The sequence below is a fragment of the Staurois parvus genome, unplaced genomic scaffold, assembly GCF_062004578.1.
Source record: "Staurois parvus isolate SC_StPar_1 unplaced genomic scaffold, SC_StPar_1.0 ptg001125l, whole genome shotgun sequence".
Taxonomy (NCBI): Eukaryota; Metazoa; Chordata; class Amphibia; order Anura; family Ranidae; genus Staurois; species Staurois parvus.
The window spans coordinates 74,611-362,968 of NW_028318921.1; the positions used below are offsets into that span (position 1 = coordinate 74,611).

At 41.9% G+C, this 288,358-nt stretch overlaps 3 protein-coding genes across 4 annotated transcripts in view; 2 read left to right on the forward strand and 1 right to left on the reverse strand.

Annotated features, from left to right (window-relative positions):
• The window catches only part of LOC149440040 (protein FAM124A-like), a gene marked incomplete at its 5' end in the record, with an annotated part of 19,873 nt that extends 19,203 nt beyond the window's left edge, over positions 1-670 (forward strand). The window contains one exon of the mRNA XM_089659010.1: positions 1-670. This exon is cut by the window's left edge and continues 756 nt beyond it.
• Positions 671-61,106: 60,436 nt separating this feature from the next.
• On the forward strand, positions 61,107-114,093 carry LOC149440041 (serpin E3-like). The gene is made up of 9 exons (XM_089659011.1): positions 61,107-61,301; positions 70,973-71,261; positions 79,611-79,844; positions 85,977-86,174; positions 94,762-94,960; positions 96,312-96,412; positions 102,199-102,285; positions 110,260-110,343; positions 113,914-114,093. Exons 2-9 carry the CDS (start codon positions 71,003-71,005, stop codon positions 113,955-113,957), a joined length of 1,206 nt encoding a protein of 401 aa, XP_089515137.1. The 5' UTR covers positions 61,107-61,301; positions 70,973-71,002; the 3' UTR covers positions 113,958-114,093.
• Positions 114,094-123,601: 9,508 nt separating this feature from the next.
• Positions 123,602-191,283, reverse strand: LOC149440042 (integrator complex subunit 6-A-like). 2 transcript variants are annotated; one of them, XM_089659008.1, is made up of 18 exons: positions 190,848-191,283; positions 190,661-190,738; positions 180,259-180,408; positions 150,326-150,415; positions 148,509-148,692; positions 146,423-146,548; positions 143,801-143,955; positions 143,414-143,566; positions 141,605-141,737; positions 138,395-138,489; positions 138,174-138,284; positions 135,741-135,956; positions 135,524-135,650; positions 132,153-132,295; positions 131,797-132,025; positions 130,597-130,950; positions 127,862-127,955; positions 123,602-124,272 (listed from the first exon to the last, which is right to left on the reverse strand). In XM_089659008.1, exons 1-18 carry the CDS (start codon positions 190,956-190,958, stop codon positions 124,179-124,181), a joined length of 2,643 nt encoding a protein of 880 aa, XP_089515134.1. In that variant the 5' UTR covers positions 190,959-191,283; the 3' UTR covers positions 123,602-124,178. The 2 variants fall into 2 exon arrangements, with proteins under 2 accessions (XP_089515134.1, XP_089515135.1); XM_089659009.1 differs by lacking the exon at positions 180,259-180,408 and having other exon boundaries at positions 190,848-191,282.
• Between the last annotated feature and the right edge of the window lie 97,075 nt (positions 191,284-288,358).

Here is a 288,358-nt window from a genome sequence, read left to right on the forward strand (position 1 = left end):
GTCATAGTACCATAAACTGTATTACTGTCCTAATTACATTGTAGATAATCCTAGGAATGATTAGCTCATTTCATATATCATAGAAGAAAGCATTATTTTCTTGTTCTTCAATGAAAGATATTGATTGTTTTATACATAGAATGCAAATTAAGATTTCACATGTTAAAGAGTTCTATTTTCTGCACAGAAAACTTGTGTGTATCGGTGGCAGTGTGAAGCATGGATCAGGAACTGAATGGTGTGTAGACTGCTCACTGGACAACTTAAAGGCTTATGCAATATAGCACATAGGAGACAACAAACCACAGCAATAAGTAACTCTGGGTGGGTGCATTTTGTTCCTGTAGAAAATCAGGTTTTTAAAGTTGCAAATTTACATTAAAGCCCAATCCAAGGAATTTTGAACATCCTCCCTTGCAGTAAGGCTGCACCCACTCTGCAAGAGCTAACTGCTCTTTCAATCTAGGAGAGGGAAAAAGCATTTTAACATACCTGATACCCCCCGGAAGATGGCTCTTATGCAAAGGAAATAAGAGTTTAGGTACATGATGGCAGAATTATACATTGTTTTACCCCCTTCACCACTAAAGTATTCAGTCCCGCCTCACTTTTTTCAAATTTGTTATTGTTTGTTATTTGTTAATTTTTTTATTTTTAATGAACACTCAGTACCCCATAATGACAAAGTGAAAACAGAATTTTAGAAATGTTTGCAAATTTATGAAAAAGGAAACACTGAAATATCACATTGGCATAAGTATTCAGACCCTTTGCAACAACACTTTAAATTTATCTCAGGTGCCTCTCATTTCTCTTGATTGTTGCTGAGATGTTTCTACACCTTGATTGGAGTCCACCTGTGGTAAATTAAATTTATTGGATATGATTTTGAAAGGCACACACCGCTCTATATAAGGCCTCACAGGTGACAATGCATACTGGAACAAAGCCATGAGGTTAAAGGAGCTGCCTGCTGAGCTCAGAGACAGGATTATTGCCAGGCACAGATTTGGGGAGTACTACAAAAATTCCTGCTGCACTAAAGGTTCCAAAGCACAGCGGCCTCCATAATTCTCATATGGAAGAAGTTTGACACAACCAAGACTCTTCCAAGAGCTAGTCCCCCAGCCAAACTGAGCAATCAAGGGAGAAGGGCCTTAGTAATAAAGGTGACCAAGAATCCGATTGTCATTCTGACTGAGCTCCAGAGATCCTGTGTGGGACACAGTTCCAGAAGGACAACCATCACTGCAGTCCTCCACCGATCTGGGCTTTATAGTAGAGTGGCTAGATGGATGCCTCTCCTCAGTGAAAAACACATTATAGCCTGCTTGGAGTTTGCAGAAAAGATGTAGAAACATCTCAGCAAGGGCTCATTCACACTTGATGTTTTACCAACTCTTGCCAAACGCGTTGGTCCGGCATTTGCGGAGCGTTTTTTAACGCCCGGCAAACGCTCAGCAAACGCCCCATGCGCGGTTCAGCGGCTGTTGCTAGGCGTTTCCTGAGCATTAAAAACACCCCACAAACGCCTATAATGAAGTTTGAATGGTGTTACCGCTCCGCAAACACCCTGCAACCACACCGCAAATGCCGACCGGGCGTTTGTGGAGTGGCACCATAAAGTAGAATAGGAGGCTTCAACGCCTCCTGACTTGACCAGAGGGGTCCGTTTTGCCGCGACGCTAACGCTCCCGTTAGAACAGCACTATGTGCTGCAATGTGCAGAATTGTCCGAGGCGTTTGGGAAGCGGTAAAAATGCTTCCCAAACGCCTTTCTGCCACCTGCACACAACGCTAGAGAAACGAGAGGCACTTGAGCTAAATTTCAGGTGTTTTTGCAAAGGGTTTGAATATAATGTGATATTTGAGTTTTTCATTTTTCATAAATTTGCAAACATTTCCAAAATTCTGTTTCCACTTTATCATTATGGGGTACTGCGTGTAGATTTAAAAAAATTTTTTTTAACAACTGTAGTATCAGGCTGAAACATAAAATTTAAAAAAGTGAAGGGGTCTGAATATTTTCAGAATGCACTATTCATGAGAAATTTTATACACTCATTAGCAAGAGATTGAAGACAGAACTGTCTGGGATTTCTTCTTGAAAGTGGAAAACCTGTTCTGTGACAGAATTGGCAATCTATTGTGATGCACAGCATTAATCTTAAAGGGTAGGAGTCAGTCCAGTCTTAGATATAGGTGAGTCATTTAGATTGAGTCAGTACTTGGCTTTTGATGTCTTCAGTACTCCGAACAGCAAGATCTCACCTTGGAATTTTGGGGGAGATGGAAGCTCCTGACGTTGCATTTTCCATATTATAAATTTTAAAAAATCTAAATCCCAGTAATCCCGGCCACAGAAATAATGGAGGTTTATTTCTCCTGCATACCAAATACTGAAAGGTAAATTTTTTGGATTGAACTCTTTTTTTTTTCCATCCAGACTTGGATTGCCAAGCTATAGAACCTATTTCATTCTCTTCCTCAATTTAGCTGATGGTACATTGCACCCCTTTAATGCGAAAGGTTTGATACCTTTTTTTTCATAATTAAAGAGGTTAGCATTTGATTATTCTGAGATAATCCAGCATCCTTAAAAGATTTAGTTCTGTAATAATGAGAACACTCAATGTTCACACATCTTCGATATTGTACAGCAACTGTGGCAAAAGATGCTTGAAGCTGTTGCATCATTATAAATCAGATCTGTGCTATCCTAAATCTGTGTAAAGTTCTCCACACATGTTATGCTCTGACTGTCCAATCTTCTTTAGATCTACCAACAACATTCTCAACCAGGGTTCCTCCACGGGTTGCAAAGGACTCCTAGAGCTGTGTCTGATTGACCTCCCATCAGATGGTGCCTGCATAGTTCTAAGTCCACACCACTTGATAGAGCCAACAGCATGACACCAGTGATATTTTTAACTGTCTGTAAGTGTGGCATTCTGATCACCACTGTAAAGGGCATTCTTCCCACTGGCCACCAGTGCAAGAGGCATTTTCCCAATAAAACCCAAATTAATCTAAGCAAGGGTTCCATGGGTCCTGAAAATTATTTCAAGGGTTCCTCTGGGATAAAAAGTTTGAGAAAAGCTGATATTGTACAACGGACTTCCTGACTGGATGAAAGTTGACTGGATAATTTTGGTAAGTCTAAGTCTTCATATTAACATACAGTCAGGTCCATAAATATTGGGACATCGACACAATTCTAACATTTTTGGCTCTATACACCACCGCAATGGATTTGAAATGAAATGAAATGAACAAGATGTGCTTTAACTGCAGACTGTCAGCTTTAATTTGAGGGTATTTACATTCAAATCAGGTGAACGGTGTAGGAATTACAACAGTTTGCATATGTGCCTCCCACTTGTTAAGGGACCAAAAGTAATGGGACAATTGGCTTCTCAGCTGTTCCATGGCCAGGTGTGTGATATTCCCTCATTATCCCAATTACAATGAGCAGATAAAAGGTCCAGAGTTCAGTTCAAGTGTGCTGTTTGCATTTGGAATCTGTTGCTGTCAACTCTCAAGATGAGATCCAAAGAGCTGTCACTATCAGTGAAGCAAGCCATCATTAGGCTGAAAAAACAAACCCATCAGAGAGATAGCAAAAACATTAGGCGTGGCCAAAACAACTGTTTGGAACATTCTTAAAAAGAAGGAACGCAGCGGTGAGCTCAGCGACACCAAAAGACCCGGAAGACCACGGAAAACAACTGTGGTGGATGACCGAAGAATTCTTTCCCTGGTGAAGAAAACACCCTTCACAACAGTTGGCCAGATCAAGAACACTCTCCAGGAGGTAGGTGTATGTGTGTCAAAGTCAACAATCAAGAGAAGACTTCACCAGAGTGAATACAGAGGGTTCACCACAAGATGTAAACCATTGGTGAGCCTCAAAAACAGGAAGGCCAGATTAGAGTTTGCCAAACGACATCTAAAAAAGCCTTCACAGTTCTGGAACAACATCCTATGAACAGATGAGACCGAGATCAACTTGTACCAGAGTGATGGGAAGAGAAGAGTATGGAGAAGGAAAGGAACTGCTTATGATCCTAAGCATACCACCTCATCAGTGAAGCATGGTGGTGGTAGTGTCATGGCGTGGGCATGTATGGCTGCCAATGGAACTGGTTCTCTTGTATTTATTGATGATGTGACTGCTGACAAAAGCAGCAGGATGAATTCTGAAGTGTTTCGGGCAATATTATCTGCTCATATTCAGCCAAATGCTTCACAACTCATTGGACGCCGCTTCACAGTGCAGATGGACAATGACCCAAAGCATACTGCAAAAGCAACCAAAGAGTTTTTTAAGGGAAAGAAGTGGAATGTTATGCAATGGCCAAGTCAACCACCTGACCTGAATCCGATTGAGCATGCATTTCACTTGCTGAAGACAAAACTGAAGGGAAAATGCCCCAAGAACAAGCAGGAACTGAAGACAGTTGCAGTAGAGGCCTGGCAGAGCATCACCAGGGATGAAACCCAGCGTCTGGTGATGTCTATGCGTTCCAGACTTCAGGCTGTAATTGACTGCAAAGGATTTGCAACCAAGTATTAAAAAGTGAAAGTTTGATTTATGATTATTATTCTGTCCCATTACTTATTATTTTGGTCCCTTAACAAGTGGGAGGCACATATGCAAACTGTTGTAATTCCTACACCGTTCACCTGATTTGGATGTAAATACCCTCAAATTAAAGCTGGCAGTCTGCAGTTAAAGCACATCTTATTCGTTTCATTTCAAATCCATTGTGGTGGTGTATAGAGCCAAAAATGTTAGACTTGTGTCGATGTCCCAATATTTATGGACCTGACTGTAGTTTTGACAAATCTAAAGGAGATGATACAAAGATTGTACAGTTAGACTGTAATATGCAGGGTGCGCTTTGGGCATATGAGTCTTTTATAGGGAAGACATTTTTGGGAGGGTTTTCAATTACGTATGCATTGAGTTCCTAATCTCCCAACCTTGGCTATCTGTATATCAGACTGTGTGTTTAAAACCTTTGCTGAATGGCCATTAAGGTAACTGAAGAAGCCACTAAAAGCTGGCACTGTTTTCAGTCTTCTGCAGCTGACAAGCAAATCTACATTGAAGAGAGGTGTGGTAATGAAGAGATATTGTGCAGTATTACCAAGCACACTCACAAGCAAATTTGAGCAAATATGGCTGCTCCCACATACATAGCTTTTCTTTACTTAAATAGTTTGAAATGGCATTCTGAATGCAGTGAAGACACCTTGTGATGCTTGTATGTAGTTGTGTATAGTGTTATCATGCCCTTGAAGCCTGTAAATCCAGGATACCCTGATACATTTGCAGGAAAAGCTTAGGACTTGTTCCTCTTCCCCAAATACCTATTCATTGGTCAAGTGATGAACAGCCTCCGTATGCTGTAGGACAGGGTTGTCCAACCTGCGACCCACAGGCCACATGTGGCCCAAGGCAGCTATGAATGCGGCCCAACACAAAATCACAAACGTATTTAAGAATTTTGCTTTTTTGGAATTTTTCTGTAAAAATGCATTTACACTTAGTGAACACATGTGGGAAAAGTAAAATTTGTCCGTTTCTCTTTACTTGACTTTTATAAGTTTTATCTTCCCAATGAAAAATATACCTCTCTTTACAATAATGCCTTCTTTGGCAGCACCTATATTTGTAAAAATGTTCAAGGATGAAGCACATGAAGGGCAAAATTAGAACCAAACTATCTGATGAGCACCTTGAGGATTAGTTGAGAATTGCTACTGCATCCATCCAACCATATATTGATGTGTTATTATCAAAAACATTGTCAAATATCACACTAGTTTTATGTTGCCCTCTTTTACTTTAAGTTTAATTACTCAGATAAGTACACTATCTATATCAGTGATTGTTAACTTGGGATCTGCCTGACTTTTTCAGCTCATCAGCTATCCTTATTATTTATGTGTGGCCCAAAACAATTCTTCTTCTTCCAATGTGGCCCAGGAAAGTCACAAGGTTGGACACACCTGCAATAAGGTGTGCAGGTGGGGGGATGTGAGCCTCATATTTGTTCGAAACACTGAGATTTGCATGTGCTTTGGGTAATTGGGGATCCCAGGATGCTGGAAGCACTTGGTGACAGTATGTGCAGGTAGCTAAGGGGACCTGCATTACTTCATTCTATGTTAGGAGAGAAAAAGTCTAATGAAAAAGTGACTCTGCTAAGTTAAATATTATCAAGACAAAGGGTTCCTGCAATAGAAAAGTATTTTAATCTCTGGAGGCCTATGTCTCCTATCTTCCACTAGATAGGTGACCATAAAAGCTCCTCTACTGCAGAGACCTCTCAACCGTATTATGTTTTTAACCTGACAGGGTCACTTTGAATAAAAAAAAAAAGGGATACAACATACAAGTACATTCACATATAGAGTATACAGGCGTACCTTGGTTTACAAATTTAATTCGTTCTGCAGGATTTTTTCATATTGCGAAAAATTAGTAAACCGAAACGCAGTTTCCCATAGGAATGCATTGAAAACCAATTAATCTGTTCAAAACTCTTTATAAATTGTACTTTAAAGGCATAAATACTGTACAGGGACATGATTAAAAATTAATTCGTAAATGCATTGAAAACCAATTAATCCATTCCAGAGGTCAGAAAAAAGTCAAAATAAGTTTTATTTGTTCAAAACTCTTTATAAAGTGCACTTTAACCTCCCTAGCGGTATGATTATTTCAGATTTTTGGTGCTGAAAGCGGTACCATTTTTTTGCATGGAAATATGTAGTTTTTTTTTTGTAGGCTGTAATTTTTAGGAATAACTCACTGAAATCTGTCCGAACAAGAGTCTATTAAACATCCCGGGTATGATAACATTTGAAACATGAAATCATAAATTATAATTTAATAAATAATCATAAAAAATAATAATATAATAATAATACATTTAATTCAATAATATAATCAAACCGAAAACACTGAAATTTGAAATAGAGCGCCAAGTTCGTACATTGCTGAGCAAAGTCGCAGAATTGTTTTCAGTGTCTGATGACGAATTTCCCCACGAATCATTATCACTCAATTCTGCAAGTGGTTCTGATTTACTATTGCTGTTCTCTAGCTGATCTAAACCCGCTTTTGACCTAAAGGGGCACTTTTTGGACGCCACGGACGTTTTTCAGTTTCCAGGCAGAAAGAACAGACAAAATGCAGGCAGGGCACAGGCCAAAGCACTAGTGACAAAATGTATGTGAAATGGTTTGAAACAGCAATGTTTTACTATGAAAAATTTGTTTTGAAAAAAATGACATTTTTTTAAATTTTCAAATTTCCCGCCGCCGCCGGCGCCCGTACGTCCCGACGTCACAGGGACCGGAACACAGGAGGCGGATGCCAGCATCGGCCGGAGGAGATGGCCGGGGACGCTGCAAGGGACACATCGCGGGAGCGAAGGACAAGGTAAGCTCTGCACGGACTCCCTATGCAGCGCCGCATGGTAAGCCCGAGTGTAGCTCGGGGTTACCGCTTTTGGTACTGACATTTTACCCCGAGCTACACTCGGGAATACCGCTAGGGAGGTTAAAGGCATAAAGGGACGTGAGTAAAAAAAAATTTGTAAATGCATTGAAAACCAATTAATCCATTCCGGAGGTCAGAAAAAAGTCAAAAAAGTCTTATCTGTTCAAAACTCTTTATAAAATGCACTTTAAAGGCATAGTACTGTATAGGGACACGATTTTAAAAAAAATTGTAAATGCATTGAAAACCAATTAATCTTTTTGTATTGCGAAAAAAAATCGTAAACCGAGCCATAATTTTCAATGGATTTTTATTCGTAAACCGAACATTACGCTAACCGAGACGTTCGTAAACCAAGGTATGCCTGTATATGTATACATTTCAAATATGCCTCACACAAGAGGGATATGCAGGCTGTTATTTCTGGTCTCTTCTGAAAGTGCTTGTTACCTGACTATCACTGACCTGGCACAAGTGCAGAGATAAGGAACGTTTTGCTGCATGCTGATTCGGGGTCTCTGACTGAGAACTTGTAAAGTCAGAAAAAGCCAAGCAGTTAACGTTTTCAGCAGAATGTCAGCTCACTACCAAACCCCAGTCCCACTACTAAGCCCTTTCAAGGTATGGTGCCTTCATTAGTAAAAGTATTTAAACTGTATGTAAAGTAGCTAACACTATGTAAATACTAAAATACCATTGTGTGAAAATGACTAAAGGTATACTTTTATTTTGTACGAGGGGCATTTAAGTCAAACCTAGACTACTGACTTTATATAAAAAAAGGTCAAATTTCAAGGAGTGGAAACTGCATTTATTTGTCAACATACTCCCCTGCTACATTTATACACTTATCCTAGTGTTTAAATAATGCTTGGAGAGCTTCAGCATACAAAGATTTGCAAGTATGCCTAAAACATTGTATGGCAGCCTGTTTCACTTCATCATCATTGTGTTCACCGTTCCCACAGAAAGATCTGTCTCTTGTGCAATTTAGGTTATGCGTTGATTATCCAGGATCAGGTGTTCCAAGCGCTGAATGTTCACAGGAATGACTGCTGTGGACTGGGAACCACCATGGCCGGGATCATTACTGACGGACGGACGTCCATCTTTGAAATGTTTACACTATTCAAATGTATTACTGCGGCTGGGCATCTCATCACCGTACTGTGCTTGAAGTCTTCTGTAGATATCCGTGGGTTTTACACCTTCGTTCACAAGAAACTTCATCACCACATGCTGTTCCATGCATGCACTAACACTGTTTTCTGCCATCTTGATTAACGGTCTCTGGACTGGCCTGCAACATTTACGCTGCCTATCAGTAATAGGACACACTTGTCGCTTACTACTGCGTGTAGCCACGCTAGCATCTTTTTTTTACCTGTACAATTAAAAGTCTCAGTTTGATTTGAATGCCCCTCGTAGTAACACTGTACAGTGAAGCTCTGTAGCTGATTTTGCAATCGAGTGAACTATATATCCATAGATTCTTGGGGGTTCATAATATGCAATGAGAAACTGGAGAGACCAAAATTTTACTAATAAACTCTTAAACCGAAAACTGTAAATTGTTCTTTCTTTAATTGAATTTGGTTTGTTGTAATATTGAAATGAGTAAAGTAAAATTCTGTAATTATTAAAGTACATCTAAACCAGGGGTCCTTAAGCTTCTTCTTTTACAGACCCCTAATGGATTGCCCAGAAGGTCATTATCACCAGTTCTAATTTTAGGTACCAGTATAACTGCAAAAATTGTCAAAAGCTTGGTTTGACTTTACATATGGAAAGCTAGGAAGAGAACAAAAGACAGAATGTTATTAGAATTTTATCATATATATTTATATAAAACACCAAATACACAAACTAGTTACAGTTTGTGAGATTTTGCTGATGTTTTGTTTTATGCAATTAATACATGCTATTGAGGTACAGTTACTGACATGTTATTCACCTGTCATTTCTCTGCTTTGATTTGAGGTTCAATATTGCAGAAAATACTTGTTAGGAATATCTCTAGTGGGTTCAAAAGGTGATATTTGAAGAGCCAGATTTAGATCATGCAGAGACATAGGAGGTTGTACAGTAGCCACATAAAATACCAGGATTTGAAAAAAGATCACTATGGCTGAGATTTGTATCTTGATGGTACTCAAGGCCAATATAAATTAGATTGTAAAAAAGTTAGGATTCATCACACAAAGTATTTCTTTGCACCAGTCAAAGAAAGGCTTCTATGTGCAACAATTTCGAGTCGTACATTTCCTAGCTTTTAAAAATGTGGGAATTACTGACTCAGAGAGACCCCTGTCTCTCAAGAACTGGGATTCAACAACTCTGCCATTAAAGCCAGCATCTGTGAAGCAGGTTGATCTGGAACACCATAGGGTGTGTGCCAAAAGCGTGATTAGTACCACATCAATCTGGGCCATATCAGTGCTGTGAGTATCATCCAAATGCTCTCTATTTAAATCCTTCAGAGTAGATGAGGAAGGCATTGCAGGGAACGAAAAGCATAGGCCACCTGAACTGATCCCATGGAGTTACCAGAGCATCTACTACTTTCACCAGAGGATCTCTGAATGTGGAGACAACCTGTCCAGTTTATTATTGAATTTGAAAGTCATGAGGAGGTCCACATCCTGCATCCCCTACCTGTGGCACAGATACTGAAACTCTTCTGGGTTTAGGGTCTATTCCTACAGGTTTATACCCTGTCACCTAAAGTAGTTTTGTTCACACCTAGAATGAGAATGACAGTCAAGGCTGGAACGCTGAGCTATGCACATACTGGAACCCTTTCCACCTCTTGCCACTTCCAGACTTCTGGTTCTTCTGTGATGGTAGAATATACACCGCAGCTAAGGTTTTGTCCAACTGGATCCTAATCGGTTGACCCTCCAGTCAGGGTGTCCAGCTTTGCAGGAACAGCTAAATCTCTTGTAAATGCAGAATATACTGTCCTGCCTCTCAGGATGGTTTCCATTATGATGATTGTCTGACCCCATGTTGATGAGGACAAGGACTTTTTCCCCACAACCCTGTGCTGTGGTTGTGGGGGTCCGGGGCTTGGTGCCTGGAAGCCCCCTTTAACAAGGTAGGTTTCAGTATATGGGTTCCAGTGACATAGTTCACACCAGCACAGTGTGTTCCAGTGCTTTTCAGTTCCAGAAAAAAAAGTACATTTTCCTGCACAGAACTGTACTGGAATGCAGTCCACATCGCATACGATTTCCTCCACTGCTCCAAAGCTGTCATTTGCCTGCAGTGCTGCATCATGACCAACACATGTTTGATATAAACCCTTGGCTTGGCACAGTTAATAATTATGATTTATTCTGCCCGGACACTTATTATACAGGTAAGGTCCCCTCACTATTTTCCTCTTTGTAAGGCCCCTATGCCTTTTTTAACCCTGTAGCTGAAACCCATTGTCTGTCCCCCTCCTGGATCTAGTGTCTTTGACTACTCCAAAGTAGATCCCCCCCCCCCAAAAAAAAAACCTTTACACCCGACGAAGGCTCCTACTGTCTGACAGCTCCGCCATAACTAAGGGATGGGGTCCACCCAATGATGTCACCTGGTTGATGACATCACAAGGGGTGGGGCTCACCCGGTGATGTCATCAGGTGGCCCTACCCCTTGGTTGTTTAAAATGGAACTTCACTCTCTCAATCAACATGAACTATTTTTAATATTTATGCTGCTAACATTAGTAAATAGAGTAAAAAGTTTATCATATTTACTTGTTTTAAACTTTTTTTTACATTTCTTAAGTTACTTCTTGGTTTCTATGCCTAGGTAAATGATGTCATACATCCCAGCAGTCTTCAGGAGGGGAGGAAGGGTTCTCAGCTCAGTCTGTGCTTGAGCTAAGGGCAGATGGATTCTAGGAAGTAATTGATACATGAACCCTCTGCACTTACTCAAGATGGCCACTGCCAGAATGCTAGGAGAATGTTTTTCAAAATGATTTCTCAGCAAAATAAAGCATGAAGACATGGATGGATGGGATGGATTGGAGAGTTTGCTTTGAATATTAAACATGAATTAAATAGCATTTTTGGTTTGTGGTGCTCAGATGCAGTGCAGTTCTACTTTAAGAACTGTAAGACAGCGAAGCTGTCAGATGGCAGGAGCCTTTGTTGGGTGCGGAGCTCTTTTTTTTTTCTCTGGAACGGCAGCTAACGTTCAACGTGATTGACATTGAGGGACATTTATTTTTTGTGGTTCTTTTTTTGTTTTTTAATAAAGGACTTGTCAAAAACTGTTGTGTTTTTGCTCGCTTTTTACACTTTTTTGGTGAATGAGCATGGGGTATGTTACTATGTACCCCATACTCATTCACATAGCGGTGGACCGGGATCTGGGGGCCCCCTTGTTAAAGGGGGCTTCCAGATTATGATAAGCCCCAACCTGCAGACCCCCAAAACCACAGCCCAAGGTTGTGGTGAAGAGGACCTCGGCCCCATTAACATGTGGACAAGATACTTTGAGGGGAGCCCCTCTACCCCAAAGCATCCCCCTACCTATGTTGAGGGCATGTGGCCTGGTATGGTATGGTTTCCTGACCTGCCAGGCTGCATGCTTGAAAAAAGGTCTGGTATGGCTTGGGGGAGGACCATGCCGGGTTTTTTTACATTTTGGCATTGGGTTCCGCATAAAATCCATAACAAATCCGAAGTGCCTGGTATGGATAGGGAGAGGACCCCACACTTTTTCTTTTCTTTATTTTTTATTGACAACATACTTTTGTTTATATTCATTGAGTCATCGGTGAGTCATTAGGATGCAACAGAAAACCAAAATAAAGTAATTAGTTATGGACTCAACCAGGGTCTGGTGGGTTTTTGTGTGAACTCATTTATTTAAATAATAAAAATAGGAAGGCTGATGGTCAAAGAACACATACATGACTCCTTTATTCTAAACAAAGTCATCTGAAAAACATATTTCAAAACAAAATACACACAACACCCCACAGGTCTTTATTGTGCCCCCTTGATGGTTTTTGGGGGATAACTTTAAAGCATATATACATCAAATTTTCTCCATATTTGCCAGCAATTCTTTGCACATAAGGTTCAGTCTTAAAATGACTTTTTGTAGAGTGGTCAAGGAAAAGTTCCTCTTGTCAACTGAGTGCCACTTTGACCTAAGGATATATTGCATCAGCGGTGATATATGTCCCACACAGAATGGCGATAAGGTGTAGTCCAGAGGAGGATGTCCTATATTTGCTTACAATAAGTACCTCCCTCACTATGTGTATAGCCAGATAGGTCCCTTGCGGGGTAACCATCAATTCCCAGATAGAAAGATAGACCTGATGTAGTCCAGAGGAGGAAAAAAGTATCATAACACAGGTGTATAAATAGTGGTATTTTCACCTCCCTCTGGTACCCAGAAGGCCAAGGGCACCATCCAGGGGAGGATTCAAATGTAAATAACCTCCCTCATACATCAAGAAAGGTCTGGCTCCTACACAAACCAAGTAGGCATATCGTTTTGGAACAAAGAGGAAACTATTTAAAGGCATATTGTTGAGCAAGTCCCAAAGCATGGACAGTTCAAATTGTCAAGGCAAAGCAAAGGTAGAGTTGTTGGTACTTATAGTGTCAAGATCAATGTCCCTAGGAGACCTGGAGGTATGGCATGGGCCTTTTCCTGACCAGTTTTGCTGGTACAACTGGCTGCCTCAGAGGTAGGCTCAAATCTGTTCAAGTTTGCCACTATCGACTGGGCCCTAAAATGACTGACTAATCCCAACCGCGCGTGTGCAGTGACGTCACGCGCATGAGCAGTATGGCCTGCATAGAAGAAATGCAGTGCATGTAAACAAGATACTCCAGATGCCATCTAGTGGATGCTATTGTAACTGAATTTAAAGGAGATCAAAATACCGAGCAACAGTAAACACAGCACTGGTAATATGTATACATAGAACCTAAATTATCTGGAGGATATATATATTATTACACAGAAAAAGGACGCGACACCTGGCTTCCTGGCCCTCTCAACGACCAGCTATTCTTCACACAGAATTCAGATCGGTCAATAAATATTTGACCGATTTTAATGCAAATCATTCTGAAAATTTGGAATTCATTAGAAATGAATAAATTAAACTAAATAAAACAAAACTAAACAAATCTACAAAATGAAATTAGTAACATAACAAATTTATCCCAAAAACGTTTTCTGTTTTGCAAATGTCTCGTAGTAAGGGAGATGAGGTACGGAGTGGTAAACAAACCCTATTCTGTGATGCAGTAAAGCAGTACATGATGGGGTATGAAGTGACCTGGAAGGTCACATGATAATACAGGAAGTCAGGCCTCAGAATGCATTTTTTTTACATTTTAAACAGAGAGGTGGAAACTGAAAGCTGCCATGGGTGAGGCAAGTGAGAGATAAGCACACTGGGATAGTTTGGCAGAAAAGACATTAGAAAAGGCTTCTATTTATAAAAAAAAAAGTGAAATTCTGCCCAAAAAGGTGAACTTAGCCTCTAAGCAGTATGCAGAAGTTTTGAATGAAGAAAAAAATAATTTAAGAAAACAGCTAGCTAAATTTCAAAAACTTTCTCAATAGACAAAAATGTCCTTCCTCCTACCGAAAAACTGGAGCACTCTGGGAGTCTGAGAGGATATAACTCGCTGGCCAGTGGCTTTTTTGATTGCTAGTATCCAAATCCTCCTGAAGACGGCAATAGAAGCCAATTGTATCAGAAACCCTATTGCTCCTGTGTCCCTAAGGCAGGCCATAGACAGTGCAAAGTTCTTTCCTGTTCACAGGGGAATCCCTCCCTCCGAGCCAGTGTGTTCTCCAGGCCAGGAGGTTGTAGCGGTGGGGGAAGCCGTCACTTTCAAGAGAAGACAATGATTATTACTAGCTGCTATAACAGTCACAAGCGATAATCGCATGTAAAACCCATCAGGCTGGTTGTACCCAAGTTGATCAATTAATCAACTTGGGTACATTCAGCCTGCCCATACATGGTTGAAATCTTGGCCGGTCCCTGCTAAACCAGCCGAGATTCAATCCCTCTATGGCCGGCTTTACTAAACGTTAAACAAATCACCTCACTATTGCAACCTGCAGCTGCTGTGATTTTCTGGAACTAAACAAAATGTCATTTGGGTGTGTTCTATATATTTTGTGTATATACTGAATGACAGCCTCAGAAATGTAATTTGCTGCCTATATTCTCTTAGTCCACGAGTTCACGTTTATGAATGCTTTATCTCCTGCCGCTGACGGCTTTCCATGATAAATTAGCACTTGCTTCAGGACTCATTTGGTGGGCAAATTACTATGTTGATGCAGAAAAAAAGCAAAGTGGAAGTAAATTCTCAGTCAACATTACCTATTTTTATTCCTTATGCTGCTAGCATTAGTAATGGGAAGGTAGATTATATTTATTTTCAAACCTTTTTTTTTCTTCAGTTACTTCCTGGTTTCTGGCTTAGGCCAAAATGATGTCATATATCCCAGGAGTCTCCATGGGCATTTTTTTTTTTCATCTAGGAGGAGGGGAGGAAGGGCTGTTTCAGCTAAGCACACCCTTCTGTCTGCTTCCCTATCCGTAGGATCACTCCTAAGCGTTTTCAACAGCATTTTGCAGAAACACAGTACAGTCCATTTAACATGATTTCCTATGGGACATGTTCACATTTGTGTGCTTTCACCCAGTGCATTTTTTGGAAAGGGTCAGGGACTTATTTTAAGGCAAAACGTTGCATTTTTGGTTCTATAGACTTTAATGGAAACGCATGTACTGTGTTTTTTATGCGTTTTTGCTGTGTTTTTAATGCGTTTTGCATTTTAAATCTGCCTAGCAACAAGAAAAAGAAAAAAAAGTATCAAAAATATGGCGAAACATGGCAAAAACACAGGTGCAAAAACACAAAATGCAACGCAAACCGCAATGCAGGAATGCCTCAAACACAGCCTGCATAGGTGTGACCCTAGCCTTAGTGCAGGTGGATTCCAGGAAGTAAATTCTACATGAATCATCTGCCCTTAATCAAGATGGCCCCAGCTAGATATGTTAGAGGGGAGTTTTTGAAAATGATTTCTCAAAAAAATAAAGTAGGGAAATGACAGACAGGCAGTGGTTCTCTCGTTCTGGGAGGACCTCCAATGACGTCCTCCCACTCTAGTTGTGCATGCGCTCCTCCTGGGATCACCGTTCAATGGAAAGAGCTGATGACGTCGGCTCTGTCATGTGATAAGCTGTGTCCAATCACAGCCGATTGCATGTAAATATGGAAATGCTGATTATCAGCATTCCTCTCCTCATGAGCTGTCATGCAGACAGCTCGTGAGGAGAGGAGAGCCTGTAATTGGCATTCCTCAGAGGGGACATGTACACTGATTATCAGGGCACTGATGATCAGTGCCCTGATGATCAGTGTAGCCCTCTCAGTGCCACCTGTCAATGTCCATCTATGCCACCTGTCAGTGCCCATCAGTGCCATATCAGTGCCTACCAGTGCACATCAATGCCACATATCAGTGCCCATCTGAGCTGCTTTTCATTGCCAACTATCAATGCCAGTCAGTGCCACCTATCAGTGCTGCCAATCAGTGCCACCTATCAGTGCCATTCAGTGCCGCCTATCAATGCCAGTCAGTGCCGCCTATCAGTGCGCATCAGTGCTGTCTATCATTGCCAGTCAGTGCCACCTATTAGTGCCAGTCCGTGCCGCCTATCAGTGCTCATCACTGCAGCCTATCTGTGCCCATCACTGCAGCCTCATTAGTGCACATCAGTGAAGGAGAAAAATCACTTATTTAAAATTTTATAACAAACTTTTTTTTCTTTAATTTTCAGTTGTTTTTGGTTTGTTTAGCAAATAATAAAAACCCAGAGCTGATTAAACACCACCAAAAGAAAGCTCTATCTGTCTCAAAAAAATGCTAAAAAGTTCATATGAGTACAATATTGCATGACCGCGCAATTGTCATTCAAAGTGCAACAGCACTGAAAGCTGAAAATTGGCCTGGGTAGGAAGGGGGTAAAAGTGCCCAGTAGGCAAGTGGTTAAATATTAAAAACAAATGAAATAGCTTTTTCTGTTTTCAGTGCTAAGATACAGTTCCGCTTAAGAACCCTCCTTTTTAAATGTAACTTTTTTTAAAATGTTATTAAACAATTAGAACCTCAGGGATTAAACAAGGTAATCAAAGGTTTCTGGCTGAAATTCGAAAGGAGAAAATCTAAAATCTTCCCATCTGGCCGTTAGTTATGCCTAATTCCCAGTTTGTGCATATTTCACACTTAGTAACACGGATATGCTTTAAAGCATTTTAGAATCAGAGCCCGCTGAGTATTTCCCTATCGTTCGATCCCACAGGCTTAGACGCAGTTTCCAAATATTCGGCCTTTGTGCTTGCCACTCACATTATTGACTCCTGTCCGTTTCTGTACAATGCACATTTATCCTCTAATAATGAAAGTATCGCTTAGCATTGTATGTTTCGGGGAACTGAAATGTTTTTTGAAATACAAAGTGTCACCTGTCATGTAGCATTTTCCATTTCCTCTTCTGGGCTTTGCCATTACTATTCACAACAATTTGAGTGCATGCTGTGAGATCTTAACTTATTAGGCAACGATTTCCCCTTGAAGCAGAGAAGGGAAAAACATGAAAGGGAAAAACTGGAACATCTTAACACTTCAGTGCCAGCCACCAAGCACAGATTAAGAGCTTGCAGCAGACTATTCTTCTAAGCTGGGAGTGATATCGCACCAAGCGGTTCCTGGGCACAGGAAATTATTGTTCTTGAAAACACAACAAACAACAATTCATGTATTTTATGTCAGAATGACACTTACACCTAATAAGTCCATATTCTTTAATCAAAGTTCTGATATTGATGTTGCTGTTATCATTATTAGTTAATAAGACTACATCCTCTGCAGCACTGTACAAAGTATGTTAATATTAATACACTTGGCACCACGAAGAAAGGGAGGGGTGTTTCCATTGGTAATTAGGACATCGGGCAGTGAGCTAACCCAGAACTGTGTCTGGCAAATTTGTGCACTTAAAGTGGAACTGAACTCTAAAAAGGGAACATCTAGAAGGGTTAAAATAGAATTAAAGTTAAAACGCTCTTCTTTTCTTTTGTATGGAGTAAGGGAGGGTTATAACCCCTGTTGTTTTTTTTTCTTTTGGCTATCTGTGTCCTGTTGGAAGATTTTTCTGCATTTCGAAGATTAATCTTCATTTTCTGTCATATAGCTAACACAGAAAGTGGGAAGAAATCCCACCAAAGTGAAGGAATTCCTGGTTGTCAACAGAACTAGTGTCCCCATTGGAAGGTTTCTCCTTTGTTGCTGTTTTGGTGACAACCCAAATTTTGGTATTTTCCTTCATTTTCACTTTTGGCAATCACAGTAAACAGGAGAAATGGACAGAGCAAAGCTGCCTACCAGGGACATAATCAGCAATAAAAACCTGAAAGGTGTTGTAATTCCTCTCCACTATGTCCAAAACTTAATCAACTATCTTTCACCTGGCCTATAGTAAAAAAAAACAGCAAAGTGGGTGCTTTCTTATTCTGGGTGTATGTCATATGATGTCCTCCCAGTCATGGGCCTCACGTGTACCCTAGCGGTTATGCTGCGGCAAGATCTGTCACCTGCTGGATCCACCAGACAGAGCAGATGGCAGATCCCAGTACCATGTGATCACTGTGACCAATCAGAGCAATCACATGACAGTTGTACACAATGAATGGCTTTCATTCATAGCCATTCATTGTGTACTTTTGTGATGATCTCTGTGATTGGTCACAGTGATAACATGGTACAGATAGGGCCAATCAGAGCCCATCTATACCATGTGATAGCTGTGGCCAATCACAGCTGTCACAATAGTACGTGATGGCAATGAATGGATGCCAGTCACAAAAATGATTGCTTATAATAGTGATCATCACTGTTATAAGCAAGCATAATGTAAAAAAACAAAATTCAGCTCACCTCTCCAAAGTAGTAGAGTGTCACTATGGTAACACTGCACTGTTTTCGTCAAAGTATGTAAAACAAGTATACAAAAAAAAAAAAGAAGACAATTGTTTAAAAAATTGAAAAAAAAAATATTTTAAATTATTATACACACACACTATATTGCCAAACGTATTTGGATGCTTGCCTTTCCACGCACATGAGTTTTTAATGGCATCCCAGTCTTAGTCCGTAGGGTTCAATATTGAGTTGGCCCACCCTTTGCAGTTATAACAGCTTCAACTCTTCTGGGAAGGCTGTCCACAAAGTTTAGGAGTGTGTCTATGGGAATGTTTGACCATTCTTCCAGAACCGCATTTGTGAGGTCAGGCACTGATGTCAGATGAGAAGGCCTGGCTTGCAGTCTCCACTCTAATTCATCCCAAAGGTGTTCTATCGGGTTGAGGTCAGGATGCAGGCCAGTCAAGTTCCTTCACCCCAAACTCGCTCATTCATGTCTTTATGGACCTTGCTTTGTGGACTGGTGCGCAGTCATGTTGGAACAGGAAGGGGCCATCCCCAAATTGTTCCCACAAAGTTGGAAGCATGAAATTGTCCAAAATGTCTTGGTATGCTGATGTCTTAAGAGTTCCCTTCACTGGAACTAAGGGGGCCAAGCCCAACCCCTGAAAAACAACCCCACACCATAATTCCCTCTCCACCAAACTTCACATGCAGTCAGGAAAGTACCGTTCTCCTGGCAACTGTCAAACCCAGACATGTCCATTGGATTGCCAGACAGAGAAGCGTGATTCATCACTTCAGAGAACACGTCTCCACTGCTCTAGAGCCCAGTGGTGGCATGCTTTACACCACTGCATCTGACGCTTTGCATTGCACTTGGTGATGTAAGGCTTGGATGCAGCTGTTCAACCATGGAAACCCATTCCATGAAGCTCTCTACTCACTGTTGTTGTGCTAATCTGAAGGCCACATGAAGTTTGGAGGTCTTTGCCTATTGACTCTGCAGACAGTTGGCAACTTCTGGGCACTGTGCGCATCAGCATGCGCTGACCCCGCTCTCTCATTTTATGTGGCCTACCACTTCATGGCTGAGTTGCTGTTGTTCTAGTTGCTCCCACTTTGTTATAATACCCCTAACAGTTGACCGTGGAATATTTAGTAGCAAGGAAGTTTCACGGATGGACTTATTGTACAGGTGGAAACCTATCACGGTACCACTCTTGAATCCACTGAGCTCCTGAGAGTGACCCATTCTTTCACAAATGTTTGTAGAAGCAGTCTGCATGCCTAGGTGCTTTATATTATACACTCGTGGCCATAGGGTGATTAGAACAACTGAATCCAATGATTTGAAGGGGTGTTTTTTGTTTGTTTTTTAAATACTGTCACTAGTCAGTGTCCCTTATCACCACCACACCAGCCATATGATGACGCTGTCCTGCTCTGGTTATGGCATGTAAAAAAAATAGTGAATTTTTTTTTTTCATTTCTTAATTTTCCAAAAAATTAAGACAACAAAATTACAACTTCAAAAAACTCATTATGCCGCTTTACAAAAAGGGATCAGTATTTGTACTGTCCTGGCATTTTAGGCCTCAAGAAATGTTCTGCCAGTCAGTACATCAGGATTGATCAATTATCAGATATATACCATGATTTGTTGACTCTATAATTTCCCACAGACTAAATAATATACACTGCTTTGGGTTATTTTTACCAAAGAATTGTAGAACCAAAGAAGGATTATTTATTTGCAAACTTTTTAACAAAAACAAAGAAAAATGTGTTTTTTTTTAAATGTTTATTTTGTTTTTTTGTTTATATACCAAAAAAAACAAAAAAATGCAGTGGTGATTAAATATGATCAAACAAATGGTGCAGCGCTATAGCATAATCTTACACAACAATGGGATAATGACCTTCTGAAACATATGTCAATGTATAAAGATCAGAATGCACAAATATACATGGCAATATACACAGTAGTACAGTACCTATGAATGTGTTAGATCTGACAGGATCTATCAGGTGGTAAATAGTGCAAAGAACAAATGGTCCCATATAGGACCTAAATGCGTGATAATACCTGTCCCCCAATGGGACCAATCGAAAGTGTAATATGCAAAAAAAATGGGTCCCTGTGTAGGGATATATAATAGAATCAACAAGTGCTCAGTGTATAAACCCACATCTGCTATTAATACAAGTGTAAACTTCAATGTCCATATTCAACCATCATACATGCTAATGGCGAGAATATAGCAATAACTTCTGCTTGTACGGGTGCTCCAGTGCTGGTGCAAGCGGTGAGTGCAAATCCTAAATGGCAGGCATGCCCGCTCACCTTCCTGCTGCTACCCACAAGGGTCAACACGCTTTTCGGATCTCCCCGGATCCTGTACACAATCTCCAGGTAGGTCGGGTTCCACAGCCCCTTAATGATCTCTCCTTCACCTCCAATTACTCCTCCATACACAGGTGACCAAAGGTATACTCATACGTACAGTATAGATCATGTTGGAATCATAAAATAATAAAGCAAAGATCCTCCATAGTGCAATACTGTATTTATTATCAAATCAAGTAAAAAACGTCATGGTGTCAACTCACATTTGGGTAGAAACAGTCAGGCTTCTTACACCACTAACCATGGGTGTACTGCATGCGCTTTTGGTGTACTAAGATTGCCCTCTAAGGGTGCGTCACCATGCCGCATCTACACGTTACGTCACGCCCTCGTGACTTCCTCAGGATAGCATCATGGTGTAGCTGGCTCGTATTTATAGGGGGACTTGGTTATCAATCAATTTGTAAGGTGAACCACAACAGCCGTGGCCATTTTCCTGTAGTCCCTGTAATCACGGACATTTTGTTGTAGACCCATTCTATCCTATGTATTTTACTGACCTCCTTGTGATGTGTCTCTTGATATATTAGGGGTCTAGCCACTATTGTGACTACCATCTATATCTCCGAGGGTGATAAATGGTCCACTAAGGAACTGAAAAACCCCCGAGTAATGTATTGTGCCGATAGATGGTATATTTATCAGTCGTAATATATGTTTTTAGTAAACCGCTATTAGGTGAAACGTCATCATTTTGGTATCCTGAAACTGATCTGAAATGCGCATAGCTTGCACCAGCACTGGAGCACCCATACAAGGAGAAGTTATTGCTATATTCTCGCCATTACCATGTATGATGGTTGAACATGGACATTGAAGTTACAATTATCCATTACAATTGAACATTATCCCATTGTTGTGTAAGATTATGATGTAGTGCTGCACCATTTGTTTGATCATATTGCATTGTCCAGGTATAGGTGGTAGCTGCTGTAATATAGATTCATTCATTCCTAGCAGCGCAGGAGGTTTTTCACAATATTTTGTCAGTGGTGATTAAATACCACCAAAAGAAAGCTCTATCTGTCTCAAAAATGATAAAAATGTCATACTCGTGACAGTAATTGGCTTTCAAAGTGGCCTGGTCAGGAAGGGGGTGAAAGTGTCCGGTATTTAGGTGGTTAACAAACGTTCTAATAGTGTGTTCATTCCAAGCCGTTCACATAATTTTTCCTTGCCATGGTATGTAAACCAAATTACTAACATTTTCAATGAGCTTTATTTTATTCATGTAATTTAAAAGGAATGTTATATATCATTAAATCTGCTGCTTTCCTTATTATGTATGTCCATCCAAAACATTATTTTTATACTTTTTCCTACCACTGTATACTTTGAAGTTGCTGATCAAATAGCAGCAAATAAACTTTCCTGAAGTGGTCAGATCAATGACATTTAATTAGCACTTTGTTTACAGTGTCATTCATTGAATGAGTTTGATAATGATCAATACACGTGCCAATATCCTCCAGTGAATTGCATCGACTCCATCCTGGATCTGGTGCTGATCTGCAGGTTTGTCTTTCAGGTGCATACAATTCCAAAAAGATGTAGATTGCACACAGACAATCCAAGTTTGAAGCTTTTTTTATTTTGCAAAAAAAGATGTACTGTGGACGTGTGGCTGCTTACTTTCAGCCCCCCCGTCGGCACCCACTGTGATTGCACACAGCAGGAGCCTGTCAGCAAGTCCTGGTCACTGATTCAAGACCTGCTGACTGGCTGTGTACAATCACAGTATAGAGCTCTGTGTTGGTAAACAACATGGAGTTCTGTACAGAGGGAGATATAATTTAGTAAAAGCAGCACACTTTACACACATTACACATAGCGAGGCACACATTTAACCCCTTGAAATTAACTCCTTCTCTGCCAGTGTCATTAGTACAGTGACAGTGTATTGCCACTCATCACTGTATTAATGTCACTGGTGATGTCAGTTAGTCAGTGTCAGTTAGTAGTAAAAATTCCAGTATACATACCATTGTTTGTAAGCGCTATACCTTTCATGCAATCCATATACACTTATTAGTATTTTTTATCAAAGACATGAGAAGAAGTCAAGAAATGTTATTTTTATTTTTTTTTATTGGATGTTTCATAGAACGTAAAAAATATTGTTTTTTTTTTTAAATCAGTCTTTTTTCTTTAACCACTTCCTGTCCGGACACTTTTACCCCCTTCCTGTCCAGGGCAATTTTCAGCTTTCAGTGCTATCACACTTTGAATGACAATTGCGCGGTCATGCAACACTTTACCCATATGAATTTTTTACCATTTTTTTTTAGACAGCTAAAGCTTTATTTTGGTGGTATTTATTCACCACTGGGATTTTTATTTTTTTTGCTATGTAAATGAAAATGTCCAAAAATGTTGAAAAAAAGTGTTTTTCTTATAAAATTTTGCAAATAAATAATATTTCATCATAAACCTTGGCCAAAAATGTATTCCGTTATCTTTTTAGTAAAAAAAAAATAAGCCAAATTAGTTTATAACCAAAAATTATAATTTTTAAACATTTTTTTTTACATACTGTCACCCTAGCAGTACAGTGTCACCATGGTGACACTGTACTACTTGTGGGGGGTGATGAAGATTTTTTTTTTTTTTTTACACTGATTGCTTTTACACCCATAAAGGATGTAAAAGCAATCATTTCTCTTTCTCTCTGTCTGCATTCTTGCAGCCATTGAGAACTACTGAGTGAGCTGTGATTGGTCACAGCTTGTCACATGGTACAAGGCTGTTGTGAATAGCCTTGTACCATGTGACCTCTGTGATCATTTACAGATTTCACACGTAGTAAGCAATGATGTCACAAGTGACATCATTGCTTACTACTTTGCGTGTGATCACTGATTGGCCAGTTAGTGATCACATGATCGGGACCTCGCACAGAGGTCCCGTCCGACGATCAGTGTATCACTGCGTCCGGAGGACACAGCAGGTTCGGATCACGGTGCTGCGCGCTCCAAGGGAGCACGCACAAGTAGGGTGCGGGGAGGCCATTTATAAACGGCCACCCGACCCTGCAGTGCCACCCTCCGGCCGTTTATAGACAACGGCCGGACGGGAGGTGGTTAATATTGCAAAAAATGGTGATTAAATGCCACCAATAGAAAGCTTTATTTGTGTGAAAAAATTATATAAATTTAATTTGGGTACAGCGTTGCATGACTGCGCATTTACTAGTTAAACTAGAGCAGTGAGGTATAGCAAAGAATAGCCTGGTTATAAAAGGGGTAAAATCTTCCAGAGCTCAAGTGGTTAATCACAAGGTAGCAATATTGGTGAAACGCTTCAAGGTGACTTTGTTGTACCATTTCTTTTTTTTTATTATTATATCTTTTATTAAATATTTTCCAATGCATAAATCAACATTATATCAAATTTATCAAAAATACAGACATTTCACATAGATTATATATTCCTGTCCCCTCCCACCCTTATCCCACACCCCCCAATTAAATTACCTTGTAATTCCTTACCTCTATTTACTTCCATATTGTCCTCTCTATATCTATATCCCTTTTTTTTCCCTCTTTCCTTTTTCTTTCCTTATTCTCTCCTCCTTCCCTTCCTCTTCACTTCCCTCTCTCTCTCTTCTTCCCTTTTTTCCTTCTCTCCTTTCTCTTATCTTCATATACGACCCTCCAATGGTTTAGTTAAACTCTCTTTCCTCATACTACCTGGGACTCCAACCACTTCCAAATATTTTTTTGATGTTTTAAAGTCATACCATCTACCCCATTCCTTTCTCTAATTTTTTTACATTTTATCTTCATCTATATGGTATAACTCCTCCATCTTATTTATATAATCGATCCTATCTATCCAGTCCTTCATTTATGGGGGCTCCTGTGCCTGCCAAAATTTGGGAATGAGTCCTTTGGCCACACTAATTAGTTGGTATAGTACATTTTTTTTTATATTGTTTCACTGACATCTCTGACCTATAAAATAAACACACCCACGGGTCCTTCTGTATAGTGATCCCCACTATCTCCTGTATGTTTTGGATTATGTCTTGCCAGAACACCTGTATTTTAGAACAATCCCACCATATATGTGACATTGTATGTGGACGTGGATCACCAATAAAGCCCCGAGGATCCTATCTGATGACCATCCATCCTTTAGAGGGAAACTACATAGTTCCTGACCCCCCTTGATGACACCTGGAGTTTTGATAAAAAAGGCGCATTATATATGCGCATCCGGTGAGTGCGCATTACTTACATTACTGCACAGACACCGGTTCCAGAACTACAAACACTTTAAGAGCACAAGAGTCACTTTCGAACTGTTTTTATATATATATGAACTTTGCATTTGAAATATACTTTTAGTTGATTTTATATGACTTAAGCGCTGCACCTTTTGTACAGTATTTTACAAGGTTTATTCTTTGGTTAACCTTTCGTGCACATCGGCTTTTATTGTGTTATAGAGCGCTCACATTTTCATCCATTTTTATATATTTGCCATTGTCCCCTTAACCCACATCCCCTCCAAAATAATGGTGAAACTTCTGCTCGTTGTCTATGTGCCACACTCGGTGTAATATACCATCTCGCCAAACATTTGTAATTCATTTCGACTGTGTTCATACTCATCACCCCATGTGTTAATTTAAATATCTTATTTTTCTGTTGTGCGTTTATTTTTGTTCCCAATTTCCTTTCCCATTTCTCTAAGACTAGCAGAGGGTCAGATCCCATCAATTCAATAAAGGTCTTATAGATCCTAGAGTTGGCATGTTTTGGAGCTTTATTAGAACTCAACATTTTTCCAAATGGGAGCATGTCCTCCGGCATCCTCAGTGGTTTGAGCGAGCATTGAGACAAAGTGTCTTAATTGTTAGTACCTCAATTCATCTAATCTGAAAAGTAAATCTTTTTTACTCTTTAAATCTTGAAAAGTGTGCAACTTTCCTTTATCTATTATGTCCCTTAAATATTATCTTTCCCTGGTGGGAAAAACTCCGTTCCCACCAGGGGAATCAACAGTGAATTATACTTCCAACCCATTTGCTTGTGCATTCCATCCCATACTCTTAACACCTCCCGTGTCAACGTGCTAATATTTTCATCCATAACACAAAACTTTTGTGGCATCCAAATAATCCTCTCTAATTGTGCGTTGCTTAATATACCTTGCATTTTAACCCAACTTTTCTCCTGTGCATTATATGTCCAATCTACAACTCGTGACAGTATCACCAAAATATATTTCCCTTTACTGTCTCAAAGAAAGATCCTGGTATATATACTGGGAGCATGTGGAACTTATACAAGATTTTTGGGACTATCACCATCTTAACCATATTTATACGCCCAATCCAGAAGATCCAACCCCTTGAGAGTCTGCTCAACTCATCCTTTATTTCATTTATTAATATGAGATAATTTACCTGATATATGTTCTTTATTGTGGGGGTTAACTTTATTCCTAGATGCCCCAAATTATCTCCCTCCATGTAAATGGAAAGTCTTTTTGTAGGATCTGCATCTCTGTCTTTGAAATATTAATATTCAGAATCTCTGATTTTGAGGGGTAACGTTAGTCGTGGGTTCAAAATATAAAACAGCATGTCATCCACATACGTTGCTACCCTATGTTCCACCTCTCCTATCCTAATTCCTGTAATATCTACACTGTTTCTTACCATCACTAAAAGTGGTTCCAGGGATATGACGAATAACAGCGGGGATAGTGGACATCCATGTCTAGTGCCATTATACATTTTAAGAAACCCTGAAAGGGACCCATTGACCTTTACAGCTACTGACAGGCTATTATAAAGCCCTTTTATCCACCTTAACATTTTGGCCCCTATTCCTAAAGTTTCTAGCATATCTATCATAAATCCCCAATCTAACTTATCAAAAGCTTTTTCAGCATCAGTCGCAGGATTATAGTCAGCTGTTTCTCTCTCTTTGCTTTTTATAGAAGGAACAATGGTCTTAGACCGTTTTCCCTCCCTTCCCACTTGATCTAAGTGTATCCATTCCAGCATCAGCTCTTTTATCCTGGTAGCTAACACTTTTGTGTCTATATTTAATAATGATATAGGTCTGTACCTAGCGCATTGTGAGCTGTCCTTCCCTTCTTTAAGAATAATTGTTATATATGCTTGCAGTGATTCTTCTGCCATTCCCATCCCCTCTTCTAACGCATTCATATATGTACAGATTTTAGGGACCAATAATTCTTTTAACTTCTTATAATGGCCCACTTAGTATCCATCGGGTCCTCGGCTCTTTCCTCCTGCCATACTCTTCAGGGCCATACTAATCTCATCCTGGGAAATCACTCATTCTAGGGACACTAACTTTTCATCTGATATTCTTGGCAGACTTGCTGCCTTTAAATATTCCTGCCTTTTCTCTCTCTTTTCTTCCTCTATAGCTTTCCGGTTCTTAGAATTCACATCATAGTACCTACTATAATATTTTTGGAATGTATTGGTGATATCAGTTGTGGAGTACCCCCTATTATCTTTAATTTTTTCAATAAAATTCTTTGATTTCTTTTCCTTCAACCTATTCATCAGATATTTTCCTTGTCTATTCCCCCACTGGTATCTTTCTTTTGAGACCCTATTGACAATCTTCCTCGTTTCCTGTTCCAACAGATCTTTTAATTCTTCTCTTTTAAGTGTGATCTTTTGATGTGTATCTATATCCTGTTTCTTTTTATGTACCCGTTCTACTTTATACAGCTCCTCTGTCACCACTCTTATTTTTCTCTCCCGGTCTTTCTTTTTTTTGGTCCCAGTGGCAATCAAAATTCCCCTGATGTAAACCTTATGTGCCTCCAAGTTAGTAGCAACAGATACCTCCTCGGTTTCATTCAGAGCAAAAAATTGCTCTATTTTCTCCCTTAACCTTTTCTCTATTCTAGGGTCTTGTATAAGCGTCTCGTTTAATCTCCACATAGCCCTTTTATTCCATTCACCTCCTACCCATAGTCTCGCCATGACAGGAGCATGATCCAAGATAGACATAACTTCTATCTTAGATTCGACCAGTAAGTCCAATTGTCTGTACTCAATCATTATGTAATCCAATCGTGAATATTATCTATGCGCAGGAGAGTAGGAGGTATAATCTCTTTCTTGAGGATGTTTCACTTTCCACGTGTCTAGTAATTGACTTTGATATAACATCTTTTTGATCTTTCTTAATTTTTTACCACCCTCTCTCTGAGTACTCGAACACGTATCCATCCATGGATCCAAACAAAAATTGAAATCTCCTGCCACGATCAGACTACCCATCTAGAAATCCATATGTTTCCCCAACACCCCTTCCAAGAATACCTCTGGATTTTTATTCGGGCAATAGATGTTAACCAGTGTATATTTTTGTCCCTGCATTTTCCCTCTTAAACACAGAAACCGACCTTCTGGATCCACCAATTTCTTCTCCACATCAAAACCTATATTTTTTGAGCACCCGATTGCTACACCTTTAGCCCTCTTTATTGGCGAGTCCGCATAGTACCAGGTTGGGTAGTGCCTCGAGTATAACTTACATTTGTATCGTAAGATAAATGTGTCTCTTGTAAAAACACCACATCTATAGAATATTGGTGCATTTCCCTAAGTATCTTACGTCTTTTAGTCGGAGACTTTAGCTCATATCTGTTTACTGTTTCTCTTCTCCTCTGCGTTTCCATTCAAAGGGAAAGAGATATAGACTATTCAAATCATGGACCTTCTCCTAATCCCACCCAACCCAGCCTCCCTCCTTCCCACTACCCCCTCCCCCTTCCCACCCACCCTTTCCCTTACCTACGTTACCCCTAAAAAACTTGGCCTACATATTGCCCTGGGATCTGATGTGGTATTCCCCCACTGATGATTCCTAACTGCAACTTCTCTTTTCTCAGCCTTACACTCTCATTAGACCCCTCTGACCACCCCGCAATGTCCACATTCTGCAGTTCTAGTTTATCTCAAAAGCCACTAAGTTCTTCTTCGAATTTCAACCTTGCCGATTTCTTATCTTTCCACCCAATCCGCCTTTCCACTGGCAAATTTCCCTTCTATTATTTTTCTGGGGCAACCCAAATTTGGGGTTTCCTTTACTTTTACTTTCGATGATAACAGTAAACAGGACAAAAAAAGAGGGGGAATATCCCTAATGGGGTAACAGACAGCAATAAAAACCTAATAATTGTTCTATTCCATCTCCACTCTATCCAAAATGAAAAAAAAAGTTTTGCCTTTAGTTATACTTTAAGCCAGATTGACAAGAACACAAATTAGCACTACAGTAATTTTTTCATGTATTTACTTTCACAAAAAATTTGAATGACATTGCGTTCACTTATGAGAGCATTTGATATTTGTGCAGTAAATGCAATGGCATCCAGATCATCTGATCACCTGGAGAAAATATTTTGTATTTATTTTAGTATATATACAGTATATATATATATATATATATATATATATATATATTAGGAATATTATTAGGAGTGTATCTATGGGAATGTGTGACCATTCTTCCAGAAACGCATTTGTGAGGTCAGGCACTGATGTCGGACGAGAAGGCCTGGCTTGCAGTCTCCACTCTATTTCATCTCAAAGGTGTTTTATCAGGTTGAGATCAGGATGCAGGCCAGTCAAGTTCCTCCACTCCAAACTCGCTCATTCATGTCTTTGTAGACCTTGCTTTGTGCACTGGAGCACAGTCATGTTGGAGCAGGAAGGGGCCATCACCAAACTGTTCCCACAAAGTTAGAAGCATGAAATTGTACAAAATGTCTTGGTATGCTGATACCCTAAGAGTTCCCTTCACTGGAACTAAGGAGCCAAGCCAACCCTGAAAAGCAACCCCACACCATAATCCCCTCTCCACCAAACTTTACACTTGGCATAATGCACTCAGACAAGTACCGTTCTCCCAGCAACCGCCAAGCTCAGACACGTCCATTGGATTGCCAGACAGAGAAGCGAGATTCGTCACTCCAGAGAACTCTAGAGTCCAGTGGTGGTGTGCTTTACACCACTGCATCCCATGCTTTGCATTGCATTTTGTGATGTAAGGTTTGGATGCAGCTGCTCAGCCATGGAAACCCATTCCATGAAGCTCTCTATGCACTGTAGTACTAATTTGAAGGCCACATGAAGTTTGGAGGTCTTTAGCTATTGACTCTGCAGACATTTGGTGACGTCTGCACACTGTGTGCTTCAGCATGCTCTGACCTTGCTCTGTCATTTTACATGGCTTACAGCTTCATGGCTGTGTTGCTGTTGTTCCCAGTAGTTTCCACTTTGTTATAATACCACTAACAGATGACCGTGGAATATTTAGTAGCAAGGAAATTTCACAGATGGACTTATTGCACACGTGGCAACCTATCACAGTACCACGCTTGAATTCACTGAGCTCCTGAGAGCGACCAATTCTTTCACAAATGTTTGTAGAAGCAATCTCCATGCCTAAGTGCTTTATTTTATACACCCGTGGCTATGGAGGTGATTGGAACACCTGAATCCAATGATTTGGAGGGCTGTCCCAAAACTTTTGGCAATACAGTATATATATATATATATATATATATATATATATATATATATGTATGTGTGTATATATATATGTATGTGTATACATATATATATATATATATACAGTACACACACATATACTCTCTATATTTATTTATTTTAAAAAATTGTTAACTTGTCAAACTGTATTTGTACATGTTTTTTTTTCATCTATAGGCAGTCTGGATTTGGTGATTGAAGTCCAGATCCAGAACCCCATGCAGCTGTGCAGCAACAGATCATTTCTACTAGTGATTTGTTACTGGCTGCAGTCAGCCAACAATACATTGCTATAGCAGTGATCTGCTGTAGGGAGAGGAGGAACAGAACTGCACCAGCTCTGCCCAATCCTTTGCACTGACAGTAGGCGCCGTGATGCCAATATACTCCTGATATATGACAAGAAGATCCCACAGCTGGAGTATACAAGACCTACAAGAATCCAGGGACTGTCTCAGCACACTGGACCCCACTTTTGAAAAAACTGAACCTGAACATTGTGTTTTTCTTAAAAAAAAATTAGAATGTGCTCCACATGTGCCAGATTCACCTATACACAATAGAACTATGTACTCTGAATATTTTCATTAGAAGATAAAGAATATGTATTTGAAAGCTGGTATAAAATCAGAGTAACAGTCTAATCTTTTCTCTTTTCTTCTAAATATGATCTGACCAGAAGGGTTCTGTCTGTAATAGATAAATTCATATTGACAGATAATCCAGATCAAGTTACCTCTGCGTACCTGGTGGTACATTACCACCCACCCTCCAAATATCAGCAAGTTTAATTAGGATCGGATTAATCCATGCTGACAACTCCACTGTTCACAAATAGGGTACAAGAGGTTAAGTACCTCACAATTTCATCTGTGTAATGGGAGCTACAATATTACAAAAAGACATAACTGCGTTTAGTATGCGTAACTAACACACACGAAAAGCAGACCGTATTTAAAACCCATTTTTATTTTCATTTTATGTCTTTGAAAAGCTTATCTCCCTTTGAAAAGCAGTGGCTGACAGATATTCAGGAGGCACTACTGCCTCCTCCTGATGCCTGTTTATTTTGTTTTTATTTTACTTTTTTTAATTGCTAAACAGAAATTTTACATTACGGGGCAGTGCTGCAACTGCAAACCAAACAATTTGCTTGTGGTTTCTGTGCAGCCCTATCGATCTCAATAGGTGAGATGTCGTCTGTGTTCCATTGGGGATAAAATCCCTCCAAAGCAACAGAATCCCTTGTTGTTCCCAGGGTCACCAAAACTTGTGTCCCCATTGGAAGATTTCTACTTGTAGTGCTACCCCATAGGATCCGCTGAGGATTTTTGGGTTCCCTGTCTGTCATGAGCCTGATTTAAAAGCACGACCCCTGCTGACACCACCGTAAAACTTTGACCAGGAGAATCCCCTGGCCCTTAAACACAGAGTAATCACACAATTTGAGGTGAACCAATATGTTGATTGTATTGATGTCAAAGAAATGGTGCCAACACAAAAGAAATAACTGTAATTGCGTACAGATGCTAGACACTCTGCAAGGCTCAGCCAAATAATCAAACACAGTACCCCTTTATCACAAACCCAAAATGTCCTGCAGGACCCGAGCTTAAATGCCATTCACCACACTGAAATATATGTCCCAAAAATGAGCTTTAGTACGGTTATCAGGATATTGGGCTAACTCACTTTTGGAGTCTCAGTTGTCTGGGAACAGGGTTTAACTAGAAGATGAATACCCAGATGTTAATGCCCCCTTAAATACCACCCCAAAATAGGAAGAATAACATAACTCTTCTATGCGTGTGTTGGGACTCTAGATGGTGCATGTTATGATCAATGTCCTTTTTGGTTGAGAACAAGATTGAGGAAGGAAACACAGTAGTGGGCAAAATTCCTCCACTGACTGATGGTGGCAAAGTCAGAGAAAGGCTTCCTTAGTGGGAGTGGGAGTGAGTGAAGGCAAGGATCAATATAGACGAAGAAGGGAGGGAGTGAACTCCAATAGGATTTGAATTTCAATAGATGGGGAATTGACTTGATGAGGCAAGCTCCTTTTATAGCTATAATATATTGGAGATGAGATATTAAGGGTACTGCTATCCTCCAAGACACATGTACTGCAGGAGCAGTCCTGCGTTCAGAGCAGTAGGAAAGTGGCACAGAAGCTGTAGACCACAATACTGAATTGAGCTAAGAAGTCTCTGTTGTAGGCTGTGTAGGCCTCAGTACTGAATTGGGCTAAGAAGTCTGTGCTGCAGGCTGTGTAGACCTCAGTACTGAATTCGGCTAAGAAGTCTGTGTTGCAGGCTGTGTAGGCGTCAGTACTGAATTGGGCTAAGAAGTCTGTGTTGCAGGCTGTGTAGGCCTCAGTACTGTACTGGGCTAAGAAGTCTGTGTTGCATGCCGTGCAGGCCTTAGTACTGAATTGGACTAAGAAGTCTGTGTTGCAGGCCTTGTAGGCATTAGTACTGAAATGGGCTAAGAAGTTTTTGTTGCAGGCTGTGTAGGACTCAGTACTGAATTGGGCTAAGAAGTCTGTGTTGCATGCCATGTAGACCTCAGTACTGAATTGGGCTAAGAGGTAACTAAAGACAGTTTCAGTAATGGAACCCTCTGACCAAATCTGCAAACTGGGTGGAGTGAAAAATGGTCTCTTGGTTGGGGGGCCCCCTGGTCCTCTTGGTCCCTCTGAGAATGGAACGATACCGGGCAGATTCCACCATCTGTAGGCCTGCAGAATCAGGCAATGCCAGCTATCTATAATACTTTCATCTGGATCTCAGATGCAACCCGATCTGGTCTGGGCCTACCGAGTCCCACAACAGCATCCAGCACAAGTCCTCCTTCTCACACAGTCTCTCTCCCGCCTTCTGGAAATTCCTGGGCTTTTTGGTTATATATGTTTTGCCAGCTCCTCTGGGAAATGTAGTCTGCCTCCAGCCTGCCTGGGCTTGATCCTGCATTCAGCATATAAGTTCAGCAATGCCTTGCTATGCTCAAGTCTGTAATAGCTAAACTGCAGAACACCGCCATCTTGTGATTAATCAACATCCTTCAAACAGTAACAGTGTAGTGTGTTACATACTCTATTCCTATTCTAGTGGCAACCCAACATTTGGGATTTTCTTTCACTTACTCTTAGTGATACCCATAAACTCTACAAATAGAAAGGGCAAATCTCCCTAATGGGAACACAGACAGTCATACAAACCTGACAGGGGTTCTGATTTCTCTCCACTCTATCCAAAACTAAAAATAAATAATTTGCCTTTAGTAAGACTTTAAGAATGCTTTTTAACGATAGAAGGTAGGGAAGGCAGTATTTTCAACAGAAACCAAAATCAAGAACATGGGGACATGACCTTAATCTAACTGGAGGAAAGTTCAAAACTAATCTCAGAAAGTATTGCATTATTGAAAGAGTAGTTGATGCTTGGAATAAACTTCCAGCAGAGGTAGTGAGGCAGTCAACAGTAAATAGCTTCAAACATGCTTGAGACAAGCATTGATCTATACTTATATATCTATAAAAAAGCTAATGAAAAAACAAACAAACAAAAAACCAAATAAAAAACCCAAAAAATAAAAAAACAAAACAAAGAAAAAAAATGGGATTACTCAATGGACCACTTTGTCTTTCTCTACCATAACTTTTCTATGTATACGTTTCTAAGGTAAAACTTTTTTTTTTAATTGACACCTTGCTGTATATTGTGGTATGTTAATAATTTAATCATGCAGCTTGTAAAGTTACTGAAAGGTCAACTTTAAAGTGTTATTAAACCCAAAGTAAAATATTCTTTTATTGCAGTGCACTAATTCTTAGATGTGGCGGCTGTCTTAGTGTTCTTCCCTTTTCTTTTTTTCACCTGGTGATCTGACCTGTAAGTCTGTTATTTTTCAACAGACCAAACTGTCCAGCAAAAGTAGCAGTTAGAGGGTTGAGATAAACCATTTAACACTAACAGCGGTGCTTACAATGGTCAATGTTTATTTATTTATGTAAGACCTTTATCGCAAAATAAAAAACAAATGTTGCTGAAACTGCTTAAAAAGTAGTAGCTAGAGTTCCACTTTAAATTGTTAGTCACATCCATCTAAATCGTCCAGTGCATCTAACATTACCCTCTCCCCAGCCTGGCAATGCTGCTGTTAAAGGGTGTGTCTCCATTGCTCCACCATTCAGAGTGGAGACATCCTAAGACAAGAATGTATATTACTGGCTGCATCACTAGGTGAAATTAAAAGTAAAAAAAGAAAACAAATGCAGCCATCACATCTAAGAACTGGTAAGCTGCAATATAGTAAATGCTTGTTTTTGGATTTAATACGACTTTAATGATTTTTACAATAAAATTTTAATTATAAAGAATGATTCTGCTTGACGCTGCATTTGAGCATTGAGAAGGATGTAGTGTGTGGAGTGTGTGGTAGCAAACAGGGGCGGACTGACAACTCATGGGGCCCCCAGGCAATAGGGGATCATGGGGCCTCTGTGTCCTTGCCCAAACTCAAAAAAGCCTATGAAAAAGGTTCCAGGGGCATCTCATGGGGCCCCCTACTGACCCCGGGCCCTCGGGCAGTGCCCAAGTTTCCAAATGGTCAGTCCGCCCCTGATAGCAAATACAAAGCAACATTTACTTTGGCAGTTTATCCAAAAGAATTATCTGGTAGTTAAAGGGAAGTGGAGGCTTGCCCTTGAATGATAAAGAAAATACATTTGTGAAGCAAATAACAGCCCACGTGTGCTATGAAGAAGAAAGGAAACAAGCAGAACAAATACTATCATGTTCTGAGATGAGCACTGATGACTGAAGAAGAGGTCCTGGAGACTAAGCAATTACAAATGAATCATGCAAGGTTTGTAAATTTTTTACTCCTTCGCTGTCAGGAAACACTGATCAGCATTGCAGCCAATTGGTTGTAGCAACTTATCAAATTAAACTTTTCCAACATTCTAATTTCACAGAAGTCAATCAGTAACTTGATTTATGTCACGTGGGAACGACGGATGGATCAAAATTTAGCCGGTGCTTGCTGGACCAAAGAAATTTCAATTTTAGCTTTAGGTATCCTTTCTTAACCAGAATTCTATGGAAACCTGGGACACATACAGTCATGGCCGAAATTGTTGGCACCCTTGATATTTTTCCTGAAAATCAAGTATTTCACACAAAAAAGGTATTGCATTAACACATGTTTTGCTATACACATGTTTATTCCCTTTGTATGTATTGGAACAAATATAAAACAGAGGCAGAAAAGCAAATATGACATAATGTCACACAAAACCCCAAAAATGGGCTGGACAAAAGTATTGGCACCCTTAACTTAATATTTGGTTGCACACCCTTTGGAAAACATAACTGAAATCAGTCGCTTCCTATAACCATCAATAAGCTTCTGACACCTCTCACCCGGAATTTTGGACCACTCTTCCTTTGCAAACAGCTCCAGGTCTCTCTTATTGGAAGGACACCTTTTCCCAACAGCAATTTTAAGATCTCTCCACAGGTGTTCAATGGGATTTAGATCTGGGCTCATTGCTGGCCACTTCAGAACTCTCCAGCGCTTCTTTGCCATCCATTTCTGAGTGCTTTTTGACGTATGTTTGGGGTCATTGTCCTGCTGGAAGACCCAGGATCTTGGACGCAAACCCAGCTTTCTGACACTGGGCCCTACAGTGCGACCCAAAATCCTTTGGTAATCCTCAGATTTCATGATTCCTTGCACACAGTCAAGGCACCCAGTGCCAGAGGCAGCAAAACAACCCCAAAACATCATTGAACCTCCACCATATTTTACCGTAGGTACTGTGTTTTGTTCTTTGTAGGCCTCATTCCGTTTTCGGTAAACAGTAGAATGATGTGCTTTACCGAAAAGCTCTATCTTGGTCTCATCTGTCCACAAGACGTTTTCCCAGAAGGCTTTTGGCTTACTCAAGTACATTTTGGCAAACTGTAGTCTTGCTTTTTTATGTCTCTGTGTCAGCAGTGGGGTCCTCCTGGGTCTCCTGCCATAGCGTTTCATTTCATTTAAATGTCGACGGATAGTTCGCGCTGACACTGATGCTCCCTGAGCCTGCAGGACAGCTTGAATGTCTTTGGAACATGTTTGGGGCTGCTTATCCACCATCCGGACTATTCTGCGTTGCAATCTTTCATCAATTTTCCTCATCCGTCCACGACCAGGGAGATTAGCTACAGTGCCATGGGTTGCAAACTTCTTGATAATGTTGCGCACTGTGGACAAAGGCAAATCTAGTTCTCTGGAGATGGACTTGTAACCTTGAGATTGTTGATATTTTGCCACAATTTTGGTTCTCAGGTCCTCAGACAGTTCTCGTCTCCTCTTTCTGTTGTCCATGCTTAGTGTGGCACAGACAGACACACAATGCAAAGGTTAAGTGAACGTCTCTCCTTTTTATCTGCTTTCAGGTGTGATTTCTATATTGCCCACACCTGTTACTTGCCCCAGGTGAGTTTACAGGAGCATCACATGCTTGTAACATTCTTATTTATCCGCAGTTGTGAAAGGGTGCCAATACTTTTGTCCAGCCCATTTTTGGAGGTTTGTGTGACATTATGTCGAATTTGCTTTCTTTCCTCCCTTTTTTTGTTTTGTCCCAATACACACAAAGGGAATAAACATGTGTATAGCAAAACATGTGTTAATGCAATACGTTTCGTGAGAAATACATGATTTCCTGGAGAAATATCAAGGGTGCCAACAATTTCGGCCATGACTGTATTTTTATTTATTACTGACATGTGTTGCCTGGTTCACGTAGGCCTTGCTTCATAAGCCAGTTATAGACCGGGGCAGGTGCCATGTTTTATTACACTGTTGTTTTTAAGGTGAGTGAGTGCACTGGGCACCCTGGCTGCCATTGTGCTACATGCTGGGTGTTCTTTGCACTCCTGTACCTTTAAGAGGGGTGGGCTCCCTTCATGTGCACCTGCCCCTGGTCTATCCTTTAAATGCATGTGCCTCTACTATGGGGACTCTCAAATTTGTAGAGTTAGGACCACAGAATATCAGGGTGCCGTGATGTGGCTCTGTGGCTTACGTATGTATTTGCAACTGTGTGCTAACTAAACCCCTGTTTTTAACGCATACTGTTAGGTCAATTTGGTTGTTGGCAAGCTGGCTGGCGAGTTGATTTTTGAACAATTTTTTCCTTTATTTTGCCCGATTCACGTAGACCTTGCTTCATAAGCCAGTTATAGACCGGGGCAGGTGCTATGTTTTATTAACTTGGGACACATGCAGAGGTTTCTAGGGGTTTGATCTCCCACATGATGGTGCAGAGCCCTTGCTGTTGGAATAGGAGCAGGGAAATGAGAGGTTCCCACTACTAGACAGTGCTGAAGGTCGAATATAATTTTCTACATTACATTTTTATTAGAAAGCTCTTTTAGTAGTACTGTATATATAAAGGTAATTTTGAATCAAGTAGGAAATGGTCAAAACCCCAGCCCTTTATTATGTTTACTTGGGTCTTGTTGAGGAGAATTCCCTTCAATTCCTGTCCATGAGGAAGTAAGAGGAGATATCACCAAGGCAAGGGGATATGCCTCCAAGACAGTTGTCATAAGAGCAGGTTACCGATTGGAAGATGTTCTCTTACCTCCCGTTTCTATGACAACAATTTTTGGACTTCCCATCACTTTCTGTACTTGGGAAAATCACCTGGCCCAATAGAGATGACCTCTCCAATGGAGTCACACACAGCAATGAAAGCCTGACAGTAGTTTTAACTAGAGATGATTCGCCGAATTTGCGGGAGAAATTCGATTCGATGCGAATTTATTCGCCGCGAATTTAACTTATTTAAAGGGTTTCTAGGCTTCAGAGAGCCTTTATATTAGTGCAGAACACTGTACCTTTAATTTAAATGCCCTTGGAGTCTGCTGGGGAAGAGAAATAATACTGTCAGTCAGTATGACATGCAGATGAGTGCCGTCGATCTTAGAATCACCGCACACTTCACTCATTTGGGCAGTCACGGGGCACGACGAAGAAGAAGAAGAAGAAGAATGAAAAGAAGAATGAAAAGAAGAAGAAGAAGAAGAATGAAAAGAAGAAGAAGAAGAATGAAAAGAAGAATGAAAAGAAGAAGAAGAAGAATGAAAAGAAGAATGAAAAGAAGAAGAAGAAGAATGAAAAGAAGAAGAAGAAGAATGAAAAGAAGAATGAAAAGAAGAATGAGAAGAATGAAAAGAAGAAGAAGAATGAAAAGAAGAAGAAGAATGAAAAGAAGAAGAAGAATGAAAAGAAGAATGAAAAGAAGAAGAAGAAGAATGAAAAGAAGAAGAAGAAGAATGAAAAGAAGAATGAAAAGAAGAAGAAGAAGAATGAAAAGAAGAAGAAGAAGAATGAAAAGAAGAATGAAAAGAAGAAGAAGAAGAATGAAAAGAAGAATGAAAAGAAGAAGAATGAAAAGAAGAAGAAGAAGAATGAAAAGAAGAAGAAGAAGAATGAAAAGAAGAATAAAAAGAAGAAGAAGAAGAATGAAAAGAAGAAGAAGAAGAATGAAAAGAAGAATGAAAAGAAGAAGAATGAAAAGAAGAAGAAGAAGAATGAAAAGAAGAATGAAAAGAAGAAGAAGAAGAATGAAAAGAAGAAGAAGAAGAATGAAAAGAAGAATGAAAAGAAGAAGAATGAAAAGAAGAAGAAGAAGAATGAAAAGAAGAATGAAAAGAAGGAGAAGAAGAATGAAAAGAAGAAGAAGAAGAATGAAAAGAAGAATGAAAAGAAGAAGAAGAAGAATGAAAAGAAGAATGAAAAGAAGAAGAAGAAGAATGAAAAGAAAAAGAAGAAGAATGAAAAGAAGAAGAATGAAAAGAAGAATGAAAAGAAGAAGAAGAATGAAAAGAAGAAGAAGAAGAATGAAAAGAAGAAGAAGAATGAAAAGAAGAATGAAAAGAAGAAAAAGAAGAATGAAAAGAAAAAGAAGAATGAAAAGAAGAAGAATGAAAAGAAGTAGAAGAATAATGAAAAGAAGAATGAAAAGAAGAAGAAGAAGAATGAAAAGAAGAAGAAGAAGAATGAAAAGAAGAAGAAGAATGAAAAGAAGAATGAAAAGAAGAAGAAGAAGAATGAAAAGAAGAAGAAGAATGAAAAGAAGAATGAAAAGAAGAAGAATGAAAAGAAGAAGAAGAAGAATGAAAAGAAGAAGAAGAAGAATGAAAAGAAGAAGAAGAAGAATGAAAAGAAGAATGAAAAGAAGAAGAAGAAGAATGAAAAGAAGAAGAAGAAGAATGAAAAGAAGAATGAAAAGAAGAAGAAGAAGAAGAATGAAAAGAAGAAGAAGAATGAAAAGAAGAAGAAGAAGAATGAAAAGAAGAATGAAAAGAAGAAGAAGAAGAATGAAAAGAAGAAGAAGAATGAAAAGAAGAATGAAAAGAAGGAGAAGAAGAATGAAAAGAAGAAGAAGAATGAAAAGAAGAAGAAGAAGAATGAAAAGAAGAAGAAGAAGAATGAAAAGAAGAATAAGAAGAATGAAAAGAAGAAGAAGAAGAATGAAAAGAAGAATGAAAAGAAGAAGAAGAAGAATGAAAAGAAGAAGAAGAATGAAAAGAAGAAGTATTCCAGTACAGCAAAAAGTGTATCTGCAGAGAGCTCCGCTATTTCTGACAGTTCTCTGACAGTTCCTTCACATTTACAGCGGTTGAAACATTGTATCTATTTATTTCCGAATAAAAACATCTGTATCCTAAATGGAAACAAATAGATACAATGTTTCAACCGCTGTAAATGAACTGTCAGAAATAGCGGAGCTCTCTGCAGTGACACTTTTGCCGGCTGATCGGGAAAAATTCGATTCGTGCACCCGAAGTTGGCTAAAATTCGGATTCGATGCGAATCAAATTTTTCCCGATATTTGAAACGAATTCCACTTCGCCTGGTTCGATTCGCTCATCTCTAGTTTTAACCTTCCTATATTCCAACCAAATCTGGAATAAAAGGTTTTGGCTCTACATATAATTAAAATTTTTTAACATTGAGCAAATTTTTTTCTTGCTTGCTATTCAATCTGGGTCCTACCGTTTAGCCAGTGCAGACCTTTTGTTTCAGACTCTTTCTCATGCTGTCTTTCCTAACAAGGCCAGGTAGTCATCAGAATGTGCAGAGCTGGTGTTATAACATAATTGCCACTAAATGGAAAGAATGAATAGGATAAATAGTTGTGTATTAGAGATGCATAAATGAATGCAGAATCCAGCAAATACCATAAATTGTTTTACAGTATAATGAGCAGCAACAATTGTCTTTTCCTCACTTGGGAAGATCTTGTGTCTGTTTTTTTTTTTTTTTTTTTTAGGATGAACAGAGAGATACAGTACATTAATGATGCCCAAATTCTCTGGAAGTTTTCTCACGGTTTTAGATAAAATTCGAGATCAATTGCCTAAATCACAGTGGTGGTGGCTTGCACAGCTAATAAGGATCTTTTATGGCCATAAAGCTGATCACTAAATCTCACACCATTTACTGGTTATATGTTCAGAGTGGAAACTCAGTTTTCTCCATTTATTAAAATGTTGCTGAATGAAGTTGAATTTTACAGAAAAACAACTTTTTAACCCTATTTTCTATAATGTGCCTCCTTCACTTTCGAAAATTACTTTACTGCAACATCATATGCATTTGAACATACACTATATTACCAAAAGTATGGAGACACCCCTCCAAAACATTGGATTCAGGTGTTCCAATCACCTCCATGTCCACTGATGTATAAAATCAAGCACCTAGACATGCAGACTGCTTCTACAAACATTTGAGAACGAATAAGTTGCTCTCAGGGGCTCAGTGAATTCAAGCATGGTACCGTGATAGGTTGCCTCCTGTGCAACAAGTCCATCCATGAAATTTCCTTGCTACTAAATATGTTAGTGGTATTATAACAAAGTTGAAGCAAATGGGAACAACAGCAACTGTGGTACGTTACGTGGTAGGCCAGGTAAAATGACAGATCGGAGTAAGCGCATGCTGAAGAGCGCAGTGCGCAGAAGTTGCCAACTGTCTGCAGAGTCAACAGCTAAAGACCTCCAAACTTCATGTGGCCTTCAGATTAGCACAAGAACAGTGCGTAGAGAGAGCTTCATGGAATGGGTTTTCATGGCCGAGCAGCTGCATCCAAGCCTTACATCACCAAGTGCAATGCAAAGTGTCAGATGCAGTGGTGTAAACCACACCGCCATTGGACTCTAGAGCAGTGGAGACGTGTTCTCTGGAGTGACGAATCATACTTCTTTGTCTGGCAATCCGATGGATGTGTCTGGGTTTGGCAGTTGCCAGGAGAACAGTACTTGCCTGAGTGCATTGTGCCAAGTGTAAAGTTTGGTGGAGGGGGATTTATGGTGTAGGGTTGTGTTTCAGGGGTTGGGCTTGGCCCCCTAGTTCCAGTGAAGAGAACTCTTAAGGCATCAGCATACCAAGACATTTTGGAAAATTTCATGCTCCCAACTTTGTGGGAACAGTTTGGGGATGGCCCCTTCCTGTTTCAACATGACTGCGCACCAGTGCACGAAACAAGGTCCATAAAGACATGGATGAGCAAATTTTGGGTGGAGGAAATTGACTGGCCTCAACCCGATAGAACACCTTTGGGATGAATTAGAGCGGAGACTGTGAGCCAGGCCTTCTCATCTGACATTAGTGCCTGACCTCACAAATGTGCTTCTGTTAGAATGGTCAAATATTCCCATAGACACACTCCTAAACCTTTTGGACAGCCTTCACAGAAGAGTTGAAGCTGTTATAGCTGCAAAGGGTGGGCCAACTCAATATTGAACCGTATGGACTAAGATTGGGATGCCATTAAAGTTCATGATCATGTAAAGGCAGGCGTCCCAATACTTTTGGCAATATACAGTTAGGTCCATATATATTTGGACACAGGCACAATATTAGATTTTTTCAGGTATTTACCAAAATATATTCAAGCTATAGTTATATAATGGATATGGACTGAAAGTGCACACTCTCAGGTTTAATTTGAGGGTATGTACATCCAAATTGGAGGAAGGGTTTAAGAATTACAGCTCTTAAGAGTAGCCATCCCCCTTTTTCAAGGGACCAAAAGTAATTGGACAAATGAATATAATCATAAAGAAAATGTTCATTTTTAATATTTTGTTGAGAATCCTTTACTGGCAATGACTGCCTGAAGTCTGGAACACATGGCCATTACCAAAGACTGGGTTTCCTCCTTTCTGATGCTTTGCCAGGCTCTAACTGCATCTGTCTTCATTTGTTCTTTGTTTGTGGGTCTTTTTGCCTTTAGTTTTGCCTTCAGCAAATGAAATGCGTGCTCAATTGGGTTGAGTTGGGTTGACTTAGCCATTGCAGAATATTCCACTTCTTTTCCTTCAAAAGCTCCTGGGTTGCTTTTGCAGTGTGTTTTGGATCATTGTCCATTTGCACAGTGAATCAACTTTGCTGCATTTGGCTGAATCTGGGCTGACAGTACATCTCTAAACACTGCAGAATTCATCCAGCTGCTTCTGTCTTCTGTCACATCATCAATAAATATCAATGACCCAATGCCACTGGAAGCCATGCATGCCCATGCCATCACACGTCCTCCACCATGTTTTACAGATGACGTTGTGTGCTTTGGATCATGAGCAGTTCCAAGCCTTCTCCACACTTTTTTCTTCCCGTCATTCTGGTACAGATTAATCTTCGTTTTATCCATCCAAAGAATGCTTTTCCAGAACTGGTCTGGCTTTTTTAGATGTATTTATTGGCAAAGTCTAATCTGGCTTTTATATTCTTCAGGCTTATGAATGGTTTGCACCTTGAGGGGATCCCTCTGTATTTGCTCTCGTGATGTCTTCTCTTGATTGTAGACTTTGATAATGATACACCCACCTCCTGGAGAGTGTCCTTCACTTGTCTGGATGTTGTGATTGAGTTTTTCTTTACCATAGAGAGGATCCTGCGATCATCCACCACTGCTGTCTTCTGTGAATATCCATGCCTTTTTATGTTTCTGAGCTTGCCAGTGCGTTTTTCTTTTCTCAGAATGTACCAAACTGTTGATTTGGCCACTCCTAATGTTGTTGCTATCTCTCTGATGGATTTGTTTAATTTTTGAAGCCTTACAATGTCCTGTTTGGACAGCTCCTTTGAACGCATTATGTAGATTCACAGCAATTATTATTATTATTATACAGTATTTATAAAGCGCCAATAGTTCGCTCAGTGCTGTACATTACAAAGGGGGACAGAACATGTGACAGAACAATACCAATACAATGCAGAACATGAGGGGATCGAGGGCCTTGCTCTTTCGAGCTTACAATCTAGGAGGGAGGGGGTGGTGGCACAGGAGGAGATAGCTGTGGGGGATGGAGAGGTAGGAAGAGTGGAGGAGGTCGGCAAGTTAGCAGGGGGTGGGGTAGGCTTCCCTGAAGAGATGGGTTTTCAGGGTGCGCCTAAAGGAGAGGAGAGTAGGTGATAATCTGATGGGTTGGGGCAGGGAGTTCCAGAGGATGGGTGACACCCTGGAGAAGTCCTGGAGGCGGGCATGGGAGGAGGAGACCAGGGAACTAGAGAGAAGGAGGTCTTGTGAGGAGCGGAGTGTGCGTGCTGGGCGGTACTTGGATATTAGGTCAGTGATGTAGTTCGGGGCAGTATGGTGGACAGCTTTGTACGTCAGCGTTAGGATTTTGAATTTGATCCGTTGCGCAATCGGAAGCCAGTGGAGGGATTGGCAGAGGGGGGTGGCGGAGACAGAGCGGTTGGAAAGGTGAATGAGTCTGGCAGCCGTATTCAGGATGGACTGAAGCGGGGATAGCCAGCGGCGAGGCAGGCCAGTGAGGAGGGAGTTGCAGTAGTCGAGTCGTGATATGATGAGGGAGTGGATGAGCTGTTTAGTGGTTTCTGGGGTTAGGAACGTGCGGATTTTGGCGATGTTGCGGAGGTGGAGTCTGCACGAGTTTGTTAAAGATTGGACTTGGGGCTGGAAGGATAGGTTGGAGTCCAGAATGACACCCAGTACTCTGGCCTGCAGGGCGGGTTTGATGGTAGCGTTGTTGGACGTGACGGAGAAATCAATGGGGGGTGGTGTCCGGGCTGGGGGGAAGACAAGAAACTCGGTTTTGGAGAGGTTCAATTTAAGGAAGTGGAGCGACATCCAGTCTGATATGTCGCTCAGTAGGTGTGTGATTCGGGCTGAGACCAAGGGGGTGAGGTGGGGGGTTGAGAGATAGATTTGTGTGTCGTCGGCATAGAGGTGGTAGTTGAAGCCGTGAGAGTGTATGAGTTGGCCAAGGGAGGAGGTATAGATGGAGAAGAGAAGGGGCCCGAGGACAGAGCCTTGAGGGACCCCAACAGAGAGGGGGAGTGAGGGGGAGGTGGTAGCATTATAGGTAACGCTGAAGGAGCGTTGTGACAGGTAGGATGAGAGCCAGGAGAGAGCAGAATCTCTGAGGCCGAGGGAGTGTAGTTTTTTGAGGAGGAGGGGGTGGTCGACTGTGTCGAAGGCCGCAGAGAGGTCAAGGAGTAGGAGCACTGAATAGTGGCCATTAGCTTTGGCGGTTAGCAGGTCGTTGGAGAGTTTGAGTAAGGCAGTTTCGGTGGAGTGTAGGGGACGGAAGCCGGACTGTAGGGGATCGAGGAGGTTGTTGTCGTTGAGGTGAGAGCATAGGCGGGTGTAGACTAGGCACTCGAGGAGTTTAGATGTAAATGGGAGCAGGGAGATGGGTCTGAGGTTGTTCGGGTCATTGGGGTCCAGGGAGGGCTTTTTAAGTATGGGGGTGATGTGTGCATGTTTCAGAGGGGAGGGGAAAGTGCCTGAGGAGAGGGAGAGATTGAAGATGTGGGTGAGGGAGCGTAGGATGGAGGAGGAGGAAGGTCGTAGGAGTTGTGAGGGGATAGGGTCGAGGGGGCAGGTGGTGAGGCGGGCATCAGAGAGGATCTTGGAGACTTCCTCGATGGTAGTAAGGTCAAAGGTGCGGAGTGTGGGGGGAGCTTCAGTATGAGGAATGTAGGGTGGGGTGGAAGAGGAGGTCAGAGCAGTGGTGGGGCCGTGGGAGAGGGGTGATGAGGGGGTAGCTGAGTGAGGGTGAAGGGGGTTGGAGAGAGTTTGAGCAGCGACGAAGTCCCTGCGGGTTATGTCGAGGGGGAGGGGGGATAAGGGGGTAGCTGTGTGAGAGGGGACGGGTTGAGAGGGCGTGTGAGTTGCGGCAATGTCCTTGCGAATTGTGTCAATCTTGTTTTTGAAGTGATTGGCAATCTCAAGGGCAGTGAGTGAGGTGCTGGGTGGAGGTGGGGGTGGAGAGAGTAGAGAGCTGAAGGCAGAGAAGAGTCGGTGAGGATTGGAGGAGAGGGCCTTGATGAGGGTCAAGAAGCAGGCCTGTTTGGCAGCATGGAGGGAGGAGGTATAGGTGCGGAAGGCAGATTTATAGCGGGTGAAGGCTTGTTGGGATTTGGTTTTGCGCCATAGTCGCTCCAGGGCACGACTTTGTCGTTTGAGGGTTTTGGTGTGATCAGTCTGCCAGGGCTGGAGCGGTCGGGGTCTGATGTTGCGTGTGGTTAAAGGCGCTAGTGAGTCAAGGGCTGTTGAGAGCGCATTGTTGTAGGCGGTCAAAGCCAAGTCGGGGCAGGACAGGGGGAGGATGTGGTCGTGGAGTTGATCAGCTGCAGAGTGGAGGGAGGCAGGGTTAAGGTTGCGGAGGTTACGGCTGGTAGTAGTGTGACATTTGGAGGGGTAGGCGTTGGAGGACGAGGAGATAGAGAAGGTGATCAGGTTGTGGTCAGAGAGAGGGAAGGGGGTGTTAGTGAGGTTGTGGGGAGCGCAGCGGTTGGAGAAGACAAGGTCCAGGATATTTCCGTCGGAGTGGGTGGTGGATTGTATGCACTGTGCAAGTGCAAAGAAGGAGGAGGTTAGGTGGAGGAGACGGGCTCTGTCTGGGTTGTCGAGGTTGACAGGGATGTTGAAATCCCCAAGGATGATGGTGGGTAGCTCAGAGGAGAGGAAGAAGGGTAGCCAGGAGGAGAAGTCATCCAGGAAGCGGGGTATGGATCCAGGAGGCCGGTATATCACAGCAATCTTCAGGGGGGTTGGGGAGAATAGTCAGACGCAGTGGGCCTCGAAGGAGGAGAAGGATAGGGAGGGGGGGTTTGGGAGGACTCGGAAGGTGCTCTGCGGTGACAGGAGCAGACCAACCCCACCACCTTTACGACCGTTAGGCCTGGGTGAGTGGGTCCAGGTGAGACCTCCGTAGGAGAGTGCAGCAGGGGAGGTAGAGTCAGTGGGCTGGATCCAGGTTTCCGTGATCGCTAGGAGGTTGAGGGAGCGGGAAACAAAGAGGTCGTGGATGGCGGTAAGCTTGTTGCACACCGAACGGGTGTTCAGGAGTGCACATGAAAATGGGGGGGAGATTTTAGGGAGCAGGGGGACAGATACTAAGTTGTGGGGGTTGCAGTAGGACGTGGAGGTGGGAGGGTGTTGAGCGGGTGAGGGAGGTGGAGGGCCAGGATTCGGGGAGATGTCCCCCACGGTTAGGAGGAGGATTAGGGTGAGAAAGGTGGCATGGGAGCGGGATGTGCAGGAGCGTAAGAAACTCCTAGTGGAGGTGTTGGGGTCAGTGGGAGAGCGGAGTAATAGGAGGAGGTGGTGGGTGCCATAGAGGGGCGAAGGGAGCAGTGAGGACACAATATACAATTGTTTGGGAGGGGCAGAGGGATATAGTGAATGGATTTTGGGAATGGAGGAGAGGAACATGAGAAGGAGGAGTGGAAGAGGCATTTTGGGGAGGTGAAGAGAGCAATAGTAGGGAGATGATAGCAGTGAGGGGGAGATGTACAGGTTGTGGGGTGGAGCAGAGGGGTAAAGAAATGAGATTTGGGAACAGAGGATAGTAATGTGATAAGGAGAAGAGGGGGTGTATTATATAAAGGTACACAGAGTGGGACTCAGGCATGTAAGAGGTTTCCCAGGGTGTTTGCTTGCAGTCTTCCAGCATGCAGTAGAGCTTCTTGCTGTTGTTGTGTCTTCCTGCTGCTTGAGTTCTCCTGCTTTAGTTCAACTGCTGCGTTTAACTGCTTCTTCTATGCACTCGTTCTAAGCCGCACTCAATCTGAAGCAGCACCCCCATCAGAGACTGTGCCCCCCATCAGAGATCTCCCCCCTGAGCTGATCTAAATTTATAGGGAGATGCTCAAATGAGCATTCAACTCCACCCCAATTAGAAGCTGATAAGGATCACATGAGTAGTGGGGGATGTTTCTCTCAGGAAACAGACAACAATCGTAAAACGGGTGCAGCTAAAGGCTGGTCAACATATACACAAATATAAATACACCATTTGTTCTGAATATAGCAGGAGTCAATAGATTCCAAATGCAAATACCACACTTAGAATCAACATCAGACCTATTACCTGCTTAATTGATGAAGAAGTAACGAAGGAGTAGCCCACACCTGGCCATAAAACAGCTTTTGATTCAATTATTTATTTATTTATTACAGATACTTATATAACACTGTCAATTTTACGCAGTGCTTTACATATATATTGTACATTCACATCTGTCCCTAACCCTCAAGGGGTGTACAATCTAAGGATTCAATTGTCCAATACTTTTGGTCCCTTGAAAAAGGGGGGATGGCTACTCTTAAAAGCTGTAATTCCTAAACCCTTCCTCCAATTTGGATGTACATACCCTCAAAGTAAACCTGAGAGTGTGCACTTTCAGCCCATATCCATTATATAACTATAGCTTGAATATGTTTTGGTAAATACCTGAAAAAATATAAAATTGTGCCTGTGTCCAAATATATATGGACCTAACTGTAATGTACATTACACTTTATATACTTTTGTGTATGCAGTATGTTTTAGACAGGAATCATACATCTGCCCCCAAAGGCCAACTGTCTTGTGCCTCTTGCTGACTGTTCAGTGTGTACATTTAAACTTTTGGTCACTGAACTTACATTTTGAATTCTAGGACAGTTGCTCAACTGGGGTTCTGCTAGAGGTCCCCAGGGGCCCTGCTTCTGACCAATGTTGTAGACAATGGATGCTTTAACGTTCCCCCTGCTGTGACTGCCATTGCAGTGGATTCATGTCAGCCTATGCTACCACAGTGAGCCACCAGACAAGCAATGGACAAGGGATGCAGTTTAGTCTTTTAGTCATTATTCGATCGACAACTCAATGACACACTAACATATTGTGACCTATTGATTTGGATTTCTTTTTTAACCACTTGCCTACCGGGCACTTATACCCCCTTCTTTACCAGGCCAATTTTCAGCTTTTCATTGTTTCTCACAATTAGAGCTTTTTTTTGGTGGTATTTAATCGCCGCTGGGAGCTTTACCTTTTGCGCTATAAACAAAAAAAGCAAAAAATTAAAAAAAAAAACAAAATTTTTTCTTTGTTTCCATTATAAAATTTTTCAAACAGGTGGCACGGATAGGCGGCACTGATAGGCAGCACTAATGAGGTGTCATGGATAGGCGGCACTGATAGGCGGCACTGATAGACGGCACTGATAGGCGGCACTGATAGGTGGCACTGATAGGCGGCACTGATGATGGGTACTGATAGACAGCACTGATAGGTGGCATTGACTGGCGCAACTGCTGGGCACTGACTGGCACAACCACTGGGCACTGACTGGCAGCACTGCATTGATGGGCACTGGTGGTTGGCACTGGTGGGCACAGGTGGGTGGCACTGCTGGGCACAGGTAGGTGGCATTGCTGGGTGGCACTGCTGGGCACAGGTGGGTGCACTGCTGGGCACAGGTGGGCGGAACTGGTGGGTGGCACTGCTGGGCACCAATTATCAGGGCACTGATCATCAGTGCCCTGATGATCGGTGCCGATCCCTGCTCTGACAACTGCCGGTTTTCGGCAGTACTTTCCCCTGCGCTCTGACAGCATGAGGAAAGTGCAGCCGAGAACCGGTAATTGTATTTCACAGTGATCAGCGTGTCATTGGATACGGCTGATCACGTGGTAAAAGGCCGCTGTGATTGTCCTTTTACCACATCACGTGATCAGCTGTGTACGTAGGACACAGCGATCACAGAGATCGTCGGGTGCACGCCCCCGGGGGCGCATAGGAGATTGCGTTCTGGGAGGACGTCATATGACGCCCTTCCAGAACTGGCCGGCCGCAGTGTAGCCGTCATTCGGCTATCTGCGGTTGGCAAGTAGTTAAGGGGTTCCTTCAGGGTAAAATGGGGAAGACTGATCTGGGATTACAATATCTTCAAAAGATGGTAGTAGGAGACAACAATTCCTGTCAATGGATAAGGCGTCCCAATCAGCTAATTTGTGGGTTTCATTTACACTTCTGGACAAAATTTTGGCTGTTGTAGGACCATCCATAGGACCTTTTCATTTTGAGGCCTTTACTTTATTATTATTATATTATTATTACCTTTATTTTTTGGCTACCAAAGTATAGACGTTCCATTACTATTTATACCTCAGATCAGCAGGCAGATTGGTGCAGGCTGTATGACTTATACCACACCCATCCTAATACTCACAATTTGACACTATTTTCAAGATGTGGCCTTACAAGTGATTTGTAGAGTGGCAAGACTATATTAGCATCACTTGTTTTATATCCTTTTTTGTATATGGCATTCTTCATTAATGACATCTACACATCCATTTTGACTATATAATACATATAATTACATTGAAAGACGAACACCTGTATAAAACCCACCTTGGAATGCATGAAGCAAGGATATATATATATGATAATGGCTTTATTGCACTTGAAGATCTGTTTATTTTTCTTCTTAGGCTGTCCCAGTGCTAAAGCTGTTCATAGTAAAAAACTAAGAGTTGGAATTAGTATAATGAACAGATGGTAAAACTTTTAAAAGAGATGTCATTTTACCCCTGTACCATTAGTAAGACCTCATCTGCAATACGCAGTTTAGTTTTGGGCACCAATTCACAAAAAGAACATTGGGGAACTGGAGAAAGTGCAGAGAAGGGCAACCAAACTGATAAGAGGCATGGAGGAGCTCAGCTATGAGGAAAGATTTGGGAAACTCAATGTATTCTCTCTTGAGGAGATTAAGGAGGATATGATCAACATGTATAAATACATCAGTGGTTCATATAGTGAACTCGGTGTAGAGCTATTCACCCTGAGATCCTCACAGAGGACAAGGGGGCACGCTTTACATCTGGACAAAAATAAATTTAATCTCCAAACACGGAAAGGTTTCTTCACAGTAAGAACTGTGAAAATGTGGAATGGACTCCCTCAAGAGTTGGTTCTGGCCAGCTCAGTGGATTGCTCTAACCTCTTCCATATACTTTTACCCCCTTCCTGCCGAGGCCATTTTTCAGGTTTCAGCGCTCTCACACTTTGAATGACAATTGCGCGGTCATACAACATTGTACCCAAACTAAAATTTTATAATTTTCTTCACACAACTAGAGCTTTCTTTTGGTGGTATTTAATCACCATTGGGGTTTTTATTTTTTGCTAAATTAACAAAAAAAGACAGAAAATTAAAAAAAAAAACACGCATTTCTTTGTTTCTGTTATAAAAGTTTGCAAAAAAATAATTGTTCTTCATAAATTTAGGCCAAGATGTATTCTGCTACGTCTTTGGTGAAAATAACCCAAATTAGGATGTATTTTTTTCGTTTGTAGGAAAGTTATAGAGTTTACAAACTATGGGATATATCTGAATATTGATCAATCCTGAAGTACTGACAGCCAATCTAATTTCTTGAGGTCAAAGAATGTCAGAACAGTACAGATATCCCCCAAATGACTCCTTTCTGCAAAGTAGACAGTCCGACGTACTTCATAAGAGGCATGGTGAGTTTTCTGAAGTTGTATTTTTTTTGTCATAATTTTTCGGAAAATGAAAAAATTTAAAAAATTTTTTTTTTTTTTTTACATACTGTCACCAGTGCAGTACAGCGTCATCATATAACTGCCATGGCGGTGATCAGGGACACTGACTGGTGACAGTATGAAAATATATATATAATTTTATTTACATTTTTTTTTTTTTATTACATTTTTTTTCTTTTTTTTAAGATTTTTTTTCATATTTCACTATGACCAAAGTAGTACCATAGTAACATGTTACTACTTTGGGGAAGTGATCAGTATTATTTTTTTTTTTTTTACACAATTTGCTTATAGCAAAGAATTACTTTGCTATAAGCAAGCATTTACCTGAATGACATTGATTCATTCAGTGTTTTTTTGTTGTTTTTTTTTTTGTGCTTAGCTGTGATTTGGCCACGGCTAATCACATGACACAGCTGGGCTGTGATTGGCCCAGCTTGTGTATGTGATCGCTGTGACCATTCACAGCTAGACATACTAGTATACAATGGATGGCATGCATGAAGCCATCCATTGTATACAACTGTCATGTGACCTGCTGTGATTGGTCACAGCAGGTCACATGGTACCTGCAACAGGGCCGGTACTCAGATCTGTCATCGACCGTGTCTGAGGTACATGGCCGGCGACAGATCGCGCCGCTGCGCGGCTCTGCAGGCGTGCAAGCTGCGCATGCCCGGGAGGACGCCATACGGCGTCCACCCGGAACGCTGAGGGATTTTGCCGGCTGCCAAACGGCCATTGGCCGGGCGGCAAGAGGTTAAAAAGGCCTGGATTATTTTTTGGATACACAGAATATAACTGGATACTAACATTTATAGGTAAGGTTGATCCAGGGAATATCCGATTGCCTCTCGGGGGGATCAGGAAGGAATTTTTTTCCGCTGCAGGAGAAAATTGGATCATGCTTTGCTGGGATTTTTTGCCTTCCTCTGGATCAACTGTGGGTGTAGGATTATAACTTTTTTTTTCAATGATTGAACTGGATGGACTTTTGTCTGTTTTCAGCCAGACTAACTATGTATGTAACTATCTCGGGGGTTAAAAAGGGCAGGAGTGTAAAGAGTAGCCCTCTCATCATTTCGGCCTCTACCACATATGTGACGCAAAGACTTACAGTTTGTTTTCTTTAAAAATTTGCCAAATTCTGAGTAGAAGAGCCTGTCAGCCCTCTCAGCATGTAGGGTAGGGTAGATGGGTGGTACCTCCAAGATATTTCCCTCCTCATTGGGCGCCAAGTGTGGGTAACATGAAAGGTTTAACCTGGGGTGGGTTATTCCGGGCTACACTGGGCAACTAGGACAGGTCACTGTCTTGGACATGGGGTACCTTTACTTGTGCCATGGTCACCAAAGCCCTGGGACAGGGTGGAGGTCGCTTTCAGGGATAGCTCAACCCTAAGACAGACCTCCAGCTACAAGATGGCTGTACACCGTGTACCCTTGAACAGATGACTGAACTCTAGGTAACTCTCTTGAGTCCCATGTCAATGTGCACCACTACTTTAACTTGTTTTATTTAGGAGGGACACGCGGATGCCCTCTCCTCCTGTCAAGCGTATCTCCGCTACCTCACTCCCAGTATCGTAATAGAATCCCACCACTCATCTAGCGTGGACTCAATGTGTGCACTCACTTAACTCTTTCTCTTCCGTACCCTTGACCAGGCCAGGTGCCTCTGCAGTGCTGATCTGCTCCATTGCTATGGGAGACAGACTGCTTGGAGAGAGTGCCGACAACTCCCTCTTTGCCATCCCACTTGACATAGGTACACGCTTCTTCACAGGCTGCTAACTAGACCTTCCTTACCCTTGGTAACCACTTGCTGCTCTCATGCCTCAATGTGCTTACTGACCCAGACTGGAAACTATGTGTGTGCCAGTTACTTAAATACACCCCTTTAAAAAAACTTCAGAACAGGAAGAGGGAAAGTTTCAATACTTTACTTGAATAACTTGAGCAGTCCATATGACAGAATACAGCTCTTCCTTAACCTAATCCCTAACTACAATGGCTGACCCAGCATACCTGCACAGGCACAAATCAATCCATGGAAAGTTCTTATAGGAGATGCTCCAGAATACTGGTGGCCTCAGGAAGGACTGCAAGTCCCAGCAATCCCCCTACATTTTGGATGGTCTTCGGACATGCAGTGCAATTGGACACAGGCACGGGACTTTGTGGCTCCCCAACAGGTTCTCTGACGGCTCCATCTGCTAATGCCTCAGGTTCACTAGCTCCTCCGGGCTCTTGGACTCAAACCACCTTGCCCATTCTCTTTTATAGCCACACAGGACCAGTGGGTTAAACCCATAAAAACCTGCGGAAAGCCAGACCAGGAAATAACAGCAAGTTTAACTCCATCCCTCCAGGCTGGGGCTGCACCTAACTACTAAGTTTTAGGCAAGCCACCTAGAAGAATGCTGTAGAGAAGCATCCTTGCTTTCTCTGGGGAAGCAGTGGTCTTTCTTCAGAAGTCTGGCATGCACCCTGATATGTCAGAGCCAGAGCTTAGCATGGGACACGTCAGAGCTCTCCAATAAGACCACGGAAGGTAAATCAATCACTGGTATTTAAAACACATGCAACAGGAAGATGCACCTGCATCACTATTTTATAAATGTCACATTAGAGGGTCATTTAGACAATTGAATGGTTGTTGGCAGCAACTTGTACAGTCCCTGTCCCACTCAGATAAGAAAACTGGCCACCTATTGGGTTAAACTCTCTGCTATATTGTGTCATACTCCCATCGGCCTGCTCACAACATCCCCAGCCAAAAGCCTTAATATTTAAGAACAAAAGGAATGTAAAAACATTTCAGCACTTTCAGCACTTTACTGCAACTTCACATTTTCACAAAGCTTCCCACGACATTTCAAGTTTAACATACTATCAGAATCTTTGGCATGGAACACCAAGAGCAAGGTTAACACTCTGTAGCAGTCATTTAGTGCAGAGCACATCTTTTAGTTAAGCCATCTTCCCTCTTCTCCATTCCTTTCCTTGGGAGCACCACAGAGTTGGGACCACCTCCCTACATATATTAAGTCTACAGCATCGAGCTTCCATCACCACGTTACAGGAGCTGCAGCTGAGGGTCAGGGGGAATAAAGTGCTTCCATTAGTATAACAGTCTCTTCCTAGTGTACATTCTAAAGCTTGGCCGAGCGGAGAACACTCCCAGTTTACATTTTCGATCCCAAGCTTCCACCATTACTCACATATAAGGACTTTGTCCAAGCCCCCAAAGCCTTGTGCACCCTGCTACAGGACCTGCAGGAGACAGTCAGGGGAGACAGGGTGACTTCAGCTTTTCCTCCCATGATCTGTGCCATCTGTTTTGAGAGATCAGCCTTGCAAAGGACCCTTTGGATCAGCACTGTGTAGGACTACATCTCAGCAGCTCTCGGGTGTCCTATTCCATGTCCCGACTACCTACTGGCTCCACCCACAGCTGGCATTTATAGTATGTGGGCACTGACTCCACCCACTACATCACTAGGGATTTCTCTCAAATGGGAGCTAACACTTGCTTACAACTTCCCCCTTACAATGCCACCATGCCTACATATCCATCTAGTGGCAGGCAAGCTAACTGCACCTGCCAACAGGTAGCCCTCTGAACAGCAATCCGTCGTGGATTTCTTCTCAGACAAGAGGTGAGGAGGCGTTATGTCCCCTCCTTGCCACTTGTTTTAAACCCTAAAAGCCCACACCTCCGTGCCAAAACCACATGCATTGCTTGTGGTTGTGGGGCGGTTGAGGCATGGTCCTGTTCATTTGAATGGTTCACATTCAGCTGCCTGTGCTGCCTAGCGTATACGTTTTATCATGCTGCAATGCAAAGAATCATGGCTGCAGCATGTGTATGCCACTGTACTGCTGCCTTTGTACCTTAGAGGGGACAGTTAGGGGGGCAGTAAAAGCTTAACTGCCTGTTTTTACTGCTTCCCAACTGCTAGTGTAAGCTAAGCTTTACTGCTTTCACAAAAAGGGTTGGGTCTGTTTATAAACAGGTTGCTTTTTTACATATACAGTCATCGCCAAAAATAACAGCACCCCTGCATGGAATGTGTCAGATTTGGCTCTTTGCTTTTCCACTTTTCCGTGTCATACCAATACAAACTAAAGAAATAAACGTGAGAATGCCTAAACATTTGTAATTGTAACAATTTTCTGGGTGAAGTGGTGTATTATCTGACAGAAATGTAGGGGTGCCAATATTTTTGGCCATGATTGTACATATTGTCCAGAAGATTGTTTCTTTTTAACTGCCTTCCTGCTGTCCTATAGTAGAACTACTGCTACAGGGTGTCAGGGCTGCACAAGATCACACACACACACACATATATATATATATATATATATATATATATATATATATATATATATGTGTGTGTGTGATTTGCAGTTCCAGATAGGTGGCACGTGCGTGCAGCTAGGGATGTCAATCACAGGGTCCTGGCCAGAGATTCCGCGCCAGCACCCAGCGATCGCCATGTACAACTGACAGGGGAGAGACCTGTGTGTAAACATACTGCTGTGTATTTCTCTGCACAGCAGTCCCGCAGTCCCACTATAAGTCGCTGATTGACAACATTACTAGTGTAAAAAAAATAAAAATAAAAATTCCAGTATATAAAGGTGATTCAGCGAGCGCTAAGATGATGAGAACATAAGCTGCTGATACACTACAAGGAAAACCATATAACCTCTCGAATATATTCAATATGAAAAAGTGCAGCGTAATAAACAAATTAAATGTGGTATATCAGAGTCTGGCCACACCCTCAAACAGACAGTATAACGTCCATAGGAGCAATGTCCGGTAAATGACAAATGGATGAAATGGTGACTTTGTTACTCCCAGTGAGGCACTCGTTAAAACAGTGTAGGAAATATAAGAAATGCGCACTCACCAGATGCGCATTAGATAAGCGCAATATTAATACCCAGAGGTCCCCTCACTGGGAGTAACAAAGTCACCATTTCATCCATTTGTCATTTACGGGACATTGCTCCTATGGACTTTATACTGTCTGTTTGAGGGTGTGGCCAGACTCTGATATAGCACATTTAATTTGTTTATTAGCGCTGCACTTTTTCATATTGTAAAAATTTCAGTATATATACCACCATTTGTAGACGCTATAACGTTCACGTAAACCAATTAATTTACATGTATTGAGATTTTTTTTAGCAAAGACATGTAACAGAATACATTTTTTTCCTAAATTTATGAAGAAATTCAATTTTTTAAATTTTTTTACTGGATATGTTTTATAGCTAAATGTTAAAAATAATGTTTTTGTTTTTTTTTTAAATTGTCGGTTGTTTATAGCGCAAAAAAAAAAAGCTGCACAGGTGATCAAATACCACCTAAAGAAAGCTCTATTTGTAGGAAAAAAGGACATAGATTTATTTTATATACAGAGTTGCATGACCGCGCAATTGTCAGTTAATGTATCGCAGCGTCGTATTGCAAAAAATGGCCTGGTCAGGAAGGGGGGTAAATCTTCTGGATGGCAAGTGGTTAAAAAAAAAAAAAACAAGAAGCAAATAAAGACTCTGCAACACTTCATCAGCATCAGTGCCACACAGTATTCCATTAACCTCCGTTGAATTGCTCCTTTGCTGGCTCCAAGCATTGACAAATATCGCTCACTTGTAACACAGCTTGTTTGCCCTGCTAGCAATGGAGCAACTCATTAAAGACTGGCAAACTATCTCTTAACAATTCTGACACTGGTGATTTGTCACCAGCATCAAGATTGCCCGTGTCACATAGCCCTTATACAACATTGTATATATTAGGTATATTTTGCTGTATTGTAGAATATTGTTAGAATGAGATATTAAATATAAGAAAATAAATAAGTAAATCATATAGAAACTATTATAAAACTTTGATTTTTTTTTCCTTAATAAATTGTTACTGTTTTTGTACATACAGCTCTATTGTACAGGTAGTTCTAAATACACATAGAATATAACTGGGATGTTGGGAAACAATACCCAAAAAGAAATTGGAGGAAGCAGCGGTTGAAGGCTGGATACCCAGTAGAAATTAAGGGGAAGTGATATTTTTTTCCTAGGACCATCTCACCTGTGAGTACTTTAATGCCTGGTGTTGGTTTTTGGGGGAGATAACATCTTGTGGGCTTGATTCCTTGGTGGTGTGATAGAGTAAAAACCCCTACACACAAAAGTTATGAGCTGGCAGAAGAATATTTCTATAACCTATGACAGCCAACTATCTATACCACTCCTATCTAAAGAGGGATTGCCACAGAGGTCAAGGAGAGAGGTGACATAGGGAGGGATAGGGGATCAGGGAAGGATAGATGGGAAGAATATGGAAAAGGGAGGGAGGGGTTCGGATTATGGCCTGGAATGGTGGGTGCTTACCCAGAAGGGCCCTCTTCCATGTCTGGGAAGGCCGGACCCCCTCTAACGCTGCCCACCCAGCATCCAGAGAATGTGTCACTTTCAGAAACCTAAGTAGTACCTTTTGGTTAGTAGTAAAGCATAGTGTGACTCCCTTAGATAAGGACAGACATCATTCTTTTACATCAGAAATTTTGTCCAATCTTAGGACTGATTCCTGTAAAGTAGGGGTGTGTTTAGACAGCCAATGGATGGGAATGCACATTCTGGCTGTCTTGACCATGTGCATAGCTAAGGATTTAAAGTAGTGTTTGTTAGGAAGAGCAGTATGGTGCTGAGGTATTGAGATGGTATATAATTTAGAAGGTGGCTGGATACCACTGCAGTAATGTGGTGTACTTCCCACCAGTAAGTTTGCATTTCAGTGCATTGTCACCATATTCTCTTTCTTTTCACTTCACCAGCATCTATTAGTCATTTTAGGGGAAAGAGTTTGAGCAGTAACAAGAACATTCTATACCATCTGGACCATAATTTCCATTCCGTAACATCCATTTTACTGGATTCTTACATCGAGGGAACCTTTGTGGATCATACAGTTTACTAGCTCCCAATCCTCCACTGTCAGTATTTATCCAGGTCTTTTTCCGATGATTCGAATGCCGACCCAACATTGGGAGTTTGACTGGCATTCATGCTCATGTAAATGGTTGAGATCAGATGACTCTGTGGGGAGACATATCATTTTAATGTTTCAGAGTCTCACAGGACCCTTTCATTAGGCATGTGACACATGAGATGAAGGGGTCCTGCGAGACTCCGAAACGTTACCTTGCTGTAACTATGTGATTGTTCATTAAAACTTTTGGACCCATATTGGTGATCCTCGGTGTGCTGGTGACATTCTCCCTTACTGAAGGAACGGCAAACCCATGCCACTCCTTCAGAGCCAGGTATCACTGCCAAGACTAATCGTGGCTTGGCCAGTCAGCCGGCCAGAGATTGCAAACCCGGAAGGTAGACTGGGTGAAGACTGCTGGAGAGCTTTGTTTCAAAGTAAGTCTCTTACAGGTGAAACTCGAAAAATTAGAATATCGTGCAAAAGTTCATTTATTTCAGTAATGCAACTTAAAAGGTGAAACTAATATATGAGATAGACTCATTACATGCAAAGCAAGATAGTTCAAGCCGTGATTTGTCATAATTGTGATGATTATGGCTTACAGCTCATGAAAACCACAAATCCACAATCTCAGAAAATTAGAATATTGTGAAAAGGTGCAATATTCTCGGCTCAAAGTGTCCCACTCTAATCAGCTAATTAAGCCATAACACCTGCAAAGGGTTCCTGAGCCTTTAAATGGTCTCTCAGTCTGGTTCAGTAGGAATCACAATCATGGGAAAGACTGCTGACCTGACAGTTGTGCAGAAAACCATCATTGACACCCTCCATAAGGAGGGAAAACCTCAAAAGGTAATTGCAAAATAAGTTGGATGTTCCCAAAATGCTGTATCAAAGCACGTTAATAGAGTTAGTTATTTGGAAGGGAAAAGTGTGGAAGAAAAGGGTGCACAAGCAGCAGGGATGACCGCAGCCTGGAGAGGATTGTCAGGAAAAGGCCATTCAAAAGTGTTGGGGACTTTCACAAGGAGTGGACTGAGGCTGGTGTCAGTGCATCAAGAGCCACCACACACAGACGGATCCTGGACATGGGCTTCAAATGTCGTATTCCTCTTGTCAAGCCGCTCCTCAACAACAAACAACGTCAGAAGCGTCTTACCCGGGCTAAAGAAAAACAGACCTGGTCTGTTGCTCAGTGGTCCAAAGTCCTCTTTTCTGGTGAAAGCAACTTTTGCATCTCATTTGAAAACCAAGGACCCAGAGTATGGAGGAAGAATGGAGAGGCACACACTGCAAGATGCTTGAAGTCCAGTGTGAAGTTTCCACAGTCTGTGTTGATTTGGGGAGCCATGCCATCTGCTGGTGTTGGTCCACTGTGCTTCATTAAGTCCAGGGTCAACGCAGCTGTCTACCAGGATATTTTGGAGCACTTTGCTTCCTTCCGCAGACGGGCTTTATGGGGATGCGGACTTCATTTTCCAGCAGGACTTGGCACCTACCCACACTGCCAAAAGCACCAAAACCTGGTTCAATGACCGTGGGATTACTGTGCTTGATTGGCCAGCAAACTCGCCTGACCTGAACCCCATAGAGAATCTATGGGGCATTGCCAAGAGAAAGATGAGAGACATGAGACCGAACAATGCAGAAGAGCTGAAGGCCGCTATTTAAGCATCCTGGTCTTCCATAACACCTCAGCAGTGCTACAGGCTGATAGCTTCCATGCCACGCCACATTGAGTAATTGCTGCAAAAGGGGCCCAAACCAAGTACTGAGTACATATGCATGCTTATACTTTTCAGAGGTCCGATATTTTTCTATGTACAATCCTTGTTTTATTGATTGCATGTAATAGTCTAATTTTCTGAGATTGTGGATTTGGGGTTTTCATGAGCTGTAAGCCATAATCATCACAATTATGACAAATCACGGCTTGAACTATCTTGCTTTGCATGTAATGAGTCTATCTCATATATTAGTTTCACCTTTTAAGTTGCATTACTGAAATAAATGAACTTTTGCACGATATTCTAATTTTTCGAGTTTCACCTGTATAATGTGCTAGTATGTAGTGCATACTAGCACATTATAATATTGCAGGGGGAACTTTTTTTTTTAAAGAGTTTACTACCACTTTAAAGAGCACTATTGGGCAATAGTTAGTGACTTAGGGTAGATATTTGCCCTCCTTATGATGAACAGTGATATTGGCTTCCAGTAAACGTGGGAAAGGTGAGGGAAGCTCTGTAAGGGAGTTGAACGCAGACACAAAGTGTGGGGTGAAGCTATGACCCAGGGACACTGTTAGGTCATTTGGCCCAGGACTTTTGCCAGATTTTATTTATTTTAAGTACTATAGACACTTGGACATTATGGGATGTTCTAGCCATTTAGCTTAATTCTGAGAAAGGACCAGATGAAAGGGTTAAGAAGTTTTGGATTTTCATAAGCATGACTGTTTGGGTTTAAGTTATATAATTGTTCACAGTAGGTCTGAAACTGGAGCTTTGATATTTTTAACAAAAAATGTTTCTTATTCAAAAGACCAATACGAAACATATATCAATACTTCAAATAGACTATTGTCAAAGGCTTTACTATTTATAGCCATGCCTATATAGCATAAAAATCCGCTGAAGTATAATCAGGTCACACTGTTGTAAAGATTGAATGAAAAGTGCTGACTGTATCTCCAAGTGTCCCTTCTTGTGCCTTGCACTGGATTTGCTGGTGAGTGACCAGCCTCTCTGCCTGGCTCTATATAGATCCACCAGTACACAGGAATTTGGCCAGAGTGGTACAGACATCGCCAAAAGAGACTGCAGTCACCGACTATCCCTTTCAATGCAGTCTCATGACTTAGCTTTACACATCCACACATCAAAGTGCCTGACAGAAGGAGATTCACAGAGAGATACGTAGAGGAGGTGCAACACAAGGCAAACTGTGAGTACACCAGCAGACGCCTGCCATGAATCAATCTCTACACAATGAATGGGATGCAACTACATACAAAATCACAAACCTGTAGATTGTTTCTGCCTAAGCTAAAGCTAGAGAAAAGATGTACAAATATTGGAGATGACAGATAAAAACTGGAGCAACTGTAACGCTGTTCCTTATAGTATTCATCTTTCCAATTAAATAAAATCTGACCACATATTGTCATGGACAACTCCAGTTTTAAGAAATCAACCTATTGTGTGGGAATTTTTGAATACTGGAGTAAAAGAAACAAAGAAACAATGGCAGATATAGTAGCCTATCAGATGCCATCTCTTGTTCCTGATAAAAAGAATCCATGAATGTGGTTGGATATTAAGGACAATATATCCAATCCTGCCCCGTTTCATTATTACAGGTTCTAAATAGACATTTTTTAAATATAATAAAATATAATAATGAAACGTGAATATATGTAATGAGAAATTATTTTATTTATGTTGATATTGTTTTAATTTTCAACACAAGGAGTTTAATGGCACCCACAAAAACTGTATTAAGATACCTGTGGTTTTGGGAAGTACATATGACAGTCAGGTTAAGCATGGGCTACCACTGATAACAGATCTCTGATAAGGATTGGCCAAAAATGTACCCTGGACTGTCTGATTTCAGTTAATAGACTGCTCAGATTGTTGGCCACACATGTTTTTTTCCAGATTTGATGTGTTACATCAGCAAATTTCACCAACAATTGTGTAAGGTGAGGGTCTACCTGACTACAATATAATGTTAATAGATTGTTAAGGTAAACTCGTGCAATGAAAAAAATAAAACAATTAAATGAAAAACAAAGTTGTGACTTTTGTCAATCTCTAAGATCGATTCTGATACAAAATGTGTATAATGCACACCATTTGTGTTCATAGTTCATAGTGTTCATGGTTGTTTTATACTGTAAGCTCTAATGAGCAAGATTCCCATGTCTCCTGATTCCACCATGTTCTGTAATATGTAATGTTCACTATCTATCTGCACTGCATTTAACCCAGAAAAAGCACACAGATCAGGAATATTGTATAATAATAGCAGGGTGCTGTACTGATTTATTTAAAACCCAACTCTGGGCTAAGAAAAAATTATCCTTGAAGTGGGGCTGTGTCCACACTGCAAGGGTTAACTGTTTATTTATGTCTAGAGCAGCTATTCTCAGTCAGGGTTCTGTGGAACCCGAGGGTTCCTCCAGAGGTTGCTAGGGGTTCCTTGAGCTGTGGCTGATTGACCTCCTTTTTTATGGTGCCTACATAGTTTTAGAGCCAACATCACTTGGCAGAGTCAGCAGCATGACACCAGTGAACTTTTTAGCTATCTTAAAAGCAGCAGTAAACCGCTTAAATCCCCTGAATAATGGCATAATGTGCTAGTATGTATCACATACTAGCACATTATGAAATACTTGACTTAGAAAGAAGCCCCCCAGCATCTTCCCCTGGTCTTCCTTCTGCTTTCACTGGCTCAGGTCCTTTGAATGGCTGAGCCGCGATGACATCACTCCCATACATGGGGGTCATGGTGTACGACACAGAGCTCTGAAGGGACAGCATGGGTGACGACACCGGCAGCATCCAGTATGAATATCTTCTAAACACCGCAACTTTAGGAGATATTCACTGTACCCAGTGGTGTATTTAGGTTTCGTGCTACCCCAGGCAACACAAAAATCGCCTCCCCCACACGGAGAGACCCTGACACTGACCAACATCCCCCACGAAGAGTGCCTGACATTGACCAATAACACCCCAGCCCCCCCACCCCCACCTGAGAAGAGAGCCTTCCACTACCACTGCCCCCCATACACTGGCAACCCCCCAGTGAAGAAAGAAGACACCCACCTTCACAGCTCTGGACATCCCTGGGAACAAGAGTCAGGCTCTGCATACACCATCAAGCATTCCGCAGCCTCTCTCAGATCCCACCTGGTCCCTATGCTGTGCGTGTCTCTTCTTCCATCCCTTCTTTCAGGGGGTGGCGCTGTCCCCCTGAAAAATTCCTCTGCCCCCATGAAATATGCCACCCTAGACAAATGCCTTGTTTGCCTTGTGGTAAATATGCCTCTGACTGTACCTACAGGTAAGTCTTATTAAAATGACTTCAGCAGAGCACTGGTTAAAGCTTGTAGGAGGAGTTTTCTTTCTGCTTTAGGAGGATGCAAAACCCCTGACCTCTGCTGGACCGTGCTGATTGGCCCTATGCTGATCACATGCACTCTCCCAAGAAAAAAAACCTCTCTAGTAATACACACTATACTGATCATGTGCAGAAGGGCTATGGGTTCAGTCTGTGTTATCAGCGTGGATAGTTGAGCAAGAGGAGGGGCAGAGAAAACAGGATAAAACAGCCTTTTTACACAATGCAGATGATTAACCCCTTAGGTTGCACAGTGAGTATAACCAGCATGCTTTACTGTATATACAGACTGATTTTACTGTTGAGGGTTTAGTAACACTTTAAGCAGACTTTACAACCACTTTAAAGTAGAATTAAACTCCCACTGGACACTTGTACCTAAAGGTAAGCTTATAATAAAGCTTAGCTGTAGGCACAAGGAATATCTCCTAAGCGTGCACTGTTTAGGAGATATTCAGTGTCCCTGGAGCCAATGATGTCAACAGCGCATGCGCTCTGAAGGAACAGTATATATAGCTCTGCTCTGAGGCCTAGACTCCCGCGCACATGCACAAGAGTGATGTCATCGCGGTTCGGCCAATTAAGTAGCCAGAACCCGTGAACCCAGAAGGAAGATCGGGTGAAGATGGAAGCCCTGTCAGCAATGACAGCATGCTGCTGGAGGGCTTCATTCTAAGGTAAGTCTTTCACAATGTGCTTGTATGCGATGCATACTAGCACATTATGACGTTATTTTGCAGGGGAATTTTTTTTCTTTTTTTTTGGCAGTTTACTACCACTTTAAGGGTGTCATTCTGAGTACCACTGTAAGGGGGATTTCTTCCCACTGACCTTCAATGTAAGTGACATTGTTCCCACTTACCCCCCAATGAATTGATTTTAGCAGGGTTTCCCCAACACCTGAAAATTATTTCAAGGATTCCCCAACGGTAAAAAGTTTAAGAAAGGCTGGCCTAGGGAAACAATAAATGGAGATACACTTACCTCACCCTCTGCAGCCAGATCAGTCCCCACAGCTTCTGCACCCCCACACTCTAGCGGTCTAGGGTCCTGACATCATCAAGACCAGAGCAGGGTCCATAGTCCTGCTCTGAACATGAGGACACCAAGGGCAGTCCAGCTCCGGAGCATGGGGGAGCGCCCTCTGCCATTTGCCAGTTGAGTGGAAGATCAGGTAGATAAAATTGTTTCTCCTCTCCCCTGGACCAAATGAGCTATTAACCCTTGCAGGGCAGACACAGCCCCACTGCAAGGGATATTTTTTTCTGCCTGGAGCTGGGCTTTCATTTTTTAGTTTAAAAATGATAAAATAAAATGTAATATAAATGTAAAATCAAGGACTCTTAAGCTGGCTATACATGGATTGAGATTTGGCCAGTTCAATAGGATCAACTTTTCACGAACGGGCTTGTTGAAAAATGTTTACAGGTCAAGCACATGCAGCCAATGTGCTGCAGCACTGATCAGTGCATTCTAATGGCAGGAGGGTTCCTGTGTCTGAATACAACTACACAGTGGGGAGGATTCCCACATCCACATCAAATGTGTTGTTAGGGAATTGCACTCAGCTTTTTTTCCTTCAGTTGGCTGAAGTAAAAAAATTACCAGCTTTACTCTATACTCATCATAGGGTGTCATTCTGTTTGTATTAGTCACAATCTTCCATCATCATTAAAATTTCTATTATTGGAATTACAGTTATTTAAAATTATTATTAGAACAGAAACTATTGATGTTCTGTAGTAAACATAAACTAAATTTGAAGTTCAATAAAAATATAGATAAAAAAGATTTCAGGACTGGAAGGAACAAATGGCAGACACTGCAATGTGTCCATCAGTTATTTGAAGAACAGGCACTATGGGACCTTTAACTGTAGGATCTTCTGTTATTACACTGTCAGATTAGTTTTACATTTTGTCAGCAATCATTCAAGAATAGGGATGAGTAATTTTTGTGAAATTAATTTACCCACAATTATTTTATTTTTTTAATTGTTATATAACCTGTATGGCGTGCTAGGACATCTCCACTGAAAATTCGAGACACGTCACACTGCAAGGATAACATTATCAAAGCATTTTTTTGTTTCAGATATAACAAGGGATATTGTACTGCTATACCAGCCTTTCTCAACCAGGGTTCTCAGGAACTCTGGGGTTCCTCCAGAGGTTGCTAGGGGTCCTTGAGAAGAGAGCAATGGCAGATTGATCTCCTGCCGACATTGGCCACCAAAGAAAGGGGGCACTAAAATGTTCACTGTCTATTTCTTTTCTGGCCATTATTATTCTTTGTTTCATTCAGTGGAACCTAATTAATTATTTAAAAAACATACCAATCATGCTAATGTATCATAAGTTGTAGATTAAATAATTTTAGTTGGGGTTCCCCGAGACCTGAAAACTATTCTCCTTGATAAAAAGGTTGGGAATGGCTGTACTATACAATGCCATCTATAATAGCAAAGAATAATAACAATTGAATAAAAGAGAATTCTAATAACAATTAAAAATAATCACCCCATTTTTATTTTGTTATAGAAGTCTTCCAAATTTAAAAGTCAATCCTCTTTGAGAACAGAATACATAAATTCCTCCAGTTTAGATAGGATTTTTGTCCTGTCAGTCAGAGGCTTGCTAGAAGCCTGGGTTGAGTCAGCCTGGAAGTGAAGCATTGAGGTTACCTCAATACAGGCTGGGAGGCTCTACAGGACAGAGCTTCTGGAGCCTTCCCACCCTTGTAAAAAGCTCTGGCACTTTCTAGAAGAGGGGCAGAGGAGGGGAGGAGGCCTGGATTTGCATGTTTGAGGGAACCGGGCCAATCCCCAGGCAGGAGGCCTGGCATTGTGGCTAGGACAACCCTTAAATATGGGAGAGCCTGATCAGCAGGATTAGTTGGAGTTGAGTGGAAGATGGAGTGAAGTATGGTGCTGGTGTGTGGAGCCCAGGAAGGGACCCCAGCAGATGGGGGGGGGGGGGGGTGGCTACCTACAGACTGAAGCCAGACAGAAGGAACTCCACTGTCACACAGTCTACTAGGAAAGACAGAATGTTAGCAGGGAAGGAGCTAACCCTGAGTAAAATCTGAAAGCAGCTGTAACCCATTAAGCTACAGGAACAGGAAAGTGTGAGTACTCCTACACTCCCTGGACCAAAGAAGGGAGAGGGCGGTCAGGTGCAATACCCAACTAGTTCTCCCTGGGACTACTTTATTGTAGATCTTGGAATCCCTTGCTCAGGGACACCCTCCGGACAGCCAGTGGATGAGGGATTTTCATCTGGGTTCTTACGAGGTTCACCAAAGGGGACCAAGTGCTCCTTACAGAGATCGTTTGCTGATTTTTGTCCATTTTTGATGAGAAGTTCATCCTCAAAGTTGTACAGTTCCTTGGGCATTCCATACACCCCTAGACCCCATCCAAGTTGTTAAACCCTAATAAAAACAACAAAACCAAGATCAAGGACTGTTTTACTGACTTCAGATGAGAGTGCTGGAAAATGAGTTTTGTCTGGCTGTGCAGAGCTTAGGGTGGACCCAAAAACTCAGCAGCCCTCGAGGGGGTAGCACTACATATCCTTGGTTACATGTAAAATGAAGTTCTCTCATGACTATTTGAATACTACTCCTAGGAAATGTTGTTACTATAAGAATTTTCTTTTAAAAAGCTCAACTTCATCATGATTTTTCAAGTGTAACATTTTAGGTGGGTCAGTGAAAAAAACATCTTGCTATAGATTTATTTATTAAATCTAGGTGAATACTTCCAGATTTTAATTTTTACCTTAGAGAAATTGTCAAACAGATGAAAATAAAGTATATCTAATCCCTAACTGGATGACATTTAGTTTGCTAAAGCACTTGGTATAAATAATTGTCATGTTTTTTCATAAAATACAGTTTAAACTGTGCCGAACAGGGGTGTCCGACTAACGCAACAACGCGCTGTCACTTACGCAACAAAGGCACTCTCAGCCCCACACTACACAAAGATTTTCCAGCTTGCAGGACCACAATCTAGGTGCCAACAGACTGTGAGTGATTGTTACTGAGTTTAGTTAACTAAGCAATTAACTCTTTAAAATGCCACCACCGAAGATGGAAACTTTCACAAGATTAGCAATAGCAATTACGATTTTAAAATAAACTCCTGTACACACACTGTCACCACAGACAGGTATATTCAGAGATTTATCATATACATGTAGCGCTCTTCAAGAGACAGGGATTCTTTTTGTTTGTGTTAGCATGTTAGAGACAGTTTTAACACTTTTCAAAATAGCGTTTAATAATGAAAATGTAAAAATGGTGCAAATAAAATATTTACAAAAAAACAGATATTACAAAGTAACAAAGAGATAACAAGTAACAGAGAAATTAATAGGAGTTGAGGGTGAGAATACTTAACAATGTCCTGGTTTAAGAATCCAATGAATAAGCAAAGACGGTAAAGTGGCTCTCTCAGTCCAGTTAGGTGTTCATTCCTTGCTTTTCTTCACATCAAGGTGGGTGTTGACAGAGACTATCTGACCAATCATCTAGTCTAAGGGGTGGTTGCTGGGATGTAATTACATTTATGACTAAATCCCAGATACAGTTTTCTATAGGTATAAATGTCACTGAATACCTAATATATAAAGACTGCTAATGTGCATATTTTTGTCAAGCATGAAATTTGCTTAGAAATGATTATAAATATGAGAGGTTTCATATGTCTGCTTTACCTAAAAGGGATACAGGGTGCCAGTGATTCTCCATATCTTCTAATATGGTGGTCCACCGAATCTGGTAATAGGCATGATTTACATGGTTCACTCAGGTGATTGGAGTCTTTTCATGCCACTTCAGTATGAAGAGAGATTGATTGTATTTATGAGGATCGCTCTTCATTCAGCACTTTGAAGTTGGACTTATGTATATGGACTTTTTATATATATCACATTTGCACTTTTGAATGTTTTTGATGTACTTTAATCTATTGCATTTTGGAGTTTTATGCACTTTATTTTTCTGAATTTGCACAATCAATGGGGTGTGGTGTATGTGTGTAAACGTGCATATTTGCACATGTATGCACATAGTTACATAGTTGGTGAGGTTGAATAAAGCCATCAGTCCATCCATAAAATAAAATACTGATCAGCAGAACAGATTTTTGTATTTTTATTTTTTTTACTTACCTATATGCAGCATTTATTTACTGTGTGTAGAGGCCAATTAAAAACAAAAGGCTGCATTTAGATCAGGAAAAAGAAAAAAGTCTGAGTGCCTGAAAACATGGCATGTGTTCTTGTGCAAGGGTCCATATATGGAAATAAACATATATCAACAAAAAAGTGTAGCGCTACCCTCTTGAGAGCCACTGATTTTAGTTCCCCCTATTTTCCTGCATGACCAGGCAACACGCATTTTCCAAATTTCATGCAGAGTCAGTAACCAGTCCATGGGCTTGTTTTTGTTGTTTTATTTGGGGATAAACAACTTGGATAGGGTCTAGGGGTATATGTAATGCCAACTTGACTAGAACAAAATGTCTGAGGAAAAACTTCACAAAATGTAGGATCCTGGACTCTTCACTTCCTCCGGAGTGGCAACAGTCTCTTGACAGGTCAGTAACACACTCTCTATGAGGTACACTTGGTCCCTTTCAAATTAACCTCTTCAGACCCCAGCTAGAACTACCCATCCACCTGGCTGTCTTTTGAAGAGTATCCTGAGGCAAGAGATTCTGAAGCAGACTTGCAGTACTGTCCCAGGGAGAACTGGTCGGGCACCTTGCAGCCTTCTCTCCTGTAGAGGTATAGAGGTACTCACACTATCCTTGTGTCCTGCATCTTTGGATGAATTGCTTTAGGGATTTTGCTGGACTGGTTTCCTTCCATGCTGTCCTTTCTTGGTGGACAGGCAGTGGAGCTCCCTCTTTCAGCTTTCTTCCGACCTCCAGCCTAGAGGCAAAGCCCCCTTCCTCTGCAGTGCCCTCCCAGGCTAACAACAACACTCCCCAGTACTCCATCTTCCACCTGACTCCCCTGCTGGCTAGGCACTCTCATATTTATGGGCCAGTCTGCCAAACTGCTGGCCTCTTGCCTGGGATTGGTCAGTTTCCCATGAATATGCAGATAAGCTCCTCCTGGCCTCCACCAACTGGCTTCTAGAAACCTCTCCAAGCTTCTAGAGCAGAGACAGGTACCAGAGGACTGACCTGTAGAACCCTCCAGCCTGTCCTGAAGTAAACCTTCTGACTCACACTCAGGCCTCTAACTACACTCACAAACTATGTACACAAGGGGACACTATAGAAGCTTAAAAAAAACAACATTTTAGTTCCTTTTAGCCCTTAGTTAAACCTAATTAGTTTTTAATAAATTCTTTATTTCTTTTTGCCCTAAATATTTTTGCAGGCTCTTTTGTATGTAAACCTTTGTTTGTAAATTTACATTTGTTCATGCAGTACTAACTTTTAAAATATGTGCAGGCAGGTTGCCTACAGGTTGGGTTTGTTGGAACTTTGGCATCCTAGTCCTGGGTGCCATAGGACCTTGTCTAGCTCTGAGAGTATTTTCATAGTATTTGTGTTTTATAATGCCAAGTAAAAGAGCCGAGGGAGGGCACACTTTAGCATCCTATTTTTTTTACACATACATAGTTACAACAGTAGATCATGCCTGTGCAATGTATGTCAGCACATCTGCATGTAGGCCCCAAAAAGGGGCTTATATGATGGAGTGGCAATTCAGGAGCACCATTGTGAGACAGTTGTCAACCCATAATAGGAAGGGCCTAAACAAGGACTTTCATGGCAGGATCAGCAGATATTATATTAATGAAAGCTGCAGGATGAAAAGAATGTAAATCAGCTTTTGAAATGACATGTTAAAGCTTATAGATTTTAATGTCTGGCTTTAGGTCTGATTTAAAGTGTTACTAAACCCACAACAGTAAAATCAGTCTGTATATGCAGTAAAGCATGCTTGTTATACTCACTGTGGAATTTAAGGGGTTAATCCTCTGCATTGTGTAAAAAGGCTGTTTGATCCTGTCTTCTCTGATATTCCCTTCTTCTAGTGTCTTCCTCTTATCACATGATAAGATATATTGTGCGGAGTCACTCTGCACATGCTCAGTTTGGTGTGTATTGCTAGAGAGGGTTGGTTTTTTTGGGACAGTGCATGTTATCAGCACAGGGCCAATCAGCACTGCCCAGACAGAGGTCAGGGGTTCTGCATCCTCCTAGAGAAAACTCCTCCTACAGGCCTTAACCAGTGCTCTGATGGATACTGATAGAAGCCACAAGACTGCTCTAACTGCTGATGAGAAAAGGTATATAACAGTTTATATTTACTAAAATAATTGTATTTCCATGTTCTGTGTACTGTGGGAGACCAGATATAGTGAATGCAGGGTCCGGGGTTTAGGAACACTTTAAGCATTAAATGCTGTAGTTTGACATGCAGTATCACATCTGTATTTTATCCATTTATATTCCCTAGGACTGGTGATCACCTGGCCACACATTCTCCATGCCTCCAGTTTACCTGCTCCTGATGCTCGTGTGTTTAAGTTGTTTCAGCCGAGGATACAGCCACTCGTATGAGAGACTCAGAGAGCTGAATACGGACTTTGCGGTCAGGCTGTACCAGATGTTAGTGGAGACAGAAAACAGGACTAACTCAGTGATCTCCCCAATCAGTGTGGCCAACTCTCTGGGGTTACTGCAGTTTGGAGCTCGAGGAAGCACCTCCGCTCAGATAGAGAATGTGCTGGGATACAACGTTAATGGTAAAATATTATTTAGAAAATCATTTTTAAAATGTTTAAACTCTTTAAAGCAGTAGTCAACTTGCTGGGGTTGAACTGTGGCCCCTGACATCACCAAAAGGACCATACATGATATTCAATATAAATAATGTATAAAGACTGGAAGGTCTCATTCACACCTGTGGCTAACATAGCTACACCTCTGAATGCAACATGAAGTGGATTGCTTTCGGAGGGCATTTGACAGGCAGCTAGCAGGCGATATGTCATTTTAACCTTCAAAATGCTTTGCAGCGCGGTTGTGGCGCACCCTCATTCACTTGAATGGGTTAGGTTCGTTGGCTGCACCACCAGGAAAAGTGACATGTTGTGTAAAGTGGTTAGAAACCCTTACTTATTCCAAGTAAAGCAACTGGCTTCAGGTGATACACAGAGATAAAACAAATCCTCCTACATTAGTTGTACCTGTTTATCTGCAGCCATTTCTACTCTACATCTGTTTAAAGTTCAGAATTTATAGAGCTTGAATGACCATCAGAAAGCAGGTGGAGGGGAGCTGAAGTTACCCTCTTCATAGCTCAAGGAGAGCTGATTAGAGAGAAGGGACATGGGACACAGCCCCCTTCACACAGCACGAAGGAAGGCTGAGGCTGTCAATCACAGGCTGTGTGCTGGAAATCCCTCCCATCACCTTTTGTTACCTCTTGGTGTCAGGAAATCTTGTCAGAAATGATTCATGCAGATAGCAGAGGAACAAGGCAGCAGACAGAATTGAATTTAGTACTCTGGTTTGAGACAAGACTATACTGTAGCTATAGTTTTGTTCATACTTCATGTCTGAGGTTTACAACCACTTTAACTTTCACTGTGGCTGCACCATGTGTACAGCTGTCAGGAGCCTGTCAGGGGGCAGTAAATCCATGGCTCAACTGCTGGATTTTACTTCCCCCTGGCCACTCGTGTGAATGAGCCCAAAAAAGGCTGCAAAGGTCCTACAGCAGACACACAGAGACTGGTGACATTCTACAGGTGTGGGTAGATATGCAGAGTCTGTCAGAGATAGGGTACATGATGCATGCCAGAGATCACCTGGAGCTTGGAGAGAGTGAGTGAAGGTTGGCAATTTTTTTAATACAGGAAGGAAAATCCTGAAGTTCTAGTTTTAATCCGTTTAAAGCTACATGTCCATTTAAGATATCCTCGTATAGAGGGTGGAAACGCTGCTGTGGGATTTCACTGCAGAACGAAGAACGTTGTCACCCTGCTAAAGGAAATAGAGAAACAAAATCATCTGTTGGGAATTTCAACAACTGATAACACTTTTTTACAGAAATGTCATTTCTGGGGGGCATTCTGTACATCTGTATACAAAACCCCTCCGGGTAGCCATATTGCATTGCATTTTACAGAAGATCACAGAGCTGCAGATTGAAAAGAAAAGAGAATTTTTAATAACATTCAATTAGAATATGACTTGAGTCACAATTGTATACACTATATTATTTGTTTTTGCTGTTTGTTGTTTTTTTCCAACTAAAGCATATATGAACCCTCACCTTGTAAAACAATCTATTCATTTTACCCGCTGGCCAACCACATCACTTAGATGTGTGGCGGCAAGCTGGCTCTCCTACTCTGGATTATGTACTAGGCAGGGGCGGACTGACAACTCATGGGGCCCCCGGGCAATAGGGGATCATGGGACCCCTGTGTCCTTGCCCAAACTAAAAAAAGCCTATGAAAAAGGTACCAGGGTCATCTCATGGGGCCCCCTACTGACCCCAGGCCCTCGGGCAGTGCCCAAGTTTCCAAATGGTCAGTCCTCCCCAGGTACTAGGTACATCCGTCCCAGCTGAGCTGTGATTAGACACATCACAAGCCGATCAGCAGGCCAATGATTGACAGCTGGGACCTGCTGATTGCTGATGAGGAAGACAGGGCAGAGCTCTGTCAATATAAACAATACAGAGCTCTTCCCTGTCAGCAGCGATGTGCCAATTTTTGTTTCCCTGCAAATCTTGAAGTTCTAGCTTTAATCCATGCAAAGACATGCTGATAGGTTAATTGGCTCCTGTCTAAATTGGCCCTAGTATGTATGAATTTGAGTTAGGTACCTTAGATCGTATGTTCCTTGAGGGTTTGGGACTGATATGAATGTACAATATATATGTAAAGCACTGTGCAATTTGAAGGCGTTATATAAGTACCTGAAATAAATGATAAATACATTTAAAAAAGACCATTTAAGATTACTTTGTCCATAGGGTGGCAACGCTGCTGTGGGATTTCACTGCAGAACCAAGAGCATTGTCACCCTGCTAAAGTGACAGTTGATAAAACTATTACAGGGGGGGCTCATATAAAGAACCACTGCTTTTTGCCTATAGTTCCACTTTAAATAAAAAGTATGTAACAGTCCAGATAATAGCAAGATTTTTTTATTTTATCGCCCCAATAGCAAATGACCTTTTTTTTGTAATATCCTTTAATAATTTACAATAACAAGGTCAATTTCAGAGGGTCACTGAATGAGTTAAAAAATAGCTTCATACACGTAAGTTTCAATTTAATAAGATACTTAAAGGATTTTTTTATTTAAAAGAATCAAGATAGTAGGATTAGTCGGTGCTCACCTTATGTGGCATGGTGATCAGATGTCTCCCTGAGCATTGTAATAAAGGTCTGTAGGTTTTTTTCCCTTCTCAGTTACATATCTATGAAAGTCAGCTGCTTAGCAGCAAACTGTCGTAGGGTTCCAGTGAGTATTTTACATTATGTTATAGTCTACTGTATAGTGAATTTTATTGTAATGCTCACATTTTCAGTAGCTCATTTTTTATATTTTCAAAATGTTATTTCATTAATATTATTATTATTATACAGTATTTATAAAGCGCCAATAGTTCGCTCAGCGCTGTACATTACAAAGGGGGACAGAACATGTGACAGAACATGTGACAGAACAATAACAATACAATGGAAAACACGAGGGGATCGAGGGCCCTGCTCTTTCGAGCTGACAATCTAGGAGGGAGGGGATGGTGGCACAGGAGGAGATAGCTGTAGGGGATGGAGTGGTAGGAAGAGTGGAGGAGGTCGGCAAGTTAGCAGGGGGTGGGGTATGCTTCCCTGAAGAGATGGGTTTTCAGGGTGCGCCTAAAGGAGAGGAGAGTAGGTGATAATCTGATGGTTGGGGCAGGGAGTTCCAGAGGATGGGTGACACCCTGGAGAAGTCCTGGAGGCGGGCATGGGAGGAGGAGACCAGGGAACTAGAGAGAAGGAGGTCTTGTGAGGATCGGAGTGTGCGTGCCACACTTCATGTACAGTTTGTAGATTCCCCTTTTAAGAGCTGTCTATATGTAAGGTGTGCTAATTAAAAAAATACTTTCAGTTGAGACTCATGTTTCTTATAAAACTGGGGGATCACAGGGTCACTGGAAGATAATCTAAAACAGTAGTTTGCTTTTCACAGGACATTTTAAAGGTGGTAAGAAAGTGATATGTCACATCCTTGTAGCTTTTTTTAACCCTCAAAATGCAGACCCATCACGTGATACCCTGCTTTGCGGCTTCAGCAAAAATGAACTGCCATGTCACATAAGGCTGGCAGGACCAACACCCATCCTGACCCATTCATTTAAATAGGGCCATACAACAACAGCCCTGCAACCGCATGCAGTGCACCTGACTTTATTTGGCATGTAAAAAAAAAAAGGAAGGGGTTCCAAAAGCTCCAATATCATTGGAGCAGATGGTGGATAACTTACGTGCCCACACATGGGGTAGGCTTGTTGCAATAAATCCCCAAACTCCTGCAGCTTCCTCTGTGAACTGATCAGGTGCAGGAGCTCAATACCCTTCTGCATTGAACTAGTGTTTTGAGAGGTAGACACTGCTTTGGGCTTGTAATGTTGAGACGTCAGCCTGATGGTGATGAGTATGTGGGCTGGCATCAGCAAAGCCTACAGGAAGCCTACAAATAGAGCTCGTAATGTGGGAATACTAGCCATATAAAGTACCTGCTGCACTGGTACCCATCAAGGGGTGTATTTGTTGATTTAAAGTATATGTGAACCAGGGACGGACTGACAACTCATGGGGCCCCCGGGCAATAGGGGATTATGGGGCCCCTGTGTCCTTGCCCACACTCAAAAAAGCCTATAAAAAAGGTATCAGGGGCATTTCTTGGGGCCCCCTACTGACCCCAGGCCCTCGGGCGGTGCCCGAGTGCTCGAATGGTCAGTCCGCCCCTGATGTGAACCTTCACCTTGTAAAACAATCCATTTATTTTAAAATAGAAATTAAAAGCAAAACAATTGCATATACTCTATCTTTTCCCTTTTATCATAAGTGATCACGTACCATCTGTTCTCAGCTGCATTGTGAGCTCAGAGAGCTGAGGGAGGAGAAACATCAGCACATTGGCCACTCCCTGTGAATGGCTGTTCACGGGGGGGCATGTCAGGACAAGTCTGATCTTTGGAAGAGAGCAGGCTGAGTTCCCAGCACAGCCAGAAAACTGACCACACTATGCTCTCATACCTTGTGTGGTCAGTTTTTAATAGGAAAGCGGGGGGTTGGCAGGTTCACCAAGGAGTTCACACAAAGGAAGCAATACAAAGAGAAGAGGATACTTTTTCATATAAGTACATGGTACAGCAGGCAAATATCAGGAATATGAAATGTTGGGTTTATATACTATTTAACTGAAAGAAAAAAAAAAAGAAACAGTGGATTGGTCATTCACTGATATTCATGGATATCCCAGTCTAGGTTGGATCATAAACCATACAAAGTGATTGGTGGGGATAAAACCACATCACCTGATCAAATATCAAACTTTCTGCAGTTTGAAGTAAACTAGTAGAGTGAAATTTAATAGCAGCTCATTTCTGATTGGGTTAGAACATGTGGTTGGATCTTTAGATCATGATGTTAAAGTGACTCTGACCGGAAGGCATAAGGATTGCAGTGCTCCACCAGGGCCACATACTACCTTTCTACAATCAGTGATTCTATTTTTCTAACTCAGTGATCTACTGCAGCTTCCAAAATTTTCTGAAAGTCAGTATTTACAACTAAGCACAAACCCTCATGCCGCAGGTGACAGACCTCACACTGCTCAAACATGAGAAATGCATTATGATATTATTGAAGGAACGCGCATGTTTTTAGCATACTTAGGTTCCATGCACACTAGCGGGGTTTTTTGCTCACAAAATGCTGGTAGTAGCTTTTTTAGTAGCATTCAGAAACATTTAGGAGTGATAGCGTTTTATTAGCATTTTTAGAGAACATGTAGAGGAAAATAATTATAGAAAAAAGCTGTTAGGAGCTTTTTAGTAGCGCATAGCAGCGCTTAGAATTTGTTTCTGTTGGAAAAACGCTCAAAAAAAATTCTACAAATACATTTGTTTTTCTACTGCTCCTAGACGTTCAAGTTTAAAAAATGCTAATAGCCTAAAGTAGTGAGCATAGACACACAGGATAACACTATTTAGCTTCTAGGAGTAGAATAATTTCAAATAACAGCTTCTAGGAGCTTCAAAAAATGCCAGTGTGCATGGAGCCTTCGATGTTTGGGCAGGGATGGTAGGGCACACTCTACGAAGTAGGGGGTCACTATACTGGTCCCTCTACAACCAGCAAACCTATTCCTTGCTTCAATGCGTTTGTTGCTGTGTATGTCAGGACACAGTATATTACCACACTGTACAAATGTAGGGGCTATTTTTTATCATATTGGGGCTACTCTGCACACTCCCAGTTTTAAAACATAAAAAAGTAGATTAACTTATTGTCAGCATGGGGAACCATGCTGATGAACATCAATCTACAGACAAAAATCCAATATAAGGGCTCATGTACACGGGACGTTTGGAAAACTCTTCTGAACTATATAAACTGACTGCTGGAAAATGTAGGTTAAAAAACGTATGTTTAGCCACGTTTGCATACCGTGTTTATGCGCTTTTGCGATTAGAAGCATTTTTTTAAGATAACCTCAGGAGACCTTCCAAAATGCCCAGAATGCACTGAAAAACAGTAAAAAATTTACTATTTCAGACATTTTGAGAGAAATAGAGAGAGCAGAAGCAGAGAGAGCAGTATGTGTTGAGATGATCTGTCTTTTCTGTTTGTATTCACTATGGATCCCATTATGAGCATAATGTGGAATGTTCTACCATTTTTTCCTTCACGCAAAACCTAGAACTGACTGCGCTGGTGTACCGGGTCCATTGGAATATATGAAAAACACTTTGCATGTATTTCTGATGATGAAAAAAGGCTCTGGACAGCATCTGGCTATGGAACAGTTAAAAAACGCTTTTAAAGCAAACGCTTATAAACGTGGTAAGCCGCGTTTACAAGCGTTTGGCGTTTGAAACGCTGATAAAATCTACTCCTGAACGCAAGTTTGGTGCTTTCAAAAAAACGACTGTAAACTCAACTGCCTGTAAAAGACTGTAAACAACGATGTGTAAATGGACACATAGGAAAACATTATGGAGAGTTCAGGGGCTGCTACAAAAAATGCAGAAAAGCTCCTAAACGTGAGTTTATCAGCTGCAGTGTACATGAGCCCTAAGAAGAAGCTGACGTGAGTAGCCCAAAATGACTAAAAAACACCACAGCTACTCTACCTGTAGAGATGCAGCCTTCATAACCAGTTAGGGTGCTCAGGAAAAATACAAGGAGGAGAAACAAAGCACAAACCCTTCTCATTACAGCATGCTGACGGCCAAGGCTGGGGCTTGTGGTTACCATCCTGCCATTCCCAGTCCTCATCAGACCCAGGCTGTGTCACCCATTACCTGTGAGTGCATTTTTTTTCTAATAAATGTTTTACATATTTAGCTCTACCCCCTAAGGAGCCGCAGGATTTTGGGTCCCTCTATTTCCTGCACTGCCAGGCAACACGTATTTTCAGCAAACACACAAAGCAAAGTATTCAGTCCATGGGCTTGTGTTTGTTGTTTTATTTAGGGGAAAACAACTTGGATAGGGATTAGGGATTATGGGATGCTCAACTTGACAGATTGGGGACCAATGTCCTGTATTTATGTACAAATAAGGATGGATTCTGAATAATACTCCAGCTGAAGTGTGACCAGTCTCTTAAAAGATCAGTAGCAAAGTGACTTCAGTAGCAATGTGACTTAAGGACCTGGTCATTGACACCCGGGGCCGTGATTGGCAGCGTGGGTAGGGCAGTTGCGCACCCCTCCCTGGAAATGCAAAATCACGTATATATACGTGATTTTGCGCAGCAGGCCCAACCTGCAGCAGTAAAAGTACTGTGGGCGGGCCATAAGCAGTTAAAAGACCAGTGGGTGAGTCATATTTCAGAATACCTATTTAACAAAGATACAATATAAAAATACAATAGTACCCCATTTAATCAATGCAGCAAAAGGGTTGATCCCTGAATTTTGATAGGCCCAAGAGACCCCAAGAATAAAATACTGGATAAAACGAATAGAATTTATATACAGGAATGGGCAGCACAGTGTGGGCAGCACAGTGGCTAAATGGTTAGCACTTCCGCCTGACAGTACTAGGGTCATTGGTTCAAAACCCAGCCACGACACCACCTGCCTGGAGTTTGCATGTTCTCCCTGTGCCTGCATGGGTTTCCTCCAGGTACTCTGGTTTCCTCCCACACTCAAAAGACATGCTGGTAGGTGAATTGGTTCCTGTCCAAAATTGTCCCTAGTATGTATATGAATGTGAGTTAGGGACCTTAGATTGTACTCCCCTTGAGGGTTAGGGACTGATGTGAATGTACAATATATATGTGTAAAGTGCTGTGTAAATTGACAGCGCTATATAAATAAATAACTATATTTTAGCGGGGAAGATAAAATCATGAAGATCTTGGAAAAGTGAGGAGAATTTAAAACTACACAGAGATTTGTAGAACTGATGAAGTAGAATGGGAAAGAAAATATAGGAAAAAGAAGTAAGGAATAAAAAGTTGATGTTATGATAAGAGGATACATTTGAGTTAGAGGAAGATAGCAGAGGTGAGAAAAACTACTAGGAGTAAAAAAGATAGTGAAATGCGGGGGGAAATAATGGGTTGGGGTGGGGGACTTTAGTACTTTTTGAGTCAACAAATATATAACCATTGAAGTCAAAATCCCTGATCTGCATGCTTCTTACAATTAAATGACTCCAATGTTGCTTGCCAGAAGCCATCAAATCTCCATGGCAGCCATGGAAATAGCATTTTTAGTCCACAGCGGCTTCTTATTCAGGTCAGTAGAGGTTTTCTGTAATGGCCAGAGAGTGTAGGGAAATTAGGGTGCTGTATTGGTTTTATTATAGTCTGTACAATAACATGGCATGCTTTCTTCCTTATTTTAGATGAATCTGTACGAAATTTCATGAAAGCTATGCACAGGGAATTGGTGAACTCCAGCCAGGAAACGTCCATGCACTTGGCGTGTGCCTTGTTTGTGCAGACTGGGACCTCCCTGTCTGCCCAGTTTATTGAGAATGCTGCACTGTGGGCAAACAGCAGCCTCCAACAGGCTAACTTCAGTGAGCACACATGGACAGCAAGTCAGATCAACCAATGGGTCACCAGGAACACAGGAGGTGAGGAGATCTATACTGCAAATCTGTGCCACAATGTACTGTTATCAGAATTTTACTGTAAACAAGGCTAGTATAATTGTATTAAATACAGATATTATTTTAAATATATATAAATTAGCCTCTAGAGGGAGCTATAATATGTTTAGTGTAACTACTTTGTCACTCTTTTAAAAGGATAGGTGAACCTTTAACCTCTTCACGCCGGCCGAACGCAAATGTGCGGCCTCCCGTCGTCTGGGCCTAGACACCGAGTGGCCGCACATTTGCATTCTATTAAAAAAGGACATATGTGCCGGGAGCGCGCGCCCTGCGCGCTCCCAGCACACATATCCAGTACTCAGGGAAAGGTCCCAATCTCCTCTTTCGATCGGGAAATATCCTGATCATGTGACCGCCGTAACGCGGTCACATGACCCTAAACCCCACCTCCCTTTTTCTGAAACTCTTAAAGGGCCAGGAGGCGCCGATGCAAAGCGGTTAAATAAAGTTGCATGTTCCTCCCTGACCTAGCCCACCCTTCACCTCTCCAGATGTATACTTAGTGCAGTCTGGCTGATGCGGCCTTCAGTATTTGTTTACACCATGGCTGTCCAACCTTGACTTTCCTGGGCCACACTGAAAAAATTGTCTTGTACAGGGGCGGATTGACCATTTGGAAACTCGGGCACTGCCCGAGGGCCCGGGGTCAGGAGGGGGCCCCATGAGATGCCCCTGGTACCTTTTTCATAGGCTTTTTTGAGTTTGGGCAAGGACACAGGGGCCCCATGATCCCCTATTGCCCGGGGGCCACATGAGTTGTCAGTCTGCCCCTGGTCTTGTACCAAATATAAACTTGGGCAAATATACAGTAACAATAAGGATGGCTGGTGAGCAGAAAACGTCAGGCAGATCACAAGTTAGCGATCACTAATATAGATAATGTACTTATTTGAGTAATAAAACTTCATTTTTTGTTTAGTTTTTTCTTTTACAATGGATTTTATTATGGACAACATAACAACAAACAGTCAAAAGTAAGATCACTGACACAAAAGAATAAAGTATACAAATCTTCTGATGAAGGACGTGACAAATGCACTGAAGTATTGACAAAGAAAGAAACTGAGTACATAAACACAATACATAAAAGGGTGGAAAGAAACCTGATAAATTGCATTAATAGAAAACAAGTAATGACCAATGGGCTAGTAGGAGAGGGCCAAAGATAATCACAAAAATCGCATACAGAGGATAGGAAAAGCTGGGCACGGAGCCGCACTGGACGCACATCGGTACTTCACACCAAGGACTCTTGAGAAGGTCCGACAAGTATATAAAACATTGCAGGTACAATTCTCTAGTAGTATTACAATCAGTGCAAATAGCATGAAGACTAACAAAAACAAAGAAGAGAAAGAGAAAAAAGAAAAAAAAAAAGAAAAGAAGGGGGAAACAAGGATAGTTAAGACAAAGAAAGGGCTCCAGGGGATTCTTGTATCGAAAAAAGGGTCTGGCCAAATCTAGATGGTTAAGCCACATCAATCCAAGGGAGCCAGATCTGCAAAAACTTTGGGTGGGTGTCTAACAGCATGGCCTTTAGCTTCTCATTAACCATTATAAAATTCATCCGGTTCTTAGCGGTCTCGAAGAGAATAAGAGGAGTTTTTCAAGCTCTCGAGATCGTTAATTTGGTAGCCATAAATAGATGCGATGCCAGCTGCCCTCCGGACGCAGTAGGCCTACTAATGGTTTAAATAATAGTGCCTTGTATGGGTTGCGCTTAATATCTATGTGCAACATAGTGCGGAGAAGGGCTTGGACCCTAATCCATAATCTGCACACCTTGGGGCAAGTCCACCAAATATTAGCCATGGTGCCTATTTGTTGACAACCCCAAAAGCAAGTCGGAGAATTGTTTTGTTTTTTTATTATAGAAAGTAAAAGAGGGCAACATAAAACTAAAATCAATATCTGCTTCGATGGATGCAGTAGCAATTCTCAATCTATTCTCAAGGTGCTCATCACATATTACAAATATAGGTGTTGCAACAGATAACATGAATAATATGTGACTGTGAACAGTGGGAGATTGTTCTTTGGAAATAAAAAAATGTATAAATGTCCAGAAAAGAGCCATATGTGTTCGCTAAGTGTAAATATATTTTTACAAAAAAAATTCCCCCCCCCCCAAAAAAAAATCAAAGTTTTTAGGTAACTTTATCATTTTGTTTTGGGTTGCATTCATAGCCATCTTGGGCTACGTACGGCCCGTGGACCACAGGTTGGACAAACCCGGTTTACATTTTTCTTCCGAAAGCCTTCTTTGAGCTGGCGGCACCTATGCAGTAGCCCCATGTAACTTATATATATCAATCATTGCTGGGAAGCATTGTGCAAAGTAAATTAAATAAAATGAATGTATATTCTACAACAGATGTGTCTACGTTTAAAAAAAATTACATAAACTATACAGTGAGTCCATAATTGTTATCAAACATTCTTCAATATATGAAGTGAGAGTCCGTGATTATTATCTCCCACGTGTGCCATTTAAAGGATAAGTTCACCTTTGGGAATATGTGAGAAGGTCCACCCATTTTTAGGGTGGCACATGTAACATGTTCCCAATGCTGCAGCCACTACTCAGCACAAATTGGGGAGTGTTTTATTTTTACTTTTTTTTGTCTTCATAAAAACGTGGCCCCTCCCCTCCGTGCACATCATGCGCCTTGACGAATGACATGCATAGCCTTGCTGGACCACCTGGGATATGCATGTCACATATCCCAGGAGGCCTTGAGTGTTCCATTCAGCTAGTAGGAGGGGGTGGGCCTAGCAGCGAGTCATCATGAGGCCCCGCCTGCTGATCCTGAAAGAGCCAATGTAAGATGGTGGCACCAGACTGAACTGTGTCTGGTCACAGAATGTTGTCAGTGGGACAATGCTGGATTCAGTGGCTGGGTGAGTATCCATACTGTGATACAACACCACCAGGTAAGCAGAGGTAAAGTTAAAAAAAAAAGAAGGGGAGGTAAGCTGAAGTTCCTCTTAGTAAGTATCTGATAATTAGTGGACTGGTTATAACTTGGTAAAGTGGGTCTCTAGCTGAAACCTTTCATTTTAGTGTTGGATAGCGTTGGTAAGGGTTAAACCTCTCTCCGGTTGTTAATGTTGTCTGTGTTCCATCTGGGGAAACCGTGCCACCATGGCATGAAGTAAGGAGAAATTTCCCAAAAAGGGATGCGTTCATCTTTAACCACTTGCCTACTGGGCACTTGTACCCCCTTCCTGCCCAGGCCAATTTTCAGCTTTCAGAGCTGTCGCACTTTGAATGACAATTGCGTGGTTATGCAACACTGTACACAGATGAAATTTTTATCATTTTTTCACACAAATAGAGCTTTTTTTTGGTGGTATTTAATAACTGCTGGGTGTTTTATTTTTTGCGCTATAAACCAAATAAGAGCAAAAAATGTGAAAAACAGTTTTTCTTGTTTCTATTATAAACTTTTGCAAACAGGTAATTTTTCTCCTTCACTGATGTGCATTGATGAGGCTGCACTGATGGGCACTGATGGGCAGCACTGATGGGCACTGATGGGGTGATAAAGATAGGCAGCACTGATGGGCACTGATAGGCTGCACTGATGAGGTGGCATGGATAAGCAGCACTGATGGGCACTGATAGGCGGCACTAATATGAAACAATGATGGGCACTGATAGGCGGCACTGATGGGCAGCATTGATGGGCACTGACTGGCGGCACTGCTGGGCACTGACTGGCAGCACTTCTGGGTGGCACTTCTTGGCACCATTGATGGGTGGCACTTATGTTGGGCATTGCTGGGCACTGGTGAATGGCACTGCTGGGCACAGGTGGGTGGCACTACTAGGCAATGCTGGGCACAGGTGTGTGGCACTGCTGGGCACTGATCATCAGTGCCCTGATGATCAGTGCCGATCCGTCCTCTGACAATTTCCAGTTATCGGCAGTGCTGTGACAGCTTGAGGAAAGTGCAGCCAATAACTGGCTACTGCATTTCCCAGTGATCTGCTGTGTCATTGGACACAGCGGTAAAAGGCCGCTGTGATTGGCCTTTTACTACATCACTTGCTCAGTGGTATCCGTAGGACACAGCAATCATTTAGATCGCTGGGTGCGCACCCCCGGGGGCACGCGGGAGGGCACGTTCTGGGAGGACATCATATGACGCCCTCCCGGAACTGGACAACCATAGTCGTCATTCGGCTATAGCGCGGTTGGCAAGTGGTTAAAGGATCAGTCTTTATTCTGATTTTTGAGGATCTTTGAAAATTAATTATTCCACAGTGTCCTACAATTTGCAATTATCATCATTAGGACAACTTAGCATGACTTCCTGTATGATCCTGTTAGAGTACATAAACACAACATACACATGCAATCTAAAAATGAGAAGGCTTACCCTCTTCTGTAGCATACACCTGGTGCAGAATGTGTAGCTGTAATCTAACGTTTTAGCTTTGTCTAATTATCTGTGAATAAAAAAGGAATACAATGTATGATACAAATAGTAGCAGTTCACTGTTACCAGTAGAACTGACAAACTGATCAGTGTAATATTCTCACTGGACCAGGGTTTCTCAACCAGGGTTCCATGGAACCCTATGGTTCCTCCAAAGGTTGCTAGAGGTTCATTGAGGAATTAACAATTTCTGCCTCTTAGATAAGTTCTCACTTACTTATTTTCCACCATAATTTGCAAATACATTCTTTCCAAATCAGCCAATGTGATTGTCTGGATTTTTTTTCTCATTTCTTTTCTCATTGTCTCTCATAGTTGAGGTCTACCTATGATGCCAATTACAGGCCTCTCTCATCTTTTTAAGTGGGAGAACTTGCACAATTGGTGGCTGACTAAATACTTTTTTGCCCCACTGTAAGTCCCTGCCAATGGATTTTGGTGTGCTTTTGTGAAGTGGGTAGAGTAGGGAGAGAGACTCCATCTGAAATGGAAAGTGACTAGTGACAAGGAAATGTTCCTAATGGGGAGGGACAGGCCAGGCATTCTCTATTCTCAAAGAAGCCTCCCCTTTGGGACTGGACCAGCCAGGCAGCTCTTCACCCTCTGAAGCAGATGCTGTCGGTACATCTCTCACTGAAATGTGATTGTTTTTCGATAAGCAGCATTCTCCCACTGGGGTATTTGTATTTGGCATTCTCTTCAATACAAGTTCCAAGTTTTATTGCCACCGGACTCTGTGTCTTTACTGCCGCCGTACCATGCTGCAGCTCATCATTTGTAGATTAGTGGGAGGATTTTGCAATACTAATGTGACTGCTCAGGATATTATGCTACTTGCTGAGACATGGAAACCAGAGATGTCATTGTTTCCTATTTAACGCAAATACTGAAGGTAGCAATAGAGAAGGGGGGAGGGGGGGTTTCTCCCAGGTTCTGAGTTGCTTAGCAGTGATATGTGAGGAAGAGCAAAGTGTTAGGCCTCATGTACACATGAACACACGCGGTACCACGTTTATCTGTGTTTAGTGCTTGGAGGTTTATTCATTTGATTGGCCAGAGTATTTTCCATTGACATGGATAAATGGCCAAATGCTAAACGTGGCTACTGTTTAGCCACGTTTAATTGCGTGTACATGCGTTTTTGCTGCGCTTAGCAATTTTTTTGACCAAAATAATCATCTCCTGCATGCACTTATTCTGCATTCACAAGAGGAATGTTTATCTGCCCCTAAACTCTACTGCTCCTAAACTCTTGTAAAAGCCTATCTGTACATAGACACATAAGCTTTTATTGAGTTGAGTCCAGCGGCTTTGACAAAAAAAACGCTGAAAGCTCCTAAACTCACATTTAGGAGCAACAGTGTACATGAGGCCTTATTAGAGAAATGTACCACATAGCCTACACATTCACAAAGCTATAGCTACAAATTCAAAAACACCTGGAAAAGTACCTTTATTTTAACCGCATGACAGTAATTCTAAAATCTCATTGGCCTCAGCTGAAAATCACTGTCTATTTTTTAAAATAAGAATTCTTATCCTGATGTGTGCGCTTTGTGAATCGAGCCTAAAGTGTATGGTAGATACAACATAAAAGCATGATTATAATTTCAAGAAGTCATTAGTAAAAAATTGCTTTCCATCCAGGTGGGATACAGACTCTCGTACCTTGTGGACCTTTCCTGCCAGGTTTTACACAGATCACACTTGTGAGTACAATGTATTTCAGAAGCCGATGGAAAACCAAATTCTCCTTCACAGACACACAGACACTGCCTTTTATCAGCACCGATGGATCGGTGGTCAAAGTTCCTATGATGCATCAAACTGCAGATGTTAACTATGGTAAGGAGGAGCAAATTATACGGTTTATACTGTATGGATTGCAACTAATCTATTACTATAACATAGCACTTACACCTGCTTTTCATACCAATCTTTGTTGTGTTTTTATTTGACAATGACAATATAATGTGGAGGTGTTCTGTTAACCAGGGGAAAAGAAACAGATTTTCACTGTCATTTAACTGCTGATGGTTTGCATCTTTTTAGTTACTATGGGCAATGCTTCCACTCGGGGCTGGATCTAGCCTGTCTGATGTGGGGGTGCAGTAAAAAATGTCAGGGGGGCAGAGGATGGGAAGTCAGCAGGGCAGTTTGCAGGGTAGTGTACAGATGCCATTAGTTTGTAGGGCAGTGTAGTGGTCAGCAGGGCTGGGGTAAGGGGTCAGCGAGGTTGAAGACAGGGGTCACTGTTGGCAGGGCAGAGGACAGGGGTCATTTTTCACAGGGCATTCAGCAGAGCTCCTTCTTCCATTCCTTCACTGCACACAGCTTGGGCACAGGCAGCAGAGCTCCTCCGTCCCACACAGCGCATAGCTGAGATCAGTATAGTGTCAGACAAGGATGGTAAAGTATCAGATTAGGGCAGTATAGTGTCAGGCTAAGGCAGCACAGTGACAGATTACAGCAGCATAGTTTCAGATTAGGGAGGTATAATGGCAGGTTAGGGCAGTAAAGTGGCAAGTTAGGGCAGTATAGAGGCAGGTTAGGGCAGCATAGTGGCAGGTTATTGCAGTATAGTGTCAGGTCAGAGCAGTATTGTGGCAGGTTAGGTCAGTATAGTGGCAGGATTGGGCAGCATAGTGGCAGGTTATTGCAGTATAGTGGCAGGATTGGGCAGCATAGTGGCAGGTTATTACAGTATAGTGCAGGGGTGGGCAAACTTTTTGACCTGAGGGCCGCAATGGGTTCATATATTGGACCCGGGGGCCGGACCAAGAGTAGATGAATGATGTGTATGTGTCATCCATAGTAAGTATAGTAATATTCCCCCATAGTAAGCATAGTAATTAATCCCCCATATAGTAATTCATCCCCCATAGTAATTCATCCCCCATATAGTAATTCATCCCCCCATAGTAATTCACCCCCCATAGTAATTCATCCCCCATATAGTAATTCATCCCCCATAGTAATTCATCCCCCATATAGTAATTCATCAGCCCCATAGTAATTCATCCCCCATATAGTAATTCATCCCCCATAGTAATTCATCCCCCATAGTAATTCATCCCCCATATAGTAATTCATCCCCCATAGTAATTCATCCCCCATATAGTAATTCATCCCCCATAGTAATTCATCTCCCATATAGTAATTCATCCCCCATATAGTAATTCATCCCCCATGTAGTAATTCATCCCCCATATAGTAATTCATCCCCCATAGTAATTCATCTCCCATATAGTAATTCATCCCCCATATAGTAATTCATCCCCCCTATAGTAATTCATCCCCCCTATAGTAATTCATCCCCCATAGTAATTCATCCCCCATATAGTAATTCATCCCCCATAGTAATTCATCCCCCATAGTAATTCATCCCCCATAGTAATTCATCTCCCATGTAGTAATTCATCCCCCATAGTAATTCATCCCCCATATAGTAATTCATCCCCCATAGTAATTCATCTCCCATATAGTAATTCATCCCCCATATAGTAATTCATCCCCCCTATAGTAATTCATCCCCCATAGTAATTCATCCCCCATATAGTAATTCATCCCCCATAGTAATTTATCCCCCATAGTAATTCATCTCCCATATAGTAATTCATCCCCCATATAGTAATTCATCCCCCCTATAGTAATTCATCCCCCATATAGTAATTCATCCCCCATAGTAATTCATCCCCCCTATAGTAATTCATCCCCCATATAGTAATTCATCCCCCTATAGTAATTCATTCCCCATATTAAGTCCCCAAGTCCCCCCTGTGTCAATTCACTTACCTTTGCTCCGCACGTTCCTCTCGCCGTGTTCCCGCGCAGTTCCGGTGTAGCATGAAAATCTGTCTCCTATGAGGATCTGTCCCCCTCGACGTATCTGCGCATGTGCCAGTTTCAGGCATTAGCAGCCGATCGGCGATCTCCGGCACATGCGCAGATACGTCGAGGGGGACAGATCCTCATAGGAGACAGATTTTCATGCTACACCGGTCTTCAAGGCGGACTGTGAGAGGAGCCTAGCTCCGCGGGCCGGATTAAAAGGTCCGCCGGGCCGTAGTTTGCCCATTTGCCCATTGCTGGTATAGTGGCATGATTGGGCAGCATAGTGGCAGGTTATTGCAGCATAGTGGCATGATTGGGCAGCATAGTGGCAGGTTATTGCAGCATAGTGGCAGGATTGGGCAGCATAGTGACAGTATAATGGCAGGATTGGACAGCATAGTGGCAGGTTATTGCAGTATAGTGGCAGGATTGGGCAGCACAGTGGCAGGTTATTGCAGTATAGTGTCAGGATTGGACAGCATAGTGGCAGGTTATTGAAGTATAGTGGCAAGATTGGGCAGCATAGTAGCAGGTTATTGCAGTATAGTGGCAATATTGGGAAGCATAGTAGCAGGTTATTGCAGTATAGTGGCAATATTGGGAAGCATAGTAGCAGGTTATTGCAGTATAGTGGCATGATTGGGCAGCATAGTTGCAGGTTTTTGCAGTATAGTGGCAAGATTGGGCAGCATAGTTGCAGGTTTTTGCAGTATAGTGGCAATATTGGGCAGCATAGTGGCAGTATAGTGTCAGGATTGGGCAGTATAGTGGCAGGATTTGGCAGCAGTGGCAGGTTATTGCAGTATAGTGGCAGCATAGTGGCAGGTTATTGTAGTATGGTGGCAAGTTAGGGCTGACAGTGTGATAGTGACAGTGTGCTGAGTCAATTACCCCTTGGCTGGAGATGAAGACAACCAAGCAAAATAGGTGAGTTGGAAGCTTTCGTGCATGAAGAGAACTATGATTTAATTGGTATTGGTGAATCTTGGCTTCATTCATCACATGACTGGGTCATTAATATTCCTGGCTATGTTCTCTTTCAGAGAAACAGAGTAAATAGGAAAGGTGGTGGTGTCTGTCTCTATGTGAGAAGTGATCTCAGAGCAAGTGTGAAAGAGGACCTTGTTGATGGAGAGTGTGATGAGGCTGAAGTATTATGGGTGGAACTGAACATGGGGGTGCGTACTACAAAGGTAATCATTGGAGTTTGTTATAGGCCTCCCAGTATTAATGAGGAGGTGGAAACTCAGCTCCTTGCACAGATCGAAAGGGCTGCAAGGGCTGGGACAGTGATAATAATGGGGGATTTTTACTACCCGGAAATTTACTGGAGTAATAGTACTGCAGGAACAGTTAAAGGGCAAAATTTTTAAACCTACTACAGGACAATTTTAAGGTACAGTTCATGGAGGACCCAACTAGGAATGTTTCTCTGCTGGACCTGGTAATCTCAAACTATGCAGATCTTATTACGAATGTCCATATAAAAGAACATCTGGGTAGCAGTGATCATAACATGATTTCATTTATTGTTCGCTGTAAACAGCAAGCACATACAGGAAAAATAAAAACTCTCAATTTCAAGAGAGCTAATTTTCCAAGGCTGAGAGCTGCTCTCCAAGCCTTAGACTAGGAGCGAATATTGGCATTGATGAACACAACACAGAAATGGGAGCTCTTCAAAAAGACTGTATGTGAACATACTGCAAAATATATTCCCATGGGCAACACGTTTAAAAGGCTAAAAATCAAACCTATGTGGCTTACTGTCAAAGTTAAAAAAGCTATAGATAATAAGAAAAGAGCTTTTATTAAATATAAAAATGAAGGAACGCTATCACCGTTTAAACATTACAAAGAATATAACAGAAAAAGGAAATAAAGGCCGCAAAAATTGAAAATTGCAAAAGATAGCAGGACCAACCCCAAAAAATTCTTCAAATATATTAATAGTAAAAAGGTCCAGTCAGAGCATGTAGGCCCTTTACAAAATAATCTAGAGTGGGTGACTGGGGACAAAGAGAAGGCAAATTTATTTAATACCTTCTTCAGCTCTTTGTATACAAAGGAGCATGGGGGAGCTCTTGTCCATAATGGGCATGGTATTGACACAGCTCCAGATGATCCACATTGGCTCACATCTTACATGATTCAAAAATATTTAGACAGTATAAAGGTGAATAAAGCACCTGGGCCGGATGGCATACACCCACGGGTCGTTATGGAATTGAGCTCTGTCATTTCAAAGCCATTGTTTCTAATTTTTAGGGACTCTTTAATGACTGGCATAGTACCACTGGATTGGTGTAAGGCCAATGTGGTGCCAATATTTAAAAAGTGGTCAAAATCTTTACCAAGTAATTATAGACCTGTTAGTTTAACTTCTATAGTTGGGAAGATATTGGAGAGTTTAATAAAATACCACATAGATGAGTTCTTGCTGGAAAAAAATATTTTAGGCAACAGACAGCATGGATTCATGAAAGATAGAAGTTGTCAAACAAATCTGATTTCTTTTATATGAGGGGATGAGCAAGACCTTGGACAGAGGGGTGGCGGTGGACGTGGTATACTTGGACAGAGGGGTGGTGGTGGATGTGGTATACTTGGATTTTGCAAAAGCGTTTGACACAGTTTCCCACACACTGCTAATGTGTAAGGCAGGGGTCCTCAAACTATGGCCCGCGGGCCACATGCGGCCCGCCGAGCACATTTATCTGGCCCGCCGGGCAGGGGCGTATCTGCCGCGAGGCAAGGGACTAGGATTTGGCAGGTCGGGAGAGCTCGGCAGGGCTCGGGCGGGAGGCAGGAGGGCGGGATCAGCAATTCTAGAACAGAGGAAAGTGGGCTCGGCTTATGAACCCGCACCAATCACCTGGCCTCTCTGCAGCCAGCCGGCCATCTATTCTGATCAGTGCATGCAACCGTCACGGCCGGAGGGCGGAGCCTAGAGCTGACCACGAAGAGGGGGAGCAAGAGAGGAGACTCCATCGCTGCATGTCGGGTATCACGGCCACAGACCCTAGAAAAGTGCAATAAATGATCGATCTCCTCCCTCTCTCTTTCCCCCCTCTCTCCTCTCTCCCTCCCCCCTCCTCTCTCTCCCCCTTCTCTCTCTCCCCTCTCCTCTCTCTCCCCCTCCTCTCTCTCTCCCCCTCCTCTCTCTCTCCCCCCTCCTCTCTCTCTCTCCCCCCCTCCTCTCTCTCTCCCCCTCCTCTCTCTCTCCCCCCCCCTCCTCTCTCTCTCCCCTCCTTATCTCTCCCCCCTCTCTCTCTCTCTTTACATTGTACATAGATCTGACCCAACAAGGTGTCCTGCATTTACCGTATATTTCGCTCCATAAGACACACTTGGGGGGAAATGTCTGTGCGTCTTATGGAGCGGCTGGCCCAGTATTCCCGCCGCCATTGTATGTCCGCAGTCTCTGGTCATCTCATGTACTATGTCCGCAGTCTCTGGTCATCTCATGTACTATGTCCGCAGTCTCTGGTCATCTCATGTACTATGTCCGCAGTCTCTGGTCATCTCCTGTACTGTGTCCACATTTCTTCATAGTTTTTTTTTAAACTATAGTCCAGCCCTCTGAGGGATAGTGAACTGGCCCCCAGTTTAAAAAGCTTGAGGACCCCTGGTGTAAGGTAAAGTCTACGGGCTTGGAAAAATCTGTATGTAAATGGATAGAAAACTGGCTAAAAGATCGTATTCAAAGAGTAGTGGTTAATGATTCATACTCTCAGTGGTCTACAGTCATCAGTGGTGTACCCCAAGGTTCAGTGTTGGGACCCTTACTTTTTAATATATTTATACACAATATAGGGTCTGGGATTAAAAATACCATTTCAGTCTTTGCAGGTGACACCAAGCTGTGCAGTGGAATAACGTCCTTACAGGATGTCTTCAACCTACAAGCCGACCTCAATGCTCTGTTTAATTGGGCAACTATGTGGCAAATGAGGTTTAATGTTGATAAATGTAAGGTTATGTACTTGGGGGCTAAGAATATGCATGCATCATACATACTAGGGGGGGTACAACTGGGGGAATCAATGGTGGAGAAGGATCTGGGGGTTCTGGTAGATCACAAGCTTAATAATGGCATGCAATGCCAAGCTGCAGTTTCTAAAGCGAGCAAAATCCTCTCTTGTATTAAAAGAGGTATAGACTCCAGAGAGAGAGATATCATATTACCCCGGTACAAATCATTAGTAAGACCTCATCTGGAATATGCAGCTCAGTTTTGGGCACCAATTCACAAAAAGAACATTGGGGAACTGGAGAAAGTACAGAGAAGGGCAACTAACCTGATAAGAGGCATGGAGGAGATCAGCTATGAGGAAAGATTAGAGGAACTGAGTTAATTATCTCTTGAGAAGAGGAGATCAAGGGGGGATATGATCAACATGTATAAATACATCAGTGGTTCATATAGTGAACTCAGTGTAGAGTTATTCACCCTGAGGTCATCACAGAGGACAAGGGGGCACTCTTTATGTCTGGAGGAAAAGTAATTTAATCTCCAAACACGGAAAGGTTTCTTCACAGTAAGAGCTGTGAAAATGTGGAATAGACTCCGTCAAAAGTTGGTTCTGGCCAGCTTAGTGGATTGCTTTAAAAAAGGCCTGGATTCTTTCTTAGATACACAGAATATAACTGGATACTAACATTTATAGGTAAAGTTGATCCAGGGAATATCCGATTGCCTCACGGGGGATCAGGAAGGAATTTTTTTTCCCAGCAGGTGTAAATTGGATCATGCTTTGCTGGGGGGTTTTTTTTGCCTTCCTCTGGGTCAACTGTGGCTATAGGATTATAACTTTTTTTTTTTTTTTTTTTTTTTAATGATTGAACTGGATGTTCTTTTGTCTTTTTTCAGCCGGACTAACTATGTAACTATGAAAAAAACCATGGCAGATCAGTGTCCTGTCTGGCAATATTTACTGATTTTAAAAGGGTATCCACAACTCTTTTATGTGTTTGTTTATGTTGGAGAGCATCATTGAGGATCCTCTGTTTGGGTACATCTTCCGTTGTGTGTCATCGTGTTGTGCTGCACTACTAATAGTTGTAGGACTTTTAAGTTGAGCATTCATTTGCCATATTTTAAGACACTACAAGCAAGTGGATCCTGAAGAACCAGCAAAACAAGCGAAACACATTGATCCACTATGTCTTTGCAGTATGATTAGTACACAATTGATGAATTAATGGTGATGGATATGGTTTTTATTTTTTGTTGATTTTAATGTTAAAATAAAAGTTGTATTTTATCTTATGTACTGCATGTCATTTTTGTTGGCACATAAAAAAAATCCCCATTTTCCCGTCTCACCTGTGGATTGATTGGAAATTATTTTTTTTCTATTTATGAATTGAGGTTGATCTGACACCTGAAAATGCATGAATTGGGGCTGATCTGATTTGAGATCTGAAGATGCTTGAATTGGGGCTGATCTGAAATCTAAAGGTGTATGCAGTGGGGCTGAGCTGAGGTATGAAGGTGTATGAATTGAGGTTGATCTGAGGTCTGAAGATGCAGATTTTAGGGCTGATTTGATCTGAGGTCTGAAGGTGCATAAGATGGGGCTGATATGAGGTCTGAAGGTGAATGGATTGGGGCTGAACTTGGGTCTGAAAGTGATTGAAATGGCACTTGGCTGAAGTCTCAAGGTGCATGAATTGGTACTGATCTTAGGTCTAAAGATGCATGAACTAGGGTTGATCTGTGGTCTGGAGGTGTATGAATTATGGCTGATATGAGTTCTGAAAGAGCATGCACTTGGGCTAGTATACATTAATGGTAAATATGAACATGTTTTGTGGGTGCACCAGTTAACATAATTATTACTATTATTATTGAGTTTTATTTGCCATTACCAGTAAATTATAAGTATAAAAGTTGAAAACAAACATTATAACTATGACAGACTATTGTTTACTGCAAAACCAGTTGGCTAATTCCTGTCAAATTTACCGAAAAAGTTGCTAACCACTGGGATAGAACATCTATTTAATTTGTATTACTCTCTGTGTCTTCCTGTTGTGGTGACACTCTTAACCCTTAATATTTTGTCCTGGTGTCACCAGGGCAAGATGCAAGGTGAGCTATTCCCATATAAGGCTTTAAAACCATCAGAACATGGGGCATTATTAACTCTAGTATACCTGTCTTACAGCACTGCAAATATCAATGCTACTGTGAAAAATGCAGTAACCCATGACAAGTCAACCAATATAAAATCATATACTGTATTTAACTACAGTAAGTGTGAATGTGACGGGTTGCTGTGATTACATCACCAATCTTTTCAGTGCTACATTTAATCAGCTTGTAAATGATTGTGAACCAACAGACAGCACGAACAATGTGAAAGATACCGTGATTCCTGTTATGTGAGGTCCTGTGTTGTTGCAAGATCTGAGACCATTTTCCTCCTCACTTTCCAGAAATGGGTAGAAGTCAGACATTGATATTATTAGCAAAATACAGTATATGTTTATCAAGTTCAGGACTACCAATGAGGGAGCACTGGAGGGTCATGAGTGGAGCACCACCGCTGTATAGTTTTGCTACTAATGCATTTTGTATATTCTTCTCCAGGCCAGTTTGAAACTGCTTCTTTTGAGAGGTTTACGATAGTGGAGCTGCCTTACCTAGGGAATACAGTCAGTATGTTTGTGGTAAGGCCCACAGACAAGAACACACATTTATCTTCTATTGAAGCAAGCTTGGCATCAAAGAGCATAGCACTGTGGACCAGCTCCATGAAGAAATTCAAAATGGACATCTTTATGCCCAGGTATATATGAAAATGAATATATGAAAGAGGGTTTTCAAAGAGTAAGTTTATTGAAATCTGATAGATCACTTATGAGTGGATGCTCTCAGGCACTCTGTCAGATATATCTCTAAGGCTCTCTGTCAGTAAGTTTACCCAAATTAATCTGATGGGATTTCATCATTAATGTCCCTATTTGTATTGTCAATTATGCAGCTAGAGGAAATTGATTGTCTTGGTTGGCTTCAGAATGCAATGCAACACAGATCTCTCAGAGGGAGACCTCACAACTGGAGTCCCAGAGAGATATAGGTGAAGGGATATCAAACCAATCTTCATTTACCAATACCAAAAATATCTGTTTTGGGTGAACTTAACTTTTAAATCTATTTGGTTGTCAAACTCAAATTGCCAGTAAAGGATTTCCCTGTAAGAAAAAAAAAAAATAAAGGAAATAATGTGGGGCAGCACAGTGGCTAAATGGTTAGCACTTCCACCTGGCAGTACTAGGGTCGTTGGTTCGAATCCCAGCCACGGCACCACCTGCCTGAAGTTTGCATGTTCTCCCTGTGCCTTCGTGGGTTTCCTCCAGGTACTCCAGCTTCCTCCCACCCTCCAAAGACATGCTGGTAGGTGAATTGGATCTTGTCTAAATTGGCCCTAGTATGTGTATGTATGAATGTGACATGGGGACCTTAGATTGTACACCCCTTGAGTGTTAGGGACTGATGTGAATGTACAATATATATATGTAAAGCGCTGCACAAATTGACAGCACTATATAAGTACCTGAAATAAGTAAAATAAATAAATAATGCCTATGCTGCTCAAACACTGCTTTGTAAACCAAAAATCTCCAGCTGAAACTAGCACTTGCAAGATTGTCAATCTCCTGCTCTGCCACAGCTTCAGTGGTTCTGCCCACAAAACCCAATGTCACTAGAGAACACAGTCGCTGGCAGACGGAGAGGTAAATATTTTGTTTCTTTTTTTTTTAGAGAGAACACGTTTACTGCACAAAGTGTGTATATGCCCCATATCTAGGTTAATGATCTTTCATTTCCAACCCCAAATCTGATGCAGCTTTGCAATGCCATTCCTAAAATCTGAAACCTAATTATAAGACTTTTTGCCAACAAGGTTATACACCATAAATCGCATATGGAGTAATGCTCTCAATTTTAAAAAATGTTTCGGGTTGAACAGAATGTTATGTTATTCTATTGATATATCACATATTAATACTGGAATCTGTTCTTGTTTCCCTATTATTTCTCAATTAAACGGTTTCTTATATAGTTTGCATTATCAATGCCATGTCCATGCACTGACACAGTACCTTACTCTTACTTGTCTGCTTTGTACTTTACAGATTCAAATTGGAAAGCCACAGTGACTTAAAGGTGTTATTACCAGCCCTGGGGGTCTTGGATCTTTTTGATCCAAGAAAAGCTGATTTTAAAGGGATATCAGGTATGTTTTTAATTTTTCATTAGTACATATATAAATATATTGTGTAGAATATACAATAACATAATATTTAACACTTTAGAGGAACATAACAATAACATGAACACAAAATAGGACTTGCAGAAGACCACAGCATGGCAATAACACAATAAACATTAAAGCAATACTAAAGGCCTACATTTTTTCCTAAAAATAACAAATATGTCTATACTTACCCGCTGTATGCAGTGGTTTTACACAGAGCAGCCCAGATCCTCCTCTTCTCAGGTCTCCTGCAGGCTCTCCTAGCCCCTCCCTCCTGTCAGGTGCTCTCACAGCAAGCAGCTTGCTATGGGGGCACCCACTGCTCCGTATGTCCATTCACACATTGAGCCATGCTCGGCTCTGCCCCTTCTCTCTTCTCATTGGCTCACTGGCTGCGAATGAGAGCTGTGGGAGCCAATGGCATGTCTAAGAATGGTGGTTGACTGATATTCCAAAAAATCTTAATTGCATCATCACCATTTCCAATCCACTTAGTCATTTTGGTCATGGCTTGGTCCAGGCATTAAAACAGCTACAGGCCCCATCCTTGCTTGGTGGATTCCAAAGTACACCAAAGGATCTGACATATGGAATGTTTTTTGGTCTTCTCTTCCTTTGAATGTGCCTTGTTTTCATGGTAACTGCTCAGAGGGGATCTGAAGGCTCAGAAGGCATGACACCTGCTGATTTGGAGTAATGCTGCCAGGGCCTAGGGCAGCATCAAGCCTTATAATGTTGTGACAGAAGGCCCTAGAATACTAGGAGAATAACATAAAATGTGAGCCACCTTGGTAAGGGCAGTTTATGAGGAAACTGTAAAATATATGAACAAACACATCAACAGGGATATAGGTGAATGCTGGGACTGGGAGTTAAGCAGGCCATAGACAGGTACTTCAGCCAGGATCAATACAGAAAAAATGAAGAAAACATATTCCTCCAAAAAATATGGATAGCGCCACAAAAATTAAACACTATAGTGAAAAAATATAAGCTGCAGAACCTAACCTTAAAAGGTGCATATATCAGTGAAAAATCAGGTTTGCGCTCATATTAACAACCCAATTATAAATATATCCACAATATATAATCATAATAATAATAAAAATAATTAATAGTGTCCAAATAAATTGTGAAAAAAATATATGTGTATATATATGTGCCAAAAAAAAGTCTAAACACCAATAAAAAACTTTTTCTTTGTGTCTTAAACAATTTTCACTTTCAAATTAATATCTCTGTGTCCCACCAAATTCACCGTGCAATAATTCACCACCAGATAAATTAAATGAACTCACCAGAGCAATATGCTGATCAAGTTATAAATCAGCATAAGCGCTTTGTGTTCTGGGAGCAATACTCTGCAGGAGAATAATCAGCAACGTTGAGTAATTCCGTATGGTCCCCACCTCTTCATATGCTCAGAATGGTACACGGAAGTCAAGAGAGGAAAAGCTCATGGTGCAGTATCGTTAAAAACAATTTTTTATTTAAAATCAACCATTACACTTACAATCAACGGTGTCTAAGCTGACACCCGCACAAAACAGCGTTCTCAGTATCAAACGAACCCAGCCTCCTCCGGCATCCACGGACGCTGACAGCTCAGGGAACGTCGTGACGTCACATCCACAAGCTCCGCCCTACGAGTTCCATAACCAGACGTCCGTGAGGACTTTTTCTTTTTGGCACATGTATATACATATATTTTTTTCACAATTTATTTGGACACTATTAATTATTTTTATTATTAATATGATTATATATTGTGGATATATTTATAATTGGGTTGTTAATATGAGCGCAAACCTGTTTTTTCACAAACATATTCCTCCATCCACACAAGTAAGGTGGATGGAAGAATCCCCCCCTGCTGAGGCATTGTATTCTGGAAGCGAGAACTCAACACTGTTAGAATACAGTGACCATCAGCTGCAGTTGATTGTCTGCAGCCACTGATCAACAAATGTTTTCTAGAAGGTCTTGTCGACAGAAGTTGATCACGCAATCAATTTCTGTAAAGAAAGAATGGCCACATACTGATTGAAATTCACTCGATCCCTCCTGAACCAGCTGAATTTTGATCCCGCTATGGCCAGCTTTAGGGCTGTCTATGAGAGTTAACAGACAGCCTGGAGGAAGTAATACGAGTGTTATAAAAAAAAAAACAAAAAAAAAACATAAGTATAATTCCAGGTTTAATTTGACTCTACCAAGCTGGCCCTAATAAACTGTTTCCATTACATAAATATGCAACTATTGTGTGTGCTGTAATTTACTGTAGCCACATTTGCTACTAACAGTAAGTGGCTCTGTGTTCCGGCAACAGTGCGTGCAGCTTCCAGTCTGCTACTAGAATTAAATAGAGTCAGGCTGAATGCTGCACCTTTCAGAAGTCTTTATTTCTTCTCCGTGCATACAAGACTTCTTGTGATTGGCCTAGGTGGAAATCATGACTTCATGCGCCCGCTTTTCCCACTCTGCCAATTGGAGGAAGCATTTGATAATGGTACAAGGCTTTTCCTGAATGGTTGAGAAGATTTAGCCCAACTCCTTTTAATTCCAGCAGCAAATGGGAAGTTGTCTATTCTGCTTACAGAACACAGTAGGTAATGCTGCTACAGCAGAGGTCTCCAAACTTTCTAAACAAAATGCCAGTTTACTGTCCTTCAGACATTAGGGGGCCAAACTGTTCCAAGTAGGAGAAAACAATGCCCCATCTTTAGTATTAGGTTGAGAAATCATCAGTGTCAGTAGGAGGAATTATGCCCCATCATTGGTGTCAGTGGAAGGAATTATGCCCCATCATTGGTGTCAGTTGGAGGAATACTGCCCCATCGTTAGTATCAGTGGAAGGAATTATGCCCCATCATTGGTGGCAGTGGAAGGGATAGCACCCCATTGTTAGTGTCAGTGGAAGGAATTATGCCCCCTTGTTGGTGTAAGTGGCAGGAACAAAGCCTAAAGGCCAAATAAAGGCAAGCAGTTTGAAGACCACTGCACTACAGTATATTACAGCAGGCACAGCATCTCCATAATTATGTAATGGAAATTGTTTTTCTTTAAGCCAGTTTGGCTTGGACAAACTATTTAAATTCAAATTAAATATAGAATTTTACTTTAACTATCCACTAGCCTAGGGACAGCCACTTGTTCACTTGATTACAAGAATAGGCTGGAATTTACTCACTGAGGCCTTCACTTCTCCTGCTGGCAATCTGATCTTAAATCCTCAAAATTTACAAACTGTGATAATTCCTTGCCTTTTTTGTCACCTCTGGACATTCATGACTAAATTTACCAAAACACACAAAACATGAAGCCATGTCCGTATACTCCTGTATTTTAGGCTATACATTGAAGATGAAAATGTGAATATAAAGCAGGGCATATGCTTTCTCTTATCCCTGGTTTACACTTATGCAACTTCACGTGTGATATGCGATTTAAGAATCGCATCTGAAGTGGCATCTAATGTATTTCTATGGCAATGTCTTAATCAGTGTGATTTGAAGTAGCGCAATTTCAAAAATAGTTCCTGCACTTGCTCGATTTCATTGCGACCTTCATTGACTTCTGTTAAATGAAGTCGCAAGCCGCAGTGAAATTGGAGGTACTAATTGCACTGATCTACAACTTTGAAATCACACTACTTCAAGTGAAGTAGCACGATTTCAAAGTTGCATTCAGTATGAACCTGGCTGATAGGACTTTCCGATATGATAGAGTTTGTACAGCAGGGTGTCCTCATTCAGGGAAAAAAAAGGAAAAGTATCATCCTATATGATACGAAAACCATATCTAAATAATATCTCGGACTCACTTCAAATGAAAGTGTGGATTATAAACCTGAGTATACTGGAACACAGAAAAAATGGCAGTTGACTAGTGCAAAGCTGCCTAGAAAGTGGTTAACTGAAATTCTATGCAGAGTAATATCACTACAAAAGTGGATGCAATATTGTATTTATTCGATCAAATAGATCGTGAAAAAGGTTGACATTGACAGGTTGAACATATTGCAATCATATTGTAATCAAAGAATTAAATTAAAGAACCATTCGGCGTCTTCAAAAACGGCTGTATAAGCAAATGTGATCCATATGAGGCAATAGAATTTCCTTTCTGTATTCATCTGCAGTAAAGTTCCATATTGTAAGACCTGGTAAATTCTTTTTATTCTTAAACTGTTCCTTCATGAACAGTACAATCAAGATGGATGGACTCCTAGGAATTAAATGGATATTGATGAATTAAAAAGAAGCGGGATAATCACTATGACACCAGCTGCATGAACTACTCATAATCAGGTTGATGAGATGTATCTCTCTTTACCTTCTTAGTGGCTGTGTCATAATACAAGCATAATAGGTATACACCTTCATGGATAACCACCACAAATGGAAGTGAATCCACAGTAACAAGTGACTCTAAAGGTGAATAAATATTAAAAGATAAATAATAAATATAGGTGATGCTAGAGTGTCATTAATGAAATTAAAGTGAATTACCATAAGGAAGATCAGAAAAAATTCCTTCTCGCTGAAGGTATGAAAAAAAACCCTATGTGCATGAATAGGGAGGTGAGAGTCCAGGGTAATAACCAGCGATGTTTCAAAAAGGACATACAGGCCTCGGTGACTCCTTGTCAAAATGCCCCTCTAGGGGTTCCAAAAATTGTTGATATAGTTCCTATAGAAATGCGTGAGACTGTTGTCTCATATCACTGATTGTATAGCACACAGTATATAATATATATCTGTAGAGTCCAAAAATTCCCCACAAATTAGGGCTTAGGTAAATCTGATATAAAACAGAGTTGGTGTAATTCCTATAGAAATATAAGACTGATGTCCCATATCACTGACTATATAGCACACAGTATATAGTATATACCTATAAAGTCCAAAAATTCCCCTCAAATTAGGGCTTAGCAAATCTGTTATTACATGGGATATGACTCCCGTTTATAAAAATTGCGGTCTAAAGTGACTCAGCTAAATACTGTACACTATTACTTGCCAAAAGTGGAAGTGAACTGTGTCACTTAAATCGCTAAAAAGTCTCCTCAGGGTGTTTGGCTATATTCTATGTTGCCTAATGATTATCCAAGATGGAGCCGCAGTGCTTGCTTCTTTCCCCTCATGGATACCGCAGCCTATGAAGATGCCGAGCGTGGTGATGTCATTATGTTGACGCGTTTCGTCCGCCAATCATCGCAGACTTCGTTCTTTATTTTAATTCTTTGATTTTAATATGATTGCAATATGTTCACCCTGTCAATGTCAACCCTTTTCACGATCTATGTGATCGTATAAATACATTATCGCATCCACTTTTGTAGTGATATTACTCCGCATAGGATTTCAATTAACCACTTTCTAGGCGGCTTTGCACGAGTCAACTGCCATTTTTTCTGTGTTATCATTCAGGACTGCCATTGTCAGTATGAATTGTAAGCAGAGCCCTGGATGACTCCATTTTTAAACAGTCCTGGGCTGTAATCATATTACAAAGCATAAAACAGGTTGCCTTTTGGCTAAATCTGAGTCTCCTGCTCGCATCTGCAACCCTCTTCCTTTGGTCATTATTCATTTTCATAAAAAACTGTATTGCTTAACTTAAATTTGTTTCATAAATTTGTAGATAACCTTAACATGCTTTTATTTTATTGGCTGTCCAATCTTTTTGGACTGGCTTGAAGCTTTGGCAAAACCGGTGTCCATGTGATAAAAATTAAATGTTCCTCAAACATTTTATTTCAGAGGATAGCAAGGTGTATGTCTCTCAAGCCATTCATAAAGCAGAAATTGAAGTGGCAGAAGGAGGAACAAGAGCTTCAGGAGTTACAGGTTTGTAGTGCGCAAAGTGGTTTCTAGATGAAATAAAGATTTTTTTTTTTATTTTGTATAATGTGTTTTTAGTTTGTGATTTTTTTGTAATACAATACTACAAGTACAAACCGTAAAAAAAGAGAAACAAACAAAAATTTCCGTGCTAAACAGTAAAAATATTGGCAAGGGATGTAACAGGGAAAGAGTCAATAAGGTATAAAAAGGCTTATCAGGAAACAATAGTGAACAATCATATTTTCTATAGGTACTCTACAGTACAACCCTACAACCCCCTTCAGGAAATTCCTTGAGACTTGATGTCAGGGAGAAAAAAAATGGCCCAGATTGGATTTTTCCCAAATAAGACAAAAAAGGGGTGTAGCACCTGGCACTCTGAAAAAGCAGTTGTCTCTATATTAATGTGTAGGACTTTCTCTAGATGAAATAAAGGGGGGGACCCTTCTTCTATAGTCATTTGGGATGATGGCACTCCTACTTTATAATGGTGTTTAATAATATGAGGCTTCTTAAATAATGACTTTCTTTATAGGTTGTTTAGATCCCCAGTTTGTATATGTGTTTACAGCAAGTTTTTGCAAAGCAAGCATTCTTTGAATCTATTAAAACATCCTACCAATGAGGTCCAAAATAAATCTGTGAAACTTATTACCTATATTATTATTATACAGGATTTATATAGCGCCAACAGTTTGCTCAGGAAGGCAATACAGCAACAATACTGTTCGATACAAGAGGGTTAGGAGGGCCCTGCTCCATGGAGCTTACAATCTAAGAGGAAGGGGCTGGTGGTACAAAAGGTAATAACTGTGGGGGATGGACTGGTAGAAGGATTCCGTTATTAGCTGAAGGTAGGATAGGCTTCCCTGAAGAGATAGGTTTTCAGAGGTCGCCTAAAAGTGGGCAGAGTAGGCGATAGTCTGATAAATTGGGGTAGAGAGTTCCAGAGGATGGGGGAGGCTCTGGAGAAGTCCTGGAGTTGAGCATGGGAGGAGGAGACAAGGGAGCTTAAGAGCAGGAGGTTAAGAGTGGGAGGAGCGGAGAGGACGGTTTGAGTGTCATTTGGAGACAAAATTGGTGATGTAATTTGGGGCAGAGTTATAAAAAGTTTTATATGTGATTGTTAATGTTTTGAATTTTATCCGTTGGGCAATGGGAAGCCAGTGGAGGGATTGGCAGAGAGGGATGGCAGATACAGAACGGTTAGTAAGGTGGATGAATCTGGCAGCAGCATTCATAATAGACTGAAGAGGGGATAGCCTGTGATTAGGTAGGCCAATGATGAGGGAGTTACAATAGTCAAGGCGAGATATAACAAGGGAGTGAATAAGTTGCTTAATAGTTTCTGAGGTTAGGAACGGGCGTATCTTGGAGATGTTGCGTAGGTGAATTCTGCAAGATTTTGACAGCGATTGGATTTGGGGCTGAAAGGACAGATGGGAATCTAGGATTACACCTAGTACCCTGGCATGAGGGGAGGGACTGATGGTTGTATTGTTGATCTTGATGGAGAAATCAGGGGAGGGGGCATGAGCTGGAGGAAATAGTATGAGCTCAGTTTTAGAAAGATTTAGTTTGAGGAAGTAGAGTGACATCCATGCTGATATGTCACTTAGTATGTTAGTAATGCAAGAGGAAGAGGTGAGGAGTAGAAAGATAGATTTGTGTGTCATCAGCATAGAGATGGTACTTAAAGCCGTGGGAGTTTATCAAGTGACCAAGGGAGGAGGTGTAGATGGAGAAGAGAAGGGGTCCAAGGACAGAACCTTGGGGGACCCCTACAGAAAGAGGGAGTGGAGAGGAGGAGACAGAGTTATAGGTAACGCTGAAGGAGCACTGCGATAGGTCAGAAGAGAACCAGGAGACAGCAGAGTCTCAGAGGCCAAGAGAGTGGAGTTTTATGAGGAAGAGGGTATGGTCAACAGTATCAAAAGCCACAGAGAGGTCAAGTAGTAAGAGTACGGAGTAGTGGCCATTGGTTTAACAGTTAGTAAACCATTAGTGAGTTTTAGTAGGCCAGTTTCAGTGGAGTATAGTGAGCGAAAGCCAGACTGTAAAGGGTCAAGAAGGTTGTTGTCAGTTAGGTAGGAGCGCAGGCGATTGTAGACTAAGCGTTTCAAGCATTTAGAGGTAAAAGGGAGCAGGGAGATGGGTCTTAAGCTGTTCAGGTTGGTTGGGTCCAAGGAGAGTTGTTTAAGTATGGATGTGATGTGCGCATGCTTTAGAGGGGTGGAGAAGGAACCATTAGAGAGGGAGAGATTGAAGATGTGAGTAAGGGAGCATAGGATAGAAGAAGAGGGTGACCATAGTAGTTGTAAGGGGACAGGATCCAGGGGACACATGGTGAGACGGGCTTCTGAGAAAACTTTAGTGACCTCTTCAGTAGTAGCAAGGTCAAAAGAGGAAAGTGTTGAGGGAGGCTTAGGATTATTATTATTATTACATCGAGTTTATATAGCGCCAAAGGGTATACTCAGCGCTGTACAACAAGGTAAGCTAAGTGGATAGATGTTTGTGTAGTGGAAATGCCCCTACGAATTGCATCAATCTTATTTTTTAAATGATTTACAATCTCGTAAGCAGTGAGTGAGGTAATGGATGGAGGTGGAGAAAGTAGAGAGTTAAAAGTGGAGAAGAGATGATGAGGACTGGATGATAAGCTATTGATGAGGGTGACAATGCAGGCCTGTTTGGCAGCATGAAGGGAGGAATTGTATGTTAAGAAAGCAGATTTATATAGGGTGCATGCTTGCTGAGATTTGGTTTTACGCCACAATCACTCCAGCGCACGACTATGTTGCTTAAGATTTCTGGCGTCGTCAGTCTGACACGGTTGTAATGGTAGGGGCCTGATGCTTCGTGTTAGAGGAGCAAGTGAGTCTAGTGTGGATGAAAGCTTACTAATGTAGACAGCAGTGGCTCAGTCAGGGCAGGATAGGGGAGAGATTCTGTCATAGAGGCGGTCAGTTGCAGAGTGTAAAAGAGAAGGGGTTAAGTTGTGAAGGTTTCTGCGGGTAATTGCTGCTTGGAGGGATAGGTGTTTGAAGACGAGGACACTGTGAAGGTGAGATTATGATCAGGGAGAGGAAAGGGGATGTTTGTGAGGTTGTAGGGAGTGCAAAGATGGGAGAAAACAAGGTCTAATGTATTCCCATCAGTGAGTGGAGTGTGTCCATTGTGTTAAGGCAAAAGAAGAGGTTAGGTTGAAGAGTTGGGAGCTAGCTGGGATGTTCACATTAATGGGGATGTTAAAATCTCCAAGAATTATAGCGGGTATTTCAGAGGAGAGAAAGTAGGGTAGCCAGGCAGAGAAGTCATCAAAAAAGCAGGACACCAGTCCAGGAGGCTGGTAGATTACTGCAATCCTCACAGAAATGGGAGAAAACACCCGAATGCAGTGAGTCTTGCAAGAAGAAAAGGATAGAGAGGAAGGGCTATGGAGGACTTGAAAGGTGCTCAGTGGGGATAGAAGCAAACCAACCCCACCCCCTTTCCGACCACTGGGTCTGGGTGAGTGGGTCCAGAGAAGGCCTCCATAGAAAGTGCTGCAGGAGAAGCAGAGTCTGCTGCTTGAAGCCAGGTTTCTGTAATTGCTAGTAGGTTAAGGGAGCAGGAGACAAAAAAAGTCATGGACAGAAGTGAGCTTATTACAGACAGAGCAGGCATTCCACAGTGCACATGAAAAAGGGAGGGTGGTTTTTAGGAGCACGGGAATAGGGATTAAATTGAGTGGATTGCGGCTATTCCCGGAGGAAGGAGGGTGCCTAGTATGGGGGTGAGATACTGGAGGACCAGGGTTTGGGGAGATATCCCCAGAGGTTAGGAGAAGAAGGGTGAGGAAAGTAAGATGGGAGCGGGATGTACACGCGTGTACATGCCTTCCTGTCCTGATGTTTGGTTCAGCAGGTGAGTAAAGTATCAGCAGGAGGTGATGAGAGCAGTAGTAGGGAGATGGTATCAGTGAGGGTGATATGTATAAGCTTTGGGGTTGAGCAGAGGGGTAAAGAGCTGAGATTTTTGAGAACAGAGGATAGTAATATGAAAAGCAGTAGAGGTGGCATATTAAAAAGGTACATGGAGTGGCAATCAGACTTGTAGATGTTTCCCAGGGTGTTTGCAGTCCTTCCAGCGTGCAGTAGAGTTCTTTGTTGTATCTTCCTGCTACTTGAGTTATCCTGCTTTAAACTGCTATGTTCAACTGCTGCTTCACACTCCAGCATAAAACACACTCATGCTGGAAAATGGATGACCTCTTTCCTTCTCCCCTTTCTTCATTATTCTTTTCTTTTTTTCTTACTTACATTTATTTCTGTTCTATTTTCTACTTTGATGCCGGGTGTGGGACCCCTCGGGGTCCTACTACGATTTTGATGTCAGGAACGGGGATACATTCTTTTCCACCTTTCCTCCCCCCCAACCATTAATCTCCCCTTCTCGAGTATAATGACCACCCTGATTGCTCCAGTAGTATTTTGTTCTACTACCAATATAGGTAGTGGTTGGAATCTTTGATAACTTAACCATACAATACCTGCCCTTCTAAGCTGCTGTTATTCACTACATGATACTTTGTTTGACTGACCTCTGATTACCTGGATAACGATTGCCTCTCATTAGATATAATCTAACATTTCAAGTTTCTGTAATTGATATTTTCAATAAAAATACTGGAAATTAACACATCCTATAGTTTTGGTTTGGAGATACTAAACACAGATCATTATGGGATTGATGACTGTTATCTTAACCACTTCAGGGCTAGTCTGTAAAATCCCTTAACCACCTCAATAATACTGGACTTTCCCCCTTCTTGCCCAGACAATTTTCACCTTTCAACACTGTCACACTTTGAATGACAATTACTCAGTTATGCAACACTGTACCCAAAAGAAGTTTTGATAATTGTTTTGAGACAGAGCTGTCTTTTGGTGGTATTTAAACACCACTGGGTTTTTTATTGATTGCTATATAAACAAAAAAAAAAAGATTGAAAATGTTCAAAACAAAAATGTGTTTTTCTTTGTTTCTGTGATAACATTTTGCAAATAAATAATCCTTCTTCATAAATTTAGGCCAACATTTATTCTGCTACATTTCTTTGGTAAGAATAACCCAAATAAGTATATATTATTTAGCCCGAGTTCACACTGACACGATTTCAGGTGTGACATGCGATTTACAGATCGTAGCTAAAGTCGCATATAATGTATTTCTATGGCACTGTTTTAATCAGTGTGATTTAAAGTAGCACAATTTCAAAAAGAGTTCTGCACTACTTTTTTTTCCAATTTCATTGTGAATTGCATTGACTTGTTGCAAGAAACAGTGAAATTGGAGGTACAAATCGCACTGATCTGTGGCTTTGAAATCGCAGTATTTCACTTGAATTGATATAAAAGTTGCATGCAGTTTGTAGATTATATAACTTTCCTGCAGACTAAGCCCTGGTACACACTATGGTGTATATATATATATATATATATATATATATATATATGATAATCTTTCAGTCCTGATGTACTGACAGCCTCTCTCATTTCAGGCCCTAAAATGTCAGGACAGTACAAATATCCACCAAATGACCCCTTTTTCTAAATAGTCCAAGGTATTTAGTAAGTGGCATGCTGAGTTTTTTTGAAGGTGTAATTTTTTGGAAAATGAAGAGAAAAAAAAAATGTAGTCACCGAAGCAGTACAGTGTCACCATAGAACTGGTCTGGCAGTAATCAGGGACACTGACTGGTAACAGTATGTTAAAAAAAAAAATTTTGTTTGAATTTTTTAAACTTTATTACAATTGTTTTCTTTCTTTTTTTATTTACAGTTGTGTTCAAAATAACAGCAGTCAGACATCACTAACCTGATCAATCACTGTTTTTGGTAGAAATGATATTTCTACATGGCAAATAATTTACTAGCAGGTGTAGTAGAGTAATAGAAATCCAACAGACCCAACAGTCATGACATGCATGCTGCTGATTCTGTGTAATTGAATCACTAATTGAAAGGGGCATGTTCAAAATAATAGCAGTGTGGAGTTCTATTAGTGAGGTCATTCATTCTTTGAAAAACAGTTGGCAATTATTGCCCTTATTTAAGGAAGGAAGGTAGCAAATGTTGTACATGCTGGTTACAGTGCATTTCTCTCTGAAATTCTGAGGAAAATGGGCCGTTCCAGACATTGTTCAGAAGAACAGCGTACCTTGATTAAAAAGTTGGTTGGAGAGGGGAAAACATATAAAGAAGTGCAGAAAATGATAGGCTGCTCAGCTAAAATGATCACAAATGCTTTAAAATGGCAACCAAAACCTGAAAGACGTGGAAGAAAGCAAAAAACTACCATTCGAATGGATAGAAGAATAGCCAAAATGGCAAGGACTCAGCCAACAATCAGCTCCAGGAAGATCAAAGAAGGTCTAAAGTTACCTGTGAGTACTGTTACAATTAGAAGACGCCTATGTGAAGCCAAGCTATCCGCAAGAAGCCCCCGCAAAGTCCCACTGTTGAAAAAAAGACGTGCTGAAGAGGTTACAATTTGCCAAAGAGCACATTGACTGGCCTAAAGAGAAATGGCGCAACATTTTGTGGACTGATGAAAGTAAGATTGTTCTTTTTGGGTCTAGTGGCCGGAGACAGTTTGTCAGACGACCCCCAAACACTGAATTCAAGCCACAGTACACTGTGAAGTCAGTGAAGCATGGTGGTGCAAGCATCATGATATGGGGATGTTTCTCATACTACGGTGTTGGGCCTATTTATCGCATACCAGGGATCATGGATCAGTTTGAATACATCAGAATACTTGAAGAGGTCATGCTGCCTTATGCTGAAGAGGAAATGCCCTTGAAATGGGTGTTCCAACAAGACAACGACCCCAAACACACCAGTAAACGTGCAACATCTTGGTTCCAGACCAACAAGATTGACGTTATGGAGTGGCCAGCCCAATCGCCGGATCGTAATCTAATAGAAAACTTGTGGAGTGACATAAAAAATGCAGTTTCTGAGGCAAAACCAAGAAATAGAGAAGAACTGTGAAATGTAGTCCAATCATCCTGGGCTGGAATACCTGTTCACAGGTGCCAGAAGTTGGTTGACTCCATGCAACACAGATGTACAGCAGTTCTCAGAAACAGTGCTTATACAACTAAATATTCATTAAGTGATTCAAAGGAAAGCAAAATCTTCAAACATTTTTCAGTTTATATAGTGAATGTTTGAGTTTGTAAAGAAGAATACAAACACTGCTATTTTTTTGAACAGTCTAATATTCACTTTTCTTCAATTTTTTTTTAGAGGAACAACACAAATTTGATCTATTTTTCTTCATGTTTTGATTTGGAATAGAATGTGTCGTGTTCCCAATGCATTTGTGTGTATGGAAATAAAAGCTATTAGAAGGATTTTGAGCTTTATTCACTTTTTTCAACACACTGCTATTATTTTGAACACAACTGTACATACTGTGACAAGAGCAGTACAGTGTTACCATAGTGCTACATATCACTGTGTTACTCTAGGGAGGTGATCAGGATTTTTTTTTACACACCATGATTTCTTATAACAGTGATAATCACTGTTAAAAGTAATAATATTTTATGAATGGCATCCATTCATCCAGTATGTACTATTGTGAAACTGTGATTAGCCTGTGCTATGTGCTATGGTACAGATGCACTTGATTGGCCCTGTCTGTACCATGTACCACCTGTCAAACTCTGAAGTCCGAGCTAAAATGGCTGCAGCCACGGCATATGTACAGCCCCATCACATGATATTATAATTCTGGTAGGAAGCAGGGGGTGGGAAAACTATGTCTCAGCCACCTATTTTTTCCTCCCCCACCCGAGTGTGTGAAATAGCTCTTACTGTGGGATTGAGAGTGAATAGCTTTCTTACATTGCTGATTCTGTAAAAGGTTTTTTTTTTATATTAGCTGCATGTCTAAATGTCTCTTTTTAAATGTGTTGTTCAGCCATGGTGTTGCTGAAGAGGTCCCGCATGCCTGTATTTAAAGCGGACAGACCATTCTTCTTTTTCTTACGGCAAGCAAGCTCAGGTATGTTACTTCTCTTAATTTAAGTTTTGGGTTTTTTTCCTTCATGTCAGAAATGAATGTTTTACTTTCCCATATTGTAGTCCCAGGAATTGGAGGAAAACAAATTATTTCACATATTAAAGTGGGACAATAGACAAAAAGTAAAATTAAATGACACATGCAATAATACTGCCACTTCAGCTCCAGGAAGGTTTTACCCTCTTCATAACCAGGTCATTTTTTTCTATTCAGCACTGCACTATAACTGCTAGTTGCATGGTCATGCAGCACTGCACCCAAACAAAATGTATATTTTTTTTTTTCACACAAATAGAGCTTTCTTTTGGGGGTATTTGATCACCACTGGGTTTTTATTTTTTGCAAAATAAATAAAAAAAAGACCAGAAATTTTGGAAGAAAATATTTTTTAGTTTTTTTTTAACTTTTTACTGCTGTAAGACATATCCAATATAAAGTATGTAAAAAATAAATTTTCTTCAAAAAATGACTAAAATGTATTCTGCTACATATCTTTGGTAAAAAAAAATAAGTGTATATTGATTGGTTTGCTTGAAAGTTATAGCGTCTACAAGCAATGGTACATATTGGAATTATTTTTTTTTTGTGCACTACTAATAGCGAACAGCAACGTATAATGGGACTGCGATAGTGTGGCTGGCAATCTGACACAACCGCCACTGACATCACCAGTGACATTAATACATTGATCAATGATAATACTATCACTGTGCTAATGACACTGGCTGGGAAGGGGTTAACATCTAGGGCGATCAAGGGGTTAAATGTGTGTATTATGTGTTGCTTTTACTAACAAATCTCTTTCTTATTCCTAATAAGAAGCAGAGAGATCATTCCCTCTGTACAGAGGCCTGTGTTGAGTGTTAAAGGGCTCTGGGCTATGATTGGGCACAATCCTCCCCCTGCCCCCCCCCCCTTTTTGATTTACCTGTAACCCTGTTTGGATTATGGTTACTTATGCCTGTTATACCATCACTTTGTGAGTATATTTCCTTAATAATAAAATTAGTCACTATTTATTGAGGTAATGCGCAAGGTTTGTGCGCTCTTTCATCTTCCTCTATGATTGGGCACAGCCAGTCAGCAGGTCCCGGCCAGGACTTGCTGACAGACTCCTGCTGTATACAATCACAGCGCTTGGCTGCAAGGGGGAGGGGGGGTGGGGCGTATGCACTCATCCTATACCTGGAAGCAGGCAATGACATACCAGTACGTCGCTGTGCCTGCACAGACAACTTATCCGCAGTACATGGTGGGTGGTCTTAAGCGGTTAAAGCGGAACTAAACCCTCCTATCCTTTACAGCCAAGGAGGCTTCCGGTTCTCGAGAGCACAAGCAACTGTGACAGTTATCATTAGTGGCATGCCATAAACGTAACGGTTTTGAGAACCCGTTAAATTGATGGGTTTAGTTCTGCTTTAACACAGCACTTTTTGTTATTCAAAGTCCCTGTAATGATTTTGTTACCCGATAATCCTGCTATTAGATCTGTTATTTTTGCACATTTTGTAATGGGCCAAGCAATCCAGCACAAGTGCAATTAAAGGGAATGGGAAAAATCATATTGCACTGCTGGTGAGGCTTACAGACGTCAGCGTTTACACTGTTTATACAAATGAGAAAAAAAAATCTGTTGCTGTAATTACTTAGAAAGTGTAAGCTGGATTTGGGCTTTAATTTAGAACGTAATGTCCGTTTATAATCATGAAGACAACCCTGTCCTCATAGACTCCTGCATTTGTCTGCACCGCACAGCACATCACACCAAAACCGTGCTGTGAAAGGTGACCTGTGTTTATCCAGTGTGGACAATGCAGATCACTGCAGATAGTGTGAAGGAGCCCTTAATCAGCAAGTATATGAGGAGTTTATCTTAGGGGAGCATATCTGGCTTCACAAGGCAAGGAGAAAAAATTGCATATTAGTATGGGTCATGATGGGACGGGAGGGAAGGATGACCAAAAATGTGTTTTATCCCAGAGTAGGGCTTTAAAGTGGTTGTAAAGGCTCAAGATTTTTTTTTCACCTTCATGCATTCTATGCATGAAGGTAAACACCGTTCGTGAGGCTCCTCCCACAGGACCCCTGAACTCGATCTCGGTCCACTGATGTGCACGGGAGCCTTGGCTGCTCCATGTCTCTCTCTCCTCATTGGTTGAGACACAGAAGCAGGAGACATTGGCTCTCACTGCTGTCAATCAGAGCTGGTGAGCCAATAAGGAGAGGGCGAGAGTGGGGTTGTGCCATGGCTCTATGTGTCTTATGGACACAGAGCAGGGCATGGGAGTGAGCACACACCAGCACCCCCATAGCAAGGCACTTGTCAAGAGGGAGGAGCCAGGAGCACCAGCAGGGGACTCGAGAAGAAGAGAATCAGGGCTGCTCTGTGCAAGACCACTGCACAAAGCAGGTAAGTATAACTTTTTTTTTTTTTTTATAAGGAACCTTTAATATCACTTTAATGCATTCTCTGCATCAAGGTAAAAATCTTTATTAGCACACCCCCCAGCCCCCTGAAATATTTACCTGAGCCAGCGCTGTGCATGTCTGGAACAGCTATTCTTCCCTGTCTCACAGGCTTGGCTGAGAGCACTGCTGTCATTCAAAACCTGTCAGCATAGAGCTTGAAGTGGGGCCAAGCTTGGGAGTGAGCACGCACATGTGCCCCCATAAGGGGGGGGGGGGGATCCAGGACTGTATAATAATATAATAATTTTAATTTAAAAAAAAAGTTTAAGGCTTTACAATCACTTTAAGAGCAGAAGATTGTGCAGTGGTTGTTGAGAAATATCAGGTAATGTGCAGTTGCAAAGAGATTGTCACGAACCAAGGTGCTATATAGGATTCCTGAGCCAGTAATCTAGTCTTTTCCATTCATCTAAATGTGACCATACACGTTACAATCTGATTGGATTGTTTAGCTTCGTTCTCATATTACAGTTTTGGTAAATGGAGATTGTACAATTAATTTGAATTCGGCCACACATGCCCTTACATTAGATCTAGTGCAGATTTTAGAAACAAATTATAGAGTGTAAGTCCGCATGCACACTGTACGTTTCTATGGCTTTTTTTGGCTTTTGGTGGTTTTTGCTACAGCCGGTAAACTCCCCAGCATGTTATCCTATGTGTCCATACATAGACTGTAATCAGCATTTTTTTGGCTGGAAAAAACCCCAGAACTAGTGGGTTTCTAGAGGAGTTTTTTAGTTGTAAAACACGGCAAATGAGCAAAAAAAAAAAAATTGAAAAAAACACCAAAAACTGCAAACATAAAAAAAAAGTTGGCTAAACGCTAAAGCAAAACCTCTAAAAAACGCACGTTTTTAACGTGACTTTACACATCTAATGTTACCAGCATTATTAAAACGCCCCGTGTGCACGCAGCCTAATACAATGACACAGCATTATTACAAAGCATCACCTGTGCCGGGGTGGGCATAGATATCTTCGATAAATTCAATTATGTTGTCTTAGACATGTGTATTCATTGTTTTAATGTCCACCTGTATCCTGGCCCCTAACCTGTGCTCTCTTATGTTATCCTTTTAGGCTCGGTGCTATTCATTGGGAGGGTCACCAACCCCTTGCATTAAACATACATTCTACGCATGCTTTGAGAAGACAAATCAGAGTACTGTTGTATTTATTAAAGGATTCAATTCAAAATTTTTTTTTTTTGTTTTTTTTAGATACCTGTGTTAATAAAACAGTGATACTTTTTATATAGAAGGTGTCTGCCTTATTTATTTATTTTTACGTAAACCATGCAAGAGCTGGCTTTGAACAAGTTTGCTTTCTTACTTTTTTTTTTTTTTATTAAACTTGCGCATCTAAGTCCAAATGATTAAAGCAGAACTTAAAGCAGCCAAAAACAACAAAAATAGTCTAATTAAAGACAAAACAGAAAAACCAGCTTGAGTTGCAATATTCACCTTTAATCCAGGGATTTCCCACCAATAGATGTCTTCATTGATCATAATCATTTAGCCAGTTTCCTCTGAGCCCAGGTCGTCCCAGACGTGCCCTGTGACTTGATGGTAAAAGGAAAAGCAGTATAGTGATGAGCTCAGCTCTTTGGCACTGTTGTCTCCTCCTATCAGGGTGCTTCTGGTCTCTGTGCTGCCTATTCCTCAGAGTCTAGTCTGCTATACAGGGATTACCAGAGGCTGATACCAAGTCTCCAAATTTGCTTTCCCATATTCAGGTTTTTGTACTGCTAACATTGTACAATACATTTAATGATGAATGTATGATTACAAAGCTGCAATAATGTGCATCTTTCCTATCTGTCTTGAGTTCAGTAAAGATACATAGGCATATTACCGATCCAGCCGGTCATGCGGTTCATCCACTAGCCATAGGCCCATACCTACTGGGATCTGTTCCTCCCTGCAGTGTACACCAGATATGAACAGGCTGCACTTCTTCCATTTCTTGCTTGATGTCGAACAAGCTTTATTACAGTTAGTGAAAACTCACAAAGCGTGGCGTATTGCTCAATGCCAGACCTGCTCCTACTCCTTCAGTGTGTTTTTCCCCAATAACGGCTTAATCACTATCTGGGAGAAAAGTCACAGTAAAATTGTTGGATACAAGACAAAAACAAAAAGCGGAAGTGCAGCCTGTTTTTATGTGGATACTACCTAGAGTACAGCTTTAACACCCTCCCTCCAGCAATACACATATACAGTACCTTGAAAAAGTATTCATACCCCTTGAAATTTTCCACATTTTGTCATGTTACAACCAAAAATGTAAATGTATTTTATTGGGATTTTATGTGATAGACCAGCCTTTCTCAACCAAGGTGCCTTGGCAAAATGTCTAAAAATTGCCCAAAATTGTGTACAATCCAGCGGGTGGATCAAGCCTGCCTTTTAGTTACACAAAGCCACAGGTTTTCATTGTGCACCTTTTACCTGCCAGTGTCCTGACAACCAATGACATCATCAGTTGATAAGGAGGATGTCAGCTGCCTGCACAGCATCCTGGTTTGACTCTCCCCTGCCCCTCTCCATCAGTGCTGAGGTCACATTAACTCAGTGATGGAGAAAAACTGAGGGAGAAGAGAAACATCAGAATACTACTCAGCACCAGTGTGCAGAAGTGTATTTGCTTTGGAATAAATCACCTCTGATGTTGCTGCATTAAATAAAAAAATTAGAATAGTTTTTCACATTTTAGAATGGGGTGCCCTTTTACAGTTATGGACAGTCTTGAGGTATCCCATTTTAGAATGGGGTGTCTCAACACTGTCTATAATTTTAAAGGGTGCCTCGGGACTGTTCATAATTTGAAAGGGTGCCTTGACTGAAAAAAGGCTGAGAAACACTGTGATAGACAACACAAAGTGACACATAATTGTGAAGCGGAAGGAAAATGATAAATGGTTTTCAAAATTTTGTACAAATAAATGTCTCCGTGCCTTTATATTCAGACCCCCTAAGTCAATACTTTGTAGAACCAGCTTTCTCTGCAATTACAGTTGCAAGTCTTTTGGGGATGTTTCTACAAACTTTGCATATCTAGAGAGTGAAATGTTTGCCCACTCTTCTTTGAAAAATAGTTCAAGCTCTGTGAACAGCAATTTTCAAGTCTTGCCACAGATTCTCAATTGGATTTAGGTCTGGACTTTGACTGGTCAATTCTAACACATGAATATGCTTTGATCTAAACCAGGGGTCTCCAAACTTTCCAAAAGTCCAGTTTACTGCCCTTCAGACTTTAGGGGGCCCAGATTGTGGAGAGCAGGGGTAGAAAGTCTCAGGGCCAACATCAATGAGCGTAAACAAGGTCTCAGGTGTGGTGTTTAGTTGCATAGTGCCTGTGGTCAGTAGGAGGAGTAGTACCCCATTGTTCCTATCACTGGAAGGAATATTGCCCCATCATTGATGTTATTGGATGTAATAAGGCCCCATCATTGATATTAGTGGGAAGAATAGTGTCCCATTGTTGGTGTCAGTTGGAGAAGTATGCCCCACTTTGGAGTCAGTGTTAGGAATACTGCCCCAAGGGCCGGGTAAAGGCTAGCAAAGGGCCACATCCGGCCCTCGGGCCAGTTTGGAGACCACTGATCTAAACCATTCCATTGAAGCTCTGGCTGTATTGTTCAGGGTTGCTGGAAGGTGAACCTCCGCCCCAGTCTTAAAGCTTTTGCAGACTCTAACAGGCTTTCTTCTAAGATTGCCCTGTATTTGGCTCCATCCATCTTCCCATCAACTCTGATCAGCTTCCCTGTCCTTGCTGAAGAAAAGCATCCCCACAACATCATGCTTCCAGCACGTTTCACAGTGGGGATGGTGTGTTCAGAGAGATGTGCAGTGTTAGTTTTCCGCCACACATAGCGTTTTGCTTTTAGGCCAAAAGGTAAAATTTTGGTCTCATCTGAAGCACCTTTTTCCACGTTTGCTGTCCCCTCCACATAACATCTTGCAAACTGCAAATGGGACTTCTTTTAGCTTTCTTCTTGCCACTCTTCCATAAAGGCCAGATTTGTGGAGTGTATGACTAATAGTTGTCCTGTGGACAGATTCTCCCACCTGAGCTGTGTATCTCTGCAGCTCCTCCAGAGTTACCATGGACCTCTTGGCTGCTTCTCTGATTAATGCTCTCCTTGCCCAGCCTATAAGTTTAGGTGGACGGTCATGTCTTGGTAGGTTTGCAGTTGTTCCATACTCTTTCCATTTTCAGATGATGGATTGAACAGTGCTCTGTGAGATGTTCAAAGCTTGGGATTTTTTTTTTTTTTTATAAAAAACCCTGCTTTAACCTTCTCCGCAACTTTATCCCTGACCTGTCTGGTGTGCTCCTTGGCCTTCTTGATGCGGTTTGTTGACTAATGTTCTCTAACAAACCTCTGAGGGCTTCACAGAACAGCTGTATTAATATTGAGATTACATTACACCCAAGTGGACTCTATTTACTAATTAGGTGACTTCTGAAGACAATTGGTTCCACTAGATTTTAGTTAGGGGTATTAGAGTAAAGAGGGCTGAATACAAATGCACGCCACACTTTTCAGATATTTATTTGTACAAAATGTTGAAAACCATTTATCATTTTCCTTCCACTTCACAATTATGTTCCACTTTGTGTTGGTCTATCATATAAAATCCATTTGTTTTTTGGTTGTAACATGACAAAATGTGGAACATTTCAAGGGGTATGAATACTTTTTCAAGGCACTGTATGTGACAGCACACTGATGGGTATTACTTCAGAGCTTGGTACATGTGTGTACAGCCAGGATCACTGTTCTGTGCTGGAAGTGCTCCTACTCTGCACCCGAGACAGCGCTGTTGTCAACAACTCCAGGGTCACTGTTTTAAATGGAACTAAACCCACTGGTTTAAACGTTAAAGTGTAACACTTACATATTACTTAGCATGCATATAACATTAAAAAAATATCTGATGTCTGCTTTAAGTTAAAAAAGCTGCCTATATATGTACAATATGTTTAAAAGAAAAGTATGCACTTAGTACTTGAACCCAAACCAAATTCAAATAAATCACAACTGCAGCCACAAAACACCTAATACCAAGTGTATAACAAAAGTGAACCCAAATAAAATGTGGCACTGTGTCCCTTAAATCTCAATAAAACTCCTATAATAAATATTATACAACATGCAAGCAAAATGTCCTTTTTCAAAAATTTTGTGTTAGGAGATGATACCACTGTTGCATAAATGTCAGATAATAAGCGGTCTTCATATAATAAAAAAAAATTCTACATACCTGTAAACTCCATTTCTTGGAGTACATCACAGGGGGACACAGAGCCAGCTATAATCATTAATATCTGGGTTATGCGCCACCTATAGGTGAATTGACACTGGCAGACCAAAAGGTATCCCTATATAACCCCTCCTACACAGGAAGTACCTCAGTTTTGTAGCAAACAATGAATACCAGAAAGAGGGGAGGAACCTCTGTGTCCTGTGATGAACTCCAAGAAATAGATTTTACAGGTAAGTATATAGAAAAAAAATTCCTATTTTCTTTATTGTACATCACAGGACACAGAGCAGGCCATTATTAATTACAAGTACTTGTATAGCACTGTCAATTTACGCAGCACTTTACATTGTACATTTACATCGGTCCCTAACCCTCAAGGAGTGTACAACCTAAATGTCCCTAAGCTATATTCATACATACACATACTAGGGCCAATTTTAGGCTGGAGCCAATTAACCTACCAGGATGTCTTTGAAGTGTGGGAGGAAACCCACACAGGCACAGGCAGAACATGCAAACTACAGGCAGGTGGTGCCATGGTTGGGATTCGAACCTATAATCACTACCATCTGGGATGTCCCAAAGCAATCCATTTGAGGGGAGGAAGACAATCTCAGACACTGTAATCAGCCCGAGGACCTACTCCATCGCCTCTAACACACTCTGGCCGAAAGCAGAATCCTCAGTAGCTCTAACATCCACTTGGACCGTATCTAGGATCAACCCCAAATAATCCAGACTTTGAACTGGCTCTAAGGCCAACTTCTTGAAGTTTAGGATCCAGCCTAGGTGTTCTAGAACATGTACTGCATGAGTCACATTTCGCCTTAAGCTTGCTCTCTGAGTAATATGTCATCCAGATACCCTAGTACTGATATTGCTTGGGCTCTTAGTAGGCCCAATACTAGAGCCAGAACTTATTTGAAAACACGAGGGGCCGTGGCAAGCCCGAAGGGCAGAACCACAAACTGAAAATGATGAAGTTCTACTGCACAGAAACCATTGATGAGGTTGGAATATTGGTACATGAAGACATGCGTCCTTGATGTCTATGTACGCTAGAAAATCCCCTATCTGCAGCGAGGCCACTACTGAATGGACTGATTCCATCCAAAACAAACAAAAAGAATTTGGTTCAGAGCCTTGAGATCTAGTATAGGCCTCACGTCTCCATCTGGTTTTGGAACAGGTTCGAGTAGAAGCCCCTGAACCTCTCGTTTGATGGCACTTCCACAATTTTGATAAATTGCCCCACTGTGCCCGACAGAAGAGAATTACTGCCGTGTGCTGTTATTGGGAACTGCTAAGAAGCCATTATATATACAGTAAGTGTTGGAAATGGATATTATTTCCTAAAAGGGAAACTTTGAAATAATATTTATATGACTGCACAGGCATTTTTAGCAGTCATTACCTCAGTGTCCGAATATTTCAACTCTCTTGACTCATGCTAAACTAGTGATGTTTGAATACCTGGTTACTGCAGAAACGTTTGTGATTATATTAACTGTGTTGAACCTCATTCTACTCTTAAAAAATAAAAAAAATAATTAGTCTTTCCTTGGGTTACAAGTTGCACTAAATAATTCATGTATAGCCAAAATGTTTACGCTTTTTAGAGTAGGAAAAGGTTCAATCCAGAAAGTAAAAATCACACACGGTACTTTAAAAACAGACATCTTAGATGTACTTTGCGGCTTCCTTAAATCTTTTCATGCCAGCCAAATGCAGCCACTAGGTGGGTGGGCCTTAACGCTGAGAGGCCACACAGATATGTGATTATCAGTGCCCTGCAGTCAGTGCCTCCCACCAGTGACCATCATTACTGCATATCAGTGCAGCATCATCAGTGCCCCATCAATGCCCATTAGTGCAACTTATCAGTGCCACCTCATCAGTACTACCTATCCGTACAGCCTCATCAATACACATCAGTGAAGGAGAAAAAATGACCTGTTTGCAAAGTTTTATAATAGAAACACAGCAAAAAAAAAACTTTTTTTTTTTCAAATTGTTTGCTCTTTGTTTATAGTGCCAAAAATAAAACACCCAGTGGCGATTAAATACCACCATAAGAAAGATCTACTTGTGTGCAAAAATTTCATATGGGTACAGTGTTGCATGACCGCGCAATTGTCAAAGTGCGACAACACTGAACGCTGAAAAGTGGCCTGGGCACGAAGGTGGTAAAAGTGCCCGGAAGGCAAGTGATTAAAGACATTGTCTTTGGGTGTGCAAACCCCCCCAGGTTGCTAGAGTACTAGCGTAGATAAATTTAGTTTAGCTCCTCTATAGCCAGAGAAGCAGAGTTTAATGGAATAGGAATTGAATAGGAAAGGCTGTGCAGAGCTCCACAGGCTGTGGTCTTGCTACTTCCCAGTCTTCTGGAACTTTATGGATAGTACCAGAAGCTAGTGGCTGCAGCCTGAATATTTATGGATTCCACCAATCCCTGGGAGGCAGGGCCCAGACAGAGTGGAGATAACCCATAAATACTGAGAAGTCTGGCAGTCTGGGAGCAGAATCTGGATTCATGTCATCTGGAGGGACCCCCCTTTGCTGAGGGCTCTTCCACTGGGGGAAAAAGGAAAAGAGAGAAGAATGCGGCTCCACGACTTCACTCAGCCATAGTTCCAGCTAGGCCTAGCTGGAGACTCCAAGCCAGAATCAGCCGGTTTAGCATCAAGGCCCATAAAGCAGCTCTCTGGAAACATTTAAAAGGGACTGAGTAAGTACCTACCAGCCAATATACTCAAAGCCATACAGAAGACCATTTAGTGCCATGCCGCACATGTCTGGGACTTGGGGGACAGCTGGAGCGCAGTGCAAGACAGCCAGGAGCACCCCCAATATCTCTAACTTGGGTCGAAAGCAGTCTAATGCCATGAAACACAGCCAAGAGCTGCGTCTATAACTTTGACTTGTTGAAGCTTTGTTCATTTTACACGCAGTGCCATAATTCACGTTGGTGTGCAGTTTAGTTTAAAGCAGTATACTGCAGCCAAAGACTTTGGCAGGTCCTCAACCGTTGATAGTTTGCAGCACTGCTTCAGTTGGGGCATCCCCTGTACCCCTAACCAGGATTTACCCAAAAATAAAACAAAGAAAAACCAGAACCCCTAGACTGTTTTATGGAGCCATTTGGAGTGTGTGGAACATTCCTATTGCCACGCTGTGGGTGCTGTGTAGGGGAAAAGCACGAAATTCAGTGGCGCTACAGGTGTTAAGGGAGAGAGCCTATTCCAGATATGAAACACAGAAACCTAGCCTTAGTAAATTAGTCCAGCTGTGGATCAAAATCTCTCCCTTGAAATACCTGTTTTCAGGGAACCCATGCTAAAATTTATATCTACAGCTCTATGGAGGAAAAAAAAAACACTTGAGACTGACTTTATACCTGGCAGTTATGTGTCATCACTAGTGATCCTGGACAAAAAGTTCAAAGAGCTAATGATGGTGCACTCTGTTCTTTACAATATGACATATTTTTGCATTATCAGATAGGTACACATACACATTGTACAGGAAATGCCAAAACAAACGACTTTCATGAAAGGATCGCAAAGCTACAAATTTGAAAACAAAGAATGACTTAAATATACATCAACATGTTAAATCTTTTGACATTGATTGGTTTAAATTTACCTCTTAATGTTTGGCTTAAATTGGGTTTAAATCCAATACTAGATCTGATGAATAGCGCCCAGACAAGACATCCATGCATAATACACCAGATTAATTTAGCTTGTGGTACAACCAAGTGCTGAATTCCTGTTATGTGTAGTATATAGCATAGAGTCGAAGCCTGCAGAAATTGAGACCACCAGTGTGCTCTCTATAAATGCAGCTCGGCTTTGGCCAGACACAAGCAGAAAATAGATAGCGCTACCTAGACCCCGAAGGGAGGCCTGCTACATGTATTTTTTATTTTATAGAACCTAAATTACATTGACTGGTTATCTTTCACACAGTAACTGTATTTCTGGGGCATCATTAGCAATTTAAGTGCTAAGGGTATTTGTGGTGATTCTTTAGCAGTAACAGGTTATTAAAAGAAATGTGGATTTCTATTGTACAGCCAATTCTGAAAACTATAGCTTCCTGGCAGTCAATACTTACCGCGTCACTGACCAAGAACTGGTAAGGAAATCTCAATAACAGATTTTATTTGCTGTATAGCTACTCCAGATTGGTACTCAAGAGAGTACTGGATGCATTAGGCACCAGGCAACTAGTATTTCCAGAACCAGGGCCCCTGTGGCAGTGTGTCTACTTTACAAGAAATGTTTCCTTTGATGTATACTTAATTAACTGCTTTCCCACCGCCCTATAGCAGATATACTGCTACAAGGCAGCAGGGGTGCGCATATATATATATATATATATATACACACACACACACACATATACACACACATGAAGTAGGGGGTGCGTACAAGCCGCGCGCGCGCCCTACCCGCGATTCTATTCGTGGCCTCGACTGGCAATCACCAGGTCCTGGCCGCTGGTTGCGAAGCATTACTGATGGAGGGAGCGAACTGTATGTAAACAATACAGTTCTCTCCCGTGAGCTCCTGCACACTGCTTTGCATGGCAATGGATAGCACAGCGATGCAAAGCAGTGTGCTTACAGTTGAAAGCACAGACAGCACACAGTAAAAGAGCACACAGCTAATCCTTTGATTGCCCCACATGTCAACCCCTTCCTGCCCAGTACCATTAGTACAGTGTCAGTGCTCTTTATTAGCACTGATCACTGTATTGGTGTCACTGGGGATGTCAGCAACACAGTCAGTTCCCACCAGTATCAGACTGCCCGTCGCAGTCGCACTATAAGTTGCTGATTGCCGCCATAACTAATAAAAAAAAAAAAAAATACCACCATTTGTAAATGCTATAACTTTCACAGAAACTAATTAATTTATACGTATTTGTTTTTTTTTTAGTAAAGACATGTAGCAGAATACATTTTGGCCTAAATTTATGACAAAATTTGATTTTTAAAATTTTTTTTGCTGACATGTTTAATAGCATGTTTTTTTCCTCAAAATTGTGAGTCTTATTTTTTCTTAAAGCACAAAAAATAAAAAATGCACAGGCTATCAAATACCACCGAAAGAAAGCTCTATTTGTGAGAAAAAAGGACATAAATTTAATTTGGGTGCAGCGTTGCATGACTGTGCAATTGTCAATTAAATTAAAACAGCGCCGTAATGCAAAAAATGGCCTGGTCAGGAAGGGGGGTAAATCCTTTGGAGGGCAAGTGGTTAATGTCAGGGATCAATGAAAGCATGTCAACTAGCACTGTCAGAAAAAGGCCAGGAAGGACAAGTATTTTTCTTATGGAGTCTCTGCTTTAAAACTCTGTTCTATGTCCTGATGCAGGAAAGATCAGTGAACCAGGGATCAAATATCAATGTTAAATGTACATGTTGCGTAACAAACACTGAATAAGCAGTTATCATCCAGAAAATACAAGAATATAATTCATAATATAGATTTTGCAAAATTATTAAAATAGAGCTTTTTTTATTGATGGAATAACAAAAGTGCCTCTGTTTAAATAGTTTTCAAAATACAACTGTACAACTTACAATATATTCAAAATAATTATATACAAAATATTACCTTGTTTCAACATATGTGCTTCTGCCTAGCTATGTTTTAATTACAAACCTGGGACTGCATTTAAAAGGTCTCCTGTCCAGCATACATGTCGAATGCTAGTGTTCACACCTCCATTGCTAAAACCAGCTGTGGAACAACCTTGAGAGAAGCCCAATCGGATTTTGGCAAAAAAAGACATTAATCCTAGCCAGTGAGGAAACTTGAATGTGAGGCTAAGAGTCAGCTGTGGAACCTGAGAAAGATCAGCATAGCTGGTCAGTGACCACTGGGAACTGATAAAAACTTTCCGTTACTCCATATAAAGGCATCATTATCCATATAAGAAAAAATGGAAGCATATTAAGGGTACAATCAGTCATTGTAAAGATGGTATAGAAATCTGTGGCAACCACCACCGTTCACACCTTGTGCCCCACAGCATACAAGGGTTTTCCTTAGGACCATTTAACAGCCACTGAAGTGGTTCATCTGGTTGGATCTTCTGTGAACCTCTTCTAGAAAATTTTCCAACTGCTCTATCAACATGCGCTTTTTAAATCTAAAAATAAGGGATAAGAAAGAAAAAACTGTAACATTAAATTGCAAGGATTTCTCTTTCCAATCTGATGGACTGCTTTATTAAATTTGTACTAGCTACCCAGCTAATTTAATTCTACATAAAATGTTCTCTTAGTTCCTCCCAAGACCACCTGCTTTCTGGCTTCCTTGTCACTGCCTCCCATGCTCGTCTATAGGACTTATCCCCACCTCCGAGTCTCTCCCATCCTATGGAATTCCCTACCCCAATCTGTCTGTCTCCTACTCGGTCTACATTTAGACAATCCCTGAAAACCCATCTCTTCAGACAAGCCTTTGCTGCCCCTACCTAATATCTGTACTTTTATTTTCTCCATCAACTCACCCCCACAGTTCTCTTTTGTATCACTTGACCCTACCTTTTAGATTGTAAGCTCTAACAAGCAGGGCCCTCTGTTTCCAGCTCTATTAAATTGTATTGTAATTGTACTGTCTGCCCTCACGCTGTAGAGTGCTACCGCACACTGTTGGTGCTGTATAGATCCTGTATAATAATAGTAATTAAAGAGAATATATGGTCTTAATTTGTATAAGGCCATATTTATGTATATATAAAATCAGTTTAATAAAAAAGCAGTCTGGCTCTGCGTGCTACATTGATTATAATGTAAAATTACGTGAGAATTAAATCTCACCAACGTGCATTAATGTTTTGCAACTTATTTTATGGAAACTTTTGTGTTTTAGTCAGAATGGAGTTATAGATTTAAATCCCTAGTCATCTCAGGGGACATTTAGCGATGACGTGATTGGTACTACTTCTTCCATCATCTTGGGGTGTTTGGTAGCAGCTGCTAACCAACCATTCTGGAACATCCACAGGGTTATTAAAAAGGAGAAAATACAGCCAAAGCTCTTTTGGCTGTACTTCTGAGGACCACAGAAATGCAGTTTGTTCTAAACTCCTGTGACACATTTTTCTTAGCTGGTCCAGGCTGGGGAAAGATCCTGACTTTAAAGTCAGGATCCATCCCAGGGTCTGGAGCAGCACCAGGCTCAGCCTCTCAGGAGTCCGCTGAGAGCCTGACCCACCCGCTCCCTCCCCCTCCAGTGATCGCAGGGGGGGGCAGAGCAGACAGCTGTGACTGATAGTCACTGGTCTCTGCTCACAGCGGCTGTGAGAACTAATCGCTCAACGGTCATGTGATTGCCGAGTTCTCACACTTATAGCCGGTGGGGGACAGATGGAGCACTAGACCGATGCTGCATCCACCTAGGGAGGCATGATTTTTTTAAAAAACAAAAACCCATACTCCTCTTAAGTATGGACATGGTTTGATCGGGCCTTCAAACTTGAATGCAATATGGGCCCATCATTACAACAGGGGATGGCAAGCTATGGCACTGCCAGGAAGTGTTGGTGATTTGTGAATGTGTGCGGGTTTAGGTATAGCAACAGGACTAGCAAACCAAATACGCTATTCACAGGTATAAACTACTAGGTTTGAAGATGATTGACCAGTCCACCCTAATAAAGCTGATATTCCTGGGTTGAATCACCCTTTGTCTTCATAGATTTCATGGAGACTGGAGATCTTTGCATTTGAACTGCTGGTTCCCAAGCACCTGCAGCCATTACATGAAGACTCAACCTATCAGTTTCTATTTATTTTACATTACCAGGAATATAGCAGACAGAGCCAGACTGCTTTTCCTACAACAAGAGGAATAAGACTTGATTTTAGCATGTGATACAGATCTTGCCACTGGAGATATAGCAATCTGTGAGTAGATTTAGATACTATTTTCCCAGCAAAACGAAGATAAAAATGACTAAACATCTACAGTTAGGTCCATATATATTTGGACACAGGCACAATTTTCACACTTTTGGCTCTGTATGCCACCAGAATAACTTAAAAGAAAACAATTCAAATGAATTGGAAGTGCAGACTTTCAACTTTAATTTAAGTGGTTGAACATAAATATCAAGCACAAATTTTAGGAACTGCAACCATTTTTAAACACAGTCCCTCCATTTTTAGGGGCTCAAATGTAATTGGACAAATGAATATAATCATAAATAAAATGTTGATTTTTAATATTTTGTTGAGAATCCTTTACTGGCAATGACTGCCTGAAGTCTGGAACCCATGGACATTCCCAAAGACTGGGTTTCTTTCTTTCTGATGCTTTGCCAGGCTCTAACTGCAGCTGTCTTCAGTTGTTCTTTGTTTGCGGGTCTTTCAGCCTTTATTTTTACCTTCAGCAAGTGAAATGCATGCTCAATTGGGTTGAGATCAGGTGATTGACTCACCCCATTGCAGAATATTCCACTTCTTTTCCAGTGTGTTTTGGATCATTGTCCATCTGTACTGTGAAGCACCTTCCAATCAACTTCGCTGCATTTGGCTGAATCTGGGCTGACCGTATATTTCTAAACACTGCAGAATTCATCCGGCTGCTTCTGTCACATCATCAATAAACACCAATGACCCAGTGCCACTGGAAGCCATGCATGCCATCACACTGCCTCCACCATGTTTTACAGATGACGTTGTGTGCTTTGGATTATGAGCTGTTCCAAGCCTTCTCCACACATTTTTCTTCCCGTCATTCTGGTACAGATTAATACAGAACTTTTCCAGAACTGATCTGGCTTTTTTAGATGTTTTTTGGCAAAGTCTAATCTGGCTTTTCTATTTTTCAGGCTTATGAATGGGGTTTGCACCTTGTGGTGAACCCTCTGTATTTGCTCTTGTGAAGTCTTCTCTTGATTGTAGACTTTGACAATGATACGTCCACCTGCTGGAGAGTGTCCTTCTGGATGTTGTAAATGGGTTTTTCTTTACCAAAGAGGATCCTGCGATCATCCACCACTGTTATCTTCCGTGGACGTCCATGCCTTTTTATGTTGCTGAACTCACCAGTGCGTTCTTCTTTAAACAGAATGTACCACCCTTAATGTTGCTGCTATCTCTCTGATGGTTTGTTTCATTTTTGAAGCCTTACAATGGCTGTCTCACTTGCATGGTCAGCTCCTTTGAACGCATTATGTAGGTTCACAGCAATAGACTCCAAATGCAAATATCACACTAAGAATCAACTCCAGACCTTTTACCTGCTTAATTGATGAAGAAATAACGAAGGAGTAGCCCACACCTGGCCATGAAACAGCTTCTGACTCAATTGTCCAATTACTTTTAGTCCTTTGATAAAGGGGGGATGGCTACTCTCAAGAGCTGTAATTTCTAAACCCTTCCTCCAAATTGGATGTACATACCCTCAAATTAAACCTGAGAGAGTGTGCACTTCCAGCCTATATCCATTATATAACTATAGCTTGAATATGTTTTGGTCAATACCTGAAAAAAACTAAAATTGTGCCTGTGTCCAAATATATATGGACCTAACTGTATATAGCTACAATCTGAACATACTTCTATAGTTGGATGGAATCTTGCGAGGTGTGGACTTCTAGTGTAAAACATACTCACAGGTCTCTGGACAATTCTGTCTTTTATGCATAATGACATCATTTGACTGATACTTAGTGATAAACAAGACTACTATATTCCATTCAATTCTGAAAAATGAACTGCAAAGCTTACCTTGCTGCCTCTTTGATAACATTTTGCAAGAAGAGAAGCCGTGTTTGTAGATCACCTTGTACTTCTTGTAGTAAAGCAAAAATAGGCTCATACTCTAAAAACAAAGAAAACATGATTATACTCTGCCAGCCTGTGTGCGTAATGCAATACTGTGGTTGCATGGAGCATAATAAAGTAAGGCTCTCTTTTTCAAATAATCAATTATTTTGTTTCAAACATTTTATATTGTGTGAGGATATATCAAAGAACATTGTGCAGAATTACAAAAACGAAACCAAGGTCATTTCTTTTTCTGTGTATTTTTCCTGTGTGCACAACTTTAAATGCAGTACTTGTATGGATTTTACTATTTAACGAAGAAAGCTGCCCCTCTTTAGTCTGCATTTTAGACGCTCCTATTCTGAATGTTACCATGGTTCAACCCATGTCCACAGGTCACTGAAGCCTCAATGCCCTGGCCAACTTTCACATTGTCGTTGGTTAACCTAATAGGCTATAAACAATTTGCCTACCTACCTTTTTTTTTTAAATCTGATATATGGTTTCACCACTTCAATACTGGGCACTTTCATCCCCTTCCCGCCCAGGCCAATTTTTGGTTTTCAGTGCTGTCACATTTTGATTGACAATTGCTCGGTCATGAAACACTGTACCCATATGACATTTTTATCTTTTTTTTTTTTTTCTTTTTTTTTTTTTGAGACAAATAGAGCTTCCTTTTGATGGTATTTAATCACCACTGGGTTCTTTATTAATTAAGCAAAAATGTTTTAGTTTCGGTTATAAAATTTTGTGAATAAGTACTTCTTCACCGATGTGCGCTTATGAGGCTGCACTGATGGGCACTGATGAGAAGGCACTGATGATCAGCGCCCTATCAGTGTAAACAAACTGACAGCCTTGCTAATATCGGCTGTGACTGGCCATTTACCACGATCTGTGATCAGCTCTGTCCAAAGAACACAGTTGTCACAGAGCACGCCCAAAGCGTATCCCAGGGGGCCTGTGGGAGTTGTGTTCTGGCAGGACCTCTATAGACGCCCTCCCAGAACAAGAGAACCGCACTGTAGCCATCTTTCGGCTTGACAAAAGATGACAAATAGACAAAAAAATGCATTTGATTTTTCCCCATTGAAAGCAACAGGAGCCTGACAGAGCCCCCAGCTATTCATGGCTCTTCACATGTAAACACTCATGCAGGTAATCGCTGCGTAGGCAATAACACACAAACAGCGAGTGGGGGGGAATAGCCGGGGACGTCGACAATCTCCCATTACTTTTAATGGGGCTTTCTGCCCGGACCTATTTGCACGGATCCTCGCCAAATCTTTTGCTAGTAATTGCAAAGTGCTCTATTCACGAGTGTGAATGAGGCATAACATATGGCGACAGCTGAAGCTGGCAGGCATTTTTGGAAACAAAACTTAAAGACATCACCATCATTGCCTGTCATCGCATTCACATAAATTTGTAACCACATTGATTAGCTCTCTATTGCTAGCGTGATACTGGGGGCATTCAGTACAATGCAACCTCAGAACTAAAAATGTGCACAGGTGTGCACCGGTAGTTCCCAGACAGGCCGCAGGCATCCTGTAGTCCGATTTATAGTTCTATAGTGCAGCATATTAAAATACTTCTAGATAGAGATTTTTGTATGTAAAACAAAAGTTAACCGTAAACAGAATGTCCCTTGCTGTGCTCTGTGGTTTCATTCATTGGCCTTAGGACACAGCAATCATGAAGAGGCTGGCAGTAAAAAAAACAAAACAAAACAAAAACACAAACAGTGCAGTAGGGAACTGGGCATCTGACACACCCAGACGTGTGCTGGATGATAAAAATGTACAGCAAGTTTCCCTCTTCAACACAGCAGTGTTTGGTAGCAGAAATGCAAGTTATATTTTCTTAGCAGGAAGCAATTATTTTTGTTTTTTATTTTAAAATTTGCAAACTTGATGTGAGCTCTTGTTCAAAGCAAAGTTACTTAATTTTACATTTTAGTATGTATTTGTCTTTGCAAGCACTTTTAGTTGAATTGCTCTTTGCCAAGAAAGGGTATTGATACTAGAGAGGACATAGAAGGGAACAGTTTTAAAGTATAACTAAAGGCAAAAAACTTTTCTTTTAGTTTTGGATAGAGTGGCGAGGTATTGGAACACCTTTCCGTTTTAATTGCAGCCTGTGCACCCGGTAAATAGATTCATTCGGCTATCACTGAAAGTGAAAGTAAAAGACAAATCTCAAATTTTGGGTTGTCCACAGAAAAGTAATAGAGGGGAAATCTTCCAATGGGGACACCTGAGTGTCCCCAAGGAATTCCCTTGATTTGCAGAGATTTCCTCTCACTTCCTGTTTGGCTATGGGGCAGGAAGTGAAAGGGAATTTCCACAATAGGACACAGTTTGCAGAAAAAAAAAAATAAGACGGGTTAAAACTCTTCCTTGCTCCACCCAAAATGAAAAAAAAAAGGTTTTGCTTATAGTTCCACTTTAATGCTTAGCATATCATCTCAAAAAATGGAGCAAGTAAGTAGTAATTACTGTATTTTGAACTGCGAGCTTATCAACAGTCCTAAATAAAACCATGAAAATAAAATTCACATTTATAATTTGTTCCTAATAAAGCGCAACAAAAAAACCACTAGTATTTCAGACATGAATATGCAACCCCGATTAAAAAAGAGGAAATTACAAGTGATAGTTGTGATGCTCCAAAACTGTGTTTATACTTACTCCTCCCTGGCTTCCTAATTTCTTTCATTATTCTGATTTTCAGCTCTGTGTTGACTTCCTCATAACTCCGGCACGGACGCAACCTCCTCATCTTGAGTGAAAGTGCTGTTGTGTCATTTCCAAAGCAGTTGCCCAAGTTTTCCGACGGTTTTGGATTTTCTATAAACCGCTCAGTTTTATTAGTAAAACTATCGGAATCGCTATCTTCAGTGGAATCTTCTGCACTTTCCAGAGAGTTCAAGGAAACCTGGGACAAAGTCTCAAACCGCTCTGAAGTATCCATGAACAGATCTGGGGTAAGTTGGTCCTCAACATGGTTTTCAACAGCGTCTGTCAAATTGTTAATAACAGGATCTGGAAAAGAATATCATACAATACTAATACAAAACAAAATGGGCTATTTTAGGCAAGAGATATTGGGCTAGCTTATATTTTGTGGATGGCATCACACAGTTTAGCAGAGGTTTGGTAAAGCAGGAAATACTTAAGAGATCCTAAGGTTTCTTCCGCTTGTCTGGTGGGAAACATAAGAATATATTTGGAAGTGAGCAAAATTAAAAACTGCACTAGTCACATGCCCCAATCACAAGTAGCATTTTGTGTGTTCACTTTTTTTTACTCTGGAGAAACATCCGTATTAAATTCTATACAAAGCTCAGTAAATGTGTAAAAATAAAATACTATAGTGCAGAACAGGGCCAGAAGCAGTCTGTGCATTTTTCTAGGGTGGAATAACTGAAAAACAAAATTTATGTTATTTCCTTACATAGAAATGTTGTGGTGCAGAGGAAAGAGCTGCGTTAGGTATTTCTGCAAAACTCAGCATTCTGAATTTTGGATGCACCCAGAGATGTCGCAGAAAAGGTACAGTTGCCCTCAATTAAATATGAGTATGCATGGCTTTCCACTGGTGACACAACTAAAGAATTACTAACTGGACAATGTAGGGGACTTTCCAATATACTAGGTAATACATTTGAACTTCAACTACTCTGTCTGACACAACATAAAGAGATGTAAAGGAGAGAGGTATGTTTTCCATTACTAGGGCAATTAAAAAGAAACCTGTATTAAGATAGATATGTTTCCAATCAGATAAGGTTTTCCAATCAAATCACTTGACCCTGACCACTTGACCACATCTGCTTTGTTACTACAGTTTAACAATATTAATTTATCAACGTAAGCATTATTACATACGTTCATGTCCATCTTCTGTTTTTGGTGAATCTGGTGAACCTTGTGTGACAGATGGGGAACCTTTTCCTCCTATGTGATTGTTTACAACAGGAGAAGCAGGACGGTTTCTTAGCAGAGGTGACATACATCGTCTCCTCTTTGGGATGCCCATCATGCTGGGTTCTCCTGGGCGCTTGTGCTTGCTTTGATGACCAGACACAAACTCATCTGCTTCATCAATCATCATACCCTGGAAAGAATAAACACACACAGAATTAAAATTCAAAAACAGTTACAGAGATTATCATCAGATGTTATATTCGGTTATTGTAACAGGAGTGTTGTGATTCTAGAAAAGTATACCGTTTGACCATTACCTTTTTGTCCAGTTTAAATGGATTTCCAAATGTGTGTAGTCTTCTTGGCTGGTCAGCATCCAGCTCTCTTAAGGGTGAAGGGATGTTTCTTAGATATTCCTGATAATTTCCCATTTGCACTATGGGTACACTATGCAAGTGATCTGCAGAGTTAACAAGAAAGTAAAGATGAGAGATGGAGGGGGGCAGAAAACACTGGTCTGTCTACAGGAGAGTCAAAAGTTTATTTGCAGACTTAGGCCTCTGAATGTGGACAATTGTAATCCAAGAAATGAAGGCTTACAAGTAGCAAAGTAAAGCTGGCCATTTTCTGTTTCTTTGTTCATACAGCCAGAGGGCTGAACAAGAGGAAAAAGGAAAAAAACAAAACAAAAAAACAAAAAAAACAAAAACAGATCCTTCCATCCACACAAACATGGTGGATGGAGGAATCCCCCCACAGGGACACAGCCGCACCTACAGCTGTAGAATACAGTGATCAGTGGATGAAGCCACTAAGCAAGAAACATTTGCCAATGTGTCTCTTTGACCTGCTGAATGTTCGGAATTTCGATCAGTTTATGGCTACCTTTAAGCAATCTATCTCTCTCCATCTATCTTAGAGCTGCAAGTGGCCCTGCAGTACTGCAACAGATGTAAAGCAACTGCTGGTCTCAACTGCAGGCATTTATACAGAGTTGCACCTTCTGTCCTTTGTGGCTATTTGTGCCCAAAGAACATTTGTAAGGTCAAGTATGGATATGTTGGAAAATAAGGCCTGGTTGGCAACTGGATTTCAAATTCATTCCAGAAGGTGGTCAGGGCACTGTACAGGCCACTCAATGTCCTCCACATCATACTCCTAAAACAATGTCTTTATGGAGCTGGCTTTTTGCACTGGGGTATGGTCATGCGTCAAAAGAAAAGGGCATTCTCCAAAGTTTCACTATGAGGCTGAGAGTCAATAATTGTTTAAAATGTGTTTGTATGCTGTAACCTTACCCTTCACTGAAACACCAGAACGTCACCAAACTTATGTGGCCAGATAGCGCAACTCATAAAAGCACCACAGTAAAGCTGTTTATATCTACACATACACATTTTTTGTCAAAATGGCACAAAAAGTAGACCTTGTGAAACTGGCCTCATCTTAGGACAAAGTTTTAATAAACACTGACAAACAGTGAATTTTTACATTATAAATACGTTGACTGCACATGAGAAGAGCATTTCTTTGTAGTGTACCCTGCATTTCAACCTGAGAAAAAACACACTTATGTGTTCGTATGTAACCACTTATTAACCCTTAGTTTACCCTAATAAATCCTAATCTACTATTTCTCTTCTCCCCTCAATTAAAGTGGTTCCAAAGTCAAGACTTGTTTTTATTTTAATGCACTCCCTGCATTAACCCCTTGACGCCGATCGCACGCAAATATGTGGCCTCTCGGCGTCTGGTCCGTGACGCTGAGCGGCCGCATATTTGCGTGCAATAAGAAATTACATATGTGCTGAGACCGCGCGCCCTGCTCGTTTCCAGCACATGTCCGCGGCTCCCGGAAAAGTCACGATCTCACCTTTCGATCGGGACCTTTTCTGATCATGTGACTGCCGTGGCAGCGAATCACAGCGGTCACGTGACCCTAAAAACCCACCCCTGCCTTCTGAAACTCTTAAAGGGCCGGGAGGTGCCGGCGCCAAGAGGTTAAGGTAGAAAATATCCCAATAGACGCCCACTCCACCTACCCAAACACTTACCCAAGTCTTTTCTTGATCCAGTGCTGTGCCCGTCTGCAGCGGCACTCTCCCCTCTTTCTTCTCTCTCCAGACACAAAGGCAGCAGCGGGATAGCAGTTGGCTTGCTATAGGGGCACTCACAGAAGAGGAGGCATGGAGAGCATCAGCGGTGAACCTCAAGTGGAGGTAAGGGGCTGTTCTGTACATTACCATTGCACAGAGCATGTAAGTATTAGGGATGCACAGAAAATTCGGCCACCGAAACATATAGGCCGAAAATAGCCCTATTGGCATTTTGCCGATAGGAACAACTTAGCCGATACAGGAGACTGTGTGTACTGCAGATGTGGGGGGGGGGGGGGGTGACGGGTGAGAAAGGCAAGAGAGGAGCAGTGTATACAGTGACTGGCTGTCAGTATATGTCAGTGCCTGTTTTTAAATGTAATTACCAGTTTTCTTTTTTTTTCTTCACTATAGCTCACAGAATTAGCTGTCACTTTCCCCGCTAAAGGAAACAAAGTTTACTTTTAGTTTCTTTTCTGAGATAAAAGGAACAAAGTGTCCTTTAGCTCCAGGAAAAGTGACAGCTAATTCTGTGAGCCATAGTGAAGAACAAAAAAAAGCCGCCAATTGCATTTAAAAATCGGCACCGACATATAGTGACCGCCAGTGAGGGAGCCTCTCTATATACACTGCTCCCTCACTGTATACACTGCTCCTCTTCTGCCCCTTCTCCTTGCACACACTGCCCCCACCCACTCCCCCCTACAAAGAGGATCTGCCACTCATATGCTATCACATAGGGGACTATTGGTCCCCTATGTGATAGCAATAAAATCATAAGTTTAAAAACCCCCAAAAAATACATGAAAGTAGGAAAAAAAAAAACATTGGAGCCTCCCCACCCCCACTTATGAAGACATTTCGGTTTCGGTCCAGTTTTCGGCTACATGCATTCTGAATTTTCTGTATCAGTTTCGGCACCAGAATTTTTATTTCGGTGCACCACTAGTAAGTATAACTTCATTTTTTATTTTAGGTGGAAAACAAGAAGGCTTTACAACAACATTAATATTCATCTTTTTTGCTTTTAATGGTTTGTCTTTTATTTTTTGCATTAAAAAAAGAGCAAAATTGAAAACCTTGTAAAAACCTTTGCTGCAATTGTACCAGAATATTTTTAATATAATTTTAAACAGTATCAATTATCAAATAAAATTAATCAGCAGTGACATTAAGTTTTATTTTTTTTTTTATCTTTTGCACAAAAAAATTTAATTTTTACAAGAAAATATCACCTAGAGAAAGCCTTGCTAGTCTAAAACAAAATTACATGTATTGCCTTGTTATCTCTGTAAGTAATGACAAAGTTATTGCAGAATGAAAAGAAATGTAAAAAAAACTCTAGAGTAAAAAGGTGTGAGCTGAGGTGGTTAAATCACTTTTTTTGCCATAATGAAAGAAAAAATTCCAGTATAAAAACGGTTGCCTAACCAGACCTTTAAGACTTGACATAGTAACGCACCCTTTGTAAGTTTTAATGGGATCTGCAAATACCAATTATTGCAAAGTGGGTTTAGTGACTAGCACCATTAAAAAAATCTGGCATTCTATATAACTAGCCCATGTCCTACAGCACACAGCAAATTGCTTACCTTCATCTTGTACACTGAAGAACTTGCGAGTTGATTTGAGAAGATTTGTTCTCATTCTTGTCAGATGATCCAGGAGACTGCTTCTAGATATATCATAGGCATTTCTAAAAGTCTGTGGCTTCAGATCCTGCACAATGTAAAAGCGAGTGAGATCTACCCCGGGATAGGAAGGGAGAACGGAAGTACACACAAAAGTTCTCTACAAGTTCAAACAAACCTTATTTAGCAGGGCTATCTGGAAACCAGGAAACTCTTTCACATTTACATCTGACTGCCTCTGTGGCACTTCACCTGTAATTTCCTGCAGCAGTTCATTAAAATCCTTCCTGACAGCCAGTGAAGATAGTGTTTTGCCATTTCTTACTTTGATACCAGTTTCCTGTGGACATTTTTTCCCTATAGCGCTTATAACTCGATCAGATTCCATTTTGGCCTACAAAAAAAAAAAAATAAAATACTGTCTCACTACCTAAATAAGAACAGATTAACATATACATTTCTAATGGAAAGCTACAAATACAAGAGGAATTTTAGATGAAATGGGCTTCATATAGGCACTGTGGTTGATAAATGCTATTGCTCCATTTCAATACAATGGCATTCATCTCAACTTCCTTATATGGGAATGGAACCACTTACCCCTCTAATGCAATGTAAAAAATATATTAAAAGGGTCCTATTGCCAATAAGGAAACTATATGTGACAGTGGAAAAACCCCAAAATGTTGTCTATATTGAGGAGATACACAAGTGCTTATTCTCTACTCTCCAAAAGTTATAGCAGCCAGCACCTTGCAGAATGATACAGACTTCATTGAGTCTTTTGCAGTCATACAGTAAAATGACAAACCAGTCAACTGCTTTGATGATAACACAGAGACCATTAACAGGTACCACCAGTTATCTGCGGAGCAACTTTGGGGGTCATCACCATTTAGATTACCTGGAAGTCTTCAACAATCCATTCAAGCCTCAGAAACTACTCCTTATTGCTAAGAGCTGCACTTTCAAGGTAAAAGGCGGCTTTAGAAAATCACTGAAAGCAAACTGTTTTCAAGGCCAGGCTGCACCAAGCCAAATAAATTCACTGGAAATCAGCAGTAGCTTTGAAGCTGCTTTGAACTGGATTTGTAAGAGTCTACCTATAAAGGAACCCACAATGATTACTGTGGAATGGGAGTAGAAAAGGCTTTCCACAGTCAGACAGTAATTTCTTAGGAATCGAACCATTAACCACTTGCTGACCGCAGATAGCCGAATGATGGCTTCAGTTCTGGGAGGGCATCACATGACGTCCTCCCAGAACACACCCTTTGATCTCTATGATGGCTGTGTCCTACGGACACAGCTGATCATGTGATGCGGTAAAAGGCCAATCACAGCAGCCTTTTACTACGTGATCAACCGTGTCCAATGACACAGCAGATCACCAGTAAATGCAGTTGCCTGTTATCGGCTGTACTTTCCTCACACTGTCACAGCGTGAAAAAAGTACTGCCAATGACCGCTAATTGTCAGAGGAAAGATCGGCACCGATCATCAGGGCACTGATGATCGGTGCCTAGCAGTGCCACACACCAGTGCCGCCCACAAGTGCCCAGCAGTGCCGCCAGTCAGTGCCTTCCATAAGTGCTGCCTATCAGTGCAGCCTCATCGACGCACATCAGTGAAGGAAAAAAATTACCTGTTCGCAAAATGTTATAATAGAAACTAATTTTTTTTTTTTAAAATAAATGCAAAAAATAAAATACCCAAGGGTGAGTACATACCACCAAAAGAAAGATCTATTTGTGTAAAAAAAATTTCTAAACATTTCATATGGATGCAGTGTTGAATGGCCGCGCAATTGTCATTAAAAGTATGACAGCGCAGAAAGCTGAAAATTGGCCTCAGCAGAAAGAGGGTGTAAGTGCCTGTTAGGCAAGTGGTTAAAGGGGCTACATTGTACTTAGCAACCAGTAAAATCTATAATGCTGGAATATGTAGCTTAACTGCTGCAAGTGTCCATAAATCAATGCACAAGCTCAGTTATTGAGCTAAGGTGTTGAAATCTAAGCTACCACATAATGCGTATCCGATTTCATCAACTGGGGGCAGCACAGTGGCTAAATGGTTAGCACTTCAGCCTGGCAGCACTAAAGTCATTGGTTCAAATTCCAACCACGGCATTACCTGCAGTTTGCATGTTCTCCCTGTAGCTGCATGGGTTTCTTCTGGGTACTCCGGCTTCCTCCACACTCCAAAGTTAAGCTGATAGGTCAATTGGATCCTGTCTAAATTGGCCCTAGTATGTGTATGTATGAATGTGAGAGACCTTAGATTTTAAGCTCCTTGAGGGCAGGGACTGATGTGACTGTACAATATATATGCGAAGAGCTATGCAAATTGATGGCGCTATACAAGTACCTGTAATAATTAACTATTTTTGCCAGCAGTGCAGCTCACTGCAGCATTTATACATTGCCTGGATGCCAGCAAGAGGCTAGTTAGCAAGGCATTGGTTAAGATTTTCAGTACTTTTTATCCAGCTAAATAGGTCAACACACAGAATAGCAATCATCCAGTATCCTGGCGTCTGTCACTGTGCACCCGGCAACTGATCAGCAGTGATAAAAAAGCAAAACAGGGTTTCAGTAACATCATGCTATACCTGTTGGCTAAGTTTTTTGAGGTAGGAGACAATGCTGTAGCTTAATCCATATTCCATGTTTTCTGGAAGGAGGTTTGAAGCACCCATCATTCTTAGAGCTTTCTTTAGAGGCTGAAAAATAAGCCCAGGAGGAAATTCAGCACCAAAACAAAAACAGGCAACATGTTAAAAATATTTCTTGTAAACTGTGACTTTAACTATTTTACAGACTAAACACTTACTCCAATATAGTATGGTGGCATTGTTTTCAAGTAGTTTTCAAAGAGCTGTCTCCACTTTAAAGATGGTTTAGTCTTGTGTACTTTTAACAAGTCATCTGAAGGAATAAAAACAAAAAAACAAAACCCACAACATTCTTAGTAGCTCGATTATTAACAAGTACTTAAGGACATTTCTTATTTACTTATTATTAGTTTATGTTAGACTTTCTTATAAAGCTAAATCTGCACTGGATACATAGGATTCTCTTCTAAAAATACTAGTTTTCTGGCTTTAATATAGTCACTATTACATGCCATTGAGGGCAAACTACAGATCTGAATAGTTACTCTGGGAAAACTACATAAAGATTTAAAGCTGGAAGATCAGCATGCTACCAAGCAGTTTTGCTTTTTCAGAGAGGTCAGCAGTCTACGTATTGACCTCCATGCAGTATGTGTGAAGACTCATTTATTCAGGTTTTGGTATATCCAATAGAAGGTATTCACGCTGAACATGTTTCATAGCTTCTCCAAACCACTTCTGTTCTAATGAGAGTCAACAAGATAACCCAGCATTTATATCCACACAGGTAGCAGAAGCACTCTAATTCAATCACCATGGACTGTGAAGATGTTGATTGTCCAAGAACAGAATGCTGGGGTATCATCCTGAAACGTTGCAATGAAGAAGTGGCTTGGAGTAGATACAAAATGTCTTCAACATTACATGACCAGTCCAGGTAGCCTCCCTAGCGGTCTGATTATGTCAGTATTTCTGTGCTCAAAGCGGTACATTTGTTTGCATGGAAATATGTCTTTTTTTTATTGTAGGCCTGTAATTCTAAGGAATAACTCATTGAAATCTGTCCGAACAAGAGTCTAGTAAACATACCGGGTATGTTAAAATGTGAAATACAAAATCATAAATTATAATTTAATAATCATAAAAAAAATATAATAAAAATAATTTAATTCAATAATGTAATAAAACCAAAAGCACTGAAATTTGAAATATAACGCCAAGTTCGCACATCACTGATCTTAGTCACAAAATCGTTTTCAGTGTCTGATGCCGAATTTCTCCACGAATCATTATCACTCAATTCTGCAAGTGTTTCTAATTTACTATCACTGTTCTCTAGCTGGTCTAAAACCGCTTTTGACCTAAAGGGACGCTTTTTGGACGCCATGGACGTTTCTCAGTTTCCAGGCAGAAAGAACAGTAAAAATGCAGGCAGGGCACAGGACAAAGCACTCGGGACAAAATGTATGTGAAATGCTTTGATACAGTAATGTTTTACTATGTGATTTTAGTGTATTTAGTGAATGTCACTTTTTAAAATTTTTTAAATTTCCCCCCTACGTTCCGACGTTACAGGGAATGGAACCCGGAAGACGGATGCCGGCATCGGCTGGAGGAGATGGCCGGGGACGCTGCAGGGGGGACATCGTGGGAGCGAAGGACAAGGTAAGTGCAGAAGGGATCCCGGAGCAACGCTGCAGGGTATTCCCGAGTGTAGCTCGGGGTTACCGCTTGTAGTGCTGAAACTTTACCCCGAGCTACACTCGGGAATACCTCCAGCGAGGTTAATTGTGACCAACTACTAATAGATATATCTCAGCACAAGTGACACGAAACTCTGGTTTATGAAAAAAAAAAAAGTTATTCAGGTATGTATTCTTCTATTTGTCTCAGCCTTTTTTTTTTGCCGCTGTGATCTGACTTCCTGTTAGAGGGTGCCTACGTTTATTGTTCCACTGACAGATTTTTCAAAGGTTTTATTTACTGATGAGATGAGACTCTTGACGGACCAGATGGATTGGCCCATGGCTGGATCAGTAACGGCCACAAAGCTCCCTCTTCGACACCAGAAAGGTGGAGGTGGGGTACTGGTATGGGTTGGTATTAATAAAGATGAGTTAGTTGGATCTTTTCAGGTTGAAGACAGACTCAAAATCAACTCCCCAACCTACTGCCAGTTTTTAGAAGACACTTCTTTCAAGCAATGGTACAGGAAAAAGTCTGCAATTTCCTCACCTGGCCTAAACCCTATTGAGAACTTGTGGGCCCTTCTTAAAAGGGAGATTTATGGTGAAGGAAAACAGTACACTTCTCTGAATAGTGTCTGGGAGGCTGTGGTTGCTGCTGCACAAAAACTTGATAGTCATCAGATGAAGAAACTGATATACTCAATGAATGGAAGGCTTATGACTGTTTTCAAAAAGAGGAGAGGCTATATTGGTCGATTATTTTTTTAAATGTCAGAAATGTTTATTTGTAAATTTTTAGTTATTTATTATTCCCACTTTAACAGATGAAAACAAACAAGGGAGACGGGAAATTTTTCATTTAGTTGCATAATTGTGCACACTAATTGTTGCCCAATAATTGTGCGCACAGTTATTCTCCTAAGAAAGCCAGAACCTCACTTTGCCTTTCTTAAATATTCAGATATGAGGTGTGTTAAATTGGTTGTAAAGGCAGAAGGTGTTTTACCTTCATGCATTCTATACATAAAGGCAAAAAACCTTCTGTGTGCAGCAGTGCCCCCAGCCCCCTCAATACTTACCTGAGCCTCATCATGATCCAACGATGTGAATAACAGCCCTGGCTGCCCCGGGTTCCTACCTCCTCATTGGCTGAGACAACAAGCAGGAACCTTTGGCTCCCACTGCTGTCAATCACAGCCAGTCAGCCAATGAGGAGAGAGGGGGCGGGGGGCCAAGCCACGGCTCCATGTATGAATAGACACAAGGAGCAGCGGGTGCCCCCATAGCAAGCTGCTTGCTGTGGGGGCACCCAATAGACAGGAGGAGTCAGGAGAGCCTGTGGTTGGACCCAAGAAGAGGATGCAGGCTGCTCTGTGCAAAACCACTGCACACAGAAGGTAAGTATAGACATGTTTGTTATTTTCCATTAAAAAAAAAAAAATCTTTAGAATCGCTTTAACATTTTGGATTGACCATGAGCACTGTAGTTGTTCAGTAATACAACTTGCCTAATAATTGTGCACACAGTGTACAGTCCATTTTACACAGTTTTCTATGGGACATGTTCACATCTATGCATTTACAGCTGCTGTGTTTTTGAATAAGGTCAGGAATAATTCTCACAGCAGATTGCAACACACATAGTTGTGAACCAGGCCTAAGGTTGCGTTTGAAGTAGTCATGATGTAGCTGCCCCACCTCCTTCAATCTCACAGCATTTACATGTGTTATTAGACTTACCTAGTAAAGGGAGAAGAACAGGATAGTTATAAGGCATCACAAACAAGTTGACACAATTCAGGGCAGTGCTAGCTTTCAAGTAGCCAAAAGGGTGACCAAGTTCACTGTACTTGGCACTGTTTGCTACAAACACCTGGTTGAAAGAAAAAAAAATATAAATATGTCATTGAGTTGCCTGCATCATCAGTTCTCAAACACAGAAACCTGCTTGCCACAGAAGACACCCACACCTCACCTATTCTACACATTAGTGAAAAACATCGGAGGAAGCTTTAAAGGCTACGTTCATCTTTTAAAAACAAGTCATAAAATTAGGACCACAGCCAAATGCGCCTACAATGGGCATGTGAGCATCAGAACTGGATCATGGAGCAATGGAAGCAGGTGGCCTGGTCTGATGAATCACATTTCCGTTTACTTCATGTGGATGGCCGGGTGTGTGTCTCACTTAACTGGGGAATAGATGGCACCAGAATGCAGTACAGGAAGAAGGCAAGCTAGTGGAGGCAGTGTGATTAATTGCCAATGTTCTGTTGGGATACTTTGGATACTGCCATTCATGTGGATGTTACTTGATACATACCACCTACCTAAACATTTGTGATGAAGAACATCCCTTCATATAAACAGTAATCCCTGATGGCAGTGCTCTTTTTCAGCTTGATAATGCACCCTGCCACACTGCAAAAATGTTTCAAGAATGGTTTGAAGAACATGACAACGAGGTCAAGTTGTTGACTTGACTTCAAAATTTTCCAGATCTCAATCACATTGAGCATCTGTGGAATGTGCTGGAAAAACAATTCTGATCCATGGAGGACCCACCTTGCAACTTACAGGACTTAAAGGATCTGCTGACTGCTTGGTGCCAGATACCACAGTATACCTTCAGAGGTCTAGTGGAGTTCATGCCTCAATGGGTCAGGGCTGTTTTGGCGGCAAAAGGGGGACCAACTTCATTATCAAGAGGGTCATCAAAATGTCATGGCTGTTCGGTGTATTTTTGCAGGGAAAAAAGGTGTCACAGGAGCCTGCACCCATAATCAGTGGATCAGATTTACACCATGTTACACCCTAAATACAGGTGTAACATGTAACCTGGTATAAAAGTTGAACTTAGCTTTCAAATAACTCCTACACATTTACATTGCATTTGTAAAAAACTTTCCAGTGATGAAGATACCTTGAAAGTGGAGTAGATAGACAGAACACCAAGTTAAAATTCACTTTTACTGGATTACTTTTGTTTAACAGAGCCAGACTAATAAAACCACTATACTGTGGGACTAATATGCAAGCCACTCAGGGCACTGCAAAATAGCCTTGTGCAGCTCAAGCAGCGTCAATCTACAGACAAGGAACAGAGACTTGTCAGCTGAATGAGCTAAGGCAGCAACAGGTCTGTTTTTATGTGACTGTCTGGACCAGTTAAACTAGGAAAATTCTAACTAGATTTTTCCTTTAAACTATATTCCATGAAAAGACAAAAAATCATGAAACATTTTTGATATGCGAACAGAATTGTAAAAAAAAAAAAATACAAATGTAGGTTTTGAAAAGAGTCACAAAACACTATAGGGGTTATTTACTAAAGCTGGAGGGTGCAAAATCTGGTGCAGCTCTGCAAAGATACCAAACAGCTTCCAGGTTTTACTGTGAAAGCCTAATTTTACAAGTTGAAGTTAGAAGCTGATTGGATACCATGCACAGCTGCACCACATTCTGGGTGCACCAGTTTTAGTAAATCTACTCCATTGTGTGGTTAGAAAACCTTGATATATGTTGGAACAAATAAGGACAAAAACTCACAGGCCAACACGTATGTGGTGATTTTCTTTCTAAAATATACTGTGTCAGTGGTGATGGCTCCAACTCATACTTGTCAAATGGCAGCTTATCTATGACCATCGGTTCAGAATTCGTGCAGGAAAACCTCACAATGGGATGGGAGGATCGTGGGGGCTGTTGAAAGACAGAATATATGTGTTACGCATATCATAGTTAAGTAAAAACAATTGGGATAGGCCTTTAATCAATAACATTTTCATTTTCTGACTTGAATGAGAAAAAAATATGCTCTGCAGTTATAACAAAATGCTATAGGTTGGTGTAAGACATTCAGTAAATATCTGGTTGTTCTGGGTAAAAGACACAGATTTCTAGATCACTGCACAGTACACAGACTCCTTTACTTACTAGTGTTGGAGAATTCTGATCTGGCCAGAAGGACTCTGGTACAGGCCAGTGACCAAGAGGGACACCAGTTTTAGGATTCGGTCGAACATAAATTAGTTTTCGACAGCTATGCCAAGGCTGGACTCCAACTGCTTTGATGTTATCTGTAATTCCATCTGTAATATAATAAGCCATTTTAAATGAGAAATAATTACCACATTCTGCAACAAATATAATACAGGCCTGTTTACCAGATCAGTCAACCTGTGCAAGCAAACCATTAAAGTAGGGAGAAGGAAACTTATAGTTTCTCTTGACGTTACAAAATGGCACAAACACAAGCTCACTGTCATAGTAAAACTTCATTAGTACATCACTAAACTAAGCAACTAGCTAAAAACACAGATGGAACATATATTTTGGAACGGTTTGTCAATATAGCACCACAGTTAGCAGTGATCTGTTTTTCACAAAGCAACTGCCATTTCCTGTGCAGTCAACTGAGCAGCCAGCAAAGCACTGCTACTTTCAATAGTCTGACACCGCAACGTTCACTCCATCTTTTCCGACACTTGCCAGCGTTCCCTTCACAAGATCACCAGGAGAGGAAAAGTGCTTACAAACTTATTCTGCTGATCTTGTCTGCTCTGATTGCGTGATCTGTTGGATAGACAGTGTGTATAGCAGGGTTCATTTGATCTCATTTGTTATCACAGTATTCAGACTCAAGTGTATTTAGAGACCTGTCATCACCTCCATATGCTCTGAAGTGAGCTAGAAGAAAAGAAAATCGCTCAATTCCCCCATCAACACAGACAGTGTTTATGGGGAAATCCCTTCCACAGAGCTTTTGTGGTCTCCCAGTGGGGGGAGGGTGCGGGGAGCTGTCCCTGCCAGGAGAACAGACACTGATTATTGCTAGCGGATATAGCCGCTGGCAATAATTGCATGAAAAAAATGACATGCTGGTTGTACCAAAGTTGATTGATCGATCACCTTGGGGACAATCAGCCTGCCCATACATGGTTCGAATCTCAGCCAAAATTCTGTCTATGGCCAGCTTTACGCTTCCAAACAGGCATCCAAACAGGCATCCGTACACTGATAAAAGCAAAAAATGATTTTAAAAGTCATAAACACAAACGTATACAGATAAAAAGCAGAATCTTCCACAGCTGAACTGAATGCTGTGAGGGTAGACTGCAGGAGAGCAGGATGTTAAGCAACCTGTGTGCCGTCTATGTAAACATGCTTGCTGGCATCTGCCAAACCTGAGGGTGTATGGACAAAAGAAAAATATTCAAAGATTTAACATCACAAAATTTTGTGAGGATTTTCATCTGTATTGAGGTATAGCCAATTTGTAAAAGTGGATCTTCCATGAAAAATGGAAGGTCTTCTTCCCTGACTACTTCTTCACTGCTTAAATAAATTAGCATTAAATTGAAAGTAAAGGTAATTTTTCTTTTTTCTTAAAATAACAAACATGTTATACTCACCTCCTCTGTGCAATGGGTTTGCACAGAACGGCCCCAATCCTCCTTTTCTTGGTTTCCCTGCTGGAGATCTGGCTCCTCCTCTTCGTCATGTGCTCCCCTTAGCAAGCCACAACGTGTGCTCATACACACACATAGCGGGGCTTAGCCCTGCACCCGCTTCCTCCTCACTACATTTGATTCACAGCTGCAGGAGCCAATGGCTCCTGCTGCTGCTTGTGTCCTGTGTGAAGAGGAAGAGAGGGGAGAACAGATGCAGCCGTGCATAGCGCTGGATCTCTCCTCCCCTCTCTCTCGCCACTCACATAGGGAAGGGGGAGGGCAGAGAGCAGTAAAACGTTTTTTTACCTTAATGCAGGGAATACATTAAGGTAGAAAAAAAAATTGGCTTTAGGACTACTTTAGATTATAAAATAAAGAATTTAAAAGAAATAAGGTAAAACCTACTTACCTAGCTCCCAGCTTATGGGAGGTGCAAGTAATGTCACGGCTCCATTCAACGTCCTCCTGGCCACTCGAAATCCCACAAGAATGCATTACTGCAATGACTGGGATGTATTAGCTTGTGTCCAGCTATACATCCCAGTCATTGCAGTAATGATTTCAAGTGTTCAGCTATCCCAGGAGGCAATAGTATGAAAACAAATATGTGAAAAATATTGTTTTTTTTCTTAGGCTAGGTTCACACCTATGCAATTTGCGTTGGATCCGCTTCTGCAGTGCGTTGTGCGGTTTTTGCACGAGTTGATGCGTCTTGCGTTTTTTTTTTTCTTTGCCAACTTGTCGCTGGGCAGATTAAAATGCAAAATGCACCAAAAACGTAGTACGTGCATTTCTGCAGCGTCTCCATTGAGGTCTATTGACCGAAAACGCAAAGTTTTGCATTTAAAAAAGTCCCTGACCCTTTCCAAAAAATGCACTGGGTGAAAACACGGAGATGTGAACGTGCCCCCATAGGAAATAATGTTAAATGGACCGTACTGCATTGCTGCAAAATGCCAAACACACCGCAAAATGCTTAGATGTGAACCTAGACAATCTGCTAATTTTGTTTTAGAGGCAGGGGCTGGTAGGGAAGCGTGCCTTCCTTTCCTCATGGATGGTCTAGTTTAATAAAAAAAAAAAAAAAGTAATTAAATGCGATTACCATCAGGAAGTGAAGGATCAGGTCCAGATTTTTCAAAGTTTATCACCACACCACTTTGAACTTTTTGTGCCAATGACTCCAGACATTGATTCAACATTCGCTGTGAGAACACACCGTATGAGCGACCTGGAAAAGAGGAAAATATTCTTGCTTACTTTAAACTTTTTTTTTTTCATTAAAATTTTCTGCAGAAAGAAAATGTTGATTTCAGTCAGAGAGTACATCTACTATGCTAGGTTCATAAAGAGAACTGGTATGACAAATTGTGTCAGAGGTGATTTTCAGTGTTATTTTCACCACTGGATGACGCAAAGCCATGCTAAATCCTGCTACTGTCAGCACTGTCTGATCTGCGTTTGTCGATATCAAACAGGCGTAGAAGAGCAATTTATAGGACTCAAACTACAAACAGGCTCCTGTCCTAACCAATCAAGGAATAGCACTTATGCCAATTTAGTGACCTCCCCCTTCCTTCCTTCCCCCACTCCCCATTGCGCACAGTTCACCTGTTATTTCATTCTTTTTCCTATCACTTTTTTCTGAAAATCCTTCGCCACATTCCTTAGTCTCACACATCCTTGACACCATAAATCCAATCGCCATCTGACTTGGAATATGGCAATTAATTTGCAATCTACATTCACCATGAACTAGAGTGTCTACCCTGTAAATGAACTCTCCAGTTTTGACCTCTCCATAATGGAGGTTATGGATTAGTTAAAACTCTCCAAAATGGTTTTTCAAACCCATATTTTCAGTAAAAAATACACTAAAGTTAACTTTATTGGAAACAATATATGACCCAATTTTTTTTTAGTAAATATAAACAATAAGGTTCAGGGGCGGACTGACAACTCATGGAGCCCCCGGGCAATAAGGGATCATGGGGCCCCTGTGTCCTTGCCCAAACTCAAAAAAGCCTATGAAAAAGGTACAAGGGGCATCTCATGGGGCCCCCTACTGACCCCAGGCCCTCGGGCAGTGCCGAGTTTCCAAATGGTCAGTCCGCCCCTGATAAGGTTGTATTAAGCAAATGGCTACTCAACATGTGAAATTTTAAACTGCTTGTGCCCATGAAATGGTGGCAAACTTTGGTACCCAAATTTTCTATAGGCTATGCTTTAAAAGCCTATACAGGTTATCAGTTAAGAATTACCATCAAAGCGGAATTAACCACTTAAGCTCCACCGACATATCCGTATCTCGCTGGAGTTTGAGCCGTTGTACCGGGACGATCCCTGCAGCTGCAGGCATCATCCCAGTACCATTATTCAGAGCCAACAGTTGGCTTTGTTCAACTCTGTTAAATAGTAAACCGAAGCAATGACCTGACATTGCTTCCGGTTTACTTAGAAATACACAGCACCATATTGGTATCATTGAATGCTTTTAAGGGCAGAGGAGGGATTTGGGGTCTCAGTGACCCCAGACCCCTCCATAAACAGTATCTGTCACATGCATATTGCTGCCCCAATTGATGTTTACATTCTTTGTGACAGCAATAAAAGTAATAATAAAAAAAATGTAAAGCGACAATGAAAAAAATAATAATTACAAAAATGAAAAATCAATGTATCCCTGTCCTTATGTGCAAAGGTGAACACAGGCATCGGGCACAATTTTAAAGCGTGACATGTTTGGTATCCATTTACTCGGCATAACATCTTTTATATTTTACAAAAAATGGGTTATGTATTGTGTTTTTTTTTTTTGCATTTCTTCCCCAAAAAATTGCATTTGAAAAATTGCTGCGCAAATACTGTGTGCTATTTAAAAAAAAATTACAAAACCCACCAATTTATTCTTTAGGGCTTCTGCTTTAAAATACATAATGTTTAGGGGCTTTGTAGCAAAAAATACTGACTGTTACATGTAAACAAAAGGTGCCAGAAAAGGCTTGGTCTGGAAGTGGTTAAACCCAAAACCAAAATATGTTTTCTTTAGTTTTCTTTTTTAGGCTTAGGCTAAAAATGTATAACATAATTTTATCACTGTACTGTTACAATATAAATTGAACAAGTCAGTTACGTCCAAGTGTTCCTTTTAAGAAGTCAATCAAGTTTTACTCCAGAGAGAAGACACTAACCTCCAGTGACATCACACATAGGAGTGATTGAGGAGTCATCCGCCTGGACAGCAGTCACCTGTTCTTGCTCAACAGATGTTGCGCCGGGTATTCGAAGAACTAAGGCAAAAAGTCTTTGATCCCACCGAAATGGCTCTTTTGTTAACTCGCTTCCAGGTAATGGAGAATTTAAAGGCAAGTGGAGCTAAGAGCAATAAATACGTAATTAGAAAAAATTATGGATACTCAGCCAGAATGCCTGCAATGAACGTTTAAAAAACAAGGCATATAGTGGTTTAAACAGATTTTTTTTAAAGGCTTTCCTGGTCACAGAACAGCAGATAAGTAACACTTTGGAAAAGAAAAAAGCTGCAAACATAGCAGTATCTCAAATATTTTACCTCTTTAAAGCTAACAATTGAACCCAATCCTACCATATAGCATTGAAAGGTCTACCTCCAACCACCAGTCCCATAAGAGACGTTGTGCTGTTTTTGTATTCAAAAAACAAGTTATCCTATAAAAACAAAGTGGTTGTAAAGGAAAACTAAAAGAAACAAAAAAAAAAAAAAAACTCACATCTATACTTACCTGCTCTGTTCAATAGAATTGTATAGAGCAGCTCTGATCTTCCCTTTCTCGGGTCCCCCTGCCGGCGCTCCTGGCTCCTCCTCTCTTTCTGGTACTCCCAAAAGGAAGCCAATTTCCATGGGGGCACTCGTGCAGGCTCGCTCCATTGACACCAGGCAGTGGGACCACCCACTCCCTTGTCATAGGAATTGAGTCCGCTGCCATCGATCTACCCAGTGAGGAGGGACAAAGCCAGGAGAGCCGCAGCTCTCACAAAAAGTGATGCATCGCAATGGGGCTCAGATAAGTATAAAGGGGGTGAGGGGGCATATCTGTGACACAGAAGGTTTTTTACCTTAATGCAAAGAATGCATCAAGATAAAATTCCTTGAGGCTTTACAACTGGTTTAGCTAGGAGAAAATAAATAAACCAAACCATTCAAAATACAGTTGAAAGAATATTTTTTCTTCACTGGCTTGAGTAAGCACCTATGCAAGAAAACCGACTACTGCCTGCAGGCTCTCAGGCGAATGCTGGCTAATTATAAGGAACAAAAAGGTACTACAGACACTAGTTAAAGGATAAGTTCACTTAAATAAATAAAATAAATAATAAATGCACATCTTTTTGCAGGTAAACAAAATGTGCATATTTTTATTTATTTTTTTTAAGAACCTGGAAAGCATTGTACCAGTGATCAGATCACTGGTACTATGCAGGTCTCCTGCAGACTGTCAGTGTAAGCTGTCTGTTCGTATATCGTACAGGCAGGCAGTTTCACACTGACAGAAAAAAATCAATGTAGTTAATTGAGAACTACAAGCTGACAGCTGCAAAGGCTGTCAAGTAACTGCAGTTTCCCATTCACAGAACTCTGTGAACAAATGACGCAGCTGGGCAGGCACAGCCCCACAGGGGCCCATTTGTTTAAAATTGTGACAGCTAGCTGGGTAGAAGATTCCCAACTATCTGTCACAACGGGGGATTGGGGGTACAGGGGCTGGTGCTACAGTAAAGTTACACCCTGAAAATAGGTGTAACATTTTACGAAAGATGAACTTATCCTTTAAAGAAAATATAACCCAGTGCTATAGGGATGAAGCATTTGTGTCTAGGTGAGCCAAGCAAACATCTTCTTGTTACAATACAACTTCCCATTGTGGCAGTTTTAATAAATTGCAGCAAATTCAAAACTAAAAGACCAGGAGAATAGCAAAAGTCATGCAACAAAATAGCATTCGTCACAGAAAGGAAAATATGTTCTTACTTCCTCCTGAACTCCACTGTTAGTTGTAAGTTTACTTCCATCTGTTATTGCAATTATGATAGCAGGCTCCAAGAAGAAAGGATTTCTTCCCTGTGAGGGAAAAAATGAAATTAGGTTAAATTAAGGTTCTGAATTCAGTTATCCGCAAGGCTTTTGCTCTATTTATGGGCCTCGGAATGTTCTCCCTGTATCTGCATGGGCTTCTGCCAGAATGTTCAGACATAGTGGTAGATCAACTTGCCTTCCTCTCAACTGTATGGTAAAGTGTGTGTGTGTATGTATATATATATATATATATATATATATATATATATATATATATATATATATATATATATATATATATATATAATCTATCTGTAGAGGGGAGAGATCGGGACAGGGATTAACGTGAATGGCTCTGCGTGCTTGGGAAAGCATTATAGAAAGCCATCACTCCACCATTTCGTTCAGCTGGTATGAATTTAAGATTATAGAGCGTTGTAAACAAGTAGTAAAAGCAGAATTAAACACTATGCTTTACAACCAAGAATGCAGTCATCTTAGCCTATGATTTACAGTTGACATGGTGCTGTATGTGATCAATTTGAAAACAAACCATATGATGACTTGACAGTTCGGTTGAGAACAGAAACAACTGACAGTTTTCACAGAATGCCTTGACTAACGGTTTTGGGAAACCGTTAAATCGACGGGCTTAGTTCCGCTTTGGGAACAATCAGGTAAAAAAATAAAAGGAAGCCTAAAGTATGCCTTGCTGACTTGACTGGGACACCCCTCCAAATCATTAGATTTAGGTGTTCCAATCACCTCCATGGTCACAGGTGTATAAAAATCAAGCACCTAGGCATGTAGACTGCTTCTACAAAGGAAGTGAATCCAATCATGATACTGTGATAGGTTGCCTCCTGTTGAATAAGTCCATCCATGAAATTTCCTTGCTACTAAATATTCCACAATCAACTGTTAGTGGTAGTATAACAAAATGGGAGCAACTGGAAACAGAAGCAACTCAGCCACGAAGTGGTAGGTCACGTAAAATCACAGAGAGGGGTCAGTGCATGCTGATTTGTTTCATTTTTGAAGCCTTACAATGGCCTGTTTCACTTGCATGGACAGCTCCTTTGAATGCATGATATAGGTTGACAACAATAGATTCCAAATGCAAATACCACACTAAGAACCAACTCCAGACCTTTTACCTGCTTAATTGATGAAGAAATAACGAAGGAGTAGCCCATACATGGTCATGAAACAGCTTTTGATTCAACTGTTCAATTTCTTTTGGTCCCTTGAAAAAGGGGGGATGACTACTCTTAGAGAGCTGTAATTCCTAAACCCTTCCTCCAATTTGGATGTACATACCCTCAAATTAAACCTGAGAGAGTGTGCACTTTCAGCCCATATCCATTATATAACTATAGCTTGAATATATTTTGGTAAGTACCTGAAAAAAACTAAAATTGTGCCTGTGTCCAAATACATATATGAACCGAAGTGTATTTACATAGTTAGTCTGGCTGAAAAAAAGACAAAAGTCCATCCACTTCAACCATAAAAAAAAAAAAAAAATTTATAAATCCTATACCCACAGTTGATCCATAGGGAGGCAAAAAACCCAGCAAAGCATGATCCAATTTGCTCCTGCAGGGGGAAAAAATTCCTTCCTGATCCCCCGAGAGGCAATCGGATATTGGCTGGATCAACCTTACCTATAAATGTTAGTATCCAGCTATATTCTGTGTATCTAAGATATTATCCAGGCCTTTTTTTTAAAGCAATCCACTAAGCTGGCCAGAACCAACTCTTGATGGAGTCTATTCCACATTTTCACAGCTCTCACTGTGAAGAAACCTTTCCATATTTGGAGATCAAATTTCTTTTCCTCCAGACATAAAGAGTGCCCCCTTGTCCTCTGTGATGACCTCAGGGTGAATAACTCTACACCGAGTTCACTATATGAACCACTGATGTATTTATACATGTTGATCATATCCCCCCTTAATTTCCTCTTCTCAAGAGAGAATAAATTCAGTTCCTCTAATCTTTCCTCATAGCTGATCTCCTCCATTCCTCGTATCAGTTTGGTTGTCCTTCTCCGCACTACTTTCTCCAGTTCCCCAATGTTCTTTTTGTGAATTGGTGCCCAAAATTGAACTGCATATCCCAGATGAGGTGTTACTAAAGATTTGTACTGGGGTAATATGATATCTCTCTCTCTGGAGTCTATACCTTTTAAAACAAGAGAGGATTTTGATCGCTTTAGAAACCGAAGTTTGGCATTGCATGCCATTATTAAGCTTTGATCTACCAGAACTCCCAGATCCTTCTCCACCATTGATTCCCCCAGTTGTACTCCCTAGTATTTATGAAGCATGCATATTCTTAGCCCCCAAGTGCAGAACCTTACATTTATCAACATTAAATCTCATTTGCCACATAATTTGCCCAATTAAACAGTGCATTGAGGTCGGCTTGTAAATTGGAGACATCCTGTAAGGACGTTATTCCACTGCACAGCTTGGTGTCATCTGCAAAGACTGAAATGGGATTTTTAATTCCAGACCCTATATCGTTTATAAATATATTAAAAAGGGTCCAAACACTGAACCTTGGGGGACACCACTGACAATACTAGACCATTCAGAGTATGAATCATTAACCACTACTCTCTGAATACGATCTTTTAGCCAGTTTTCTATCCATTTACATACAGATTTTTCCAAGCCTGTAGACTTTACCTTACACATTAGCCGTGTGTGGGGAACTGTGTCAAACGCTTTTGCAAAATCCAAGTATACCACGTCCACCGCCACCCCTGTCCAAAATTTTGCTCACCTCCTCATAAAAAGAAATCAGATTTGTTTGACAACTTCTGTCTTTCATGAATCCATGCTGTCTGTTGCTTAAAATATATTTTTCCAGCAAGAACTCATCTATGTGGTCTTTTATTAAACTCTCCAGTATCTTCCCAACTATAGAAGTTAAACTAAAAGGTCTATAATTACTTGGTAAAGATTTACCCCTTTTTAAATATTGGCACCACATTGGCCTTACGCCAATCCAGTGGTACTATGCCAGTCATTAGAGTCCTTTAAAAATTATAAACAATGGCTTTGAAATGTCAGAGTTCAATTCTTTAAGGACCCGTGGGTGTATGCCATCCGGTCCAGGTGCTTTATTTACCTTTATTCTATATTTATTCTAAATATTTTTGGATCATATCAATTGTGAGCAAATGTGGATCATCTGGAACTGTGTCAATACCATGCCCATTATAGACAAGAGCTCCCCCATGCTCCTTAGTATACACAGAGCTGAAGAAGGTATTTAATAATTTTGCCTTCTCTTTGTCCCCAGTCACCCACTATAGATTATTTTGTAAAGGGCCAACATGCTCGGACCGGACTTTTTTACTATTAATATATTTGAAGGATTTTTTGGGGTTTGTCCTGCTATCTTTTGCAATCTGTCGTTCGTTTTCAAATTTTTGCGGCCTTTATTTCCTTTTTGCATATTCTGTTATATTCTTTGTAACGTTTAAATGATGATAGCCTTGCTTAATTTTTATATTTAAAAAAAGCTATTTTATTATCTATAGCTTTTTTTTTTAGAACTTTGGCTGTAAGCCACATAGGTGTGAATTGTAGCCTTTTAAACTTGTATGTATATATATATATATATATATATATATATATATATATATATATATATATATATACATACATACACACACACCACACACATACAATAGTTCAATGCTTTAGCAGTATGCCTCAAGTTATTAGTATCTGTTTTGCAAATAAGTAAAATATATAAATTCGTAAAGTACATCAAGCCACCCCAGTCAAGGTTTTCATTGTTATCGGTGGCTCCATTAGAAAAATTTACTATTACTTGCTCTGCTAACAACTGTTTCACCAAACAGGAAGTGAAGGGAAATCTACAACTGGGACACAAAGTGACAGGTATTCTAACCTTCCCTTACTCCACTAAAGAAAACCATTTTTATTTCTGTTATTGGTGGAGAATTCACCCCACTTTCTTTTTCGTTAATGTGGACAACAGAACAAGAAACGCAGGCAAATCTCTATAAAGTTGCCCCATTTTGCAGTAAAAAAAAAAAAAAAAAAAAAAAAAAAAACACAGAAAGGGGTTCTTAACCGTCCTCACTATCCAAAACAAAACCTGGCTATACATGGCTTGAACTTCAGCCGAATCCTGCTAAACTGGACAAAAATCGAGCGGTGGGTGGCCTTGTGGGCACCATCCAGCTCAAAGGAACCTGGTGCAAAACTGTTGGCAGAACAGTGACTGCATCCAATCAAATGCCATCATTGTTTGGGCATTCAAGGGCCTTGGGTCCTACGTTTGTTTGAATATTATAGCCGGCAATAAATGGGCTGAATAAAAGATATCTAGTGTGCTAGCTTTAGAAAACGTGTTGTGGGTTGTACACTTTAAACTAAAAGTAGTGCAGCAGCACTGAAGGCCTAGGAATCTTGGCAGTCCCAACCTTGCACAATGGTTTCTGCAGCTAAATGTGCCAATGCCGAGAAAGGAGAACTGCAACGGTGACATCTACAGGTCAAAAAGGAGTTTAACTTGATTGATAAACGATATAGAACTCTGTACATGTACAGTAATGTAACAATAATGTACTACAAAGCCCACAAAACCATTGTAGATAATCAGGAGAAATACTGTATGTTATCTAGCAGCATGTTTGGATTGATATTTTGCACTGGATTTACATATGTTGAGTAGAATACATAAAATAGTAAAGCTGGCCATTGGCAATAAGCAGGTAGAACAGCCCACACATTTACATTTTATCTAGAAAAAGTGCACATTACACCCTTACATTAGAAAAGGGAATTCGTAGAATCCATAGCCAGAAAAAAAAAAAAATTCCAAGCCCTGACATTCAAGTGAAGATGCTGCTTAGATAAGCTACAAAACATCTTTAACATAACAGAATAGGCCCAGTGAATGTGACTAATATGAACTATACTATAACCTGAAAAAATGAGAATACTTTCATACAAAAGAAATTCAACTATTTACATGAAGTTAGCCAGGGAAGTCTCAAGCTATCCTGACAAGTTAGGCTCCACTAGCCTTCTGCATTTATTTTACTCAGGAAAAATTATTTGTGTATAAACTTTATGCTTCCCAGAAGTAGTTCTGCATTTTAAAAGTACATGCATTCAGAGTCACTAATCTGCCCCTGGAAGCACAAAATTCTATTTTATCTAAAAACAGCTAAACTGAATGTGCCTAAACACAGGTAAATGCAAGGTTTGAATTATACCATGTAAAATGATAATATGTATATGTGTTTAGAAATATCATATAAACGTGTGAAAGAAGCCTTTAACATGAACAGGCAGAGCAAGTGGCCATCTTAGTTTTTTACTTGCCGACTAAGGTTCCATTCACATTAGCACGTCTCCAAAGTCGTGTGATTTCCAGTGCGACTTTGATGCGACTTGGGGTGCGACTTTGATCCGACTTTACATTTACTGGACTAAAGTCACATCAAACGTTGTACCAAAGTAGTGCAGGAACTACCTTGAAGTTGCACAGACTGAAAGGGTAGTCACTGGGAAACATGGGGTGCGACCCTAAAGTGGGCCTGAATCGTATGTCTCAACTGCAAGTATTTATTTAAAAAAACAAAACATAAAAAAAAACAAAAAAAAAACCACATGGGGTAAATCATATTGCTGACTTAGATATTCAAATGAGTGTAATGTTCTATGATCATATATGTGTTTCAATGTAACTATTCCTCTAGGTATTCACAAACCACTATCAGAAAATACATTGAGATGTTCTACAGAAGGATTGTTCCACATAAGAACCTCTAGGGGAGTACCCATAAATCCCGCTAACTTTTTAACCTCTCTCCACACTGTCCTAGCCGGAGTCACTATAGAGATCTTCACTCAGGCCTTCCATTCCACATTCATAGGTCCAGTTTTATTGCAAATCTTTCAACATTTTAAGACATTGTCTTAAATTTAAAAAAGATATAAAGCAAAGTTTTCCTAAAATAATCCTAAAATCTAGAAAATCTGAAGCCTTGTTTTACAAAAGCACACATAGGGGTTTTCAAAGTAGCGGACATTTGAACTGCTTGGACTATGCCTATACTTCCTTTCTATAGTCAAATGACCCCCATTACCTTTTCCATTGCCTCTCCTCTTCCTCACAGTCACAAGACAAAAGTAGAAGCTGTAAAATACTTATCTTTCTTCTAGAAATTGCTTCCCTGGGACCCCTACAGAAGACATTTGAGTGTCTGAATGTCTGGGCATTTAGTCAGATTTTGCTGAAGTGGAGGATCACAGTTTCTGCAGTAAGATATTTCATGGTTTCGGCTATCATTATTATTACACGACTTAAATAACGCCAAATGTTTGCGCAGCACTTTACAATATAAAATTACTTAATACTATAAAATGGTGATCTTAATCTTTGCCCTCATCAGGATCATGTGTGCCACCTGTATTACAATACAGTTCCCAGTCCCTCCTGCCCGACTGACGTGTCACAACAATGTCTGTATATATAGATGTACTCTCAGCTGCAGTACCTTAAAAGAAAATGGCACAGGATTAAAAGCTTCCCAGCCTCACAAATATACATCACTGATCAACAAGTGTAAAGCCCAATTCTAGCCAAAACTTTGCTTCATTTTACATACAGCAGGAAAGGGTTAGAACAAGAGGTGTCCAACCTGTGACCCAAGACTGCTATAAATGCAGCCCAATACAAAATCGTAATGTTACATTTTTGGTGGGATTGTTTTGTAAAAATGAGTTTACATGCAGCCGCAGAACAGTTTGACAGTGTCTCATACAGGACTTTTATCCTCCCAAAGAAAAATATCCCACTCTTCACAATCACGCCTTATTTATGACACAAGTTTCGGGAAGCACCTATATTTGTGAGCAACTATTTTCATGGGACACACGAAGAGCAAAATTAGAACCAAAAAAATCTGATGAGCATCTTAAGAATTCATTGAGAATTACTACTACATCCATTAAACCAGATATTGATGCGTTTATCAAAGATCATGTCAAATATCACACTAGTTTTATGTTGTCCTCTTTTACTTTTAGAACAAAAAAATATTACAATAAAAATGAAGTTTTATTACTCAGATAGGTACATTATCTATATCAAGGATCATTAACTTGTGATCTGACTTTTTCTGCTCATCAGATATCCTTTTTGTGAGTGTATTTTATGTGTGGCCCTAGACAATTCCTCCTCTTCCAATGTGGCCCAGGAAAGTCAAAAGGTTTGACACCCCTGAGTTAAATCTTGTGATTTTGCTTTCCACGTTACCATCGGGGAGATTTTGCTGCACTTCTTCTCATGACAGAAAGTGAAGGAAAGTCTCTCCTACGGGGGCAAAGAAACTAACATTTTTAATAGAGCAGAAAGTTAATAGGTAGAAAGTTTTTTCGATCTGTGCAAGAAACAAGAAATGAAGGAAAATCTCCAACAGGGGGGTCACATAAAATAAAAATTTGGCAAATAAAAATCTGTCTGGAATTGGACTATAAAGTCATTAAGGATGGTTTGCCGATAGATGCATGTGGACGTTAGATGGTAAACAACTGTACTATTCTTATTAGAAACTGATCCATGCTGCATGCAAGACCCAACTGTATGGGGCACACATGAAACAAGACAAAAGGCACATATTCTATGGCAGAGACCATAATCACTATTTCTTTGCAGTGACACACTGTCATTGCAGAACTGAGGCACTAGATTTATAGAACACAAAAGCATCCAATATTTAGTATCCAGGTGCCCGTTCACAGAACCCAGTTTTTACGTAAGGATAACCTGAACGGCATTTTGCAGAACAGGTTGCATTCCCCCTGAAAAGCAAGTACATACTGCCAGATTAGCACAAGTGCTATTAGACAAATATGCTTCCCTCACATCACAAGAGGCTAGGTGATGATCTGTCTCAACCAATGACTGGATGACCAAACATCAGGAATTGTTCAGCTGAGAGGCAGGAGTCTATAATTGAGTTTTAGGAGCAGAAAAAAAGTCCTTATAAACAAGACCACCAAATATCCATATTGTCAGAACTGGGCACATCACCTAAGGCCACAAGCACAGCTACTGTAGAGATGAAGACAAACCAAGTCTCTAGCAACTCTGTAAAGAACAAATATAAAAAGGTAGATTATGAAGAGATGCAGTAACTGATATCAAAAACTTTGGGGGTCAGAGAAAATGCAGATGACCAGTGTCATCACCCTGTTGGTAAAAGTAAAAATTCAGAACAGCTTTGACTCAAAGTATTTCAGAATATTGGGCTTTTTCCTGAAAGTTAAGTTCACCTTTGGAACAAGTTACATGTTCTACTTGTTGTTAGGGTGGAACATGTAACACGTTCCAGTATCTGCACTCCGCACCCCCAATCCCCCTCCTTGTGACAGCAGGCGTGGGATCCTCTCCCTGCACCCACTTTTACAATTTGAATACAGCGTGGCTGTGCAGGGCTCCGCCCACACAGCCATGTCATCCATTCAGTTTCCTGTGAATTGATAGACTACAAGTATGGTCATCCATTGCAGCTGACCACTTGTAGTTCCCAATGAACTACGAGGTACGGGTAGACAGCTATTCTGAGAACCTGCAGGAGCCTGAGGTTGCAGATCAGATCACAGGTGTAATTTAGTTTCCTGTGTTGAGATGAATGTTTTATGGGCTAAAATGAACCCAAATGCATGTCGAGCAGAGGCTTGGGGAAGATCTGAGGAGTCAAGGTGTTCAACTCCTATAGTCTTCTAAAAGGAAATCTGTTTGAGAGAAATATGTATGCTGCTAGTGTTCACCACTGAAAAACTTTACTTTTGTGGCTGTCATGCTGATCCTTATACTTAATATTTTGACCAGAAGGATGTAGATCAGAAGTTTAGTCCGTGACTCATTGAAGCAAGTATCAGCAAGAAAAACCAGGAAATATCTAGTTATATTTATTATACATACATATACACATACTCACCGGCCGCTTTATTAGGTACACCTCGCTAGAGACAAGAAAATATCCCCCACACCATTACACCACCACCACCAGCCTGAACCGTTGATACAAGGCAGGATGGCTCCATACTTTCATGTTGTTTGACTGCTTTAGTGCCACCCCATAGCAGAATTACTGCTACAGGGCGTCAACGGTGCACAAAATCACGTGTGTGTGTGTGAGATTTTGAATTTCCAGGTAGGGGGAACACACATCCTACACGCGTCGCCATTCGCAGCCTTGGCTGTCAATCACCAGGTCCTGGCCGGTGATTACTCGCCGGTGCCACAGCCATACAAAGCAGTGTGTATACAGTGAAGCACAAACAGCACACAATTAGAAATGGCACAAAGTTAACTCTTTGATTTTCCCATGTTAACCCCTCCCTGCCCAGTGCCATTAGTACAGTGTCAGTGCTTTTTATTAGCACTGATCACTGTAGAGGTGTCACTGGGGATGTCAGTGACACCAAGTCAGTTCCCCCCAGTGTCAGAATGTCCGCCACAGTCCCGCTATAAAGTCACTGATCGCAACAATTACTAGTAAAAATAAAAACTTTCTTTAAAAATTCCAGTATATACACCGCCATTTGTAAACGCTATAACTTTCACATAAACCAATTTACACGTATTGGGATTTTTTTTTTACCAAAGACATGTAGCAGAATACATTTTGGCCTAAATTAATGACGAAATTTGATCTTTTAATTTTTTTTTTACTGGACATCTTTAACCACTTCCCGTCCGGCCCATGTATATAAACGGCCAGACGGTGGCAGTGCAGGGTCAGGTGGCCATTCATAAATGGCCTCCCTGCACCGTGTCCTCTGGACACAGTGGAACACCGATCGCACGGGACCTCTGTGCGAGGTCCCGATCATGTGATCACTGATTGGCCAATCAGTGATCACATGCAGAGTAGTAAGCAAGATGTCACTTCTAACATCATTGCTTACTACGTGTGAAATCTGTGAATGATCACAGAGGTCACATGGTACAAGGCTATTCACAACAGCCTTGTACCATGTGACAAGCTGTGACCAATCACAGCTCACACAGTAGTTCTCAATGGCTGCAAGAATGCAGCTAGAGAGAAGGAGAAATGATTGCTTTTATAGCCTTTATGGGTGTAAAAGCAATCAGTGTAAAAAAAAATCTTCATCACCCCCCACAAGTAGTACAGTGTCACCATGGTGACACTGTACTGCTAGGGTGACAGTATGTAAAAAAAATATATATATAAAAAATAAAATAAAAATGTAAAAAAATGTTTAAAAATTATAATTTTTGGTTATAAACTAATTTGGGTTATTTTTGTTATTATTAAAAAGATAACGGAATAAATTTTGGCCAAGATGTATGATGAAATGCTATTTATTTGCAACATTTTATAAGAAAAACACTTTTTTTCAAAACTTTTGGACTTTTTCATTTACAAGTAATGCAGCGCCATAACGCATAAAATGGCCTGGTCAGGAAGGGGGGTAAATCCTCTGGAGGGCAAGTGGTTAAGTCAAATTCTGACCCTCCCATCTGAAAGTCACAGCTGAAATTGAGACTCAGACCAGGCAATGTTTTTTCAGGCTTCTATTGTCCAATTTTGGTGAGCCTGGGTGAATTGTAGCCTACGTTTCCTGATCTTAGCAAACAGGAGTGGCACCCGGTGTAGTCTTCTGCTGCTGTGGCCCATCTGCTTCAAGTTTTGATGTGTTGTGCATTCAGAGATAGTACTGTTGCCTTTATATCATCTCGAACGAGTCTGGCCATTCTCCTCTGACATCAACAAGGCATTTTCATCCACACAACTGCTACTCATTGGATATTTTCAATTTTTCTGAACATTTTCTGTAAACCTTAGAGATGGTTGTACGTGAAAATCCCAGATCAGCAGTTTTTTAAATGCTCAGACCATCCCGTCTGGCACCAACAACCATACCATGTTCATAGACACTTAAATCCCCTTTCTTCTCCATTCTGATGCCCAGTTTGAACTTTAGCAAGTCATCTTCACCACATCTAGATGCCTAAATGCATTGAGTTGCTGCTATTTCATTAGCTGATTAGCACGTTGTGTCCCCAATCAATTGGACATATGTACATACACGTACACACACACATACTCTATATTGCCAAAAGTATTGGGTCACCCCTCCAAATCACTGGATTCAGGTTCCAATCACCTCCATGGCCACAGGTGTATAAAATCAAGCACCTAGGCATGCAGACTGCTTCCAGAAACATTTGTGAAAGAATGGTGCGCTCTCAGGAGCTCAGTAAATTCAAGCGTGGTACCGTGATAGGTTGCCATCTGTGCATTAGGTCCATCCGTGACATTTCCTTGCTACTAAATGTTCTACGGTCAACTGATAGTGGTATTATAACAAAGTGGAAGCAACTGGGAACAACAGCAACTCAGCCATGAAAAATTACAGAGCGGAGTTAGTGAATTCTGAAGTGCACAGTGAGCAGAAGGTGCCGACTGCAGAGTCAATCGCTAAAGACCTCCAAACTTCCTATGGCCTTCAGATTAGCACAACAATAGTGCATAGAGAGCTTCATGGGTTTTCATGGCCAAGCAGCTGTATCCAAGCCTTACATCACCAAGTGATGCAGGATGCAGTGGTGTAAAGAACACCGCCACTGGACACTAGAGGACACTAGAGGAGTGTCAAATCACGCTTCTCAGTATGGCAATCTGACAGTTGCCAGGAGAATGGTACTTGCCTTACTGCACTGTGCCAAGTGAAAAGTTTGGTGGAGGGGGATTATGGTATGGGGTTGTTTTTCAGGGGTTGGACTTGGCCCCTTAGTTCCAGTGAAGGGAACTCTTAAGGCGTCAGCATACCAAGACATTTTGGACAATTTCATGCTCCCAACTTTGTGGGAACACTTTGGGGATGGCCCCTTCCTGTTCCAACATGACTGTGCATCAGCCCTGACCTCAACCCGACAGAGCACCTTCGGGATGAATCAGAGTGAAGACTGTGAGCCAGGGCTTCTCATCAGACAGTGCCTGACCTGGCAAGTGTGCTTCTGAAAGAATGGTCAAACATTCCCATGGACACTAACCCCTAAACCTTGTGGACAGCCTTCCCAGAAAAGCTGAAACTGTTATAGCTGCAAGGGGTGGGCCAACTCAATATTGAAGCCTACAGACTAAGACAGGGATGCCATGGAAGTTCATGTGCACATAAAGGCAGGCGTCCTATACCTTTTGGCAATATACTGTATGTATGTATGTATATATATATATATATATATATACACATACACAAACATTCATTTCTTGGAAACACAAAGCAGGCTTTCATGTGTTTTGCACTGGGGAGAGGCTAGCCACTTTGATATAAAGTCCAGATTCTTTCATTTGAGAATTGTGCAGTAGACATTTTTAGTTGCATTCTCCAGACCTGTGCCTTGCAACAATCCAGTTTTGGAGCTCTGCAGGCAGTTCCTTTGACCTCATGGCTTTTGCTCTGATACAGTATGCATTGTCTACTTAATTTGGACTCCAATCAAGGTGTAGAGACATCTCAGCAACAATCAAGAGAAACGGGAGGCACCTGAGCTAAATTTCAAGCATTGTTCCAAAGGGTCTGAAACCTATACCAATATGATATTTCAGTTTTTCCTTTTTCATAAATTTGCAAGCATTTCTAAAATTCTGATGGTCATTATGGGGTACCGAGTGCAGATTAATGAGAAACAAATTAATTTAAAAAAAACTGTAGTATCAGGCTGCAACATAACAATATTGAAAAACGTCAAGGGGGACTGAATACTTTATGAATGATTTTATATATATATATATATATATATATATATATGAATGACTATTTATGAATGCAATATATAATTATCTAGCTCAACGGGGTTAACTTTAGACAAAGAAGAACCTGCAGATTGTTTACCTTTAAATTCTAACACAAGGAGCCAAGACTTTAGTCATATAGCTCTTCAGGCAGGAAGACTGTGTGCAAAAGCACTGAACACTGAAGGCTAGACAGCCTATATCCACATCACATAGTCACATATCCTCTAAACTGCATCTGCTAGATAGTTTCTTTGTGGCTTTCAGGAGGGTGTACCGAATAGTTGATCAAGGTAGGAGTTAAGTGCTTTAATAATGCATACTAATGCAAGGGCTGGTTTACAAGTGAAGCCGGTGGTGAACACAAAGCTTTCCATAGGTTTACTGATGGGGATTTTAAAGGCAGCAGAATGGCATCCTACACGGATGAGAATCCAGGTCATCCAATACTAGTCATCAGCCCACAGGTTAAAATCAGACTTAGAGAAGAGAGGAAGGTAAGAATCTCTTAGAAGGCTTTTACCATCTTACTGAAAGGTCATCTAGGGGAAAGGCAACAGGATTAAAATCACATCTATGGAATTGAGACTGGGAAGCAGAAGCACAATCCTACAGTTCCTTGATGCTGGGAGTAGATAAAAACCCTCATGAAAGTCAACAGCTTCAAAACATAAGGGTGTATAATCCATATGAAGAGCACTAGATACATTAAGGACTATAGCCTTTGATGCAATCGATAATTTTACCTTTATCCCTAAATGAGTCCTGAGATAAATCAGCACCCTTTCCATCCACCCAAAAACCTTCCAGTGGGGCTGGGTGACTAAAATTTCTAACTGGAAGCAGAAAGTGCCATAAACTACCAGGTGATTAGTATGCAACAAGCAAATACCAAAAGCATGTGATAAGGTGACAAACATTAAGGGCTAGTTCACACCACAAAAACACACTCCAGATGCGTTTTTGCTTACAGTTCACAGCGCACTCTGTAATGGTGTGTTTTTGATGCGTTGTGCTGTGTTCCAGTATAGTTCTGTGCAGAAAAAATGCAATGTGTTTTTTTTTCTGCACTGAAAACTAGAACTAGGGCCATTGGAATACATGGACAAAACTCTGCATGCATTTTTGATGCAGAAAAAAAAAAAAACCACTGGACTAAAACTGGTGTGAACCAGACCTAAGCATAGAAACCAAAATGTTGTAATTAAAGTTTGGAAAAGAGAACATACATACACACAAGTCACAAGCTCTATTTTCAAATCTATGAAATGACAGTTTACAAATAGGAGTGAGAAATTACAGAAATAGACCAGCTACAGTGAACGGAAGAATAAATATTTACATTACATGGTTTCCTGGGGTCATGCATTTCAAGGGGAAAAAAGGCCATCACCTACAACATTTTAAGATGAGTAAAGTTTAAATATATTTTATGCTGCAATCATTATGTAAAATCCATAAACACACCCAGAAAATGGATTATTCTGACACTGCTGGCCTCATTGACAGCTTTTGTACCATGTGTGATGGGTCCCAGACAAACACGCACTATAACCATTAATACAATCTTTCATAATCACTGGACTTTTGTCCACAAATACAAACTGTAAACAGAACGGACAAAGGGAATTTTATAGAACAGGGGGGAGTTTTGCAAATATTCTGTATAACCCAAGCCTAACGAGAACATCTTCTCTTAAACTTCAACCACTTAAGAAATTGCACTTGTACACCCATCAAGAACCACAGCATTTTAAAAATTTTTGCTTATGGGCCTGCTATTTGGTGTTACTTTTGTATAAAATTACATACAATATTTAGGACACAAAATTAGTGAGATTGTCTTGCAAAAACTATTTTCTATACAATCCAAAGATTTTGTTTTTTTTTTAATAGATTAAAAAAAAAAAAAAATGAAGACTGTAGATAAGAAGTATGATTTTTATTTGTGCAGTTTAAAGCACTGGAATATTGATTTTTTTATAAAAAGCATTGCAAGTTACTTGCAAACTAAGGTTCCATGCACACAGGCTTAAAAAAAAAAATGCTAATTTAGAATTTTTTTTTTGTACTAACGTTTAGGGTACTGCCAGAAAAATGCTCTCAAAAACACAAAACGGAACGTTTTTTTTTTCTGCCTCTAAACGCTGAACTTAAAGCGTTTAGAGGCAGAAAAGGGGAAGTTCCGCTTAAAAGATTGGTCCCATTCCCCATTAAGGATTGGCACCTTTGGGGAAACGGGGGGGAGGGGGGGGGGGGGTAACAGGTACCCGAATTTGGCAGGTACCAGCTCCCACTTCCGCTGCGATCGCCTGGGCGATCGGAAACGGAAGTCTTGCGGGACACGTGACAGGTCCCAGAAGACGACGGGGCCATTCAGGAAGCGCAGCGCTACTCGCACATGCACAGTGGGCACCCAGCTGTGAAGCCACAAGCTGTCACAACCGGGTGCCCGCACTGAAGATGCCGGTGCCTGGAATACAGAACGGCCGGTGAAACGGACAACGTGAGATCATGGGACAGGTGGGTGGCTGTTTTTTTAAAAGTCAGCAGCTACAGTTTTTGTAGCTGCTGACTTTTATTTTTTTTACAGAGTGAGTGGAACTCCGCTTTAAAAAGCGCCTCTTGACTATCTAATGTGCATGAACACATAGGATAGAATCAATTGCCTTTAAAGGCAAAACGCTAAACTCCCCTAGAATTTACCAAGTAAATACAATATAGCAGAAGAGCATTGCAATATTTAAAAAAAATGTAGGGGTTCAAAACGCATTCGCAGATTAATCTTATATGAACCAAGGATTGACTGTTATATTGTGGCTGATCCATGCCTGAACATAATGCACTTCCATCTAAATACTGCCGAAGTCCACTTCACTTCAATTTAAATCAAAATGGTTACCTGTTTGTTTATAATTTGGCATACAAAAGTGTAACATATAGATTCTAAGGTTCTTTACCAAAACCTTCTGAGCTTTTGAATTTGGAAAATAACTTTGGGCCTCATGCGCACTGGGTGTTTTTACAGAGGTTGTTTTTGACTTCTGGCATTTTTCTCTACAGCCAGTAAACTCCCCAGCATGTTATTCTGTGTATCCATGCAAACATAGGCTGGAAAAAAAACAGAACTAGTTGGTTGCAAGAGGTTTTTTTTAGCCTTAAAATGGTAAACGCGGTAAAATGTGGCAAACCGGCATTTTTTAGGCCAATTTTATTTGTGTGTTCTAAAAACTGCTAATGCAGAAAAGCGCTATTGCAAACACACAGAAAAACTTGCGTTCTTAACGCGACTTTATACAGCCAATGCTACCAGTGCTTCTAAAATGCCCAGTGTGCATGAGGCCTGTAGCAGACTCTTTGATAATTAAAAATCACGCTATAAAATCCCTTCTGATACAGCCTCTATTGGTGGTTTATTGCCGATAGTGTCCTCATTAGAGAGATTTGTGAATTTTCAGTCTAGTTGACACCTGCCACCACAGCACAAAATAAGGAAAGCAATAACACATTTGAAAAAGGAGTAAAAAAAATATCCTGTGCGTTAATATGCCTAGACTGATTGCAAAGCATGAGAGGGGTAAAAGGACAATCTTAACAGACCTGTCTCATAAGGGTATGAAATGACTATGCGCAAACTGTAGTAACCCTCACATATCTCCTGTAATGTCAAAGCCCATTATAAACACACCTAAGGCTGACTGCACCATTTAATATTTTAATAAAACTGCACATCTTTGTGCAAATTCCCTGCTACACAGGGTAGCCAGTATATAAACACAGGTCAAACTTATAAACAATTGAAATGTGTGGCTTGGTATCTTTGATATTTCACAGCTCAAAAGCAACTGCCCATGCAACTGGCAATTATCCAGATGAGACTGTCCGTGAATGTCAGCAGTCAGGCCAGAGCACACATTTGAAACCGATATATACCAAAGGAAAAGAAAATTCCCTGTAGACTGTGCATTCACCGATAAAAAAAAATATTAAATGGTTCTTCATCCGAAACAACAAAATACAGTTTTGCACTTGGCAGTTTTAGACTTGCTGCTGACAATACATAACAGAGAAAAAAAAAAACAAAAGAAAAAAAAAGCAAAAAAAAAAAAACACATGAACATACTCCTCTGGGGTGAACAGATATTAAAGTAAATCTGGCATAAACCTGGATAATCAAGAAGCATAGGATGGGCAAATATGGAGATTACCAATAGTGAAAAACACATGAAAATAATTGGTGCCTCTAGATGTACAAGCCCAGCTGAAGTTAAATGCAAAACGACTTTTCCTGTAAGTCCAGCAAAGCATACATGGTAACAGCAATGAAGTCCAAGCACCTTCTAATGCTGGAAAATGCCAGTGTGATCTGAACATTTTACATTATAGAGAAGGGTAGGAACCTGTTTTTTTATTGTTGTCTTTGTAAACAGGGAGAGCAAAATAATCTGCCCAAAAGTTGGAAAAAGTGGCAAAATCCCACATACATCTGTCACTGAACAAGTGTCCCCATTGGAAGATTTTCCCTCTAGTTCAGTGTCGGTGGCAAGATAAATAAATAAAAGATGGATTTCCTGAACGTTTCTGTTCCTGTAACATGGGAATAAAACAAACGTGTGGAAGGAGCACAGAGAGCAACAAGACTATGACTGATCTACCCTTTTGTCGATATAGTTACATATAAAAAGGATAGCTGATGTTCAGTTTTAATCTCCAAGTCCATGTGTGTCCCTGAACAGCCCCTTGAGCTCTAGCAGCCAAAGCACACACAGGCCTCTACCTTTCTTTAAAGTATGACTATAGGCAAAACATTTGGAGATTGGAGAGGGATTAGAACATGTCAGTTTTTATTGCGGTCTGTACCCTCGTTAAGGAGTTTCACCCTCTCTTTTTGTCTTGTTCACCATTATCATTGAAAGTGAAAGCAAAGAAAATTCCAACTTTTGGGTTGTCCTCAGAAAAGCAATAGAAGGGAAATCTTCCAATGGCAACACTAGTTCTGGTGACCTGGGGGTCACCAGAACTTGCCTTAATTTGCAAGGATTTCCCTATTTGCCTATGGGACAGGAAGTGAAGGTAAATCTCTGACACAGATGGCAAAAAAAAACGCAAAACACTGACAGGGGTTATAACTCTAACTTGCTTTATCCAAAATGAAAAAAAAAAAAAACTTTTGCCTACAGTTCTACTTTCAGGTGAAGAGAGGTTGAGACCTTGCATATAGCTCAACTGGATAGAGAATCCAGGGGGCCTCTATCCAGAACGGATCGATCTGATGGTTAACAAGAGAACTCACAATCTCTCTCTTTTTCTATATTTTTTTCTTTGAACACTACTTTAGAGTTCTGTTGATGAAAGAAGTTACTGAAGCATTTGATTGGAGAAATGAACCATTCTGATCTACCTTTGTGATCTCAGTCACGCCATATATTATTCTAGAATTGCCCATAAATATCTCAGGATTGCTGGATATAGAAGCATGTTTTGGTCTGTAGACGTCTTTTAGCACAGCTTTGGCCATTAACAAGTATACTCGTGTCACACTTGAGAACCTGCGTAGGCGAATTGCATGAGGGAGCTGCAGTTCTCTAAACATTTGCTTTTGGTGCTAAGAGTCCAATGTAGGTGTTTAATGCTTATACTTGTTACATTGTAAATAGACACCACAGGGTTAACCACCTGATGTTTATCATCTTGCTGCTAATAATGCTGCAACAGGATAAAGTTGTAATTAGGGGTTAAAAAGCATTACTAAATCCACAACAGAACAATTAGTCTGTATAAAAGGCTGTTTGATTCTGTCTTCTCTAGTCCTCCCCATTTTCCAGTCCCTAATCCATCTGCTGATAGTACAGAGCCCCAGGAGGCACGCTGCACATGAGCAGTTTGGTGTGTTTTGCTAGGTTGTTTTTTTGTTTTTTGGGGGGTGGGGGGGCGGGAAGCATGTGATTGGCACAGGGCCAACCAGCACTGTCCAGACAGAGGGTCTGGGGTCATGCAACCTCATAGGACAGTCAGAGGAGAATGAAAACTCCTCCTACAAACTTTAACCTGTGCTCGGCCGGACACTGATAGAAGTCACAAGACTGCTATAAATTGCTGACAAGAAAATGTATTTAGCAGTTATATTTACTAAAATAATTGCATTCCCATGTTCTTTGTACTGTGGGCGACCAGATATAGTAAATGCAGGGTCCCGGGTTTAGTAACACTAAGTATGGATGTCAGGTTCGGGCTGAAGAGAACCTGACCAAACAAAAAGGTCTGAGAAACTGTCTTCGGAATACAGTATAACTTGTTCCTAGGAATATTCCTTACCTTACCTCTTCTATTTACTGTCAAAAGTCCTCCCCCGCCTTTTCCTTTAAAAACACTGGTGCTGTCACAGCAAAAAGGGTAAGAACAGACTCAATAGAAGCCAAACTCCTGAATGGCCACAACCTCTCTACATTTTGAAAGTGTGTTAGCTATAGGAAATAAATGACTGTGTAATCCAAGTTTGCCTGAATTCTTGTACCAGTTTCAGACCACATAAAAGAGAGGAACTTCACAGGGCTGTGCGAATGGTCTGAGCTGGTCTTGTTTTTGACTACTGATGGCCAAATCATCTTTATACTGAAGCACCATAGCACTGCTTAGATTACATAGATTCAGTCACAGAAGCAAGAAGGGCAAGTGCCAAACTAGGTTTAAGACCCACTCACACCAATGCATTGTATTTACCGATGCATAGAAGTGCCCCATGCAAGCGCTGCAGTTATTTATTTTCAAAAGCACTCCAACACACTAGGAGTGCACATGCATTGCAGCACAAAGTAAAACTACTGTGCATTGTGGTATGCTGTCTGAAAAAACGTTGCCGGTCCAATTTGTGGTGTGCTAACAATCCATTTATATGAATAATTTGCTTTAATGCAACACACAAGCGCACAATACACACCACAATAGAACAGATAGAAGTGAATAGGCCTTTAGATTACACAGGATGTGACAACAGGATTCCTTTAGGGGTTAGGTCAAAAGGGTTTTTTTTCTTTTTAATATTTGATAGGTTTATAACAAATGCAGTAAACATCGGTACTGGGAAAAAAAAAATACCATAGGCTCACATTGTAGATAGTCCAAGCCCAGGGTAATAATGGGAGAAACAACAACAAGATATTCTAACTTGTCTGTATCATTGCCTGAACCTGCCCAACCACAAGATAGTCACCCAGCCCATGTGAAAGTAGTCAGGACAGGCGACAACCATCTTTTGGCACCTGTGTCTGTACATCTAGCTCTCCTCCAGTCACTATGCCATTGATTCATGAAATCTGAATCAATGAAAAACAGAGCAAATACAGAATTACAATACACGGAAGTCACGTTTTATTTTGCATGGGAAATAAAGATTAACCTTAGTTTCATCTTTAGATAGTACTGTTTTAGCTTTCATAGGTTCAGGATAGGTATTGTTCTGTCCATTGTGATTCTGACAGATACAGTGCGGTACTTTTAGTGTTTTATTTTATGCCTCTAGAAGCACCTGTTATCCTATGTGCCAATGAACATTAGGCCATCTAGAGGCGTTATTTTAACCACTTCCAGACCGGACACTTTTACCCCCTTCCTGACCAGGGCAATTTTCAGCTTTTAGCGCTATCACACTTTGAATGACAATTGCGCGGTCATGCAACACTGTACCCAAATGAATTTTTTACCATATTTTTGAGACAGATAAAGCTTTATTTTGGTGGTATTTATTCACCACTGGGATTTGTATTTTTTTTGCTATGTAAATGAAATGTCCAAAAATTTTGAAAAAAAGTTTTTTTAATAAAATTTTGCAAATAAATAATATTTCATCATAAATCTTAGCCAAAATTTATTCCGTTATCTTTTTAGTAAAAAAAAAAAATCCAAATTAGTTTAAAAAAAAATTATAATTTTTAAACATTTTTTGTTACATTTTTATTTAATTTTTAATTTTTATTTTTTTTTTACATACTGTCACCCTAGCACAGCGGTTCTCAACCTGGGGGTCGCGACCCCTTTGGGGGTCGAACGACCATTTCCCAGGGGTTGCCTAAGACCATCGGAAAACACATATTTCCGATGGTCTTAGGAACCGAGACACCGCTGCTCTGTCTCACGATCTGTGGGCGGGATGATATGCTGCCCCTGTAACCTGGCCACACCTCCGGGATCACTCAACAGCTCCGCCTCCTCGCCGCTGATTGGCCACCGGAACTGTAGCTCAGGAGAGGCACACAGGCGGCCAATCACCGGCGAGGAGGTGGAGCTTGGAGAGGAGGAGCCGAGCGGCAGAGCGCGCAGATCGAAGAAGATCGAGGGAGCTGCAGGACCGAGTGAAGAGGAGAGAGGCCAGAGAAGGAAGACAGCTGACAGGTAAGTGCAAATTTTGCTTCTGCAGGCTGTAGATGGGAGAGGGAGAGAGCGAGCCCAGGCTGGAGCAGGGGTCAGCAAGGTAAGTATCATTGGTGTCAGTGGGAGGAATAGTGCCCCATCATTTGTGTCACTAATACCAACGATGGGGCACTATTCCTCCCCCCACTGACACCAACGATGGGGCACTATTCCTCCCCCCACTGACACCAATGATGGGGCACTATTCCTCCCCCCACTGACACCAACGATGGGGCACTATTCCTCCCACTGACACCAACGATGGGGCACTATTCCTCCCACTTACACCAACGATGGGGCACTATTCCTCCCACTGACACCAATGATGGGGCACTATTCCTCCCCCCACTGACACCAACGATGGGGCACTATTCCTCCCCCCACTGACACCAACGATGGGGCACTATTCCTCCCCCCACTGACACCAACGATGGGGCACTATTCCTCCCCCCACTGACACCAACGATGGGGCACTATACCTCCCCCCACTGACACCAACGATGGGGCACTATTCCTCCCCCCACTGACACCAATGATAGGCACTATTCCTCCCCCCACTGACACCAACGATGCGGCACTATTCCTCCCACTGACACCAACGATGGGGCACTATTCCTCCCACTGGCACCAATGATAGGCACTATTCCTCCCCCCACTGACACCAATGATAGGCACTATTCCTCCCCCCACTGACACCAACGATAGGCACTATTCCTCCCCCCACTGACACCAACGATAGGCACTATTCCTCCCCCCACTGACACCAACGATGGGGCACTATTCCTCCCCCCACTGACACCAACGATGGGGCACTATTCCTCCCCCCACTGACACCAACGATGGGGCACTATTCCTCCCCCCACTGACACCAACGATGGGGCACTATTCCTCCACCCACTGACACCAATGATGGGGCACTATTCCTCCCACTGATACCAATGATGGGGCACTATTCCTCCCACTGATACCAATGATGGGGTACTATTCCTCCCACTGACACCAATGATGGGGCACTATTCCTGCCACTGATACCAATGATGGGGCACTATTCCTCCCACTGATACCAATGATGGGGCACTATTCCTCCCACTGATACCAATGATGGGGCACTATTCCTCCCACTGATACCAATGATGGGGCACTATTCCTCCCACTGACACCAATGATGGGGCACTATTCCTCCCACTGGCACCAATGATGGGGCACTATTCCTCCCACTGACACCAATGATGGGACACTATTCCTCCCACTGATACCAATGATGGGGCACTATTCCTCCCACTGACACCAATGATGGGGCAATATTCCTCCCACTGACACCAATGATGGGGCACTATTCCCCCCACTGACACCAACGATGGGGCACTATTCCTCCCACTGACACCAATGATGGGGCACTATTCCTCCCACTGATACCAATGATGGGGCACTATTCCTCCCACTGACACCAACGATGGGGCACTATTCCTCCCACTGATACCAACGATGGGACACTATTCCTCCCACTGACATCAGTGATGGGGCGCTAGTCCTCCCACTGATACCAATGATGGGGCACTATTCCTCCCACTGATACCAATGATGGGGCACTATTCCTCCCACTGACACCAATGGCGGGACACTATTCCTCCCACTGATACCAACGATGGGACACTATTCCTCCCACTGACATCAGTGATGGGGCACTATTCCTCCCACTGATACCAACGATGGGACACTAGTCCTCCCACTGATACCAATGATGGGGCACTATTCCTCCCACTGATACCAACGATGGGACACTAGTCCTCCCACTGATACCAATGATGGGGCACTATTCCTCCCACTGCAAAATTACAGTTCTGAAGTAGCAACGAAAATAATTTTATGGTTGGGGGTCACCACAACATGAGGAACTGTATTAAGGGGTCGCGGCGTTAGAAAGGTTGAGAACCACTGCCCTAGCAGTACAGTGTCACCATGGTGACACTGTACTACTTGTGGGGGGTGATGAAGATTTTTCTTTTTTTTTTACACTGATTGCTTTTACACCCATATAGGATGTAAAAGCAATCATTTCTTTCTCTCTGTGTGCATTCTTGCACTCATTGAGAAGTACTGAGTGAGCTGTGATTGGTCACAAGCTTGTCACATGGTACAAGGCTTTTATGAATAGCCTTGTACCATGTGACCTCTGTGATCATTGACAGATTTCACACGTAGTAAGCAATGATGTCAGAAGTGACATCTTGCTTACTACTTTGCATGTGATCACTGATTGGCCAATCAGTGATCACATGATCGGGACCTCATACAGAGGTCCCGTCCGACGATCGGTGTTTCACTGTGTCCGGAGGACACAGCGGGCACCGGATCGCGGTGCTGCGCGCTCCCAGGGAGCACGCACAAGCAGGGTGTGGGGAGGCCGTTTATAAACGGCCACCCAACCCTGCAGTGCCACCGTCCGGCCGTTTATATGCAACGGCCGGTCGGGAAGTGGTTAAGCTAAGCATTTAGAAGCAAAAAAAAAAAACCTTCAGGTTTTGTTTTTTAAAAGTATATTTCTGGCAGAAAAAAAAGAAGCTAAACGCATCTAAATGCTGCCGTACACAAATTGCCTAAAGCTAGCCACATACTGGTTGCATTTTGGTCAGTTCCTGTTGAATCAGCCAAAAGTGTCCTTTCGGCACCACCAAGCTAGACATAAATGAGTATTCCTGGCATTACACATACTTGAGTTTGTTGTCAATTTTAAAAAGAATGGATTCTCACAGGTTATACAAATACACACATACATTTAAAGGAACAGCACATATCAGAATTCTAGCCTTGCAGGACTAGGGTGAAACATTCATAAAAGAATGATGGCAGAAAAGTGTGGCCCATTGAGTTTAACCCCCCCCCCCTTTTTCTTTTTTGGCTGAGTATAGAGCAATGTTGACCCAGACATGTTTGAACATTTACTGTTGACTCGCTACCTCTGCTGGAGGTCTATTCAAAGTATCAAATACTCTTTCAGTAAAATAATACTTTGTAAGAGTATTTTTGATCTTCCCTACTGCTAGTTTGAGGTCATTACCCGGTGCGCTTCATCTTAGCTTCATATTGACAATACTGCCCTCCATACAGTGGTAGTTAAAAAAAAAAAAAAAAAAAAGCATGGGCCCCAGGTGACTTAACCACTTCCAAGTCCAGACACTGCATTCTTGCAGCCATTCAGAAATACTGTGAGAGCTGTGATTGGTCACAGCTGGTCGCATGGTACAAGGCTGTTGTGAATAGCCTTGTACCATGTGACCTCTGTGATCATTCACAGATTTCAGACGTAGTAAGCAATGATGTCAGAAGTGACATCTTGCTTACTACTCTTCACGTGATCACTGACTGGCCAATCAGTGATCACATGATCGAGACCTCGCACAGAGGTCCCGTCCAACGATCCGTGTTCCACTGTGTCCGGAGGACACAGCGGGCACCGGATTGCGGTGCTGCGCTCTCCCAGGGAGCGCGCACAAGCAGGGAGCGGGGAGGCCGTTTATAAAAGGCCACCCGCCCCTGCACTGCTCCCGTCTGGCCGTTTATGTACATGGGCTGGACGGGAAGTGGTTAAGCCATAATGTGCTAGTATGCACCGCATACTAGCTCAGTATGGCATACTTATCCTAAAACAAAGCCTGCCAGCGGCACGCTGTCACCACTGACAGGGTTTCCATCTTCACCTGATCTTCCTTCTGGGTTCACAGATTTGCAGCAGCTTGAATGGCCGAGCCGTGATGATGTCATTCCACCGGCTGCATCCTATGTGAATGTCTCCTAAATACCACAAGTTTAGGAGATATTCACTGTACCTACATGTAAGCCTTATTATAGTTCAAAGCAGAGTTGACTACCGCTTTAATATTATTCAAACCTATAATGTATTTAAAGGTTTCAATCACATCTCCCCTTTCCTCCAGGCTGTACATTTCAAGTTCCTGAAGTGTCGTCTGAAACATTTTATTCCCCAGACCCTTCACTATCTGTCAATATCTGTTTATATAAAATGACCAAAAATACAATTTTCAAACATGCATGAAAATTATTCGCTATTACAAACACAACAAATATCTAAAATATGGTCGTGAGAAGAGATTTTCCCACACATAGATGACTTAGTGAGTAAACTCATAGATGTACACAGGATGGGTCACACTGGTAAGCAGAGATGTTCAATTTATATCGCCCGATGCCCAGGAAATGTAGTGCTGGGCAGGTAGTTTTTTTTTTTATTTTTTAACCTTTAGCCCTGCTGCGGGTAAGCAGCAGGGCTCATGTCAGGTGGAAGCATTTGGGTGGCAGCGCAGCCGCCTGATTGCTTCCATACAACCCACTATAGTGCTAGCCTCCGCCCCCCAGCCCGCTATGTCTCCTTGGCTCCGCTTGCCCATCTGCGGGCCCAGGACCAGTTCAGTGGGTGCTGGCAGCTATAGGGGAGGGAGGAGAGCGAACACATCTGCACCCCTCCCCTTCTTGTCCTGACCTGGAAGTGATGGGACTTCTGGGTCCCCGTTGACAGATTTCCTGGCCATCGAGGAGAGGAAAGACTATAACGCAGTGTGATGTGCACTGCACTGCATTCTGTGTAGTACAGGGGAGACATGCAGGGTTTTTTTAGACCCTGCATGTCTCAATCAAGAGAACCTGTCACCAAAAAATCATCCCACGATGATTATGAAAAAAAAAAAAAGTTAAGCAAAATAATTTTTTTTTTTAAAATTAAAAGTTACATCCAAGCATATAACACCCCCCCCCCCCCCACAAATTTTTTTCAAGGCCACCCACATATGTACGCATGTACAAACATAAATGCACACCTGGGGCACCTACGCTTGAAAATGACGATTGCGATACGTTACATATCGCTGCACACGCCATTATGAGAGCAATAATTCTAGCACAAGATCCCATCCGTAACACTAAACTGATGACCTATGAGGGGATTTAAAAGCATCACCCATAGAAAATATAGGGTACTAAAGTTTGTTGCCATTTCACGTGAGCGCACAAATTTAAGGTTTGACATGTTGGATATCTATTTACTTGATGCAACCTCATGTTTTATATTTATATTAAAATTGGATAATATATTGCTTTTTGTGCCCTAAAATTAACTTGTGAATTATTTACTGAAATTTTGTGTTTCCTAGATCTTTGTGATCATATCGTGTGACAAACAATTGGAACTACCACTATTTTATTCTCTACGGTGTCTGATTTTTGAAAATATATCATGTTTGGAAGTTTTGTGTAATCTTCAGGTCTTAAATTACTTTTTTAAACGTATGCAAAAAACGCAAAAACAGCTCTGTCAGCGAAAAGGATAAAGGATAAGCCTGACACTCCCTTTTCCTGTGGAGCACCCAATCGGTGCTCATTATACTGCAGGGTCTCTCTCATCTCTGCTAGTCCCAGGGTGTAGTGCTGGAGACAGGCAGGGAGGTGAGGAGGAGATATACAGTGCAATGTTAAAAATATTTCAAATTAATTAAATAATGAAGTCACCATTAAGCCCCTTTAGTTTTTAAAAGCCCCAGACATTACTTAAAGCACCTCAGATTTAAATACGATTTTGGTTAAAGTTTTTTTTTTTTTTTTTCTAATCAGGACAAGTAGATTGTCATGAGGGACAAGTAGATTGGGGCACTGATTTAGTCCCTGGACAAGCAGTTTTTTCAAACATTTCCACACCCCTGGGTAAGGCTCCTCAGTTGAAAATAGCTGATGACATTGAACACACTTTATGTCATTCTTATTGGAAACAAATATTTTAAAAATCCTAATTTTGTATAGCAATAAGAGGCTGCACCTAACTTTCTTAGCGTTATTAGTAATTAAACATATGGGTAGTTCAAATATTAGGGTTAATATGCCTTTAAAAACTTAGCGTGGTGCTGTAATCATGCATGTATTTAAAGCAAACATGCAGCACACTGGACCTAATAAAATAGGCGGATATACAGAGCACATGCACTTTAATGCATGTAAACTATGCACACCATATAAGGCTGGAGAGTGACAAACATCGGGTAAAGAAATCCCCAAGAGTTAAACGTCTGCTTGCATATGAGAAAAGGCTATTATGAGAAAAGAGTACAGCCCTCAAGTTCCAGTTAACCAGATTATAGATGAGTCACCGTCTAACAGGAAGTAATGAATCAGCCATCTTAGTTGAGGGCAAACAAACATTAACCCTTACCTTAGATTCAAACAGCAATTGAATGTGCAAATGGTCACACACTGTTTTACACCATCCCAAAAGGGTTTATCAACCTCTTAAACAAAAGTGTTTGTGCTATAAGTGTGCTGATTTAATTTAGAACATATATATATATTTTATTCAAAAAATGTTCTGTAAAATCTGGCTAAACAGGGAGGGGATTGTGTATAGGGATCGCACAAAAACGATCATTAAACCAAAACTAATGCCAAGCTAAAATCCATCCTTTCCAACAGGCCCAAATAAAAAAAAAAAAAAAAAACATTATTTTTAATAATCACTGTAGTATATTGCGGTGTGTATATATCTCTATTGCATCAGTTCTCAATTGTGAACTGCCTCATTTATGAAGTTGCCAAACACATCACGGACATATCTAGGCCTACCCTTAGTGTAGTCAGCATTCAGCGTTAACAGGATAAAATTGTTTCCAATCCAACGCAGCACCTGACTTAGAAAAGATAAAAGCATACAAGCTGCCATTGTATGTAAACCATCAGGGCCGGTTCACACTAGAACGTGATGCGGGAAACCCGCATTCCATGCGAGTTTCCCGCACCCTGTTCAAAACGTATTGCAGGTGCGATCTGCAGCGAGTGTCAATAATAATGACACCTCAAACACAGTGCATTTGCCTGCACTGGATTGCATGGTACAGATGTACCATGCAATTGGTCGCAGTGAATTTCCAAAAGTATTAGTGCGGTGCGATTTCACCCCATTCAAAATGAATGGGCTAAAATCACACCGCACAGAACTGCATGTGAATCGCCTAGAAATACACAGCACATTCCTGTGCCATTCCAGGTGTGAACTGACCCTAATGAACAGTCTCTCATTTGCTCCCTTTCAGTCTGTAAAATACACCAATAAACTGCTTTATTACATCTGTTCAATAGATATACTTATCTATCGTTTCATAAATGCAGAGCTGTACTGCGCATACTTCCTGTGTTATCTCAAGGAGTTAAATTAGAAGATGGAGAGGGAATTAGCTGAGCAAAAAAAAAAAAAAAACTGAGCAGAACCGATACCATCCAGTCCACAAAAATGCTGTGTGTTGTCAGCCCTCAGGAGAGAATTAGGAGGTAAAGGCATTACTGGCAGATCAACAGCTATTTTTCTGTGGGATAAAACACAGGGAAATGTGCATGTACTGCATATGTTTTTATATTTTATCTGACATCCATTAAGTGTATCTCTAAGAAAATCAGTTTTTTTTGGTTTTTGAAAGGACAATCATTGTCACGAAGAAAAAAAAAGAAAAAAAGTGAGGGGAAACCCAAAATTTTAGGAGTTTCCCAGGAACAAGAGGCAAGGGGAACTCTTCCAAGGGGAATACCTGTTGAAGACTCACTTCAAAAGCTTAGGCTGAGTCTCTGGGATAGGAAGCGAATGGAAATTACCCAAATTGAACAATCTGAGTTGTCAGTGGCAGGGTTCTAGACCAGTCATCATTGGAAGTTAACACGATAGGAGTGTCATACTTACACATTATAGCAAGAGCACATATAATTTATATGTGCAATAGTTTAGTTTCATTTTAAAGCTGCAGATTTCAGAACCATCATCCTGATCCTGAATTCACTATCTAGTAAGCAACTAACCTGGAACATTAAAACAGGTTGGGAATTCAGGCATCACCGGCTCCATGTCTGTCCAAGTTTAGACACTCGCTAGCTTGTGAAACCAAGGTGAGGATTATAGCATTACAGCTTTACAAGTTCCCATGTTTCTGTTATTAGATTTCTTTTAAATAAAGGAATCTAAGGACAAATAAAATCTGTCCTATTCCTTTTATATAAAGGAATCCAAGTACACACTTCTAGCCTGGGAGCCCCTAAAAACAGAGAGCTCAATATGTAAATGGTAGCATACTGCGTTGAAGCCAGTGCTACAGTCCCCTTTCCCCATATCCCTCAATGCATTGTGTGTTTCTGACCAATGGAGTACACATTGCAGGGAAGAGGAGAGGTTGCAGAAGAGTTCAGACAGATTAGTGATATTCGCATATTGCGCTTCCTGGAATAAAAGGCTCTCAGGGTATCTAGAAAGAGGAGAGATCTACAAATGTATCTCTTGATGCTTACTGTAAAGTCTTCAGGACAGCTTTTATAGCCACTACAAGTTCATTTGACTGCACTACTTTAATAGAGGAATCTTGTGGTTCAACCACCACATACCGTTATCCTTTGTTCACCTGAAATGCTAATCCATCAAACTGTGCAAATCAGGTAACCTTTCCATACCTGTTTTGTGGCAGTAATAGGGAGTGACCAGTTATCTCTATTCACCTCATCAGAAATGAACAGAAGATCAGACACGCTTGTCTTCTAGCAATGTTTCAATGTGAAAAAAAAAACAAAAAAAACTGAATGAGCTGGGGAAGCCGTTTCCTTCAATATTTGAACCTACCTGTCCATAGTTGTCTATGCCAGTTACTAATCTATTTAAATTTAACAAATCAAAGGCTGTCCTTAGGGCTTGACCAAGTGTAGTGAGTCCCACAGCTTGAAGATTTTTCAGCTCGTTCATAAAGGTAGCATGATTTTCTTTCCAACCAGCCTGTGAAAATAAAGATAGAAATATATATTCTTCAAATTCCAGGGCATATTTGGATGTCTAAACAAAGAATACTTTAACCTCTAAGTAATAAATAGTTCATTACAAGGGTAAACAGCTGTAAGGGTTTGGTATGACTTTAGGCTAAATCCAATGGTAAAGGGATTGAAAAGGGCTGATAGCAGTAGACTTCTAAAAGAAGTTTTCTCATTTTCAATAGCAGGCGACAAACTCCTCCAGTCACTGAGCTCTGCAGTCTCTCCTCCCAGACACCCACTAATCACATAAATGCAGTTAGCACAGAAAGTATTTGGACTAAGAGCCTTATAGGTGACCTGGAAAATAAATTTGTCCAAAAAAAACAGTCTCCAAATTCAAACTGTCACTACCGCCATTATGGCGGTAAATCAAGTCAAAGAACATGCTGGAAAGCAAAGCCACAGGCCAGCAATGTTGGCCACATACAGACAACTGTTGTAAAGCGCTGCATAAACTGTTGGAATTGTATAAATCCCAAGTAATAATAATAACTCTCTAAACTGACTAAATCTGCCTGAATCCATCATTGATAGGACATTGTCAGCTCAAGCAGCATTTACACATAGTTTAACCTCCCTGGCGGTATGATTATTTCAGATTTTTGGTGCTGAAAGCGGTACCATTATTTTGTATGGAAATTTGGCGTTTTATATTGTAGGCCTGTAATTCTTAGGAATAACTCACTGAAATCTGTCCGAACAAGAGTCTAGTAAACATCCCAGGTATGATAAAATTTGAAACACAAAATCATAAATTATAATTTAATAAATAATCATAAAAAATAATAATATAATAATAATAAATTTAATTCAATAATATAATCAAACCAAAAACACTGAAATCATTATCACTCAATTCTGCAAGTGGTTCTAATTTACTATCGCTGTTCTCTAGCTGGTCTAAAACTGCTTTTGACGTAAAGGGATGCTTTTTGGACGCCATGGACATTTCTCAGTTTCCAGGTAGAAAGAACAGTAAAAATGCAGGCAGGGCACAGGACAAAGCACTCGGGACAAAATGTATGTGAAATGGTTTGGTACAGTAATGTTTTACTATGTGATTTTAGTGATTTTTGTGAATGTCACTTTTTGCCATTTTCAAATTTCCCGCCGTTCCATCCCCCGTACGTCCCAACACTCGCAGAGGACGGAACCCAGATGACAGATGCCTGCATCCGCCGGATTACATTGCCGGGGACACTGCAGGAGGGACATCGCGGGAGCGCAGGACAACGTAAGTGACCGAGGGATCGCGGAGCAGCGCTGCTTGGTAAGCCCGAGTGTAGCTCGGGGTTACCGCTTGTGGTACTGAAACTTTACCCCGAGCTACACTCGGGAATACCGTCAGGGAGGTTAAAGAGCTTTCTGGTCATTCAGGAGTCAGAAACTTTCTACCATGTTGCACTTTCACTGCAGGCAAATAAAATACTTCAAGTGCTTGAAGGGTGTTCTTGTTTGCAAGGGCATACCTAGATGACCTGTTTCAAGATATTCTCAAATCTACTGCAATGAACATTATATAAACACCTTAAAGTAGAACTTTACCCATAAAAAATAATGTTCTTCAGCAAAGAACATACATTCCACAATAATAATTATGCCACCAAAATTAGAGTGTACTGTAAATTGCCTCCAGCATTGTTCCTGTTTCTTCTTGCTGGAGGCTGCCATTTTGCTGAAGCCCAGAGCCCCTGAGCAACATTAAATATTTAGGCTGCCAGCAGATCGGCCTCTACATTTTCAGCCAGTGCCAAAATAGAGAGCAACAGAGCATGTGCAGAGCAGGGTGAGACAGTGTATTACTGCATTTTAAACAGTATAGGCACTTAATAATGTTTTACATAGCTATACCTGTAAAGGGGTCAGCATGAAGTGATCTAGCAGAACTTAAAGTGATATTAAAACAGAGAAGTGTTAATTGCCATAATGCTTTCACATACATCGTATATCATGGTGCTAATATTTTTCCTCCAAATACCATATTCCTGTAGAGCTGTTGTGTGTTCACATGATCTTTCCCTGTTCATTGGCATCTGCAGGGAAAAATCCTTGGGAGGGGATTCTATTACTACAAACAGCCCTGATTGGGGCTGTGCCAGTCACATGACTTAAAAAAAATGTTTTAGAAGAGCAATTCAAATTAAATAAATATCAAAAAAACTGTTTTACAGCTCCCAATAAATCTTTATTGAACATTAAATATGTATTTTTTTGTGCGCTAATATAGTGTAAGCGGAGTCAAAGATGATTGACACTAGGTTTGTTCAGAGACGCATGTACTTCCTTTCTATTCCACAATAAAGTACCTCTTGGACTGCAGTTTTTTTTTGTTTTTCGTTTCTTTTTTTTAGTTTAGTTTCATTTTTCATGAACAGGAAGTTATGAAGACACTATAAATCTGGCAAGATCAAAAGGTATTTTCTATACTTGCAGAAATTGTACTTTGCCTTTAAAAAAGAAAACAAATAGTTACTGTAGCTAAGGACTGGTAAGCTGCAACATATTATATTTTCATTTTTTGGTTTCGGTCCCCTTTAAGAGATGACATTAAAAAAAGAATTACACAGGGTTTATTATAAAAAGGGATCCAACCTGTAAGAATACCTTCCTAACCAGCTGTCATTCTACTACAGGACGATAAAGCCAACATCTGGCTGCTTCAAGGGAAAAAAAAGACTTCTGCACACTTTCTTGCTTTTTCAGCCAGTCTCATTATTGCTGCCCCCACCTTCTTGCTTTATGGTGGCTACTTGCCTAGCAGGGTCCTATGGAGACACCCCATATGATGACAGGCATGCATTGACAGGCACAGGCAGTCCAAGAGAACAATAAACAAACCCACTGTCAATCTTTTCCCTTGTATGAGTGGAGGTGTGTCTTCAATGTGTTGTCCTCTCAGGCTGCCTGTGTGTCACACAGATGAGCTGTTAAGGTAAGACTGTATAACGAAACTTTGAAGAACCAGGTAGATGGGGGAGATCACCCAGGGACCCAATGCTGCAGTCATTTGCACCTTTCTGCTATTACAAACATCAAGGAGGTCTACCTACTATGTATATTCTCTAAATGGCAGGGCACGCATGCATGCTGGTGCTTTGCAGGATGGGACAGGTAGCCCCAATTCATGTATTTAGTGGCTGGTAATGATGTTATGAGTGCACACAGGAAGACAGAGGGTGTGGCTGATTAATGACAAAAATGTAAGTGTTTCTGGACTGTGTAGGAAAAAAATTACTGTGCTGAGCAAAAATAATCAATGCCAATTTCCTGTTAAAACAAATAAGGCTTTGTTACTATTTTAGGCCTCATTTACACTTGTGTTTGGAGGGTGCTAAAATCCGACAGCTGAACCACATTATTACCACCCCCATGCTGCAAAGGCAGAGGGGGGAGTACATATGCTACAGCAAAAAATATTCCTGCTGTCGAGTTCAGTGGGCACTACCTCCCACTGATCACGACCCATCTGCAACAGTGTACAATGCACGTAGCTGCAGTGCCCTTGTGCAGGGTTTAAGGTGTTAAAACAGAATTGAGAAGGTGATGATATACCACCTCACCGACTGTCAAATGACCGCCTGTCAAAGGGAGACAACTCTTTCCCTGTCTCCCTATTATGCTTTTGCATTATTACCCTGCCACATTTGCTTTTCATGTAGACTACAACTGGCCATTTCAAAACACATTACACAGGTATGGTCCACTGTTGTCATCATCAAGAATCCCGCCCTGAGAAATGCCATACAGCCATCGTTGGAGTGCATGTGTAGACAGCAGGTGTCTGCAAATAGTCTGCAGGAGATCAGCAGCACTGTGATGCAACAAAGGTTGGAAAAAAACATGAAAACAAATATATTCAAGAAAAATAATAATGGAAGTTGTTAAATAGTACACAGTGCTTTAGAGTACTAAACACCAGTCAGTTAGGGTTAATATCTACTTTAAAGTGGTTGTAAACCCTTACATATACCCAGTGAAGTGATTGGCTTCAGGTTATACACACAGAAGTCCTCCTACATAAGTTGTACCTGTCTATCTATAGCTGTCTTTTCCCTACATCCACTCAAAGTGCAGAATTTACAAAGGATCTCTCAGCTAAAAAATCAGGGGGTGGGGAGCTGAAGTTAAATCAACGAGGAGCGCTGATTGGAGGGAAGGGACACACACCCCTTTACACAGCTCACAGGAACAGAGCTGAGGCTGTCAATCTGCTGGAGGTACCTCCCCTGTCACCTTTTTTCTCTTGGTGTCAAGAAAACTCATCAGAAGTGATTCATGCTGATAGCAGACGAATGAGGCAGCAGACAGAAATGAAACTTAAGTGTTCTGGATTGAGACAACACTATAGAGGGATATGCTTTTTCACATTTCATGTGTGAGGCCTTCAACCACATTACATTTCCACTGTTATTTAGCAGTCTCACTCCTCTGACTGAACCAGAGAGTAAGAGGACACCTGGAGACTAACATTTGCTGCTCCATTAACGTCCTCTCCTCTCGGTCTCCCAGCTTTTGAGTGTGCAAAGCAAACCAACCCCCCTTAATCAAAGGATTGCAAACTACAGGGCTATGATATTTGACACTATAATGCATTTTTAGAAGACAGGACACAATGTGTGTGAGATCAGGTAGTCCACAGAGACAACAAATGTCAGGCTTGAGGTGACCTCTAGTGACTTTCTAATAGAGAGTCAGGATCAGAAAATACAAGTAGAGAGAAATTAGGGGATTAATACCTTCTATGTGCAGGCCTGCACGGTTTTGAAATTTGTAGGTCAAGGATTCAGATTCCTGCCTAATCTTAGTTATGACCGGTACTCAAAATGCAAGTTCAGCCTCAATTTCTTTTAGTATTATTAGAGTGGATGACAATCAGGAATGCCTTTTTGTTTAAACGGTTACCTAGGGCCCTATTGCAGAGATTTCCTATTACTAAGGGTTCACCCACACTATGCATTGTGCAATACATTAACCTGGCAGTACACTCAACATTATTATCATTTTTATTAACCACACAACACAGTGCATGCCACACGCCTTGCTCGCTACTGCAGCATTGTGTTACACCACATTACTGCTCACACGTTAACATGTATTGCGGTACCGTATGGTAAAAACGGCATCCATGTGAAAAGGGGGTTAAAATTGCTGTCAGTTTATTGCCGTTTGTTGCAGGTCTTCACTCACTCCGTCTTGTGAAACCTCCAATTATTTATGTGATGGTGGTCAAATCATGTTGCATGTACTGTATATGTGTTGGTTGTCAGATTATGTAGCATATATATGTGTGTTGGTTGTCAGATCATTTTTCATGTATATGTGTGTTGGTTGTCAGATCATGTTTCATGTATGTGTGTGTTGGTTATCAGATCATGTTGCATGTATGTGTGTGTTGGTTGTCAGATTATGGTGCATTTATACATGTGCTGGTTGTCAGATTATGTTGCATATATACGTGTGTTGGTTGTCAGATTATGTTGCATATATACGTGTGTTGGTTGTCAGATTATGTTGCATATATACGTGTGTTGGTTGTCAGATTATTTTGCATGTATATGTGTGTTGGTTGTCAGACCATGTTTCATGTATACCTTTGTTGGTTGTCAGATCTTGTTGCTTGTATGTGTGTATTGGTTATCAGATCATGTTGCATGTATGTGTGTGTTGGTTGGCAGATCATGCTGCATATCAGTCCACCCTATCATCAGGGTGAACACTATTACCATACTTTTCCTACTGCACTCACACACAGTATGGTCAGTCCTAGGTGGCAGCTGATTGTGTGTATCATTCTACAATGTCAATACAAACTACTGTGTATATATAGCCAAAATTTGTTTTTCTAGTTTGGGATATAGGGAGGACGAGCACCTGTCAGGTCTTATTGTTATCTGGAGCTGTTCAAGAGTCTTCCCCTCACTTCTTGTTCTGGCATCGCTTATTTTCACCAGAAAGGAAGTGAAGGAAACTCTCCAATGGCAGCACAGTTAAAAAATCCCTTTTTTTCTTTTAACGTTAAAAATTAACTTTAGCCCCATTCTCACTGGGAAAGGGGGGGGGGTAAGTTTGCTTTTAAGCCCCTCTCACCATGCCCACTGGGTTGCACACAAATAACATACACATGCAAAGAATCCAGCGTTGCCCTGCTGTGATCCGTCACCAGAACAGGAAGTAAGGTGAAATTTCTCTAAAGTCTGGTTTACACTTGTGCTAGCCTGTGATGGATTGCTCACTGCCTGTTTTAACCCCTCGAAGCACACACCACCAAAACTGCATGTATTGCACAAGGTTGTGGGGTAGTTACAGTGCAGCCCCATTCAACTGAATGGGTTGTACTTGGCTGGCATTACTGCCTCCTGAATACAACAGAGGAGATATATATATATATATATAATTTATTTTAATCACGATACGATGCTAAGCAGTACCATATATATATATTACACACCTTGTGGTTGATGGGCAGTGAAAACTCGCCTAAGCCATTTGTTTTCAGCACCACCCAACCGCAAGCATAAACTAGACCTAAGACCCCTTTCACACGAAGGGGGAAGTAAAACCAGTCGATAGATCTGCGTTTTACCCCTAACCGCCCCAATCCTCCACCCATCCACAAATTAACCCTTTACCGCCCACATCGGTAACCCTTTAAAAAGTTATGAACACTGGGGGACAGGAAAAATTGGCCAATCAGGTCACCACTGCAACTGGCTGTCACAGTGGTCACATGATTGAGAGCCTAATGGGATAAGTGGCGCAAGTGCGGCATATGGGAGTTAAAGCCCACCCTTTTGCTGCCGCATGCATGTCTTACCCAGGAAGCAAGGGGTTACCATGACACCTGCTCAGGTCCTGCCTGCAGTGGCCATGGTACTTCACAGTGTGACAAACCAAACTCAGCATGTCATGGTTGTCAGATTGTGCCGCTTGCAAACAAGCCCATTGTCAAACATGCCCACTGAAGTCAATGGAACGGCACCACAACTGCATACCAATGCACTATTGTAATGCAATATTGGAATTTGAAAGAAAAAAAAACAATTATATAATTTTAAAAAATGATGGCGGTGCAACCTCCCGAACACCTCCGTGCAGATCTCTTTTAAGGCTGGGTTCACACCTAAGCTGCTCTGCAAGCCACATTTGTACATTTCAAAAGGGCAGGCTGCTGTGCATATGTTTCATGCAAGAAAAAGGATCCTACACCTTTTTTAAAACATAGCCGCAGGGAAATCACATGCTTTTGCACTAAGCGATTTGCTGCAACGAACAATGCTCCGCCTTTTTTTTTTTCCCCCAGATGTGGGGTTGCTATTAGGAACAAATGGCAGCCCTGAACATCTGCAAAAGAGCAGCACAGTTTGGCTGCATGTGCGATTTACATGCTGTACCGTAACCACCCGCACAAATGTAAAGCTAGCTTTAGGGTCCGTTCAGGGCGCTTTCACAGAGCCTTTCGCTGCACATTTTTGGTGCGGGTAATCTGTGCTTTGCTATAGACGTCTATTAAGTCCTGCGGTTTTGGTGAGTTTTGCAAGACTTTTGATGCTGTTTTAGAAAATGCACCAAAACCTCACGATACAATAGAGGTCTATGCCAAAGCACAACAAACCCACATCAAAGCCATGGGTACACTGCACTGCGGCCAAAGCACAGTGGATCAGCGTAAGAAGCCACCTTCACACATACGTGGCATGAGAACCTTGTCCTTGATAGGCCTCATGCACACTGGATATTTCACAGCTGCTCCTAGGGGTGTCTAGCATTTGTTTTTCTGCCTCTAAGCACCCTTGCGTGCTATCCTATGTGTCCATACACACACAGACTTTTGGAGGAGTTTAGAGGCAGAAAAAAACCCCACTGTCAGCCTGTCCAGAAGCAGCAGCGTTTTGGCAGAAGAAAACAAGCGCCTACACATGCCTATGCGCTAGAGCTTTAAATTCATTTTAATGACCAGAATAAATTATCATAATAAGGATAAGTTGACCTTTGGGAACATGTTACTCCAGTTTTTTGGATGGAACATATTCCCATAGCTGCAGCCCCCGCCCCCTCCTTCTGACAGATAGTTTGAGGATACTTCTCCCCGTACTGTCAAATTTGAAAACAGGGCAGCCAAGCGGAGCTCCGCCCACACAGCCGTGTCACTCATTCACAGAGTTCTGTGAATGAGTGCCTACAAGTCCCAACAGCCTTAGTGGCTGTCGGCTTGTACTTTTCAATGAACTACCACGGTGCTGTGGAGCTCCATGGTAGTTCATTGAAGCTTCATGTCAGAATATCTACTTGCTCGTACAACCCATATGGCAAGCAGATATTTATTTCAGGTACTTATATAGCGCCATCAATTTACGCAGTGCTTTACATATATATTGTACATTCACATCAGTCCCTAACCCTCAAGGGGCGTACAATCTAAGGTATTCTGACAAGTCTGCATCAGCGATCTACTGATTGGACAAAAATAATAAATGCTTATTTTTTTTACCTGCAAAAAAAATAAAAATAGGTATTTACTATTTTTGTCTAAAAGGTGAACTTATCCTTTAAATCACAGAACAGCTGGAGCGATACAGCTCTCCGGGCGCTCTGCGTTGCTGGCTGGCTAGGGGACAGTGTGGTGCGCGGTTCAGTGTGTACTGTGTGGCTATGGGGCAGTGTGGTGCATGGGTTTTTTTTTTTTTGTACTAGCTTTATTTGATGTATACAAAATGTACACTACATTCACTGCAATGTCAGGCGGGGTGATGCGCTGCCTGACATTGCAGTGCGATTTGGACCACTGCACTGCGATAAAATTATGCATGTCTGCATTTTAGCGCAGCACTAGGCTGCATTGCAGTGTGACTGGGACACACAGGAAACAACTGTTCCCTGTGTGTCTCTGTGGCAGACATTTACCATATTGTTAAAATGTTTGTCACCACATATCGTCTGAATTGCCCCTAAAGCATGTCGAGTTGTGTTAATGCACAATGACGCACCTTAAAACGTGCGTCAATGCACATTTTAGCACGTTAAAATGCTTTGCATTTTGCAGGATTTCATGTGACATCACATCCTGTGGGTCACAAAATAAATCACAAAACTAGTTTTCTTTACTAGGGCAACATGCATTGTGTTTAAAAGCATACACATTGCATTTTAAAGCAACAAAGGTCAACACAGCGTTTCTGTATTCACACTGACCATGCATGTACATTTCAATGCATGTTAGACCCCTTTCACAGGGGCAGACTGATCGGGCCCTCCATTGTTCTCTATGGGGAGGTGGATGTAAACAGACGTGTCCATTTACAACCGCGTGCATCCAATGCAATGGCTAAAAACAGATGGATGGGGATCCATTCCTCATCCCTCTAGCGGATCGGATGACAGTCAGATGTAAACGGAGAAGCGGTGCATTTACATCAGACCACCCCATAGAGAACAGCGGGCTGAGTCTGTTCTGCACAAGCTGAGCAGACACGATCATCCGCCTGCTCAGCGGGGTTCAGTGGACAGATTCCCCACCAAGCAGACAGATCCACTTGGCGGAGTCCGCCTGTATAAAAGGGGCCTTAGTCGCGCTTTACTGTGCGTTGACTTGCATCGATGCGCGTTTCAGCGCACATTAAACTGCACTGCATCTTGCAGGATTTCCTGTGACATCACATCCTGTGGGTCACAAAAAGAAAACTTTTTTTTTCTTTATTTACGTTGCTTTTCGCTGCCCTGACCTGCACTGCATTAAAACACATTCATGCTGCATTTTAGCGCAGGACAACGCATCGCTGTAGTGCGAATGAGCTGCGCTAAAATGCAGATCGACGCACTAGTGTGAATTAGCCCTAAAAGTACTTTTGGCGCGTTCGTCAACTCAGTGAAAACGAACAGGCTGTCATAAACCGAATGGCGAGAAGAGCCCCTAGAGGTCTGCTGCCCATCAGACACGGGCCTAGCGGATCCCCCAGACTGGGATAAGACCTGACAGGGGTTCTAACCCCCCTACAGACAGATGGGTTACAGGGCCCTCCATGCAGTGACAGCTGTGTAGGGAGCAGTGATCCCTGCCAGCTGTTGCTATGTGATGAGGACTGATGGGAATTGGGAGGACTGTGGTCCATGTGCAGCCCTCCAGGGCCTGATCCCCCCCTCCACCACCTCCCATAGTGCCTTGCAGGCAGTCGGGGGGAGGTCTGTCGGCCATGTTGCTGTCAGTGTGTGCGGTGTCATACCTTGATCCCATACGGGGGCTCCTCCAGGGTGACCAGCATGTACCTGTCTCCTCTGCTGGCGGGATCCCGAGACCGGAGCTGGGGGGACAGAGAAGAGGGGGGTGATGAGGAGTACACACACACATACACAGGGAGCTGCACTTCTTCCCCGCTCCGGGGGGGGCGCTGTGTCCCGGTACTACTATACCTTCATGAACGTCTCTACAGCGCCCTTAGCTATGTCCAGGTAGGTAGTGCCCAGGTGGGTGCGCTGGTTCATGGACGCGGACGTGTCTAGCAGGAAGAGTAAGATGGGCATAGTGCTGCCGGTATGGGGGAGGGGAGAGGACGGGTAAGGTGGGGGGGACCCGCTCAGCCTATGTGCCCCATCTCCTCTTTGTGTGATAGGCGTGTGGCGTTTATCGGGGGTGGCCGGTCATATGTCTCTGTCTAGGGAGGCCCGGGGCTCAGTGTTGGTGTTTGTGGGCCGGACTGCCTTGTTTATACCCCCGGTTCCCTTCTCCCTTCTTCGGTGGATGTGACAGAAGTTTGAATGAGTTCAGCACTACTTCCCCTCTCGCAGCCTCTGTCTCCCTCTACTGAGCGCTTGCTTTCGCACTCGCGGCTTTTTAAGGCGGGCGGGAGGGGCCTCAGCGGTTCCTAGTAAAGGCCTCCAACGTCAGGCTCGACACGTGACCCAGCCAGAGCCCGCCGCTCATTGGTCCGGGGAGGAGGGAGAGCGCGCGTAACCGTGTCGCGGCCGGGTCCGCTCTGACTGGCTAAGGAGGTCGGCGCGCCCTGCTTGGCGAGGGAGGTGTTAAAGCGCGCGGTTGGGAAGGGAGGAGGAGTTGAAGCGGCGGAAAAGGGGAGGGGTTCCTTCGTGGCCGCGCACATTTTTTCCTCCTCTTCTCTTGTCTATAACGGGCGTCGTCGTTGGTGATTTTTCTTTCAGTCGTCAGCGGGGCGGCGGAGGGGGAGGATGGTTTGTTGTCGGTAGAGTCGCTCTGATTCACCGAGACGCACCGTCCGCCGTGTCCTTGACTGCGGGACTCTGTGTCCTATGGGCTGGGGCCGGCCATGGCCTCCCAGTGTGAAGGAGAAATGAGAAGAGAGCGGGCCCCTCAATACAGGGGCGCATTACTGATTACCAGGGAGCCCTGCGTGTGTCCTTGTATTCAGGGAGGGGGGCTTACTGGCTAATGGCAGCTCCTGGGAGTCCCTCCTGAGCCAAGTGAAGAAAACGGACTCTTGGGGGCCCTTCCTGAGCCAGCTGTGTGACGACCAATAGAAACGTGGGGGGCCCCTGCTGTGCCAGCTGTCCTGACAATTGAAATATGGGGGGCCCTCCTGAGCCAGCTGTGTGACAACCAATAGAAATGTGGGGAGCCCTGTTGTGCCAGCTGTCCTGACAATCAATAGAAATATGGGGGGGCCCTTCCTGAGCCAGCTGTGTGACAACCAATAAAAACGTGGGGGCCCCTGCTGTGCCAGCTGTCCTGACAATCAATAGAAATATGGGGGCCCTCCTGAGCTAGCTGTGTGACCAGCAAAAATGTGGGTGGCCGTCCTGAGCCAGCTGTGTTACAACTAATAGAAACATGGGGGGCCCTGCTGTGCTAGCTGTCTTGACAACCAATAGAAACGGGGGGGCCCTGCTGTGCTAGCTGTCTTGACAACCAATAGAAACATGGGGGGGGGCCCTGCTGTGCTAGCTGTCTTGACAACCAGTAGAAACATGGGGGCCCTCCTGAGCCAGCAGTGTGACAACCAATAGAAACATGGGGGGCCCTGCTGTGCTAGCTGTCTTGACAACCAGTAGAAACATGGGGGGGGGGGGGGCTGCTGTGCTAGCTGTCTTGACAACCAATAGAAACATGGGGGGGGGGCCCTGCTGTGCTAGCTGTCTTGACAACCAGTAGAAACATGGGGGCCCTCCTGAGCCAGCAGTGTGACAACCAATAGAAACATAGGGGCCCCTATTGTCCAGGTGTATGTCAACCAATAGAAACATGGCTGCCCTGGGGCCCCTCCTGAGCCAGCTTTATGAAGACCAATAGAAACATGACTGCCCTAAGGGGCCCTCCTGAACCAGCTGTATGACAACCAATAGAAACATGGGTGCCTCTTTTGAGCTTGGTGTATAACAAGCAATAAAAATATGACCACTCTTGGGGGGGAGCCCCCTGAGCCAGGTGTATGACAACCAATAGAAACATGCTGCCCTGGGGCCCTCAGATACCAGGATGGGGCTCAGAGAGGCTGGGGCCCTTTTTATTGGCATCTAGGATCCCTTTAGATTGGGGCAGTTGAGGCTGCTTTTGATCTGGGTAGCCAGGGTCCTGTTAGATTTGGATAACTGGGTAGCTTTTAGATTTGGGGAGCCAGGACCCTTTACATTTGGATAATTGGGGCCCCTTTAGATTTGGCATCTGGGGTCCCTTTAAATTTAGAGAATGGCCTGTTCAGATTTGGGTAACGGGCCTTTTTAGGTTTAGGTAGCCAGGGGTCCGTTTAGATTTGGATATCTGGGGCCCTTTTAGGTTTGGGCAGCCGAGGCCTCTTTAGATTTAAGTAAGTGGGGCCCTTTTGATTTAGATATCTGGGCCATTTGGATAATTGGGGCCCTTTTAGATGAGCGCAGCTGGGGTCCCTTTAGATTTGGACAGCCAGGCCCCTTTAAATTTGGGTAACTGGGGCCTTTTAAGACTTGCACATCCGGGGTCCCTTCAGTCTAGGTTCACACGTGTGCTTGCGTGGGCACAGCTGTACCTGCAAAAAAGACAGATAAAAATCCCTTTAAAAAAAAAACCACCATGCAGTTTAGCTCATGCAAAGTGTTTTCCGATGCATGGGGGTGCCATTAAAAATTAATCCCCCCCCCCCCACATCTGCTAAAGAACAGTATGCTCTGCCTGCAGGTTGGGAACACACATTCTCCACCAAGCCATAGATAGATCCCTTTAGATTTGGGAAGCCAGGGGGCTCTTTAAGGCCTGTTCACACTACGGATTGCATTTGAATCGTTCCTGTGCGATTCACAGACAGTCCTGTGCAGTGCGATTAATTGCACTGCACCAAAAGTAATGCATGCACTACTTTTGCTGGATCACATGGGTACATAAGTAGGGGAATGCACTGTTTGCGACCTGCGTTAGGGGTCTGTACTTTGCACTGACACCTACTGCAGACTGCAAGGGCAGTGTGTTTTGAATGTGGTGCAGGAAACAGGCATGGAATGCAGATTTCCCACACCGCAATCTAGTATCAACGGGCCCTAAATTTAGGCAGTTGGGGGTCCCTTTAGATCTGGGCTGTTTGGCCCTTTTATATTTGGGGATCCATGGGTCCTCTTTAGATTTAGGCAGCTGAGGCCCCTAAGGCAGCACATAGATGAGTCAGTATTTTTTTCGTACAACCAGCAGGTTGAAAAAAAACACTTGATTTCCCTGTTTGCACATTTGAGGTGGATGGGGGAATCCTCCCTGCTGTGCTACTGTATTGTGACAGTGGAGAGACCTCCCCACCATCAGAATACACTGATCAGCGTTGTATGCTAAAGCCTGCAGCGCAGATCGAGTGGGGAAAATCTGACAGGGTGGTTGTGCAGAAATTGATCTACCTCCCCGGCCATACAGTATGTGGCTCAAAACGTCAGCAGATCCCTGTTGAACTGGCTAAATTTCAAAGCATGAATGGCCGGCTTTAGTCTTGGGCAGCCAGGGTGCCTTTGCATTTGGGCACCTGGGGTCCCTTTAGATTTGGGCAGCTGGTGTCCCTACAAATCTTGATGACTGCAGCTCTGGAAGAAAGGTGTCAACACAGGGATGTGTACTCCCTCTCTGGCTGGAAAAAACGTGTAGCTGTCCTGCAGCTCTGTAATCAGGGATTGATATGGCAGCTGGTGGGTCATGTTAGCATTTGTAGCACCGCACCAGGCAGAGAGCGGCCAATGTAGGCTGGTAAAGACTCGGGTACAATGCCTGAGCGCCATCTGGCAGCTTGTTCATATTCTAGTCTGCAGCAGGGAGGTTAACTACAGTCTGGGCTATAGAGATCAGTGATGCTGTGGTCGCATGTCCTGTACAGCCATAGCATGCTGAGATCTGTAGTGTCTTATGCAGGCCATAGACAGTTCGTTTATTGGCCGATTTTTCATCCGAAAGAATAATCGGCAGATTTTCGCACTGTTAGTAGGGCAATAGCATCGCCTGATTTTCACGGTTCCTCATCGTTTATCGGTCATGCTGGAAAATTTGTGAAAAACAGACGATTTTCGCCATCATTGGTGGCAACACCGGTTTACAGAACTAACGATGTTTCGTTTTTCGGACGAAAAATCGTCCGATAAATGAACCGTCTATTGCCTGCATTACACTACTGGAATACAACAGGAATCTCGGCTGTAAGAGCAGCAGGCCTGGGCTGACACCTGCCCCTCATAGGGTACTCTAGGACTTATTATGCAGGTCACCTTTATATGGAACCAGAAGTTGCAGCATATCTATTGTGTGCTCACAGTTGTCTCTCCGCATTTGGACCCAAATAACCCACAAAGGAGCCAACACTGGCAGTCGGATGGTTAAATTCAAGTTTATCAAGTTCGCTTCCTGTGAGTTTTGGATGCCACATTTCCGGGCACACATCTCGATCCCCTTCTGAAGCCTGTGGGTGACCGCCGTCTTTATGATTTCCACACAAAACGATTTGTTTGGTTATCTCAGACGTCCATCCAGAAAGTCAGGCTCCTTAACAGGCTGTGTTTTCATAATGCAGCATAAAGAAATGAGGAGTTATTAATGTGCAAGCTATTGCTGAATAGGCAGTGACAGCAGACATGGGAGAGAACATCAAACCCCACCCAAGTCTGAGGTCATGTTTACTAGGGAACTTTAATAGTCATGTATCCGTCGGAGGAAAACCTTCTGGCTGCCGTGAGCTCTCACATGGAACACATCCTGATGGAGTGCATAAATTCTATCAACAATACACATGCAGGTGTTTATTTGTTTTTCTAATTGTCCATCTGAAGGTTGATGATGTTTATATTTTATCAAATAAAATCCTGTATAAGAGTACAGGGGATGTGCTTTGATATTTTTTCTCCTGAGGGGTTTTTCACAATGGATTCATCAAGAGAACAATTTTCTAAAGGCAGCTGCAAGCCTGCTGAGGTTCCTTTACAAGGGTAGGAAACTCCATGGGCTTTACTTCTGCAAACCTCAGCCAGCTCTGACAACTATCAGCTCTAAGCAGACGTCTATGATAAATGAGGGTTTCTGCATAGCAGTGTGCCTGGGTACAGCTCTGTACTGATGCATGCTGTGCTATACATGAACCTGTGTTAATCATAGAGATGAATAGAGGTCCCCTGATAACAGATGACAGCTCAACAACATGGAATTGCTTTGGACTTGTGTGTTGCTCAAGGAGCTTCATGTCCAGTGAGGACTCCTTATGAAATTCCTTTCTGTCCATTCAGTTATTGGTTTAAAGTGGAACGTCACTGTATCTGAGCACTAAAAATGCTATTACATTCATTTTTAATATTCAAAGCAAACTCCCCCATCTATCCATGTCTGTGTGCTTTATTTTTCAGGGAAATTGCTTTGAAGAACATCCCCCTAGCTTTTCTGGCCATGGCCATCTTGAGTAAGGGCAGATGATTCATGTAGCATTTACTTCCTGTAATCCATCTGCCCTTAGCTGCAGGCTAGAGGGTGTGCTTGGCTGAGAAAGCCCCTCCTGAAGACTCCTGGGATGTATGACATCATTTGCCTAGGCCTGGAAACCAGGAAGAAATTAAAAAAAAAAGTTTAAAACAAGTAAATATACACTATATTGCCAAAAGTATTGGGACGCCTGCCTTTACATGCACATGAACTTTAATGGCATCCCAGTCTTAGTCCGTAGGGTTCAATATTGAGTTGGCCCACCCTTTGCAGCTATAACAGCTTCAACTCTTCTGGGAAGGCCATCCACAAGGTTTAGGAGTGTGTCTATGGGAATGTTTGACCATTCTTCCAGAAGTGCATTTATCAGGTCAGGTACTGATGTCGGACAAAAAGGCCGGGCTCACATTCTCCACACTAATTCATCCCAAAGGTGTTCTATCTGGTTGAGGTCAGGACTCTGTGTAGGCCAGTCAAGTTCCTCCACCTCAAACTCGCTCATCCATGTCTTTATGGACCTTGCTTTGTGCACTGGTGCGCAGTCATGTTGGAACAGGAAGGGGCCATCCCCAAACTGTTCCCACAAAGTTGGGAGCATGAAATTGTCCGAAATGTCTTGGTATGCTGATGCCTTAAGGGTTCCCTTCACTGGAACTAGGGGGCCAAGCCCAACCCCTGGAAAACAACCCCACACCGTAATCCCCCCTCCACCAAACTTTACACTTGGCACAATGCAGTCAGGCAAGCACTGTTCTCCTGGCAACCGCCAAACTCAGACCCATCCATCAGATTGCCAGATAGAGAAGCGTGATTCATCACTCCAGAGAACACGTCTCCACTGCTCTAGAGTCCAGTGGCGGTGTGCTTTACATGACTGCATCTGATGCTTTGCATTGCACTTGGTGATGTAAGGCTTGGATGCAGCTGCTCGGCCATGGAAACCCATTCTATGAAGCTCTCTACACACTGTTGTTGTGCTAATCTGAAGGCTGCACGAAGTTTGGAGGTCTTTATCTATTGACTCTGTGGACAGTTGGCAACTTTGTGAATGTAAAACTTTTTTCGGGCCTAACCCTCAACATGGGCGTTACAAAAAAGAATGAATTGCGGTCATATTGATCCGCTAACATCCGCAGAGCCGATTCATCATATGCCCATGTTCTCTGCTGTTATATATATGCCCAACATGGACCAGCAATGTATTGGTACGTCACTGGACTTTTGAGTGGTTATACCGGGATGATGCCTGCAGCTACATATTTTTTTTCAGCTGGCGGTCGGCTTTCATGTAAAAGCAATTCTAGTGGAGAATCAGCTGCTGAATTGTTTTTATGAGCAGCGGGAAGGGACAACCACCCCCCTCCTGCCACCTTCCACAGTTTTCTTGGGCTCTCCTGTCCCACGGGAATCCGAGAATGCAGCCAACAGTTCTGCTGGCTGACCAGAGACCAGAATGGCTCCAATCATCTCTATAGTCTAAGAGACCGGAAGCTACAAGCATTTCATCACTTCAGTTTCGCAGGATATAAACAGCTCCTTTTGTAAATTGGGAAAGCATCTGATCACAGCGATCTTGGTGAGATCAGATGATGTAAAGGCAGAGGAGATACAGTGGGGCAAAAAAGTATTTAGTCAGCCACCAATTGTGCAAGTTCTCCCACTTAAAAAGATGAGAGAGGCCTGTAATTGGCATCATAGGTAGACCTCAACTATAAGAGAAAAAAAAATCCAGACAATCACATTGGCTGATTTGGAAAGAATTTATTTGCAAATTTTGGTGGAAAATAAGTATTTGGTCAATATCAAAAGTGCATCTCAATACTTTGTTATATATCCTTTGTTGGCAATGACAGAGGTCAAACATTTCCTGTAAGTCTTCACAAGGTTGGCACACACTGTTGCTGGTATGTTGGCCCATTCCTCCATGCAGATCTCCTCTAGAGCAGTGATGTTTTGGGGCTGTCGCTGGGCAACACGGACTTTCAACTCCCTCCATAGGTTTTCTATGGGGTTGAGATCTGGAGACTGGCTAGTCCACTCCAGGACCTTGAAATGCTTCTTACGAAGCCACTCCTTCGCTGCCCGGGCGGTATGTTTGGGATCATTTGTCATGGAAGACCCAGCCACATTTCATCTTCAATGCCCTTGCTGATGGAAGGAGGTTTACACTCAAAATCTCACGATACATGGCCCCATTCATTCTGTCCTGTACATGGATCAGTTGTCCTGGTCCCTTTGCGGAGAAACAGCCCCAAAGCATGATGTTGCCACCCCCATGCTTCACAGTAGGTATGGTGTTCTTTGGATGCAACTCAGCATTCTCTCTCCTCCAAACACGACGAGTTGTGTTTCTACCAAACAGTTCTATTTTGGTTTCATATGACATTCTCCCAATCCTCTTCTGGATCGTCCAAATGCTCTCTAGCAAACTTCAGACGGGCCCAGACATGTACTGGCTTAAGCAGGGGGACATGTCTGGCACTGCAGGATCTGAGTCCCTGGCGGCGTAGTGTGTTACTGATGGTAGCCTTTGTTACGTTGGTCCCAGCTCTCTGCAGGTCATTCACTAGGTCCCCCCGTGTGGTCATGGGATTTTTGCTCACCGTTCTTGTGATCATTTTGACCCCACGGGGTGAGATCTTGCGTGGAGCCCCAGATCAAGGGAGATTATCAGTGGTCTTCCATTTTCTAATTATTGCTCCCACAGTTGATTTGTCTATTGCAGATTGCCTATTGCAGATTCAGTCTTCCCAGCCTGGTGCAGGTCTACAATTTTGTTTCTGGTGTCCTTCGACAGCTCTTTGGTCTTCACCATAGTGGAGTTTGGAGTGCGAATGTTTGAGGTTGTGGACAGGTGTCTTTTATACTAACAAGTTGAAACAGGTGCCATTGATACAGGTAATGAGTGCAGGACAGAGGAGCCTCTTAAAGAAGAAGGTACAGGTCTGTGAGAGCCAGAAATCTTGCTTGTTTGTAGGTGACCAAATATTTATTTTCCACCATAATTTGCAAATAAATTCTTTCCAAATCAGCCAATGTGATTGTCTGGATTTTTTTTCTCATTTTGTCTCTCATAGTTGAGGTCTACCTATGATGCCAATTACAGGCCTCTCTCATCTTTTTAAGTGGGAGAACTTGCACAATTGGTGGCTGACTAAATACTTTTTTGCCCCACTGTATCTAGAGTCTGATAGACCCCAGATTTCTCAAAAAAGAATATATGACTTCCCATTAAAGTTATAGGGGATATTTGCATTCCCTGTGACAGCATTAAAAGTGATTAAAAAAAATGAAAGGGACAGTGTAAAAATAATAAAAAAAAAAAAAAGCACCCATGTCTCACTGGACATGCAAGTGTTGACCCCATGAATGTATGTAAACAGCGGTTGCACCATGCATGTGAGGTATTGCCGATCGAGGGCAGTACTGTATTTTTCGCTCCATAACACGCACCTGACCATAAGATACACCCAGATTTTAGAAGAGGAAAACAAAAAAAATTCTGAACCAATGGAGTGCAGTCATAGTACAGGAAATGACTAGAGACTTTGGACATAGTACAGGAGATGACCAGAGACTTTGGACATAGTACAGGAGATAACCAGAGAGTGCAGACCTTTGGGGGGGGGGGGGGGCGGGTACCCAAATTTGACAGGTACCCGCTCCCAATTCCACGGAGTTGTCCTCTCCCCTCCCTCCCCATAGTCTTGTGGGACACGTGACAGGTCCCAGAAGACTACGGGTCCATTCACAAAGTGCAGCACGTCTTGCGCATGCGCAGTGGGAACCCGGCTGTGAAGCCATAAGCTGTGACAGCCAGGTGCCCACACTGAAGATGCTGGCGCCAGAGAGAAAAGATGGCTAATGGAAGCAGGATACTGCTGGACCGAGGAACAGGTAGGACAGAGGAGCAGGTTCTTCTGCACAGTAGAGCCGAGCGGCCGGCCCAGTATTCTAACACAGCGGCTGCGACGCTGTCATTTCTAAACCCTTCCTCCAATTTGGATGTACATACCCTCAAATTAAACCTGAGAGTGTGCACTTTCTGCCCATATACATTATATAACCATAGCTTGAAAAATATTTATGTTTTTAGCGCAAAAATTAAAAACCGCAGAGGTGATCATATACTACCAAAGGAAAGCTCTATTTGTGTGAAAAAAACAAATTTTGTTTGGTACAGCATTGCAGGACCGCACAATTACCAGTGGAAATAACGCAGTGCCGAACAGCAAAAAATGGCCTGGTCAGGAAGGGGGAATAAATCCTCTGGAGGGCAGGTGGTTAAGAAATGCACTTGGCTACCATGGTTATACTTTGCTATAGCTGTTGTACCACTGAGTTTGAAGTAGTTAAGTAGTCAGATTGCTCTGGCTCCCCTTGGCTTATGCTCCCCGCTCAGCATCATTGCCCTGTCTCTCTGCTTCCTGTACACCTCACACTGTGTTAAAAGCACAAAGGCTGTGTCCCGGAGTGCCCTCGGGATCAGCATCCAGATTTCTGTGCAGGACACAGATTGGCCTATTTAAATAGAAGGTGCACTGAGCAGCAGAAGTCTCTTTCAGATGTTTTATCTTTCTCTTCACGGCTGTATTTTACACTCGTTCTTCACCCTTCTGGTGTTCACATCATTCCTATTCTCAGTCATTCTTTCACATCTTTTTAATTCCTTTTCTGCCTGTTTGCTAACATGATGGAATGTCAATACAGGACAACAAGGTCTAGATGTATGTGCATTCGGCTGTGCGTGAGATCCTGCCACAGATTCTCATAAGAGTGAAATAAGGGTCAGCTGGGGCCACTGATGTCAGCTGCAAGATGGTGCTCAGCAACAATCCCTGTTCTTTTTGTGAAAGAGTGAAGAAGGCACCTCGCAGGCCAAAATCCTGGCAGGAGGGATTGGCACTGCCATGCCTTTATCTTACATTAAAAAATAAGGGAAATCAAAAGGACAGCATCCCTGTGAGAAAAGTCTTTACAAATCTGGGACCCCTTTCCCACTGATGAGCTTTTGACGCACTGGAATACACTTCTCCAGCACGACAAAAGTGCATCAAAATTATTCCCCTTTAAATCCTATGTGTCTTTTCACATTGCTGCACTGTACTTGCATCCCGCATGCAAGTCCTGCATGCTGCACCAAAATGAACCAAAAACGCACCCAGGGTGCATTTTTAGTTACGTTTGTGGGGTCACATGGCAAAAATATGCTGGTTGTTAAGGAGCAGACACCCACCAGTGTCCTTACCAACCAGTGAATAGCTGATCGTTAAGGAGCCAGCACATGCTGACTTCCTTAAGCCAGCCATAGATGGACCGAATCTCAGCCAGTTCAGCAGCAACCAATGAATAGCCGGTTGTTAAGCAGTCAGCACCCAACAGCATCCTTAAAGTGGAGTTCCACTCACCTGTCAAAAAATAAAAGTCAGCAGCTACAAAAGCTAAAAAAACAGCCACTTACCTGTCCCTTGGTCCCATGGTGTGTCCTCCATAGCCCGTTTACCGGCCGTCCTGGATTACTGGAGTAATGCATCTTCATTGTGGACACCTGGCTGTGACAGCTTGTGGCTTCACAGCCGGGTACCCACTGCGCATGCACGAGTAGCGCTGCACTTCATGAATGGCCCTGTTGTCTACTGGGACCTGTCACGTGTCCCAAAAAACTACAGGGAGAGAGGACACCTTCCATTTCTGATCGCCTAGGCGTTCGGACTGGAAATGGGAGCAGGTACCTGTCAAATTCGGGTACCCGCCCCCCAAAGGTGCCAATCCTTAATGGGGAGCGGGGGGAGCAGTCCTTAAAGCGGAACTTCCCCTTTTGGGTGGAGCTCCGCTTTAACAACCAGCTATTCACCCTATTTAAACTGTAAAGCAACGCATTTAAAACATGTTTTGCATTTTTTTTAAAACGTATAGTGCATTTTAGAAGCGCTGCAGTGTGAACACAGCCCAAAGCTAAAATCTGAGCAAAAATATAATCTATATACAAGATAGTATTATTACTTAAATCTTGAGTTCACCTTTCTAAAAGAAAATCAGTGCAGTCAAGGGGCCCCAGAAGTTTACAAACATGGTGCAAAAGAGAGAACCGTACTTTCCTTCAAATTATATACCTGTAGGCCAACTGCAGTTTCCCCAAAGTCAAAAATTTTGATCGGCGCCATCCTGCATGTGAGCTAGTATGGATGGTGTGTTAAAGTGATAATAAACCCTCATTTTGTGTTTAGAATATTAAAGCAGAGTTTCAGTGAAAATGTAAAACTGTAGTTACTCAACTTTCCCTCAATCCCGTGGTGTCCTCTCCGCAGCCCGCTTCACCAGCCATCCTGTGTTCCCGGTGCTGGCATCTTCATTGTGCGCACCCAGCTGTGACAGCTTGCGGTTTACAGCTGGGTACCCACTACGCATGCGCGAGTAAAGCTGCACTTTCCAAATGGTCCCGGAGTCTTCTGGGACCTGTTACATGTCCCATATGACTAAGGAGATGAGGGGAGAGTACAACTTCAATTTCCGATCGCCTAGGCCAGGGCTTGAAAAAGCTGCTTGCCAAATGCGAGGAGAAATTCTTGTGTGGCGAGCACAGACAATGGAGTGGCTCGACCTGCGTTGTGAAGCCGAGTTCCAGTTTCCAACTTCCGGTTTCTGGCTTCTTCGGCTCCGCCATTACACTGGTAGCGCCGCTGAGGGGACAGGTGCAGAAGAGGTCCACTCTCCTCCGCTGAGAGTAGACACCCTTTCCACCACCGTGGGGGACTCGAGGAGAGGTCCACTCTCCCCTGCCGCGGGGGACACGAGGAGAGGCCCGCTCTCCACCGCCACGGGGGACACAAGGCCCGCTCTCCATCGAAAAAGGGTATTACACAAGTCTTGGTCCTGCTGTACAATGAAAACCATTGCAAATCTTGATGTTAAACTGGCTTCCTACTGCTTTTTGTCATTCAAAAAATTATTTTTTGGTGTTTTTTTTTCTTAATTGAATAGAATGCAATCCACACACAGCCATTGAAGTGGTATTTTGCATCAGAAAAAGGGTATTACACAAGTCTTGGTCATGCTGTACAACACAAACCATGGCTGCTCTATTAGCACATCTTTGGTAAAATGTTTACTATTGTTCTGCCATGTTTTTTGGCATCTAAATAAGCACATTTTTGTTTTTTCTTAATGCACTACTTCTCTAAGCTCTCTTAATAGGATGCTGGAGATAAAAAATGCAAAAATGTTTACTATTGTTATTTATTTTATGCAATGTTTTTTGCCCATCAAAAGAGGCATATTTTTCTTTTTTCTTAATGCCACACTTCTCTAAGGTCTCTGCTGGAGATAAAAAATACAACATGTTTACAGGAACTATTATTCCATGTATTTTTGGCATCAAAATAAGCACTTTTTCTTATGCTATACTTCTGTAAAATAAACTTACATCTTTAAAAGAGACTTTATCTCCTGCATCTTTAAAAAGAGACTTTAGTAAGTAAACAAAAAAAATACAAAATGTTCACTACAGGTTTAAAGCTGTAAAACGTGATATTTTGATTGTACCCTATTGCTATTAAGCTATTGCTGTTATGTTCAAATTGACATAATAAAGCTATGTTATAATTGCAGTTTTTTTATATTTTGTACTCTTTAAAGAATAATGTAATTTCATAAGCATTAAGGGGTTGTGGTTGGGGGCAGGGTTGGGTTGGGGATGGGCTGGGAGTGGGGTTGGAGGTGGACCTGGGCAAGGTTGGGTGGGGCAACTGGTGGAGAGTAAGGTTTGTGCCTGGCTAGTGGTCTAGACTTGAAATTCTAAGCCCTAATCTAGGCGATCGCAGTGGGTACCTGTCAATTTTGGGTACCTGCTCCCCAAAGGTGCCAATCCTTAATGGGGAGCAGGGAACCAGTCCTTTAAGCACTTACAGTTTAAACTGGTGCCATGACCACGACCCCAGGTTTCCTGTTTCAGGGTGGCTCCTTTCTCTCATGCAGCATCCTATCGAGCCACCCTTGCATGCCGAGACTAGAGTTATATCTACCTACATTGTGTGCATCAATAGATAAACACATATATTTTATTATGCTCAATATGTTAGGCTAAAAATTGCTGAAAGTTTAAAGCGATTGTAAAGATTCACATTTTTTATATTTTAAAATAATGAACATGTTTTACTTACCTGCAGAGAGCTGCCCTGATCCTCCTCTTCTGTGGTCCCGTCTGGGGCTTCTGGCTTCTCCTCTTTGGCGAGTGCTCCCATAGGCTAACAACACCTCACCGGCTGTGATTGGCAGGAGCCAATGGCTCCCATTGCTGTCTCTGAGCCCATGAGGAGAGAGAGGGAGAGCAGCAATTTATAACCACTTTAATACAACTTTTAGCACACCCCCATCATCCCAAGAATGAGTGCCGAGTAGCAGTATTGATTTTTAACAAGGAGCTTAAAATTTGTTTTGTACTTTAGTGACCAGGTCACTTATCTATACCTTATGTAGCGCTACTTTCTTGAGAGCCACTGGTTTTGGGTCTCCCTTTTACTTCTTGCACAGCCAGGCAACACACATTTTCCAGATACAAGAAACAGTCCATGGGCTTGTTTTTATTTACTTTATTAAGGAATTCAACTTGGATGGGGTAAAGGGGTTATGGACTGCCCAACTTGATTGAATAATAACAAATGAGGACAATTTCCTTCTCTAAACTACTACAAAAATGGCAGTTATTTGACTTCCATTCATAACAGTCTTTAGCAAAGTGACAACTTGCAGGAGCTCTTAGTCCCAGGACAAGGGATTTAATAAGCTATGAACTGTCCCCTGAAGACTTGCCAAGAACTTGCATCCAGCAGACTTCTCCCTTCTAGGCCCTGGAGGTGTAGCGGTCACACTGCCTTTGTCCTGCATCTATGGATAGAACTGCTTTCAGGCCTTCTGCTGGGCTGGTTCCTCTACAAGCTATGTGGGTGTCAAGGATCCGGGTATGACCAGAAATGTGTGGACTGATACAGGGAAGTAACAGGCTTCAGGAATGATATAATAATATAATTTATTATTATCTACCCAAATATACAACGCACAGTAAATAAACCAACCTTCCACTAATCTTAGTATGTGCAGGAACACAGGCGCAGTCAGGGCTGGAGAGGTGGAAGGGTCAGGCTGGCCATATGGTTCTGTAACGACCGTCTGGTGGTACCCCTAGCAGTCCTCAGGACAGGATTCCCCAGGGCACGGAGTCTAAGTCCCAGTCTGCTTATTCACCAGGGCCCCTGATGGTGGGGATGGACTTGGAGCAGTCAGGAACCAGGTCGCGGCCCCTGAGTACACCTGCTCGTGGTAGAGGGATCCGCCAGAGGTATATGCAGGTAGGAAGCCTGATGTGAAGAGGCAGAAGGTGTGAGCAGGGATGGCTGGATCCGTGCAGGATGGATGGATCATCTGGGTAGCGTAAGGCGTACTTAGGCAGGCCAGGTCAGCAACGTGCGGGCAGCGAGGTACCGAAGGAGCAGGCAGAGAATAGTCAGGGTCACAAGCGGGGTTCAGTAACTCACGGGCAGCGCGGTACAGAGGATCAGGCAGAGAATGGTCGGGGACACAAGCCGGGTTCAGTAACTCACGGGCAGCACGGTACAGAGGATCAGGCAGAAGGATGGTCAGGCAAGCCAGGGGTTAAACAGGAGACGGTCAGCAGGGTCAGGAACAATGCAGAGTCGGAAACAAATCAGATAGGCAGAGGAACAGGAACAAAGGATACACGGTACAGGGGCTCATGGGAAACATACACCAAGGCCCTGATCACAGGCCTGGTCATTCCTTAAATACACCTCCTGCAATCAGCCCCAGGTGTTGGCTGACTGCAGGATTGAGCTTCTGGCTGCTGAGAGCACCCACTGGTCAGCCATAGTACTGCAGCCCACACGGCAGGTGAGTCCCACCACCAGTGCTGAGTCCATTCCTGACAGTGGTCTGTCTTTCCCTGGTGAACTGCAGGGCAGTGGAGCTCCCTCCTTTAGTTTTCCTCCAACCTCCAGCCCCCCCTTCTCCGGGGCCCCCTCCCAGGCTACACAGCAGCACTTCACCAGTCCATCTTTCACCTGACTCCACTGCTGGCTAGGCACTGTCATATTTGTGGGCTTGTCTGCCACACTGTCAGTGTTCAGACTCCCATAAATATGCAGATCTGCCCCACCTAACCTCCACCTACTGACTTCTAGAAGCTTCTCCAAGGTTCTAGAGCAGGGGGAGGTACCAGAGGACTGACAGGTAGAGCCCTCCAGCCTGCCCTGACATAACCCTTTGTCTAAACCCAGGCTTCTAGCAAGCCTCACACAAACGCACCATCCATATTTTACTATGTTTTGTAAAGCAGGCACAATGCATGAGCTACGAAGAATCCATGGTGACATGCATTGTCCCATTCAAGTCTATTGAATAACACCTTACAACATTGAGGAGCAATGACTGAAAATGAATGTTTTAAGCCCCTTCTGCACGTATGTTTCGATCAGGTCCTCCTGCCCGTTTTTCAGGCGGACTCAATCGGAACCTCTATGCTCCTATATGGTATGAAGGGTGTAAACGGACGTGTCTGTTTACACCTGCCGACATCCAATCTGATCCAATCCACCAAAAAAGAGATGGATGGGGATTATTCCCCTTCCGTCTGTCACATCGAATGGCACTCAGATGGAAACGAACAGGCAGTCCATTTCCATCCAACTGCCCATAGAGGACAGCGGGCTGTGTCTGTGCCCGCTCTGCAGCAGCATAACAGACATGGACCTGTCATTCCCTTGCTCAGCAGGGATCAGGGGAGAGATTCCCTGCTGAGCAAGCGGATCCGCTGATGGGTCCGCCCCTTGTGAATGAGGCCTTAACGTGAATGAGCCCTTGCAAGGCAAAGCATCAAATATCAGCCTTTTAGCAGGATTTTTCCTAACATACTGCAACAGAAATTAGTCTTTAGGGCTGGATTCACACCAGTACCTGCGGTAACACGCCTTATTACGGTTCCCACCTCATCCCTTTAAAACTGAACACATTAATTACACAGTTTCTGAGGCTAATTTAATATAAATAAGGCACTTGTGAGTTTAAGGACCACCTTAATCAGCCACAGAACCTGTGTAATTAATATGTGTTTGGTTTTAAAGGGGTGAGGTGGCAACCCTACGCCTTAAGCGTGTTGGTGCATTGTCGTGCTATTCATTATCAGTAGCACCCCAATGTACTTACCACATGCTGCATTAGGAAAAAAGATGCAGGTACATTATTTCTATCCACTTTAAAATGGAACGTGTGGCGTGAATGAAATGAGATAAAAAAAGGCATGCTTTTAAGGGCTCATGTACACGGGGCGTTTGGAAAACTCTTCTGAATGATGGAAAACGTAGGTTGAAAAAACGTCAGTTTAGCCGCGTTTGCATACCGCGTTTATGTGTGTTTGCGATTAGAAGCGTTTTTAAAAGATAACCTCAGGAGACCTTCCAAAATGCCCAGAATGCACTGAAAAACAGTAAAAAATTAACTATTTCAGACATTTTGAGAGGATTAGAGAGAGCATAAGCAGGGAGAGCAGTATGTGTTGAGATGACCTGTCTTTTCTGGTTGTATTCACTATGGATCCCATCATGAGCATAATGCACGTTCTATCATTTTTTCCTTCACGTAAAACCTGGAACTGACTGCGCTGGTGTACCGGGTCCATTTGAATACATGGAAAACGCTTTTCATGCATTTCTGATGATGAAAAAAGGCTCTGGACATGGAACAGTTAAAAAACGCTTCTAAACGCAAACGCTTATAAACGTGGTTAACTGCATTCACACGTGTTTCCAAGCATTTGGCGTTTGAAACACCAGTAAAATCTACTCCTGAACGCAAGTTTGGTGCGTTCAAAAAAACGACTGTAAACTCAACTGCCTGTAAACAACATAGTGTACATGGACACATAGGAAAACATTAGGGAGAGTTCAGGGGCTGCTGAAAAAAATGCTGAACAGCTCCTAAACATCAGTTTAGAAGCTGCAGTGTTCATGAGCCCTTAGCGCTCTTTTCTAAGTTTTTTAATGTGGTGCATTTTTAACATTCTGCTTGAAGCATTTTTTCCTTGTGAGTGTATCTTTCATGTTACTGTTTGTAAAACACAGTATAAATGTATTTTACTGGATGAAGCTTCATCACAATATGCTTCCTCTCTGAAAACAAGAGATTGCATGAGATAACCTGAATACACAAATACTAAGCACATAGGTATGAATGCTCCCCCACCCATAATGCATGACACATGACATGTTTGCTTCACTGTGATTGTGCCTTAATCATTTCTGTTGTGCCTCTTTCTCTCTCATTTCAGTTGATACTTAACCTATATTAAATGAAATGTATGTATGGGCTGCTTTGCTAATGTCCTGACAAATTCTCGTTGCCTGTCTCTAATACTGAACAGCTCTAATGCTATGAGTTGGTGAGGATCTGAAGTTCTGAATTTACGTAGGGCATGTTTTTTCTGGGTTGGTGTATTAAAACAAGAGACAGCCAGGCAACTAGTATTTTCAGGAGGTAAGCAATGACCAGGTACATTTTTTAAAGATAAGCACAGGAGATCCTCCCAAATGCCCAGAATGCACTGAAAAGTGGTAAATTATTAACTATTTCAGACCAGGGGCGGACTGACCATTTGGAAACTCGGGCACTATCCGAGGGCCCAGGGTCAGTAGGGGGCCCCATGAGATGCCCCTGGTACTGTTTTCATAGGCTTTTTTGAGTTTGGGCAAGGATACAGAGGCCCCATGATCCCCTATTGCCCGGGGGCCCCATGAGTTGTCAGTCTGCCCCTGGCAATGACATTCTACATACTGTATTTTTCAGTCCAGATTTCATTACAGCAACGTTTTCTGGGATTTCCACCGTGGGCGGTCACTTTTACAGTACAGTATGAGGATTTTAGCACATTCTATTGGTGCCTTATCTCCTTTTGCTCTGTAGAAAACTCTGTTCATTGCAGTGCACTTAGGCCTTGTTCACACTAGTGTACACTAGTGAATGGGCTGCCATGCTCACTTTTCACTCAAGAAAAAGGTGCATGCACCTTTTAAAAAATGCATCCGCAGGAAACCACATGGTCAAAAAGACCATGGGGTTTCCCTGTGGTTCCCGCACCGTAATCGTGCTGCGGGCTACGATGCGTGGGAGTGCCATTCAGAACAAATGGCAGCCCCGTGCATCTCACAAGAGCAGTGCAATTCAGCTGCAGTGGGTTGCGGGTGCAGGAAAAGGTGCAATTCCTGCACCTGAAACCAGCCGGCAGCATGCGGGCTAGTGTGAACCTAGCCTAAGGCTGGCCATACATTATACAATTTTCTTGAGATTTTTGGTTTAGATTTACCAAAAACCATATAACGTGAGGTCAAACCTAACAATTGTATCCAATTAGGCAGGCTCTTGTACTACATAGTTGAAGGTAAATCTAAAGGAAATTGGGCAGAAATTGGACAGAAAATTGTATAGTGTATGGCCAGCCTAACTGACCATTGCAATCCGCCAACATCCCATTCATTTGTATATGCAGACTGCTCCTGCAGAAGGCAGTGATCTCAGCAACTGAGTTGTTTTTTTCTCCAGTATTACACATTAAACAGAAAAGTCTAAGGCTTCACTTACATATCACATAGCAGAAAAAAGCGTTCCCGCTCGTGAATTTTTCCTGCATGAATTTCTAGTGATTTTTTGTCTTACACAAAGGAAAGCCCATTCACTTCAATCTGCTTCCCTATGTGTTTTTGTCAATTGTCAAAAAATTGTGGCAGAATCACACTGGCTTTGGGGTGTCATTAAAGAATAACAGAAACCAAGCTTGTGTCACACTTTTTGCTGTATTTGGAAATGCGGCGATTCTACCAATTTACAATTTCTACAATTTCAAATTGCAAGAGCTGAATGGAGTCTCAGGTTTGGAGGCGAATGTTGGAATGAAAGTTCTTGAACAGGCACATGCTAACACAACTTCTTATAATTACAGGCACAGAGATGCTCTAAAGATGTATGTGGTATCGTGGAACAGCACGATTTTCACAGACAACCGCAGTGATAGCGTAGTTTGGGGACGCATATTTGGTGGCGAATCTAATTTTTATCTTTTTTTTAAATTAACTTGGCTTAAAGACAGAAGCAGCATCCTAAAACTAACTAGCAGTTAAACAATGGGAAAAAAGTGTTTTTGTCCTTTGCCATAAAAAAATGATTGATTAATGATGGGTGATCCATTACTGGCTGTTGCTGCGTTTAGTAGCGCTCTTACTTTCATTGAGCCTAAACACAACTGTAACTGCTGAACTCCTGCCACAGAATCTTACAGTCTCACTTCTAGTACACTGGGTCACATAGATATACCTCCTCCATTCATAAAACATCTTGTATTGTTTTCATAGGATTCAAGGTGTTCTGTGAATGGAAGAGGTACAGATGAATGTCATGATCATTACTCCTACAATCCCATAATGCCTTGCTTTCTATGAAAAGAAGCAGGTTTTTTCCTACAGTAAAAATGAGGGCATGGCTGCTGAGGTTAAAAAAAATTGACCAGCAACAAGACAGCCTGTGAGCAGTGTGACAGAAAGCCAGGAAGAACTAAGGGCTGTGTCCAGGATGGGAAGTATATTTGTCCAGATTCATGCTCTATACTGACTGTTTTTCCTTTTGTGCTGTGTAGTCAGCCTGTTTGGCTCACTGATGATTTCATGAGCTCAGCTGTAGCAGGGTAAGGGCTCTGTGCTGTATAAAACTCCCAGGCTGCTTAGGGAGAATACTCCAACCTGGAACCAGTGTTCTGTGCAGGACAGACTGGGGAGCAACCAATCAAACAATACTATGGTGAGAGTAAAGCAGGCCATACATGGGTCGAATTCTGAATGATTTTTCAATCGAAAATCAAAAACGTTGTTCGTTCTGTAATCTGATGGTGCCACCAATGATTGTGAAAATCAGTCCTTTTTCACAAATTTTCCAACATGTCCGATAAACAGAATGGGGAGGAACCACGAAAATCGGAGCCATTGCACCACTAACAGAGTGAAAATCAGTTGATTATTGTTAGGTCCGATTTTCAAACTAAATATTGTTCAGAAATCGGCCAATGTATGACCGGCCTAAGTCTGTGTAATCTTGGACTTGGAGATACTCTGTCTGAACTCCATGGGGTTTATTTACTAAAGCTGGAGAGTCCAAAATCAGACTCCCTTCTGCATAGAAACCAATCAGCTTCTAACCTCAGCTTGTTCAATGAAGCTTTGGCAATGAAACCTGGAAGCTGATTGGTTTCTATGCAGAAGGGAGTCTGATTTTGGACTCTCCAGCTTTAGTAAATAAACCCCCATGTGTCTTAGCAGTGGTAGGCTGTATCCAGACAAGTAGATAGGATCCTGAGTTTGCAGTTAGATGCCCAATGTGGCAAGGCTTTATTTTCTGTCTGTGTTTTTTTGTTTTGCTGTTTTTGGATTTATTACGTGTTCTTGCATGGCAAGACCACTTACTGTTATTTCACATATATATTCTTATTATTATAGCCAAATTTACCACCCTAACTCCTCCCACAGTTTTTGCACTACATAGACAGTAATATACCGAAACGTGCAGATTGTTCCCGATTGGTGTGCTATTACTTTGTGGAACATTTCGCCAAATGGTTCACGAAATATCAGTGTTTTTGTGGTGAAATTGGTCCCATAGGAATGAATGGCAGAATGTTCAAAACTAGAGTGGGAGCTGACAAAAGCTAGAGTGTGAGCTGAAAAATCAGGACATGATATCTAAACTGCCATCACTCCCTCATTTTTAAGCCCACCTACACACATCCTATATCAAAACGTTCAGCTATCCCTGCTGCCACTAAAACTGTCCACGGCTAAGCCATAGTCCTGATAGTTTTCACTATATGACCATTTGTTTGCAACTGACGCCGCCCATTGACATTCATTGAACTGCACTCTAGTCACCTCAAATTTGAAGGGCAATTTCTAAACTGCGACTGTGCCTTCGTTTTTAATATTTCACAGACATACTATGCATCAAAATGTAGTTTGTTTTTAACCGCTCTTCTCTGCCCTATTTGAAATCTAATTTTGAATTGGTGACAGTTTGGCCGGCTTCTGGTTAAAGGTTTGGAAATAAGTTTTCTACAGTAGAGAGTATTTGAGGTGATAATGCTGCTAATGTTTTTATAAATGTATGTTTTAATGTAACTGTGAAGCACTTTGGGCAACAACATTGCAATTAAATGTGCTATATAAATCATTAAAAGTTGAAATGCATTTCTCACTCTATCAAGCTTGCCATGTGCACTTTTTAAATTTGATCAGTCAATTGGTTAGTGTAATGTTTACTATCTTTACTCACTCCAAACACTCCACACAGTTACTCTGCCCGATCCATAAAGTTACTCTGCCCAGTCCAACCTTTTCACAGTTACTCCAGCCACTCCAACCACACAACAGTTACTCCAGCCACTCCACCCAGTTACTCTGCCCACTCCAGTTGTAGACTACTGGTGGAGGCAAGAACACTTCACACAATTTCCCCAGAAATTGTAGCTTTTATAGTTATTATTATTATACAGGATTTATATAGCGCCAACAGTTTGCGCAGCGCTTTACAATATAAGGGAGACAATACAATTACAATACATTTCAGTACAGAAGGAATGTGAGGGCTCTGCTTGTGGAGCTTACAATATAAATCTTGTGATCACCAGCCTTGTAAATAAAGCACAACTTTCTTCACCAAGATCCTGCTGTTGTGCGGAGCCTCTTTCATTGTGCTCTGACTCATCCAGGGGGTCAAGCACAACCTGATACTGAGCTAATTCCTCACAGCAGGTAGAACTGACCCAAAGCTGTACTTTCTGGCATAAAAAAAATGATGATTTTACTTTACACAGTAATGATCCAGACATAGGACTTTCCATACAGCACAAGTCGCAACATTTTTTTTCCCTGGAGCTCCACTTTGATGTTTTAAACAGGATGATTTTAGCTCCAGGAGGACTATATAAATGGTATTTCTTGCCTTAATACTGCTTGTACACCATATGAAATAAAATCAGTCCTGTGACAGCAGGACACAGCATTATAATTCACCAGCAGTGAGGGACACAAGGTCAGACCCTTCTTAAGAAAGGCCAATCCCTACTGCATCACAGAAGAACCTTAAAAACATTAAAATCCTGTATATTCCAGTTCAGCAGAACATGATGTCATGCTGTTTGCCCAGTAATTTCCTGAACATTAATTTGTCCTTTCCTTCTGGAAATATTCCTTAAGGTCACTTGTTGATTTTTTTTTTGCCTCCAATCTCAATAACTTGCCAAGCTTCCTTTCCCATTTCCATGCAGTGAGGCAGCAGAAACTGATACCTTGTGCCTTACATGTCTTTTTGGACGGTTTAGGTCTTTTCCATTATCCTACTTCTTTTCTCTCCTCCTCATACTCTATGTAACTTTTGGCCCAGGAGGCTTTGGAATTTTTCTTTGGTCTTGAAATGTATTGCTAGTCACCCTTTGGAACACATGTGCAGTATAATGTTTATCTGTGCTATATTGATCTAAAAATTGTCTTCATAATTACCTTCTCTTTTGCCAGAAGAGTCTTGGAAATTTGCTGGGTTGTCTTTCTTTCCAGATAGAGCTGTACTCCATTTATTATTTTAATGCCCACCTATAGTTATTTCCCAGTTTCATGTCAGTGTCAGGATGCCAGGCAGAACAGAGGTGTCAATATACAAGTTGGGAACTTCTGCCAGTAACCTGCATGGCACGGCAACATGTGTATGTGAGTTGTGCAGATGTCTGCTTGTGCTGGCACTCGGTTGCACACGTCCAATGCCAGAACTGGTGCCAAAAGTCCTATTTAGGAAAGGAGTAATAACTGATAATTGCTGGATGATCTTCAGCTAATTTGTGATCCTTGTTCCTATGAATCCTGATTCTGTGTTACTCTGATTACATGTTACTGACTCAGCTTTTCCTTGTATTTCTCTATGACTGACTCCTGATCATGACCTTGGCTCAATGAAATACCCTGCTTCTGTTTGATCTATTGTGTATGTCCCTGGCCTGGCTTCTGACCTGTCTCCTGCTTCCAGCTGTACTGTTGCATGACCTCTGCTTGACTTTGACCTTGACATTGCTGTCTTCCAGACCTGCCTTACGGGTCCTGACCTGTATCATCATACCACAAGTGTACAGGGTACCAGCTGCAGATGCTCCTTGGGATCCTTCAGAGATTCATGTCTGCTGCCCGGAAACAGTTCCTAATGACCATCTCCACAGGCAACTATGGACAGCTTGGATCCCAAGCACCCATGCTACTTTGTGCCTTGCAGGCTCTCACACCTTATCCAAGGGTGTTCAGGCCAAAGCAGAAAGGGAAGCCCGCTCATCACTTCAGCCTCCCACCAGGAACATGACAGTCAGTCAAGACTGGGTCTTCTTAGCTTTCTTTTCAAACAGTGCTGCCTTGGACCAGTTTCTGAAAGTGGATTGTGTCTTGAAAATATATCACAAATCTTTTAGATCTTTTGATAATCCAGGCAAAATGGGGGGAAACTTTCACAGTTTTGTGGATCCTCAAGCTGACTCAACACTAGACATGTGCACACTGGAAATTCTCATCTAGTTTCGGATGCATTTGTTGATTGAAGAATTTGGCTTTGTCATATTCTTTATGTTGAACCAATTAGTTTTTTTGGGATTCGTTTCATATCTTTGACATTAATTTTATATATTCGTTGGTCCAGGTGGATTCCAAATATTTAGCAGTTTTTCTGGAAGATTGCTATATATTCAATATATTATCGATTTGGAAGTATTTGCTAGTCCAACCCCACCAAGAGAAATGGCATGAGCTAATTGGACAATATCCACTGGTGCCATGTGCATCTTTAACAAATGGAACAAAGTTTGGATCCATTTGTTATCTGAATTATAGAACAAAATCTAAAATTCAGTGCATTTCCCCATGGGTCCGAACTACTATTGCATCATGTGATGTCACTTGAATTAAATGAATGCATTAGTTATTTTAGTAATAACTTTTTTGGGGGATTCATTGTCCATTCAGAGAATCATATATATCCAAATCCCTGAAAATGGTTTAATTTGAAAAACAAATCGTAATTATTATTATTATACAGTATTTATATAGCGCCAAAGGGTTTGCTCAGCGCTGTACAATAGCAAGGGGGGACAGAACATGAGACAAGACAGAAACAATACAATACACGAGGGGTTCGAGGGCCCTGCTCTTTGGAGCTTACAATCTAGGAAGGAGGGGAAAGTGGTACAGGAGAAAATGGCTGTGGGGGATGGAGTGGTGGGAGGAATGGAGGAGGTCAGTTGTTAGGTGAGGGTGGGGTAGGCTTCCCTGAAGCAGTTTGAATTTGATGCACTGGGCAATCGGGAGCCAGTGAAAGGATTGGCAGAGGGGGGTGGCGGATGTGGAGCGGTTGGGGAGGTGGATGAGTCTAGCCGCTGAGTTCAGTATCGACTGGAGAGGGGATAGTGTTTGTTTGGGTAGGCCAGTGAGAAGGGAGTTGCAGTAGTCCAGGTGTGAGACGATGAGGGAGTGTACGAGTTGTTTAGTAGTGTCTGGGGTGAGGAATGTACGTATCTTGGAGATGTTGCGGATGTGGAGCCTGCATGATCTTGATAGTAATTGGACGTGAGGTAGGAAGGAAAGGTTTGAGTCCAGGGTGACACCCAGGACCTTGACATGTGGGGTGGTAGTGATGGTGGCGTTGTTAGTAGCGATGGACAGGATGGGGGGGCGCGGGGTGGGGGGAAGACCAGGAGCTCGGTTTTGGACAGGTTTAATTTGAGGAAATGGAGCGACATCCAGTCTGATATGTCGTTCAGGAGGTGGGCGATGCGGGCGAAGAGTGAGGGGGTGAGGTGGGGGGTGGAGAGGGAAATTTGTGTGTCGGCGGCATAGAGGTGGTAATTGAAGCCGTGGGAGTGTATTAGTTTGCCAAGGGAGGAGGTGTAGATGGAGAAGAGGAGGGGTCAGAGGACAGAGCCTTGGGGGACCCCTACAGAGAGAGGGAGAGATGGGGAGGTGGCAGTGTTACAGGTGACGCTGAAGGAGCGTTGGGATAGATAGGAGGAGAACCAGGAGAGAGCAGCATCCCTGATGCCAAGGGAGTGCAGTTTAGTAAGGAGGAGAGGGTGGTCAACAGTGTCGAAAGCCGCGGAGAGGACAGAGTAATGGCCATTCGCTTTTGCGGTTAGCAGGTCGTTGGTGATTTTAAGTAGGGCGGTTTCGGTGGAGTGTAGGGGACGGAAGCCAGACTGTAGAGGATCAAGGAGGTTGTTATCAGTGAGGTGGGCACTTAGGCGATTGTAGGCCAGGCGCTCAAAGAGCTTGGAAGTGAATGGTAGCAGGGAGATGGGTCTAAGGTTGTTCAGGTCAGTGGGGTCAAGGGACGTTTTTTTGAGTATGGGGGTGATGTGCGCGTGCTTTAGAGGGGAGGGGAAAGTGCCAGTGGAGAGGGAGAGATTGAAGATGTGGGTGAGGGAGCGAATGATAGAGGGGGGGGTGACTGGAGGAGCTGTGAGGCGATAGGGTCCAGGGGGCAGGTGGTGAGGCGGGCTTCAGTGAAGACCTTAGAGACCTCCTCAGGATAGCTGGGCTGAAGGAGCGGAGCGTTGGGGAGGTGATAATGTGCGGGGCATTAGGCATAGTGGGGGGTAGTGCGACTATGAGGTCGGAGGAGGGGAGGGTTGAGGGGTTGATGGAGGGCGGGGGGCTGAGTGGAGAGGTAGAATGTGAGTTGACAATGTTCTTACGGATTGCGTCAATCTTGTTTTGGAAATGATTGGCAATCTCGTGGGCGGTGAGTGAGATACTGGGTGGCGGTGGGGGGGGGAGAGAGCAGGGATTTGAAAGTGGAGAAGAGCCGACAAGGACAGGTGGAGATGGTGTTGATAAGGGTTATGAAATAGGCTTGCTTGGCGGCGTGGAGGGAGGTGGTGTAGGTGAGGAAGGCGGCTTTGTAGAGGGAGAACGCGTGAGGGGATCTGTTTTTGCACCATAAGCGCTCCAGCGCGTGACTGCGTCGTTTGAGACATTTCGTATGGTCGTTTTGCCAGGGTTGAAGCGGTCGGGGTCTGGTGTGACACGTGGTTAGGGGTGCCAGGGAGTCGAGGGCAGCCGACAGTGAGTCGTTGTACACAGTAGTGGCCAGGTCAGGGCATGACAGAGGAAGGATACTGTCATACAGACGGTCAGCTGCCGGGTGGAGATGGGTCGGGTTCAGATTGCAGAGGTTGCGAATGATGGTTAGACGCTTTGGGGGAGGGGAGTTAAGGGAGGGGGAGATGGAGAATGTGAGGAGGTGGTCATCAGAGAGGGGGAAGGGGGTGTTAGTGAAGTCGTGGGGGGTGCAGAGGTGGGAGAAAACAAGGTCCAGGGTGTTTCCATTGGTGTGGGTTAGGAGGAGAAGTTGGGAAGTAGCCGGGCTGTTGGCGTTGATGGGGATGTTGAAATCCCCGAGGATGATGGTCGGTAGCTCGGAGGAGAGGAAGAAGGGAAGCCAGGCGGCAAAGTTTAGGTAGAGGGTGCGGAACCAGGAGGCCGATAGATTACCGCAATCCTCAGGGGGGTGGGAGAGAAGAGCCGGATGCAGTGGGCCTCGAAGGAGGAGAAGGATAGAGAGGGGGGGTTAGGGAGGACCTGGAAGGTGCTCAGCGGTGGCAGGAGCATACCGACCCCACCGCCTCTGCGGCCGCTCAGTCTGGGTGAGTGGGTCCAGACGAGGCCTCCATAGGAGATTGCTGCAGGGGAGGTGGAGTCAGTGGCTTGGATCCAGGTTTCAGTGACCGCTAGGAGGTTGAGGGATTGGGAGACAAAGAGGTCGTGGATGGCGGTGAGCTTGTTGCAAACCAAGCGGGCGTTCAGGAGTGTAACCGAGAGAGGAGGGGTAGATGCGGGGAGGAGGGGGACAGATATGAGGTTGAAGGGGTTGCGGCAGCTGGCGGGAGCAGGGGGGTGCTGAGAGGGGGAGTGGGGAGGTGGGGGGCCAGGGTTCGGGGAGATGTCTCCGGCGGTTAGAAGGAGAAGGGTGAGGAAGGTGGCATGGGAACGGGATGCGCAGGAGCGTGTGGGTCTGTCAGTAGTAGCGTGTGGGTCAGCGGGGAGTGGAGTATCAGGAGGAGGTGGTGAGAGCCGTAGAGCGGAGAAGGAAGAAGTGAGGGTGCAATGTAGGGCTGTTTTGGGGGAGCAGGGGGGTAGAGGGAGGCAAGTTTGGGAATGGAGGGGAGGAGAACAAGGAGGAGGTGTGCAGGTGGCATGCTAGGGTGAGCGGAGTGCTGGTCGGGTCGGGGAGGAGGGAGGTTTTAGTCAGGACGTGAGGATGGGGAGAGTCCGTTATGCCATGTCGGAGTTCATCAGTGTCCATTCGTAGGAGGGGAGTGGGAGTGGTGGGCGGCTGGGTCCGCAGCTGGCTGGTTGCAGTCTGTGGGTGCTGTAGGCCGGCGTCCGTGGGAGTTGTGACACGGCGTCAGTGGGTACAGTGGTTCGGCGACTGGACAAGCCGTAGGGCGCTGTGTTTGGAGGTGTTGTAGGCCCGTCATCAGGGGGTGCTGGAGGCCCGGCGTCGGGAGGTGCCGAGGGCCCGGCGTCTGGAGGTGCCGAGGGCCCGGCGTCTGGAGGTGCCGAGGGCCCGGCGTCTGGAGGCGCCGAGGGCCCGGCGTCTGGAGGCGCCGAGGGCCCGGCGTCTGGAGGCGCCGAGGGCCCGGCGTCAGGGGGCGCCGAAGGCCCGGCGTCAGGGGGCGCCGAAGGCCCGGCGTCAGGGGGTGCCGAAGGCCCGGCGTCAGGAGGTGCTAGAGGCCCGGCAGCAGGAGGTGCTAGAGGCCCGGTAGCAGGAGGTGGTGTAGGCCGACGTCTGAAGGTGATGTGGGCCGATTTCCAGAGGTGGAGTGGGCTAGGCTTTGGTGGGCGCCTCTGCCGGATGGAGCGGGGCTCAGGGCTGTGCGGTGGCAGGGGCATAGCTGAGTGGAGCACGGTGGGGAGCAGATGTGGCAACGGTGGCTTACCCACTCGGGGCCGATGGCGGCTTACCCTCTCCGTACCAGTGAGGGTGGTTGCTGCTTCCTTCTATCTGCAGAGCCCAGAGCGGGGTGTCTCGGCGACAATCCTCGGCCCTCCGTGGTCTGCCGGCCGGTAGGTAAGGCCGCGGCTTCAGGGGTCGTGGTAGGCCGCGAGTCGCCGGATCTCCGCTGGAGAGACAGCGGGCCGGAGGGCAGGGTGGTGGGCTTACGGTCCCTGGTGGGGTGGTGGGCTTGCGATCCCAGGTGGGGTGGTGGGTTAGCGATCCCTGGTGGGGTGGTGGTCTTGCGATCCCTGGTGGGATAGTAGCCTAAGGTCCCTGGTGGTTTGCAGTCCCTGGTGGGTAGTGGGTACCCCTGATTGTGTCCCTGGTGGCTAGCGGTGTGATGGCGGCTGGGCTCCCTGGTGGGTAGTGGGTGCCCCTGATTGAGTACCTGGTGTCCCGGGCATGGCTGGCAGGAAACACCACGGCATTGGGTGCCGTGGTAGGCCTCAACCCGCTTCGACCGGCCGGAGCTCTGCCGGAGGGACGGAGTGTCCAGGGCCCCTTCAGGGTGTTGGTGGGGACTCAGCGGCAGCTCGGGGGCCCGGGTGGTGGCGGATGGCAGCGGATGGAGTGCGGGGGTTCCGGAGCTGGCGGTCATGCGGCTGACTGCTGCTCAGTCCTCTGGCATTCTAGTAATGAAACTAAACACACATGTCTACTTAACACCCCTGTCTGTATGCTGCCATGGAGATAAGGGAAGAAAAGTTACAGTAGGCAAATAACAATTTCCCATTTTTACATGTTTTAGCTTGAAAACACACAAACGGGGTTCTTCAAGGGTGGCCAAATAAAGCAAGCAGGTCCAAGCAACATTTGGGAAAATCAGTGCTGCTTTGATGAAACAGATGAAAAGCAGGGACTCCTGTGGGGGTGGGGTAATGGGACAAAAACACAGGTTTTTTTCCCTAAAGTGGAAGACGTTATTGCATTACAAAAAGGCCGATATTTAATTTTTAACTGATCTGGTGTGACAGGATAATTGGAATATAATATTACAGGTAATTTACGCACAGCATATTTCAGTAAATATATAAAAACGTTAATTCTTTTCTATACCAGCCTTGAAAATTACCATTTAAAAAATTGCAAGTTTCAAAAATACATAAGATCCACGGGACGGTTAAAACAGTAATATTAGATTACAAATACTTTGTTTGAAACATAAGGGACAGCTTGCAGACACAGTAGATCCAACCTATGGTGGGAAAAGGTGTTGTGGCACCCAAGACAAAGAAGCCAAACTGTACCATCTGTTTACTTTTGATGAATCATACCGATAATTATTTCATAATGGTGTATAGAAACGCCAGTGGATATGATTGTATTCTGTGTATCTCAGAGGCCTAGGAAGAATTTAATAAGCCAGGGGAAAGTAGGCCATGTAATCAAATAAAACAGAGCACCCTCCTTTCTGATGGCCAGGTGTAGACTGTATATTGTCAACACAGCCCTCTTTCTTAATCTCAGATGCAGCCAATACTGTTTATGTACCCCAACTGCTGCTGCACAACAAACAGTTGTTCACCTGCCCAATATTTGTTTTGACTATATCCCCCTGGTTAAATTCTAGCCTACATTGTCAGGTGCAAGTTCAACCTGTTGGACTGAAGAGTAGGGCCGGCTGGGATAAGTACACTCCTTGGAGGAGCTCAGGAGTATTTGCACAAGAGCCCGAACCCACCAAGCTATCCTGCAGCTGTCAAAGGCAGCAGAGGTAGACCCTGTCCTGCAGGTCGCCCTTTCCCTTGGTGTGGCTGTGGGGCAGGGACTACCTCTGCTACCTATGACAGCTGCAGGATAGCTTGGTGGGTGTAAGCTTTGCTGGCTAGGGTTACTTACAGCACATCTCCACTTTGTTGCACAGCTGTGCCAGTTGGGGGCCGGCAAGGCAGGGACAAGATCATGATCTACCTGTCACCTACCTGCAGTCGACTGGTAGATTGTGATGCGTGGGTTGCTGGTCCAAGGTATTTCTGTCCTGACTTACTTAGTCCTTGATCAAGGAATCCTCCTACCATGGGGTGCAGTCTCCAGCAGAAACACACAGCTCTCCTGCCAGAGCTCTGTCTCCTCTCTCTCCAAAATGGAGACATAACAAATACTTCAGAGCTTCTCAAACTGCAACTTTGAAAATTCGGTGTCATTTCCATATCCAATTTCGTAAACACCACGGCAGGGCCTCGCACTGTAACACTAAAAAATTCAAGATAGATATTTTCACTATTTAAAATCTAGCAGCCACAGAGCTAGCACAGAAAGTGACCAAGGTGAGGACACCCATGTTATGTAAGAAATAATAAGAAATGCACTGCATACTGTATGTTGAAGGTGAATCAATTGTTTTGGGGAGGCATTGGAACCTAATGCCTATGTCAGGGGTGGACTGACAACTCATTGGGCCCCCGGGCAATAGGGGATCATAGGGCCCCTCTGTCCTCGTTCACATCCAAAAAAGCCTATGAAGAAGCCAGTGAAAGATACCAGGGGCATCTCATGGGGCCCCCTACGGACTCCGGGCCCTTGGGCAGTGCCCGAGTGCTCAAATAGTCAGTCCACCCCTGGCCTATGTAAGATGTGAGCTAAGATGAGCAAGTCTGGGGCAAGAGAGATTATTGCTTCAGGTACTGGAAGTGCAATGTAATTCATAGGATAACCATTTTTTTTACAATATTTGCCTGTCTATGGTAGCACTGAAGTCATGAAAGCAATTTCACATACTGGTGGAAAAAGTGTTAATTAAAGAATAATTTCAACTTTTTAGGAAAAAATTTGCAGGAAAAAAAATGTGCATTTATTATTTTTTTCCTGTAGAAGCTTGAAAAGCATGATCAGTAGATCAAAGGTGTAATGTCAGGCTTCTGCAAACAAGTCCTACAACTTCAGCCTGTACCTCCATAAAGGCTGTCAGTTTGAAAGCTATACAGGGCTTGTGACTGAATTACAAGGGGGTCATCAGCACCCTTGCAGTTCATTTAGAAGGACAAGCTGTCTGCTGCAGTTGCTGATGGTACTTGTAGTTCATTAATTCACAAGAAAAGATGACAGAGCCCTGTGTACCGAGTTTTTAAATTGTGACAATGGTCAAGGGGAGAAGATCTGTCACACTGAGGGGGGGATCGGGGGAGTGGTGGCAGGAGCTGGAACATGTTACAGATACAGGTGGAACTTGTAGCATGTTCCAAAAGGTGAACTTATCCTTTAAAAACCAATCCAGCTTTTTTTTTTTAGGTTTGGAAAGAGTGTGGAAAAGTTTTTATTATTATTTCTCCTTCTTTTAGGGTTGGGTGTCAGAAGAGAAAGAGAGGCAAAACTCCCCAATTACACATACAGCAATTATTTTGGTAAGTTGGCTAACGTTAGAACTTTTGTCAGGATGGCATTACTGTCTGTATTAGCAGATTTTGCAACATGCAATGGATCTAAGACTGAATTGAAAGTAAGGGGTGATCTCTATTGAGATGTAGACAGCATTTTAAGCCAAACAAAAATCTCAGCGGAAAACAGAGGAAATTAAAAACCTGACAAAGGTTCTAACCCCTTCTTACGCTGCACCAGATACATTTTCATTTTACCTACTTGCCCTCCAGAAGATTTACCCCCCCCCCCCCTTCCTGACCAGGCCATTTTTTGCGATACGGCACTGCGTTACTTTAATTGAAAATTGCGCGGTCATGCCCACTGTACATAAATAAAATTTATGTCATTTTTTTCCCCACAAATAGAGCTTTCTTCCGTTGCTTTCTCATCACCACTGCATTTTTTATTCTTTTTGCTATAAACAAAAAAAGACTGACAATTGTGAAAGAAAAAAACAATATTTTTGACTTTTTGCTATAAAACATATCCAATAAAAAAAAATCGTCATAAATTTAGACCAAAATGTATTCTGCTACATGTCTTTGCTAAACAAAAATCCCAATAAGTGTAAATGAATTGGTTACGTGAAAGTTATAGGATCTACAAATGGTGGTGTATATATACTGGAATTTTTATTTATTTTTTTATGACTCACTGCAGGACTGCGGCGGGCATTCTGACAGGGGGGGGGGAACTGACTAACTGCCACTGACATCTCCAGTGACACTAATACAGTGATTAGTGGTAATAAAAAGCACTGACACTGTACTAATGACACTGGGCAGGAAGGAGTTAACATCTGTGGCGATCAAGGGTTAACTGTGTTAGGGAGAGATTTTATTGTGTACTGTGTTGTGTTTTACTAAGCAGACCTGCTATGTTCTATCTCTCTGCTGGTTGTTAAGGAGAGGGCCGGGAAGCCTCATCAGCTGTCAGTGGTTTCCCCAAAATCCATAGCAGACCCTTATCTAATTGCGTAGCCCAGCAGGTCAGGAAAGGGGCAGGCGCAAGCAAGCGCCCCCCAGAACCATACCAGGCCACATGCCCTCAACATGAGGACGGGTTTTTGGGGTTGGGGGCCATGTTGATGAGGACAAGTCTTTTCACACTTTTAACAGCATTTTAACTTTTTAAACATTTTAACAGGTCACGTTACATTGTAACATAGGACCCCTTATTTGATAGCAGCTTCACAAGTCTTGCATCCATTGAACTTGTGAGTTTTTGGACAGTTTCTGCTTGAATTTGTTTGCAAGATGTCAGAATAGCCTCCCAGAGCTGCTCTTTGGATGTAAACTACCTCCCACCCTCATAGATCTTTTGCTTGAGGATGCTCCAAAGGTTCTCAATAGGATTGAGGTCAGGGGAGGAAGGAGGCCAAACCATGACTTTCTCTCCTTTTATCCCCATAACAGCCATTGATGCAGAGGTATTCTTTGCAGCATGAGATGGTGCATTGTCATGCATGAAGATGATTTTATTACGGAAAGCATAGTTCTTCTGTACCAGGGAAGAAAGTGGTCAGTCTTAAACTCCACATACTATGCAGAGGTCATCTTTACACATTCAGGGACCCTAAAGGGGCCGACCAGCTCTGTTCCTATGATTCCCGCCCAAAACATGACTCCACCACCTCCTTGCTGACGTCGCAGCCTTGTTGGAACAGGGTGGCCGTCCACCAACCATCCACTACTCCATCCATCTGGACCATCCAGGGTTGCACGGCACTCATCAGTGAACAGGACTGTTTGAAAATTAGTCTTCATGTATTTTTCTGTCCAATGCAGCCGTTTCTGCTTGTGAGCATTGGTTAGTGGTGGCCAAATAGAAGGTTTATGCACAGTTGCAAGACTCTGAAGGACTCTACACCTTGATGTCCGTGGGACTCCAGAGGCACCAGCAGCTTCAAATATCGGTTTGCTGCTATGTAATGGTATTTTAGCAGCTGCTCTCTTGATCTGATGCATGGATCTGGCAGAAATCTTCCTCAATGTGCCTTTATCTGCACGAACCAGTCTGTGCTCTGAATCAGCCACAAATCTCTTAATAGTGCGATGATCACGCTTAAGTTTTCGTGAAATATCTAATGGTTTCATACCTCGTCCAAGGCATTGAACTATTTCATTCTTTTCGGCAGCAGAGAGATCCTTTTTCTTCCCCATATTGCTGGAAAATGGTGCTCTGCTTAATAATGTGGAACACCCTCCTTTGTTCGTTTTTCATTAAATTGGGCTCACCTGCCAATCTAATTATCATAGGTGTCCGAGATTGTTTTCAGTGATCAAAAGAGCCCTGATACACAATGCCATCCATGAGTTACACTAAAAAACAAAATATTTAATCTTCGTGACACTTAAATAGAATTTGCATAATAATTTGGAACAGGGTATATATATATATATATATATATATATATATATATATATATATACATACATACACACATATATATATACATATATACATACACACACATATATATATACATATATATATATATACATACACACACATATATATACACATATATACATATATACATACACACACATATATATACACATATATACATACATACACATATATACATACATACATACATACATACATACATACATACATACATACATATACATACATACACATACATACATACACATACATACATACACACACACATACATACATACATACATACATACATACATACATACACATACATACATATATATACATACATATATATATACATACATACATACATACATACATATATATATATACATACACGTGATTTTGCGCACCCGTGCCGCCCCGGAGCAGTATTTCTGCTATAGGGTGGTCGGGAAGTGATATTGTTTTTTTTACTTTCTAGTCTCAGCAGGGAATCCCGCTGACAGCAGATGAGTCATTGTTGTTAAGGACGCCACTGGCCGCCCACTCCTTAACAACCAGAAATTCTGAATATACAAAAGAAAAAAATTGGGGGGAACCCACACCATTTTTTTTTTTTAATGTTGGCTTTTTTTTATGCTATTCTGAATAAACAATACTAAAAATACAAAACAAAGTCCAAACTTCCAAAAACAAATTGGTCCAATATTGAATCAATGGACCAATTCATTTTTGGAATTTCGGAATTTGTTTTGTATTTTTAGTATTGTTTATTCAGAATAGCATAAAAAAAAAGCCAACATTAAAAAAAAAAAAAATGGTGTGGGTTCCCCCCCAAAATCCATACAAAACCTTTATCATGCAGCCCAGCAGGACGAGCGAGGGCCCCCCTCCTGAACCATACCAGGCCACATGCCTTAACATGGAGGGGTGCTTTGGTGTAGGGGGTCCCCCCCCAAAAGCACCTTGTCCCCATGTTGATGTGGACATGGGACTCTTCCCCACAACCGTGGGCGGTGGCTGTGGGGGTCTGGGTCCACTGACAGTTCTTAAATATCAAAGGTGACCTGTCAAAGGGTGACTTGTAACGTCATAGACCCAGCATACCCCAGTCAACGTCAGCAGGTGACCCCCGCCCCTTGGATATTTAAGAACTGTCAGACTGAAAAAAACCTAAAGAAAGAAAACAAATGCAGCCACCACTTCCAAGGATTGGGAAGCTTAGCTTTCATGTACAATAGCAGCTCCTAAACTCAACTCCATAAAAGCTTATGTGTCCATGTACAGAGTTGAGGAGCTGCCGTGTTCAGGTTAAACCTCCCTCTCCTGAACGCAGAAGAATCACGTTCAAGACAGGAACGGTTTGACTGCCAACCAAAGGAAAAAGCAAAACATGGCAAAATGCAGCAAAACACGGCAACCGTGGTACCACGTTTTTGCCATGATTTGTGTTGCCAGCGATCAGGGTGGGCTTGTGTACATGAAGCCCTAAACTGCAATATATTACCTTTTTTAGTTAGGCTTTTAATCCCGCTTTAAGTTGCTTTCTTTGTGTGAATTCAGTGTTGTTTCCTAATAAGTAGAACTGACTTCCTGTGTTCCTTATGGTATAAAGCAGTTGTCTCCAAACTGTGGCCCTTTTCTTGCCTTTATCCAGCCCTTGGGGCACTATTCATTCCAACGAGAACTATTCTGCCTGCTGACACCAACAATGGGGCAACATTCCTGCCATTGACATCAACAATGGGGTACTATTCCTTCTACTGACACCAACGGCGGGTCACTATTCTTCTGCCTTATACCAAAGATGGGGCACTGTTTAAACCCACTGATATCAGGAAAATGTCTATTGCTGCTGACCACAGTCCACCCCCGTAAAGTCTGAAGGACAATAAATTAGCCCTTTGTTTAAAAGTTTGGAGACCCCTGGCAAAAGGTGATCATTTTAACCACTTGCCATCCTGAGGATTTACCCCCCTTAATAGCCAGGCCTCTTTTTGTTGTTCGGTGCTGCACTATTTCAACTGATAATTGCGCGGTCATGCAATGCTGTACCCAAACGAAATTTACATCCTTTTTTCACACAAATAGAGCTTTCTTTTGGTGGTATTTGATCACCTGTGAGCTTTTTATTTTTCATGCTGTAAACAAAAAAAGATTGAAAATGTTGAAGAAAAACAATATTTTTTACTTTCCGCTATAAAAAATATATAGTAAACTCAAAGTTAGTCATAAATTTAGGCCAAAATGTATTCTGCTACATGTTTTTGGTAAAAAATCCCAATAAGTGTATATTGATTGCTTTGTGTGAAAGTTATAGCGTCTACAAACTATGGTATAGATACTGCAATTTAAGCCATTTTTTTGCTATACAGCACTGCACTAGTTTAACTGACAATTGCGCAGTCATGCAATATGGTACATAAATTAAATTTGCGTTCTTTTTTTCACACAAATAGAGCATTCTTTTGGTGGTATTTGATCACCTGTGCGATTTTTATTTTTGGAGCTAAAAACAAAAACAGTTTTGAAAAAACAATATTTTCTCATTTCTGTCATAAAAAATATCAAAAAAACTCAAATTTTGTCATAAATTTAGCACAAAATGTATTCTGCTACATATGTTTGGTTAAAAAAATCCCATTAAGTGTATATTGATTACTTTGTGTGAAAGTTATAGCCTCTACAAACTATGGTATAGATAATGGAATTTACACAGCTTTTACTTTCTGACTGCCCATCATATTTCTTGAGGTGCTAAAATACCAGGACAGTACAAACACCCCCAAATGACTCCTTTTCAGAAAGTAGACACCCTAAGCTATCTGCTGAGAGGCATATTGAGTCCATGGAAGATTTATTTTTTTTCCACAAGTTTTTGGAAAATGACAAAAACATTTTTTTTTTAAACACAAAGTTGTCATTTAAATTATATATTTCTCACACAAGCCATGGGTATATGTGGAATTACACTCCAAAATACCTACTGCTACTTCTACTGAGTATGGTGATACCACATGTGTGACAACTTTGGGAGCCTAGCCACACACAGGAGCCTGAAATCCAATGACCACTTTGAAAGCCTGAAGGTGTGTAACCTCCTCATTTCACTTCCTCACTACCTATTACAGTTTCAGAGGCCCTGAGATGACAGGATAGCACCAAACTCCCCCAAATTACCCCTTTTTGGAAAGTAGATACCCCAAGGAATTTAAAAAGAGGCATGGTAAGTATTTTGCAGATCTCATGTTTACTCGCAAGGTTTTGAAATATAAAAAAAGAAAAAAAATATGTTTTTGTTTTCTTTCTTCACTTTCCAAAATCTTGTAGCAACAAACGAGATCTGCAAAATGTTCACCATGTTTCTTATCAAATTCCTTGGGGTGTCTACTTTCCAAAAAGGGTCATTTGGGGGGGTTTGGTGCTATCCTGGCATTTCAGGGCCTCCAAAACTGTGATAGGTAGTCAGGAAGTGTAATGAGGAAATAAAGCCCTTTAAAAGCCTGAAGGTGCTTATTTGATTTTGGGGACATGTACTTGGCTAGACTGCCAAAAAGTCTCTCACATGTGGTACTCCCATACTCGGGAGAAGTAGCAGAATGTATTTTGGGGAGTAAATCCACATATACCCATGGCATGTGTGGGCAATAAATCATTTAAGTGACAATTTTGTGTAAAAATAAAAAAAACATTTTTTTTTCATTTTCCAGAAACTTGTGGTAAAAAAATAAATTCTTCTATTGACTCAACATGCCTCTCAGCAAATAGCTTGGAGTGTCTACTTTCCAAAAAGCAGGCATTTTATGCCCAGCATTAGAAGTTTATGCCACACATCACTCACTCTTCTAACCACCTGAAGCCCAAGCCTTTTCTGACACTTTTTGTTCACATGAAAAAAAAATCTATTTTTTGCTAGAAAATTAATTTGAACCCCCAAACATTATATATTTTTTAAATCAGACACCCTAGTGAATAAAATGGTGGGTGCTGCATTTTATGTCACAAAGATTTTTCAAACGCAAATATTTTGAAAAAAATACACTTTTTTTACTTTTAATGCACAAAAACACAATATATTGGCCAATTATTTGGTAAGATATAAAAGATTATGGTATGCCGAGTAAATAGATACCAAACACGACATGCTTTAAAACTGTATATGCCCAGTGCAATGGCGACAAACTGCATACATTCTTAATATCCATAGACAACACTTTAAAAGCCTTTACAAGCTACCATTTTAAATTTACAGAGGAGGTCTAGTGCTAGAATTACTGCCTTGATCTGACGTTCGCGGCGAAAAGTTATTTAGATTTTTTTGATTTTTACACTGTCTCATTTTTTTTTTTAGCACTTTTAATGTTATCATAGGGAATGCAAATATCTACAACTTCAATGATACTGTAGATATTTCCTCTGCCTTTACATTATCTAATCTCATCAAAATCAGTGTGAACAGATGCTTTCCCAATTTAGGAATGGCGCTGTTTATATATCCTGCGAAACTGAAGTGATGAAATGCTCGTAGCTTCCAATTTCTTAGACTATAGAGATGATTCCGGTCTCTGATCAGCTCTATGGTCAGCTGGCAGAAACACCGGCTGCATTTTCAGGTTCTCCTAATGGCTCAGGACTGCCCGAGAAGGCCGTGGGAGGCAGCAGGGGAGGGGGGCATTGTCTCCCGCTGCTTGTAAAAGCAATCCTGCAGCTAGCCACTAGGATTTATTTTACATGAAAGCCAATTGCCAGCTGAAAAAAACAATACCAGGATGATGCCTGCAGCTGTAGGCATCATCCTGGTATAACCATTCAAAGTCCAGTGATGTACCAGTACGCCGCTGGTCCTTGTTCGGTATATATGCTCTTTTTTTTATGCAGCCTGTTGGATGAATGAAAAAAAGAGAAGAAATCTCTGCCAGAAAAAGTGTGTTGTATGCCCACCATTAGAATATATCGCTCTGCATCCACCCACTTCTAATAGTGGGCACACATTAGGTTGTACGGTGCCACATACGGCAATTCCAAGATTGTACAAATGTCTAAGTAGTGGCACGCTTGAATAAAAATTTTCCACTTATAAGTGGTACCAAATATGGAAAAAGGATGACACCAAGTCCCAAACTATCTTGCCACTACTCCCCATGTAAATCCCAAACTTATATGTATAGCCTGTTGCCCTCTCACAGGTCATCTGGGGACACTATACTAATGTGAACGCTGGAATAGTGCTGATCTGATCAAAGATATTGATCCGTACAGACACTATACTAGCAATGAAGGTTTATTGTGTATGAGCATGTTCAACTCAAGGGGTTGGAAATCAAGGGGTTAAATGATTACTGGTGCACTGACAGGCAATCTGACTCTATCTGGGAGGGACGTGAAAACCACGGGCGTGTGAATCATGTATATATACGTTATTTTGCGTACCCGTGCTGCCCTATAGCAGTATTTCTGCTACAGGGTGGTCATGAAGCTGTTAAAGATGAAGTTTGCATTACGGCGCTGCGTTATTTTAACTGACAATAGCGCGGTCATGCAGTGCTGCACCCAAATGAAATATACATCCTCTTTTTTTCCCACGAATTGAGCTTTCTTTTGGTGGTATTTGATCGCCTGTGCGTTTTTTAGTTTTTGCGCTATAAAAAAAAAAAAGACCAACAATTTTGAGAAAAAAAAACAATATTTTGGACTTTTTGCTATTAAACATGTCCAGTAAAAAATGTAAAAATCAAATTTCATCATAAATTTAGGCCAAAATGTATTCTGCGACATGTCTTTGCTAAAAAAAAAATCCCAATATGTGTAAATTTATAGGTTTACATGAAAGTTATAGTGTTTATAAGTGACGGTATAGATACTGTAATTTTTTATCTATATACTAATAATGGCGCAGATTAGCGACTTATGGCTGCAATCAGCTACTTATAGCGGGACTGTGGCTGGCATACAACTGGTGGTGTATATATACTGGAATTTTTATTTATTTTTTTATGACTCACTGCGGGACTGCGACGGACATTCTGACACTGGGGGGAACTGACTTGATGTCACTGACATCCCCAGTTACACCTATCAAGTGATCAGTGCTAAAAAAAAAAAGCACTGACACTGTACTAATGGCACTGGGCAGGAAGGGGTTAACAATGAGGGTCAATCAAAGGGTTAACTGTGTGATGGGAGTGTTTTTCTAGGGGGCGGGGGAGGGCTGTGCTTCACTGTAAGCACACTGATCGGGATGGCGGTGCTCCGTCATCCTGAACAGTGTGCCCAAACTAACAGGGAGGAGAGCTGTTGGTAAACATTGCAGCCCTCCCTGTCGGTGATTGCTATTATTCTCCGGGTGCCGGTAGGGCGGGCATGCGCCTTGTGTGCGCCCCCTACCCGGAAATGCAGCACTGTTCTGTGGGCGGTCCTTATGTGGTTATTGTGAGCTGAATTACAGAAGCAGTAATGTTTGTCAACACTGTTCAGAAACATGACTCAATAGTACAATGTAACATTACTGTGTATTTACTCTGCTTCATTCATATAAAATTCACAGAGGTGACCACTGATCTGCATTTGATGTCAGATAAGGCAGTCATGTGACTTTGGACATCAATGTCACATGACAAGTCACAGCCCATTCTTTTCAATGGCAAATTGGTGCAACAACTTTGAAAAGGTGCCTGCACTACTTTGGTTTGATATTTGATGTGACTTAGATCCACTGAGTGTAAAGTTGGATCAAAGTTGCACTGAAAGTCGCAAGTTGTGTGATTTTGGAGTCCCGCTAGTGTAAATGGAGCCTAAAGCAAGCTTACAAATAAAAAAAAATAATGTAATTCTGTTTAACCCCTTATTAACTGTTAGTTAGCCCTAATCACCATTAATTAACTTCTGCCCCTGTCCCCCTTAGCTACCCTTAACCCGGCTTTAAACAATAGGATTTTCTTTCCTGCAACCATGGGTTGATTCCCCCATCAAAAGAATCAGTGTTGATAAGGGAATTCCTCCCGCAGAGCTATTGTGTTCTCCTGGATGGATGATGCAGGAAGCATCCTTACACAGCTGCTGGCAATAATTGCATGAAAAATCCAACAAGTTGGTTGTACCCAAGTCATACAACAATCGAACTAGGTACAATCATCTTGTCCATAAATGGTTAAAATTTTGGCCAGTCCCTGCTGAACCAGACAAGATTTAAACCATCTATGGCTGGCTTTAGTCTTAATCAACCTTAATTCCCACCTTCTCTACGCTCCCCTTCAGCAATTATTTTTCTGCTTATCTTATTACCTTTTGGTTTAAAAAAAAAATAGTATTTAAAGGGTAAGTTTATTTTTTAAGAAAAAAATTAAAAGGTGACAAAACAACCTACACCCTCCCCACCCCTCCAAGGCACGCTGTACTTACCTTTCTGGGTGATGACCTGTCAGGGCAGGAACGCTGGAATGGGCAGGCAGGCCTATGGTACGGTCACGCTGCGACTGACGACAGCCACTACCCACAGACCAGAGCCCCTCAGGGCGCGGAGTCTAAGCCCCAGGCTACCCTTCACCAGGGCCCCTGATGGTGGGGATGGACTTGACGCAGCCTGAGACCAGGTCGCGGCCCCCGAGTGACCCCAGCCGCGATAACGACTGCCGCCAATGGCGTACAGCTGGTGGGAGCTAGATGGGAACACGAGTAGAGTAGTCAGACAAGCCGGGTCAATAACAATGGAGCAGACAGTACTAGACGGTAGGCAAAGAATACTCAGGTTACGGGCCGGGTTCAGCAACGGAAGGTCAGGTAAAGGGTTAACACAGAGAGTAGTCTTGTCCAAGCCGAGTCGGTTACCAGGAGAGCAATGGGAACAACACAAGAGCTTGCAACAGGGCAACATACAGGACACAAGTGCAGAGCACACTTGCAGACAGCAGGTTTAAATGTGCTCAACCACACCCTTCTGAGGAGGAGCCGCAGAAGCCTGAAGGCATAAAGGTTCCCACCATGCTTTGCAGAAAACCAAGATGGATGCCAGCTCATGGAGATGCACAAGCTCTGAAGAAAGGTAGGACCTTGACATGACCTGTCAGTGCCCATGCAGCTGGTTCAGTAGTCCACGGATTTGAATTCCTACTCTTCTCCCCCTTCTTTTTGCGCGGTCTCTGGGATGGACCAGAGCGATTCTCTGTGCTAACTAATCAGAATCAGCTTGATCCATCCCAGAAGCCCTACAAAAAGGGGAAGAAGAGTGGGAATTTCAAATCCCCGAACTGCTACAAAGGCTGTTTGGGCACTGACAGCTCATCACCCACTGAGGTAAGTACTGCTAGGACCAAGGGGTGGTTTAGTTCACCTTTAAAAAAAAATTTTTTATTAGTATTTGCTTTATTCCTTAATTTTTTTGGCATGCGAAATGTAAAATTTAAAAACAAAAACCCCTTTTTTAAAATTTGTAAATTAGTTTGCAATGCTTTACCGAATTTGTAATTTTATCATCATTATAAACAGGGCATACGATAGAATACACATTATACTACAGTTACATTATTCTTTAAAAAACATTCATCAAAGTTTTAAAAAGTGTGTGTTTTGTATGTAGATTGCATAAGAAAGAAAAATATTTTTGCACAACAGTATCAGCAAAAGAGAGAAAAAATTTGATGGAAAAAAAATAAGCAAAAGAAAAAAAATTCCGTTGATGTTATACTTTGTTCACACTTTGTGATCAAGATAAAGTCAGATTTAAATACATTGCTGATTTTTCTTCAAGTTGCAAATGAATAGACAGCTTTGAATAAGAATACTTTAGAAGTGCTGATCTCTTTATCATCATGCTTTAAGGCACCGTAAAACCCAGCTGAAGTGTTTCTTTTTACAGTAGTTATGCAGTCAGACTGCATAACAAGTTAAGAATGTTTTTTTTATGTGCATGTATAGGAAATTACCCTATGTCAGCAGCACACTGGAGAGCTAGACCACTTCTCTTACATAGAGTGCAGCAGTCCTGGATTTCAATGGTCCAACTCCTTTCACAGAAATGTAATCAACAATGCTCCCACTCAAAGGGAAACTTGTTTACACATATATGCATGTACAAGGGTTGTAAAAAATGCAATTACCTTAAAGCGGTTCTAAAGGTTCAGATTTTTTTTCATTAAAATACTAAACTCATACTTACCTGCTCTGTGCAATGGTTTTGCACAGAGCAGCCCCAATCCTCCTCTTCTTGGGTCCCCAGCCAGTGCTTCTGGCCCTTCCTTCTTTCAAGTGTCCCCAGAACAAGCTGCTTGCTCTGCGGGTACTTGCACGTGCTCACTCCCGAGCCGCTTCTGTGTGTCTATGGGACACAGAGCATGGCTCAGTCCTGAAAAGCCCCTTCTCCCCCTTCTTACTGGTTGAGATTGACAGCAGATGGAGCCATTGGCTCAGTCAATGAGGAGAGAGAGACCCTGGACAGCAGCCATTCTCGTGTACATCACTGGATTGAGATTGCGCTCAGGTAAGTATTAGGGGGGGGGGGGGGCTGTGGAAGGGAGCTGCACACTGAAGGGTTTTTTTAACCTTCATGCATATTATGCATGAAGGTAAAAAACTGCATGGTATTTTGCCATTGAGTAGTATGAAAATTGTAAACTTAAAAGTGAATCCCATTGAAGTCTGTGGAGGGAGTGAGATCTTGAAAATCAACTCTGACTATTAAAAAAGGCAAAGTATTGTCAAAAAAGTGCATGGGTCACTGGGCGCTGCCATGGACATGTACCAATGCAAAAAAATTTAAAACATGGACAGCACAGTGGCTAAATGATTAGCACTTCCGCCTGGCAGTACTAGGGTCATTGGTTTGAATCCCAACCATGGCACCACCTGCCTGGAGTTTGCATGTTCTCCCTGTGCCTGCGTGGGTTTCCTCTGGGTACTCCAGTTTCCTCCCATATTCCAAAGATATGCTGGTAGGTTAATTGAATCCTGTCTAAATTGGCTCCAGTATGTGTATGTATGAATGTGAGTTAGGAACCTTAGATTGTACACCCCTTGAGGGTTAGGGATCGATGTGAATGTACAATATATATGTAAAGCGCTGCGTAAATTGATGGCACCTGAAATAAATAAAATAAATAAATAAAAATACCGTACTGCAGGGAGAGGGTCTACCTTTTTATGTGACTTCAAGAATACCATGGGAAAACACTAATGTTTCTAATTACATGCTTGAAAGATGCCTTTAGGTGTTATGGAACAGTATTATCTTCACAGACATTGTTAGCGACACCATATTCTGGCATTACATATTTTTGATGTGCTATTGAATTTTAAAATTTTACTTTTACCTTAACCTAAAGTGGTTGTAAAGGCTAAAGGATTTTTACCCGAATGCATTCTCTGCGTTAAGGTAAAAAAACCTTTTAGGTGAAGTTCCCCCCCTGCCCCCCTAAATACTTACTTGAGACCATTCTAGATCCAGCAATGTGCCCAAGAGCACCACCTGCTATCTCTCTCCCTCTTCACTGGACTCAGTGAGAGCAGCAGAAACCATTGGCTCCTGCTGCTGTCGATCAAATCCAATGACAAGGGAGCAGGGGGACAACACCAAGCCCAACTGTGTGTGTCACCAGATTAAGCCAGCACGAGTACCCCCAACAAGTGGCTTGTTAGATGGGTACCCAGAAGGCAGGAGGAGGCAGGAGCGCCAACGGGGAGCCCTAGAACAGGTGGAGGTGGAACAGGTGCAACCCAAGAGGAGAAAGGAGTGCCAACGGGGAACCCTAGAACAGGTGGGGGTGGAACAGGTGGAACCCAAGAGGAGGAAGGAGTGCCAATGGGAACCCTAGAACAGGTGGAGGTGGAACAAGTGGAACCCAAGAGGAAGGAGCGCCAACGGGAACCCTAGAACAGGTGGAGGTGGAACAAGTGGAACCCAAGAGGAGGAAGGAGCGCCAACGGGAACCCTAGAACAGGTGGAGGTGGAACAAGTGGAACCCAAGAGGAGGAAGGAGCGCCAACGGGAACCCTAGAACAGGTGGAGGTAGAACCCAAGAGGGAGCACCATTGCAAAGAGCAGGTAAGTATAACAAGCTTATCATTTAAAAAAAAAACACACACAAAAAAGAAAAAGATCCTTTACAATCACTTTAAAAACAGCAGCACTCCAATCAGGTTGATTTAAAAAAAAAAATGACATCGTTTTGGCTGTGACACCTCATTTTTATCCAGGAGGTAATAGGCCTGAATTGAACAGTGGAAATAGCAGCCATAAAGCTATAGATAAGTCCTCAGCTTTTCAGTAAGTGGCCAGTGGCATATCAGTATGATAGTATGGTTTATGGACTGCTTTTATTCACAGGAGATGTGTTGGGGTGCTGGCAGGGACAAGAAGGACATTTTTTTGAGAAGCTTCAAGAGGGATGTTTCATCCACTCCCTGATACAAAGGGTAGAATCTGTGAGATTTACTGCCACCATCCCAGGCACACTCTGAGGATGTGGTCCAAAGAAACTTCCACATTTGCTGATGGTGTCTGGATCCCCCATACTGAGGGCATAGCTGCAGGGGGAAACCCATGTCCAATGGATGCCCATCCTTCCACATTGGCACTTTGACAGAGGATACTTGTTGCGGACACAAGAAAAGCTGCTCTTTATTTGCAGCCAATCAGCGCATACTAGGGTAAAACTGAGTGCACCAAATCACTGCATACTTATCCCACTATTGCCATAGCTGCCATTTCATTTAGGAAACCCCCCTTATTAAAGGACGATACAAGTAAGAGGCATACGTTCTGCATGCAGCGGTAGTAGTTTTTTCCTTGTAAGGCCATCCATGCCCTGGTGAAACAAGCACAGACAGGCACAGCAATACGGACTGGGTAGTCTTCTCAGACAAGACAGAAGTCCTAGGCCACATCACCAGCTTGTCCCTGTGCAAAAATAAAGAAAGGGCTTAGACATTCGCATGAAACGACTCCCTGGTGCAAACAAAAGGCAGCTCCAAGAATTGATGCTCATGTTAACAAGTGAATGCTGCGTTGTGAGCATCCCAAACTTATAAAAAGGCCCAATCAACTTAAAATAAAATCTAAACACAAACAAACAAAAGAATTACATGCTTTAGTGACCAGTCATACCTGTGTGATTTCAGGTGTGATTTGCAAATTTAAATCACACCTGAAGTTGCATCTAATGAATATGAATGTTAGTGTCTTAACATGTGCGATTTGCTGCAGCGTGACTTCTAAAGTAATTCTTGCATTACTTTTTCTGCAGTTTATTGCGATTTCACATACATAGAATATAGTGGAAATCGCAATGCAAATCTCAAGAAACCAGTGAAAGTCTCAATAAAGTCTTTAGAAATCACGTTGAAATCACACACAAATCGCAACGATGTGACCAGTGACTAACTTGCCACGTATTAACGTATTGACGTCACTACGCTCGGCGTCTTCATAGGGTGCGGCGCCCATGAGGTGGGAAGGAACGGCGGTGTCACAGCTCCTTGCTAGGAAGGCACGAGGCCCTCTGAAAAACTACCATAAGGCTACTATTACAGCGGTTCGCAAACGGCAATCCCCTAGGGGAATATACCTTCCACCGGTGGCAAGTTATTTAAGCTTACAGCTGTTTAGATTTATAGAGCATAAATGGAGTTAAGAAGGCATCTCATACGGGCCTAATTTACCCTGTATACACGGGGAATTTTTTGGAATCCTCTTCGGAGGATAACATATATATATATATATATATATATATATATATATATATATATATATATATATATACACGCTATCCTATTTAGGCATTGCATGCTGTGACATAGCCATATCCTAATGAAACCGCTTCAATTTTCTCAGATTGAGTAATTTTTGGAAACCCTTTATTGGGTATATAGACTCAGGTTCTCACGGCCTGCTACATACATATATGTGTTTGGAATCTACGTACTGTGACTACCTGGCTTCCCACCCCCATATGCACCTTTGAACAAGCATCAAGGACCTGATCTTATTTCAAGTCGACGGGAGTCTTCTTGATCTTTATTGATGGTAATATACCCACATTGTGTTCCTTGTTTTCAGGGTCTACTTGATGCCTGTGATCTATACATTTATTTTCATTTTTATATATATCCCCAGAATCATTTGGTACTGTGGACTTTGTTTCACTTGGGGTGGCTACCCAGGAAGTCCCCATATTTGAGAAGCGGGTATGACAGTCTTACAACTGAGAAGGTAATTGAAGTGTCCACTAATTGCTGTAGAGGGAGGCTTGGTGAGGCCTGGATGCGATTTAGCTCCTATATTCTCATACATACATTGTGTATTTTTTGTGTTCCAGCTTTCACTTACCAGGAGGTTCCTGACGTATATTGGGAATATATCTGCTGTATACATGGCTCACTCTAATGTAAGCTGGAAATTCATGGAAATCTAGGAGAATTACCTCACCATTACCCTATATTGCCTTATATGGTGCTCTACTTGCTAAAATGACCCTATAATGAAGACGCCAAGTGCTTTTTAACATGATTTTATTTGTTTGACATGTTCACCGTGCTTATGTTTAACCTCCTTATGATCTATGTTATCAAATAAAGTATTGTCTGAATTTTTTGAATTCATATTACTCCGCGTGGATCATTTAGTAACCTTCTGTTTTCAGGTAGGGGTGCTCTTGTCACACTACCATATTGTTTAGTATGCATTTTCTGGGTTTATGGATCCACACTTATACAAGTGAGTCGGAGATATGATAATGACACCAGCTATTCGTGTCATTTTAGGTGGCTTGTTTCTGCTCTATTTTTGTGACTAACTTACCACCCCTAAGTCTACAAGTGTCAGTCTGACCACAACTAAATAGTGACCTGGATATATTGAGATATTTTTTTACTATTTTGGTCAGATTGATGATTATAAATGGTGTTTTTTCTGCTTTGCACCCCATAGTGGGCGGGGTCTTCTTTTTCTTCCCCCCTTCTCCTGTCTTTTTGGTAGTCTCAGTGTGAAGTTGTCCAGATTTGGGCACTCACTTTTCATGGCGGCCTCTGTGGGTACCGACAGATATTGACAGATGTTTTAATGTGGATACAGCTGCATTCCATCCTAATGTATGTACTATGGAAGTGCTTATTCTTCTGTATGTAAATCACCTATTTTGAGTTATTATTTATGTTTATGTTTATTATAACGTATTCATGTTATAGAACATACTATCTTCCTCCACAACTTACCCCTGATGAAAGAGAATGATCTGAAACTCATGGGTTTTCCATTGGTGACATTCCAATAGGAGAAGGAGGATATTCCATCTTGACCTTGCTGATTATATTGGATGTTTCAATTATTGCAGCCATTTAGTACTCAGTACAGTATTTCTGGTTTTATAATAATGACATGACTGTAATGACTGTGTGTCTTTAGATATTATAATAAAGCTTTGTTATTTTACCCCAGCCCTTTTCGAGTTGCCCTTAAAGTCCCATAATTCCAGTTTTTATAGGGTCTCTCACCTACAACTAAATAGCGAGCTTAACAGACAGGCTAAGCAGAGATTCGCCTTGTAGGTGCTTTTTCAACCAGCATGAGTGTTCTGGTGCCACCTATACCTCCCAGTCCTGAAACAAAGCAACCTGTAGCAAGGAAGGGGAAAAACATGCTAATAAACCTACAAGTAGCTGATCTGCTTTGCTGCTGGGATGTGACATGGATTAGGTCATATTAAAGGAGTAAGAGGACAACAGCCTTTTAAACAAGATAGAAAGGGCAGAAATCTGACTTTTGATAGCTCTAAGTCCTCATGCACACTTGACGTTTTTTACAGCTGCTGTTTTTGGCTTTTGACGGTTTTTTCTACAGCTAGTAAACCCCCCAGCATGTTATCCTATGTGTCCATGCACACATAGACTGGAATCAATGATTTTTGGCTGGAAAAAAACCCCCAGGACTAGTGGGTTTCTAGAGGAGTTTTTTAGCTGTATAACGCTCTGACGCTGAAAAAAGCATCAAAACACCGCAAAACTGGCATTTTTAAACCACTTCCATACAGGGCACTTTTACCCCCATCCTGCCCAGGCCGATTTTTAGGTTTCAGCGCTCTCACACTTTGAATGACAATTGCTCGGTCATACAACTCTGTACCCAAACTAAAATTTTACCATTTTTTTCACACAACTAGAGCTTTCTTTTGGTGGTATTTAATCACTGCTGGGGTTTTTATCTTTTGCTAAATTACCAAAAATAGACCAAAAATTTTGAAAAAAAAACACGTTTTTCTTTGTTTCTGTTATAAAAGTTTGCAAATACTTGTTCTTCATAAATTTAGGCCAAGATGTATTCTGCTACATGTCTTTGGTGAAAATAACCCAAATTAGTATTTATTATTTAGTTTGTAGGAAAGTTATAGAGTTCACAAACTATGGTATAGATCTGAATATTGATCAATCCTGAAGTACTGACGGCCAATCTAATTTCTTGAGGTCCAAGAATGTCAGAACAGTACAGATATCCCCCAAATGACCCCTTTTTGCAAAGTAGACAGTCCGACGTATTTCATAAGAGGCATGGCGAATTTTTTGAAGTTGTAATTTTTTTGTCATAATTTTTCGGAAATGAAGAAATTAAAAAAAATGATTTTCACTATTTTTTTTTTTACATACTGTCACCAGTGCAGTACAGCGTCATCATATAACTGGCTTGGGTGTGATCAGGGACACTGACTGGTGACAGTACGAAAAAAAGATAATTTTTTTTATTTTTTTACATTTGTTTTATTTTTTATTACATTTTTTATCTAATTTTTAAGATTTGTTTTTCATATTTCACTATGACCAAAGTAGTATAATGTTACCATAGTAACATTGTACTACTTTGGGGAAGTGATCTATATATATAAAAAAAAAAAAATTATATATATATATATATAATTTTTTTTTTTTTTTCTTTACACAATTTGCTTATAGCAAAGAATTACTTTGCTATAAGCAAGCATTTACCTGAATGACATCGATTCATTCAGGATTTTTTTTTTCCTTAACTGTGATTTGACCACAGCTAATCACATGACTGTGATTGGCCCAGCTTGTGCATGTGATTGCTGTGACCATTCACAGCTAGCCACACTTGTATACAATGGATGGCATGATAGGAAGCCATCCATTGTATACAACTGTCATGTGACCTGCTGTGATTGGTCACAGCAGGTCACATGGGACTGGCAACGGGGTCAGTACACAGATCTGTCATCGGCCGTGTCTGAGGTACACGGGCGGTGACAGATCGTGCCACTGCGTGGCTCTGCTGGCATGCAAACTATGCATGCCTGAAAGGACGCCATATGGCGTCCACCCGGAGGGACGAGGGTTTTTTGCTGGCCGCCATTCAGCCATGGGTCGGGCGGGAACCAGATAAAGTTTTTTTGACCAAAAAAAATTTTTTTAGGTGAAAAAAATGCTAAAAAATGCAAACGCAGAAAAAATATGGGAAAACGCCACTAAACGCGGCAAAACACTAATACCAAAATGCTAAAAAAGCTGAAAAACACACGGATGTAACATGACTTTACACAGCTAACGTTACCAGCATTAGCAAAGCATCCAGTGTGCATGAGGACTAGCAGGTAAGCACTGTTCCAGATCTAGCCATTTTCCCACTCACCTTAACTATTCTTAATTTGTTTCACATTAACAGAGTAGGGTTTTTTTACCATTTCCATTTATTATCTTTATTTTTTAGTGTTATTTTCCTCGTAAGATTGTATCTGCCTTGCTCAAGCAAACACAGCAGGCAGGGATAGCATGACTGTAACTAAAGGCTGATCATAACTCTTAAGTTAAAGGCAGAACAGCTTGCTTTTCCTGCCACAGACATGAATACCTATGGAAAGATTTTGCTATGCCTCTGCAAGGCAGCAAAGACATTGTAATCAACTCAAATAAAGGTTAGACTAAAAAAAATAGAATATCGTGCAAAAGTTCATTTATTTCAGTAATGCAACTTAAAAGGTGAAACTAATATATGAGATAGACTCATTACATGCAAAGCAAGATAGTTCAAGCTGTGATTTGTCATAATTGTGATGATTATGGCTTACAGCTCATTAAAACCCCAAATCCACAATCTCAGAAAATTAGAATATTACATGCAATCAATAAAACAAGGATTGTACATAGAACAATATCGGACCTCTGAAAAGTATAAGCATGCATATGTACTCAGTACTTGGTTTGGGCCCTTTTTGCAGCAATTACTGCCTCAATGCGGCGTGGCATGGAAGCTATCAGCTTGTGGCACTGCTGAGGTGTTATGGAAGACCAGGATGCTTCAATAGCGGCCTTCAGCTCTTCTGCATTGTTCGGTCTCGTGTCTCTAATCTTTCTCTTGGCAATGCCCCATAGATTCTCTATGGGGTTCAGGTCAGGCGAGTTTGCTGGCCAATCAAGCACAGTAATCCCACGGTCATTAAACCAGGTTTTGGTGCTTTTGGCAGTGTGGATAGGTGCAAAGTCCTGCTGGAAAATTAAGTCCACATCCCCATAAAGCTCGTCTGTGGAAGGAAGCATGAAGTGCTCCAAAATCTCCTGGTAGACGGCTGCGTTGACCCTGGACTTAATGAAGCACAGTGGACCAACACCAGTAGATGACATGGCTCCCCAAATCAACACAGACTGTGGAAACGTCACACAGGACTTAAAGCATCTTACAGTGTGTGACTCTCCATTCTTCCTCCATACTCTGGGTCCTTGGTTTCCAAATGAGATGCAAAAGTTGCTCTCATCCGAAAAGAGGACTTTGGACCACTGAACAACAGACCAGGTCTGTTTTTCTTTAGCCCAGGTAAGACGCTTTTGAGGTTGTTTGTTGTTCAGGAGCGGCTTGACAAGAGGAATACGACATTTGAAGCCAATGTTCAGGATCCATCTGTGTGTGGTGGCTCTTGATGCACTGACTCCAGCCTCAGTCCACTCCTTGTGAAAGTCCTCAACACTTTTGAATGGCCTTTTCCTGACAATACTCTCCAGGCTGCGGTCATCCCTGCTGCTTGTGCACCTTTTTCTTCCACACTTTTCCCCTCCACATAACTTTCTATTAATGTGCTATGATACAGCACTTTGGGAACATCCAACTTCTTTTGCAATTACCTTTTGAGGCTTTCCCTCCTTATGGAGGGTGTCAATGATGGTTTTCTGCACAACTGTCAGGTCAGCAGTCTTTCCCATGATTGTGATTCCTACTGAACCAGACTGAGAGACCATTTAAAGGCTCAGGAACCCTTTGCAGGTGTTATGGCTTAATTAGCTATTAGAGTGGGACACTTTGAGCCTAGAATATTGCACCTTTTCAAAATATTCTAATTTTCTGAGATTGTGGATTTGGGGTTTTCATGAGCTGTAAGCCATAATCATCACAATTATGACAAATGGCTTGAACTATCTTGCTTTGCATGTAATGAGTCTATCTCATATATTAGTTTCACCTTTTAAGTTGCGTTACTGAAATAAATGAACTTTTGCACGATATTCTAATTTTTTGAGTTTCACCTGTAGGACTCCTGATCTAAAAAGGATTGCAGTAGACACCAAAGCAAAAGATCTTCTATGCAGCTTACTTTGTTGTGGCAATCACATAAAGGCCAATCACATCAAAGTTTATGAATATTTTGATTGCCAAAGCAGTTGTAACTCCTTGCCTGTCAAAGGTTAAGAGTTTGATAGGAATACATGCACCAACTATGCATAAACAAATTTGAGTTGCAGGATTACCTTTCTCTTTGCAGAAGAGGAAAAAATGCCATATTTCTCTTGATTATGCAGCTCAATGTATATAAGGCCTACGTGTGTTTAGGCAGCTGAATAATTTTTGTTTTGTGAACAGTTTATAATATTTTATCTATGGGGATCGGAGAGTAAAGTGAATGTAAGGGCTGATGTACACTGCAGCTGATAAACTCACGTATAGGAGCTGTTCAGCGTTTTTTTCAGCCCCCTGAACTCTAATGTTTTCCTATGTGTCCATGTGCACATCTTTGTTTACAGTTGTTTACAGGCATTTGAGTTTACAGTTATTTTTTTGAATGCAGAAAACTTGCATTCAGCAGTCGATTTTATCAGCGTTTCAAATGCAAACCGCTTGTAAACGTGTTTATAAGCGTTTGCTTTTGAAAATTTTTTTAAGTCTTCCAGTTCCAAATGCTGTCCAGAGCCTTTTTTCATCATGAAAAATGCATACAAAGTGTTTTCAAGGTGCTCGGATGGACAAACCACTGAACACAGAATGTTCCTACCAAGCTTGTCATACACTGTAATGACCAATTCACACCTCAGACCTCTCCCACCCTTGAAAACAAAAGATATGTTAATGACCATTCACACCTCAAATTCCTCATGAAGACCCCCTGCAAGGTGGCCTTAATGACTCACTCCACCAGGCACCTTTCCCACCCTTGGAAACAAAAGAAATGTTAATGAGCAACTCACACCTAAACTAACCTCAACACATACTGCTGTCTCTGCTTCTGCTCTCTGTATCTCTCTGAAATAGGGGCGGACTGACAACTCATGGGGCCCCCGGGCAATAGGGGATCATGGGGCCCCTGTGTCCTTACCCAAACTCAAAAAAGCCTATGAAAAAAGGTACCATGGGGCCCCCTATTGACCTCAGGCCCTCGGGCAGTGCCCGAGTTTCCAAATGGTCAGTCCACCCCTCGTCTGAAATAGTTAATAGTTTACCACTTTTCAGTGCATTCTGGGCATTTGGGAGGATCTCCTGTGCTTATCTTTAAAAAATGCTTCTAAATGCAAACACGCATAAACGCGTTATGCAAACACAACTAAACAGACGTTTTTTAACCTACATTTTCCAGCAGTCAGTTTCCATCATTCAGAAGTGTCCCGTGTACATGGGGCCTAAGTGATGTAATGTTAGGTGGTTTAGGTGCACACTGTTTTTGCACTTATTCATTTTTTTTTTTTTTTTTTTTTTTGCTTTTAAGCCCCAATTACATTTGCAAATTGGGCCGTTTGCAATTACCCGTGGGAAAATCAGCAGGGATTCTAGAGAATGGGTGTGGGTGGGAAGCCCTGTTAAAAGCAATGGGAGCCTGACAGTGCCTGTGACTATTTAAGACATACATATGTATTCGCTCATGTAGCGATTACCTGCGGATGATCTTCCCCGGACACTGAGGCCCTGATTTACTATTGTGCCTAGGCACATTTCCGTGGGCTAATGTCTACTTTTTAATAACGACCGTCTACTTTTAGACGGCAAAGCCATTTACTAAAGAAAGCGTCAATAAGTAGACGCAAAATCGAATTTACTAACCAGGTACAATCCAGGAATCAGTCTCAAAAAGCAGACTTGCTAAGAAGCATGTCTAACACCACGAAAAATCACTGCAGAGACATGTTCACATTGAAATTTTCTTTTCAAATATCGGGACTTCACTTTAAACAATATCTGACATTTCCAAAAAATTTTAAAAATGTGTAAAAAATAGTTTTTTAAAGCAAATCGTGACAGTGAAGAGCTAAACGCTTTTCCAGCGTCTATGGACGGATATAAATGCGCATGTGCAGAACACATTTTAGCCGTCTGCCGTGGGCACTTTCTTTTTAGACGCTATTTAATAGTAAATCTCTGTGTGGAGTCCACTGACAGACGACACTCAATCGCGTCTACTGTGTTTAACAAACAGCACTATTTGTAGCCAGGCATATCTTTATGTATTCTAATTTGATTTCCTTAGTTCTATTTATTCCGTTTTTGTTTCTTACCCTTTATAATTATTTCTGTAATGATTTTACTTATTTTGAAGGTCTAGATAATATATATTTTGACAGCTTAATCTAAAAATAAATGTCTACAATAAAAAAAAAAAAACAACGGCGTGGGGTCCCCCCTCCCATACATACCAAGCCCTTGGGGTCCAGTATGGATATTAAGGGGTAACTCCATGCCAAAATTTAAAAAAAAAAAAAACGGTGTGGGGTCCCCCCCAAAATCCATACCAGACCCTTATCCGAGCAGGTCAGGAAAGGGGGGGGATGAGCGAGCACCCCCCCTCCTGAACCATACCAGGTCACATGCCCTCAACATGGGGACAAGGTGCTTTGGGGCAGGGGGGCTCCCCCCCAAACCACCTTGTCCCCATGTTGATGGGGACAAGGGCCTCTTCCCCACAACCCTGGCCGGTGGTTGTGGGGGTCTGCGGCGGGGGGGCTTATCAGAATCTGGAAGCCCCCTTTAACAAGGGGGCCCCAAGATCCTGCCCCCCCCACGTGAATGAGTATGGGGTACATGGTAATGCTACTAATTCACAAAACAACCCAAAGTGTAGTGTAAAAAAACACAAGACACGGTCTTTGACAAGTTCTTTAAAAAAAGAAAAATCTCAAAGAATGTCCCCCGAAGTAGATCCAACATCAATCACAAAGCCCGCCACCGGCGACCGAAAAAAAAAGAAAAAAAAAAAACAGGTTCAATGTCTGACGCTGGCTGCCAGCCTTCTGCTGCGAGTCTGGGTGACAGCTCTTAAATATGTAAGGGGCGGGGCCATTTGGGGACATCATCTGAGTGACCCCGCCCCATGTGGCATAATTGATGTCACATGGGGTGGGATAACATGCGTTTTGTGGGGAAGAGGCCCTTGTCCCCATCAACATGAGGACAAGATGTTTTGGGGGGAGCCCCCCCTGCCTCAAAGCACCCCCCCATGTTGAGGGCATGTGGCCTGGTATGGTTCAGAAGGGGGGGCGCTCGCTTGTCCCCCCCTTTCCTGACCTGCCGGGCTGCATGCTTGGATAAGGGTCTGGTATGGATTTTGGAGGGGACCCCACGCCGGTTTCTTTTTTTACATTTTGGCCCCTTAAGATACATACCGGACCCGAAGTGCTTGGTATGGATGGGAGGGGGGACCCCACGCCGTTTTTTATTTATTATGGTGCTGGTTTTTAAATGTAATTCTCCCTTTTTTTTCTTCACTATAGCTCAGAAATTCTGCTGTCACTTCCCCCAGCTAAAAGAGAAAAGTTTTCTTTGAATTTATATCCCTAAAGGAAACAATGTTTACTTTTAGTTTATTAAAAGATACAAAGTTTTCTGTAACTTTGGGGAAAGTGACATCTAAGCTTGTGAACTATAGTGAAGAAAAAAAAAAGGCTAGCATTTGCATTTGAAAATCAGCGCCGACAAACACTTTGTATTGCGAAAAAAAGTATTAACAATTGTGTAAACCGAGGCATTATTTTCATTCTTAAACCGAAAATTACGTTAACCGAGGTCTTGGTAAACCGAGGTACGCCTGTATTAGTATTGCAATCCTTTGTATTGGGATACATAGAACCAACATACATCTGAATTGGCAACATAGTACAACATTTGTGTCACATTTGAGATATCTGGCTAGTTACACTGACCTTGCCCAGGGACCTAGGATTGATTCACAACACAGAAATACAGGCTGGATTAGTATTCAACAGCTCTGTGGATTAGTGGTTAGCACTGCTGCCTCACAACTAGGGTTGTTGGTTTGAATCCCAACCACAGCAATGAAGTTGCATGATCTCTGTGTGACTACCCTAACATACATGTGCTGGTGGCAGCATCTTTGCTTTCTGTCTAAATGATCCCTAGAATGTGAATTAGAATGAGGCCTTGTCTGTTCAAACACCTTTAAAGCTGCATCTTATGTGAATGTGAACTACTTTTGAAATTGTGCTGCAGCAAATCGCTTATGTTAAGACACTCACATCCACATTCATTAGATCTGATATCAGGTACAATTTCAATTCCCAAATCACACCTGAAATTGTGCACCCTGGATGCGACTTGGCATACGATTTGCATGCCTTGCAATTTGCAAATCGCATGCCAAATTGCACCTGATGTGACCGGGGGCTAACACCACAGTCACATCTAATCCAATTTGGAAATTGGGCAACTTACAATGAAGTCGCACGATTTCAAAATCAGATTGGATGTGAATGGAGCCTATAGTGGACAATAGGGTGTGACTTGGCCTACGATTTGCAAGTCGCCTAGCATTCAAATCGCATGCCAAATTGCACCCGATGTGACTGGGGGCCACCCCAGTCACATCAAAGCGGATTTTGAAGTGGTGCGACTTACACTACGGTCATATCATGTGACTTGCAGTGAAGTCGCACGATTTCAAAATCAGATTGGATGTGAATGGAGCCTATAGTGGACAATAGGGTGTGACTTGGCCTACGATTTGCAAGTCGCCTAGCATTCAAATCGCATGCCAAATTGCACCCGATGTGACTGGGGACCACCCCAGTCTCATCAAAGCGGATTTTGAAGTGGTGCGACTTACACTACGGTCACATCATGTGACTTACAGTGAAGTCGCATGATTTCAAAGTCGGGGGACATGCTGATTTAAAGTGCGATTTGCAAGACATCTGACACAGATCTCTCTGCAAATCGCATGAAAAGTAGTGTATTCATTACTTTAGAAATTGTTGCGGCTCCGACCAAGTTTGAACCACACCAATATGAACACTGTAATAGCGGTCACATTGAGTGCGACTTGGCATGTGCTTTGCATGACATGTGACTTGCAAATCGTATGTCAAGTCGCACCCTATTGTCTGCTATTAGAGCAGTCACATGGGTGCGTTTCCGACACTGATTTGGGTGCGTTTCCGACACTGATTTCTAAAGTAGTACATGTACTACTTTTGTGGTGATTTTCATAGATATCTGTGTCAGATCTCTTGCAAATCGCAAGGAAATCGGCATCTTCACTGTAAGTCTCACGATTTCTAAATCAGCTTTGATGTGACCGGGGTGTAAGGCTTTTTTATGTTTGATTTCCTGAGTGTTTTCCGATTTATGGGAAATCCCGCATACTAGCAAAAGTGAATTGACATTTTCAGTATTGCATGCGAGATGTAGTCATGTGACTGCCTTAACTCATGCGATAATCTGGAGTGAATTGTGCCCATAGTGCCAATAAATATTGCCAATGGGGTTCCCTTTCACATCCCTGTTCAATGTTCTGTTGTATGCTGCACAGATACACTTCACTGTGGCTTTCGTTCTGACTCTGATTTGAGGGGCCTGTATACCAAGGGTTAACGCAGGTGGGAAGAGAATTAATCAGGTGCAAACACTTTCTCTGACCAAATGAATGACAGTGGTGGGTGTGGCCTATGTTATACAAAGAGTTGCAGTAGTGGGTGATTTTGCCTTGTACAGGCCACGTTATTTTCTGCAAGTCCTTGCCTGTGGTGGTTTGGGGAGGAAGAGATATTGTGGTGAATTGCCCCAGGCCACACTCACGCTGTGTTTTGATGTGGGCTGTAAATGTTTTGCATGTTCTTCCTTCTAAGGTGTGTTTGTGTGTTATTGTACAATGATTGTGTGTTTATTATCTTTGCATTGTAATCCTAACACATGTCAGTTGCCCTTCTCTTCCAAATCTGCACTTGGCTATAGTTTGCTTTATTTACACTGAAATGCAGTTTTCAGACAAACCTGATGAGAAATGTATGTGTGGGGGATTTGGGGAGGTGGGAGGTGTTTTATTTTGGCACGTATGTATTTTTCTATTAATATTTTGATCTGCAGCCTGTTTTGTGGATAGATAAGTCTACTACGTGATTCATATTAACTGTTTGTTTCCTGCTGTAACCTGTGAAAGCACAGTTCATTAGAAGTATAATCTTTTAGATTGTAAGCTCTTATGAGCAGGACCGTTCTATTTTAGCAACATCAATCCTGCTTTTTTTTTTTTTTTCACCAAGAAATTGAATGTACCTACTTGGTGTTGCTGTCCAAATGTTTATTGATCAAATACACATTCCACATTTATTTGGACTATGTATTTTTTGGGGTAATTATTTAATGTTCTAGTTGAATGTACTAGCACCCCTAACACTTATTTTTGCGAGCTATATAATATGCCCAAATCTTCCTGGTTAGAGTGCACATATGCAAGTGTGTCCAAACTAACAAACCAAAAGCCCCCTATTGCACCACAAGACCATGTTATGTACCAAAGGTCATGTTCAATGTGCAGCTAGCTATTCTTTTTCTACAATCCTCTTAACAGTAATAAATTAAGCCCCCAATTTATGTTGACTTTGGGCCTTTACCGGCTAATATATATCCACGAATGTCATATACACAATAGAGCTGCAAACATACATTCACCAATATCATATACACAATAGAGCTGCAAACATATATTCGCCAATGCCAAATACACAGTAGTGCTGCAAACATATATTCGCCAATGTCATATACACGGTAGAGATGCAAACATATATTCGCCAATGCCAAATACACAGTAGAGCTGCAAACATATATTCACCAATGCCAAATACACAGTAGAGCTGCAAACATACATTCACCAATGTCATATGCACAGTAGAGCTGCAAACATATATTTGCGAATGTCATATACACAGTAGAGCTGCAAACATACATTCACCAATGCCAAATCCAAAATAGAACTGCAAACATATATTTGCGAATGTCATATACACAATGGAGCAGCGTGGAAAATTGCTATGGTGCACAAATAAACGCCAAGACGGCTGTTGGAGGAGGCGCTAGAGCCAGTGGATGGGATGTAGTTATGAGAGTTTAGTGGTAATTTGCAAGTCTATTTTTTAGCTTTGTGAATTGTTCTTTTGTGGAATTCCAGACCACATCTGGACATGGCGAGATCGCTGTTCTCCACCAAGGAGCTGATCCTCATTTGCCAGGGAAACATTACTAATAATTGTATTTTCAGTTGAAAACATGTCCAATTCCTAGATATATTGAGGTACATAGCAGAGGTTCAAGGTATTTCATAGAAGAAGTTATTGTTCTTCCTAACTATACAGGTGTCACAGACACAAGCATACACCCTGGGCCACTGTTAGATATCATGGGGCCCCGTACAGCCTACCTGACAGCCTCCCACCGCCAGAGAAAATATCCAAATTATATTTATGGTAAAAATACACTAAAAACATTATTAATGGACACAATCCCAACCAAATTCCTGTGTGTGTAATTGAGGTCTTGGGGCGCATTCACATGGGTGCTGTGACCTGTAGAGTGGGAATCAGTGGTTTGTTTTTGTGCCTGTCGCCGTTTGCAGGCAACCTGTGTTACACTATGGAAATGCTGCAGGTCTTAATTTGACAAGCATATGGGTGCAGGTGTACAGCCCTGAACACAGACAGTGAGCATTCAGGGCCACTTCCCACACCTGCACACCTGTCAGATTAAAACCTGTGTTCATACAGCTGCTGTGTCCCCATAGTGTAACAGGTGGCTCCAGCCACATGAACAACCCCCTCATTCATGCTGCACAGGCCAGAGGACCTGTGTGAATGGGGCATTTTTTACTTTTTTTTCCTCAGCTCATTAATTTCAATGGGCTGCCTAATGTGTGGTAACATGCAAAAATACTGCAGGCATATTATTGTAAAAGTGTGTTGCACCTAACCGCACAGTAGTATGGTGCCATGCGTTTTGGTGGCTGTGAATGCGTCTGTGTTTACGAGATGTGTGGAGGTGCAATGAAGTTTTCATCATGGTACCTGCGCTCATCTGCAGAGGGCATTGCATTTCTTTGCTGTGCTGGAAAAAATGTGCTCTTGCATGCGTTTCTGCACCACAAATGGTGTGAACAAGTCCTAAGGGCCAGTTCACAGTATAGAAACACAGTCTAGATGTGTTCCAGATGCGTTTTTGCATGCACTTTTTTGATGCATGTTTAGCGTGTTCCAGAGCATTTTGGATGTGTTTTTTTGTGTGTTCCAGTGCATTTTGGATGCGTTTTTGGTTTGTTCCAGTGCATTTTGGATGCGTTTTTGACGTGTTCCAGTGCATTTTTTTATGCATTCCAGTTAATTTTTTCCCCTCTCTTTTTCTTAAATTTAATTAGGGACATGTGCGTTTTAGTGCATTCCAGGGCGTTTTACCGTGTTAAAGTACAGTTCTATGCATAAACAATGCAGCCTGTTCGACTTTTTTGGCAGCACCTGCAATGCACTGGAACTGCAAGCGCTGATGTGAACTATGACATTGACAAACATATAACCTTCTTTCTGTGCGTTTTGGATGCAAAAAAAGCAACTGATACACATGTAGTGTGAACTGGCCCTAAATGTTATTATAGGTAAGGGAACTGGACTGACCAGGAATTGTGAATTCAATCAGATTAGTGGTGAGATACAATCAGGAATCCTATAATAATGCGAGATCTGAGCTGGAGGTGATAGGAAATGAGACACATGAACTCGATCAGTAAATAAATAGTTAAATAAAAAGAGTGGAGCGGTGATACATAGATTTGCAGATGGAACAGTTGATGACAGGGGGGGTGGGGGAGGGGGTCACGTTGTATAAGGAAAGAGGTTTAAGGGCTCATTCACACTTGACTTTATTTCTAACTCTTGCCAAACAGCCCTATAGCGTTTTACAGGCGTTTGGGAAGCATTTTTAATGCTCCTCAAATGCTCTCCAAACGCCCTATGTGTGGTTTTGAGGCATGTGATAAGCATTTGCCAAGCGTTAAAACTGCATCACAAATGCCTGTAATTAAGTTAAATGGTATTAAATTTTTATCCGTGACGGACAGTAGTGCATGAACTCGTGAAAGGTAATCCACCCTTGGGACGGATGTACACTAACCAGAACAAAAGTATTAATACGCATGGGTTATACACATCACACATCTGGGGGTGCAGCGGTATGCTGGCAACTATGGGTTAGTCATCCAGCTTCTTCCATCCATCCATCCATCCATCCATCAGGGTGCATGCCAAAATGGTCCTGGGGAGGAATTAGCTCAGCCACAGGAGCCAGAAAGGTGCTTAATAGTGTAGTACTTTATTCTAGTGAAAACGAGTAACAATTTAAAATATCCACGTGGAGTAATAAAAATAATAGTAATAGTTGGTACTTTCACACAAAGGGCATTCCATTATTCAGGAATGATTATATGAACTTTTTTTAGCACCATTTACCATTTTACATCATTATTGCACTTATTTGAACGTTTTTATTTTTCATGCGTTTATGATTGATAACATGCATTTATAGCGCTGCACTATTTTTTATTTTAAATGATAAGTATTCTCATATGCAAACAGAAAACCGCCAAAGGGACAAAGCCCGCGGTTGTGCGCCACCTAGCGAACATATACGGTATTGCATCCAGAAATGTGCTAGACGTGATTTCGGATTTACTGACAGGAAAAAAGTCTACAAGTAGACTCTTTTCAATGAGTTTGCTAGACACCTTTCTGAAGACTGACAGGTCTTGATTGATTGAATTGAGTCTGCCTGAATGTTCAGCATCTGCAGGTAGACTGAATTCTTAGTAAATCAGGGCCTGACTGTCAAAAGTGTGAATGGGGTTTTAAAATGATTTTTTTTACCCCATTTATTAGAAAAAAAAGTTGCCAAAGAGTTATCTATCAATCAGTTGAACGAAAACTGAAACATAGCACTGCAATCCAAAGAATGCAAGCATATGTAGATGTAAACCCAACCATTAAAATGTCATATAAGCTTTAACAGCTGATGATACTGATATAAATGTTTGGAGTGAAAACACTCTGCCCTTGTCTCCAACAATCTCTTGCCTGCAGATCACTCTGTCACATACCTTCCCAAAAGAAGAAAAAAAAGCTTCTCTGCATGTGCTGATGAACATTATTATACAGTATTTATTATACATTGCCTGGGAATATTGTACTGGATTTAAAAAGTCTTTAAAAAATTGCAGCCAGCAACAATTAGGAATGTGCCCTGTGAAAAAACACATGGAGTTGATTATGAAGTGCATGACAGAATGTGAAAGAAATCAATTGCTGCCAACAAGTGTATGAAATAGGTTTTGTGAAAAAAAAAGTAGCCTGCTATGACTGCAATTCATGTGGACAGCGACAGGCTGCAAGAAATTCAATTGTACCCAGCAAAAATAGAAAACGCACATTTATCCTGTTATGACTCTAGACGGTGCATGTGAATAGGCTGTAAAGAAGCTGCAAGACACACATTAGCAGCATTAGGATGTAAAAATACTTCCATCACTCATCCCCAAATTTCTTGCTACCTGAAGAACATTCAGTAATGGTTTACAACTACATTAAGAGACCAATGCTCAGGGCCACCAATAGAGGAGTAGAGTAGTGGCTCTATCCTCCTAGCAGAGGAGCCTGGGGGCAGAGAGGAGGAGACTTGTTAATTTTTCTTTGGCCACAGTTTTCCAAAGGTTAGGTTCCCCAGGCCCCATCAATTCAGCAGCAGAACCTGGAGCCAGAGAAGGGACCTGCTAACAATCTTTGGGCACAGGCTTAGTAATCCAGTTGCCGTGGCTCTGTACAATTAAATTCAAGTTCCAGGTCCTACTTTCTGTCCCGGCAGATTGATTCAAAGGATATGAAAGTTTGTGGCCAAAGCAGCAGGTAGGAACTTGGAGTCTGGGACTAGTAATAACCTCCTACCCAGGCAGCAGTAAAAAGGTCCACACCCTTGTACTCTGAGTTACGTACTCCTGACTCCTGACCACTGAACCCTGTGTTGTATACCCCTGTGCCATGTGCTGCACACCCATGACCCCTGCACTCTGCTCTGCATACCCCTGACCTCTGTACTCTGAGCTGCATACTACTGACCTCTCTATCCTCGTTACTATTGTCACATTCACATTCCATTGGATGAACCAAGGGTGAGGGGAGCCCTGCAAAGTAGGCTGATTCCTAATGGTAACCTTGCCAGTTCCTACATGCTCCACATTAATCTGTCATTATGCACTTTATCAGCAGCCTTCACTATGTCTTCCTATCACAACATTGTCAATATGGCTGCTGGGAACTCTGTCTTCTTAAAGTAAGGGGGCTGGCACATAACAAAGCCCCCATTATTGGCCATTCTAAACCACCTGAATTAGGGTCACAGGCCAGGAAGAGCATTATTGGTAATTAGTTGCTATGCTGCATTAATTTGCTGTATCCATGAACTGAGAACTGGTTGGGATCGCCACAAACCCATGTTCGACCTGAACCATAAGCTCATGTCTAATCATGAGCACATAATGAAATTAAAAAAGCCATATTATTTACTTTTCAGACAGCCTGACTACGTAACAAGTATAAATGGCAAGATTTCAATTAGGCTTTAAGTGCTATTTCAGCTTGATGAATCAGGGGCATGGTATACTGCAGGTTTCAAATAGAACATATTTTAGAGCGCATTTTAAAAAATGTTCTTGTTCTTCGTATGTTTTTCATTCCTAAATTCAGTACACGTTTTCCTGTCCAATTTTCTCCTGTATTATTATTTATAAAGTTTCAAGATACCCAGCTGTCTTCTAAGCATTTGAACCAGCCGTGATCTTCTGACCTGCTAGCAGCATTATTTATGAGAATTCCTAATTATTGTAGCTACATATTTGATATTGTCAATTTATGTCAAAGAAGTGGGCCTCATGCAAGAGAATAGCATTGACATTTTTATTTGATCTTTTTGCTTGAATTGCACATTGATTGCATAATAAAATCAAAGCGGTATGTGTGCCATTAATCTTAATCTTTTCTGTGTGTCTGGAGAGCCTTTTAAATAAGCAGGGTGTATACAGTGTGTAAATTTTGACTTCTTCTCTAACCCAGCGATAAGCCTTTCCCAAGAGAGCTAAACCCAACCCATGTTGCACAACATCCAAGATGAAGTAACCAGTACTTGACACAAAGGTTGGATTATACTGGAGTGTAGGGAAGGACTTAGTTGTAAATTGATGCAGAATTTGAGACCCATGTTTAAGATGCTACCAGGGGCGGGCTGACAACTCATGGGGCCCCTGTGTCCTTGCCCAAACTCAAAAAAGCCTATGAAAAAGGTACCAGGGGCATCTCATGGGGCCCCCTACTGACCCCGGGCCCTCGGGCAGTGCCCGAATTTCCAAGTGGTCAGTCTGCCCCTGGATGCTACTGTAATTGAGGGACTCCCTGGACAAACAGAAAAAAAGATTTCTGATTGTAAGCACTACAAGTCTGCCTACCTTTTGAGAATAATGTATTTCACTTTGATTAACTTTTAGGTTTAATTAGCATGCTTTTTTCCACTATTTACATATTCTTTTTGTATAGCATAAATTTGATTCCTTAAAATACTGCAAAATAATCAGCAGAGAAGGACTCCCAACAAATGTCCTATTAGCAGCTTCATGAGTGCCAATAGCGAAGACTAGGCTCTCCTTTTATATTCATCGCTATGTGTAATGTAGGGAGCCAGAATGGAACAGCCCAACCCTGACTCTGCCAGAAAGTGCACATTAGAATCAGTTTGCAGAGCAGTATGGGCTTTACATAACTTTTCAGTGCTGTCGAGGATTTACAGCAGATGTCTGGAAAAGGAAATGAGAATATGAAACTCAATACCTTGCCTCTGAGAGATTGCAGATGAAGGAAATATATGTAATACATGAAACAATAAACACTTGGTATAAAGAGGAACAGCAGAAAGGTTCTTCCTCATACTGGGGTTCCAAAGGACAGCAGAACCAATCAATCTAGGGAGCAGCCACATTTTTATGTGCTAGGGCAAATTGGTGTTTTATTTGGTAGAAGCACAGTAACAAGCATGTTCTGCAAAATAATGCAGTCTATAGCAGCACAATAAAACAGCAGAACTGCCCTCAGGCAGGTCTTTAGCCTCTCTTAAATATGGCCTAACCTTTTATACCCTATGTTCTTTCTTTGGAAGTCCCAGGAAGCACCCTGAACCCAAACACTTTCAGTATTCAGATAGCAAGTTCAACTTTATATCACAGCCCTGGAATACCCCTATCACCCCCGCCACCACCATATATTACAATGCCTACTGTACAGACCAATGGAGAGAAGCACATATTGTAGTGTGTGAGTGACTGAGCTTCTAATAGGAGCTGAAATTGCAATCTGCATACTGATCCTCAGGGACATACCTACAGGGGTCACAGAGGTTGTAATTGCGACCTGGCTCCATGCTGCAGGGGGCCCGTGTAGCCCCTCTGTATGCCTGGAAAGGAGCAGCAGTGGGGGCTGCTGCATTTAGAGGAATAAATCTCTCCATTTTCCTCCTGCAGCCACTGAATGCCTGCTGGAGGGAGAGGAGGAGAAGCTGGCATTCAGTGGCTGCAGGAGGAACATGGAGAAATCGATTCCTCTATATGGAACTGCCCCCACTACTCCTCCTATCCATCTTCTTACTGCTCCCCCCCCCATGCCCTCTGCCCCCTCTGTGCTCTCCACCGCCCCCAGTGCTCTCCACACTCCAACCCCCATGCTTTCCGTTCACCCCCAGTGCTCTCCGGTGCCCCCCCCCCTGAGCTTTTTCCTGGCCATTCTTCTCCAGCCTCCTCCCCCACATCACTGCTGGGCTCTGCCCTCTCTCACCGTCTACTGCGGGGGATGTTGTCAGGATGGAAAGCGGGGAAAGGGGCCAGTAAATATGTCATTTACAGACCCCTATATTTTCTGAATGGAGAGTTAATGATTGATACCAACCACTGACTCTGTCCATTCATAAATGAAGTGTAGTAAACTGTGTTTACTATGCTTCAGTTTGTGAATGAACAGGAAGCTCTGTACAGAACTACTCCCATCCATTCATTCTGTACAGGTGAGGCTGTAGAGTTGGAGTTTGATGGCCATGTCCTCAATCTCCTTTCGCTGTCTCTAAAGTGAAACATCAGAGGTCTGTTTGCACCCCTGATATTCCACCAAAGCCCCCCAACAGAACTAAAAAAAAAAATGTAAACTAAATAAAATAACAAAAATAAAAAAAATACTGGCACCAGAGGCGGAACTACCAAGGTCGCAAAGATCACACTTGCACCCAACCCTGGGTTCAGGTATCTGAAAAAGTTATGTGTTGGCTCCCTTCAGTGAGGGTTTTTTTTTTTATTGTGTGTTACACAAATAAATGTATTTATTTATTTCAAGTACCTATATAGAGCTGTCAATTTGCGCAGCGCTTTACATATTTATTACACATTTACATCAGTCCCTGCCCCCAAGGAGCTTACAATTTAAGGTCCCTAACTCACATTCATACATACACATACTAAGGCCAATTTAGAAAGGAGCCAATTAACCTACCAGCATGTCTTTAAAGTGTGGGAGCAAATTGGAGTACTATTAATCTTAATAGACGTGTACTCCAGAAATGTTTGTTTCGTTTCAGATGCATTTGTTCATTGAAGAATTTTGTTTTGTCATATTCGCTGTGTTGTCCAGTTTCATTTTTGGAATTCTTTCATTATATTTGGCATTTGCTTCGTATATTTATTAGTCAGGTTGGATTAAAAAATTTTGCAGTTTTTTTTTTTTTGAAGATGGCTATATAGTAGTTTTCAATTTTGATATTTCGGTTGGATTTGTTATTTATATATCGGAACTATTCGGAAGGATTACATTTTTTTCAGACTCAACAAAATAAATAATGCAAGATTCGGCGGCCCCGAAATTCAAACCTAAGATTTGCATTAGACTGTGGAACTTGACTGACTGATAATTCCAAATTTTAAAATTTAAACCATACATTTAGTTTATTGCACAAGCACTAAGACCTACGGGCACTCCACAGGCAGCATAACCAGAATTCAAAATTTGGATTAATTCGTTAACTGAATCCGAATTATCAAACTAATTTGAAAATTCAATTAATTTCCTCATAAACCCAAACTGCTTTTGTTAACTTTTTTTTTTATTCATTTACATTTGATACTATGTCTACTGGGAGATTCAGATACATACAAATCTCCAAAAATCGTTTCAAAACAAAATGCACATGTCTAATTCTTAATGACAGGTGTCATTTGAGAAAATCCTCTCTTTCTGTAACGGTAGGGGTTGGCTTACCAAGAATACTTTTGATCAAAGCCCCCCCTCAAAATACTCTATAATGCCAAATGTATTGGGACGCCTGCCTTTACATGCACATGAACTTTAATGGCATTCCAGTCTTGGTCTGTAGGGTTCAATATTGAGTTGGTCCACACTTTGCAGCCATAACAGCTTCAACTCTTCTGGGAGGGCTGTCCACAAGGTTTAGGAGTGTGTCTATAGGAATGTTTGACCATTCTTCCAGAAGTGCATTTGTGAGGTCAGGCACTGATGTTGGACAAGAAGGCCTGGTTCGCAGTCTCCACTCTAATTCATCCCAGAGGTGTTCTATCGGGTTGAGGTCAGGATTCTGTGCAGGCCAGTCAAGTTCCTCGACCCCAAACTCACTCATTCATGTCTTTATGAACCTTGCGCAGTCATGTTGGAACAGGAAGGGGCCATCCCCAAACTGTTTCCACAAAGTTGGGAGCATGAAATTGTCCAAAATATCTTGGTATGCTGACGCCTTAAGAGTTCCCTTAACTGGAACTTAAACAAACCCTGAAAAACAACCCCACACCATATCCCCCCTCCACCAAACTATATACTTGGCATAATGCAGTCAGGTAAGGACCGTTCTCCTGGCAACCGCCAAACCCAGACACATCCATCAGATTGCAGACAAAGAAGCGTGATTTGTCACTCCAGAGAACACATCTCCACTTCTCTAGAGTTCATTGGCGGCATGCTTTACACCGCTGCATCCGACGCTTTGCATTGCACTGCATTGGATTGCTTGGACATGGAAACCCATTCCATGAAGCTCTCTACGCACTGTTGTTGTTCTAATCTGAAGACCACACGAAGTTTAGAGGTCTTTAGCTATTGATTCTGCAGAGAGTTGGCGACTTCTGTGCACTGTGCGCTTCAGCATGCGCTGACCCCGCTCTGTCATTTTACGTGGCCTACCATTTTGTGACTGAGTTGCTGTTGTTCCCAGTTGCTTCCACTTTGTTATAATACCACTAACAGTTGACCGTGGAATATTTAGTGGCAAGGAAATTTCATGGATGGACTTATTGCACAGGTGGCAACCTATCACGGCACTACGCTTGCATTTACTGAGCTCCTGAGAGCGACCCATTCTTTCACAAATGTTTGTAGAAGCAGTCTGCATGTCTAGGTGCTTGATTTTATACACCTCTAGCCATGAAGGTGTTGGAATACCTAAATCCAATGATTTGGAGGAGTGTCCCAATACTTTAAACATGTATGCTGGTGGGTAGTGTATGGGAGCAGGGGCAGACTGACCATTTGGAAACTCGAGCACTGCCCGGGGTCAGTAGGGGGCCAGATGAGATGCCCCTGGTACCTTTTTCATAGGCTTTTTTGAATTTGGGAAAGGACACAGGGGCCCCATGATCCCCTATTGCCCGGGGTCCCCATGAGTTGTCAGTCCGCCCCTGTATGGGAGTGAACTGGAAGATATATTTTGTCACTAATGAATGCTGCCCACTGACACCATTGCTGCAGTTTTGCTAGAGTGTTATAAAGCAGGTAGAATGGACAAATATCAGACACCATTTTGTATGCTGTGCTGTACACTAAATATTCCAGGTAGCTATATTCTGTGTGCTGCATTATATACTGTATACTCCTGATGTTCGCTCTATGTACACGGTGCTATGTTGTGTGCTACATAATCCAACTGGTTGTTCATGTTACATACTATAGAGCTCTCCACTCTGTACACTCTATTTATTGAATATTCTGAGCCACTCCAGTCTGTTTGTTGTACTGTATATTACATACAGCAGACTGCCCTATTATGTATGTTGTGTTTTCCTGTACATGCTCTGGAGTCTGGACCACTGTATTGTACATTACAGACTTCAGACAGCAATGTTGTACATTACATACTCAAGACTGCTACAGTCTGCATGCTGTGCTGTACAGTACATGCCATGGATTGCTCCACCTAATATGCAGCTCTATGTTACATACTGTGGCCTGCTGTGTAGGCTTTTCTGTGTGCTACATACTGCAGACCTTCCCAATCTGTGTGTGATGTATTACATATTGTGAACTGTTCCTTTCTGCAGGCTATTCTTGACTACTGTAGTGTCTGTTGTATACACCACACCACTATGTTCTGTGTTACATATTCCAAGCTGCCTCAGTTTTGTTTGTGCTGTATATTACACATCATGGACTGCTCTACAGTCTAAACGGATCTGTACCTTACATGTCATGTTCTGTTCTATTTTGTACATTACATACTGCTGTTCATTATGTATTTCAGCATGGTACACTGTGTTGTACATTTTATAATCAAGACTGCTGCACTCTACACAGTGTCCTGTATATTATATCCTCCAGATGTTCACACTCTGTGTGCTTTGTTGTTAGTTGCATATTTGAGACTGTTGAACTCTGTATACTCTCCTGTACATCACATACTTATATTACACACTCCAGACAATCATACTCTGTTTACTGTGCTGTATATTACACACTCCAGACAATCATACGCTGTATACTGTGCTGTATATTACACACTCCAGACAATCGTACTCTATATGCTGTGCTGTATATTACACACTCCAAACAATCGTACTCTGTATGCTGTGCTGTATATTACACATTCCAAACAATCGTACTCTGTATGATGTGCTGTATATTACACATTCCAAACAATAGTACTCTGCATGCTGTGCTGTATATTACACACTCCAGACAATCGTACTCTATATGCTGTGCTGTATATTACACACACCAAACAATCGTACTCTGTATGCTGTGCTGTATATTACACATTCCAAACAATAGTACTCTGCATGCTGTGCTGTATATTACACACTCCAGACAATCGTACTCTATATGCTGTGCTGTATATTACACACTCCAGACAATCGTACTCTGTATACTGTGCTGTATATTACACACTCCAGACAATCATACGCTGTATACTGTGCTGTATATTACACACTCCAGACAATCGTACTCTGTATGATGTGCTGTATATTACACATTCCAAACAATAGTACTCTGCATGCTGTGCTGTATATTACACACTCCAGAAAATCGTACTCTGTATGCTGTGCTGTATATTACACACTCCAAACAATAGTACTCTGCATGCTCTGCTGTATATTACACACTCCTGACAATCGTACTCTGTATGCTGTGCTGTATATCACAAACTTCAGACTTTCGTACTCTGTAAGCTGTGCTGTATGTTACATACTGTGGATTGCTGCACTCTATATGATATGTCACTGCACACTGTATATTATATATATTGGTTTTATTTCCCATATAGCTGTAACCTGTGTGCTGTTCTTCACGTTTTATAATATATATTGCTAACAATTATAGTATCATTACTTTAACACAGTTATCTGTATGGCAAGAAATTTTTTTGGACTTCGCAATTTCACTTCAATTAACGAATATGCACACTTTTCCCAGCATTGCACACAACATTGCTAATTATTCTCACATTATGAGCACCTGCAATAAATGCTGTAACCATAGTGAACTTAGAATTGTCAAAGGGAAAGGTTCCCTCTAGTGGTTAGAAGATATTCATTTTAGCTCAGTAAGAAGGTTATTGTGCTCCTGTCTCTCTGTTACTGCAGATAAACAAGTTGCACTTGATAATGAAGCAACAGAACAGATATATATATATATATATATGTGTACACAGTTGTGCTAAAAAGTTTGCATACCCTGGCAGAAATCATGAAATTTTGGCATTGATATTTAAAATATGACTGCTCATGCCAAAATCTATCAATAGACTCCTAAATTGCACCCCTACCACAAATCACTACTTTCTCCCTAGAAAGTATATAATCTATTTAAATTCTTTTTGTGATACACATCCAAATCACCCAAAAATATCTCCAAATATAACATAATTAAATAAAACCACACATAATAATTCCAAATAAATAGAATAGATATATATATCTAAAATATATTAATATATTAATAAACCCCAAAAAGTGTCCAAGTCCCAAAAAATAATTTCCAAAAAATAATATTTTCTTATAAGTCCAGTGAAGCAAAAACGATTCAAAATACTCCTTGATAACCTCAAAGAAAAAAGAGAAGAAAAAAATTCATAGTGTAATACCCTAAAAATATAAATTTATATACTTCACTCTGTGCACAACTCAAAACACATCAAAAATTGTGCAAATCCAATTAATTAAATATCAATCCAAATAATTATAAATTTTAAATAAATAGAATAAAAATAAAATAAAACCAAAAACGTGAAAATTCGTGATCACTCCAACCACAAGTGAATGGTGATACTAGGTACTAGTACCCTTTAAACTCCAGCCAAAAGTGATACCAAATACCATTACCCTCTTTCAATAGTTTTCAGGCATAAGCTGACATAAAGAAAAGGTCGCCCTCCATCCTTCTTTTCACGGGGTATTCCTCATACAGGTAAAGAGAGGCTCTTTTAGACAGGATCCATAAAAAGGAACAGATTTTAATCAGAACTTACATATAAAACAGGGATATCCAGCTTCCAGCACTAATCAATCCAATCCTGGGTTGAAAACCATATGTTTCCAACCAACAAAATGGCTGCGGCGACACTTCCTGTCGGCGTGTGTGCGTGATGACATCACTCCCCTTAGGGGAGTGACGTCATCACGCACACACGCCGACCGGAAGTGTCGCCGCGGCCATTTTGTTGGTTGGAAACATATGGTTTTCAACCCAGGATTGGATTGATTAGTGCTGGAAGCTGGATATCCCTGTTTTATATGTAAGTTCTGATTAAAATCTGTTCGGCGTGTGTGCGTGATGACGTCACTCCCCTTAGGGGAGTGACGTCATCACGCACACACGCCGACCGGAAGTGTCGCCGCGGCCATTTTGTTGGTTGGAAACATATGGTTTTCAACCCAGGATTGGATTGATTAGTGCTGGAAGCTGGATATCCCTGTTTTATATGCAAGTTCTGATTAAAATCTGTTCCTTTTTATGGATCCTGTCTAAAAGAGCCTTTCTTTACCTGTATGAGGAATACCCCGTGAAAAGAAGGATGGAGGGAGACCTTTTCTTTATGTCAGCTTATGCCTGAAAACTATTGAAAGAGGGTAATGGTATTTGGTATCACTTTTGGCTGGAGTTTAAAGGGTACTAGTACCTAGTATCACCATTCACTTGTGGTTGGAGTGATCATGAATTTTCACGTTTTTGGTTTTATTTTATTTTTATTCTATTTATTTAAAATTTATAATTATTTGGATTGATATTTAATTAATTGGATTTGCACAATTTTTGATGTGTTTTGAGTTGTGCACAGAGTGAAGTATATAAATTTATATTTTTAGGGTAATACACTATGAATTTTTTTCTTCTCTTTTTTCTTTGAGGTTATCAAGGAGTATTTTGAATCGTTTTTGCTTCACTGGACTTATAAGAAACTATTATTTTTTGGAAATTATTTTTTGGGACTTTGACACTTTTTGGGGTTTATTAATATATTAATATATTTTAGATATATATATCCTATTTATTTGGAATTATTATGTGTGGTTTTATTTAATTATGTTATATTTGGAGATATTTTTGGGTGATTTGGATGTGTATCACAAAAAATTTAAATAGATTACATGCCAAAATCTGTTTATCTGCAGTCTTCTCTTCTCTACATCTGTTTATAGTGCTGAATATATAAAGCTTGTCTTAGCTTTCAGAACGCGAGGGGTGGAGAACTGAAATTACACTCTGCAGAGCTCAGTGAGGAAAGCTCTGAGAGCTAATAGGAGTGAAGGGACACACCCCCTCCACAGAGCACACAAGAAAAGAGCCGAGGCTGTCAATCTGCTGGAGGTCCCACCCCTGTCACCATTTTTCTCTTGGTGTCAAGAAAACTTGTCAGAAGAGATTCATGCTGATAGCAGAGGTATGAAGAACCAGACAGAAATGACACTCAATGCTCTTAATTGACACAAATACACACTATAGAGGGATATGCTTTATTTATATTTCATGTCTGAGGTATACAATCACTTTAATTGTAAGTGCTGGCAACTCTGCCACTGTATTGAATGGCTTTTGTGCACAAAGGGTAGATTCTATTCACAGATGTAGCAGATGTCTAAGCTACAGACACAAAACATTGCGAAACTGTGCTTTTTCTTGTGCATTCATATCTCAAACAAAAAAATGGTTCATGTAAACAGCCATTTATATTTCATGCCTAGATAAATAAATAATATTGTGTGTTTTTGGGTATTTCAAGTGTGGTTTTGCCTGTTCGTTCAGATAAAAGTATTTTTTAATGCAATCTAATGGTACAACTGTATTTGGGAATGTGTGCAATTTGTATAGCACATTATTGATTATTTTAGCAGCAACATTAAATGCTTTGAATGTGGAGTGGCTTTATTTCTAAAAGATTTGCTAAACTGATATGTAGTTAAAGCACGACAGCAGCCAAGCTGGCTTTTCTTTATTCTTTTTTTTTTATTATTCTTTATTTATATATCTGCAAGATTAATAAATATACGTGTTGTTTAAACCCAACAAGACCAACAATTACAAGCTATGGCCCATCCATTACAGTGTCATGTCCATAGATTTTGCCACATATGAACCTCTTACCTACTTACATGAGTATGATTAAATATAAAAATTCATATTCTATCCAAAGAGCCTTTTATCTTTCAACAGACTAATTATAATTTTTCAAAAAATACCCATAAGAAAACCAAAACGACAACACAAAAAAAAAGAAAACACCCTCCAGCACCCCCACACTCAAACCTCCCCAACGTTGCCTTCTTATCTTCCCTACTGTTCTGTCTCTCCAATCTAAGCATTGAAAGTGTGATCTCTGTAACTCACAGTTGTGATGAGATAGCGATAACTCCAATCTTAGTTGAATAACACAGGCAGTGACTCTATCGGATGACACCTTGTAGATCTTGTGAAGTTTATTCCATAAACTGAGAGAATCTTACAACAATGAACATCGGATAGGTCAAAAGATCATAATGTGATCTGCTTCATGACATGAGGCTTGAAGCTGAAATGCCTTACTGGGAAAAGGGGTAGGCTATCTATACAGCATGAACTAAACCAGAGGAAAGGGAGGATCAGAGACAAAATACAAAGAACACTTAAAGGCATATGACAGTCATGTGAAACATGACATCTACCCTTCCCACATCTCAGGTAAGTCTTTATCTCTCTAAAAGCCTCCCTGAAATTTCCAGGCTAATTGCTCTTTGTATAGAAGGAAAGGAGACCAGTACAGGATTCCAGTACAGCTCACTCAGTTCTCTCTTGGCCATAGTTAAGTCTTCCATTATTTGGATTTCCGTTATTCTCGCCAGCCAGTGAGACTTGGTGGAGCCTTATTTTTCCAGGCTGCTGGAATACATGCCCTTGCCGCTATAATAGGATGTTTTAACAAAGAGTTCTTATATTTCCTTTAAGGTGAAGGTGTGTAAAGTAGGTAAACCGTCGGCTTCCTCTCGAGAGATTACCCCTGTTATTTCTTTAACCTTCCTGGCAGTATTCCCGAATGTAGCTTGGGGTAAAATGTCAGTACCAAAAGCGGTAACCCCGAGCTACACTCGGGCTTACCATGCGGCGCTGCATAGGGAGTCCCTGCAGCACTTACCCTGTCCTTCGCTCCCGTGATGTGTCCCCTGCAGCGTCCCCGGCCATCTCCTCCGGCTGATGCCGGCATCCGGCTCCTGTGTTCCGGTCCCTGTGACGTCAGGGAAATTTGAAAATTTTAAAAAAATGTCATTTTTTTCAAAACAATTTTACATAGTAAAACATTGCTGTTTCAGCCCATTTCACATACATTTTGTCCCGAGTGCTTTGTCCTGTGCCCTGCCTGCATTTTGACTGTTCTTTCTGCCTGGAAACTTAGAAAAGTCCATGGCGTCCAAAAAGTGTCCCTTTAGGTCAAAAGTGGGTTTAGATCAGCTAGAGAACAGCGATAGTAAATCAGAACCACTTGCAGAATTGAGTGATAATGATTCGTGGAGAAATTCGTCATCAAAAGTGGGTTTAGATCAGCTAGAGAACAGCGATAGTAAATCAGAAGCACTTGCAGAATTGAGTGATAATGATTCGTGGAGAAATTCGTCATCAGACATTGAAAACAATTTTGCGACTTTGCTCAGTGATGTGCGAACTTGGCGCTCTATTTCAAATTTCAGTGTTTTTGGTTTGATTATATTATTGAATTAAATGTATTATTATTATATTATTATTTTTTATGATTATTTATTAAATTATAATTTATGATTTTGTGGTTCAAATTTTATCATACCCGGGATGTTTAATAGACTCTTGTTCGGACAGATTTCAGTGAGTTATTCCTAAATATTACAGCCTACAATAAAAAAAACTACATATTTCCATGCAAAATAATGGTACCGCTTTCAGCACCAAAAATCTGAAATAATCATACCGCTAGGGAGGTTAATTGTGTGTTCCACCATCTTCCAAAATTCTTTTAATTTAAGGCATGCCCAGAAAATGTGAAGTAGGGTGCCTGAAAAAATTGCACCCTTTGGCAATCTGTCCAAAATGAAAAAAAAAATTGGTTTTGTTGCCTTAGCTGGTGGACTCTTTAAGAAGCGGGAGTTGCAAAGCCTAGGCTATTATCATGCCGTGCTGAAGGATCTTTTTCTTCTCTCAGCCTTTGATGGATAAGTTACAAAAAGCAGAGAGGAAAAAGCACTGTTATTGGCCACATCAGCAGCCAGGATTAGGTCTCCAACCATTTATATAGAGCCAAGGAGAACTCAAGAAAAAGAGATGGTCTGTAAGGAAAGAGCTGCTGGAGCCTGCATAGAGGACTGTGTGAGAGGCTGAGAAAGGGAAGCCTAGGGCAGACCCCCTCATAAGTCCTCATGCACACTGAACATTTTTACAGCGGCTGTTTTCAGCTTTTGACATTTTTTTCTACAGCCAGTAAACTCCCCAGCAATTTATCCTATGTGTCCATGTACACATAGACTGTAATCAACATTTTTGACAGGGGCGTTTTTTGGCTAGAAAAAAAACCCAGACCTAGTGGGTTCCTAGAGGAGTTTTTTAGCTGTAAAAACGCTCTAACATTGAAAAACGCAGTAAATCGCGGCAAACCAGTGTTTTTGGACTTATGTTTACCAAAATAAATTTTTTTTGGGGTAAAAAAGAAAGCCCCAAAAACCGCAAAAAAAGTGGCTAAACGATAAAAAAGTCACGTTTTTAATGTGACCCTACACAGCTAACGTTACCAGCGTTAATAAAATGCCCAGTGTGCATGGAGCCTGAAAGAGAGTGAGATTGGTGGGGGCAGGGATTACATCACTTGCAGCTCCAGTATCACGTACCTGGTGCTGGAGGCCAATGGAGAGAGGGCTTCCCTTGCTGCTAAGTTCCAGACTCCCCTGGAGATGGGACAGAAGGAGTCAGGCCCAAAGTAGCACGTGTCGCCTGCAGGAGTGCTTGTAGAGATGATCTGACTGAGGGTGCTTGTCAGAGGTACACCCAGGAGCACAGGTGATTCACTGGAATGGTGTCTTCAGACGGGTGGCTCCTGTCAGAGATAGCAGGCCTTCAGGGTAGCAGAGCACAGCAGAGTAGTCGGTTCAGAGCCAGAGTCAGATGCCAGGTGGGGATTAGAGCAGATGTAGTCAAATGGATAGCCGCAGTCATACACAGAAGAGCAAGTGAGAATATCCATTAGCCAAGCTGGAGTCATACACAGGAGAGCAAGTGAGCATATCCGTTAGCCAAGCCAAGGTCAGATCAGGAGACAGGCAGGGAAGACAGATCCAGGAACAAGCCAAGTCAGTAACAGCAGATCACAATCGCAAGGGAACACGGGACAAAGGTGCTGAGGAGCCAGAGATCAACCAGGAATTTGAGAGAGTGATGGGCTTCCTTATATAGCTGTCTGGTGCCAAACTGGGCTAATGCGTGCATAACTGTGTGCCAGTGCGCATGCGTGTTCCGGCTCACATTCCGTACGCCAATGCACATAGATGTTCACCAGTGTGCATTTCTGTGGCCATGCAAGGTACTGTCAGGAGTGCCAGGTCTCCAAGTAACCCCACTGTGGACAAAGCTCTGACATCCAGAGACCCACAAGGCCACCTTGTAACACGATGTAGACTAAAGAGGTCCAGAGCAAAGAGAGACATGCCAGCAGCGCAGAAGCCACCAAAGAGACAGCCACAGACATTGGGGTCCACCTTCCACCCACCATCATCTAGCCAGAACAGTGCAGCCTACCTCCCATCCATGACCTTCCAGTCTACAGGAGTGGTTGACATACCTTGTTGCAATGTTTGTTCCTGTGTTTGGTATTGGGTTAAAACTGTCATTGTTTAAACTGTTTAATCAGAACTTCCTTTACAGGGCTTTCTTTATTCCTGCTTATAAAAAGCCCATTTTATCACTACTGGTGTGTCAATAAGGCAAATGTTTAATTTTTGTAACTGACTTTTTATAATAAAAATCATGTCTTTGTATAGAGCAAATGTAATCTTTTCTATTGGCTACCAGTGGTATATTCAAAGTCCCACCTTTATACTTTACTCAAACCTTACATGTACATGTGATGATACCCTGGAGAGCCAAACTATTTAACTAGCCTAGACATCCCAACCCTACACAGCAGTTTCTAACTCCTTAGGGAGTCCTTCCCACAGGGAAGAAAAATATATTGGAAATATATTTTAAAAATATTCTTTCCAAATATATTGCCATATATTTGAAGTACTACAATTTTGGCCATATTCTATATATATATTTAAAAATACATTTCAAATATACTGTATGTCTTTAAAAATACAAATCTACATTTTTTTGTATGCATTTACAAATATATATAAAAATGTATGTTAACATTTTTTTTACAATTTTAAAATTAAAAAAAAAAAATATTGGGCCTTAAAGCACTTATAACAGAGGACACTGGGCTGAAATTCCCACTGTTTTTTATTTTAGGTTTATTTGCACTCTAATTTTCACACTAGAAACCTGCAACATTAATGCACTCATTAGAGTCTATTGTTTAAACTGGGTCATGTTCATATTTGCACACTGCACTTTGATGAAATAATATCCTGACTGTTGGTTTTAGGTTGCATTGACCTGCACTGCCTTATTCTATTCAACTGAAAGAGGTTCTTCACAAAGCAATAAATATGCCTCTAAACACCTGATTAATGCCCAGATTGTATTGGGGAACGCATCTTTCAGGTGCTCCCATTTAAAAATAAGGTCCAGAAAATTCTGCTCTTCTTCTACTGTATTACAAGCTGCAAGCAAAAAACATGCAAACAAAAAACCTGGCTATGTTCACGCTCAAGTGTAAATGGGGGCTAAAAGTGAGCATTATCATTGTTATCTTGTTGAAGGTTTCACAGTAGTTGTTATCATCTGGAACTTCTTTCATCTGAAGCAATCTGTCTCAGAAAGTTGATTATGAAATTATGGATTTCACATTGTTACTAAATTTTTTTCCTTCAGGGGATTTTAGGGATTCCTCGACCACAAATGTAAGAAGCATTCTTCCCAATGACCATTATGCTAATATACCATATTCTATAGGTAGTAATAGTAGTAGCTAGTATTGTCAGGGGTTCCCTTAGACTAATATGTGATTTCAAGGGTCCCCCATGGTTGAGAAAGGTTGGTCTAATGCAGGGGTGTCCAAACTTTTTTCAAAGAGGGCCAGATTGGATGAAGTGAACATGGTGGAGGGCCGAACATTTTTCCGAACATTCTTTGAACCATTACAATTAAATGCAAATAAATTATTTTATGCCAAGTTAATTGCAAACTACATACTTTTCATTTCATAACATTAAGATCAACTGACAGCTGAGTTTTCACAATGTATGGAAAATAAATAGAAAAAAAAAACTTACCTGCACTAATGTGAAGGGTGAAAAAGGTAGCTGGAGCTGAAGTCTCTGCTCGGCAGCCGGGAGGGGAAGAGAAACACACTTCACGCTGGAAGCCCGGCCCTGACGTCACCGCCCTCTGTCGCTCCCAGCGCGGCGCAGTCACGCATGCGCACTGCTCTCAAGCAGAAGACTGTCTGCCACAGAAGGGAGGGCCGTGCGACAGCCGCATTTACACAGACCAGGGAGAATGCGCCGCAGTCAGGCATGCGCACTGCCCTCTGTTCTCAAGCAGAAGACTGTCTGCCATAGAAGGGAGGGCCGTGGGAGGGCCACATTACACAGGGCAGGGAGGGCTGTTGGAGGGCCGTATTAAACCGACCCCCGGGCCGTAAATGGCCCGCGGGCCGGACTTTGGACATGCCTGGTCTAATGCCTATACAGCACTGATTGCATGTGTATATATATATACACACACACTGCATGTTGAAATGCGTTTTTATTACAAAATATATGAAAAATATTTTATATATGTATTATTATTATTATACAGTATTTATAAAGCACCGATAGTTCGCTCAGCGCTGTACATTACAAAGGGGGACAGAACCTGTGACAGAACAATAACAATACAATGCAAAACATGAGGGGATTGAGGGCCCTGCTCTTTTGAGCTTACAATCTATGATGTATAAATATATATTTATTTCAGGTACTTATACAGCACCATCAATTTATGCAGCACTTTACATACAGTATATATTGTGCATTCACATCAGTCCCTAACCCTCAAGGGGTGTACAATCTAAAGTCCCCAACTCACATTCATACATATACATACTAGGGCCAATTTAGACAGGAGCCAATTCACCTACCAGCATGCCTTTGGAGTGTGGGAGGAAACTGGAGTACCTGGAGGAAACCCACGCAGTCACAGGGAGAACATGCAAACTCCAGGCAGGTGGTGCTGTGGGTGGGATTTGAACCAACGACCGTAGTACTGCCAGGCGGAAGGGCTAACCATTTAGCCACTCTGCTGCCTGTATACATCTATATATTTATATGTGTATGTTTCTGTATATATATATATATATATATTCAGAAACTTAGAGATCAAGTCTACAAATGTCGGAGAGTGGGCACCCAAGAGAAGCCAGCCAGTAATAAAGATGGTGCTGTTAATATTTTTTTTTGCTTTTAGTAATGAAATCTGTTTGGAAAGACTTTTCAAAGATGCCAGCAGGCTTAGAGAACAAGTATTACTAGGGATTGATGTAAGCTCTAGACAAAAACTTTAAAGCCAGGTTCACATCTGTCCACTTTTGTCTGGTTTTTAATGCGTTTTTAACGTGTTGTAGTGCGTTTACACACATTTTCATTATTCTGTTGGGCATCACAGCACATGAAAATGCACAGAAAAATTGGCATGCCTCATTTTTCAAACCACAGCACAATGCACCGCAGAGATCTGAACAGCCCCACTGAATAACATTGCTTCTTTTTTTGCTTTGCAACACACACAATAAAGCACTAAGGTGTGAACGGGACTCAAGAGCTCATTCACCAGGTGCTTTGATTGAACATCATGAGCAAGTAAAAAAGTTTTTATATGCATAAAATGGTCTAAATCACTTTAAAATGTGTAACCTCTAAGACAGTGTAAATGAAACTGCCCAAAACCCATTGTGCTTTCCCTTTTAAAGTGGAACTAAACTAGTTTAAATCCTTATGCTTCTAGGATTAGTAAATAGATAGGAAGGTATTTTATATTTGCTTTTTTTTTTTTCTCCATATGCTTCCTGGTTTCTGGCCTAGGCCAAAATGATGTCATACATCACAGAAGTCTTCATGAGCATATTTTTTCTTTCATCTGGAAGAGGGGTTTTCTCAGCTAAGCACACCCTCCTGCCCGCAGGCCTGAGCTAAGGGCAGATGGATTCCAGGAAGTAAATGCTATATGAAACATCTGCCCTTAGTCAAGATGGCCATGGCTAGATATGCTTGGGAGGTGTTTTTCAAACAGTGGCGGACTGACCATTTGGAAACTCGGGCACTGCCCGAGGACCCAGGGTCAGTAGGGGGCCCCATGAGATGCCCCTGGTACCTTTTTCATAGGCTTTTTTGAGTTTGGGCAAGGACACAGGGGCCCCATGATCCCCTATTGCCCGGGGGTCCCAAGAGTTGTTAGTCCACCCCTGTTTTCAAAATGATTTCTCAACAAAGTAAAGCACAGATACATGGATGAGTTTGCACTGAATATTAACCCCTTTCTTCTAACTGTATACATATATGCAGTGGGCTTTTTCTCTGTGGGACTGCATACATGCATACCTGTCTTTGTGCTGGGAGTGCTCCACACAGAATGCTCCCAGCACTAGGCTCTCACCAGGATCCCTGGTTCCCGTACTAACAATCAGGACCCAGGATTCCCAGTTCCAGGTCATCTGATCGCTATGATAGCCTCTGAATGGCTATAAGGTCCCTTTCAGATGGGGCAGAGGTGAATGACAGGTCTGTGTCTGCTCCGCTGCTGCAGAGCGGACACAGACACTGCTCGCTGTCCATCTGACTGCCATCCAATTCACTAGACGGATGGGGAACAGATCCCCATCCATCTGTTTTTGAATCAGATCAGATGCTGGCGGGTGTCAGCGGACACTTTTCCGCTGACACGCATCAGTCCATAGAGGTCTATGGATGGTCAGACCATCAGTGTGAAAGGGCCCTAACAGTGATCAGTCACTGTACAGACCCCCTGTGTTTTCTTTCTCTCTGAATGGAGAGAGATACATTGTATCTCTCACTCCTTGCAGGGAGAAAGTTGTGTAAACAAATGTAAAAATAAATAATAAAAAAATAAAGAAAAAATGGCTAGATCAAGGTTTGATTTTGGTCAGTGTCAGGGTTAATGTTTGTGTCAGGTAAGGGTCAAAGGTCATGGTCAGTATTTTATGGCTAGGAATTAAAAAGTAACAAAACATTTTTTAAATTATTATCAGTGTCAGTTAGTGTCAGTGTGTTTTAGGTAGCAAAAAAAAAAAAGAAAATAAATACTATTTCTGAGCTGTACTAATGGTGCAAACAACAAATAATATACACATATGTGGTATAGCTGCGATTGTCAGGAGGAGAATTTATTTTGGGTTGTTCATTGGTGGTAGGCTATGGTAATAGCATTTATTTATTTCAGGTACTTATATAGCGCCATCAATTTACGCAGCGCTTTACATATATTGTACATTCATATCAGTCCCTAACCCTTAAGGGGCGTACAATCTAAGGTAATAATAAACATACAGCTACATTTTAAAATGTTTTAAACATTTTTAATAATTTATAAAAAATAGATTTTGTAAAAAAATTAATTTTTTTACAAATTAAAAAAATTTTATAAAAAAAAGAGGAGTTATCTGTTACCTTTAACCACCAAAAGAAAACCCAATTGGTCCTGGAAAAAAACAACAAGAAGGTATTATCCATCTGGATGCACAAAGCAGTTGCGATGATATGTACGGTTTTACTAATACATACCAACACATGTCAAAGTTGAAAAATTGTGTTCAGGCATTAGCATTTGTTTTACCCTCAGCCACTAAGGGATTAAAAATGAATGAAATAGCATTTTCAGTTTGTGGTGCACAGATACTGTTAAGTTCTGTTTTAATGAAAAAAAAAAAGTCTGGGATGCCAATACTTATACAATTGCAGTTACTCTGTGATGGGGAAGACACAATTGGATTACTGTTGCTGGTGCCCAGTGATATATATTTATTTATTTCAGGTACTTATATAGCACTGTCAGTTTATGCAGTGCTTTACACATATATAAAAAAACAAAACACATATACACATTGAACATCAGTCCCTAACCCTCAAGGGGTGTACAATCTAAGGTCCCTAACTCACATTCATATATACATGGAACAATTTAGACAGGATCCAATTAACCTACCAGCATGTCTTTGGAGTGTGGGAGGAAACCCATGCAAGCTCCATGCAGGAGGTGCCATGGTCAGGAATCAAACCCATGACCCATCTACTGCCAGGCAGACATGCTAACCACTAAGCCACTGTGCTGCCTGCACATGGCAGCAACTATGGCCATCAAACTGCAGGCAAAACAGTTCCCCTACAAAGGTTGTCTGCTTTCTATGCTGGCTGCTGTTATGAACCACACATGTTGCTGTGCACACTACCTACGTCTGGGATGAATTCATATCTCCTCTATTTCTCCCCCTGAGAGATGAGAGTTCAGGCTTTAGGCCTTCCCCAGATGCCTATTTTAATTTCATTGTGAGACTCACGCTACTGACTCTGCAGTCAGCACAGAGAACATGCTGAAATCAGCACTGCCCCGAGAGGACATCTGAAAAAAAGAGTTGCTGTAAACGAATATTCAGCAAGGTTCGTTAATTATTCTCAAAGCTTCAAAAGACTTTATTTAAAAATGATCCTGTGGCATGAAGTGGAAAATGAACTACTGTGGTTTCTGCAAGTGACATGCTTATGTTCAGCATGCAGCTCTGCTGAAAGTCTCCCTATGATCACATGAACAACTGAAACTTTTACAAATCTATAAAACATTCGCAAGTCAAAAAGTTACAGAAAACTGAATAGGTTCCCAGATGTTGACAAATGACAGTGATCTGAATCTGGTCGATGACCACTGGGAAAAACATACATGCAAACACACATGCACATATCAAATTAGTAAATGGCATGCACTAACTAAACCAAAAGCAGCAGGCACAAGCAGGGGCGGACTGACCATTTGGAAACTCGTGCACTGCCTGAGGGTCAGTAGGGGGCCCCATGAGATGCCCCTGGTACCTTTTTCTTAGGCTTTTTTGAGTTTGGGCAAGGACACAGGGGCCCCATGATCCCCTATTGCCCGGGGGGCACAATGAGTTGTCAGTCCGTCCCTGGGCACAAGAGACAGTGACAATCAATCCCAAAATAACATATGTAAATAAAGTGCAGAGCTAAAACAAAAATTAGGATTGAATCCAACATATGGAAACCACAACACAAAACATGTATATGCAAATTAGTGCAAAAGGTGTGTATATAACAACACATAAACAAGTGAATGTAGGGAACAAATATAGTCCATTCAGTGAAAATCTGTGTATCAGTGGAACTATGAAACACAGCAAAAAAGTGTCCAATTCCACACAGTGTCTGGGGATCAAAAATATATAATCAAAACCACAATTATATCAACATGTACACACACCAAAAAAGAAAGGAAATTATTTATCATTAAACTTGAAAAAACTACATACCATCCACTAGAAAATGATTCTGGCAGGTCTTAGAAAAGCTGGATGCAACAGTCAAATAGCCAGTGTCAGCTGGCTTTTATATCCCTCCCATCCAGGGGATGTGGATGTAGCAGTGTGAACCAAGCCTAAAGCAAGCCATAGATTATACAATTGCTTGATTCCCCCACCAACACAATCAGTGTTGATGGGGGAATTCCTCCTGCAGAGCTAATGTGTTCTGTTGGTAGGAAACCTTCCCTGCCAGCATAACACAATGATCACCACTGCCGGGTATAGCCACCAGCAGTGATCGAATTAAAAAAAAACCCAACAGGTTGTAGTGAAGTTGATTGATGTTTTGACTTCAGAACAACCAGTCTGCCCACAGATGGATCGAATGTCAGCCGGTCCCTGCTGAACGTTAGTGAGAGTGCTTCTTGTATCTGTGGGCAGACTGGTTGTTCTGAAGTCAAAACATCAATCAACTTCAATACAACCTGTTGGGTTTTTGTCATTCGATCACTGCTGGTGGCTATACCCGGCAGTGGTGATCATTGTGTTCTGCTGGCAGGGAAGGTTTCCTGCCAACAGAACACAGTAGCTCTGCAGGAGGATTTCCCCCATCAACACTGATTGTGTTGGTGGGGGAATCAAGCATTTTTTTCTCCTTCCATCCATGGTGGAAGGAAAGAAAATGGTATAATCTATGGCTTGCTTTAGTCTTGGTTCACACTGCTACATCCACATCCCCTGGATGGAAGGGATATAAAAGCCAGCTAACACTGGCTATTTGACTGTTGCATCCAGCTTTTCTAAGACCTGCCAGAATTATTTTCTAGTGGATGGTATGTAGTTTTTTCAAGTTTAATGATAAATAATTTACTTTCTTTTTTGGTGTGTGTACATGTTGATATAATTGTGGTTTTGATTATACATTTTTTTCTATTGGAAATGTAAGGGTTTACATAGGTTTGGTGAGGTCCTTCCCTGTATCCCTTGAGGTAAATAGCTGGCAATTGAATATCCTGGATCGCTTGAGGCGAGAGTGTTCACTCATGAGTTTATGAATTCCTCTTAAATTTTTTGTCTTTTTTTTTTTTCTGTAATTTAAATATTTATTAGTTTTTCATGTCATTACAAAAAAATCCATAAAAAGGGACACAATACATATAAATATTCATTACATTTCTAATTTACCCCTTCTAATAACTCTTTTCTTTCCCACCCATCCCAACCCATTCCCACCCCTCTTCCCTCTCCCTCCCCTCTGCAGGTTCTCTCCCTCTCTAATCTCTCGAGGCCTAATAACTTTAAATACCGTCCTAGTTTATAGTTTTCTATATTTCTCTTTCAATCCTGATTTTTCTCATTTTTCCCATCTCGTATAGTATACTCCCAACCTATCTTCCTGCATATGGTAAAATGTTTCCAATCTACTAATCTGGTTTACTCTATTGATCCAGTCTTCCTCCTTCGGCACCTCTGTTTTCTGCCAAAACTTGGGTATCAAACCTTTTGCAGCATTTAAATAGTACCGTACGCCTGATTCTTTATATTTATTTACTGATGTCTCAACATTATGTAGGAGACACATCGTTGGGTCTAACCCTATGTCATTTCCAGTTATTATTTCTATCAATTTAACTATTGTCTTCCAAAAAGCTTGAATTTTCGGACATTCCCACCATATGTGAATCACCGTGCCCATCTCTCCACATCCTCTCCAACACATTTTTGAATTTTCCCCACTCATCTTATACTCAGTACTCGGTGTAATATGCCATCGTGTCAAACATTTATAATTAATCTCAACCTCTCTCATACTAACATCGTTGTGTATCAATCTAAATATCTTTTTCTGTTTATCCTCGTCTAACACCACATCCATAATTTTTTGTCTTTTTTGCCTGATTAAATGTATATATACATTTAAGTTTTTTGGGATTTTTTTGTATTCATCTATTTAGTTTGTTGCATAGATGGGGTGCTGTGTTTGTTAGCAGGGTGGTCCGTATTGGGGGGTTGCAGCTTTCTTTCGCTCTTTTGGCTCATTTTGGACTCCTCTGGGAATATGAGAGTCGATGCTTGTCTCTTGTGCTCTTGTTAATGAAGATACACCTGGTAAGAACAGCCCTGGTAGGTTAACCCTATAAAACCTATATCAAGCAGGCATAGTAAATTATGTAAGTCTAGGATGTATTGATGATTTTTGTATGTTTTTTTTGTATTTTTGTTGTTATATTTTATTTTCTCCTAGTGGCAATTATAAGCAATTATCTGTAAATCTCCTGAAGAAGCATAAAATTTGTCAAAACATGTTGAGTGGGAATTGTTGCATGTGAAATCTAAGCCACATGGAGCGCTCTGTTGGTTTTAAGCTCCTTAACTACCAATATAATGTAATCTTTTATATGACAATATGTAATAAAGTTTTGTATAATTTTAGTACAATGTTTGGAGCTTTTTGAGCACCTTAAAAATTCCCTTACTATTTGTGTATATTGTTGGTTATTTACTACATGCACAGATGCACGTGTGTGAACAACCACATACCTAGTAGAGTGAACTAAGTCTTGGAGAACATAAATGTGACGCTTGGGAACATACATAAACACACGTGTTTTATGCGCGTTCCCACGTGCCGTGTTTATGTGCGAGAAACATGGAAAAGAAGTCCCTGACTCTTTTCCAATACCATGCTGCACTGATTTACAATTAATGGTACCATGCACTTTTGCTAAGGTGCAGCACTCTTCTCTGCGTGTCAGGGAAACGGCATGATTTTGCTTTGCGTTTCCAACACACATAGATGTGAACTTAGCCTAAGGTGGAGGTCACCCTGCAGCAAAGGGGCAGTAAAAACAATTTGATCATTTTTTTTACCACCTCCTGACTGCCCACCTACAAAAAAAAAGCATGGTGGCTGCTGAGATACATTCACATGAGCCATGACCACATTGATCTATGGACAGACTCCCATCTGTCCTTCCAGCCCCAGATCCAATTGCTGACAAAATCATGTAGACTTCACCTCCGCAACATCTCCAAGATACGACCGTTCCTAACCCCAGAAACCACTAAGCAACTTATTCATTCCCATTTCATATCATGCCTCGACTACTGTAATTCCCTCCTCATTGGCCTGCCTCATCGCAGGCTATCCCCCCTCCAGTCTATCATGAATGCTGCTGCCAGAATCATCCACCTCATTAACCGCTCTGTATCCGCCACCCCTCTCTGCCAATCCCTCCACTGGCTCCCAGTTGCCCAACGGATAAAATTCAAAACTCTAACAATGACATATAAAGCCATCCACAACACTGCCCCAATTTACATAACCGATCTCATCTCTAAATATCACCCAAACTGTACACTCCGCTCCTCGCAGGACCTCTTACTCTTTACCTCCCTTATTTCCTCCTCCCATGCTCGTCTCCAAGACTTCTCCAGGGCGGCACCCATCCTCTGGAACTCCCTACCCCAATCTGACAATCACCTACTCTATTTGCCTTTTGGCGATCACTGAAAAACTCTCTCCAGGGAAGCCTATCCTGCCCTCTGCTAATTCCGGAATCCTCTAATCTTCCAACAACGCCATCCCCCACAGTGACTACCTACTGTACCACTCACCCCTCCCTCCTAGATTGTAAGCTCCAAGGATCAGGGCCCTCAAATCCCTCTTGTATTGAACTGTATTGTTGCTGTATTGTCTCCCACTGTAGTGTAAAGCGCTGAGCAAACTGTTGGCACTATATAAATCCTGTATAATAATAATAATGGTGCAGCAAATGTAACTCAGAATGTTATATTTGCAGACGGTGCCATTTACCAAACCTTTGAAGTTGATGGGACAGTAGCATAACCGTGTGCTAAGCAGTTGGCATAAGGTTGCGGAGCAGTGTGGCAATGCAAAATCCACCTTGAGATCAGGAAAAAAACTGACATTCAAGAGGCAGCAGTATCACCTCCTTAAAACCTGCAAATTGTTGCTTGACCATCTCTGATCCACTGCCAGTTTTAACAAGGCATTACTCTATTTTTAGTGTACAAAAGTAATGTTAAAGGAGCAGTATGGAATATGAAAAAAACAAATCTTCATACTTACCTTCATGCTGCAGCATCAGTACTGAGGTGCAGCTGTACCCCGCCAGCTCTAAGATGAAGAACTGAGAGATCACATGATCCCTGATTGCTCAGTTCTCCACACTGCTCCTCCAGCACTCACTGGAGCATCAGGATGGGTAGGGAGTGGGCTTGGCTCTCAGTCACACCCTGAAAGGCAAAGCCAGCTGTCAGCCAGGCAGTAGGGTTGATCCTGACAATATTGTCAGGATCTTTCCAGAGACTTGTAAGGCAAGATGTGCCCTATCACCTGACTGTGAAAGCAGATTAATTTCAACTAAATAAAAGTAAGTGCACTCCTGTGACCCACAGCAGGAAAATGGCCAAAAATACTTAGGCCATACTTTTTTTTTTAACTTTCCTTGTTAGCAGTCTTGCACAGCCTGTTGAAGACGTATACCTCTTTCCACTACATTCTTTTGGGGCTGGTGGTTGCTGGACAACAGGGCTAAAAACATAATTGTGCAAAGGTGTAGCTACAAACCCAGGGCCCTCATCCCAAGCATCCTTGAGCTCCCCAAAGAAGATATTCAGCAACATGGTCCTCTCTACTTGCTGCACAAAAGCACTAATCACACGATATCACACTTACATTAAAAATGCAGGGCGCACACAGAGGATGTCATCCTACAGAGCTCCCCAGGATAGTTATCAAGCCTGCACATGGGTGTTTCTTCATGCATTCCTTGTGAATGGTCATCTGACATCAAAGATGTGCAAAGTTTTACAGTTCATTTTCATTATAAAACAGCCACATCTTGAGTAGAAAAGTTGGTCCCCTGCCAGCATGCTATAGAGAAGGTCTCTTGTGTTGAGCAAAAGTCTCTCTGCAGATGCTTAACACATGCCTTGCTGAGTCAAACCTGCAATCGGCAAAGCCCATGCTCCTTGCAGTTTGGAGAGCTTTAGCTCTGACTCACCAGGGGGCATGTTGGATCCCTACAGAGAAACCACTTCTTCTACACAGAGGGCAAGGATCTTTACCTACACAGCATGCTAGTAGGTTGCTTGCTTTTTAAAGGGGAGTTTCACCTGAAAAAAAAAACAAAAGTCAGCAGCTTGGATTTTGCAAAAGTGTTTGACACAATTCCCTATACATGGCTAATGTGTAAGGTAAGGTCTACAGGCTTTGAAAAATCCGTATGTAAATGAATAGAAAATTAGCTAAAAGATCGTATTCAGAGAGTAGTGGTTAATGATTCATACTCTGAATGGTCTAGGGTTGTCAGTGGTGTACCCCAAGGTTCAGTGTTGGGACCCTTACTTTTTAATATATTTATAAACAATATAGGGTCTGAGATTAAAAATCCCATTTCATTCTTTGCAGATGACACCAAGCTGTGCAGAGGAATAACGTCCTTACAGGATGTCTCCAATTTACAAGCCGACCTCAATGCACTGTGTAATTGGGCAACTATGTGGCAAATGAGGTTTAATGTTGATAAATGTAAGGTTCTGCACTTGGGGGCTAAGAATATGCATGCATCATACATACTAGGGGGGGTACAACTGGGGGAATCAATGGTGGAGAAGGATCTGGGGGTTCTGGTAGATCACAAGCTTAATAATGACATGCAATGCCAAGCTGCGGTTTCTAAAACGAGCAAAATCCTCTCTTGTATTAAAAGAGGTATAGACTCCAGAGAGATATCCTATTACCCCGGTACAAATCATTAGTAACACCTCATCTGGAAAATGCAGTTCAGTTTTGAAGAAATACAAATGATGTAGCGCTAAAACACCCAGTAAAAAGCATCAGTGCCTTAGGACATGCAGCATGATGTTAAAGTCCTATATGAACATAATACATATATGTGCGTGATGATACTGACAAAAATGGAAAACAGATGTGTAACCCCTACACACAGTGCACATATATGAATATAAAGTCCAGTGATCCTGTATCAATATTTGCACTCAAACAGAGTCCTTGGACTGTATGTGGGCCCGCACACCACCACGTGCAATCCGAAATCAGCTGAAGTGGCCTCTCACCTCCTCCCTGCGACCCTGCAGGGCCACAGAGCTTTATCAGATCCCCACTGAGTCAAGGTATGCTTCTTCTTGAGTGGATGGTTGGTATATCCCCAGTATACAGCTTCCACCTCTCCTGTGGTATCCTCCGAGGTGAGCTGAGCAGGATGCACCCCAGCTCAAGCCCCCATGGGATAAAGGAAGCAAAAGACATCCTCCATAGTGTAAAACCGTTTTAATAAATGCCGGAAAATAAATGTATAATACACTCACATTTGCCAAATAACATACAAGCTGTTTCCCATAGCATGGGTGTATGCGTGTGGCTGAGGGTGTACCAAGATGGCGCCGCGCCGGAAGTGCGTCACCACGTATTGCCGTCGACGCGTTGCGTCACGTGACCCCGTGACTTCCTCAGGGGTCAGAGTCCTGAGGAAGTCACGGGGTCACGTGACGCAACGCGTCGACGGCAATACGTGGTGACGCACTTCCGGCGCGGCGCCATCTTGGTACACCCTCAGCCACACGCATACACCCATGCTATGGGAAACAGCTTGTATGTTATTTGGCAAATGTGAGTGTATTATACATTTATTTTCCGGCATTTATTAAAACGGTTTTACACTATGGAGGATGTCTTTTGCTTCCTTTATCCCATGGGGGCTTGAGCTGGGGTGCATCCTGCTCAGCTCACCTCGGAGGATACCACAGGAGAGGTGGAAGCTGTATACTGGGGATATACCAACCATCCACTCAAGAAGAAGCATACCTTGACTCAGTGGGGATCTGATAAAGCTCTGTGGCCCTGCAGGGTCGCAGGGAGGAGGTGAGAGGCCACTTCAGCTGATTTCGGATTGCACGTGGTGGTGTGCGGGCCCACATACAGTCCAAGGACTCTGTTTGAGTGCAAATATTGATACAGGATCACTGGACTTTATATTCATATATGTGCACTGTGTGTAGGGGTTACACATCTGTTTTCCATTTTTGTCAGTATCATCACGCACATATATGTATTATGTTCATATAGGACTTTAACATCATGCTGCATGTCCTAAGGCACTGATGCTTTTTACTGGGTGTTTTAGCGCTACATCATTTGTATTTCTTCTGCATTGTTTTGATCTTGGGGTATTGGATCAGATGTTAGCAGCTTCACACGTTTACCAATTGTATTTTACATAGGAGCGCAAGCAGATTCCTAATTATTATCTTGGCAGTTCAGTTTTGGGTACCAATTCACAAAAAAAACATTGGGGAACTGGAGAAAGTACAGAGAAGGGCAACCAAACTGATAAGAGGCATGGAGGAGATCAGCTATGAGGAAAGATTAGAGGAACTGAATTTATTCTCTCTTGAGAAGAGGAGATTAAGGGGGGATATGATCAACATGTATAAATACATCAGTGGTTCATATAGTGAATTCGGTGTAGATTATTCACCCTGAGGTCATCACAGAGGACAAGGGGGCACTCTTTATGTCTGGAGGACAATAAATTTAATCTCCAAACACGGAAAGGTTTCTTCACATTGAGAGCTGTGAAAATGTGGAATAGACTCCCTCAAGAGTTGGTTCTGGCCAGCTCACTGGATTCCTTTAAAAAGGCCTGAATTGTTTCTTAGATTCACGGAATATAACTGGATACTAACATTTATAGGTAAAGATGATCCAGGGAATATCCGATTGCCTCTCGGCGATTGCAGTGGAAGTGGGAGCGGGTACCTGTCAATTTCGGGTAAGCGCCCCCCCCCCCCCATGCTCCCCAAAGGTGCTAATCCTTAATGGGGAGCGGGGGACAGAAGCTTAAAGTGGAACTTCCCCTTTTGGGTGGAGCTCCGTTATAAAGACATTTTGTTTTAATGCATTGGTACTGTAATTAGCTGTTTTAGACTGAAAGTCCAGATGAATTTTAAGAGCCAGTCATCGTTTGTTATGACCTATAGGGGTTTATTTACTAAAGCTGTAGAGTCCAAAATTAGACTCCCTTCTGCATAGAAACCAATCAGCTTCTAACCTCAGCTTGTTCAATGAAGCTTTGGCAATGAAACCTGGAAGCTGATTGGTTTCTATGTAGAAGGGAGTCTGATTTTGGACTCTCCAGCTTTAGTAAATAAACCCCATATAGTCAAAAGCCTATCCAGTGGACTTCTGGTTTCTCAGCCTCTTTTGAACTAGCCTCTACATTTAACTTACAATTATACTGACATAGCGTAGTTTGCAGGATTTGAGTATTCTCTTGCTATTTTGAAAGATGGGCACAATTACAGCACTATTAGGCATCCTTCTTTTGTGGTACTGGAATGTAAACTGACCTTTTCTAACCCAGTTGCTATTGCTGTATTTTCCACATTTGTTGGCATATTATGTGCAGCACTAGGACATTGCTAACTTGCAGGTTTGTAAACAATTCAGATGGAATTTCATCACCTTATACTGAATATTTTAGTTTTTAAAGCTAAACTCCAAGCAAACAGCTAAATGCACAGATAAAATACATATGGTATATGGGAGCACCACTACTCCAGTAATCTCCAATTGTTGACCTTGATGTTTTGCATTTTATGAATGAATGCAAATTGTTCTGTGGTTGAAGGAAGTGGATAGGTGTGGGGTGGTGACGTAACTTTCTCCACCTTGTCCAATCAGAGGACGCTTTGCATTCATTCACATAATGCAAAGTATTCTTTAAATTATACCCCCGAGCAGCTGGCTTTCTGTATTCAGAAAGCAGCAGGACAGTTGCTCAGCACGAGACCTGGAAACAAGTGGAGATCAGTAGAGTAGAGTTGTCTACTTCAGTGATTTCAAGCTTACAGGGACATTGGCCAGGTATGGTATATACATAGTTGCATGGGTCCAAGCTGGACCAATGTGACCATGTATACAATATCTATACCTGGAATTTTTCTTTAAAGAAGTTGTAAAGCTTATATTTTTATAAATAACATATATGTTATACGTACCTGCTCTGTGCAATGGTTTTGGGATCCCCTGACAGTGCTCTTGGCTCCTCCTCTTCTCTGTGGGCCAACATAGGGGGCGAATGTTACATAGTTATCCTGGCTGAAAAAAGACAAAAGTCCATCTAGTTCAAACATAAAAAAATAAGTTATAATCCTACACCCACAGTTGATCCAAAGGAAGGCAAAAAAAGCCAGCAAAGCATGATACAATTTGCTCCTGCAGGGAAAAAAATTCCTTCCTGACCCCCGATAGACAATCAGATATTCCCTGGATCATCTTTACCTATAAATGTTAGTATCCAGTTATATTCTGTGTATCCAAGAAACAATCCAGGCCTTTTTACAGCAATCCACTGAGCTGGCCAGAACCAACTCTTGAGGGAGTCTATTCCACATTTTCACAGCTCTACTGTGAAGAAACCTTTCCGTGTTTGGAGATTACATTTCTTTTCCTCCAGACATAAAAGAGTGCCCCCTTGTCCTCTGTGATGACCTCAGGGTGAATAGCTCTACACCGAGTTCACTATATGAACCACTGATGTATTTATACATGTTGATCATATCCCCCCTTAATCTCCTCTTCTCAAGAGAGAATACATTCAGTTCCTCTAATCTTTCCTCATAGCTGAGCTCCTCCATGCCTCTTATCAGCTTGGTTGCCCTTCTCTGTACTTTCTCCAGTTCCCCAATGTTCTTTTTGTGAATTGGTGCCCAAAACTGAACTGCATATTCCAGATCAGGTCTTACTAATGATTTATACCGGGGTAATATGATATCTCTCTCTCTGGAGTCTATACCTCTTTTAATACAAGAGAGGATTTTGCTCGCTTTAGAAACAATGCATTGCATGCCATTATTAAGCTTGTGATCTACCAGAACCCCCAGATCCTTCTGGGATGACTGTGCATGTGAATCTGGATGTGCATGTACAGGTTCACTACCAAGTCATGCTGTGTGCATCTATAGTCCCACCCCCAGCTCCCACCTATGGCTTCTGCTGCTGCCCTCTTTCTTGAGAGAGAGGAGAGAGATGCTGCAGACGGGCACAACACTGAATTGAATGAGGACTCAGGTAAGTATTTGAAGGGGGAGGGGCGATACAAAGACTGAGACATTTTTTACCTTAATGCAGGCAATGCATTAAGGTAAAAAACGTGTAGCCTTTACAACCACTTTATTTTACATTGTGAAGATACCTTTATCCCTGCAGTCCTTCAAACATATCTGAAGCTTAGAAAGACATGTAGACATTTTCTTAACTTTATCTCAAGCAGTTGTAACATTTTTACAGCTTGTATAATAAGCCTGTTACAGGGTGAAATAAAAGAAAAGGTGTAAACTTTGACAGTCTTGGCCTCGGGTTAATTGTTACATGGATGTACTTTCATTGTAAAAATAAATGAAGGTAAACGTATTGTGGTCTATAATCTTTATGGTATTTGGATAGGATGAGCTCATATTCAATGTAAGATTCACACCGTAAGTGGCATATTTATGGAATTTAAGGGGAATCAGCAGGTGTAAGGCTCACAGATGTGCTGGTGGTGCCACTGCAGGACCTGCATAAATATTGGCAGCCACAACCAGGGCCATTGTTAGAAATCATGGGGCCCCATACAGCCTACCTGAGATGGGACCTGTCTCAAAACAAAATACAGCTTTGTTTTCAAGTGTATCCAGTAGAAGGGGGAGTAGTTACAAATACAAGTGTAAATGAGGCTACAGGGTTTTTTTTACTCAGAAAATAGGTGCAGAAACTAATACACCCCCATCGCACCACTCGCCATCAACATCATCAACAACACCCCTCAGTGTGCTACATACAGAATGCAGAGTTCAGGAGTGCGCTGCGTATTCAGAGTGCAGGGTTCGGGATTGCGCAATGTACAGAGTGTGCAGTAAACAGGGGTCAAGGTCCAGGAGTGCGCAATGTACAAAGTGGGCAGTGTACAGAGTGCAGGGGTGCGCTACGTATTCAGAGTGCAGGGGTGCGCTACGTATTCAGAGTGCAGGGGTGCGCCACGTATTCAGAGTGCAGGGGTGCGCTACGTATTCAGAGTGCAGGGGTGCGCCATGTATTCAGAGTGCAGGGGTGCGCCACGTATTCAGAGTGCAGGGGTGCGCCACGTATTCAGAGTGCAGGGGTGCGCCACGTATTCAGAGTGCAGGGGTGCGCCATGTATTCAGAGTGCAGGGGTGCGCCACGTATTCAGAGTGCAGGGGTGCGCCACGTATTCAGAGTGCAGGGGTAAGGTGCGTGTTGCATTCAGAGTGCAGGGGTAAGGTGCGTGTTGCATTCAGAGTGCAGGGGTAAGGTGCGTGTTGCATTCAGAGTGCAGGGGAAGGTGTGCGTTGCATTCAGAGTACAGGGCTAAGGTGCAGGTGTGCATATCTCACATGCCAGTGTATACAGTAATCCCTCCCTCCCCCACAGAGCTCACCCCCCCCCCCCAATTTATGCCCCCTCCCTCAGTGCAGAGTTCTCTTCTCCCTGCCCAGTACAGAGTGCCCCTCTTCTCCTACAGCTGTGTCCCGCCCCACCCACCTCCTCCTCGTTCCGCCCCGCACCCTCCTCTGTTGTATATGCAGGGAGAGCAGGGAGGGTTTCGCTGTCACTTATAAAATACTGAAGCCGTGACTGTAACGAGTGGTAATGCAAGGGGTTCCTGATGAGAAAAAAAGCTGTATCACTAATCGATGATAATCTGCGGGCTGGCGGGTCCACACTGTCAAAGAGAAGGTCCTGGGCCCCCTACAGGAGGCCCGGAGCTACCCCCTTATCGGCGGCCCTGGCCACAACCACCCACACACAGAAATGCGGGATCCATGAGCAGGTGGGCATGCCGCCCACATTGGAAATCGCATCCATACCGGGAACCTCAGTTCCTGTGCGGGCTGCGATTTCAAAAATAGTGCAGGGATTTCTTTCCTGCGTGTCCCAGGGCATGGCAGCCCTTTCAAATGAATGGGCTCTCCTGCCCGCTCAAATTGCAGCCTGCATGGCCGCACAGGCGTGCACCTAGACTAAGTGTGAACGAGCCCTCAGAATATGCTTTTTATTTTTACAAGCAGAGTAAATCTTTACGGACTGAGCAGTTTTATAACCAAAGTACAAACAAAGAATGAAAACAGCGCAAACCAATTAAGAGA

Coding starts and splice junctions, on each gene's coding strand:
- LOC149440041 (XM_089659011.1), top strand. CDS start 71,003: ATGCCTCCAGTTTACCTGCTCCTGATGCTCGTGTGTTTAAGTTGTTTC. Junction 86,175..94,761: donor AACTGCAGATGTTAACTATG/GTAAGGAGGAGC, acceptor ATTCTTCTCCAG/GCCAGTTTGAAACTGCTTCT. Junction 94,961..96,311: donor ATGGACATCTTTATGCCCAG/GTATATATGAAA, acceptor TGTACTTTACAG/ATTCAAATTGGAAAGCCACA.
- LOC149440042 (XM_089659008.1), bottom strand. CDS start 190,958: ATGCCCATCTTACTCTTCCTGCTAGACACGTCCGCGTCCATGAACCAG. Junction 180,409..190,660: donor AGCCCCCGTATGGGATCAAG/GTATGACACCGC, acceptor TTATTTTCACAG/GCTGGTTGGAAAGAAAATCA. Junction 143,567..143,800: donor ATCAGAATTCTCCAACACTA/GTAAGTAAAGGA, acceptor GTCTTTCAACAG/CCCCCACGATCCTCCCATCC.